Source organism: Chionomys nivalis, chromosome 5 (genome assembly GCF_950005125.1).
Source record: "Chionomys nivalis chromosome 5, mChiNiv1.1, whole genome shotgun sequence".
Taxonomy (NCBI): domain Eukaryota; kingdom Metazoa; phylum Chordata; class Mammalia; order Rodentia; family Cricetidae; genus Chionomys; species Chionomys nivalis.
The window spans coordinates 64,692,429-64,908,082 of NC_080090.1; the positions used below are offsets into that span (position 1 = coordinate 64,692,429).

The window sequence follows — 215,654 nt, forward strand, 5'->3', positions numbered from 1 at the left end:
TGGGTTTTAAACATAAAGCAAAGAAAAACCAGTCTACAATCTACAATCCTAGAGAACATAGACAACAAAGAGGAACCTAAGAAGTAAATTGAGAGCATGAGGATCATGGGAGAGGGTAGAAGGTGAGCAGAGAGGAAGGGAGGGAGCAGAGAAAAATACATACTCAATAAAAACAATTTTTAAAACGTAAGTAATTTTTTTTGTGTGTTCCTCTTCCCATGTGAAATCAGATTCTTGGACTCACACCAGATTCTTCCTAGAAACTTTCTAAGCCCAGCATGGTAGCACAGGCCTATAACCTGTCTTTGGGAGGCCGAAGCAGGAAGTTCACAGAGTTCAAGGCCAGCCTGGGCTATTTACGGAGACTTTGTCTTACAATAGCAACCAAGTTTTTCTGTTGGGCATAAATCTTGCTTTTGGTTAAAATAAATGCCTTTAATTTATGGAAAATGGATATAAGTTGTCAGGGATCAGCTCGACAAAAACACCTCTTGCCACAGTAGGAGCTTGTGGATCAGAAATATAAGTAAGGAGTATGAAGATGGGTTTAAAAGTAATAAAACAGGCAGACAGTGGTGGCCTACGCCTTTAATCCCAGCACTGGGGCCGGTGGATCTCTGTGAGTTCAAGGCCATCCTGGTCTACAAGAGCTAGTTCCCGGACAGGCTCCAAAGCTACAGAGAAACCCTGTCTAGAAAAAAAAACCCAAAATAACAATTAAAACATAGACTAGTACTGGGAGGAGTTCCAGTGAATACTGAAATCCCTGTGTTTAGTTTTCCATACACTTTTATACCTCAACACAAAAGGGGGAGGAAGGTAACAAAAGACTTCTTTAATATGATACAAAGGACAACTTGAACGTTCATTGCTTCGGCACTTTGAGACTTCAAGTCATTAGCATTCTGTTTAGGCAGTGAAGCCACCCTAGACCAAGTATCCTGAAAGTAGCCACTCCCCAGGTGACCTCCTATTACAAAAGAAGGAGCAGAAGTGTGCTTCATATCCTGATCATCTGTCAGGGCGGAGTGGATCTACCTGTATGGACTGTCTTAATGTCAAAAGAACCAATTCAGGACATGTAGCTCTGATTGTTATCAAAACTGAGCATCCTCTAACTCTCTGCCCTTTGGTCAAGGTGGACATAGGCTCACATTTTTGGGCCTCCACAATAAGTAAAATTGTTTATTTGAATAGCAATGATCTCTACTTTCAATGTTGATTACATAACAAAGTTGAAGGAATTAGAAAAGGAAGATTATCTTAAACTTTTGAGCATGTAATAGCATTTTCTTTAAATATTTATGGAGTTCAGGTTTTTGTCTAGATGCTTCTTATGTTTTTGTGTTGATTCTGTAGGAATGAAATATTGAATCTGTGACCCAGATAACTTAGTTGAGAAAAGTACAGAATTTGAGTTAGAAAAGTAGAATTGACTAAATGTTTGCCCGCATTTTTGACGTGTCCTTTGCAAGCCTTTGCTGCATCTTCTTCCATGAAGCTGGAAATCATTTGCTGTTGGCACACCCTTTTGTTTATGGCAATGTGTTGCCATCCAGGGTTGAAAATTCCCTCTTGATGCCATCCCAACAAACAAGCAAGCTAATCTCTGAGCCGCCATTCAGTGTTCCTCCTTTGCCCCAGAGCCTGCAATCCAGTTCTGCCAAGAGCAGATTGTTTCCAGGTGGTTCTCAAATTCTAGAACTTTTCCTTCACCCGCCATCCCAATGGACCATAAGGAGGAGCCCAAGACTGGCTTTTACTCATTTCTTACCAGAACAAACCACTCCTTGAGCAAGCTTTTTTCTCCTGCAGTGTGGATTCTGATGGAAGCTCTCTGGTGATGCTTTGTGTATGAAGACAGTTGTATAACCTCGTGTGTGTTGCTTCCGACACTAACAGGCAAAGAATGGCCAGTGGAATATTACCTGCTCCCCAGGATGCCTTCCTCCTCATGGATGCCTGTCTTTCTGTGGCCATGTGGAAACTTAAGGATATACAACATGGGCCAGAGTCCAGAGTCAAAAGCAGAACCTGGGCTGGGGGTAGCTGAGTGCGGAACGTGTGCCTGCTGTGCTGGGCCCTGCTTTCTGTCCCTAGCACTGCAGAGGGGGATGCAAATGTGTTGTTTTATTGACATAGAGTAGGGAGGTTGAGTTGGGAGTAGATGGGTGGAACATTAGACTGTGATTAAGAGGCAAGATCACTTTATATTTTGTACATCAGACAGCGGGGCATCTGTGACCAGAATCTATGCTCTGCAGAAACACTTTCAGCCACTGATGTGGGTTTTCCCTAGGTTCAGGTCTCCAGAGAGTTCTGTGATCACTATCTAGCTGTTAATTATAACTGCCTACATTGGTTACAGAAGCATGGGGCTCAGCGAGATCACTTTTGACAAAAGTGATTGCTGTTGAATCTCCTCTCAGGGTCACCAGCATCCCCTCACCCCCACCCCACCAGTGTCTGGCATTACTAAAAGATGTTTGATTGGAATCTGTCTTAGTCCTCTCTCTACTGAGCCAGAAAGAATCCTTATTATTTCAAACATAAGAGTGTAAAACCCTGGTGCTTGAGGGGTAGCAGCTGCAGCTCTCTCTAGTCATTCAGCATCTCCTCTCTAGACGCTTGACTGGACTCCTGCCATACACCTGGGGTCCCGCCCTTACTCTGCCTCTCTCTTATTGCTGATAAACCTGTCACTTCTCAGCAACCCTCTTCCCAGTGCTGTGTCAGCAGCTGCGCAAGGCTCATAGACACACCTATTTGCTCTCTGAGCCCATCCTGGAGGAGCAGCCCCAGAAGAGTCACACCTACTCCTGTGATGTTCGGGGGATCTCGCACTCCTTTTCAAAAGAGACCAGACACATCTCTAGTTCATCTGTTAATACGTCCAGACCGCTGTCCACGTGACACCATGACTCACTTGGTGACATACTCTTGATACACACATACTAGCCCCTGGCTCAGCTGACTGTCTGGCATGGAATGAGGAGAAGAATTGCTTGACCCAGTTCAGCAGGAAGTAGCCAGAGTGGAAGTCAGTGCCCTCAAATCCTTTGGACCCCACCTTCTTCTAACCCCTATTTCATGGTTGTTTTTGTTTTTTAAAGAGAATTTCATTATTCATTTATATATAGGAGTGTAAGATGGTATTCTTTTAAAACAAGAGGCATGAAAAAAATAATTTGAAGGGAAAAAAAGTCCCAAGATCCCATAACTAAACTGAGGTTATTAGTATTAACCTAGTCCTGTGAGCATTGACCAACAGTAACTGAACATTAACATGTTAGGCTTGTGAGAAGGAAAGGGGCTGAGGTAAGAGAAGTATCAGAGGTTGCTCCGGACCAGGTAGGTGGTATTGAGAAGAGGCCAGTACGTATATGCAGGTGAGAGTAGTGTGGAATGCTCTCATAGGCCACTGTGGCCCAAGGCTGAATGGGAGGCCTGGGGCCAGTGCACAGTTGCAGAAGGAGAGAGAGAGAGACAGAGAGACAGAGAGAGAGAGAAAAGACTGGAGACAATATTGAAGATATATAACATTCAGATAGCAATAAATATAAAACAAGCACCGTCAAACTTAGAAAACGTCTGTGAAATGCCAGCCGATGATAGGACAAGTGGAGCGCGGTCTGTAGATGCCCTGACATAATCATATGGTCAAAGAATGAAGTGCTTGCTGCTGTGTTCTACAGTACACGTCAATCTTGAAAACATGCCAAGTTAAAGAAGCCAGGCACACAGGCTGCACCACGTGCTTCCAGTTATCCCAAACAGGGGAATCGACAGGAATAAGCAGCTTAGTGGTTGCTGACGGCAGAAGGGGAAGCGACTGGAGAAGACAACGGGCTGCTTTGGAGGATGACGGAAAACCGGGTTGCTCTGATAGCTGCAAACTCTAAACATTTTATTTTTAAAATGCAGCCAACCATACACTTTAAAAAGATGGATTTCAATCTGTGAGTTTCAGCCTGGTAAAGCCATTATAAATATAGAACTGATGTGAATTGAAACCCTTACCGTATGTGGACTGAAAGCAAAGGGTGGAAAAAACGGTATGCCAAACTAGTGGAGCCAAAACAGCATCCTACAAGCCCAAATTAGAAGAAATAAAAGTCACTACATATTAATAGAGGAAATGATCCCCCACAAGGTATAAGTGCATTTCATAAAACAAACACTGTTGGACATAAAGGTACAATCAGATCAAGATAGAATACTGGTGACTTCAATGCCCCCAATCTCATCAAGAGACGGATCATCCCATTAGTAGACTTCATCCAAGCAGATGAACTTAACCCAGGATCTGGGGAAGGGTGGAGTCAGCAGCATAGATGAAAACGAGAGCAAATTGGATGAGAAAATAGCAATATAGATGCAAAAGCCAAGAGCAGGGATGAAAGTTCAGCAAGGAAGTTAAGTTTAGGGGTGGGGTAGAAAATACTGGAAGTGAAAAACCTCAGTGAGTCAAATTAAAAATACCGTGTAAAGCATCATCAACAGTCTCAACCAAACAGAAGATGGAATATCAGAAACTATTTAAAAAGAAGAGCAAAGAACAGCAGGGAGGACAAGGCCCAGGAAATACACTCAATCATCAGTTTAGGAAATGGCTGAGAATGACAAGCCATCCACGGCCCTGGGATGTGATGAAGAAATCACCTAAAAAATGTGGGACAGAAACGGGGACTGAGGTAAAAATGAGAAGTTTGGGAATCTACTCAGGAAAATTATAGCAGAGAACTTATCAAATACAGAGAAAGAAATGGACATCCAAATGTCAGAGGCATTTACAACAGCAAACAGACATGAACAGAGAACACCTCTCTGTGGAGCAAGGGGGGAAAAGCTGTTCAAGCTGTAAGGGAAAACATCAACTCACCTACAAATGAAGACATATCAGAACTGTATCAGATCTCAACAAACCCTAAAACCTTGGAAACATAGGATGATACTGTTCAAGCCCTCCAAGAAAATAACAATGATAACTACCAAGCCTGTGAGACCCAGAAAGGCTGTCTTTAAAACTGACAGAGAGGGGCTGGGAAGATAGATGGGTGTGTAAGTGTTTTCTGCTCTTACCCCACATGGCAGCTCCCTATCAACCCAGGACCCAGGGATGCTGCACTCTCTTCCAGCCTCCACAGGCAACCTGAGCGAAAGTGGTGCAATACATACCTGCAGGTCCTTGTCCACACAATATAAATAAATCTTTTAAAACATATATTTCTAATGTATCTGTCTGCACATGTGAGTGATGGGACCCACGGAGGTAGCCCCTTGGATCCAGAATTGTAGGTGGTTGTCAGTCACCTGATGCAGGTGCTGGGAAATGAACTCTGGTCCTCTGGAAGAACCATATGAGCTTGTGGCCATTGAGCCATCTCTCCAGCCAATTAATCTTTTAAAAATGATAAATAAGTATGCTTCAAAACAAGGAAAAGCTAAGGCAACTCATGATCTTTACTACAGGAGATGCTTGAAGGAGTACCATACACAAAGAAAGGCAAGCTCTACCACGGAGCATCAGAAAGAACAGAGCTGAACCACAGCTTCAAGGAAACAGCACTTTCTCAGTACAGCAGAGCAGCTGCACCTATGAGCCCATGGCAGTGATAACAGGCACAAGACTCAGACAAGCTTAAGTCAAAGTCCGGGCAGGGCCACTGTGGTGAGGGTAGGGATGGGGGCAAGACCCCATAACTAGTTTAGGAGCTTTCTGCCATTTAATAGCTGATAGGAGGGGAGAAATCTTTTTAAAATGGGGTAACCCTTGGTAGGTTGACTGCACTGTGACCCAAGAGTAGCTGGGCAACACAAACTATACTTAATGGGTGGGGGCTGGAGGACAGGGAAGGGGGATGGGTACAGGAGGAGTTTGGGGAGGGAGTGTGTGTGAGCTAGTCTTGGTTGTTAGTTTGATTACATCTGGAATTAACTAAAACCCCAGGCCGCTGGGATAGGAAGACCCATCCTAACTCTGGGCCACACCTTCTCATGGCAGCCGATACAAAGGCCATGGGAGAGGAAGCTTTTGCTCTCTGCCTGCTCACTCTGTCACATTTGTCCACCCCGCTTCTGGGCATTGGTTCACTGACCTTACAGCCTGCTTCTTTGGAACTCCAGTGTATACCAAAGACCGGCTGAGGCAGCCAGCCTCGTGGACTAAACAACCATCAGATTCTTGGACTTTCCATCAGCAGACAGCCATTGTTTGACTAAATGAAGATCCACGTCCCAACTCTGGAAGCCAACACTGGGACTTGGCAACCGGCAGAGTTGTTGGTGCAGTCAGCTTTCCCTCTGAACCTGAACCCAAATGAAGACAACCCACCCGGAGGACTTACATTAAAATAAACAAAAACAGCGGGAGAAAGTGAAAAACTACAAGCTGGAAGACACATTCCAGGAGAAATTCAAACCACAGCCAAGGAGCACTAAATACGAAACAGTTCCGCTGCGATTCTCCCTCAAACTGACAGCTCCTCAGCCCCAGAAAACAACGATGATGAAGTCATAGGAACAGCAGAAAAAGATTCTGGAGTCCTACTTTTTAAAAGGATCAGTGACCAAATAGAAAACTTATATAAACCGAGAGATTAACTCAAGACCTAGATCTGAAAAGTTCTAAGTGAACTCAGGACAGTGACAGGCACCCAGACCTTAACACAACTGACCCCATGATGGAAATACTATTCAGGCCATAAAACTCAGCACACTGACAGCATCACCTGCCAAATCAAAAACAAAGTCCAGAGGTCTGGGAAAGTCTAACTGTACTAACCTTGCTTTTTGGCTTCTGTAGTTCTGCTTCTGGCTAACTGTTCTTGTTAACTGAAGTGTGTCAACCCAGAACATGGTTTCTGCTCTTAAAGGCTCACCCTGAGAAAGGCTGGGGGTTATACTGGGATCCTGAACACCCAATGTAGTCACTGGCCAGCTAATAGAAACCTTCCATTGGTTTAAGCCCAGGTCCAAGCAGTTTTCTCTGGTAGATCCCTCACAACAAGGACATAGACAAGAAAGCTACCAAACCAACTAGATAACAAGTTGAAGGAAAAAATGTAAACAGGAAGAGAAATTCAGCAAGAAAACTGAAAGAATCGGAAATTCTCAAAATGAGAGAATCAAATAAAAAACAACAAAAGACCAGAAATTGAGGGTGAAGAACAAAGCCATGACAATAATATCTATGAATGTGCATCTATCTAGGAACGTTAATGCACAAAGCCACCAGGAAGTCTGGAATACATTCAAGAGACCAAACTTAAGAATCCACAGGGTAAGAGAATCAAGTGGAAATGAGGGCAGAAATTCTAGGACACTACCAAGGCCATCCTAAGAGAAAGGGTTACAAGTACCTATATTAAAAAAAAAACTCAAATAAATAACCTAATGGTGCATCAAGTCTCTAAAAAAACAAGAAGCCACCAAACCCAAATGCAACAGATGGCCAGAAATAACTGAAGAACCCAGAAATGTGAAAAAAATGTATGCTTATAACCTATGTGCATAGTTGAGTGTATTAGAACTGATAGTCATTTTGTCCCGCTGCCTTGCATTCTCCCAGATAAGGAAAAGACTATTTAAAGGAACCCAGGACTATGTAAACATCTTGAATTAACACTGTAGTCAGAGACTGTAGCCTCCAGCTCTTGGGACACACTCCCCAAGGAGACATAAATCCAAAGAGCTGCGCTTTCCCCAGGTCATAAATCCCAGCTCCAGGTGCCATACTTCCCAGAGGCTGAAAACCCGGCACCCCCTGCACATGGTCCTTCTCTATAAAGGGATGTTCAAGGGCCCTTCTTGTGGGGGGTCACAGAACCAAATAATTTTCTGTGACCTTGGCTAGCTAGAAGCTTCTGTCCCCATATGGTTTTTCTTTTCTTTCTTTCTTTCTTTCTTTCTTTCTTTCTTTCTTTCTTTCTTTCTTTCTTTCTTCCCCTTCCTTCCTCTTTTTTTTAAATAAAATTACTTCTGGTTTATAGACTTCAGTGGTCTACTCCCTATATTTTGTGCAATTCCAGGACCCAACATGATAAAAATCAAAACAAATTAAAGTTTAAAGGAACAGTATACAGAATCAAAGAGCTGGTTCCATGAAAAAAATTAACAGTCTACTTTTTAGCCCCTAGCTAATTCAAACTTTGGAAAACTGGTAAAACTAGAATAGAGAGTTGTCCTAACAGATTCTAATGAAACCAGTCACGTGGAAGAGGGGACAGGAGAGCGTGAGAGCCACAAGGGATGGATGATACCTGGGAAACCTTCTAAACACAGCACGCTGATGCACGCGTGAACTCCCAGAGACTGTGGCAGCACTCAGGGGCCTGCACAGGTCCGAGCTAGTGAGGTCCCAGTGCTGAGGGGGAAGTGGACACAGGGTCCCACCCCTGACCAAGACGCTTTCTCCACTGACAACCACTTGCAAAGGGAAAGTTAGTTTTCTCCAATGAGGCTCACTGGGTATGTAAACTATATTCAAACCACACCCTGCGAAAGCTGGCCAACACAAAAGGAGCTGGAGGGTAATTTTGTAGAGTCTTTGTCTTATGTTGCTTTGTTTGGGCTTTTTTTTTTTATTTTACTGGTCTTTTACTTTTATATTATGGTTTTTGATTTCGTGTTTTTATGTTGTATGTGCACGCGCGTGTGTGCATGTTTCTTATGCTTTTTCTTTTTCTTTGGTTTTTCTTAGTTTTTTTTTTAATTTGCCCATTTGTTTTCTAATAAAGAATGAGAAAAAGAAGGCATGGAGTTGGGTGGGTGGGGGAGGTAGAGGGGTCTAGGAGGAGATAGATCATGGAGGGGAATACCATGATCAGAAATACGGTCTAAAAGTTATTTTCAATTCAAAAAATAAAAATATATATTGTACAAAAGTGATTAATAAAAAATTTAAAACACCCCCAAGGTAAAAATGAAATATCAAGTAAGCTGTCCAGCGATCGTCTTTAGTTCTAATACCTGTGACTTCTGGTTTATGCGTTAGTTTCCTAGGAAGAGAGTTTGAATGGGGAATTGTTTCTATGAGGCTGTCCTGTGAGCATGCCTGGGGAACTTCCTTGATTGTTAACTGAGATAGGAAGTCGTGCCTTGGACAGAGAGGACAACAATCTACAGACGGGGACCAGGATAGAGAACAGCAGAGAAAGCCTGCTGAGTAACAAGCAAGTATGGTGACTTTTTAAAAACAAATGCGTAGGAGTGTTTTTTCCGAACACGTCTGTGCACCGTGTGCATGTCTGCCACCTGTAGAGGCCAGAAGAGGGCACTGGTATTCGGTAACTGGAGTTAGCGACAGTTGTGAGCTGCCGTGTGTCTGCTAGGAATCGAACCCCAATCCTCTGGAAGAGCAGCCAGTGCTTTTCATCATGGAGCTGTCTCTCCAGCTCCTTCATGTGGCTTTTTGAAGATTTAATTGGGCACGTCTGTGTATGGGTGTGTGCTTCTGTGAGCTCGGAGACCAGGGACTTCGAGTGGCACTTCCTACGAGGGTGCCGGGAGCCAAACTCAGGTCCTCCGCAAGAGCGGTCTGTGCTTTTAACCACTGTGCCATCTGTCCAGCCCTACTGTCATCCAGACTTCCCTTTGATGGTCTATGGCCTGATGTGGGCTGGAACAAAAGCTTTCTCTTCTTAGTTGCTCGTTGTTGTGATGTGATATTTTACCACAGCAACGTGAATGGAACTAGGGCACACATCAAATGTGTCCCCATTAAAAAATGTAAGTTAGATTACCTCAATAATCAAGCAAAATCAGCTGGAGTACTGGGTTCTCGCCAATGGCCTTTATTGAGTTTCTCTATTCCATTTTAATGTCTCCCCCTTCCCACCACCACAGGAAAATTACAGCCTTTTCTGTGGGTGGGAGGGTTTGCGTTTGGAATGAGGTTAAACGCTGCTAACAGGGGCCTCATTGGAGCTTGGTCTCTCCCACTACGCCTGTGAGGGGGCAGTCACTGAGTGGTCACCACTTATGTGTAGCTTCCAGACTGAGACACAGCTCTTTCCAACCCAAGAATAGGGTGTGTTTGGGGTCTTCTGTATGAGGTCAGAGCACCCATGGGAGCTCACTCTGACGCTTCCATCCTACAGGGCTGGAGGGAACTCGTATCCATTGTATTCCTGTGATCGTGTGGCTTCTAAACTATGAGGGACAAGGTTGTTACAGGCGGCACACAAAACGACATAGACAGGCGCTGGAGGGATGAGGATGCTACAGGCGGCACACAAAACAACATAAGACAGGCGCTGGAGGGACAAGGATGCTACAGGCGGCACACGAAACAACATAAACAGGCACTGGAGACACGGCCCGGGGCCAAGGGCACATGCTAGCGAGCAAATGATCAGAAACCAATGGAACAACTAAACAAATGTTGTGGCCGAGTGCCCAGAAAAAGCAGAGGATGCAATAACGCCTTAGAATAAGTCAATGGACAGCTGACCACACCAGGAGAGGGCCGGCCTGGAATCACTCACCAAAGTCCTTGCAAGGAGGTAACATAGACTACGGACACAAAGTACCCATGCTAATATATGGCCACCAACCCAGGTAGCGATTCCTCTGGTTACAATCAGCTATTGTTGGGGCCCTGTATTTGGACACCAAAACTATCAACGTGAAACACACGATCACTTCAGAGAGACTAATAGAGTGTTCATTCTGAGCCAAATGTGTGTGTTGATGGCCTGGACCCCACATTCAGTACCCCAAGTAACATGTTCCAACATGGAAGTGCTTTGTGGTGCGTCTATAGTCACAGAACAAAACAGGCGTGAATCAAGGTGTTTCCAAATACCCACATAAGAGATTGATAGACTCAGTTCAATCCTTATCAAAAATACCATAGTATCCTTCACAGCACTAGAAAGAAAATTCTACATTTTATATAGATGTGTGCATGAGGATGGGGGACCTAGACAGCCAAAACTTTCCTAACAAAGGGCAAAGCAGGGTCACCATGCTCCTTGAAATGAGAGTGCAAGACCTTGGCAAGCAAGACAGCATGACTGGGCATAAAATACACAGCCCAACAGGACGGAGTCCGCAGGTAAACCACACCCGCAGCCAGTCAAGATCAAGGAGTGAAGAGTACACTGGAGAAGGAGCGCCTTCCCAACAAATGGTGTTGGGAAAACTGGATCCACACTCCGCAAACGTAACCAGGCCCATACTGCACATCGGTTACAAAAATCTCAAAGCAGACAAAAGGCTTAAATGTAAATTCTAGAACTATACTACCAGAAGCAAGCTTAGGAAAAGCCGTTCCGGCCACTGAAATGTATGAGCTTCGGGACAGGACAAGACTCCCAAAGCACGAGGAACAAAGGCAAATACACACGGATGAGAAATTCTGCTTGGAAAATCAGCAGGCACAGCAGAGCCTTAGAAGGATGGGAGGGAATGTTTGCAAACTTTACGTCTGATGCCCAGAACTCAAAGGAATTTTAAAGATTCAATAACAAGAAGAAGAACCCAGTTTAAAATTGGGCAGCAGGTCTAAATAGACACCTCTTAAAAGAATGCATATTTTCTTTATGAATAAACAGAAGTATCGGGAATCATCAGGGAAATGCAAATAAAACTGAAAGTTATCATCTTACTCCAAAAAGACCAAAAATCAATACCAGTGAGGATGCAGCACAAACCTAACCATCGCACACTGTCAGGATGAAAGTCACTATAGTCATAGGGATAGCACTGACAGTCTTCAGAAGCTAAAACTAGAACTGCCATATAAGCTAGCAATATACGGTGTGTATATCCAAAGGAGATAAAACCAGATGTGGAGCCCTCAGCACTTCATGCTCATTGAAGGTTCTTAACCAAGACATGGTTAAAAAAAAAAAAAAAGTGCTGAGCATCAAATGGATGGATTTTAAGATGTGTGCACATATTCAGTGGAATATATGTCCAGTAGACTATATATGCATTCATATATAAAGAATGAAAATGGCTGGGTGTGGTGGTGTGTGGCTGTACTCAAGGACCAAAATGGCAAGATAGCTTGAACTCAGAAGTTCAAGATCACACTGGGAGGGAGGGAGGGAGGGAGGGAGGGAGGGAGGGAGGGAGGGAGGGAGGGAGGGAGGGAGGGAGGGAGGGAGGGAGGGAGGGAGAGGGGAAGGGAGTCTCTGTTTGGCAATGGGTGGACCGGAAACTCATTGTGTTAAAATGACATGCACAGGAAGACACGTACTGCATGTTCTCCCCCACAGAAGGTGAATGTGGGCTACCATTACCAGGTGCTGGGAAAGGAGAGAGAGATGGAGGGAGGAGGGAGGGAAGAGGGAGGGAGAAGGGAGGAGGGTAGGAAGAAGGGAGGAGGGTAGGAAGAAGGGAGGAAGAAGGGAGAAGGAAGGAAGGGAAGAAGGAGGGAGGGAGGGAAGGAGGGAGGGAGGGAGGGAGGGAAGAGAGGAGGGAAGAAGGAAGGGAGGAGGGAGGGAGGAAGGGAGGAAGGGAAGAAGGAAGGAGGGAGGGACGGAGGGATAGAGGTTGATCAGTGGATACTGAGTCAGGAGCAAGAAACTCTGCTTTGCTGTTGCATTGTGGGATAGCGATAAATAAGAGTGAGGCGCATTTCTTAAAAGCCAGGACAAGGCCATCTAGGCAAGCGTATGAGGAGTTAGGTTTGGCCTGGGGTGAACATTACACAAGTAGACTTATATTGAACATTACATGGAAGGTATCCTATTAATATGTATGCCTTTTATGTTTTTATGTATCAATTAAAATGTTTTTTAAAACTTTATCAAAGTGGCAGGTACAGCAGCAATTCACAGGCCTTGCCTTGTATTTGCATCACTTGGAAGCTTTCAGAAACTTCCCACATTGTGTGGGTAAGTCGCTATGTATGTATCTCCACTGGGACCACAAAGATCCTGATCTCATCAGTTCCACATAGTTCTAACGAGCAGTAGCCTGACAGCCACTGCACAACGCTAACCCAGCTATACAAGCTCCCAAAGCTCATCATGAAACCTTCAAGCATAAGAATGGCAAATCTCAGGGGAGAAAAAGCAAACACACCAACTGAACCAGAGACTTCTTTAACATCCCATGCCACGCCCCGCCACTATCCTTTCTCCTTCCTGCGCCTGGAGCCCTTTCCTCTCAAGCTCCTCACACAAGTGAGCCACTGCCATAGACCAAGGCCCGCTGTCCTGGGAATATACCGAGAACTACAGTTCTATGAAGCCAGTCTCGTTTTTAAGTAGCTGAAACAGCGTCGTGGGGTTGAAATTCCACTGCATGCTGAACATTTGATGTGAACCTGAAATCCGGGTGGCTTTTAGCCCTACTCACAACAGGGACCTAATGTTCCGCCCGGGACAGTGTGGCATCAACATTCCCAGCAGCCAGGAGCTGCGCTCGATATTTTGCTCACGGATGGCGGTTGGACAAGAGAGATGGGTGTCGGTTGGAACTTCAGCACACTGCACTTCCGGTTGTATTGGAGAGGTGCCAATACAGCATCGGGTGGACTGACAAAGGCCCAGGGAGCCCTGGTGGCACTGCCCGGCATGTGCTCTCCCCTCTGCCCCCTTCTAGAGCAATTGCCGAATGAGGGAGAGGGGAAGGAATCGAGTATGAAGAGCTCACTGGATTTCAGTGTGGGGATTGTAAGCCCAGGACTTCAGCAGTGAATTACTCCCGAGAGTGGACTTGGCGAGTGGACTAACCAAGTCATGGCTTTTTTCCCCTCTGTGGGTCACTAGGAGCTGTTTTGAGACTGGGGTTTACCCTTACCTTGCCGCTAGGTGGCGCGCGAGGACAAGCGCGCTGTGGCCAAGCCCGCAGCGCAGCCCTGTTGTGAACTTCCCTTGGTGTTTCAGCTCACTGTAGTTAGGCGTGCAGCTTTGAGCTGTCTTTCCAGATGTTTGCTTTTAACCTGGAAAAATGGTCAAGCGAGCCGAGCGTGGTGGCGCACGCCTTTAATTCCAGCACTGGCAGAGGCAGGTGGATCTCTGTGAGTTTGAGGCCTACAGAGTGAGTTCCAGGACAGCCAAAGATACACAGAGAAACCTTGTCTCGAAACAAACAAAACAGCAACAAAAACAACAACAAAAAGATAGTTAAGCAACTTTCAGGTGAAAGTTTTTTCTTTTGGAAACAGCCTTAGGGTAATTCTCGTAGGGTGATCTTTCCACAGTTTCAACTTTATTTTCTATTTTTACACTACGAGAAATAGCCAGCCCAGAGAATTCCCCCTTTACAGAAACTGCCATTAAAATTGTGAGTTTATTCCTTTGAAGAGGTGGGAAATCCTAACAAGGCCTTAATTACGTTTGGAAACTACAAACAGTATCCAAGATTTCTCCCTTGGAAAGTTCTGGGGCGGGGCGGGGCAGGGCAGGGCAGGGCGGGTGTGTGTGTATCTCCTGTCATCTTCCTTTTTTTTTTTTTTTTTTTTTTTTGGTTTTTTGAGACAGGGTTTCTCTGTGGTTTTGGAGCCTGTCCTGGAACTAGCTCTTGTAGACCAGGCTGGTCTCGAACTCACAGAGATCCGCCTGCCTCTGCCTCCCAAGTGCTGGGATTAAAGGCGTGCGCCACCACCGCCCGGCCTGTCATCTTCCTTTAGGACTCAGGCTGGTATGTTAGACTTCTAGTGCAGGAAGAACATAAAATTCTTCCGATTTCGGCATACCCTTGAATCTCCAAAAGGATTTTCTCAGGCTGGGGGTGCCGCTATGTGTAGAATACATACATTGCGTAGATGGAGTGGGCGAGGGGAGTTATTTCGGGGATGGCGATGGTATGTGTCTGTACAGCCCTCTCGGGAAGGTTTTTCTCAGAACCGCTAGGAGAACACCTGCAGGCACTTTGTAGCCTGCGCTCGTGGCTTCCACGCCAGTTGGCGGCAGAGCGCTTGTCCTCGAGCGCCACCTAGCGGCAAGGGAAAGTCAAACCCCAGTTCTGACAATGACTAGGTGTTAACAGTTCATTACAGTAAAGGCACAGAAGAGTTACCTGTGTTGCCCGAACACGGCAGAAGTTAATACTGTGTCATAGTGAGGCTACTATCTCTTTACCACGCACTTACTATATAACCGTGTAAAGACTCTCCAGAGGAACAGACCCGATAGAAGGAATATATTCTGAAAGGGAAGTTAGGCTGACTTACCCTGTCTGGTCTGGGTAGTCCAGCAATGGCTGTCTTCACACCGGAGAGGCTGGGAATGGGGAAACCGCTCAGTCTAGGAGGCTGGATTCCTAGGGAGCCACTGGTCTTCAGAACACATAGAAGGGGCTGAAGAGGAGGACAGTGGCAGCAGTATTGGCAGAAAGGATAGACGAGCAAGGGAAGGCAAGGAAGCAAAGGAGGAAAAAGGTTTCCCCATCAGACCTTGCGTCTGGGCTGCCACTGAAAAGTGACCCCTACATTCAGGGCAGGCCCACTTCAGGTAAACTTCAGTTACCATAGTCAAGAAAACCCTGCAGGCATGCCCAGTGTTGATCTGAGCTAGATAATCCCCTGCAGGTGTGCCCATTGGCTTGCCTCAGCTGACTCTAGATCCTGCCAAGTTGGCAATAGGAATGAACCATCCCAATGACATACTTTGTTGTATATTTGATCTTCCCAACACTCCTACAATTCCACTTCTATAGGGGACTTGAAGATCAGAAAGGTAAGATCTCTACCCAGGACTCACATGAAGAAGTAGCAGGACCCAAAGAGGTAGGATTTCTGCGGAGTCTCCTGAAGTTCCTTCTCTGACTCTCTGGTTCTCCCTTAAACCCTTCCAATTCCACACTCAATACTACTAAAACTGTGCCTGTCAAGGTCTCTGGGGACTACCACGTCACCCAACCCACCAGTCACCCGGCCCTGCCTGTCAGCATGTGACCTGCTTGACCATACTTCCTCCTGATGCCCCTGCCCTCTTCCAGGACTTCTAGGATTTCTTCTGCTCTTGACCAAGCCTTGGAAGCTTCCAAAGTTCCCCTTTCCTTTCATTCTGAAAGCCTGAGGGCACCAGAACTCAGCGAGATAATCCCTTAGCCAGATCATCCAGGCTGTGGCTTTAATCAGGGTCTCTAACTGAGGTCTCTCGCCTTTGTAAAACCAGCCAAGATCACTCTCCCAAACTGACTTAAATGCCTTCTTGATCTCTTTACTCAGATTTCCTAATATTTCAAACTTAACATTTCTAGAACAGGGCTCATGATATCCACCCCATCTGCATCCCAAACTACGCCCCGTGCAGCCTTCTGTAGCCCAGTAGACTATAGCTCTCTCCTTCCTGCACCAAGCCCTGGGCGTCATCCCAGAGTCTCCACTTCCACTGCTAACATCCAATCCTACTGGCTCTACCTTCAAAGAGTCGCGCACAGCCACTCCCCACCATGACGCTCTGCCAACCTTCACCACAAGCTCCTACATTTAATTCTCAATGTTACCTCTCTGAAGCCATCCCCACAGCTCCCCCTTGCTCACTCTGCTCCCCTAACCGTGGCCTTTTTGATGCCCGCCCACCATTTGTAGCTGCCAGCTTTGGCCTTCACCTTAGTTCTTCTTCCTCCGGCATGTGTTGGGCTAGCTAAGGAGTTAGCGGACTCAGAGAGGAGGCAGAGTCTCAGGGAGGCAGCTCAGACCCATTCAAGGCCCAAGTAGCAGAGGGTCTTCAACCAACATGAAGCCAAAGCAGGGAGGTTGAGAGTTGAGCTGGAGCTAAGAGGTAAATGCGGTAACATGTGTGATCAGCTGTCTCTTATACAGAATAAGCAGCCAGAGTCTCGCGCCACAGTGGGCTGGGCCCTCCCCACAGTGGGCTGGGCCCTCCCGCATCAATCACTAATTAAGAAAATGCTCTACAGGCCTGCCTACAGCCCAAATTCTTGGAGGCATTTTCCCAGCTTGGGCTCCCTCCTCAGGTGATTCTGCCCATGCCAAGCTGACATAAGATTAGCCAGCACAATCGACCCCTTGCCAGGTTGACACACAACACTTTTTAAATCATAACCTTTCCCCTTTTCTTGGTTCATCCCCCAAGATCTCAGACTAATAAATATCACAAATATAGAACATTGAAAAACTTAAAAGTCCCACAGTTCTTACCGATTCAGACACTTTAAAAGTTCAGTCTCTGTAAAAATATAAAGTCTCTTTTAAAATCCAAAATCTCAGGCACTCCCTGGGAACCCGCAGACCACTGTGGCCAGGGAAGCAGGTAGGCTAACTGCAGATGTTCGCCTCTCCCTCTTCTCCAAATCCAAGCCCCAGTCTCATCTCCAGCTCTGCAGCCAAACACCTGCGGCCCTCACCTCTGCCATCTCCGGTGGGTCCCACTGATCTTCCCCGCCAAATTTCCTTCCCCCACTCATTCCTTTATCCCCACCCCCCTCACTCCAACAGGCATTCCCTGGGCACCTGCAGGCCACTTTGGCCAGCAAAGCCACCTACCTGCAGGTCTTTACCTCTCTCCTTCTTCTACATCCAATATCTCATTCTCATGCCCAGCTCTGTAGCCGACCTTCTACTGTGACCTCATTCTCTGCCCGGAGTCCAGGGGACTAAGAAGATCCTGGTAGAACACACTGCTTTCCCCCTCCCCACGTTGTGGGGTCCCTACCCCCTCAGCCCCTCTCCTAGCCCTTCTGCATTCATAAAGTCTCAACTCTCAACACCTAGAAATGCACTTTACCTGGGATCCCCCACTATCGGTGTGTGAGAGTCAATGTGTGTCCTTCACTGTCTCTTCTGATTAGTTTTGGTTGAAGTCTGTGTTGTCAGATATTAAAATGGTTATACCATCTTGCTTCTTGGGTCCATTTACTATTAAAAATAATCTCAGGATGAAACGATACTACATACTCAAAAGGAAAAATCTACCAAGAGGACATCTATGCCCCCAAACAAAGGGCACCCAATTGTAAAAGAAACACAGCTACACTTAAATTACATATTGACCCTCACACACTGATAGTGGGAGAATTCAATACCTGAAGCTCACCAATGGATCACCCAGATAAAAACTAAACGAGAAATTCTAGACCCAACAGACATTATGAATCAAATGGACCAAACGAATATTTACAGAACATTTCACCCAAACACAAAAGAATACACCTTCTTCTTAGAACTTCATGAAACTTTCTCCAAAATTGTCCGTATACTCAGACACGGAGCAACTTTCAACAGATATAAGAAAACTGAAACAATACCCTGCCTCGTATCAGACCCCCACGGATTAAAGCTGGATATCAACAACAACAGAAACGAAAAAGCACCTACAAATGCACAGAAACCGAAAAACTCTCTTCTGAGTAAAAAAATGGGTCAAGACAAATTAAGGAAGAAATGAAAGACATTCTAGAATTGAATGAGAATGAATATGCAGCATCCCCAAACTTAAGGGACACTGTGAAGGTGATTCTAAGAAGCAAGTTCTTAGCACTAAACGCCTATATATTAAAAACAAAACAAAACAAAACAAAACTGGAGAGATCTCATACTAGTAACTTAGCAGCACACCTGAAAGTTCTAGAATAAAAGGAAGAAATCATACCCATAAGGTATAGATGTCAATAAATAGTTAAATTCAGGGCTGAAATCAACAAAATAGAAACAAACAAAAAGCCAATAGAATGAATTAATGAAACAAAGAATTAGTTCGTGGATAAATCATTAGGATTGAAAAACCCTTATTCAAATTGACTAAAACACAGAGGGAGAATATCCAAATTAGCAACATCAGAAATGAAAAGAGGAACATAACAACAGGCACTCAAGGAAATCCAGAGAATCCTAAAGACGTACTCTAAAAACCTGTACTCCACCAAATTGAAAAATCTGAAAAAGAAATGGATAATTTTTTGATAGGTTCCACCTACCAAAGTTGAATCAAGATCACATAGGCAATGTAAACAGACCTAGAAACACTAGTGAAATAGAAGCAATCATTAAGTCTCCCAGCCAAGAAAAAAAAAAAGCCCAGATGGCTTTAGTGCAGAATTCTAACAGACTTCCAAAGAAGAGTTAAAAACCAATATTCCCCAATTATTTCATATTATGAGGCCATGGTTACCCTGATACCCATAACCACATAAAGACCCAACAAAGAAAGATAATTACAGACTAATTTCCCTTGTGAACATAGATGCAAAAATACTCAATAAAATACTTGCAAACCAAATCCAGGAACACATCAAAAAGATCATCCACCATGATCAAGTAGGCTTCGTCCCAGAGATGCAGGGATGCTACAACATATGAAAATCTGTCAATGTAATCCATCATATAAACCAACTGAAAGAAAAAAACACATGTTTATCTCATTATATGCAGGAAAAAATCTTTGACAAAATCTAAAAGCCGATAATCTTGTCTGTAAGGCTGACCAGTGGGACTGTTTCACTCTCAGATCTTCAGGCAGTCTTTATTTATTAAAATACATTTGAGAGCCGGGCGGTGGTGGCACACGCCTTTAATCCCAGCACTCGGGAGGCAGAGGCAGGCGGATCTCTGTAAGTTCGAGGCCAGCCTGGTCTACAAGAGCTAGTTCCAGGACAGGAACCAAAAAGCTACGGAGAAACCCTGTCTCGAAAAATCCAAAATAGGCGAAACCCCGGCCTGCGCAGGCGAAAGCGGCGGACCCCCGGCCCGCGCAGTTGGAATCGGCAGATGGGGGATAGTCCAAGCATGAAATAGTGAAGCCCACACTGAGAGCAGTTCACCCCACTACAATTAAATCAAGTAGGTTTTTTGGCGCCTGGCCTGTAGAGAGGGAGGCCTTTTATTGGCGAGGTCCACAGATGAACGGGGAGCCAGGTCCTGTCCCTGAAGACCCCCCTGAGTGGGAAGAGTGTTCTGGGCCCGCGCCGGGACACAGGACAGGGAGCGGGAGCATTCTCAGACCCCCTTCACCCCTCCCCCCAAGCCTGCGAAGGCTGATACCCTCTGCTGGGGCTGCTCATCCTCTGCTGCGACCTCTCTATTCCTGGCACATCCCACCTTGTGCCCAGGGCCCTCTTCCACTCCTGTTTGGGCACTGGGTCGGGAGCTCGGGGCAGAGGGCAGTGGGAGTTTCTCTGTTTTGGTGGCTGGCCTACAGAAGGGTCGGCCTTTTGTGGACGAGGTCCCGGGCAAACGGGGAGCTTGGTACTGGTCCTGAAGATCCTTCTGAGTGGTGAGAGAGATCTTGGCCCATGGAGGGAGCCAGGAAACGGACCAAGGGCACTTTGTAAGCGGGGCCCTTGGCCAGCAGGGAAACCTGTTCTTGACTTAAAAGACCCATTAGATAGCATTGATAGGAGGAGATGGGCAGGCGCCAAGGCAAGAATTCACCGAACAATATGAAAAACAACATGAAAACACCAGAACCCAATGATCTTACAACAGAAGGACTTGAACACCCTAACACAGAAGAAGTGGAAAAAATTGACTTTATGAAAGCAATAGAGTCCCTTAAACAACATGTAAAAAACACCCTTATAGAAATGGATGAGAAGTATAACAAAAAGTTTGATGAAATGAGTAAATACATAAATGATACCCTGGGAAACCAAGAAAAAACGATCAAACAGGTAATAGAAACAGTTCAAGAATTGAAAACGGAAATTGAAGCAAGGAAGAAAACACAAAATGAGGACCAGCTGGATATGGAAAATCTAGGTCAATGAGCAGAGGCTACAGAAACAAGCATAATCAATAGACTACAAGAGATAGAAGAAAGAATCTCAGATTCTGAAGACAACATAGAGAAAATAAACACACTGATCAAAGAAAACAGCAAAGCCAACAAATTTTCATCACAAAACATTCAGGAAATATGGGACACAATAAAAAGACCAAACCTAAGAATAACAGGGATACAAGAAGGAGAAGAGTCACAACTCAAAGGCCCAGAAAATATTTTTAACAAAATTATAGAAGAAAACTTTCCCAACATAAAGAAAGATATTCCTTTGAACATTCAAGAAGCATACAGAACACCAAACAGACTGGATCAAAGAAAAACATCCCCTCGCCATATTATAATCAAAACACAAAATATACAGATTAAAGAAAGAATATTAAGAGCTGCAAAGGAAAAAGGGCAAGTTACTTATAAAGGTAAACCGATCAGACTTACACCTGACTTCTCTATGGAAACCATGAAAGCCAGAAGGTCCTGGATAGAGGTACTGCAGAAACTAAGAGACCATGGATGCAAACCCAAACTACTATACCCAGCCAAGCTATCGTTCACTATCAATGGAGAAAACAAGACATTCCAGGATAAGAACAAATTTAAACAATACGTAGCCACAAATCTAGCCCTACAGAAAGTAATAGATGGAAAATCACAACACAAGGAATCCAACATAGCCAACACTGCCTACAATAACTCAGGCATCTAGCGACCCTTCACCAGCACGACTCAAAGAAGGGAGACACACAAACTCTGCTACCAAAAACAATAGGAATAACTGGAGTAAACAACCACTGGTCATTAATATCACTTAATATTAATGGTCTCAATTCACCTATAAAAAGGCACAGACTAAAAGATTGGATACGAAAACAGGATCCAACATTCTGCTGTTTGCAAAAAAACACATCTCAACCACAAAGACAGGCATCTACTCAGAGTAAAGGGTTGGGAAAAGGTTTTTCAAGCAAATGGTCCTAAGAAAAAAGCAGGTGTGGCCATACTAATTTCTAACAAAAAGGACTTCAAACTAAAATCAATCAGAAGAGATCGAGATGGACACTTTATACTCATAACAGGAACAATTCATCAGGTTGAATATCTATGCCCCTAATATAAAAGTACCCACTTATGTAAAAGAAATATTACTAAAACTCAAGGCAGACATCAAACCACACACACTAGTAGTAGGAGACTTCAACACACCTCTCTCACCAATGGACAGGTCAATCAGACAGAAACCTAATAGAGAATTAAGAGAATTGTTGGGGGTAATGAAGCAAATGGACTTAACAGACATCTATAGAACACTCCACCCAAATAGGAAAGAATACACCTTCTTCTCTGCAGCTCATGGAACCTTCTTGAAAATTGACCACATACTCGGAAACAAAGGAAACCTCCACAGATACGAAAAAATCAGTGTCCACCTGTGTCTTATCAGATCACCACGGAATAAAGTTAGAAGGCAACAACAAGGCTACCCACAGAAAGCCGACAAACTCATGGAAACTGAACACTCAACTACTGAACCATACCTGGGTTAAGGAAGAAATTAAGAAAGAAATTAAAGTCTTCCTTGAATTTAATGAAAATAAAGAGACAACATACTCAAACCTATGGGACACGATGAAAGCAGTGCTCAGAGGAAAGTTCATAGCACTAAGTGCCCACTTAAAGAAAACGGAGAAAGCATACATTGGGGACTTAACAGCACACCTGAAAACTCTAGAAAAAAAAGAAGCAGGAGCACCCAGGAGGAGTAGAAGACTGGAAATAATCAAACTGAGGACGGAAATCAACAAAATAGAAACACAGAAAGCAGTCCAAAGAATCAATGAAACAAAAAGTTGGTTTTTGGAGAAAATCAACAAGATCGACAAACCCCTATCCAAACTAATTAAACGACAGAGAGAGAACACGCAAATAAATAAGATCAGAAATGAAAAGGGGGACATAACCACAGACACAGAGGAAATTCAGAGAATCATTAGATCTTACTACAAAGGCCTGTATGCCACAAAACTGGAAAATGCAAAAGAAATGGACATTTTTTCGGATAAGTACCATATACCAAAGCTAAACCAAGAACAGGTGAACGATCTAAATAGACCGGTTAGTCGCGAAGAATTAGAAATGGTTATCAAAAATCTCCCTTCCAAAAAAAGCCCAGGACCAGATGGTTTCAATGCAGAATTCTACCAGACCTTCCAAGAAGAGCTAATACCTATACTTCTTAATGTATTTCACAATATAGAAACAGAAGAGTCATTGCCAAATTCCTTTTATGAAGCTACAGTTACCCTGATACCAAAACCACACAAAGACCCAACCAAGAAAGAGAATTACAGGCCTATCTCACTCATGAAAATCGATGCAAAAATCCTCAATAAAATACTGGCAAACCGAATTCAAGAACACATCAGAAAAATTATCCATTATGATCAAGTAGGCTTCATCCCAGAGATGCAGGGCTGGTTCAACATACACAAATCTATCAATGTAATCCACCATATAAATAAACTGAAAGAAAAAAACCATATGATCATTTCATTAGATGCTGAAAAAGCATTCGACAAAATTCAACACCCCTTTATGATGAAGGTCTTGGAGAGATTAGGGATAAAAGGATCATACCTAAATATAATAAAAGCTATTTACAGCAAGCCGACAGCCAACATTAAATTAAACGGAGAAAAACTCAAAGCCATCCCACTAAAATCAGGAACACGACAAGGATGTCCACTCTCTCCATACCTCTTCAATATAGTGCTTGAAGTTCTAGCAATAGTGATAAGACAACATAAGGGGATCAAGGGGATTCGTATTGGAAAGGAAGAAGTTAAGCTTTCGTTATTTGCAGATGATATGATAGTATACATAAGCGACCCCAAAAACTCTACCAAAGAACTCCTACAGCTGATAAACACTTTTGGGAATGTGGCAGGATACAAGATCAACTCCAAAAAGTCAGTTGCCTTCCTATACACTAAGGATAAGGAAGCAGAGAGGGAAATCAGAGAAACATCACCTTTCACAATAGCCACAAATAGCATAAAATATCTTGGGGTAACTCTGACCAAGGAAGTGAAAGATCTATTTAACAAGAACTTTAAGTCTTTGAAGAAAGAAATCGATGAGGACACCAGAAAATGGAAGGATCTCCCTTGCTCTTGGATTGGGAGGATCAACATAGTAAAAATGGCAATTCCACCAAAAGCAATCTATAGATTCAATGCAATCCCCATCAAAATCCCATCAAAATTTTTCACAGATCTGGAAAAGACAATAATCAACTTTATATGGAAAAACAAAAAACCCAGGATAGCCAAAACAATCTTATACAATAAAGGATTGTCTGGAGGCATTACCATCCCTGACTTCAAACTCTATCACAGAGCTACAGTATTGAAAACAGCTTGGTATTGGCATAGAAACAGAGAAGTCGACCAATGGAATCGAATAGAAGACCCTAGCTTTAACGCACAAACCTATGAACACCTGATTTTCGATAAAGGAGCTAAAAGTATACAATGGAAAAAAGAGAGCATCTTCAACAAATGGTGCTGGCAAAACTGGATGTCAATCTGTAAAAGAATGAAAATAGATCCATATCTATCACCATGCTCAAAACTCAAGTCCAAATGGATTAAAGACCTCAATATCAGTCCGAACACACTGAACCTGATAGAAGATAAAGTGGGAAGTACTCTACAACACATGGGCACAGGAGACCACTTCCTACGTACAACCCCAGCAGCACAGACATTAAGGGCATCATTGAATAAATGGGACCTCCTGAGACTGAGAAGCTTCTGTAAAGCAAAGGACACTGTCACTAAGACAAAAAGGCAACCCACTGACTGGGAGAAGATCTTCACCAACGCCGCAACTGACAAAGGACTGATCTCCAAAATATATAAAGAACTCAAGAAAGTAGACCGTAAAGGGCTAATCAACCCAATTAAAAAATGGGGCACTGAGCTGAACAGAGAATTCTCAACAGAAGAAGTTCGAATGGCCAAAAGACATTTAAGGTCATGCTCAACTTCCTTAGCGATCAGGGAAATGCAAATCAAGACAACTTTAAGATACCATCTTACACCTGTCAGAATGGCTAAAATCAAAAACACCAATGATAGCCTTTGCTGGAGAGGTTGTGGAGAAAGGGGTACACTCATCCATTGCTGGTGGGAATGCAAACTTGTGCAACCACTTTGGAAAACAGTGTGGTGGTTTCTCAGGAATTTCGGGATCAACCTACTCCTGGACCCAGCAATACCACTCTTGGGAATATACCCAAGAAATGCCCTATCATACAACAAAAGTATATGCTCAACTATGTTCATAGCAGCATTGTTTGTAATAGCCAGAACCTGGAAACAACCTAGATGCCCTTCAATGGAAGAATGGATGAAGAAAGTATGGAAGATATACATATTAGAGTACTACTCAGCAGTAAAAAACAATGACTTCCTGAATTTTGCAGGCAAATGGATGGAAATAGAAAACACTATCCTGAATGAGGTAAGCCAGACCCAAAAACAGGAACATGGGATGTACTCACTCATATTTGGTTTCTAGCCATAAATAAAGGACATTGAGCCTATTATACGTGATCCTAGAGAAGCTAAATAAGAAGGTGAACCCAAAGAAAAACATATAGGCATCCTCCTGAATATTAATCTTCATCAGGCGATGAAAGGAGACAGAGACCCACATTGAAGCACCAGACTAAAATCTCAAGGTTCAAATCAAGAGCAGAAGGAGAGAGAGCACGAGCAAGGAACTCAGGACCACGAGGGGTGCATCCACACACTGAGACAATGGGGATGTTCTATCAGGAACTCACCAAGGCCAGCTGGCCTGGGTCTGAAAAAGCATGGGATAAAACCGGACTTGCTGAACATAGCGGACAATGAGGACTACTGAGAACTCAAGAACAATGGCAATGAGTTTTTGATCCTACTGCACGTACTGGCTTTGTGGGAGCCTAGGCAGTTTGGATGCTCACCTTACTAGACCTGGATGGAGGTGGGTGGTCCTTGGACTTCCCACAGGGCAGGGAACCCGGATTACTCTTAGGGATGACGAGGGAGGGGGACTTGATGGGGGAGGGGGAGGAAAATGGGAGGCAGTGGCGGGGAGAAGCAGAAATCTTAATAAATAAATTAATTAATTAATTAATTAAAAAAGGAAAAACCCAAAAGAAAGAAAGAAAGAAGAAAGAAGAAAGAAAGAAAGAAGAAAGAAAGAAAGAAAGAAAGAAAGAATAAAAAAAATCTAAAAGCCCTTCGTGTTTTGGAGGGTTTAGTATACAAGGACATATCTCAGTATAATAAAGGCAGTAGACAGCAAGCCAATAGCCACTATCAGCTTAAACTGGAGTGAAACTCAAAATAATTCCACTAAACAGGAAAAAGAAGACTGTCCACTCTCTCCATATCTATTTAATACAATACTTGAAGTTTTAGATAGAGGAATAAAACAACTGAAAGAGATCAAGGGGATACAGATTGGAAAGGAAGAAGTCAAAGTATCTTTATTTGCAGATGATTTGAGAGTATACATAAATGACCCTACAGATTCCACTGGGAACTCCTACAGCTGATACACACTTTCAGCAAAGTAGTTAGATACAAAATTAAGGTCACAAAAATCAATAGCCCTCCTATACATAAATTTCAAATGGAATGAAATGAAAAATGAAATTTACGCCCTGGCAATGCCGAAGCATGCATGGGCAGCCCATGTATGGCAGTTCTGTTGAACTGGTCCATATTGGGTTTCAAGGTCAAAGTTGATGAGATGACTGACAAGGTCTCCTCCTCAAGAGGGCACCAGATCTCATTACAGATGGTTGTGAGTCACCATGTGGTTGCTGGGAATTGAACTCAGGACCTTTGGAAGAGCAGGCAATGCTCTTAACCACTGAGCCATCTATCTCTCCAGCCCAATTCCAAATGAACTGGGGGGGGGGACAGGGAAACAACACCCTTCTCAATAGCCTTGAGACAGTTAAATTTAAGGATCAATAATAATAACCAAGCAAATGAAGGACTTGTATGTTTAAAAACTTCAACTCATTGAGGAAAGAGCTAAAGATGGTACCAGAAGATGGAAAGAGCGCCCGTGCTCATGGATAAGTAGGATTAACGTAGTAAATGACCATCCTATCAAAAGCAATCGCAGATTCAACACAATCCCCATTAAATCCCAACACAATTCTTCACAGATCTTGAAAGAACAATTTTGGCTTTAAAATCTCAGCATAGCTAAAACAATGTTCCATAATAAAAGCGCTTCAGCGGGTATACTATCCCAGATTTAAGAATGTACTACAGAACCACAGTAATAAAAAAAAAAAAGCATGGTATTGGTACAAAAACAGATGTGTTGATCAATGGACTCTAACTGGGGTCCCAGACATATTTCCAAATACCTACGGACACCTGATTTTGATCCAGCTATATCACTTACTGGGCATATTCCTAAAGGATGCTTCATCCTGTGCCAGAGACACTTGCTCAACCATGCTTATTGCTGCTATATTTATAATAGCCAGAAGTTGGAAACAATCTAGATGCCCCTCAACAGATGAATGGATAGAGAAAATGTGGTACATCTACACAATGGAGTGCTACTCAGTTATTAACAAGAAAATGAAATCCAAAGACAGATAGAACTAGAAAATCATCCTGAGTGAGGTAACCCATAGAAATAGGGTACGTATTTGCTTATATGTGGATATCAACTTTAAGTTAATGATAAGCTGCAAGCTCTAGAACCACAGAGGATAGATATAGATTAAAGGACTGGGGGGGGGTGGCAGGGACTGATAGATCTCCCTAGGAAAGGGAAATAGAATAGTTACGGACAGATAAGGGGCTGGGACAGGAGGGTCAAGAATGAAGGAGGAGGAGGAAATGGAGATGAGGGAGGGAATATGGGGAAAGACAGCTAAAATTAAGGACCATTTGAGGGGTAGTATGTAACCCAAATATAGTAGATGTCCTAAAATATAGACATATATGAAGGTGACCTAAATGGGGAAGACAGAGTCCCAGCTAGACATCTCTTGTCACCAAATGAAGCTTCCAGTCCCAGGATTGGGTTACACCTAATTGAGTTGTTAGCCAAGGAATTCCACAGGAATCCCCAAACGACCCTAGGCTGTTGCCAAGGTTATAGTCCACAAATTGATAATAGGGCCCTATTGCTGAAGACGATTTCTGTACAACTTATTGAACATGGAGAAAGGAGCTGGTACCTACGCGGAGTGTTCTAGAGTCTTTAGTATGGGAAGGTACTCTGCCTACTACCAAACAGAAACACCAACCTAGCTACAAACCCTTTGCTTAACAATAGTGTCCTAGCTGGGTGGTGGTGGCACAGGCCTTTAATCCAGCACTTGGGAGGCAGAGAGCAGCGGATCTCTGAGTTGGAGGCCAGCATGCTACAAGATCCAGTTCCAAGACAGGCTCCAAAGCTACGGAGAAACCCTGTCTCAATAAAGCAAAAAACGAAATAATAATAATAACAACAACAACAATGGTGTCCTGCCTGCAAGATAAACTGGCAATGGTGACATAAGCTTGCGAGAGTAACCTACCAGTATCTGCTTTGACTCCAGGCCCCTCTACAAGATGAAAGCCACACTGAACACTGCTTGGCCGATGGAGAACCTGAGGACACAGACAGCCCAGGAACCTAGGGGAAAACCAATCACTACCATTCTTAAAATAAAACAAAGGCACAATAAAATGACTCCTAATGACATTCTGCTATACCCTTAGATCAGTGCCTCCCTCAGCCATCAACAGAGAAGCTTCCTCCTGCAGCAGAGAAAAACAAATTTACAGAGACCTACAGCCAGACATGCAGAGAGAGACCTTGGAAGCCCTAAAGGGGGTGTCTCCACCAAATCCCTCCCCTCTGGGCACAGGGAACCCCCTGAAGAGGAACTGGAAAGAGGGTAAGAGGCAGAGAGGATGGAGGACACCGAGATAACAAGGCCCTCTAAGTCAACTTGAGCAAACCTCCCGAACCCAGAGACTGGCAGCATGCTCAGGGCTTGCAAGGGTGAGCACCAGGTCAATGTGTACAAATCATGGTTTCAAGTTAGTGTTTCTATGGGATCCCCGAGTGTGAGAACAAGTGGATCTCTGATTCATGTGCCTTCCCTTGGGCTCCTTTTCTTTCGTCTGTTTGGGTTTTTTTGTCTGATTCTGATGTGTTATATTATACCATATTACTATCTCTTAGATAGTTTGTTTCTAATGAGAGACAGAAAGGGGGTGGACACAGATGGCAGGTGTGGTGGAGAGGGGCTGGAAGAAAGAGAGGAAAGAGAAACTATAATCAGGACATATTAGGTGAAAAAAATCTATTGCAATAAAAGGGAAAATCCAAGCTCTTTAAAAATTAAAAGTCTCAACTGTGGGCCCCTATAAAATCAAAAATATTAAAATTTTCTTACTTCAAGAGGGAAGAACCAGGTCACAGTGGCAATCTGAACAAAGCATAACCAAACTCCAACAGCATAAATAATTCAGTGTCAATATCTAGGATTCACTCACAATTTTCTAGACTCCCTCAAGGGGCTTGGACCATTTCTCCAGCTCTGCCCTCTGCAGCACCGCAGCTTGTTCTCCAGGCTCTGGCTGGCTCCTCTCTGCTGCTGCTGTTCTTGGTGGTCACCCGTGGTATTGGCATCTCCAAAACTCTCAGGATCTTTCTCTATAATGGGGCAGCACTTTGAACAACAGCCTCTCCTGGGTTCTCCTCATGGTGCAAAGTCTGATCTTTTCTCCACGACCTCTTCCATCCTGGGGCTCCCACTGCTCCTCGGGCTGCACCTCACCAAGGGCCTCCCCTGTCCTTCCGCAGTGCCAAGCCTCAGCTGCTCTCCAGGTTCCTTTTATGTCTTCAAAACCAGTCCCACCTGGGAGACTTTCCCATTCCAAGTTCAGCTATGACCCAAGGTGCCATGGTGACCACCTCTAAACACAGTTTGAAACGTTTCCCTGATTTCACCTCAGTGATGCTGGGATATTTTTATTCCCAGCTGATTATTCAGCCCGAGATGAGCAGCATCAAAGCCAGGCCTCCACCCTCTACGCCGCGTTCAGCAGCCTCATCTTCCAAGCACCCACAGAAGAGCCCACTGAGCCCTCAACACTCAATGCCTTTTCTAGCGCAAAGTTCCAAAGTCCTTCCATGATCATCCGAAAACAACACAGTCAGGTCTGTCACAGCAATACCCCACTATCCTGGGACCAACTTCTCTTAGTTGGGGTTACTAGTACTATGATGGGACACTGTGACCAAAAACAAGTTGGAGAGGAAAGGGTTTATTTAACTCATGCTTCCGCATTCATAGTCCATCAATGAAGGAAGTCAGGACAGGAACTCACAGGGCAGGAACCTGGAGATAGGAGCTGATGCAGAGGCCATGGAGAAGTCTTGCTTACTGGCTTGCTTCCCATGGCTTGCTCTGTCTGTCTGTTTTCTTGTAGCACAGAGGGCCACCAGTGCAAGAGTGTCCGCTATAGTGGACTGGGCCCTTCCTCACCAATCCTAGTTAAGAAAATGCTCTGCAGGCTTGCCTACAGCCCCGTTTTCTGAAGGCATTTTCTCAACTTGGGTTGCGTCTTCTCAGATGACTCTAGCCTGGGTCAAGGTGACATAGAATTAGTCAGTGCAGAGAGAAAGAATGACAACACACTGGGTCCTTATCGTCTTGTTCCAGCCACTACACTGAACTTTAAAGCTAAGAAGCCAGGGATGATTTCTACATAGAAGGACGTTATGGTGAGGTTGAGGCTCTCGCCTGTCTGATAAGATTCAGAATTCTCTGCCGAAACCACAATCCTCTCCACCCTCTAAGCTGCCTCTCAGTTGTTTCCTACTTCGGTAACCCCCAAGAGAAAAGCAACCTGAATACCAAGCAGGAACAGCAAAGAGCACATCTGCTCTAACCTCTGTGTGACCCCAGGCGGTAGCTGGGGAGACAAATTAAAGCAAGGAAGCCATTGGCGTCAGTCTCCTTTGACGCCAGCAGGAAGGTGGAGTCCAGAAACAGATTTGCAGCTGACAGCCATTCCTCCCCCCCCCCCTGCCTCCAAGTCCCAGGAGGGCCAGGAAGCCATTCCAGCTGGGAAAATGTTTACCCAACAGCTTTGTGTGAATTCTTAACTCACCTTATCTGCACTATTTCATGTTCCTGGTTAAAAACTCCCATCTTGATACGTAATTGCAGTTTGCGGAAATGCAGTAGTAACGGGTAAAATACATAGACAGAAGGCAGATCTTGGGAGTAGCATGTTTACAGAGGTCATTTCTTGTCTTCATTGCCCTCTGAAATTCCAGATGGGCTCCCAGCATGGGCTAGTCAGTACTTAGAGGGAGGTCATTTTCCAACTTAAGGAAAACGTTTGAGGGACCTGTTTGACACAATGTATCTCCCGGTGTTCACAGTCTGTACTGCTATAACAGAATATCCGAGACTTGAAAACTTGTAAGCACATTTTAAAATAATAATAATTTTAAGAAGCCAGGCAGTGGTGGCACACGCCTTTAATCACAGCACTTGGGAGGCAGAGGCAGGCGGATCTCTGTGAGTTCGAGGCCAACCTGGTCTACAAGAGCTAGTGCCAGGACAGGCTCCAAAGCTACAGAGAAACCCTGTCTCGAAAAACTAATAATAATAATAATAATAATAATAATAACTTTAAGAAACATAGGGGTAACCATCACTAAACATCCATTTTCAAAATTTTTCATAAATTTCTTTTAAAGTTATTACTGGAGAGATAGCTCAGTGGAAAGATAAAAAGGGCAGCAGCTGTATGGTTGTATTTCTTTGTCGCCATGTGTGCAATTCTCCAGAATAAATATTTCAAAAGAAAGAAATGCAAGTGAGGCCCTGAGAAGGCCAGAGGGTAAGGGTGACTTGCCTGATGGCCTGTGTTTAATTAGCACAACCCATAGTAGAAGGAGAGAACTGACCCTGCAGGCTGACCCCTGACCTCCCTGGGTGCTCTGGAGGAGTGTGCACTCATGCAAACACACGAATAAAAGGAAAAAGTAATAAAATGACAGTTAATAGCCAGGCATAGTGGTGCATGCCTATAATCCAAGCACTGCCACCAAAAGGCAGTTAAAGTATCACTTGTAATTGAAAAAAAATGCCCTTTAACAGAAAGAAACCACTAAGTATGTGGTACATTTCTTCCATCCATAGACCTCTGATATAGGAAGGAGCTGAGTTCGGGGTTTGGTGCCCTTGACATTATCAGAGGGCTGCTGGAGTAAGGACCTCTGGTGTGGGATGTCAATCTGTGTTGCTTTTATTGGTTGATGACTAAAGCTGTTTTCGCCAATGGCTTAGCAGAGTAAAGCCAGGCAGGAAATCCATACATATATGGAGATATATATATATATATATATATATATATATATATATATATATAGAGAGAGAGAGAGAGAGAGAGAGAGAGAAGGCAGAGTCAAGGCGACGCCATGTAGCCACCAAAGGAGAAAGATGTCAGAACATTACCAGTAAGCCACAGTCTTGTGGCAATACATAGATTGATAGAAATGGGTTAATTTAAGATGTAAGAGCTAGTTAGGAATATTCCTGAGCCATTGGCCAAACAGTGTTATAATTAATATAGTTTCTGTGTGATTATTCTGATCTGGTTGGCCAGGAAACAAAAGTGCAGACTCCGTTTACATACTGGTGCCCAATGTGGGGCTCGAACCCATGACCCTGATTAAGAGTCTCGTGCTCTACCTACTGAGCTAGCTGGAGTCTCCATTTACAGACCTCTGTGGCTACATATCATGTAGGAGTATAGGAAGTTGGTTGCTGCTGTAACCCAGGGCAGAAAAATACAGGCTACCCCTGTGGTTGATTTCACTGGCCAAGCATTGTGAGGGAGGGCTGGGTTCACAGCTTAGAGACCACATGAAGTCTACCATATCCTCCACACTGGCCTGGTACTGCCACACAGACAAGGACACAGCTTTCCCCTCACACTGGAAACTGACTGAGAGAGATCACATCCAAATTGGTTCATTCCTGTGAATGTTCCCTAGCCTGTTAGGAGGTAGATTTGAAGGCTAGTTGTCAAACCTGTCTGCCTCAGCAAAGGAAAGAACACAGATGGGCAGTGCTTGTCTCATGAGAAGGAAAATCGGGCGGTTTTACATTTGTGTGCTCTTGTGAAGGAGAACTTTGAGGCTATTTCCCAACACTTAGCAGTTTCTACAGTGAATTAGAGTTCTGACTTTTAGTTAATTAGTTTAGTTTAGTTTTTGAAACAGGGTGTTACTCAGTAGTTTAGGGTGGCCTAGAACTCATTTTGTAGCCTAGACTTGCCTCAAAGTCTTGAAGATCCACCTGCCTCAGCCTCTGAAGCATCGAAACAGCAGGTGTGAGCTGCAGCATCCAGTTAAGGTCTTTTAACTAAGTCAGTCTCACTGATGACATCCTGAAACATTTGATGTGCAGAATATGGTGTTCAGAGGAAATGTGACCTATTAAAAGACAAGTGGCCCGTGAGGTGTAAGTAGACACAGGCAACTCGTGCTGGCTCATCACAAGCTAGAGGAGAGAACCTCAATTGAGAAAATGCCTACATAAGAGCAGGCTGTAGGCAGGCCTGCAAGGTAGTTTCTTAAACAGTGATTGATGGAGGAGGGTCCAGCCCAAGGTGCCATGCCATGAGCTGATGGTTCTGGATCTATAAGAAAGCAGGCTGAGCAAGCCAGTAAGCGGCACCCCTCTATGGCCTCTGTATCAGCTCCTGCCTCCAGGTTCCTGCCATGCTTGAGTTCCTGCTGGTTGGAAGTATAAGCCAAATCAGTCCTTTCCAGGCAAGTTGTTTTGGTAACAGTGTTTCAGTGACAGCAATAGGAACCCTAATGAAGTCACATTCTGGCTCTCAGTTGCCACTGCAAACATCCTAGGGGATTTCGTCCTCTTCAGCTAGAAACTGGAGCTGGCTGACACAGCTTTCTCAGGAAATGCCAAACAATCTTTAGTTTTTAAAAAGTCCAGTGTAGGGCTGGAAAGATGGTTCGGGGATTAAGGGTTTGCTGGGCAATCCTGAGGACCACGGTTCCAGATCCCAGCACCCACCCATGAGCTGGGTATCCCACGCATGCTTATTACCTCAGTTTTGAGGAGTAAAGAGACATGGGATTGTTGAGAATCGACGTCTCCCAGCCTAGCCAACAAAATGTGAGCCCTGGGTTCAGGGACAGACCCTGCCCTAAAGGAAAGGTAGGGAGTGATAGAGGATACACGATGGCCTCTTCTGGCCTCCACATTCAAGAACAGACTCGAATACCACAACCCCCTCCCCCCACACACACATTAAAATGACGAATCTCATCTGAGGGTACGTCTCCCTTTGCCAGCCCGAGCGGTGGGTCTCGAGCACCAGAGGACACAGCCACGCTGACTTACTGATCTCAGATGCACGCTTCTGTGAAACGAGATAAGAGAGCACCCTCGATTTCTCACCCATGTTCTCCGAAACCAGCTATAATGAGAAATTCTTTCCTAGACCTGGATAAAACACACAGCTTTCCCAGATTCTCCTGGGCCTTATCATTTTGATTCTTATCATTACTTTTAAAATAGTCTCTTTTTTCCTAGATAGTAGCAAGTCTTGTCCAGGGTCAGATAGAAACTTCAAATGTCACTTTATTGAAAACTTCCCTCCTCCTCCAGAGGTCTGTGGCAGGAGGTCAGTCACATATAGCATCATTCTGCCCCTGGAAACCCCTCCCCACTTGCTACTGTAGTGCTGTGCTAAGGAAGCAGAGCCCAGGCGTGTGTTATGGACCCTGTTGCTGGGGCAGTAGTTGATGCTGGATGTTGCTTTTTCCTGTAGAGCTTTCTTGTGGCACTCAAGACTTTCTCAGGACACTGGGACCTCTCTCTGTACTATCAAGGGTCCTTTCTCATGGGACACTAGGATTTCTGCCCAACTGCTCTAGTTTCCAGCCACCCTCCTCTCCATCGGGGCAAGCATCCTCTGAGTGCTCCCTTTGACTAATTTGAGGGGTTTACTTTTAGCTAGAAAAGCTCAGTCTTTTATTCAGGCCTCGGACTGACTGAATGAGCTGCCCCTATATTAGGGTCACCTCTATATTAGAGAAGGCAATGTGTTGTACTAGGGCTACTGACTTGATGCTAAAGCCAAGTTCAGGATAAGGCCTTTTGCCCACTGTTGGGGGCTGCAGACCCTTGGCCCCTTGACTTTCTTTGCCTGCCTCAGACCCTTTGCCTGCTGGAGTGAACTAAGCAAAACAACTTGTTTACCTGTGCCTGCAGCTGCTCTGAGCACAAGACCCTCATGAGTTTCTAATGGTGGGGAAGTAAATTCTGGTGGGTTTTACAGCTGGAAATCTCAGGAGCTGGGGTGTGGCTCTCAGTTAAGGATCCCTATACAAGCTTCCCTAGAGCACAATAAAGTTGGCATTCTTGTTTCAAGGATGACCCGTGTACCCGTGTCTCTGCGTGAGTGTGTTTTTAAGTCTCCAGCCTGGTTCCCAGCTCGCGTACCGTCCCATAGCACAGGTGCTACATCCCACCTCCCTTGATCACTCTCAGGGGAGTAGCAATAGTATGGGGGTTGCAGATTGAGGTGGGGGTGGCATTGGCTGCTGCTGCAGCCAAGAATCTGAAGGTCACAGTGAGGATGACCACAAATGTTCTGTTTAAGATTTCAGGAATTCTGGATATTAACTTTGATATGAAGCTTAATTGTGTGCAGCTCTGTGAACAATGGATTAATCCTGAAGCTTCGTTATTGATTTGTGAGGCTGCTGAAGACATGACAAGCACTGTAGTCAAGGGAGTGTTTACTGGGGGCTGGGGAGATGGCTCAGTGGTTAGGAGCACTGGCTGCTCTTCCTAGGACCTGGGTTCGATTCTCAGTACCCACAGGGCAGCTCATAACCATCTGTAATTCCAGTTCCGGGGGATTCAACACCCTCTCCAGACCTCCTTGAGTACCAGACATGTGTATGGTGCACAGATATCCATACAAGCAAAACAACCACATGCATACAAGAAAAATAAATAAAATTAGAGGAAAAAAAGTACTAAGTGAACACAGCAGAGTGAGAAACATTTCCTTTAAAAGCTAACTGTAAAGCTTCAACTTCCTAAGCCAGTGGAAAGCAGCTTCCAGGGAGACGTGTCAGGTGTGTTCATGTGCCATTACACACTGTTAGTGGCCCGATGCGTTGGCACTGTTGTGTTCACATGTGTGATCCTCATTTACAGCTCTGGCAGCTCTTGCCCTCTGAGCAGCCTGTCTTTCTGGTGTGTGTGTGAAATTAGTGGGACCCAGTAGGGATGTGTAGTAGTTATGGCTTGTGGATCAGCCTGTCTTTCACGTGTGTGTGTCTGAAGTTAGTGGGACCCAGCAGGGATGTGTAGTAGTTATGGCTTGTGGATATTCCCACTATAAGCTTTAATTTTGAAGTGACTATTTAGAAAAAAACCAATGATATAATAATAGCATTATGCATCAGTGGAAAAAATCGTTTTGGTGGTTTAAAAAATAGGCTGAAGCCACCCAAAAGTCCCTTCACAGAGACACCCAGAATATTTGTGTGAATGTCTGGGCACCTGTGCTGATTTGAGTGAGAAGTGTCCCCATAGGTTCCTTCATGGCACTGTTAGGGAAGTTATGGGACCTTTAGAGGGTGTGACCTTGCTGAAGGAAGTCACTGGGGGCTTTGAGAGTTCCTAGCCCCACCCACTCCACTCTGTGCTCTCTGTTTCCTGTTTGTGGTTGAGATGTGATCTCAGCTTCCTGCTCTTTGCTGCATGCCTTTCCTGCCTGATGGATGCCTAGCCCTCTGGAGAGGTAAACCAAAATAAACTAAATTGCCTCCGGTCATGGCATTTTATCATAGCAACAAAAAGATACTAATATAGCATCTGATGTCCCAGGTAAGTTTACAAATAATATTAACCACCCTATGACTGAAATTAAACTATATTGGCTTAAGTAGTCATTTTAACTCCTACAGCAATCACTAAGGCAATAACTCAATAAACAATGTAATTATCTCAATAGATATTAAAATGTATTTAACAAAAATCTAGTATATTTTCATTACAAACATATACACACACATCAACAAACTAAGAATAGAAAGAAGAACAGTTGTACACTGTGTGAAGATGTGCCATTGTGATTGGTTTAATAAAATATCTGAATAGCCAATAAGTAGGCAGGAGAGGTTAGACAGGGCTTGGGGGTGGGGAGAGAAACTCAGGTTAGAGTCTAGGCACGTGAGAGAGACTCCAATGAGACACGAAGGGAGTCAGACATACAGAATGGAGGCGAGATAAAAAGCCACATGGCAGAATGTAGATTAATAGAAACAGATTAAGTTATAAGAGCTAGTTCAGAACAAGCCTAAGATAAGGCCAAGCTTTCATAATTAATAAGTCTCCATGCCATTATTTGGGGGCTGGCAGTCCAAAAAAAAGTCTAACAAGAAAGATCAGCTACACTTCATCAATTGATGAAGGTGTATACATACATACATACGTACGTACGTACACACACACATACCGATAGCCCCAAAGAGGACAGCCAACTACAAGATAGAAAAGGCATTCAGACTTGTAGCTATAACAAAAATGTTAAGAAATGTACACATACGCACTCACACACATACACACACACACACCATGATTGACAAAGCTGAGAACTCAGAATTCATATACAAATGTCAGTTGCATTCCTATTTACTAGGCAATAATCATGGGAAAATAGATTTAGAAAAAGAATTCCATTTGCAGTAACATCAAGTTACGTGAAACACTTAGGAGCAAACATAAGGAAAGACGTCTAAGGTAAGTATACCAAAATCTACAAGACATGAATAATAAGGGCCAGATGGAGGCCAGGGAGAAAGCTCAGTCGGGAATTGCTTGCCACACAAGCATGAGCACCTGAGTTTGAAAGGCCAGGAGAACTTGCTCTTTTTTGTAATCCCAGCATGGGGGAGGCAGAGAAAGAGAGAAAGGCAGAGCCCTGGAACTCACTGCTAGCTAACCTAGCCAAAGCAGTGAGCTCCATGTTCAATAAACCCCATCTCAGAAAATAAAGTGAAGGGCTGGAGGTGGCTTCAGTGGTTCAGAGCACTTGGTACTCTTGCAGAGGACCTGGGTGCTGCTTCCAGCTCCCACATGGTGGCTCACATTATGTCCAGTTCTAGGGGTCTGACACCCTCTTCTGGCCTCTATGGGAACCACAAAGGCACATGCATGCATGCAGGCAAACATACAAGTAAGCTTTAGAATAAAAATCAAATAGAATGTGATAGAGGAAGATGCTCAGTGTTAAATTCTGGCTTTCATGTACACATGAACACAAATGCATGCATATCTTCATGCACACATATACGTACCATGCACACGTACACAAACACCCCTAAAGATCCAAACCAGGTTCTCTGAAAGAGCAGCAAGTACTCTTAACTGCTAATCCATCTCTCCAGCTTTTAAACAGTTTTTCTTAAGTAAGTAAAAAAACAAAAAATAAAATATCTTTTAAATTTTTTATTAGCCTTTTAATGGAAGCAAAAACCCACATCAGATCAAGCAAGGAGTGTTGTTGACTTCACAGATGGCCCAGGAGGAAGATGATAGACACAGTCAGCAGGCCTGCTTTAGAGTTTTCTAATTCAATAGGTCCAGGGTCAGACAAATCGTAACTATTTTGTGGCTCCAAGAATACTACACTATAACTCCACCAAAATGAGTCTAGCCAGGCATGGTGGCCTATGCCTGTAATCCTAGCATTTGGGAGTGAGTTCAAGGACAGCGATGGCTACAGAGTGAAACACTGCCTCCCAAAACAAACAAAAAAAAAACACAAACAAACAAAAAGACTGATCGTAGATCTTTTTTTGTTAGGCATTAGTTGTACAAAATAATAGGTTTCATTGTGGCATAGATAGATATTGCCTTGGTCATATTCATTGTTCCACTTAACCTTGCTGTGAACTTGAATCTTTAAATATTCCTGTCTTTGCTGTTCAAAACTTCACAGTCAGAAAACCCAAAAGTGATTCCAGATAAATCATTTGCTTTCATACCTGTAACCAGAGGTTTCTCTCCCACCTGCCAGTTCCCAAATAACCACTGTGAGGCTTAATATTAATTACAAACGGTTTGGCCTATTAGCTCAGGCTTATCATTAACTAGCTTTTACATCTTAAATTAACACATTTCTATTAATCTATGTATTGCCATATGGGCATGGCATTGCCTCATATCTTGCTTCTTCAGTGGCTGCTGGCATCTCCCAGACTCTGTCTACTTTTTTTCTGTATCTTTGCTTGGATTTCCTCCCTGGCTCTATTTTGCCTAGCTATTGGCCAAATCAGCTTCTTTATTAACCAATGGTAATAAAACATATTCACAGCATACAGAAGGGCATCCTCTATCAGATACCAAACTTCATCCTCTATACTCTCAGAACAGCGAATTCTCAGCCCTTGTGTCTCATGAATAATATTTACAAATTGTATTGGTCATTGATACTTTTTTTCCCAGACTCTTGCCAGCACCTTGACTGTGTCAGGCATGTAGAGGTAATCCATAAATGTTGTTCAATTTCTCTTTGCTGTATCAACTTATGTCTGAGGCCCCTAACCTTCAAGAATGAATTGCTTTCCCTCATTTGAAATTCATGGAGAAGAAAGTTTCTAAAGTTTACTGTAAAACCCAGTAAACCATACGACTCTTCTTCACCAGACAGCATCACGTAAGTTTGCTACCTACAGCCTAAGTCTTGGCAAGAACTATAGCATGAACCTCCAGGGTTGTCCCAGAAACAGCGGGTCCCAGACAGAGAAGAATGACTTGTGACAGGACCCCTGAGGAAAGCCTAAATCTGCTCCCATGATTATGGTCTCCCCTCCTCGGTAATGACTCTCACATTCGGTCCAGGCCCATGAGGCACTTCAACAGAGGGACGGGGACCTGTCTTGGGCTCGCATAGCACACAGGGCCCACCAATCACCCTTGTTCCTGCAAAGTTTTCATCTGCCTAACTGTAGAAGACAGGTTTGCCTCTGTGGCCAGAAACCAGGGCTGGGCATAATAAAACCTGAATTATTTCTGGGAATACAGGCTTGATGGAAATGTCAGGTTTGCAAGGAAAACCATTTTCATGGTTGTGAGCGACAATTTCTAATAAACAGTTGTGAAATTGTGTCAAACTTGATACAACTTAGAGTTATTTGGGAAGAGAGAACCTCAGTTTAGAAAATTCTCCACCAGACTGGCCTGTGGGAAAGCCTGTGATACATTTTCTTAATCAGTGGTTGATATGGGAGTGCCCAGTCTGCTGTGGGTGATGCCATCCTGGACAGGTGGTCCTGAGGTATATAGGAAAGCAGGCTGTGCAAACCTCAGGGAGCAAGCCAGTAAGCAGCACTCCTCTGTGGCCTCAACATCAGCCCCTGCCTCCATGTTCCTTCCCTGCTTGAGTTCCTGCCCTGACTTCCCTGGTGATGGATAATGGCCCGAAAGTTATAAGAAGAAATAAACCCTTTCCTCCCCAACTTACTTGTGAACATGGTGTTTTATCAATAGATAAATGGCTGTCACAGGTCATTCCCTAGCCTGTCTATAACAGAGACCACAATCAACTCTGTCAAATGCTTAACAAAATGTGAAGTTCAGATTAAATGATATCCAGCCATGTGACCTGTGATCACATGGAAAGGATTGGGGACCTGGGGGAGAAGGTGGAGACGGGCTCGAGCATGATGGGCAGAAGACGGGATGGAAAATGAGGTGGTGCTAGGCCAGGGGCTCTGCAGCTTTTCCTATGAGTAGAGAGGACCATGGGGCAGTTCCTGGGGTGCTGCCGTTCAGGTCCACTAAAACGGCACAGAGAGTTCCTAAGCCCGGTGCCTGCCATTCCACATCACAGGCACACAGAGGCAGTCACAGCAGATGGAAACTTCGGCCAAGACAGACCAAAGCTGTTTTTCTTCAAGGAATTGCAAATGCAAAGGTTAGTCAGCTTTTGTTGTTGGTGTTTGCTTTTTTGAGACAGGGTTTCTCTGTGTAGCCCTGACAGCCCTGAAACTCCCTTTGTAGACCAGGCTGGCCTTGAACTCAGAGATCAGCCTGCCTCTGCCTCCCGAGTGCTGGGATTAAAGGTATGCACCACCACTGCCTGGTTAGTCAGGTGTGTTTGTTGCTGACAAGATGAGGCTGGATGAAGCTCATTCGGCCTGAAGGGTGTTCTGGAGGTACTGCCATGGACTGGGTTCCAGGTAGGGCCAGTCTCTCTCCTCTCTGCTGCTTCTGGCCCCTCTTCAATCTTATCACAGGACTCAGGTGAGAGCACTCAGGGAGTTCCTGGTCTCCAGACAGGCTTCTTGGTGTTCCCACCCATCCAGGGATGATTTTAGAGCAATGTGCTTGTGTGGTTGTTCTTTTTTTTTTGTTTGTTTGTTTGTTTTTTGTTTTTTTTTTTTTTTGGTTTTTCGAGACAGGGTTTCTCTGTAGCTTTGGAGCCTGTCCTGGAACTAGCACTGTAGACCAGACTGGTCTCGAACTCACAGAGATCCGCCTGCCTCTGCCTCCCGAGTGCTGGGATTAAAGGCGTGCGCCACCACCGCCTGGCATTCGCTTTGCTCTTATGTCTGCGAGATGTCACATATGAGCACTTAGGAGGTCAAATCTGAGCCACAGGATAAAATGACAGAGCTACCAGAATGACCCAGAGCTGTCAACTGCTCCAGTAGAAGAGGAAGAGGGATAAATGGCTTTTGTCCTGAGGTCACTGTTGTCTCGAGACCTGGGCTTAAGTGCAGTCTAGAACACCTGCTCAAGAGTCAGCTTGACATGCCAGGCATACTGGCTTCTGCCTGTAATCCCAGCACTCAGGAGATGGTGAGTGAGGCTGGAGGATTGCAGCAAGTTCTCAGGCAGTTAGGCCCCATCTCAAAACACACGGCCAAGCGGAGCCCATTAGCAAGGTCCTCTCGCTCACTTATCAGCAAACGCATATCTGTGTGCAGCTGGCCAGCTGCCGCCATTCCAGAAGGCTGTTCCTTCATCTCCAGGATACCAGGGCAGGAATGGGCCTCTTGTTTCTCTTCTGACAGCAGAAGTCAGCTTCCTGCAATCCTGAAGGTTCACTTCTTTGAAATACATTTGTTCCTAAATCCCCCTGTGTTCTCTGCTAATGGAAAACTCTGAGGTGCATGTCTGTGTGTGCATGTGTGCACGCGCGTGCGTGCGTGCATGTGTGTGTGTGTGTATTCAGTACACCGTCCCATCTGTCACTGCCTTGCATCCTTACAGAGTTGTTTCAAATGTGTGGCTTATTCAGCCAACTGCATTTGGGTTTCTGTCCTTAAATGTCTCCTAGTTCCCTTCAGTTGGATATGGAATGTAGACATTCTGATTTCATGCTAATTCATTGCTGTTTGGCCCAGGGAGGAGGGGCATTGGGCTGAGGATGTCACCATAGTCACCATGCTGAGAAGATGTTCCCCTGCCTTTGATATTTGTCCCTTAGCTTCTTTCTGAGCTGTCCTGGTTTTACAGACGGATCTGAGTGGCATCCAACACCGCTGCCGCTGTCATTCCTCCTTGTGTACTGACATCTGTGCCTCCGATGGGGATTTCTAGCAGAGACAAGCTGAGCTCACAGCCCCCGGAATTGTCCAGGCAAGTGTCTGTCTGTCCTCCTTTCCTGTTCTCAGCACACTTGCAGCAACACTGCTTTCCTTCCAGCTTCTGTTTCTATGAAAAGATTAATCTTCATGGTTCAGCTCTCTAAAAGAAAGCGCTGGTAGCAGGAGAGGCGGTGAGCGGGTGCTTTCCCACGCTGACTCTGGGTGCTGCGCTTCTGCTTTTTAATCTTGCCGCTGTCAAGCTCCATTAGGAGGCCTGAGCATCAGCTTCCTACCTTTGGGGCCTGGCCTTCCATCAGCCCTGGCTGAAGCAGGGACGGTGTTTGAGACTGGTATAAAGAAGGAGGACATGCTGTGTGTTTCAAAGAACGGGGCTCTGACTCAATACCTGCTCACCTGGTTCCCTTACACATCACAGGAGGCTCTTTGTCCTCCCCGAGGTCAGTGGTGACAGCCTCTAGCGGAAGCTGTCAGAATTCCATGAGCGGGCAATCATACAGCGACTTAAAAACAGCCAAAGGCCAGGGCTAAGTAATGGATTTCCTCTTCCTGAGAGCACAGAATGGTGCTGGAGGGGACGACTCCCCACCTAAGTGAAGAAGTGAAGACATCAGCTCAGGCAGAACGGTCAAGGGTGACAGATGCTCCTGCTGACTTGTCTTCTCATCTAGTCCTGGATGGCTTGGCTGAGTCAAAAAGAACACTTGGACCCTTGCCTCGGAGGACCAGGACTGGTAATAAGCTCCTCAGAAGGAAGCAGCCCTCTGCATGACTCTCCTTATGTGCCTTTGATATAAAGTAGAAACGGGTGTCATGAAGGAAGCTAAAGGGATTCTCTTGTTCAAATTAGGACTTCTGTTGTCACCAGCAGAAAGCTTTAAGAGCTCAGCTATACAAGTTATTGTGCTGGATGTAAAACCAGAAGGGCATGAGTGAGTGCGTGTGTCTGCATGTGTGTACATGTGTGTATGTGTATATATGTATATGTGTATACATACGTATGCGTGTATATGCATGTACATGTGTAATGTGTATATATGTATACATGCGTATGTGTATATGTGCATGTACATGTGTGTATGTGTATATATGTGTATGTGTATAAATATGTATTGTGTATATGCATGTACATGTGTGCACATTGTATATGTGTATGTGTGTTCATATGCATATGTGTGTGTGCATATGCATGTGTGTACATATACGTGAATGTGTCTTGTGCATATGTGTATATGTATATGTGTCTGCTTATATATGTGCTGTATACTCTTAAAGTTCTTGATATTTTTGTATATAAAAAGGCCTCGCTTGTATAAAAGAGATTTGTAAGCGCTTTTATGTGACAAAAAAATGAAAGCAATGATTTTCTTTCAACTGTTCTTGGTGGTCCCCGCAGATAGCACTTGTTAGGGGATGAAGGGAAGGTCAGAAGCCTGACTGGACCTTATTCTACAGGTATTGTTGGAATAAGTGCTTCATCTCTCAGAGATCAAGTCAAATGTTTTTTGCCAAGCGAGGTATTTATTGTGAAATACTCATTTTTGTTATTTAATAAATTTGCTTAATTTGAAATTAAAATGAATTCGCAAATAAAGTCAACTTAGTTATGGTTTCTACTGCTGTGAAGAGACACCATGGCCATGGCAACTCTTAAAATGGAAATGTTTAATTGCCTTACAGTTCATAGGTTTAGTCCATTGTCAGCTTGGTGGGAAGCATGGAGGCAGACACAGTGCTGGAGAAGGAACTGAGATTCTACATCTCAATCAACAGGAAACAGAAAGTGAACTGAGCCACTAGGCCTGCTTGAGCTTCTGAGACCTCAAGGTCCATCCCCAGAGACAAACATCCTCCAACAAAGCTACACCTCCCAATAGTGACAATCCCTATGAGCCTATGGGGTCATTTTCCCTCAAACTACTACACTTTGTGCTACCAATTTGTTTAGTAATACAAATACGGTATGCTTCTTTTTTAATGCTTGGGATTCTCTTTAGGCCAAAGCAAAGAATTTTCTAGCTTAAAAAGAAAAATGTTCATTCACAGCCATAGAAAGCAAACTAAGACTTTCTGTTTGCTATAGCAATTAGCTCAGTCGTGAGAAAGTGAGGTGGGAGCCAAAGGGATGGCTTTTTCAATAAAGTACTTGCCACACACAGTAAGAAAATCCAGACATAATAGTCCACACACAGTAGCTGCAATCCAGTTCTGGGAGGTGGAGACAGGAGGATCCCTGGGGCTCTCTAGACAGTCAGCCTGGCCTGCTTAGTGACCCCTGCAGCTCCTGTGAGAGATTCTGTTCCCAAAGATGAGGCAGATGGGCCTGAGAAAAGACACCTGTGTTTATCTTTAGTGTGTTGTGTGCGGTGCATGCATTTTCACAGGTAGGGCACTATGTATGTTGTTACGTGTGTGGAGATCCAACGGTGATACAGGCATCTTCCTCAATCACTCCGCATCCTGTATTCAGAGGCAGGGTCTCTTGCTGAACCTGGAGCAGCCCATTCAGCTAGTTTGGCTACTCAGCTTGACCCTGCGATTTGAAGGCTATTTTGGAGGCTGCCATGCCCGCCAGCTTTTACGTGTGTTCTGGGGATCCTACATCCAGTCTTCAGGCTTGCATGGCAAGTGCCTTATCAGTTACACTGTCTCCCCAATCCTCCAGTTCTTCTGTACAATTAGCAAGACAAATTTATTTTGTGTTGGAGGCGTGAAACAAGAATGACCTGGGCATAGAGAAGGAACATAGATTTATGGGGCATATACCGCAAAAACTATGGGACCTGGGAGTACAGCGTTGCTACTTGAGAACTGGAGAAACATCCCGTGTCAGAGCGAACTTATCATTTCTGCTGTGAAAGTCTTAGAAAGCAACACTGAACTACAGGGATCCAGGATTCTTCTCTGGATAGAAATGATGCCAGTGACAAGAGCAACTGGAAAGAGATTTCTATGGGAACTCAGCAACTGGCTGAACAAGACACGGAGTGTAAGACAAGTAAATGTATGTGTTGCGTTCTGTTGTTGTTTGAGACAGCCCCACTCTGTGACTGAGGCTATCATGGTCTTTTCTATTTAGCTCAGGCTAGCCACAAACCCAAGGTAAGCCTCTTGCATCACCCAACTGGTGAGATTACAGGGGTGACTTGCGGGGGATTTTCAGCTGTAATTGCCTTTAGTGAGTGCCCACTGGGCAGAACTAGCAATGCTGTGGACACAGGCCTTCCACGGAGACCAAGTGTTGCTTAGATTGCCCTGCTCAGAATGGGCCCACCGTGAGTCTCTCTCATGCAGTTGCACAGTAGTGGAAAACAGTCTTTCTCCCTGTGCCTGTTTTCCTGTTTGCTAACACGGTGTGGAAGGTTGTGTGTAAGCCAAGGGCAAATAGTGGATCTTTGCAGAGGACAGATGTGGTGTCCTTGAAACAAAGCAAGGCCAAAGCGCCCACAACAGAGTTCTAGCTCTCTTCAGATCTTCTTGCATAATCTTGATGTCAATATTTTCCACTCTACTCCCATGAGTAACACAGATGAATAATTCCATATCTCATGGACACAGAGAAGGAAATCTCAGACTTGTGAATTAGTTCCCGAAAGGAGACTGACTGAGAAATATAAATATGTTAATGACTCGTCTGTTTCAGGTAGCTAAAAATAGTCCAAAGGTTAGCAAATTTCATTTCTTTAAATAATTCTCCTTTAATTTGCAGTGTTACAAGTCACAGGGCCCAAGCACACAGCTTATAAATCTGAATTTGAGAGTGCTCCCTAGTCATTACTGAATGACCTGTAGCTCTCTTGTGACTTTCCGTTCAAGAACGGATTCATCCTTAAATACCTTCTGGTGCCCCATACCAAATGGAAATTGAAGGTCAGCTGCTTCGTATGGAAGCAGACACTCTTGACATCCTTGGTGCTGGCTGATGCTTTATTAAATCTGGACCCTGGCACTACAAATCCCTGCAGCACCACACTTCGTAGCCTGTGTGGAAGCGCTTGGAACTTTGGGCTGGGAAAGCTATTGAGCACTTCGAGAATGATTTGTGGGAGTTTGGAAGATCAAAATGCTGAAGTAAACCAGTAAGCAGCCTTCCTCCGTGGTCTCTGCTTCAGTTTCTGCATCCAGGTTATTGCCTTGTGTCCCTGTCTTAGCTTCCCCTGAGGATGGACTGTGTCCTGTAAGTGAAAGAGATCCTCTCCTCCTCAAGCTGCTTTTGGTTATCACAGCGATAGAAACAAACTAAGACATCCTAACAGGATACTGAGGCAGGAGCTGAGGGGATGACTTGTTCAGTAAAGTACTTGCCACACACCCAGGGACCCAAGTTCTATCCCTAGCATCAATGTAAGAAAATCCAGACATGTTAGCCTACATGGCAGCTATAATCCAGAGTTGGGGAGGTGGAGGCAGGAGATCCCTGGGGTTCACTAATCAGCCTGGCCCACTAAGTGAGTCCCGGGGATCCAGTGAGAGATTCTGCTCCAAAAATGAAGCAGATAACTCCTGAGAAAAGAGCCTGAGTTTGGTTTCAGGTCACCACGTACACACACACACACACACACACACACACACACACACACCCATAATCTATCTGCCCTCTCAGAATATACACACCACAATCGAAAAAAATTAAGGCAGACTAGAAAGACAGGAAAAATTAAAGGAAGCTATTCAGTCTGGAATCAAGAATTACCCTTCTTGCTACCTACAGAGATAATGTGTGTCCCCAGAGACACCTCAAGCAAGGGCCTTGAAAACAGCAGGCGTCCTGGGCTCACTTGTTAGTTACCGCACTACCACTCCTCTCTCATCCCCAAGTCCGATACATGTGTGTCATAAAACCACCTTATAATTTCACTTACCGGGAGAAATCCATAGGATAAGAGAAATAAACCAGTTCATATATTTTGACTTATTTTTAAACTTCACTTAAATTTTAAGCTTTGCTTAATGGTTGGAACCGCTGAACAATGTGGCTTAGCCACAGAATGGCATAGAAGGCCTGAAAAAACACCTAAGTACCCTTCCCCTCCTGAGAGGCCATCACTCGCGTCATTAGGTTGTGTGCTTTCCTTCCCTACGCATTCCTTTCTTCCTTACACACCTGCATTTACGCATGCTTGAACAGGACTCTTTCTCTTCTTCTGACAAACCCACTGACTGTGTTTCGCTCTCACGCATCCTGGAATTCCTTCCTGTGCCTTTAGAGTCAAGGATCCAATTTTTCCTGAGTGGAAGTCCCTAAGGAAGGGACCTCAGGCTGCTGGTAGAGGTGCTGGTCTCCCTATTGCTGCTGACAAAAGTACTTCATGCTGGTCACATTTTTCAGAGCAACATTCTTCAGTGAGTAGTGTGTGTAGAAACAACCCCCCCCCCGCCACACACACACACCCTGAGCAGCTGTGTTGGTTTGTGAATGATTGTTTCATCTTGGTCATCAGCAGGTCTGCCAATGGTAGGTAAGAAGAGTCAGAAGCAAGGATCCAAACAGAAACCTTCTCAGAAAGGCCACCTATAGTGTAAAGGACACCTGACTAGTCACAGGAGCAGGAAGCTCCAATTAAATGTTTTCCTTTATAAGAGTTGCTATGGTCATGGTGTCTCTTCACAGCAATAGAAACCCTAACTAAGACAATGCACACATATGGACATGCATGTGAAGGCCTGAGGCCGATGATAGGAATCACCTTCAATTGTTTTTTCACCTTATTCATCGAGAAAGGATTTCTTACCAAGCCCAAAACCTGCATATAAGGCTAGTCTTGCCCTCACAAGTTCTTGGAATTAGGATCTTTATAAGATGTACTCAGTGATGTAAGGATCGGAAGAACACCGCTTCTATGAGAGTCTGAAGTTCACACTGTATTCAGATTTTCTTGGCTCTGAACCAGGTGTGGTGGCTCAAGCTTGCAATTCTGGGTCTGTTTACTCTGGGGGTCTCTTGTTTCTGTCTCCAAGGCTGGAATTACGGGCAGGAGGCCACACTCAGCAGACATTTGCATGAGATTCTGGGAGCACTGCTCCTTATGCTTCCACAGTTAAGTGTGGAGTTTTTCTCCCGGTACCCAGAAAGCCACACCCTAACTTAGTCCCACCTCTTAAAGAGAATTGGCTGAGAAAGATTCCCCATCATCACTCTGTAGACCAGGCTGGCCTTGAATTCATAGATCTGCCTGCCCTTGCCTCCCAAGTGCTGGGATTAAAGTTATGTGCCATCACCACCCAGGTTCAGTGATTTTAAGAGCACTTGCACACACACACACACACACACAAATAAAAAAATAATAAGATAATAGTTTACAGAGATGTGGTACAGCTATGTCCTCAAGGTACTCATCCCCACCATAGAACACTGATGGGGGAAATACAGGATGCCTTGGCTACAGAGTCCTGACGATAAAATATGCAGAAAGATACAGGGATAGCTAGGCCTCCAGTCATGGAAACACAGCTGTTAAAAGACCAAAGTAGAAGAGGGAAAAGTCCAGGGAAGCCCTTCCCCTTGTCATTACACCATCCTGCACCCCAGATGCGGGTGCCTTGGGCATTCTGGAGTCTCCAGGAGGTGGAAGGCTAACCGTAGGTGTGACAAGTTGTCACCCACACTGGGAGACACAGCTGCAGGGTATGTCGTCTACACTCCTACAGCTCTGAAAGTCAGGCTGGTCCTGCTCTGAATGCCTCCATATTGTGTAACCCAGCGGCTGTTAGGCTGTGCCTTGCTCTGGGTGCCTCCACTTTCCAGGCCACATTCTCAGTGCAAGGCAGAGGCAGGGCGATTGCATGTCATCAAGTAGACACCATTCATCAGGTCCAGGCTGGTAAATAACTATGCCAAAGGAGAATGCTTCCATCTCTAAATGCATTAGAGTAGATGGGGAACAAATGAGCTCACAGGCATATTAAGTCCTACCAGAAGGACAGTGCCCAAGAGCTTATAGGACACACCAGACACCCTCAGTAGGGCTCCATAAAGAGATGAACACTTAACACACCAATGGTGGCTTCCCCACTGGCCCATCACATGGCCATTAGTGTACATGCCTCAAGATTGACAGCAGAAAATCCCTAATTTTCTGCAGGCCTCCTGCTCAATTCAGCACTACCGACATAGACTACCCAAATAGCCACTTATCTGTCTGTCTATCTGTCCATCCATCTGGACCACATCTGAATCTCATCCCTATTGCTTCCAGAGTCCTGTACCCCACCTCAGCAGCTTAGCTCAACCCTGAGGTCTGGCTCAACCCTGTAATGTTTTTTGTTGTTGTTGTTGTTTTTTAAAAAAATATTTATTTATTATGCATACAATATTCTGTCTGTATGCCTGCAGGCCAAAAGAGGGCAGCAGACCTCATTACAGATGGTTGTGAGCCACCGTGTGTGGCTGCCGGGAATCAAACTCAGGACCTTTGGAAGAGCAGGCAATGCTCTTAACCACTGAGCCATCTCTCCAGCCCCCAACCCTGTAGTGTTTTGACCCTGGAAGCAACAACAGACTCTCCCATGGGGTTGGTTAAGTGTTCAGCTAACCATAGCAGTAACTAGTTACAGCAATGTCAACCCTCTGCTTCTGCCTCCAGTGGTGCCTCTTAGAACTCTCTGAGCTCTGTGGTGACCCCTTTAACTCTTGTGTTGCCTTTCTATAAATATGTCTCTCTGTGTATGTACAGTGAATATATAAATACCACGTGGTACGTAATGTGTAATCTGAGAGTTAATATTAGTAATTAAGATAGGCATAAAAGAGGCTGCTTGCCAGTGGGCGGCCAACAAAGGAAACAGACTCCTTGGCAAATTTCAGTCAGCAAAGCTGGCACAGCTTGTAGTTTATTGTTATTCAGTGAAATGACGTTGTAGAAAGACAAAGGCGTGTGGTCCGTGGTGCTGGTGTAGCGTGCTCACGGCAGTAACCCCTCACCCGTCGCACTGTGAGGAAGGTCAGTGTAGGCATTGGCTCACCGAGCTGGACCTGGATGGGACTGCGGCTTTGCTCTATCACCGTTGCCCTGTCAGGGGTGAAGGGATGTTTGCCCAGGTTTTCCCATGAAAAATAATCCAGGGCTCTAATTTTACAAAGGTAAGGCCTATGCACTTCCTGTTGGTTAGCATAACACTGATAGAACCTGCAATCAAGTATATCAAGATATTGCAGTAATATTAACATCAAGTGAGATAAAGACATATCACTGCGGTTTAGTTTTGCTTCCTCATCAGTTCAGCTCGGGGACTGTACTTGAACAGTGCATCTTTCTACCACGCTGATCTTCAGGGTTTTGAAAGTTAAGTTGTGGATAAAAGACTGTGAGCCTGCAAAGGAGAGGCCAGGGAGTTGGACTTTTTAATCTGGCTCCCCTCTAGAGAAAGACTTGGTCTTAATCACCGGTTAAACAATACTTGATATCTTTAGAGAGGAAAAGTTGAATCTGCTCTGATGTCATGGGGCTTGATGGCCAGATGGCAGAGCTGGATAAATGCAAGAAATTAAATTAGCACCCCCCCCCCTTCTTCATGTCTGCCTGAGTCTGTCCAGGCTGTTGTAACGACATCACAGACTGAAGGGCTTATAAGCAGTAGAAACTCACCTCCCACGGCTCTGTAGGCTGCGGCTCCTCAGTGAAGACACTGGGAGACTGTCTGGGGGAGAATGCTTTCTGGATCATAGATGAAGCCTTCTTTCTGTGTCTTCACTGGAAGAGGGGTGGATGAACTCCCTGGGACCCCACTATAAAGGGGCTAATCCTGTTAGGGAAGCCCCACCCTTGCAAAGTCCCCGCTCCTGATAGAGTCGCCTTCGAGATTGTGGTTTGAACCTTTTCCTGGGGCCTAAGCATTCAGTCTACGGTAATATCTCAGAATGATTCCACCAGGTGCCCTGTCTTAAATGAAGAGCTCTCCCCTTCCAATATACTGGTAACATCAAACTATCTTGGAACAAAAGGCAAGATCTCAGTGGCTAAGAGCACTTACTGTCCCAGCGTGAGGGCCTGAATTTGGTCCCAGCACCACAAACATAAAAAGCCAGGCAGAGATACACATGCTTGCACGTCTGGCACTTGTGGGGTGGTTTTAAAACAATGATGGGGGGACTTTATACAACACTAAAGGGGATATATTAGAAAAATCTGAAATTAGTAATTTAAGCATCTATATCAAAGAACTCAGACGGTGGAACAAAATAAACCCAAAGGAGGAAGAAGACAGGACAGGGCCTGGAGATGCAGGGCAGGTGGCCAAGAACTTGTCTAGTATGCACAAAACCCTGGCGCCGTCCCTAGCAGAACATAGAGCCCAGATATGTAAGCAGAAGGATCAGGGTTTAAGATTATCCTTGGTCACATAGCAAGTCGGGCTAGCCTGGGCTACACGAGACACTGTCTCGGCAGGAGGGGAGTATAATAAGGGGGAAAAAAACAGAAATCAGTAAGCTGACAATTTTTAAAAAATTAGTAAACGAAGACCTGACATTTGAAGAAGATAAATAAACAACGAACTTTAAACAAGAATGGCAAGAAAAAATAGTAGCAACAACACAAATTACCGGTGTTTCCAAGACAAAATGAGGCTTTGCTGTAAGCACTGCTGTCTTCACAGGGAATGGAAGGGAACGGAATGGCAGACTCTGCACACATAGCTTGACAAGCTGGAGCAAAGGGAGCAATATCACCAAGTGCAAACTGCACTCCCCCACTAAAAAGACTACTGAACAGCCCCCCAGCTGCAAAGGACATTGGATTTGCAACTTTTTAATGTATTATTTTTATTGATTCTTTGGGAATTTCATATGATGAACCCCAATTCCACTCATTTCCCAGTCCCTCTGTACCCATCCCTCACCACTGTAATGTTCCCCCAAAAGAAAACTAAGAAAACTAAATAAATAAAAATAAGATAAAAATAAAGTTTAAAATGCAAATGAGAGTATTAATTTAAGAACAAACAAACAAAAAAGTAAAAAGCAAACAAACAAAGCAACACTTGGCTCCTCCATCTCTCCCTCCTCTCCATCACCTGCCACCTCTTCCTTCATCTTGGCAGCATTGGAGCTGCTGTGTGTCATTCGGTAAACCCTTTTGTCCACACAGCTTTATTTGCAAATGTTCTGGTGCACCATCAATACTGGACCCTCACCCAAACTCCTGTGGCTATCCTGCAGTTTTCCCGAGTCATGGAGATTCTGCAGCTATGATTCCGCAGGGCCAGTCCCTTTACACACTCAGCAGATCATAGATGGGGTAGATGTTGGGAGCTCCAAAGGCCTGGATGGGTGTCTGGGTGGTAGCTGAGCTGGTCAGAGCCAGCTTTGGAGCTGGGGGAGGGGAGCTCTCCTGAGGCTGGGGTTGTGAGAGTCATGATGGGGTCTCTTATCCAGGGTCAGTTCTCTGCTAAAGGTGGAGGTTTGCTCTTTCCGGGCCAGCTCAGCATGGCCCTCGTATTTCAATACATGGTTCAACACATGGTTCTCATGGATCCCTGTGTTAACAGATATCGGGATAATGGGCAATGGATATCGACACAGACCCCAGCTGTGGCAGGACCACAGACCCAGATATGTATGGCCAGCAGCAGCAGCCTGAGCCTGGATGTCTCCAAGGCCTTGGGTATCAGTGCAGGCATTTCGGGTTGTCAAGTGCCCAGCAGCAGCATGGTCCCCAGACACCAAAATTGCTCCAGGTGGCGGTCCAGACCCTGGGGCAGCCACATGTCTTTCAATAGTAACAGAAGCCATGGACCTCAACACAGGCCCTGGAAATAGCAGGGCCACGGACCCAGACATGACCCCAGGCCACAGCTTGCGCCCTGGACATCAATATGGCCCCAGGTGGCAGCACAGGCCACCCCAATCTGTATAACCCTGGCAACAGCATGGCCCACTGGCACCAACATGGCCTCAGGTGTTGGCCCAGATCCTAAGCAACTACACTGCATTTGGCAGTAACTAGAGCCAGGGACATTGACGCAGACCCTGGCTGTGGTAGGGCCATGGATCCAGATATGGCCCTCAGCAGCAGCTATGGCCCAGACAACACTATGGCCTCGGGTAGCGCACAGGCCACTCAGGTCAGCATGGCCCGACAGGGGCACATCCCTCGGACTCCAACATGGCCACAGGTAGCAACCCAGAGGCTAAGCATCCTTGTGGCCTTTTGAATTTGTAAATTTAAGACATCTTGAAAAAGAAGTGTTCAGGCAAAAGTAGTTCTACAGAAAAATTCTACCAGCCATTTAAAGAATTAACATCATATCTCTTCCAGAAAATAGTAGAGGGAGATAATTTTCAATTCATCCAAGCCTTACGCACATATCAAAATGAAAGGCGGTAAAAGACACACATACACAATTACAGACCTAAATTGATTTCTTTTTTGTTTTTGTTTTTTTTTTAAGAAGCTTAACAAATTATCATCAGGTAAAATGTAGGAAGACTTCAGCTAGGGACACAGGTCACACTGCTAGTCTAGCTTTTGTGAAGTCCTGGGGCCTCATCCTTGGGGTCCCATAAACCAGGTAAGGCAATAGATGCCAATAATCCTAGCACTCAGGAGGTAGAGGCAGGAGGACCATAAATGCAAAGGAAACCTCAGCTATGTATCAAGTTTGAGGCCAGCTTGGGCTGCATGAAATTACATCTCAAAAATTAAAAAATAAAATAAGTGAATACAGAAAGACTCTAAACAGTCCACAAATAAACTTTATTATTAATAACCAGACCATCTCCAGTATATAGAATATTCATAAAAGTTGTCACACTGGCACCCACCTAGCCTATAATCCCACTTGAGAGGTAGAAACAGAGGATTGGGAGTTTAATTGCAGCTTGGGCTATCTTGGGTCCTGTTTCAAAAATAAACAAATAAAAATCAATTATATGCACATACTTACATATATACATACATACACACCAGGCATGGTGGTGCAGTCCTGTTATCCTAGTGCTCAGGCTAAAGCAGAAGGATTTCTATAAGTTCAAGTCCAGCCTGGGCTACTCAGTAAGTACCAAGCTACCTTACCTCCTTAATAAGACCCTAGATTAAAAACATGCCTTTAATTCCAGCACTCAAGGTACAGAGGCAGATGGGTTTCATAAGTTTTAGGCCAGTCTGGTCTAGAAAGTAAATTCCAGGACAACAAAGGCTACACAGAGAAACCCTGTCTCAAAAACCAAACCAAACCAAACCAAAACAAGCAAAACAACTAGAAAGCAAAAAACAAAAACACCAAAACTAAGATCAAAACACAACCAAATCACTACCTGCTAAAAGAACTAGGAAAGCAGCTCCATTTACAATAGCATCAAACCACAAATATTTAGCAACCAAGAAAGGAGGTAAATTATATGTATAGTCTACATGATAAACATTAATGAAATAACTAAAGAAAATGCAAGGTCTTGGAGGAACCACGTGGCAGGGAACTTCTCAAGCATGTGTGAGGTGAAAGGATCAAAACACCATACTCTCCAATGTGGTTTGCAGACTTGGTACCCTCTATCAAAATATCAATGCCATATTTTATAGAAATAGAAAAATGATCTCAATATTTTAGGCAAATTAATTAAATAAAAGTATCTCCAAAGCCAGCAGGTTTAAGAAAAGGTTATCAACATCACCTTAAAAAAAAAAAGCAGGAAAATGCAAATCAAAGACACACAGAGAGATTACCTCACACTAGTTAGGATGGTGTTTATCAAAAGCTAACAAATGCTGGTGGAGAAACTAGCATTTGAGAATTGTGGTGCTTTGAATGAGAATGGCCCCCATTGGCTCATATATTTGAACACTTGGTCACCAGTTAGTAGAACAGAACTGTTGGGGAAGGATTAGGAGGTGTGGCCTTGCTAGAGGAGATGTGGCACTGGGGGTGGGCTTTGAGATTGCAAAGGCCCATACCAGGCTCAGTGTCCCTCTGTCTGTCTTCTGACTTCATCCAGGAAGTAAAGCTCCCAGCTACTGCTCCAGCATGCCTGCCTGCTTGATGCCTTCTGAAACTCTAAGTTCCAAATAAACTCTTTCCTATAAATTACTTTGGAATTGGTGTCTTATCTCAACAATAGGAAACACACACACACACACAGAGAGAGAGAGAGAGAGAGAGAGAGAGAGAGAGAGAGAGAGAGAGAGAGAGAGAGGAGAAATGGAAGGGAAGGGTTGAAAAAACAGTATCTTGGAGAAATAGCCACACTCTTTCTTCATTTCAGCATTATCTACCTTAGCCTAGGTAATAAATGCCCACCAACAGATGAATGATATTAGCTGGTGCATACCTATAACCCCAGCACTTGGGATGGTAAGGCAGAGAAATCTCAAGTTCAACGCCAGTCTGCCTACATCTAAGACCCTGTTTTAAGAAGGTGGGGAGAAGAGAAGAGAGGAAGAGAAAAGAGGAGAGGAGGGGAGGGGAGGAGAGGGAAGGAGGGGAGAGGAGACAGGATGTGACTCGTACACAATAGACTCTTCCACCCTAGGTAAAAAGGAAATCCTGTTTCTTGAACAAGGTGGATGAACCAGGAGGACACCGTGTTAAGTGAAATGAGCTACACATGTGCACAAACACTGCCCAATCCAGCAAATGCTATGGGCTAACACAGCCACTCCCCAAGAAGTGACTGGAACAGTTTCCAGTAGCTAGAAAGAACAGCAGATGGAGCACTAGTGCCCAGTGGGTACAGAGGTTTTAATCAAACTTTTTAAACACGTGTGTGTGTGTGTGTGTGTGTGCAGTGTTTTCCTGTATGAGTTTAGTGCATCATGTGAACAGAAACCAGAAGGGCTTGTCAGATACACTGGAACTAGAGTTACAGATGGTTCTAAGCTGCCATGTGGGCTCTGGGAGCTGAATCCAGGTCCTTTGCCAGAACACAAGCACTATTTACTGCTGAGTTATCTCTTTAGGCCCAGGTATAAAGTTTCAATTATGCAAGATTAGTAGTCAACAACATAATTCCTAGAGTTAACAATATTATATTAATATATAAATTTCTGCTAGTGGGTAAGTCTCATGTTAAATATTCAAAGAGCCATAAGACGCACATCAAAATCCCACATAGACTGAGGAGGCACAAGGAAACTCTCTGGGGTGATGTGTGAGTGGCATCTAAATTCAGGTGATAATTTCATCAGCATTCATCGAAGGATGGCAAGAGTGTGAAGCTAGATCAACCACACTGCTAGGGAGGATAATGCTGCAGCTATTCTTAAAAACAGACTGTCCGACTCTTAAAGGACCCAGCTACCACATAATCTCACACTTGCATGGCTGGGCATCCATCCTGAAGAAAATGCTCTGCCCACTGAGCCACATTCCTAGCCTTCTTAGTACTGTTTCTCAAAACCACCTGTAAGGACCAGAGAGCAAGCTCAGCAGTCAAGAGTGCGCATGCTCTCCCAAAGGACAGGAGTATGATGTCAGGCAGTTCACAGTCTCCTGTGACACCATCTGGAAACCATCCGCCTAAACCATGATCGGATAGCGACGTGCTCATAGAAAGGAATATCAAGTAGCATGAAAAAGAAACAAACAACCACATGTAGCAAAAGAGGCAGTTCCCACAAACCAAATAAAAGCATAGGTGGAAAATGTAAATATATGCTTTGTTATTGTTTATAGAAAGCTTAAAAGCGAGCAAAAGTAATGATGTCATTTAGAGATGTATCACAAATAGACAAAACCTAGACACACATGAGGTTATGACAAAGTTAGGATGGTGGCTCCGGGACTTGGGAACTGGATAGGTGTAGAAGAGGCCTCGGGTTCTGGCAATAACTCGGAGGGTAACTACATCGATGTTTGGCTTACAGTGAGTGGTTAACCCATGTGCAGATGTCGTCTTCTTTTTCTGTCTAAAGGTCTGCAATAAAATTGCAAGATTCTCATATTTTGTTGTTTTGTCTTTGAAAAAGAGGTGAGAAAGGAATGCAGGTGTGAGATCTGATTGTGCAAAGAAGAGGTGATATGTGGAAACGGACTTTATATTTATAACCTGGAAAGAGACAGTAAGGAAGAGCTGAACCACAGAAGTTCCCCTGTACTGACCAGGTACGGGAGAACTGGCCTTAGATAGTCATTTCTTTAAAACAACGAATTGAGAATGATGAAGGAGCCTATCCTGACGACATCTTTCTTATTCCTTGATGAATAGGGTCAGACTGGGAACCTACAATTTCTTGTGTTCCGGGTTTTGTTTCTCAAATAGTCATCTTTTCCTTAAATCGTACCAGACTACCCTGAGCGTGAAAAAGAAAATATAATTGATCCAGTGGAATGCTCCTTCACTGAGTTTATCCTGAATGACCCCGTTCCTTCCTCCAAATCTTCAGTCTGAACAGGACTGACAGAGAATCCTGAGAAATAGATTCTGGCCTGAGAACCTTGACTAGGCTAGTTCCTTCACTCTCTTCCTGCCGTGTTCTCCTAACGGACCTTCCAACAACTGCTCTCACAATTTTCCTGTTTGGAGTACAGTTCACAGGCAACTCTCAGCCTCTGAAGACGTTGAGGGACTGGTGAGGTGGCTCAGAGGTTAAAGACACTTGTTGTTATTAACCCGGAGCCCTGGGACTCACATTGTGTAAGGAAAGAACTGGTTCCTGCGAGTTGTCCCCTGACCTTCACACGGAGGCCACAGTACGTTAAAAAAAAATTTTAAGACGACAGTTATGAAATCCCCAGCACTGCTAATGTTTCTCTTGTCCCTTTTCTGATAGGTCTGACATCACAGGGCTAGGTAAGCACACACTCTAACTCTGTCTCCTCCACAAGGACCTTGTACATCAAAAGCAGGGACCTCGGGTGTCATTAGACTCCCAGGCCTGGGAATAGCACAAAGATCTAGCCTTTGAGGTAGCTGTTGAGGTGGTCCCTCTTCAGTGGACAGCGACACACTCTGGCGCTTAAATTCTCATTCTAGATTTTCCACACTGGACCCCATTTACAGCTCGCCAAGTCCTCACTACTGAGTTGTCCCTTGGACGCTGAGACTCCTGAGGTTTGCTTTTCTTGGGCTAAAAGGCAGCTAAGCAGGGTGAAGAGTGTTTTCTGGACTAACACGCCAGCGGACCTACTATATCCCTAAATGCAATTCTCCTTGCGGGTTGGGGTTTCTTCCAGGACTCCCGTCAGTGCCAATCAGGTCTCTTGATACCTGCCCCCATCCCAGGCCACCTGGAGGAGGCAGGAGGTTCTGGGCTGGGTACTCGACCAGCGCTCTCTCAGAGCCGGGGCGGGCAGAGCAGCCTCACGTGGGCCGGCCGGGCGGCTGGCGCTGGTAGGAAAGCGCGCAGAGCCCGGGGCAGTGCCGCGCGGGAGCCACGGCTGAGCTGAGCAGCCTGCACCGCGGGACCTACGGGGCAATCAATCGCCCACGCAGAGCGAGCGGTGCGGTGCGGCCGCAGAGCAGGCGGATCACCAAGCTGGGAGCGTGGATGTGCCGGGCACCAGAGCACTGTCGAGGGCGACTGAACACCCAGGTAAGTGCGCCCCCGCGCCACCTTGCGCAGCGCACAGCGCTTCACACTCTGCATCCTCCTGATTCCAGCTGCGGTAGCTCCCAGGGGCGCGGTCGGGTGGCTGCCAGTTCCTGGAGCCCCTCACCTCCCCCCATCCCCGCCCATCGGCTCCCCGCATCACTTTCCGGGGATCCCTCCTGCTTTCATGACTGATCCTTGGATCTGGCGACCCTCTGGTACCCTTGGCGCTCAGCCTCGGGGCAGGCGTCTCCTATGCACGGGGACCTAGCGATAGTGGGTGTGGGGAGGGGATCCGTGGGGGACTGGGGGGGGGGTGCTGCCCCGGTCATTGGCAGTTGTCGGTCGGTGAGTCCAGTTTCCAGCAAGCTTACTAGGGATTTTCCTGAAGTTTTACGGAATAATGAGGGCGAAGGTGCTTTTGTGGCTTCAAGAGGCAGGATGTGTGAGCGCGACAACACGAGGGAATTTGGGGACAGGCATCTTTGCCAGAGACCCTGGGACCAGGGCAGCCAGAGGTTTCCCCGCAGAGAGATCCGGCTCCGTAGCAGGTTCATTGCCCGCCTACTCCTGAGCCCCCGGGCCCACCTCCCGCACCCGCATGCTGGATCCCGCGTCAGCCACGAGGAAGCTTTGGTTAGCAGTACCAAGGCTTGACCCAAATAAAGATAAGGGATGGAGAGACAGGGCTTGGAGTGAGTCTGCAGTTTGGTCCTGGTCACCCCGAGGGAGTCTACTGCCTGGTCTTGGTCACCCCGACCTCTGCTGGTGCATGTTGCTGCTCCAGAAGACTCCCTAAAAAGGGTGGTGTCCTCAGAGGCATAAAGAAAGACAGCAATGAGACCTGAGAACTATCAGCACCATAGCACTAGCTTCAGCTGCTTTGATTTTGGTTGTGGGTGTTTTGTTTTTTGTTCTTACCAGGGCCTTCCTTTTCTCTGCATGGAGCTGTAGGACCCTGAACGTTTATGTTTCCTAACAAGTTTAACGTGGGAGGCGTCCAACCTGCAAGACTGAGACACATTCTCCGGGCTTTTCCAGTCTGTGAGGACAGCAGACCAGAGCTCTCCCAGTTCAGGACCAGATTGTTGGCATGGTTGCAGGAGAACAGGAACTGGGTTCTCCCAAGCAGGCTTGAAGGGCCGGTTCCAGGGAAGCAGCCATGTAACTGGCAAGGATTAATGTATGCAGTGGGATCTCTGTGTCCTGCTTGGGTCTGAGTCAGTCCCAGGAGAAATAATTCCAGACACAATAGGAGATAGTACCAGGGACAATGATGGGTCACAAGACACCTTGCGTTCACTTTGCGGGAGATTCCCTGGGGTTTGCCGTCTTCCAAGGGAAGAGGCAGTCCCTTTTCTGTACTGAGTGAGTTTTTGGAAGCCACAGACATTCTGATCCTATCCCTTTCAGAACAACCAGCGGTGAACGAAAGGAAAAGAACAAAGGCACACTCTAATAAGTTATATTTTCTCAGCCTCCTCTCCCAGCTCCCATGAGGGAGAGGCTCTAAACTGCATTCAGACACATTAGTATCTAGAGAGAAACCAAGTGTAGTTTTCTGATGACTCAAACGTGCATTTGGCAAGGCAGCTGCATCTCTCCTCCAAGAGCCCCACTCACTCCAGGAACATGCTCATAAATTCCACCATCCTGCAGAGTGAAAGGGGATGCTGTCTGCCTGAATGGAAAACTTCTGAGGAAATGGTTATGGCCACAAACAGAAACCCTAGCTGTGGGCATTCCTGTCAGAGCTAGAGATCTGTCTTTGCTGACCTCCTCAGAAATGATATCCTGGAAAGGCAGACACCACAGAGTATGGTGACAATGAGAGAAAGTGCCTAGCATTTTGTCAGAGGATTCTGTGTTGTCTCTCGCCTGTCCATCTGCAATTGAAAAGGGGTGCTGTCTTAGTCCCTTTGTGAGCAGACATTTTATGGCAGCGAGGAAAGCTGGCCCAGGGACAAGCTGGCCTAGTCTTCACTCAGACCCAAAGCTGAGTTCAACAATCCACTTCAAGCAGTGGAAGACGCTAAGTGACTCAGAGGAGGAGGTGGGAATGGTCTGACCAGCCACTTGAGGAAAAGGCCATTTGGTGCTGGCTAGGGAAGGAGAATGCCCTTTGTGGAAAGTATCCAGGGGGTTAGCCCTGACCTGTGGTTATTAACTCCCAGGAAAGCCGCTAACCATTTAAGAACCATTATTAAGTATCTTTCATGTGCCAGATGCAAGGCGTTGCAAAAAATCAATATTACCTCCATTTTTAATGTGAGGAGACCGAATTTGGAAAACGTAAAATTATTTGTAAAGATCATAAAGCTAGTAAATCATAAAGTGGAGGTGCTGTGCTCTGTAGCCCAGTCGCTCATTTTCTAATGTCCCCTAGAACTAACACTCTGTGATGCCCCAAATTCATAGCCATCCCTAGGTAAAGACTGTTGTTTACAGCCAGATGTTTGTGAGTCCATTGGGGAAGTGCGGGTCTAGAAGAGCCGGATGCTGTTCATTGGCTTTATTATGCAGAGTACAGTAACATAGACACTCGCTTCAGTCAGCCAACAGTGAAAAAACTGATAGCTGCTCAGGAGATTCTGGGCAGATGGCTCTATCCTAAGTTGCTGGCAGGGAAGTCAAGTGGTACAACCTCTTTGGAGATATTTTGGAAATACCCATCTGGATTATAAGTTCCTGGCCCATTTGCCCCATTGATTCCACTTTTAGGGATTTAACTTGCTGCTTGCTATACTTTCACGGACGCAAGGGCATGAGTTTATCATAGCAGTGTTTGAATTATGAAAGGAAAAATATGTATTTCTCGAAAGAACTTGTTGAATATTTTACCCTACTTCCAAACAGTCAAATTCAATCCTATTCATCTATAGGAAAAGAATTGGGAAGTTTCCTATAACTGACGGGAATGTTTTCCAAGCAATGGGCTTAGGGGAGAAGAGAAGATGTATAGAGGCACACTACCTTATAAAAGTGTAAGATAAAGAATGAGACGTCTAACGGTATCGATTGACCCCAAGACTGATGGGACTGTATCCCTTTGTGTCTTTTGAACCTTGAATCATGTAAAGTTGCAAAAAACCCTCTTTCTCTGCCCTGTGCCTGCCATGTTCCCTCGAACATGTCTTCAGCTGAACAGTGTTGGTGACACCTCCCACTTCCTTTATGGCACTCAAGAGGATTCCTTTGGTTTAAAACCAAAGGACACAGGGCCACAATATCAGGACCATCCAGAATTTCTTTAGGAAGTCAGGAAGAAGAGATGCCTTCGGACAGGAAGCCAACTGAGCTGGGTAGACAAGGCATGCTTGGCTAGCCTTAACAACAATCCCAATAAGCAGAACCACGTCTCTTCTCATGGTCTCACTGCTACCACAGGATAGTGAACGCACAACAGTCCTCGGAAGGACCAAGAAGAATGCAGTGACATCAGGAAATATGTAGGTCTGTTTCTAGGGGTAGCTTTTGGACCCCAGGGAGGGGAAGGCATGTTTGAAAGAACCGATGTTTTAGTCAATATTGTACTGCTATTATTGCTATCAAGATACACTATGACCACAGCAATGCCTATAAAAAGAAAACATTTAATTGGGACAGGCTTACAGGTTCAGAGGTTTAGTCCATTATCTTCATGGTGGGAAGCATGGCAGTGTGCAGGCAGACATGGTGCTGGAGAGGGGGCTGAGAATCCTACATCCAGATCCACAGGCATCAGGAAGAGAGAGCCACTGTGCATAGCTTGGACAAGCCCAGCCCCCAGTGACATTTCTTCCAGCAAGGCCACACCTCCTAATCCTTTTAAATAGGGCCACTCCCTACGCATCCAAACATGGAGCTTCTGGGGCCATTCTCACTCAGGCCACCACAACATTATTCTGGGGCTGAGCTGGCTAGACTGCTAAGCAGTTAAGAGCACTTGCTGCTCTTCCAGAGGATCAGAGTCTGGTTCCCAGTACCATGTGCAGCAGCCTGCCTGACACTCTAGCTCCAGGGGATCTGATGCTCTGTTCTGGCCTCTTTGGGCACCTGCATACATAGGGCTACACTCACACAGACACATTAATGAGCAATTTAAAATTAACAAGAAAACCACTCTGGACTCTAGGGCTATATTGCCCTCAGAATATCTGAGCAAGGAAATTTTCACGTCATTAAATGGAGTCTCCCGAGATGCCTCATTGAAGACTTTTCATCAGTGACGATGCCGAGTTCACTTCCTTGCCCCTAAGAATCCGTGTCCCCTGGAAGCCCAGCCTGGAAGTAATGAATGCAGACAGGATGGTGGTGGCATATTGGCTACAGTCTTCACCTTTTCAGGCAGGGCAGGCTATTGGGTAGCAGAAAGACTCTTCCAGCTACAAGATGGCTTCTCCAGTTTCCCCTTCCCAGCTCCCAGCCACTCTGTGAACCTGGACGTGTGAGAGCTCAGACCCTTCCCTGTGAAACCACGAGTCTTTCTTTCCTGTCCCTTCACAACCTCTTGTTCTCTGTATGGTAACTTGGGAGGCAGGTACACCAGTGTCACCTGGGCACATACAACTTTGGATTACAACCAGATGAGGCTGGGAGTCACGCGCTTTGAAGGTTGGAATCACTGTGATATGTGTAAGTTTGTACACATCACAGGGCAGGGACAAAACTTCTTAGTTAGATTCCCAGGTCTCTTCTGTCTGTGTATATATAACAGATAGGACTGAGATAGCCTTGTGATGTCCCCCAGGAAATGGTGATTGTCATTGCTTTGGTCCAGATACTAGTGGTATGGAAATCTGTGTCTGTATCAAGGAGAAAAGTCAGCAGAGGTATCCCTTGGGCCTCGGGTCTGGGCTGGGAGTCTGTCTGATGTTTAGAAGAAATAGCCCAAGGCCTCTAAGAACCTTGCTCTCTTGTAACTCACTGGTGAGGACTCACCTCTGACCTCCATTCAGCTGCAGGAAGAAGTAGTTTGAGTTTTTCCCAAATAAATTCTGGAGCACAGAAGGGAATTGCTTTTTTTGATGCCCTGTGGTTGTCTACAGAGGTGGGAGCAAGAAGCTGCCCTGGGCTCTCAGCCAAGGCCATTAGAACCTAGACATCAAGGGGAAAGCCAGAGAGCCAATATTAAAAAAAAAAAATTAGAAAAAGAGGCTTACATAGTATCCTGGTAGTAAATGGTCAGTTCAACTTGCTTGAATTTAGAAAACATATTTCTCAAAGCACTGGGAAATCGGAGCCAAGCAAGGCATGGCCGCCAGGTTCTAGATACCTGCAAGGCAATATGGGAAAGGAGTATTCATATCGCCAGCAGAGACAAAAGTAGAGCAACCGATGACATGCTGTCAGGGACAGAAACACTAAAGTGGATCAGAGGCTGGCCAGTTGACTCTGACAGACTTTTAAGGTCACTTGGAAGTGACCCTTGAATTAGTCCTAGGTGCTAGAGTGACGTTGATTGACAAGTTTGGGAGAAAGGCGGAACTAAGAGAGTAGTTTGGGCAAGGCACAGGGTTACAATATGAAGTAAAGAAACATTAATATAATCTCATTGTTTACCTAGCTTCTGCCACAGGCACAATACACAGGCAATTTCTTTCCCTTTTCTCCTTTTCCTTTTCTCTCCTCCCTCTCTCCTCTTTTCTCCTTTTCCTTTCTCTCTTTCCCTGCCTTTCTTCCGTGTCTTTCTTTCCATTGGTCCTCAAGGCTTCTTATATCTAGTAAGACACTCCACTGCCAAGCTATACCCGCAGCTTATGGCATTTAAAAATGTTTATAGAGTGAAGCTGTTCATATCCCCATAAATCATTCATGATATATGACATAGAGGTGGGCTGTGTGCTTTAAGAGCAATGTCTTAGCTGGGCGGTGGCGGTGCACGCCTTTAACCCCCACACTTGAGGCAGAGGTGGCAGATCTCTGTGAGTTTGAGGCCAGCCTGGTCTACAGAGCTAGTTCCAGGAAAGTTGGGGCTACTTAGAGAAACCCTGTCTCGAAAACCAAAAATCAAACTAACAAAAAGCAATGTCTCGGTGATGGCTTATAGATATTAGAAGTGAAACGCCCAGATTTGTTAGACTATCATAATTTCTATCAAGTCAACTTTACTTGAAAAAAAAAAGCAGATGGTATTTTATATACCATATGGTGAAGACCACCTTTTCTGTTCTCCCAGGCTTCTGTGTCTCCGTGGCTTCTTCAGTGGGGACACAGGGCACAGGAACAAGATGAAGTCTGTCTCATTGTTTTGTTCATTTCTCCATTCACTCGTTTATTTACTTAGGTGTCAACAAAATAATTTTTATATTTGGCCTAAGTGGTAGTCTGATTGTGGAGGGGGTGGGGAAGGCAGTGGTCTCTGTTCCATCCAGGATCAACACAGCACATGGACAAGATCACAGGAGGTGTTAGATGCCATAGTGGACCTGGGGACAAGGGCTGACTGAAAACATCATATGTGCCAAATAAGTACTGGTTGCTAAAAATGGATGAACAACATGATAAACAGTACCAGACACTGCAAAGAGAACAAATTAGAGGACAAAAATATTCCTTTGGATTTGGCCAGTGGGGCTCAAAATTGTTCATATGCTAGAACTCAGGGAAATTATGGTTCTTTTTGTAGGAGAATAACTATGAAATATTCATACATTACAATTACTGAAAATATCATTTGGAGCTAAATAGGAAAACATCTTGTGCTAAGTTCTACTATAGGTACCAACTGTCAGGAAAACTCACGAAACAGAAACATCAGGCTAAAAATATTCTATCAGCCCACTCTTTTCCTATGAGTTGGGAGGGGGACTACCCAAATTCTATTTTAATGCAGGAAACTCTCATACCAGCTGGTAGAACCCCAGGATTTCAAGGAAGTTTGGCATTTGACAACTGTTGATGGTTTCAGCAAGGACGATTTGGGCAGAGTAATGAGACTGGAAGCCAGATGGTATCGGACTGAAAAGTGAACATTGCATTTCCAAGATACCACCAAGTATTTATCAAATGTCCCCGGGCGCACTGTTGAGAAGGAAGGAAAATGGCCAACATCCCAGTTCTCATGCAGCTCGAAGTGGTTTAGGAGAAATAAATTATCACTAAAGAAACATACAGAGGTGCTGTGACTCAAGCCATAGAACGGCACAGGGTGTCACAAGCATTTACTGTTGATAGTGGATCTGGGACCCTTCAGGGAGGAGCTGGGAAATCAGCTGAGGAACTGTGGTTGAGCTGAAACCTGAGCACTGAGAGGAGCTTAGCAGGGAGAGGAACTCAGAAGCTGGAAGAGAACTTCCCATGGAAGACCAAAGGCCATCCTTAGAACATGGCGTCTGAGGTTCTCCAGGCCAGAGACGGAGGGATCATTCTACAAGATGAGCGGAAGAGGTCAAGAGGAAGAAGAACTCACAGTCTTGGTCATGTTAAGGATTTTGATGAGCGGTCTCTGAAGAGCTAAGATTTGATGAGCGTCTCTGAAGGACTAAGCATTAGGAAAATTATAATGATTAACCCAAATGATCAACTTCACCATATTGAGAAACACCCAGGGAATAACAAAGCCTACCCAAAGTGTGGGGAGGTCAGCATCTCCAGAGTCAGTTAACTAAGGGCAAGATAACCCACCCTGAATGTGAGCAGCACTGTCCCATAGGCCAGGGGCTTGGATGGAAGAAGAGAGGAAAAAGGAGAAGGCCTGCTAGATCAGGCTCCCTTCTCCCAGCCCCTCCCCCTCCTTCCCCCTTCTCTCTGCTTCCCAGGTGCGATGAGGTGAGCTGCTCTGCCCTCGCACCTTCCCTGTAGATGGCCGACACCTCTGAAACACTGAGCCCAAGTGAACTTTTCTTCCTTTTAAGTTGACGTTCTCAGGTATTTGTCACAGCAGAAGGTCTATCAAGCAGGGACATAATCAGAATTTCTACTTTTAAAGGCTCATGGGTAAAGCACCTGCTGTGTGAAATGTGAGGACCTGGGTTCAGATCCCCAGAACACATGGAGCTGGACGTGGTAGCGAGTCTGTAATTCCTCCTGTGGCAAGGTGGAACGTGGGGAGAGGGAAGCTGGGCAACCCTGGCATTCACACTGGCAAGCAGATCCACACACACGACAAGTCACACACACACTCAAACAAAAGCCAGTGGAAAGCCCATAACTAGCACCATACCCAGTGTTGAAAACCTGAAACCTTTTTTTTAATATCAGAAAAAAAGTAAGAGTGGCCGTTCCTGCCAGTTTCACTGAGCATAACAGCACATGTCCTAGCCAGTGCCTTTAGGGAAGAAAAGAAACTAAGGGTATCTAGGTATAGGGATGAAGGAGCACACTGCCCCTATTTACAGAAAACCCTTATGATGCCACAAAAATGTTAGAATTAACCAGAGAATTTACTAAAATGTAAGTTCCAAAACCAACAATACATTTCCCTCCAGCCCTGTGTGTTTGTGTGTGTGTGCACGCACACACGTGTGCATGTAGACATGATCATCTCTATATGAATGTGTAGAGGCCAGAAGTCAAGGCCAGACGTCTCCTACTGCTCTCCACCTATTTTTAAAAGACTCTCACTGAACCTAGGTCTTAATAATTGGGCAACTAAATGGCCAGCAAGCCCACAGATCTTCCCGCATCCTCACTAGCCCAGTGCCAGAGCTATAGACCCGAACCTCTGTGCCTTCGCATGCGTGCTGGGAATCTGAACTCTGCTCTTCATCCATCTTCCCAGCCCCAGGTACATGTTTATACACCCACCATTCAGCCATCTGATCAGGACAATAGCCACACCTTTCATGCACACACACACACACACACACACGCTCAAGAATGAGTAAAATTAACAAATGAAGGAGAAAATTTTGTATATTAAAAACTTCAAAACGTCAATTAAACAACACACACACACACAAATGGAAGGCTATCCCTTATTCCCAGATTGGAAGGCTCAATGCGGCTAAAAACACCACTCAGTTTTGCTGATTTTGTACCCAGTGTCATTGGTGAATTCATTGATTAGTTCTAGCATTTTGTGTGAAGCCTTTAGGGCTTTGTGCACATATCAAGTCACCTATAAATAGGGGCAGTTTTATTCCTTTATTTCCCTTTCAAAATCTCAATGGTGTGGCATTTTTATAGAAATACAAAACAGGGATCAGTGAGATGGCTCAGTGGGTGAAGAAACTTGCCATTGGTCCTGAGTTTGATACCTGGGATTCATACAGTGGAAGGAAAGAGCCAGTTCACAAATGTTGTCCTCTGACCCCTACAATTGTGCCATGTCATTCACCCCCACCACAGTATAAACAAATAAATAATGTTATTTAAAATTTTAAAAATGCACAGTATAATCTTAAAATCTGTGTAGAATCATAAAATTCCTCAAGTATACAAACGGTCTTGAACAGCCCAAATCTGGAAGCACCACGAATCCTCCCATCAAAATATATTACAAAGCTACACGAATTAAAATAGACTGGAGGCAGGTGATGGTGGCACATGCCTTTAATCCCAGTACTTGGGAGGCAGGATAGGTGGATTGCTGAGCATGCAAGGCCAGCCTGGCCTACAGAGCTAGTTCCAAGACAGTCGGGACTGTACAAAGAAACCCTATGAGAGAGAGAGAGAGAGAGAGAGAGAGAGAGAGAGAGAGAGAGAGAGAGAGAGAGAGAGAGAGAGAAAGGAAGAAAAGAAAAAGAAATTGGAATGGAATAGAGACAGTTGTCAACCATTAGAGCAAAATTTTAAAGCTCCTAAATACATAATGTATGTATGTTTAATTAATCTTTGCCAAAAGCACCAAAAACATGCAATAGGCCAAGGGTATTCTCTTCAGTATGTTACATGGGAGAATCGTGCACATGAAAGAGAAGCCTGAACCCATGTCTGATACCACATACAAGAAAACCCAACTCAGAGTGGACCGCAGACTTAGATGTGAGGGTGGACCTTGCAGCTAGCGTTCTTGCCATGGTGTTTTAAAAAGACAACAGGGAGGATCCAATTTAATGGGAAAGTTAGGAGTGAAAGGATCATAGTGTGAGATTCCTGAAAAGATGGGTAGCTAGCTTGGAATGTCTGGTGGAGAAGCTGCACTTAGGTGTCTTCTCTCCTGGGCTGGCACAAGAATTGGGTGAAGAGCATCCTTCATCTCTGGGTAGTAAGAAGAGGGAGCAGATGCAGTCTCTGGGTGGTGCTGGCAACTGATAAAGAGAAGGAAGTCAAGTCAAAGGAGAAGCAAGAAAGCAGAAAGGGTTTTGAGACCAGGTGTGAGGGGCATTCGGCAAAGAGAAAAGGGGCGAGCTAGCCGAGGCGACAGTACTGCTGCGCTTGTTAACTATGTGACACTGGGCCTATTTCCTAATATGCAAAATAAGACTGATAACCATGAGCACCCACCCCTCCCCCATAGAACTGTGGCTGACACAGAGAAAGTGACCAACTAATGTACGCTGTCACTTTAAGTTTCACCCTCACTGTCAGTGGCTGGCACGGTGCCGAGCACATAATTGGTTTTAATTTAAAATGTTCACTAACTCTCGCAGGTTCTCTGTATCTTGGAAGCAGTCAGACATCACTGAAGCACCAAGCTCTTTCTTCTCTAAGCACTTGGAAGCCTTTCTTCTCCTTAATGTTGAGGGATTTGTATGTGCTTCTTAGCCGATTCTATTAGGAGGTTTAATCATATGGGCAGGGCAGTGAGCCAGGGTAAAGAGAGAAGAGATCCAATTAATTCCAGTGCCCAGGCTCTTCCGACCTCGCATGAAAAGGGGCAGGGTGACTTTAGAACTCGTTCCTTTATTCCTTCCATAATGTCTATTGAAGCGACTTTGAGCCAGGCCTGCACGTGGGGCTGAGATACAGAGATGAACAGGAATGGTTCTCCTGCCTTCATGCTACGAAATCTGATAAAGCAAATGTTGCAATGGCTGCTTCTGGACCGCCCAGGAGGAAGAGCCCCTAGCTCTACCTGGACTAGGCAGAAAAGGCTTCCAGAGCAGGGTGGGGAAAGTTGGTGTTTGAACTGGAGCTGAAGATGAGTATCTCTGTAGACAGGCAGGAAGGTAGCCTTTAGCCTTTCCAGGCAGAGAGAGACTTTGGGAGCTTAGTGGCCAACAGGGGAGGCCAGGAACCGTATGTAGTCCAGTCATGTCAGAGTACGACATGTCCACTTATAGAGACATGAGAGTAGACGGCAGCGTGGTAGGCTGCATGCTAGGTTAAAGACTCTGACTTCTTGATCCTGTAGGAAATGTGCGGCCAATGTAAATTTCTGAGCAGGGGCATAACACTCCCAGGTTTATATGTTAGAAAGCTCTGTCTAACAGACAATAGAGGAGCAGTTTGGGTATGAGTTGTGTAGGAGGGGGATATGACCACCATTACTATGCTCTGAGATGAAATTACTGTCAGGAGACTGTGATTGTAGTCCAGGTGTGGGTTGACCAGAGGGCAGTTCCAGTGAAATGGATCCTAAATATGATCATAGTGTTGGGTGACTGAAATGCAAAATGGTAGCCATTGGCGTCAAGGAGATGGTGGAATCTGGAGTTAGGGAGTTAAGGAAGTCATTTCTCTCCGTGTTAACGTTTTCCAGGATGAAGGGTAGGAAGACGCTGAAATTCTTACTGAGGATGAGTCAGTGACGGGGGAGGATGTATAACAAAGGTTATCAAATAGCCTGAGCCTCAAGATAATGGAAATAGAACAATCTTAACTTTAATTCTGGAAAACGAAGGAGATTCGTGTAAGATATAAACTGTTGACCCTTGCTTCCAAGATAAAACAACCATTACAAAACAGTTAGACCATAGGCCCAAGGTTCTAGTACTCTGAGATCTGCTTCAGGACCACATAAAACTTTACAGATAGTTACCCTCAAATTTAAGATCTTTAAAGTAGGGTTAGGCATGGTGGCACACACCTTTAGTCCCAGCACTTAGGAGGCAGAGGCAAGATCTCCGTGTTTGAGGCCAGCCTGATCTAAATAATGTGTTCCAAGGCGTCCAGGGCTATGTACAAAGACACTGTCTCAAACGACAAAAAGATCTCCAAAGTTATCTGAGATCTGTGGTAACACCATAGCTCATGCTAGCATCTTGGTGGAATACCTTTCCCAGGATCCTCAGAAAACCATTACCAACTTCTTTGCTGAGGTTGTGCCGACACATAGCTCATCTTGTAACTATGGCAGTAGAATTAAGTGAATAGCATCCTTTGTGCCAGAATATAGCCTATCTCTTAGCAGATAGGTTTTATTGCTGTCTCATATGTTTTGAAGCCATCTAGCCTATAGTCACTGCTGTTCTGGGACCATTGGAGGATTCTAGAAGACTATACATGATCCATGTCCTCAAAGGACTCATAGTATAATTATAAAATCCAGAGGATACACTTGGAACAATAAGGGACAGTAGGAGCCTTGCAAAGCTTAATGGGAAGAGACGGGTATGGATAGTCTACAAAGGACACAAATAGATTGTAACTATCTAGCCATGGGTTAATCAGCCCAGTGAAGACAATGGCATTAAAGAACAGAAAAGAAAGGTCTAACTCACCTCATGTTAAAGGGTTAGTTTCCAAGGAGTCATTATTGGGAGCTGGTAAAACCTGCAGGATGTTAGGCCATATGAAGTCCTTATGTTGTTGTGAATGTACCATTTAAGAGGGTTTAGTGGCAGTGATCATTTTACTTCTTGGCTTTTTGCTATAAACAGTTTGTTCTACTACCTATTCCCTGCCACTGCCTTCCAACATCCCAAACCAAGGCACAAAGTAATAGATCGCTCTGGTCTTGGGCTGGAAGCTTCAGGCGGGTCAAATAAATTCTGCTGCTTTGTAAATCTCATGTACTTTGTTATAGTAATGTGAATCTGAGTGATTTGCTCTAGGAAGTGAGAAGATGTGTAGAACTTGATAATTTGACTATAGAGAAGGGATGACCCACGGGTTGCTGTACTTCAAGGTTTTGGGTGGTGAAAGAAGAAACCAAAAGAAATTTACATTGGAAAAGAGAGAAGTATCAGCGATTCCTGTGAGACATCTAAGAATATAATGTCTTGAGAGTCACAAGTCTGGGACTCAAGGGTGAGCCGTGGTTATGTAAGTGCCTGAGGTAGGCATGGTGGAGCAAAGGCAGAAACCTGGGAAGACCCATGAGTGCAGTGGGAAGACCCATGAGTGCAGTGGGAAGACCCATGAGTGCGGTGGCAGGGTCAGGAGGGAGCAGGTTGCTAGTGAACCGTACATAGAATCTGCCGTGAGAGGTTGAAGAAAACAATTAAGGGTAAGTTTGGAGGAGCAGTGACTGGCCAATAGCAGAGTGTTTGGGAGAGACAGCATGGGGGTCGCTGAAGACTGTGCAGAAGAGTTTCAGAATAGTGGCCTGAAGTCGGATCTCAGCAAGTCCAGGATGAGTACGTTGCGTGAAGGTAGAGGCAGCAGATAGAAATGTTGGAGGTGTCTGGCTGTGACCGGGCAGAGAAATGCAGCAGGGGCTGGGTGCCTGTTGCAGGGATGGGGGGACTTCCGGTATAGACTTTGTTCCTCCTAGCTTTGCCCTGGAGGAGAAGAGACATCACTGGGCAGTAGCATCGTGTGGGAGCTAGGAGCTGTTTTAAGAGCGACAGAAGCTTGATGGTGTCCAAGAGCTGAAAGGACAGCCAAGAGGGAAGACAAAAGGGCAGAGGCAACAGTCAACCAAGTGCAGACTTCAGGGAGGGCAGGAGGTAGACCTAGGCCACACGTGGGAGGCTGGGCAGACCAGGAGAACATGTCGGCCTCCCCATGGGGAGTGAAGAGATGAGGCTTGGGGTAAACCTGAGCAAGACTCGTTAGGCTAGCAATGGGATAGCAGGCTCAGGAGGCTCTTTTTTATTAATTTACACCCTGGTTGCAGTTTCCCCTCCCTTCTCCCTCCCCCTCCTCTGTCTGCTCAGGAAGCTCTTGATGTTGTGATTCTCCTCCATGACAGACAGTATTGTTTGCTAAGAGTAAGTCTGAGTGATATGAGGGATGAGAAACAAAGCAAAGGTTTGTAACCGTCCCTAAGGAGGATAAAAGTATTGTCGGCTCAAGTTTTCAGCGCTGTGCAATTGAGCAACAGTGATCATATTGATGGAAATGGGAGTTGTTACTTTGGGGGAAAAGTTATGTTTTAAGCCTGTTAAGTTCAGGATAGTGGCAGGAAATCCATGTGAATAACTCCTACAGATATCAAGAACATCTCAAGGGAACATGGCTGCTAAAAGCCCACATCTTTACCAATCCCTGGTCACACTAACAGTGTTTAGCCTATGGAGGTGGAGGTTTTCATTGGGACCGCGATTAGCTCTGTTCCACCAGTGGCTTCCCAAATAACCACTCAGAGACTTATTACTAATTATAAAAGCTGAGCTGACCACTCAGGCTTATTACTAACTAGCTCTTATAACTTAACCTATTTCTATTCATCAATGTGCTGCCCCGAGCCTTGTGGCTTTTACCTCTCCTGCATGTCCTGCTTTGTCTCCATCTGGCCGTCAACTCCTCTGACTCTGCCCTCCTTCCCAGCATTCTTTCTGCCCCAAAAATCCTGCCTAGCCATTGACCAATCAGCTTTTTATTAACACTGTGAACAATGGATGTTTCCAGTACACAAAGATTGTTTCACAGCATGCCTAGCTAATGAGTAAAAATCAGGGTCCCCTCTGCAGACAGAGGGTGATGAAATCACTAGGCGCCCGTAACAAGCTGTCTCTAACATAGACTGCCACAGGCTTAGATGTGAGATTATTGAATTCCTGAAGCTTTGTTGGAAAGATCATGTAGGAAAGGCAGACTAGGGGAGAATTCTTCTGGAAGCTTTCTTATCTTTGTGCTTCTGTAGCATAGCCTTGCTCAGAAAGCATGCCAATGTGCTCTAGAGAGAGAGATGCTTACTTATTTGGATTCAAGGCTTTCCTCAATCCCCACCAGCTTCCTAAATGTTTCCTTTCTGGAAGACAAATGATAACTAGGTCTTCTGGAATTTCCAAATATAAATATAAATGTTTCCTTTCTGGAAGACAAATGATAACTAGGTCTTCTGGAATTTCCAAATATAAATGAAGTTTTTATTTTATGTCTTTATTTACTTTAAGTGGATAAATGTTTTGCCTTGCATGAATGTATGTCTATCCATTGTGTGTGTGCTTGTCCCCTGTGGAAGTCAGAAAAGGTTATCAGAACAGGAGTTACAGACAGCTGTGAGCCACTGTGTGGGTGCTAGGAATCAAACTCAGGTCCTCTGCAAGAGCGGTCAGTGCTCTAAGCCACGGAGTCATCTCTCCAGCCCCACAAATGAAGTTTTTTTTTCAATCTAGCTTAAGATATTTTACTATAATATTTGAAAAGAAAAGATTGCAATTTCTTGGAAATAAACCTGTTTTAATTAGGGTTAATATTACTATGATGAAAAACCATAGCCAAAGGAACTTAGGGAAGAAAGGGTTTATTTGGCTCATTCTTCTACACTGTAGTCCATCACTGAAGGAAGTCAGGACAGGGACCCAAACAGAAAAGGAACCTGGAGGCCAGAGCTGATGCAGAGGTCATGGAAGGGTCCTGCTTCCTGGATTGCTCCACATGGCTTGCTCAGTCTAGTCTTTCTTATAGAACCTAGGACCATGAGCCCAGGGGTGGCCTCATCCAACAATGCGCTGAGCCCTCCTCCATCAATCACTAAGAAATACCCCACAGGCTTAACTACAACCTGATTTTATGGAGGAGTTCTCTCAATTGAGGCTTCCACCTCTATGGTAATTCTAGCTTGTGTCAAGTTGACATGAAACTAGCCAGGACAGAGCCTTTTGTGACTTAAGAGAAAAACAATAGGAAAAGAATCTAAAGCTGCCCTGCCCATCTTAGTTCTATCTTTGTATCTGCTCATGTGTCTACCATTCTTCATAGGCCCTCTGTGGAGTCTGTGAGCATAAGCGTGACAGGCTAGCACTTCTCGAACACGCAACATTAGGCCCCAGTCTTTCCTTCTTTTCTGGCCTCTGTCTATCCACCCATCCACCCAGGACTGACTGGGAGCAGGTAGGGCCATGCAAATTCAAAAGGTTCTTAAGACTTTCTTCTTAGATGACAGAAGACTTTTTCCTAGAATTCCTCGAGTCCTCCACTCCTCAGGCAGCCTCACTTCCAAACTTACCCAGGATTCCCCCAAAGTCCAACAACTCGGGGTGATGCATGGTTTAGCGGGTACCTTCTCCCAGCCCTAGCACTGAGATTGGGTCAGCTCTGATTGAGAACTGACTTGGTAAACATCCATCATCTATCGCACTCAGCTACATACACATACATACATACATACATACACATACATACACATGCATACACATGCATACATACACATACATACAAACATACACATACATGCATACACACATACATACACACATACACACACAAGCCCTTGCTGTGTGTCAGATACTGGGCCAGGTGCTGGAGACACAGGGTGAGCAAGGAAGGAACCCATTGTCTAGAGCTGGGCCCTCCCTCTTGCACCGTTCACAGATGATCACTCACTGACAGGTACATTGTGGCCTGTTCAACAGCACCTTGGCCCTGTGCCCACTAGGTGCCTACATTGTACACCCCAGTTGACAACCAGAAAGGGCTTCCAGTTGCCAATTATCTCCTTTGGCCAGGTGTAAATCACTTCCCCATAGTTAAGAGGATAGAGACGATCAAACAATCTGCAAATAAAAACACAATTATTTAGCATAAAGATGCTGTAATGAGACAGCCACCATGACTGAGAAACAAGGCCTCATAGATAAAGTAACACAGACGCAGAAACCTAAGGGGTGGCAAAGAGCCAGTTACTCAGGGAGTGAAGTATTCCCAAGGCAAGAAAGGACTTCAGCTGTGTGGTGATCAGAAAGATAGATCATGGCTGGGATATAAGAACTACAAAGAAAAATGGTACAGAGGGCCAGTTGGTAGAGTGTGCACAAGGCCCTGGGTTCGGTCTCCCAGGACCACATAAACTACATGTGGTGGCATGTCGGACTAGTAGCATTGGGAGGTAGAGGCAGGTAGATCAGGAGCTCAGGGACATCCTTGGCTACATAGACAGTTTGAGGCCAGCTTCAGCGACATAAGACCCTGTCTCAAAGAGAGAGAGAGAGAGAGAGAGAGAGAGAGAGAGAGAGAGAGAGAGAGAGAGAGAGAGAGAGAATGGGGCAGCAGGTAGACCCAAAGAGAACCATGAAGCTGACCAGATATGTAGGGCTACATTATCGTCCTTAGTATTATCCTGAGAGCAATTCAGATGGCTGAGAAATAGAAAAATAATGTACACAGAATGTTGCTGTATGTTCATGTGCATGTATGCACGTGGCTGTGCATGCATATGTGTGCACATATATACAGAAGTCAGATGGCAACCTTGAATGTTGTCCTTCAGGTGCCACACATCTTGATTTTGAGATAGGATCACTTGCCAAGTAGGCAAGGCTGGCTGGACAGTGAACTCCAGGGATCCTCCTGTCTCCACCTCCAACATGCACTGCCATGCCTGACTCTTATGTGGGTTCTGGGGAGAAACACAGGCTCTAACACTATACAGCAAGCTCTGTATTGTCTGAGTGAAGCCGCAGATAAGGTCTGCAGAAGGTTGTCTGTGTGACAGCGAGTGGGTCAATGACACTCAAGATCTAGGCAAGGATGGAGTGACAGCACAGAGGATGATGAAGACTGGGAAAGAGTTGGGACTACCCTGTTTGCTTTGCATGACTTATGTAAATACCCAAAAGAAGCTCCGAGACCACCTTTACTATTGTAATACCTACTGAGCACCCATTATATACACAGTATGTAAGACACTAACACTTACCCTAGAAACCAGAAGGGAGAAGGACACAGAAGGTATCAGAATAGAAGGGTCAGGATTCTAACAGTATGGGGTGTTGAAGGGAGGAGGCACTAATGCAGCCTCAGTGGGGAGGGAATCAGAGACTGACTGATCTCCAAAAACCATCTAACCTAGTGAATGGGCATGCCAGGCTCGGCACAGCCTCACAAACCTCGGAGGATGAGATCAGAAGCCAAGCACCAGGACAGAGATAGGAGATCAGAGTCTGGAGAGGTTGGCAAGAGCCAGAGCAGGACAGGGAGGGCCACATTAGGGGCTCCAGGGACAGCTCTCAGGCAGGTGGTAGTGGGGGCAGAGGAGAGGAGCAGGGGCTCCAGGAGCTCCCTACAGTCTCTAAATGCACAGCCTCTCTCAGAGTCCCCTTTTGTATTCCCTATGGGGGTCCCATTCCTCTCCTGGCACCAAGCAACATTTCCTTCTACAAACCTCCCACCTTCTTCCATGCCCGTGCCCTCGCTCCTGCTCTCTCTAAATCCTAACGGAGGGAGCACACGATTATACACGTAATTAAAGCAGTCTTTAAGTAGTGTCCATTTCCATACCATAACAAAAATGCCTGAGGTCAGGTACTTGTGAAAAGAGGTTTATTTAATTCACAATGTTGGAGGCCTAATATCTAAGCAGCGTGGTACTATCTGTGATGAGGGCCCCCTCTCCCTTGACTACAACACATCATGGTTGGAAAACTTACAAAAAAGGGAGATCACATGGCAAGAGAAAAAGCCAGAGAGGAACCCTAAACAGGCCACTGTATTTACTTTTTTGTTGCTATGACAGGATACCTGATGAGCGTAGTTTAAAGAAGGAAGGGTATGTTTTGGCTCAAAGTTTGAGGTTGCAGGTCGACATGGCAGGAAAGTCATGGCAGCAGGAACTTAAGGCAGCTGGTCACAGTAGGAAGCAGAGAGCAATGTAAGGCCTGTGCCCAGCTAGCTTTCTCTTTTAGTCCAGGATCTCAGCCCATGGAGTGGTGCTTTAGAGTGGGTCATTCCACCTCAATTAGTGTAATTTTGTTAATCCCTCACAGAGAGGGCATGCTGGGGGCATGCTCTGGTGATTTTAGACCTTGTCAAGTTAACAGTATCAACCATCGCGGTCCCATTTGTTCATTTTGTTTTGTTTTGAGATGGGGTCTCATGTAGCTCAGGCTGACGTTAAGCTTGCTATAGCAGAAGATGTCCTTGAACGTCTGACCTTGCATCATCTACATTTCACGTGGGTTACAGCTGTGTATCATCATCCTCCGTTTATGTGGTGTTGGGGATTAAACCTAAGTCTACCTATGGAACTACACCAACAACCACAGTTACTCTTGTGTAAAAACCCTCTCTTAGAGCAAACCAGAGTCTTAAAGAACTAATTCAGTTCCCTTTAGGTTTTTAATAGCCCAGGCTGGCCTTGAACCTGTCATGTAACTGGGGATAACCTTCAACTCCTGACCCTCCAGCTTCTAGGGTCTGTACCATCATGGCCACTCTTCAATTCCTTCTGAAGGCAAAGTCCACAATGGCCAAATTGCTTCCTGTAACCTTCCAACATTCCTACCTTCATGGGAAGTCAAGCTTCTAATACAAACTTCTAGTCTTGTATAGACATACCCAAGCCAAATCTAAACTATGCAAGTATCAGCAGAAATGCTTAGCAATAGGTTTCTATAGTAAGCTAGCTACCACTTAAAATGATGTAGAAACATAGGTTACACAATGTGTTGTTAAATTTAAAGCAGCAAGTACATAGTATAATCTAAGTGTGTGTAGGTGTGGTATGTCTGTGTGGACATAGCATAAAAAAGCAGCCACGCTTATTTCCATGGACAAATTTGTAAGGGGTTTTAGACCTTAGTTTTTTGACTTATGTCATTTAAATTACCTAATACACAGTTGTTCATTTATGATCAGAAACAAACCCCAACCAAAGTCACTCTAGGGATCTGCTTGGCAGAGTACAGAGAAGCACTTGACCTCCGGCTGGTTACCGTGACTGCGCGCTGTTGACACAGCAGGATTTCTGCCCAGGAGGGCTGCAAGCGAGACTAATTCATTAAGTGCTTCCAGTCCTGAAGATGACAGGAGCCAGGAAAACATAAAGTCTCGTTACACTGACAGCCGGTAGCCTTGATGTCTGTGTGTTTATTTATTAACTGGACTTCATGGATCCATTCTCCCACAAGCTCTGGGCTTTGCAGCCGACCTTGACACAGATCTTATTCTCACAGAGGATTAAAACTCCAAGAACACTGCCCTAGGAAGTGACCTGAACTCGAATGACAGTGTTGACCAGGGTTATAAGGTAGTAAGGGAAGAGAATGAGGCGGATTGGGTTACTTTCTCTCTCTGTCTCTCTGTCTCTCTGTGTCTCTGTCTCTGTCTCTCTCTGTGTGTGTGCATTAGGCATGAAGTACAAAATGTTTTATTTATGCTCCCCCATTTAAATCATAACAATTCTGTGGGGAATTCTTCCCATTTTAGAGTTGTTGAAACTTGGATTTGGAGAGAACAAATAATTAGCAAAAAGCAGAAGTTAGATTTAGTATGGCTATTTCTGAATTTGGCCCACCCCTCTGTTTTCCTATTTAATTGGCTGCTTTTACGAGCAGGGAATTTTAAAGCTTGGGAAATATTCTATTGATTTTGGCTTGAAGGTTCCCAGCAGGAAGTAGATGCCAGATGCTCTTTGTTCAATGGATGAATGAATGAATGAACAAAAGAAAGAAAATTCTAAAAGGTCATATAATCAGATCAAGGCAGGGAGAAATAATCGCGTTAGAAACCCATCTCATAAATACATGCTACGGACGAGTGCAGGAAAGGCTCTGCAGTTCTGCCTCCCAGCCCGGGTTTACAAGTGCATGTCTGCAATAGAGGAAGCATCAGGAGGGTCCCTCTGCTGGGGTTCAGAGGATGGGATCCTGCTGGGTATGTGGGTCAGCCAGTCGTACTGCAGTTTAGGGGAGAAGGGGTGCTGGCCTGGTTGAGTTTCCAGGCACCAAGCTAGATGTCCGCTGCTCCTGCTTGCTAATCGATCGTTCAGGCCATGCTGGGCCCTAGCTCTATGCCTGAATCAGTTATGGTCTGAGGACACAGAGAAAAGGCATCCCGAACACAGACACTTCCTGGACCACTTGCGAGAGAAATGCTTTCTCTTCCTTTTCCTGTGATGTATCGAACTGACAGGCTTCCCTTGGCTCGGATGAAGAACTGTTTTTCTCCATGTGTGTGCTGTCAGCTCTAGGAATGCTCAACACTGGTTATTGGGTCAGCAAGTAGAAACCGAGGGAAGCTTTGTTCGCCTCCCTCTTTCTTTAGCCATCTTCCAGGCTGGGCACAGAGAGGCTCACGTGCACCTCTTCCCCGCGCAGAATGGAGTGAAGCCATTGTAACCAGACTGCTGCATGGGACACAACAGCAATACTCTATATCTTCCAGGAGTTCCGAGTGTAGGGAAAGAAAACACGAGCTTCCATCTACCCTTTGTAGCTTTCAGCTAGAAAACAGTTTAGCGAAGAGAAACAGGAGCTTAGTTACACATAGGCCTGATACGTACATGGGAGAAGCCAAAGGCAACAAAACCCAAATCTCAAAGAAATGGTTTAGGATTCAGGTCCTGGTACCATCTTCAGCTAAAGACAAAGAGAGGAGCAAGTGGGGAGAGTCACTTTTGGAGAAAGTACTAGCATGAGGTGTACGTGCATACATGTGTGCATGTGTGTTTGTGTGTTGTGTACATATGTGTATACATGTATGGACACAGTTGCAGAAAACTAAGTATTCTGGTATCCTGTTCTTTCTGTTCCTTTGACAGGGTTTCTCACTGAATCAGAAGATAGGCTGGCAGCCAGCAAGCCCCAGCGATCCTATTGTGTCCACCCCCAAACAACGATGTGGTTATAGGTGTATATGTGCCCAACTTTTCACATGGGTGCAAGAATTTGAACCCAGGTCCGCATGCTTGAACAACTAGTACTCTTGCTACCAAGCTATCTCCCCAGCTCATAACTCTCATTAAGAGAATTTAAATTGAAGCTTTCTTAGTTGATAAAACTTTTTTTCTGGCAATATTGGGGACCAAGCCCAAGGTTTTGTTCATGCTACGCATGAGCCCGCCACTGATATTCTCAGTCCTCCCACTGATAAGACTTAGCTGAGATTAATTCAGGCTTGTCTTCCCAGTACAGAAGGAAGACAGGCTTACAAATGGACATTTTCCTACAAAAATGTAGATTTCCCCCAGAAGAGTCATTTATACCGTGTTTTCAGTTTCGCATGTGTCTGTTATATCTCAAAATAATCAGTCCAAAACATCCCTTGTGCAAAAGAGGCACATTTTACGATGTATATTCTGCTCTACCACGGAGTCCCAGAAGAGAAAATAGAGCATAAACTGACTTCACAGTTATACAGCAATGCCATTGACATAACTGTGAGCAGTGAGCCTTGGGAGCTCTATTCTGGCTGGGTTCATTTTATAGAAAACTGGGGGAGGGGGCAGACAACTCTGCTTCTGTATTTCTTTTGCTCTAATAATGTATAATTCTTTGATCATAATTCTAATGAAGTTCACTCACAAAGACCCAAAGGAGCCACTTCCTGACAAAGAGTATAGAATCCCTTAGAGAACCATATGTAGCAAGAGAGGAGGTGTGTGGTCTCTGGCGCTAGGCTGTAGTAAGTCCTACTACAGATGGGACGAAAGCCACCCCAGCTCTACAAAAAATAAAAATGACAGCAGGAAAACTGGAAGCTTTGGACTTGAACTTCAAGATGATTGTCTTCCCTTGGTCCAGGAGAGACACTGTCCCAGCTGTGCAGGAGAATTTAAATTCCTCTCCTCTTCCTCTGTCACTTTTTCCCCATCTTGTCAGGATCATCCAATTTGGATGGGGGAACAACTTTTAAAAATGATTTCTAAGGCTTGACACACATACTCACTGGATGAGCTCTTTGAATTTAATCTGGGAAGTCATAATCACTCTCGGGCTAAAAAGAAGCCTGAACCAAACAAATGTCACCCCAGATTCACGAGAAATTTTATTCACATAACTGGTTGGTAGCCCTTAAGTCTCTGGCCAGTTTTGCCCATGCTTCCCATCTCACCATAGGAGTGCTGATAGTCAGACGCATGCCACTGTTCGGTTTTTTTTTTTTAAATGCATATTCCAGGATTTGAACTCATATCCTGAAGGTTTATGCAACTGGTGTTGTTTTACCCACTGACCCATCAAGAGATAATCTGCATAACAGAGTGTGACTCCTGGGCACAGGCAGAGTGCTGCTAGACGTGCTAGGTGTGGATGCTCAGGAGAGGTGTGAGCAGAGAAGCCCACAGGCGCCAGCACGCCAGGTCAGTGTGGAAGTCTGTAGGGAGGCCTGTGGTGGGCAGCTAATGACAGTGGTCAAGGAACTGAGCTGGGGGTCGGGGGATTTTGCTCATTTTCCATATTCTAAATGGTTCAAGGCTATGGCTTTTTCAATCACACCCTTAAAGGTGGCATAAGGAGAGATGTGGATCTCTGAGTTAGAGGCCACCTTGGTCTACAGAGCAAGTCACACAGCTTAAGCTACACAGAAAAATGCTGTCTTGGAAAATCAAAAACAAACAACAACAAACAAAAACTCCACACCCTTCTTGTTCTCCCACATCATGGATTTGTTCTTTTAAATGATAGACAAAGGTAGGTACCCTAACCGCCAGGATGTGTGTCAGAAGGAAAGCTTCAGAAGAAATACAAGTACCCAAAACCAGAACTGTTTCCCCACTAGTACTGCTTCGCAGAGAATGGCCTCAAATGGGTAGAACGGACGGTTCTCAGGCCTCAGGAGCTAATCTGGTTCTTACACTGCCATGGTCAGTAAACCGCTTAAACTCTCACAGACATTTGAGTTCCAATAACCACAAGCAGCAGACCCTCACGTAAGACCAGCTTCCCTCTGGTTTCAAAGTCTGGAGAGGAAGCCCCTCCTGCCATCCCTTCGCCAGGGTCGCCCCTCAAAAGCTCTGTCTAGGACCAGAATTGTATCATCACAGAACGCCTCCCTCCGCCACGCACGGATGCCAGGAAAGCCGTCCCAAGAGACGTTCTGGAGGAAGACGGGGCAGGCGGGGTCCAGTTCTGCCCACCGCTGCCTGGGTTCCTTGGGCCAAGCTTGCAGTCTCTTGAAAAGTGGCCTCACGCCAATAATTCTGAAAGCACTCTGCAGGGATTTGGGACTTGGCCTTTCCAGGCCCCCAGCCCACCCTGCCGGCTCTCAGCACCAGCGAGCTTTTAGTCTCCTGCACCGCAGCCTGCTGGCGTGCGCTTCACATTTGTAACTGCCACTCCACATTGCCTGCGCGTCACTGCTCCTGGTGACAGGAAGCCTTCTCCTTTCTTCCCAGAATGCTTCCCCAAGTACAGTTCAGCCCTGGACAAAGGCAAAGGCTTCTGAATTTTTTTCTTTCTCTTACTGGTGACACCCCAACACACACACACACACACACACACTCCCATTCCTACTTTCCCTAACCTAACCTACAGCCTTGTGGGATATAGTTATTTGTTTTCTGGTTGATAAATAAAAGCTAAGGAACTTCTAGACTCTTTTTCTTAAGTGGGGTCCCATAGATCCTCAAACATTACAAGCTATTGCCACTGCTCTTGGTTACCCTCCAGAAATTGATGGTAAAACCCTAGCTTTCATAGTGCCAGAATTTTCCATTTATGCCACCCGGGAAGAATATTACGCAGCTGCGAACCCTGCAAACTACAGCAGCCAGTGGCCTGGCAAGACTTGTTGGTGCAATTGTGGCGTGAACGCTATGGCAATAACCATCCACTTTGACTGGGTTTAAAGACTGCTCCACAAGACTCTGTACTCATGCCTGGATTCTATTAACTTTCTATTAGTTTTGGCTATTAGTTCATAGGCCCTCAGGGAGAATGTAAGACTTTTATTCCTCTAAATAGACACAGTATGTAAATTACCTCCTAAATTCCTACCTTTATAGCCATAGATTAGAGAATCTCACAACCCTCACCAGAGACGCTCCTTCTTATAGTAGAAGGCAATTAATGCAGAGACCTACAACTAGCCAATGTGGAACCCTCAGCTCTAAACAAACATTTACATCCCTTTCCCTCCTGTAAAGCTCAAAGATCTTTGTAAGTACCAGAAGCAACGGGTTTCTGCAATGAAACAGCGTCATCGTGTGCATGGACTCGCATTGACTGAGACCGCATGTGACTACATCTATGAGACCCAGCCAGCCAAATCCTTGTTGTTGGCTGTTCTTTCACTCTCTCTCTCCGCATTGGAACACCAAAATGTTGTTGGTTGTTTTACTCTTTACTCTTTGCCCTTTGGAGCCCATCACCCAGCTCCCAAATGCAATGCCCGACTTTAGCCTGACTTATTTCTATCCAGCTTTTCTTAAATTATTTTATCCCCACCACCTTTTGCCTCTGGGCTTTTATCTTTCTCTTATGTCTGTATATCTTACTTTTGCTTTTACTCCATGGCTGGCCGGGTGACTGGTGGTTGACCCCTGATGTCCTTCTCCACTCGTTCTCTCTTGCTCCTTCTTCGTCCTCTCTGAGTTCTCTTCCTGTTTACTATCTGTTCGCCAGCCCCGTCTGTCCTTTCTCTTCCCTAGCTGTTGGCTGTTCAGCTCTTTATTAGACCTTCAGGAGTTTTAGAAAAAGAATCACAGCTTCACAGAGTTAAGCAAATGCAACATAAACAAAAGCAACCCATCTTTACATCATTAAACAAATGTTCCAGAGTGTAAACAAATGTAACACACCTTGAGATAATAGTCTACAAGAAATCCTAGCATAGATGGGATGGGGGCTTGTGAAGTCCCACCCCAACTGAAAAGTTATTGGCAAGTGATGGCTGCCGTAGAGAGAAGAGTAAGCTTTACTTCAGGGATTCAATCCCGAAGGCTCCCCATGCTCCAGTAGATAATCCTGCACCCAGGCACATACTGGCAGCACTAAGTAGACTCAGTGGGTTTAAAAATAATGAAGAAAAGCTGGCAGGGGACGCACGCCTTTAAACCGAGCACTCAGGAGGCAGAGGCAGGTGAATCTTTGTGAGTTCAAGGCCAGCCTGGGCTACCGAGCTAGTTCCAGGACAGCAAGGGTTATTACATAGAGAAACCCTGTCTTGAAAAACAAAATAAAATAAAATGAGAGAGACAGAGATACACAGAGAGAGACAGGGAGACAGAGAGAGACAAAGTGACAGAGAGAGACAGAGAGACAGAGAGAGAGAGAACATAAAGTTGAGAGAAAAGTGGAGGCGAGGACAGGGGAGGAATTGGATGGAATGGGGAATGGAACTGATCAAAACACATTTATACATGTATGAAATTGTCAATAAATGAATCTTTTTTTTAAAGCTGAACATGGTATCACACACCTTTAAAAAACTAAAACATAAGAAATGCCATTAATAAAAACAAAATAAGGAAATTCTAAAGTAAATAGTTCAGGTATGCTAGCAGATGTTTGTAATCCCAGCACTCAGAAGTCTGAGGCAGGAGGATCATGAGTTCTAGGCTAACCTAGACAACATGGTAAGATACTACTGCAAAAATAAAACAAAAAACAGTAGCTAAACCTAGCATGGCACCCATGTTTAGGTGCTCAGCTAAGCAGTGTTGATATGTCCACATTGCTAGGTCGCAGACCTCTCAAATCACTGTCATCTTGCAGAACTGAAACTCTACACCAGTGGTTCTCAGCCTTCCTAATGCCCCTTTAATACAGTTCCTCGTGTTGGGGTGACCCCAACCATAACATTATTTTCATTGCTACTTCATAACTGTAATTTTGCTACTGTTATGAATCATAATGTAAGTATCTGATATGTGACCCTTATGAAAATTTTGTTTGGCCCCCAAAAGGGGCCGAGACCCACAGGTTGAGAACCACTGCCCTCCACCCACTAAATGCTAATTCCTCTCTATTCTTCCCATAGTCCCCTGAGGCTCACTTTCTTCCTTCTGTTTCTGAGATGGTGATGACTTTACATAGTCCATATGAGCAGAATCACCAGGATTTGCCCTTGGTGAATGGCCTATGTTCACAGAGCACGATGTCCTTGAAATTCATGTGTACGGTAGCATTTGACATGGTTTCCTCTTGAAGGCTGCATACTATTCCATTGCACATAATCAAACTTTTTATCCATTCCTGTGATGAATATTTGTATTGCTTCTTTGTTTTTTTTCTGAAACCTTATCTTCCAGTTAGTTACCCACATAAGCCAAGTGAATTGCCAAATACCCTGTAGCCAGTAAAATATGTGTATTCAGAATTTTATGGCTGTCTTCTGAACCGACATTAGGGGTCTCTAATTAGTCCTGAGATAATCTAAGATAGATCCTTTGAGAACACTGTGGACATGGGTAACGGCCGATGGTGTTGATAGTACCAATGGCCATGTGCCCTTGAAGACATCCACCAGACCATAGCTTTGGTGTGGTCAAAAGTTTTCTGTGCATGGACACTGGATTTTTTTAATGATACTGGGGAAATGTGGACTTATTTGTGTTAATGGTATTATATTACTTTTTCTTTTTTCATTTTCCTTTGTGTATGATGCACATATGTGGGGGAGAAGGGAGGGAATGTGGGGGAGGGGCGGTGCTTGTCCACATATGGCCCAGAGGTTGATCTGGGGAGTCATCTCCATTGTTCTTCTTCCTTATTCAGTGAGGAAGGGTCTGTGGATCAAACCCAGAGTGCTCACCCAGTAAAGAGCTAAAGAGACTAGCCAGCTTACTCTAGTGAGCCGCTGTCTCTGCTTTCTGAGACCAGGTTACAGGCAAACCACCATTTCCCACCTGGTATTCACATGGGCTTGGGGGATCCAAATGCTGGAAATCACTTGGACAGCACCTTCTCAGCATTTATGTTTTTAAAGAGACTTTTAAAATCTGTTATGTTTATTTAGTTCATGTGTGTGTGTGTGTGTGTGTGTGTGTGTGTGTGTGAGAGAGAGAGAGAGAGAGAGAGAGAGAGAGAGAGAGAGGTGTGGAGGTTAAAAGACAACTTTCGGAGTTGGTTCTTTCCTCTCATTCTATGAATCCCGGGGCTTGAACTCAGGTCGTCAGGGTTGGAGACAGTGTCTTTCTCCTCTGAGCCACCTCGCGGGCCCCTTTGTAGAAACTTTTGAAGATGACATGCTGAAGTATTTGTTACTTATACATGATTATAGGACATGCTTCGGAATAATCAGGAGGTTTGCTGAGGCAAGGAGGGCTCCTCGCACCATTTTCTCCACCTCGCCCATGCTTGAAGCACCCTAAAACAAAAGGGGTTCATCGTAGAATACATTTTAATCTTTTTGGATAATGCCATGCTTGCTTCCTGCTCCACTGGAACTCCAAACATCATTGCTGAAATCGGAGTAATTTTCACTATTAATTTGTTCTCTCCATACTGCAACTCTCTGCCTCCTCTTCATCTGAAGACTAAAATGTCACCACCGCTGTGCAGACCACACGAGTGTGCAGAATGATGGGAGTGAACATAGATAGAAGTGTCCGTGGCAGGACATCGCATCTTGGGGCCCAAGCCTTCCTTCCTGAACTTGGAGTACTTCTCCAACTAACATTCCTTTTTAATAACTATAATTTATTTCACCACTTGTTTATTGTGATAGAGTCTCATATAGGCTAGACTGACTCTGAACTCACTATGTAGCTGAGGATGACCTTGAACTCCCAATCCTCTGCCCCTACCTTCCAGGTACTGCGATTACACGTGTATACCACCGCATCCCTTCCCAACAGACGCTCCTATTAGCAGTCACCAACATTTCTCCTTCTAATCAATGTGGATGCAGCAGGAAGTAAAGCTATTGTTTTGTTTATATATCTATTTTTCCTTTTCCTAACCACCCACATCCATCCACCCCTAGCTATAATTGAATTTGCCTTCTAATTACCTCATGTTTGTGTGTATAAATCACAGGCCTTGACCCCTACCTGAGTCCTAGCCACATTGTCTTACTAGGTTATTCTAGCCCCTCCTAATTGGCCCCTTCATCCTTCTTACATCGCCATTCATCCCATCCCTCCTCATGTCACCAACGCCCATGCAGTTAACACCCAGTCTTCCCACTGTCCCTGGATGAAATGCAGGCTCCAGGAACGATTCCCAGAGGCCTGTGTATCCGGTCTCTCCTTGCTTTTCTAGTCTCACTCTTCATTCCATTCTCTCCTTCATGCCCCCGCGCATCTGTCATTGTTTGTGTTCTTCAAAAACCATGTTTGAGGAATGGAGAAAGGGCTCAGTAACGAAGAGCACATGCTGCTCTTCCAGAGGACCAGGCTGAACTCCCAACATCCACATGGTCTATAACTCCATCTGCAAAGGGATCCCAAACCCTCTTGTGTCTTCTGTAGGTACTATACACACATGGTGCACAGACATACATGCAGGCAAAAGGCATGCATACACATAAAATAAGAATAAATCTTAAAAAAGCAACAGAACACCATGTTCTTCCTCATTCCCTAGCATTGAGGGGCACATGCTGTTCCTCTGCCTGGACTCTCCCCTCTTCCCTCCTTTCTCCCACAAACCTTTGGTCTAGAGAACTCCAAGATCAGCTGGAGCTCAACTTCTCAGAGAAGAAACCTGTCTTGACCTCTCTCAGAGTCAGTGGGTGCCCCTGCCCTGCTCACTCAGAAACCCTGTCATCAGAGCACTTCACCTTCTTCCTTATTATAGATGTTCCATATTTTTTAATTAACAGAATATATCTCACTTGAAAGAAAGAAAAGAGAGTAGAAATATATATCACAAAAAAGTCATTGTATCCTTGGCTATTCCTAGACAGTCCCATGCTTTCACAGTTCCCTGGTCCATGGCCACCGAAGGGGGTTTCACCACGCTGATCCATGCTGAGAACCTCAACTGGAGGGCTGTGTGTTCCAGGATGGTCTCAGACAGCTTCACTGCTAAACACTGCCACTGCCGTCTCAGCCCAGGTGTAGCAAAACAGCGGCCTCAGCAACTGAACTCTTGTCATTGGAGCTACCCAGTGTGGTCTCTCAGCTCTACAGGATGGAGCTTCCAAGGGTCCTTTCCCCAATGAAGCCCCTGCTTGAAGCCCTCCACCCACTCTATAAGCACAGAGCCTCACCTGACGCTGGGCTCCAAGCCACCCCTCACATGCCCAGAATCCATCAACCTTAAATCTGGTACCTTGCAGAGAGGTACGTGCCACTATGAGAAACTTGGCTACTTTCCCTGTTCTCTCCTTTGACTCCGCAGTGGCCCTCTGTCCTGTGGCTCTCCTCGTCCTTCTTAACTCATCGTTGTGGCTAGTTTTTATGCCAGCTTGACACAGGCTAGAGTCATTTAGGAAGAAAAAACCCTTAAGTGAGAAAATGCCCCCATCAGATCGGCCTGTGGGAAGTCTGTGGCGCATTTTCCTGATGGTGTGGGTGTGAGAGGGCGCAGCTCACTATAGAATATGCCACCCCTGGGCTGGTGGTCCTCGGTGCTAGAAGCAGGCTGAGCAGACCATGAGGAGCAAGCCAATAAGCAGCACTCCTCCACGGCCTCTCCTTCAGTTCTTGCCTTGAGTTCCTGCCCTGACTTCCCTCAGGTGGAGTGTGACCTCAGAGTTGTAAGATGAAATAAATGTTCTCCTCCCCAAGTTGCTTTATCATGGTGTTTTATCCCAGCAATAGACACCTAGTGATGACCTCAGGCCCTAGTGCCGTCGTTGCCTTTTCTAGTGTCTAGCTTATCACCTTGTTCCTAGCTCTTTCCTTCTGTTACACTAAACTTAGATCTCCATCTCTTGCAAAAGTGTCCTGTTTGTGACCCACCCTCCCAACATCCTGGCTCTCTGCTTCCTCTCTTCATCAAGAATAATGACCTCTGTCCCCACAGCTCCACTGCTCCTCCACTGAGAGTGATCTCAGTAATGGTACCCATCCCCTCTTACGCTGGCTCCTTGGCATCTGGGTGCCAGGGATTCTCCTCTCTGAAACCCTCCCTCTCTTTATTAGAACACTTACAGCATCATGGCCATAGGTAGCCACGGGGGGGCCCTGAAGGAAGACAGACTTTCCTTAGTTCCCTTAAGTTCCAAGAAAATGAGGTAGTTTCCTGCTCTTCTAGTTGTGGGGATTGAGAGTACTGATCCGGAAGAGGTTCCATGCCACATGACCTGGCCTAATTGCCCCATCTTCCTAACTCTATGTAAGGTTTGGCAAGACCTTGTCCTCTGCCCACACACCTCCACAGCTGTTCCAATGACAGCCTTGCGTGGGCATTTCCCAGCTCGCAACCTGCAGCCCAGCAACCTCTCCTGTTCTTATTTTCCACTCTGACTCTGCCAAATTGCACACTTCTCCTATGCAAACAGCAAGCCCTGGACCTGCCCTCTCGGTCAGCAGATGGCCTTCATTCTCCATCCCACCATCTTTGGTATCTACCCGTTTGAACCAGGCTGTCCCCCAGGTCCTGCCCACTCTGTTGTCCCTGGAATTCTCATCAGACTCCTTTGAATTTCTTCTACTCCCCGCTACTTTCAGCCTCATTCCAAACAAGTCTTTGGTGGCCTTCTCTGTCCCAGACAGTGTTCCTCTTATTCAATCTTTATGCCACCAGATCAGTGTCCACTCTGCCAACGCCATTCATTCAAACAAGTAGTTGTCAAGATACAGCCCTGGTCCAGCGTTTGTGTCACCTAAGACCTTGTTAGAAATGCACACTCCTGCCGGGCAGGCGGTGGTGGCGCACACCTTTAATCCCAGAACTCGGGAGGCAGAGGCAGGCGGATCTCTGTGAGTTCGAGACCAGCCTGGTCTACAAGAGCTAGTTCCAGGACAGGCTCCAAAGCTACATAGAGAAACCCTGTCTCGAAAAACCAAAAAGAAAGAAAGAAAGAGAGAGAGAGAGAGAGAGAGAGAGAGAGAGAGAGAGGAAGGAAGGAAGAGAAAGAAAGAAAGGAAGGAAGGAAGGAAGGAAGGAAGGAAGGAAGGAAGGAAGGAAGGAAGGAAGGAAGAACTGCACACTCCTGGGGCCAGCCAGCTCTACTGCTTCAGAAGCACTCTTGGCCGGTGCCCAGTGATCCGTGTTAAGTAACTCAGACACGTACCCAAGTCTAAGAACTGCTGCTCTGAAACCCGGCTCAGGTCATTGCTCCTCTGCTTAAAATCCTGAAAATACCTTGTGTAAGTTCAGTTCAGGGTCAGTCAGATACAACAAGCGGGGAAAATGCATTAATAAACCAAGAATGTATTTCTCCTCATTTTGAAGAAGTCTGGCCATGGATAGTACTGAGCTGATACAGTGGCTCCCTGGTGCCATTAGGGGACCAGGGTTATAGATTTTTTTATTTCTACTTTCAGAGCACAGATCTCTTTATCATCACAGTTACCTCATGGTTCAAGAGAGATGCTCGAGCCCTAACATTCCATCCTAATACCCACTAGCAGGAAAAACGTGAAGGTCAAAGGTGAGACTCTCCTGTCATGTCAGTTCTTGATAAACAACCTTCGAAGAGACCCAAAGAACACTCCCACGTAAAAGCAGTCCATCCAGATTTGGTCACATGGCTGCACCAGACATATACCATGGAAGCTGGGAAGCATGGTTTGTTGTTTTGGATGACAATATGCCCAGCTAAAAAATTTTCTCTCAAAAGGTTATGTATGATTTAATTTCCGTAACATTGTGAAATGACAAAATTCTAGAAAGGATTGACAGATCAATGAAGGGGGTGTGTGACTGTGGCTATCAAAGAATGGCAGGAAGGAAACCCGAGTGTGACTGCCCCTCCTGCACTCAGGAGGAGAAGGCCCGAAGGTCAGGGGTCTGAGGTCACCCTTGGCTGCGTAGTGAGACTAGCGTGGGTGCGTGAGAGCCTGCACCAAAACAACAAAGGAACCGCATGACAGATTCTCATCACAAACACTGCGTAGTGATCCCCAAAGTCTACATGTGTGACAAAATTGCACAGAGCTAAGTACACACAGATTCCTGTTCATGAAAAATCAGAATGTTATTAGATGGGGTTAATATCAGTGTTCTGGCATGATCCTGAATGTTAGTTTATAAAGACAGCATTGGAAACAACTGGATGAAGAATCTTTCTGTATTGCTTGTTATAACTGCTCAAAAATCTATAATTATCTCCAAATGAGAAAGGAAAAAAACGGAAACAAGACTGAGGTCCAATCACTAAGGAGGAAGGGGAGACACTAGAAGCAGCGGTGTGTCTCCCCTGGAGCCCTGACCCATCCTGATGTCAGTAGTCGAGGGTTTCTGAGGATGCTCAGGCATTTCCTGACACAGAAGCAGGGTACCTCCTGAGCAACCGACACCATCACAGGCTGCCACTGTTGGCAAGAAGTCATTGCCACCTGGAGGATGGGCTCTAAATTGATGTTAGAACTCAGGGCTCACCGACCTTTCCATCTGAAGAGGCCTATAGAAGCAGAAATGTCCGTAGCCTTCAGCCTTTCCTCTGAGAAAGTGCCAGTGTTCCCAACAGAGCTGACCTAACAGGGTGAAAACGGCCTTCATCTGACTAAAAGAGGCAGAGAACAGAGGGACGCGTGACCCCAGGTGTTTCTTTAGTGCATGCCGGGACGGCAGACAGTACTGAGACATGGCGGGACAACTATCAAAGAGCTCTGACCTGGCCAGACAGCGGCGGCGCACGCCTTTCATCCCAGCACGCAGGAGACAGAGGCAAGTGGGTCCCTGTGAGTTCAAGGCCAGCCTGGTCAACAGAGTGAGTTCCAGGACAGGCTCCAAAGCTACACAAAAATATTCTGTCTTGGGCTGGAGAGATGGCTCAGCAGTTAAGAGCATTGCCTGCTCTTCCAAAGGTCCTGAGTTCAATTCCCAGCAACCACATGGTGGCTCACAACCATCTGTAATGGGGGTCTGGTGCCCTCTGCTGGCCTGCAGGCACACACACAGACAGAATATTGCATACATAATAAATAAATAAATATTAAAAAAAAATATTCTGTCTTGGAAAACAAAAAATTGCCCTGTTATCTTTCTCCGTGTTCTGTTCCTTGAGGCATTCCCTCATACCAGCTGACCAGCTGCTTCCTGCCGCCTGGGCAGCTTTGCTGAACTTGACTTGCCCCTGGGGAAAGAATCCTCTGCAGTCAGGAGCTTCCACTCAAACAGAATCCTATCCAGAAGTTCTTCCCCAGCAGCTTCTGAGCAGGTTGCTTTCTTTGAGACAGGATCTCCCTGCATTCCCCTCCGATGGCCTGGAACTCACTATGTAAGACCAGGCAGGGTTCAAATGGATGGCCGTCCCCTGGGTCCACCTTTGAGTGCTGGGATGACAGACAAGGGTCACCATGCACCCAAACTCTGTTTTTGCTCAAAGGGTGCTAAGGAGAGGTAGCTGGGGAGGAGCATATGGAAAACTAGCTCCGGATGATGGAAGGATTCTGCAGAGGGGGGAGAAAAAGAAAGAGTGGGGATTGGACAGGGAGAGAGGGGAGGAAAGGGGAGGAGAAGGGAAAAGAAGGGGGAGAGGAGATGGGGGAGGAGGGAAAGAGAGGAGAGGGGACAGGAGAGGAGAGAGAAGTGAGAGGAGAGGGGACAGGAGAGAGGAGGGGAGGGAAGGAGGAGAGAGGGAATGGGAGGAGAGGAGAGAGGAGGGGAGGGAAGGAGGGGAGAGGGAATGGGAGGAGAGGAGAAGGGAGGAGAGGAAAGGAGGGGAGAGGGAATGGGAGGAGAGGAGAAGGGAGGAGAGGAAAGGTGGGGAGAGGGAATGGGAGGGGAGGAGAGAGGAGGGGAGGGAAGGAGGGGAGGGAAGGAGAGGGAGAAGAGGGAGAAGAGGGGAGGTGGAGGGGAGGGGAGGAGAGGGAGAAGAGGGGAGGGGGGGAGAAGAGGGGAGGGGAGGAGAAGAGAAGGTAGGAAAGGAGAGGGGAGAAGAGAAGAAGGGAGGGGAGGAAAGGGGAGGGGAGGAGAGGGGAGTGAAAGGGAGGGAAGAGAGAAGGGGGGAGGAGGGGGAAGGAGGAGAAGAGAGGAGAGGAGAGGAGAGGAGAGGAGAGGAGAGGTGAGGAGAGGGGGAGGGAAAGAGAGGGAAGGGGAGGGGAGGAGAGGGACAGAGAAGGGAGGAGAGGGGAGGGAGTTCAAAACACAGACAAGTAGAGGAAGAATGATGCAGATCCAGACTTAGGAACCAAGGTTCAGAGTCAGCATGGAAAGTGTACATCTGAACTTCCTGACAGGGCACCACGAGCAGAGAACTGAGCCCTAAGTCAGGACAGACCACAGAGGGCAGGTGCCACCAGTTTATGGGCACTCTGTCTGCAGGGTCTGGTAGAATGCAAGAGGCTTCCTGGACCTCTTGGCCTTGAACCCATAGAAGGAGGCAGGAAGGGCAGGGGTGGGTGTTTGGGATTCAGTGTGCTCTCTGAACTTACAGGCAGAATTCTATGAGTGAGTGTGTGTGTGTGTCTGTGTGTGTGTGTGTGTGTGTTTTACAGGAGTATCTGTGACTTTTATCAGATTCTCAAAGAGCCTCCATAGCCCAAAACAGCCAAAAATGACAACTAGTGATTTGCACAAAGGGCCTGGATGGGGAATAGGGGGGGAAGGGTACAGGGAACTCACTAGAACTCAAGAGGAAGTACTCAGCTCTGGCTGGTGGCTTGAGCAGCTCATGTAGTGCTGCACCTCCTGGATCCCTGTGGGTATGGGTATCCTGGCTTGCTCTTGGCCAGGGCAGAGGAAGTGGCCAGAGCCTTGTGCTGCTTCTCCCAGGTCTGGAGGGTCCTTCCCCATGTATATTTCTGCTAACCTAATCTCCTAGCTTAATTGAGTGACTCCCCCAAGCTCAGGGTGACCTCCCCTGTACCCCGAGACTAACTGCCCTACTGGAAAGTGCTTCCACGGCACACTGCAGTTCACCTGTTGGAAATCCAGTGCACACGCCATTGGGGCTGGCATCTGTCTTGGCACAGACATAACCCCAGTGATAGCCTGGCATAGCGTTTGGCATATGACAGACACTCAATATTCAGTGACTATTAACTGGATAAATAAAAATAGATATGAATATGTTATCATTAGGTAAGGACATATGCTGCTTACAGTCCTGCGTTAGTTTTGTCAGAGAATGACTTGGGAGCAGGTCATTAATCCAGCAGGAAAGAAGATGAAAATGTCCCCAGGTTTATGAAGTAACTCCAGGGAAGTTAAGTCTAGTTTTATCCCAGAGGGTCCTTGACAGGAAAGGGTCATCCTTATTACTTCTTTGCTATACATACAAAAGCATATGAAACTGAATAAATTAATCAGATGGGGGAGAGCATTATGGAAATATTTATATGTAAATAGCTGAAAAATAAATGAGCATGAATCTACAATAACAGAGGCCTGTGTTTAATTTGTGGTTTATTCCATATGCCAGGATTCTACCTAGGAAATACTTATTCAGGGCCAGGACTAGCAAGATGAGCGATGTGTGACTCCTGGGCAGGAACACACGAAAGAAAAAGCACCTCTAGCTTTATTAGCCTACACTCACTTGTGGTCACTGTCCCCTCCTCCCTGGTGCATAGGAGGGGTGTGTGTGTGTGCGTTGGCCCTGGTGGAGTGAGCCCTTCATTCTTCATTTCTGTAATAGTATCAGCCCTGCCCTCTGCCTGGCTAATTGTCCAATTATAAGATGGCTTTTCATTAGCAACACTGACGACCATCCCTTCAGTGTTGGTTCCCTGCCCCAACTCATGTAACATAAAATTACCATTGTGACAGATACAGCTCAGTGGCTCTGAGTACATTCACGTTGCTGGCACCCACTATCCCTGTCATACAAACTCCATGCCCACTAAGCAGTTGTCCTAGCCTCTCTATGAATTTGCCCATTATGGAAAGTCATGTAAATATAATAATACAATATGTGAAATCTTGCATCTAAATCCAGTCTCTCTGCATAGTGTATGGGGATTCACCCATGTCATAGTACGTGCCGTAATGCCTGTCACTTATGGGATAGTTCATCTACTGACGACTATTTGAACTAGCTCCATCTTTGGGTTGTTTATGAGTAAGTTCTGTCCTGAACATGTGTATAAACATTTGGGTTTTTTTTTCTGTGTAGTTACCTAGCAATTATAAACCCCCTAAATTTTTGCCCAAAATAATTTAAACATGAATTTAAATTCTCCCAGAAAATATTTGCCAAAAGTTTGGTGGAAAGAAATATTACTCATGACACATCTAGAGTTTTGTTTTGCTTTGTTTTGTTTTTCCTTTTTGTAGCAATGTAAAATCCTTTCATCAGACAGCTGATGCCAGTCTCTAATTCATTAAAGGTAGGAATCAGAGAGGTCGGGGACTGAGTGAGATCAGTCCCCATCCTCCCCAGCTCTGCTGAAGACCCTGGAGCAGTGGTCCCCATCCTCCCCGGCTCTGCTGAAGACCCTGGAGCAGTGGTCCCCATCCTCCCCCTGCTGAAGACCCTGGAACAGTGGTCCCAGGCTCTGCTGAAGACCCTGGAGCAGTGGTCCCCATCCTCCCCCTGCTGAAGACCCTGGAGCAGTGGTCCCCATCCTCCCAGGCTCTGCTGAAGACCCTGGAGCAGTGGTCCCCATCCTCCCAGGCTCTGCTGAAGACCCTGGAGCAGTGGTCCCCATCCTCCCAGGCTCTGCTGAAGACCCTGGAGCAGTGGTTCCAGCCTCTCTAACGCTCCGATCCTTTAATATAGTTTCTCATGGTGTGGTGACCCCCAACTATAAAATTATTTTTGTTGCTACTTCATAACTGTAATTTTGCTACTGTTAGGAATCAAAATGTAAACAGATGATATACAGGATATCTGATATGTGACCCCTAAGGGGGTCATGACCCATAGGTTGAAAACCACTGCCCTAGAGCCTGGCAGACCTACTGGGCAGTCCCTGGGAAGCTGAACGATACAGCAGCTATCCTAGAGGTCCTTGGGCTCCACTTCAAGCCCACATGCAGAGCTTCCTGTGACAGCTGCCACCCCCCAGGGCATGGCTTCCCAACAGGATGCACTTGGGTGCTGGTCCTCAGATTATTCTGAGACACACTGAGAAGTTGTTCTTTAGTCGGATATGGTGCCACACACGTCTAATCCCAACTGGGAGGTAGAAGCAAGCAGATCTTTTTGAGTTTGAGGTCATCACTGTCTCCAAGCCAGTCATGGCTACACAGAGAAACCCTGTCTCAAAAGCCAAAAGAAAAGAAAAGGAAAGGAAAGGAAAAAGAAAGAAAAAAAAGAAAAATAAAAAAATTAAAAATCTACTTTTTGTTGCTTGGACCTGGTGATACATGCCTATACACCCAGTACTCTGGCAGCTAAGATAAGAGGATTTGGAGTTTGTGACTAGCCTGGGCTACACAGCAAGGTCTTATCTCAAAAAGGGAGGGGCTTTGGGGGGATGAGTAACTAAGATTGCTCCATTCATAAAGTACTTGCCATGCAAACATGAAAACCTGAGTTTGATCAAAGATCTGAGTTCGATTGCCAGAACCCACGTAAAAAATGCCTGGCTTGGTGGCATGTCCTTGTAATCCCCACACTGAGGGGCTGAGACCAAGTCCTGGGGTTTATCAATCAAGCCTACTTATCAAGTTCCAGGGAGACCCTGTGGGACACCCTGTCTCAAAACAAAAAGATGTACAGTGCCTGAGGATGATATCCAAGGTTGTTTCTCTACATGCATGTGTACAAGTGCCTGCGTAGTGCACCCATGTGTGTGTCCACAAATAAACACATTCACATCCACAAAAAATGAAGTTTTGGTCTGGGTTTTCTAATGGTAGGGAGGATAGTAGCATTCTCGGTAAGGTTTGAGGGAAGGCTGCTGCCAGGCAGTAGTGGCGCACGCCTTTAATCCCAGAACTTGGGAGGCAGAGGCAGGTGGATCTCTGTGAGAACGAGGCCAGCCTGGTCTATAAGAGCTAGTTCAAGGACAAGTACCAAATCTACAAAGAAACCTTGTCTCGAAAAAACAAAACAAAACAAAAGATTTGAGGGAAGGTTAAGGTGAATGTGGGCAAGGCTGCAGGGATGGGAGGCAAGATAGGGGAGAGTGAGACATGAGACACACAGACCACAAGTTCAAGGGCCCAGTCAGATCCATGTATGAGGCAGGGGAGAGGGTAGTGAGGTAGGCTCTGGGCTCAGTCCCTGTTGCTGGGGGTGGGATGACTATTTTCTGTCTGTGGAATGAATTCCAGGGTTCTGTCAACCTGTCCCTTTAAATAGATGCTTCTCAAAGCTTGAAAAGAAGAGCTGGCTCTTCCTGGGCTCTGTCATCTTAGCTGACTGTGTTTCTCTTTTGCTTGGGTTGCTGAGAAGTCAGGGGCAATCAGAAGCCACATCCAGCAGTCCTGGAAATCCGTTTGATGACTGGCACTCTCTTCTGACCTGCCTGCTGCCTTCTCTAACTTTGTTGTTTGTTTGTTTGGTTTGGTTTGTTTTTGAGACAGGGTTTTCCTGTAGCTTTGGAACCTGTCCTGGAACTAGCTGTTGTAGACCAGGCTGGCCTCGAACTCACAGAGATCCACCTGCTTCTACCTCCCTATTGCTGGGGTTAAAGGTGTGCGCCACCACTGCCCAACTTGCCTTCTCTAACTCTATCCTATACTAAAGCATCTAAAATCCTTGGGATATTGTAAGGTAACAGGAAGTATTTTCTCCTCTTGCTGTCATGACTATGTGCATACTTTGTATGTTATATCTGCCTACAGTCTTCCTGCCATTAACTCTTAGCATAGGTCCAGAAAAGGTCCAGGTTGGATCCAAGCTTTTCTCTCCCTGCTACTGGTCTTGGCTCCCGGAAAAAACCACTCTAGAGCAGACCAGAGGAAAGTAGGGAGTCCGTAGGTAGCCGCTATCGGTTTCACTTCATGTGCTTATGAACAGTGAAGGAAATACAGCGTGCCCTCCAGCCACGGGGCATTGCAGAGGGCAGGAGGGCATGGGTGGTGACGAAGGCACTGATCTGTTCTTCAGGTTTGCAGAGGAGTGGAGCATTGCATGCCCACAAATGTTGGCAGGAAAGATAGCAGCGTTCTGGGCAGGGAAGATGGCTTGAGGGAAGGCTGAGGCGATGTGAGGAAAGGAGCAGAGATCTGTAACTGGATGCCCAGGCCACAAGCTCAAAGGTCTGCAGGGCTGAGTACTGCAATCTGTGTATGAGGCATGGGAGAGGAGGAGACAGAAGGTGCCAGGGGCTCGTGGGAAGGCCCAGTATAGTCCATGCCAACTATTAACACTGTCCTTGTGGGCCCACTGGGACATTTCTAGCCAGCCAGGCACAAGCTTGATGCACTCTTGAGGCAGAGTCTCAGGGCTAAGGACATAGAAGACTGGCTCCAGAAGATAGGCAATGGTTAAGCATCAAGCATCATGCCTCACCCCTATGGCTGGGAAGGCTTAAGCAAGGAAGCAACATAGTTACACTTCAGAAAAGTTATCAAACTGAACACTTTGCATGCACTCCTGCTTTGAAAAGATAACAAAATACTAACAGTGATTATCTTGAGTACTAAGAATTCGGGTGGGGTTATTGTTGCCGCTTTGGGGGTGTGTTTTTGAAACAGGGTCTTGCCATGTAGCCCAAACTGGCATGGTTTTCACTATGTAGTCTAGGCCAGGACTGAACACACAGCAATCCTCTGGCATCTCCACCATGGCTGTGAGCCAATGTGGCTCAGCACCTGGAGCACAGGCCTAGGGGGGTGGGGCCAGGCATATTCATATAAGAAATGACACAAGTTCAAAGGAGAGTCTTCTACATGATGGGCCAGATAGGGACAGAGCTATGCAAATATATGTTATACGTAAAAGCTCAAGTGTGCCCATAACCAGAAGGAGAAAATAATCTGTAAATTCAATCTCACTTCTGTTCACAAATTCTGTGTGATTTGATTATGCCCTGTTATAAGCACATTAAGGAATTGTGGATCTTGGCTCCCAAGTGTGAAGTGGAAAATTTAAATATAAAACATACTTATGAAAATGTAAGCAGCGTTATTTACCAATGGCTGTAATCAAGACAAGATCTCAACCTAAAGTCATCAGATTTAAGGAGTGAAAGATGAACTAGGCATGGTGGTGCATTCCAATAATCTCAGCCCTTGGAAGGCCAGTCTGGGATCAATAGTGAGTTCCAGGCCATCCTGGATTACAGAGTGAGACCCTGTCTCAAGAGAAAAAAAAAGGAGGGAATACATATGGTCAAATACATGTATGCACAGGGATTACAGCTGTTCCTTGCTGTGCCCTTTAGACAATACAAAGGAGGTGCTAACTGAATATTCTGTACACTTCTGTGTATGGTCCCACACAGGTGTGGTGTGAACAGCATCATCAGCATTTGAGAATTGAGAAATGCAGAACCTCAAGCCCACCCCAGCCTGCAGGAGACTAGACACTCCAGAGTTTGGCTCTAAGTCTTCCAGGTGATCCTGATGCTTGCTGGAGGTTGTGCAACTCCTATGCTAGTGCCTGCTTAAGGATGGTGCCTGCCCCAGGGTGGTGCCTGCCCCAGGACGATGCCTGTTCCAGGACGATGCCTGTTCCAGGACGGTGCCTGCCCCAGGACGGTGCCTGTCCCTGGATGGTTTGCACTGACCATCTTTATGATATCTTAGGTTTGCTAAAATGCCTTACCCTTCATGCCGAATCAACCAAGTTTCTTAACCTTGGTTAAATATCTAATACTGCCTAGTTATATCAGCTAGACCAGGGCTGTATTCCCAGACTTATACCAAAGGACCAGAAGGTTCTCAGAATCTTGGCAGTGAAAATATAGGGGCACTTCTTAGTCCTAAGTATGGAAAAAACAAAAACAAACAAAAACAGGAAAGTAACAAGTTTTGGTGCTTGGAGATCTCAGAAGGAAAGCATCCTGCGTACATTACACAGAGGTCTTTTAGTAACCAAAGTAGAGAGCAAAGCATATTCACAGGGTGGCTCTTCAACCCTGCGGCTAACAAGGAAGAGAGATTGGTGTTGTGGGGGGGGAAGAGGGATAGGATGCCTGTTTCATGGGTGTGGAGTTTGTTTGAGGGCGGTGAAAAAGTTCAGAATAGGAGGTGATGAGGTGTTTGTAACCCTGTAAGTATCTGAAAACCAGCACCTGCTCACCTAGTTTCTGAACAGCAATGACACATGCTCTTGATTGGTTGACCACTCTGACCCCTGAGAAAGAAATGAGCAGACTTGTGGGAATCGGTGTGGTTGGACTGTGTGACCTTGGGATGTCTTCCTGAGGCAAGAGGACCTTCTCTTGGAATGAAGCCTTACCTCCAGCTTGGCAGATTCCTCTGGGATTCGTGGAAGGGGAAAATGAATGCAAAGGGAAAAGAAAAATGACTTCTTGCCTTGAGCGTGAGTTGTTTCCAGTTCCCTGTGATGCACACAGATTTGTTTATGCCGTCAGAGAAGCGGGGTGGGGGGGCGCAGCTGCTGCTCCTTCATGCGGGAGCTGACTCCGGTGCTGCCCCAGGGAACGCGGGATGAGCTCAGGGCAGGGTGAACGCACATCCCGGACGAGGACCAGGCCCCTCTGCTCACGGATATAATCAGCTTTGATGGGCAGAGGCTGAGGCTGTTTTTCCAATTAAAGCTGTTAGAGGATTCTGGCAGGGACAGCAGTGGGCTTAATTCAACAGACCCGGGACTCATTGAATTAGCGAATGTAGAAGGGATGAGAAGGGCATTAATGGGAGGGAACCTGGGGTAGCAATGGGGTAGGGGGAAGGGAGCCCAGAATGGGTTGGTCAGGAAGAACACAGTGACAACTGGCAGTGTGGTCATGGTCACGGGGCACGCCAGGTGAGGCAGACACCTTTTGGTACTTGCAAGGTAAAGCTGATGAACATTGTGGGCATCTGAACTCTCAAAGGTCGTTGTCTGGGCTTCTGGACAGTGTGCCAACAACCCGGCAGTTGTTGCTATCTCCTCCTCTTTCCAGAGCCTACAGTTCTAATTCGCCCCAATGGGCAGCCTTCTGGCTTGAAAATAAAGAACGGTAGACAACAGGCCTTGGAGCTTCAGAGTCTACGTCTTCATGTTGCAGGGGAGAAAGCCTTTCTCTAGGAAAGTTTAGGAACTTGCCTGAGACCACCGAACCCTTTAGCGGCAATGTCAAGGTTGCAATCCAGCCTCCCATCCCTACGTGGCGCTGTCTCGCCATGCTCATGACGACTGTCTTCGGAGTCTGGTGCCGACCCAGGCACTCCCAGCGGTTTGCATTCCCAACCACCTGAAACCCACTGATTATATAAGCAGAATACCAAACTCAAGTCCACACAGTCTAAGAAAACCAGAAAAATGGGCGTTTCTGGCCCCTGGGATGATTACTGTAAGGAATATTGATGGTCCATTCTAGCAATGACCCTTAGGTCGATCAAACTAAGAGTCAGCTTCTGTGTTGCTGACTGTGACATTTCATAAAACCCTTTGGGAAAAATACCTTGACAAAAAATATCTCTTTGCTTTTTAAATGTACATTAAAAGCTACAGTTGTGTTTCATGCCGAAGAGGCTGAGGCAGGATTGCTGTTAGTTTGAGACCAGCCTGGGATACAGAAGGAGGAGCCTTCCTAAAAAAGAAAAATGTACATTAAAAAGAGTTGCAAGGGATCTGGGGAGATGGTTTGGTGGCTGACGCGCTCACCATGGAAGCAGGAAGATCCAAGTTTGAATCCCAAGAACTCAAGTAAAATCTGGGGCAGGGAGCATGTGTCTGTAATCCCAGGGCTCCAGCAGTGAGGTGGGGAGGTGGAGACAGGAAAATCCCCAGAAATCTGATTTATACTGTGATGAACATCAAAGAGACCTTGCCCCCAAAAAGAGGTAGTAACATCGACCAACATCTAAGGTTGTTCTCCAACCTATACACACACATACACGGTGGCATATGTGCATAGGCACACACACCACTAAGATTACATAATAAATAAGATTGCTAGGGATATAGCTCAGTAGCAGGGTATCTTCCTAACTGGAGAGAGAGGGAGAGAATTAATTCTGATACAAAAATAGCTGGTCAAACAGTCAAACCCTTATAATTATCTTTCCTAAACCTCTCAACATCCTACTGAAATAATAAAAGGGCGTTTAAAAGATAATTTTTATTATTTGTCTAGGAAAAAAGCAGGACACAGACAGATTTTAATGCTTACCCAGGGAGGTCATTTTAAGTAACAGCCAAGTCTGGTCTTGTGGTCAGTCACTATGGGAATTGCCACATGTCTTACACGTTTTAATTCTTTGTTGTACTTTCCAATTTCCCCAAAACAGAACAAGTTGAAACCATAACACAAACTGAACTTCCTGGAGGGCTGGTGACTGTAAACAACACTTCCCTGATCACACCTACTTCCTGGAGGGCTGGTGACTGTAAACAACACTTCCCTGATCACACCTACTTCCTGGAGGGCTGGTGACTGTAAACAACACTTCCCTGATCACACCTACTTCCTGGAGGGCTGGTGACTGTAAACAACACTTCCCTGATCACACCTACTTCCTGGAGGGCTGGTGACTGTAAACAACACTTCCCTGATCACACCTACTTCCTGGAGGGCTGGTGGCTGTAAACAACACTTCCCTGATCACACCTACTTCTGGAGGGCTAGTGACTGTAAACAACACTTCCCTGATCACACCTACTTTGCTCAAATACTGTCTTTACCCAGAGGACATAGTTGAAATAGAATCCCATAAGAAGAGATGTGCAGATGAGAATCTGGATGCCTCTGAGGCCACTAAATTTTATCCTGTGTGGGAGGTGAATGTTGCCCCTTGTCTCGGCCACCCTCGTCCAGCAAGGATGACGCGACCACCGGAGCTCTTCTCACTGCAGTTTTATTCAGGACCTTTTGACAATTGTAAAATCTCTCTCTCTCTCCGGGCAAACCTCTCCCAGCCCTTAAGTAGGCCTGGGCTGCCAACCTTAGATTGCCAGGTGGGCACTGCCCATAGGTCCACGCATATGCAAGCAGCTGACAGTCATTGCGTGATAATAGCATAAGTCAGGCTTTAGCCATAGGAGTTGATTATCACAGAGAGCACTCGCTTTCGGGATCGCGGAGGGCGGGAGCCAGCACCATCAGGTGTGACTCCACACAGCTCTCTACATTGCCATCAGGTGTGGCTTCATGCAGCTCACTACAGCCCCTGACTGACAGCAACCAACTGCAGGATTCCTAGGCAGCCAAGGTACTTAAAGACTGTGCACAATTGGTTACATTTGAAGACAAGCATGGCTTTTATGCCTGAGAACCTTGAGCCTCTAGAAGTCACTATCTTCTCCAAGTATGAACTAGCTGTAGCTAAACTTGCCTGTGCCCTCACCTTGAGGCATTCCCATCTTCTCTTTCAGAGCAGGTGGAGGGGGAGGTAAGAGGATGAAATCCAAAGTTACACTCAACACTCCGGCACTGTCACTTAGTGGTGGGATGTCCTTGGTAGAGCTAATCTTCAAACCTGAAAATGGAAGCAATTCCTCATGGTAGAGTATGCTATAGAGATGACACTATTCAGTCAGGCATGGTGGCTCATGCCTGCTCACCCATCACTCTTGGAGTCTGAGTCAGGAGGATTATCTTGAGTTAGAAGTTGGCCTGATCTACCTAGTGAGCACCAGGCCAACCAAGGATACAAGCAAGGCCTTGTGATTAGGGTTGGGGGGAGAAGGGCAGGGGAGAAAAGAGAAAGAACTAAATTCTAGTTAACATGGTACCAAGCACACACAGGTTTATCTTTTTCCACTACAACCCCAATGTCACCGTGAGCAGCTCCCTTTCCACTCCACCTAGCATGGCCCTGGATATTTATATATCCAGACCCAGAGAAAACATGCCTTACAGGATAAGGGAACTAGTGACCCAGACTTCCCAGGCCCTCCTCCAGGGTCTAGCCTGATGAGCGTAGTCTTCACCCCTCACAAGGAAACTTCTCTTTGCAACAGTTGGAGACCACTATAGAAAAGCACAACCAATCAAACCGCAGAGTTGTGGAGCCCAAACTCAATGGATACATCTACAAAACTACCATGCGTAAGGCTCAAGGAACTCTGGGAAGGGGTTGGGGGTCGTAAGAACCAAATGATGGGGAATTTGCTGTGAGATTGTATCTCCTAGTAATATGAGATGCTAAACCCATAAAAAACTCACCAAAATGACTGCCCAAATGTGTACTGAACAAAGGCAGCACAGTGGACATGCCAAGGCAGATAGGGAAAAGCCCATGACGCCAATGGACATGCCAAGATGGATGGGGAAAGTCCATGACACCGATGGACATGCCAAGATGGATGGGGAAAAGTCCATGACACCGATGGACATGCCAAGATGGATAGGGAAAGTCCATGACACCGATGGACATGCCAAGATGGATGGGGAAAAGTCCATGACACCGATGGACATGCCAAGATGGATGGGGAAAAGTCCATGACACCGATGGACATGCCAAGATGGATGGGGAAAAGTCCATGACACCGATGGACATGCCAAGATGGATGGGGAAAAGTCCATGACACCGATGGACATGCCAAGATGGATGGGGAAATCCCCTGAGGGCTCAACCCTACCCAGAACTACAGGCAATTGAGGAAAGCTAGGAACAGAAGTGGCCTGTTCCAGGAAGAGCACACCAACTGATTGTCCAGTGCCAAGCGGTCAGCCCTGAAAACATACATACGAGTAACACTATACAGACTGAACCGGTTATACTCAGGAATATATATGTATGCATGTATACATATATGCATGCAATAACAGTGAAAAAGAGGTTGTGAATTTAAAGGAGATCAAGGAGGAACGTGTGGGGGACTGAGAGAGAGGAAAGGGAAGGGAGAAATGCTACATTATAATCAAAAAGAAAGCAGAATCTTGACTTATGAAGAAATAAAAAAATCAGAAAGAAAAATAGAGAAACATTGCCTAGGTTGTTTTCACATGCCAGGGAAAAGGAAAGGATTCTGTCCTCAAGAAGATGGCCCGCAGCTACTGACATATCACAGTGTGCAAAAGCTGGAGCCTGCAGGCTCGGGTTTTCCTTCTAGCCCTTTCTTGTGACTATTTTAGCTCACTGACTTAAGAAGTGAGTTTCATCCTCCCCATCTTATCTCTTCAATTCTGTCAAATAAACTGGACTCTTCTGTTGTCTGGCTACCAGGCAGGTGGTCCCAGATGTCAAAGAAAAGCTGCCCAGCCTTAGAAATTGTCCGTGGATGTCACTGTGGGAGGACACATAAATATAGACCATCAAGCGATTACTCATTTCCAGCCCCTCCACCATCTCTCTGTGACTCACAGATCAATTAAAGGTGCAGTATGCAGCATGTCAGGGAGACTGTGCAGAGGGAACGGCTCGAGCCCCCCTCTGCTCACATCCCCCCCCCACCGGCACCCTGATGGGATTCAGGCCTCTCCTGCTGGCATATGAGTTACCAACTGCTTGTTTCAAGAAAACCAATTAAGAAACCATAAATTGCAATCAGCTAGAAAGGTCAGTGCGCAGGCTATAAATACAGGCGTTTCTAAGTCAGAGTGGAAGTCTATACTGCATTCTCCCCTCCGCCCACGCCCCCAAGCTGAGGCTTCCTTTGATCAACTGAGAGAACAACCAGGCCAGGATCAAAAAGGCATTCCCTGGCTTTTCATTTTGCGGTCGTCCCTCTTGCATGCCCCTGGGAATTTGTAACTTTTGGCTGCAGCGTATGTCTTGAGCTGCCCAGTCCCAATTTCAGCGAACATTTTCTTCACAAAGCAAAAACTTAGAAAATGTTGACAATCACCACAAGGATTTATAATCATTTATAATGCCACCCTTCAAAACCAAAAGTGTGCAGAGGTGTGCTTGTGCACACTTGTAATCCCACACTCAGGAGGCTGAGGCAGAAGGATCACCGGTCTGAGGCCAGCTGGGAGTACACAGTGAGACCCTTTCTCAAGAACAAAGTAAAACCGGGGCGGGGGAGTTAACACTTTACCACGTACTACCTAAGTTTCCTTTGACTGTGTGAGTACATACTTGCTCCTCTTCGGGAAGACACTTCGGGAGTGTTGTTTAGGAGTTAGCTCTGTTTTGTGAGCTGCCTGTTCAGTGCTATTCTGAGCTATCTACAAGCACGGTGATTGATTAGTTACCTTCTCCCGTTGTTAAGCATTAGGTAACTTCCAAACTTGCCCTCACATAGAAGACTGCAGGGAATATTTATTACTGACTTGACGTTTTCCTCTGGTCATGGTTGTTTCCTTCTGATCAATGCTTGGAATGAAATTGCTAAGCTCTTGATCTCTAAGACTGGTTCATGTTGCCAAACAGCCTTCTAGCGAGGTTGGCCCCATTTACCCTTATATGACAGTGTGCCAATGACCATCTCCCCGTGCCCTTGCCGAAAGCTATTAATATACATGTCTAAATCTCAACCAGTTTATTGTATTAAAAAGTCTTTGTTTTAATCTAAAAAGGTGGGGTTGGGGAGATGGCTCAGTCAGTAACGTGTCTGCAGTGCACATACAAGGGTCTGATTCAGCTCCCCAGAAACCACATAAAACAATGAGGTAAAGTATGCCTATGATCCCAGCAGAGAAAGAGAAAGAGACAGAGAGAGTTATTATGTGCCTATAATCCCAGCGCTGAGGAGGAGGAGACAGGAAGATCCCTGAGGCTTACTGTCCAACTAGCCTTGATAAATAGGTGAGCTTCAGGGTCAGTGAGAGACTTGTCTCAAAAAAAAAATAATGTAGATGGTTGGTGAGATGACTCAGAGAGCGAGAGCGCTTGCTGGCAGGACTGAAGACCTAGGTTTATTTCTGGAACCCACAGGGAGAGAACAAACCCCCACAAATTGTTCAAACATGCATGCTGTAACACATGCACCCACACTTATACACACAATGACATTTTTAATTTAAAAAAATTAATTTTGTAATTAAATTTAATTTTAATATGGGGAGCAATAGAAGACACCCAGTGTCAACCTTCACACATATGTGCACACATATACACATACACCAACATGTGTATATCACACACACACACACACACACAATTTTGTTCAGATGTTTTCAAACCTCCTAAAAGCATCCCAGAAATATTCCTGAATACACTGAGGTGTGACCCTGCTTACCATCCCCATCCTCTCTAGAGCGTGACAGCATCAGAGTCCCACATTTGCTTAGGAGGACCAGAGCCAGGCACAAATCTGTAAGAGTTTCTAAACACCCCAAAGGAAGGCTACTTCAGGGCCATCTACCCACCTGGGCTGCAGGCCTGAAAGTCTTCACAAACCTGAAATGGCCTAACCCAGCACTTGGGTAGCCGGGGAGCAGAGCCCAGCTCTTGTGGTTTCCAACAAAGCTCTGTGCTCAGTAGCAAAAAGGGATCCCTAAGCTTTGTCCCTCAGAATTTCAGCTACACTTGTGTATAAACTGCCTCTGCCCTTTGACATAAGCGTGTCATTCGATCCTTTAAGAAAACTCATAAAAAATATATAGGAATTAGCCTCATTTAAAAGAGAAAAGCCTTCCCAAGGTTTCATATGGAACTAGGCATTAAATCCATTCTTCAAGACCCAATTCTTAAACGTTTCTAGTAGGGACTGCTGCCTCTGAGGGTCCTGACATTTCTCAACCTCAAATCTCTCCCCGTACTCACACACATGGCTGTCAGGATCCAGGAGCCAAGGTCTCAAGGGTCTTGCAGTAGGAGTTGCTGGCTGGGACCACAGGGTGCTGAAATGCTACCTGCACTGTGGCAACATCAGGCCTGCTGCAAGGAAGGAGGTCCAAGACCTTTCTCTCATGGTCGCTGTGGGAGGACGAATCTGGCAGTGTCCATTAGGTGACCCTTGACATCCTTTGGCACACAAATCCGAATTATTGATATTTGAGATGAGATTATTTCAAAAATATTAAGTGGTCATGGAACAAGTGGTAGCAAACCCAGCTAGAGTCTTCCAGTCCTGAAGCAATCCCTTTAGCTCAAGACTCTTAATTCACAGTAAATAGAGTAAGCTATTTAGCTGGGCTATTAGGTCTTTGAGCAGGGAGAGTTCATCCTGAACATGTCTATTCTGAGACTTGCTTGATCTAAAATTGACATAAATAACAGGTCAAGGTGCCAGAACGCACTTGCTCATTCAGCTGGTATTTTCAGAGCTCTTATCATGGGCTGGTCCCCGGACCCAACACCAAAGACAGAGAAACGAAAGCGACATAGACCCTGCTCCCAGACTTCTTCCCAAATGTTGTGTGCAGCTACGTGAGTCTGCAATGAGATAAGATATAACCTTGAGATCGATGTCAGTAGAGGACAGCGGGCAGCTGCTCCACAGGCAGGAGCTTTGCATAACGTGGCATAGCCGTGGGCATGAGAATAAAGTCTAGTCCAGGTGTGTCCAACCTACAGCCCACGGGGCACATGTGTCCTTTGATAGTGACGAGCGGGGTCCAACATATGTGCGGATGACAATGTCATATCACAGTAACAAAAGACTGGATGGGAGGGGGACATATTGTGGGGAAGAAGCTTTCCAGAGAGGGAAGGGGATCAGAGAGAGGAATGGGGGAGTAAATATGATCAAAATATGTTGCATACACATATGAAAACATGTTGTATGCATGGATAAACAAATAAATACAAACCATTTCAAGAAAATTGGGCAATTTTTTCACTCCATAGCTGCCCTGGAGTGCAGGCTTTGTCCTGGGAAGGAGGGGAGCAGGAGAGGGGCTTGATTAGATGTCTTTTAGGGAATTTAATTGGGTGGCAGAGTGGAGGAGGGACTCAGGGAGGAGCTCACCACAGGGTCCAGATGAGTGGCAGTGGAAAGTGGTAAAGGTTGTCTTGACAGAGACCAGCAGTACCCGGGTAGGGATCTATGTGTGTGTGTGTGTGTGTGTGTGTGTCTGTGTCTGTGTGTGTGTGTGTCTGTGTGTGTGTGTCTGTGTATCTGTGTGTCTGTGTGTGTATCTGTGTGTATCTGTATGTGTGTCTGTGTACCTGTTTGTATGTTGTGTGTATATGTGTCTGTGTGTGTACCTGTTTGTGTATGTGTATGTGTGTGTCTTTATATGCGTGTCTGTGTCTCTGTGTATCTGTGTATGTGTATGTGTGTGTCTGTATGTGTGTGTCTGTGTGTGTGTTTGCATCTCTGTGTATCTGTGTGTGTTTGTGTCTCTGTGTATGTATATCTGTGTGTCTGTCTGTGTGTGTCTGTGTGTGTGTGTTCATCTAATCAGACAGCCTGCTCCCTACGGAGATGAGTCTGGGTGAAGTGTGGAGACCTGGATGGTTACAGAGTCCCTGTCATGGCTCTGATGTCCTCCAGCTCAGAGACTGCACAGAAAAGTGACAAAGAGCTTTGTTCTCTGGAAAATGCTCACAAATGACGCCTGTTTCTCGCTAGGAGTAAATCTGGCAGCTATTGCAGTCGCTCTTCCTCACGGTGTGCTTGCGCAGTGGCAGCAGAGTCAGCCTTCAGCCTCACATGCCTCTGTATCTGTTTCCCTTACCCGTCCATCCCTTGGTCAGTCAAGGGAGGGCAAAAAACAAACCCCCCATCCAAAAGGAACTGTTTTGAAAGTACTTAATCCTCCATCATTCCCACCACCCCCAGGTCTGTTAATTTGGCAAATCCAACTTGTATTAATTTTGGTTGAAACAATGGTTACTTTCAAGCCGTGTTTGCCACCTATCTAGAGTCTATTTACCTCTTCCCAAAGGAGCATCCTCAACCTGACCCCCGCTCCAGGAAAAGCCTGTTCCTCCACTGACCTGCCCCCTACTTGTATGTACTGCAAGAATCATGGTAGAGCTCTATGGCCAGAGAAGCTCATCATGGTATGAGCGATGGGAGCCGAGAGACTCACGAGCAAGTCCTAGCCCTGTCTCTAACCAGTCATGTATTTGGATGCTATCTTCTTTTCTTTTCCTACTGTTGCGATTAAAATACTTTGACAAAAGCGACTCAAGGGACAAAGGGTTTATGCCCGCTCACGTCCAAGAACACAGTCCATCGTGGCAGGGAGGCCAAGGCATCAGGAGTTTGAGGCAGCATGTTTACATATTTACATAGCATGTTTATAATCAAGAAACAGAGAACAATAAATGTTCATCCTCAGCTCAGTTTTCCTATTTCATGCATTCCAGGATCTCTGCCTTGGGAATGGTCCTGCCTACAGTTAAGATAGGTCACCTAATCAATATCACACTAGGAGACTCTCAAGAGGCCAACCTTGATCTAGAGCCCAGACCTAGATTCCAGACTTCTCTCACAGGTGTAACCAGACATTTTTTCTACTGCTTACCAGTTCCCAAATTATCACTCAGAGGTTTAATATTATTCATAAATGCTTGGCCCATTGCTTGAGCTTATTACTGGCTAGCTCTTATATTTAAATTAATCCATTTCTCAGGTGGTGGTAGTGCATGCCTTTAGTCCCAGCACTTGGGAAGCAGACATAGGCAGATTTCTGTAAGTTCGAGGCCAACCTGGTCTACAAAGAGAGTTCCAGAACAGCTACGACTATTAAATAAAGAAACCCTGTCTTTTTTTATTGTTTATTTATTTATTAAAGATTTCTGCCTTCTCCCCACCACCACCTCCCATTTCCCTCCCCCTCCCTCATCATCCCTAAGAGTAATCCAGGTTCCCTGCCCTGTGGGAAGTCCAAGGACCACCCACCTCCATCCAGGTCTAGTAAGGTGATCATCCAAACTGCCTAGGCTCCCACAAAGCCAGTACGTGCAGTAGGATCAAAAACCCATTGCCATTGTTCTTGAGTTCTCAGTAGTCCTCATTGTCCATTATGTTCAGCAAGTCCGGTTTTATCCCATGCTTTTTCAGACCCAGGCCAGCTGGCCTTGGTGAGTTCCTGATAGAACATCCCCATTGTCTCAGTGTGTGGGTGCACCCCTCGCGGTCCTGAGTTCCTTGTTCGTGCTCTGTCTCCTGCTCTTGATTTGGACCTTGAGATTTCAGTCCGGTGCTCCAATGTGGGTCTTTGTCTCTGTCTCCTTTCATCACCTAAATGTTTTTCTTTGGGTTCACCTTCTTAATTAGCTTCTCTAGGACCACGCATAATGGGCTCATCGTCCCCTATTCATGGCTAGAAACCAAATATGAGTGAGTACATCCCATGTTCCTCTTTTTGGGTCTGGCTCACCTCACTCAGGATAGTGTTTTCTATTTCCGTCCATTTGCCTGCAAAATTCAGGAAGTCATTGTTTTTTACTGCTGAGTAGTACTCTAATATGTATATATTCCATACTTTCTTCATCCATTCTTCCATTGAAGGGCATCTAGGGTGTTTCCAGGTTCTGGCTATTACAAACAATGCTGCTATGAACATAGTTGAGCATATACTTTTGTTGTATGATAGGGCATTTCTTGGGTATATTCCCAAGAGTGGTATTGCTGGGTCCAGGGGTAGGTGGATCCCGAAATTCCTGAGAAATCGCCACACTGTTTTCCAAAGTGGTTGCACAAGTTTGCATTCCCACCAGCAATGGATGAGTGTACCCCTTTCTCCACAACCTCTCCAGCAAAGGCTATCATTGGTGTTTTTTATTTTAGCCATTCTGACAGGTGTAAGATGGTATCTTAAAGTTGTCTTGATTTACATTTCCCTGATCGCCAAGGAAGTTGAGCATGACCTTAAATGTCTTTTGGCCATTCGAACTTCTTCTGTTGAGAATTCTCTGTTCAGCTCAGTGCCCCACTTTTTAATTGGGTTGATTAGCCCTTTACGGTCTACTTTCTTGAGTTCTCTATATATTTTGGAGATCAGACCTTTGTATGTTGCGGGGTTGGTGAAGATCTTCTCCCAGTCAGTGGGTTGCCTTTTTGTCTTAATGACAGTGTCCTTTGCTTTACAGAAGCTTCTCAGTCTCAGGAGTCCCATTTATTCAATGATGCCCTTAACGTCTGTGCTGTTGGGGTTGTACATAGGAAGTGTTCTCCTGTGCCCAGAAACCCTGTCTTTAAAAAAAAAAATCCTATTAATCTGTGTATCACCACGTGGCCCATAGCTTACTGTTCGTGCTCTAGCATGTTGCTCCTTGGGCAGCTGTTGGCATCCCTCAGACTCCGCCCTTCTCTTATATCTCTGCTTGGACTCTATCCTGCCTTGCCATAGGCCAGAGCAATTTTATCAACCAATGAGAGCAACACATACTCACAGCACACAGGAAGACATCCCACATCACACAGGTATGCCAGAGATTTGTCTCTTAGGCAATTCCAAATTCTGCCAAGTTAATAACACTAACTATAACTAACTAGTAGTTGAGTGTAACATGAGGGCCTACTTGTTGGGGTTTCTGTCCTGTCCAGTTCCCACAGCCAGTAAGCCCCAAAGAAATTACACAGAGGTCTATATTAATGATAAACTGATTGGCCCATTAGTTCAGACTTCTTATTTTTTTAAAAAGATTTTTATTTATTATGTATATAGGTTTCTTCCTTCATGTATCCTGCAGTACAGAAGAGGACACCAGATCTTATTACAGATGGTTGTGAGCCACCATGTGGTTGCTGGGAATTGAACTCAGTACCTCTGGAAGAGCAGCCAGTGCTCTATTCCTCTGAGCCATCTCTCCAGCCGCCTTCAGGCTTCTTATAAACTCTTGTAACTTATATTAACCCATTATTCTTATCTATGTTAGCCATATGGCTCGATACCTTTTTCAGCGAGGCAGGTCACATCTTCCTTCTTTAGTATCTGGACAGGACTGCGGAGAAATGGGCTTCCTCCTTCCTAGAATTCCCCTGTTCTCATTGACCCACCTCTACTTCCTGTCTGGTTGTCCCACCTATACTTCCTGCCTGGCTACTCGCCAATCAGTGTTTATTTAAAACATAATTGACAGAATATAGACAATTCTCCCACACCAGCTGAGATTTCTCAGCCTCAGTTTCTCCATACCTACATCGGCAGACATGGATCTTGCAAGGTTGAAATGAACTGATATATGTATCTGATTTGGCAATGTACAGAAATACATAAATGAAGAGCTAGTGATTGGAGATGTTATTGGAGAAGAGATGTCATAAGAAAGGAGGCCAAACATCTACAATCAAGTCACTGTAGCTCTGACTGCTTCCCCGTGGGAGGCCCGGCTCTCACAGCTGCCTCACTCACAGGCAGAGTGTTTCCATGACGACACTGTAGCTGGCTTTTAATGCCCTCCCGGTGTCCCTTAGGTCAGTCTTCCTGGCACAGAGAGCCTCCCTCCTTCAGCCCCACACCAACACAGAGAACCCATTCTCTTGGTGGGCCTCTCTGCCACAAGAACTCTTCCACAAGCTCTGCTTGTTGGTTATTTGTCAATTTGACACAAACTAGAGTTATGTGGGGACAGGGATGTTCGATCGAGAAAATGCCTCCATCAAATTGCCTGTAGGCAGGTCTGTGGGACACTTCCTCAATTGATGATTGATGTGGGAAGGTCCAGCCCACTGTGGGCAGTGCCACCTCTGAGCAGGTGACCCTGGTGATGTAAGAAGACAGAATGAGGACTGAAGAGATTGCTTAGTGGTTAAAAGAACTTGCTGCTTTCCCAGAGGATCTGGGTTCGCTTTCTAGCACCCATATCAGGGGACTCACAATTGCTTTTAACGCCAGCTACAGGGCACCTGACACCCTCTGGTCTCCAAGGACGCCTACGTAAATGTAATGCACAGAAACTCAGCCAGGCACACACACATACATAAATAAAAGAATTATGTTTTAGAGCAGGCTAAGCAAGCCATGGAAACACACCAATAAGCAGGGTTCCTCCATGTCACTGCTTCAGTTCCTGATTCCCTCCTTGAGTCCCTGCCTGGACAAATTTCCCCATCTCTCAATGTTGGGCTCAGTGTGTAACCACTTTAACAGGAAGCCAACTAGGACATGTAGCTATAGAAAGGTCAACACAATGCCAAAGCTGCACTGGAAGACAGAACGAGTAGGAACGGCTAACAGAGACAGCTTTGTTGCCGTTGGTTGAGACAAGGTCTCATGTAGCCCAGGCTAGGCCTGAACTCATTGTGTAGATAATGATCACTCCTGGTTCCCCTGCTTCTCTCCTGCCTCTACCTTTAGAGTGTTGGGATGACGGGCACATGCCACCATGCATATAAAGCTCTTTTCTTCTTCCTTCTTTCTCTCTCATTCTTTCTTTTGCAACTGTTACACATCTCCTGCTAAAAACATGAACTTTTTCTGACCTTTCTCCCAAAGCCTCTTAATGATCTGTAACTCAGTTATCCTTATCCCCATTTTAGAGACCTTAGAAGGGGAAAACTGAGGCCCAAAGTGAATGAGTGATTTGCCCAGATTGCAAAGCCAGTAAGCTATGGAACCAATACTTCAACCCGTAGTCTTCAGAATCCACACTGTCAACCTCGTACTGAGTAAACCCCTCCAGCCCCCCCTTGCAGAAACAAGCTGGCTAAAGGAAGGCTTGGTCGGGTGAGCCAGGCAGGTAGATGCTACCTCCCCTAAGAGACCAAATTTCCCCCTCCCACGGATCCGAGTAGATGACAGTCAGCAGCCGTTTGGATAGCGATTGATTTCTCTAGGAAAAGTTCAAGGTAGGTACTGCTTTTGAGGCTCAGCAGGCCGGCAAACAGTGACCTTCAGAATATCAGAGAATGAGGAAAGAGGAGAGAGAGGTGGGAGAGAGCTAGGGGATCAAGCAGGGAAATTCCTCTAAATCCCAGGGCGTTCTTAAGGAGGAACGACATGTGAGCAGCCAGCAGCAGGGAATGAACCAACGCCAAAGGGCCTGGACTGGAAGCCCAGCCAGCTATGTATTAGGTCTCCCAAGCTTTTCCATTTAAGCCATTGCACTCACAGTGTGAAGCCCAGCAAAGCCCCTTAAATCTCCACTAATACTCAACCCGCCTAGACACTGAGGATTTAGGTCTTAAACTCAGATAACACATTTCCTTTGCAAAACAGAGATAGGAAAAAGAAAGGAGAGGCCCCAGGGACCCAGCATCCTGGGACAGTGTTAGAAGTAGCACTGTCTTTAGGCCCTGGTATAGGAGGCCTTTCTGCGGTCCATCTCAGGACACAACTCTCTCCACACGGAGGGCACATCTCTGGGGTCAAGGAGCTGCCTCTCTGTCTCCCCTGCCCTGGCCTTTAGCTATCGACTGTTTCTGGGACCCACAAAAGCCTCCTCCCCTCAGTCTATCACCTACAGCACACATACCCTTGAAGCTGAGGGAGCTCAGAGCGGCAACGCTTCAGTGCATGGAACCAAGTTTGGGTCATACTTCAAGCACATAAGGGCCCTCGTGGCTGCATGGCCCAGTCCTGGAGAGAGAGAGAGAGAGAGAGAGAGAGAGAGAGAGAGAGAGAGAGAGAGAGAAGGGGAAACACTGCACACTGACACCTGGGCCACCTCTCCCCGTGTTGTTGCGTTTCAGCATGGAGCCCTGGGGAAGGCTCTTAGAATGCTAAAATTGAGCTCGCTCTTCTAAGTGTCATGTTTACCAGGACAGTATAGTAAGTATTAATACGTTTTCTGCTCCCCGATAACAGGTTTCTCCACCAACGCAGTAAGCCAGATCAAGCCAAATTGAAAAAGTAGAAGAACAGGTTTATTTGAGCAAAGCAACTCCTGCGTGGGTTCTCCAGGCCCACAGATCAAGGCTGGAGGAGCCACAGGCCTGAACCAAAGCAGGGAGATTATATAACGTGTAGACACGGGGAGATGACATGTCTGTCACAAGCTGTGTTTGTGCCCCAGTACGGTCAAAAGCTCAAGGCTTAGGTGGGGCTTGAGCTCCTGGTAGCAACAGGGGAAGAGATTGCAATAGTTGCCAAAAATGTGTAACTGGGCTTTTTGGTGCCTTTTCTTTGCTGGAGATTCTCTGAGAGGGTGGAGTTTGGAGAGAGAGCAAGGGACTTTCTGGATCAAGCAGGAGTGAGTTGGAGCTTCCAACCAAACAAGTATGATAACTATCTTTTAATATAACAGTTCCTAGCACGCAGTGTGTGTGGGGGGGGTGGTATGGGACCTGAACAGGCTAGGCGAGCACTGCCCTACTGGACTGCATTCTGAGACCCTTGTAAGACCTTGTCCCTGTTGTTTAGGATGGCCTTGAACCCAGGATATCTTGAGAGCCTCCTGCCTCAGCAACAAGTATTAGAAGCAATACTTCAAGTGGGAGAAACTAGAAACATCACTTATTCTGACCACTCAGTCAAAATCCAGTTCTCACCAAACTCAAACGCAGCAGTCCTCAACTGCTCCCACAGCCACTCGGTCACGTCAGCCCTCCTGGTTTGGCAAAGGCTAATGACCTTTGACCTTGTGGTGGTTTGAATTAGAAATCACGAGAGTGCGCGCATGCAGTGGACCCAGATATTTGAATGCTTAGTCATCTGGGAGTGGCGCTGTGTGAGAAGAGCTAGAAGGTTTAGGAGGTGTGGCCTGTTTGGAGGAAGTGTGTCATTAGGGGTGGGCTTTGAGGTTTCAAAAGTCCACACCAGGCCCAGTGCCACTCTCTCTGCCTGTGGATCAGGATGTAGCTCAACTACTGTCCCATGAATGCTGCCATGCTCCTGCCCCGGTGATAATGGACTGACCCTCTGAAACGGTACCCAAGCCCCCAGTTAAATTCTCTCTTTTATAAGAGTTGCCGTGGTCACGGTGTCTCTTCACAGCAAGAGAACAGTTCAAATTCTGACTGAGATGGCTTGTTGAGACTCATGGACAAAGTGTGTGACCAAATCGTGGGGAATAGAAACAAGATACCTTTTAGAATGTGTATGTGTGGTCGCACAGTCTGTGACCTGCTGGCTTAACACTAACTATGGCTCTGTGAAGCCCCAGGTCTTGACAGTGTCTTGTCAAGTCTCAAGGGGTCTTGGTGAGACAGATCTGGGACTAGCTCAAATTGCATAGTTCAAAATGGTTCAAAGTTCTTGGAATTGGCTTTGATGGAACTGGGTGCTTTCTCATGCCTGTAAATTAAAAGGAAAAGCAAACCAAGACAAAAGCAAGTTCCCTAGAAAGAAACACGAACCCAGCCACAGGCACAGGGATCCTGCTACTGTGTCAATGATGCCCTGGGCATCCAGTCAGACTACAGAATGCTGCCACACACAAGTGGCTCTAGTCAACTCCAGCTGAATAACTACAGAGTCGTTTCCTCCCCACTGAGGCATAATTTATGTGATCGACCATAGGACATTATTTAAGGTCCCTCGGTGAGTGGAAGGACAGCCAGAGGGGCACCAGCGTGAGCTCCTTGAAGCTGCGTTCACAGTAGCCACAGCCAGCACCCCCAGGCAGGACCTGGCAAGAACCCCGGCGGTTGCCCTGACTCTCTTGAGAACCTTCTGCTCAGCCCTCAGTTCAGAGCTGTGTCTTTGCTGTAAGTTTAGGGAATTAAAGTGGAAATGACACCCAGTTCCCAACATCCAAAAAAAAAAGAAAAAAACTCAGGCAGCAATTCTTCATTCTACAAAGAAACATTGAACATTGAAATAGGGATGGCTGGAATGGGCCTGCTATCCCAACATAATTCTTTTTTTAAGTGGTTTTTTAAAATTGTTTGCTTACACGTATGTCTGTGTGGGTGCTGAGGATTAAAACCCAGGTCCTCTGGAAGAGCAGCCAGTGCTCTGAATATCTCTCCAGACCCCAGCATAATTCTTATCAGCACCCTCTGTGGTGGGCAATTTTCAGTGTTGACTTGACTGAATTTAGAATCACCATGGAAACACACCTCTGGGTGTGGCTTTGAAAGCATTTCCCGTAAGGGTTAACAGTGTAAAGAAGACCCACCCTGAATGTGGGTGACACCATCCCATGGGTGAATAAAAATGAGAAGGCAGCACTGGAGAGGTGGATCGGTAGACTGCGCACCTGCCAGGCAAGCACGAGGCCCTGAGTTTGGATCTGAAGGACCCTCAGGCATGCCAGGTGGGCATGGCAGCCCACGCGTAATCCCAGTGCACAGGACTTTACCCAAAGTCTCACAGAACCGTGGATCTAATCTGGGCTTCCCAACTCCAAAGCCTGCGCCCCTTCCTCACTCATAGAAATGGGAACTGTGGGGCTGGAGAGATGGCTCAGAGGGTAAGAGCACTGGCTGCTCTTCCAGAGGTCCCGAGTTCAATTCCCAGCAACCACATGGTGGCTTACAACCATCTGTAATGAGACCTGGTGCCTTCCTTGCCAGCAGTACATTGGATGCTTAATAAATAAATAAATAAATAAATAAATAAATAAATAAATAAATCTTTAAAGAATAAAAAGAAAAAAAAAAGGAATGGGACTGTGTTGCCAGCCACAAACCCAGAGTGGAACATGTGCACAATCAACACATGGAAGGTGGCATGAAGGGTGGATGAGGGAGGAAGGCCACGATGCCTACAATGTCTGAAAAACAAGGAGTGCACTGAAGAGGATTCATGAGACAAAGAGCGGATTTATAAAACCATGAAAACAGAAGGAAAACCAGCTAATTCTCACAGCACGGGCAGCCCCGCCAAGCAAGGCCGAGCCTACTGCCATGTTAACACTCCAGTTTTTCCCTGATGGCCACATACTTACATAGGCTTGTGTCCAGTTCTGTCCATGTAAACACAGTCTTCACTTTCTGAAACAAAGTATTGAAGTTGTAACTTAATAACTATCCACATTCCCGAGTGCCTGTGCTGTAAGCCAACAAATGGCTTCCCTTATCATTTAGACATTTGTAGTTTATAGTTTATTCTATGTTGTCTGACTATAAATATTAATGAGTCCCCCCTCCATTCCAGACTTTTTCCTTCCGTGGGATCATTTCCTGTATGTATTTCTAGAAGTAGGAATATTGAGTCAGACAGCGTGAGTGCTGTTTCAGGTAGGTGCTAACCTCACACACGGTGATGCAGAGACTTACTCTTCATTCTAGCTGCGTGGTGTTCCATGGAAGAACCACGATGCAGTCAGTGATCTTTCTGCGGGTAAACACTCATCAATTCCTTCCGTCACACTCTTCGTGACAAAGTGCAACATTCCAACCAGCGGCTGGCCACGCTTATCATAGTAGTCCTACAGGATGACAAAGAGCTGAACTTTCCCACCGCCTAGTGACACTGAGCCGTCCTTAGACATAGTCACGTGTTCATGCTGACACTGTAGCACGCAAACAGCTACCATATAAAGCACAGCGTGTGGTGTAAGTATGCTGACCGGAGTTCAGATCCACAGAATCCACTTAAAATGCTCAGTGACAGTGGAAGAGGGATGTCACTGGTGAGCCAGAGCCAGGATGGCCCCTGAAAGGCCTCAGTATCGGGTCCGGTTTGTGTTCTCATTCTATACTCTAAACTCACAGGGTGGAGCATCAAACAAGGAAGGTTTTATCATTGTTTCAGCCTTTTCTGCAGGCTGTTCCTGGTACCTAGTGAAGTCATGCTTAGCAAACAGGCCATACAAGCTTTAAGTAAATCACTAAAGAAATCAATAGATCAGTATCTAATAATTGGCCTTTTCTACTTTATTCTGTTTCAGTGGCACCCTGTAATTCCAGCCCTATAAGGTAGAAATGAGATCCCCAGAGCAAGGTGACCAGTAAGACTAGAAAAACAGTGAGCTCAGGGTTTGGTTGAGAGATTCCACATCAATGAATGAGGCGGAAGAGAGATGGGGGATGGTACCTGACATCAACCTCTGGCTTATACATGTATGTGTGAGCACACATGCATTCTCTCTCTCTCTCTCTCTCTCTCTCTCTCTCTCTCTCTCTCTCTCTTTCTCTCTCTCTCTCTCTCTCACATACACACACACACACATACATACATACAAACATGCATATACACACATATTCAGACAACTCACAGATGGAAAAGGAAAGAATAAAATACAGTACATTCAATTGTGCACACACATAATACTTGATGACAGTGAACAACGGTCACTAGTGTATGTATTTCCTCTACCACTCTTTTAATCATTATTTTAATTTTTCTGTGTGTTTACATGTTCAGGTGCACATGCACACGTGTGCACATGTTTATGGAGGCCAGAGGATAACCTTGGGTCTCAGGAACGCTGAGGCAGGGTCTATCAGTGGCCTGAGCTCACTCATTCGGTTAGGTTGGCTGGCCAGTGAGCCCTGGGGAGCTGCCTGTCTCTACCTCCCCAGCACTCGGATCACAAGCGGGCACCACTATGTCTAGTTTTCCTCTGTAGGTTCTTAGCATCAAACTCACTGAACCGTCTCTCATGCTTGCAAACTTTACTGACTGAGGCCTATCCTTCTGTTAAAGCTTAACGTGGTCTTGCTATGTCACCCTGACTGGCCTGGAACTCACTATGTAGAGCAGGCTGGCCTTGGTTACAAAATCTGACTGTGTCTGCCTCCTGCGTGTGTGCCACTATACCCCCAAAAATGTTTATTTTATGTGTAAGTATGTAAATTTTTTATATGCACCATATTTCTGTTTACCACATCTCTAATTTGTCCTGCCTCTCCATCTGCCTCTGCCTCCAGAGAGCTGGGATTAAAGGCATGTTCCACCATACCATAATGAAATTAAAATCCTTTGTTGAAAATTTTGGGAAAAATCCCAAAGGAAGTAATTTATGTATTCTAAATTGATATATTTATATTTTAAAAATTATATGGGATTTCAAAATGTCTCCAAGGCCCCATTTCTGCACATCAGTAACCACAGCAAGTGGGAGGTAGAAGCAAGAGGATTAAGAGTTCAAGAACATCTTCAACTATCGAGCAAGTTCAAAGCCAGCCTGGAAGAGGTTGTGTCAAGTGGTTGACCCCCACTGTCTAGGTTTTTGTAAATACCCTCTGTAATACTGACACAACAATGAAACCACCTAATAATACATTTCTGAGCACACACATCCTTCTTAAGTGGTGTGCACCTGTACAAATACTACCAGAAGCGATGTTCGTACGCATCTACCTGTACATGTGTGCATCTGTGGAAAACGGGCTCCTTAAAAGAGAACTGGTGAGCTGAAGTGCCTGCAGCTTTCCAGGTCTTAGACACACTATTAAATTCTGCTCCAGTCCCTCGGACTGTGGTAACACTGCCTTGCCACACAGCACTCACTGGTCGCAGAGAAGTAAGCCAATGGGAGCATCTCGAAGGATATTTATTATTCAAATTCTTGCCAAATCTGTCACTTTATATCTACACACACACACACACACACACACACACACACACACAAAATCTGGCTTGATTTTGCCTGAGGAAATGACTTTCTACCTTGGCCATTTGTGATTAAGTTAAACTTACACTTCTGCCCCTACCTGTAAGTGCCTTCACAGGTGTCTTTCTCCTTTATCTTTATTATTACTCTTATGCAGTGGTTGTTCTGGGTGCCCCTCCTCTCTAGACAGCATCATCCTATTTGCTGACCCTTGCTGCGGGTAGACCTTGGCTCTCTGATGACAGCTATCAGAGTGATGCACCCGAGCACACACACAAACCCAGACTTTAGGAAGCTGGTAAATGCTTGTCTTCCACATCTGTTTCTTTTCACCTTTGCATAAATCAGTACCTTCCTGTCTTTGAGAGTTACTGGTAATTTTTACTGATTAATTTACTTTGGAAAAAATCATCCTTCATTATAATTAAAAACTGTAAGGGAAAGCGGAGTCCAGAGGACCCAGGTTCGATTACTGCCAGCTCCCAAAGGACCCTGGGACAAGTCTCACTCAGTACCTGTGGATTCACCCAGCCCTTCTCACCCTGCCCCCTACCCTAAACCTCTCCAGCCTAGGGTCTGGGCTTTGCTTCCCTTCCCCCAGCTTCTCCTAAAGAAATCAGTCATCGTGATTCCACTCTCTCCAGCTGCTTGCCTTGTCTCCTCTCTCTTTTCTTCCTCTCTCACTCCCCACACTCCCTCCTCTCATGGCCCAGTTCAGTCTGGTCTCTTCCAGATCCCTCTGGCTGTTCTCTCCTTGATATCTACAATAAACCATACCTTCTCCTCAACCATACCTTGGAACAGTCACGTACTCATTTCCATCCCAGGGTATTAATGCCCTCTTCTGGCCTCTTCAGGTATTGCACACTTGTGGTGTACAGACAAACATCAGGAAAATTTCCCCCTACACATAAAAGTAAATAAAAATAAGATTATACATAAAATAACTTTTTCAAACCCTCTTTTCTCATCTCCATATCCTCCACTGTCTAGCACAGTTGACAGCTATCATGAGGACCACTGAGTGGTCCCTTCAGGATTTTTTTTTTCTTTTTTTTTCTTTTTTTCTTTTTTGGTTTTTCGAGACAGGGTTTCTCTGTGGCTTTGGAGCCTGTCCTGGAACTAGCGCTGTAGACCAGGCTGGTCTCGAACTCACAGAGATCCGCCTGCCTCTGCTTCCCGATTGCTGGGATTAAAGGCGTGCGCCACCATCGCCCGGCCCTTCAGGATTTTCTAAACTTCCTGTGCACTGACTCCTAGAGACCTTCCTTCTCTAAGTAAGCTACTTCAGTTCAAACAGCAGGGTGCCTCCCAGTCTGCCTTCTCCCTCAAATCTGCAGAGTTCAGAAGAGGAGCTAGAATCGCAGTTGAGCAGAAAACAGAAGGGAGCAAAGGTCAGAGGCACAAAGATCAAGGTCATGAAGGTCACGATCAGCAGCATCAGGGATGTGCTCTGATAGGAGAAAAAGGAAGGACAGGCCGGTTCACAGGCACGCCCTCCATCATAATTAGCTAGGAGCTAATCACACGTTCGTGCAGATCTAGACAGGACTTGCCTAAATCACCATTACAAAATTCACAGATATGAAAAAAAATTGTCATAGGGCCACTGCTTTCATGGTCACCTCTGGCTCCAAACTTCTGTGTTTACTAAGTTGGCTCTTGCTGTCAGTATGGCACAAGTACCACAGATGAAATTCAGGTTTGAGCGTGACTCTGTCATTTTATCACACAAGTAAAGACAGTAGCATTCACATCTGAAGAGAGCGCCATCCAAACTTGTGATGGTAAGAGAATGCCCAGTGCATTCACATCTGAAGAGAGCACCATCCAAACTTGAGGGCTGCCTAGCTGCGCCCAGGAGCCTTGAGGGCTGCCTAGCTGTTAGGGTATTTAAGTGGCTGCTGCTGTGTAGATTTAGCTTGCTTTCTTAGGCCTGTCAAACTTACACTAACCAAACAGTAGGGCTCCTGCTGATTTGCTTGTTCCACCAAATCTGCACAGTTCAAAAGATGAGCTGAACCCATCAAGCAAAAAGCAGAACTAAGGGTTTGTCCACTTTCCGTCCTTTCAAAGAACCAGCTCTTTCTTTCATGATCTTTGGTGTTGTGTTTATCACCATTTCATCTGTATCTGCTCTGGTCTTCACTGTTTCTTCACTTCTACGAATTTTCGGTTTAGTTTGTTTTTAACTTGCTTTTCAAGTTCCTTGAGGTGCAGCAATAGTTTATCAAATATCTTTTTGCCTTTTAAAAAGTTTGTGTGTGAGAGTGTCTCACCAGCGTATATGCCTCTGCACTGTATGTGTGCAGCGGCCAGGAGGCTACAAAAAGGTGTCAGATCCTCTAGACATGAATCTTGGGTGACTGTCAGCCCCTACATGTATGACTGGGACCAGAATCCAGGTCCTCTACAAGAGCAGTAGATGATCTTAGCTACTGGTCTATCTCTCCAGCCCTTGAAACCTCCTCACCTTTTTCATGGGGCCACTGATTGCTATAGACTTTGCTCCTCAAAGTGCTTATGCTATATTTGATCCAGTTCAATAGGATGTTGTTATTTTTACTTGTCTCCAGAAGTTTTTAAATTTTGTTCCTTGATTTCTTCCTTGATCCATTTTTTTTTTCAAAAGTAAATTTTGCCCCACATTTTGGTATCATTGTCAATGGTTTTCTCATTACTGGTTTCTAGTTTCATTGTATGTTGACATGAAAAAGCTTTTAATAGAATTTTAACTTTTAAATTTTGGTGAGACTTGCTTTGTGGCTTGTCATATCATCTATCATGGAGAATGTTCCATGTTCTGATGACAAAAAAAATTATGTTTATTTGGTAATAGCTGAATGGAATGTTGTGTGGAAATCTGTTAGGTACATTTGACTCCCGGTATAATTCGCCTCTGCTGTTTCTTTGTTGATTGTCTGCCTCGGTGATCTGTCCATTGCTAAAAGTGAGGTGTTCAAGTCCTGTAATAGCTAATTTTGATTGATCAGGTTAAGAAACACCAAGTCATTAATAAAGTATAATTTTGTTTGTGTCTGTGAAGGTGTTTCCAGAAAGGACTAAGGGAGGAAGAAAGACCCACGCTGAATGCAGATAGCATCGTTGTTATTGGGGACATTGAGATTCCCTCTTTTGCAAAGGATTTTCTTAGTCTCAATGATAAAAGAATTTTTTAAGGTATGTGAGAACTAGAGAGACGATTCCAGGGCTACAAGCACTGGCTGCTCTTCCAAAGGACCTGCATTCGACCCCAGGACCCACACGGTGGCTCACAACCATCTGTGACTTTAGTTGCAGGAGGTTCAGTGCCTACTTCTGGCCTCCAGAAGCCGCCTTCTGCCCATTTCCTGAGAACTTGAATGAGGCTTGATTCAAATGTAATGGGCTAATTTCCAGCCAGGAGAGTATTCGGACCATTCAGTCACTGCCTACTGTTCTCATCCAGAACTTTTAGTGAGAAGGAGAAACAATAAAGCAAGAGATGGAGAGATAGCTCAGTGGTTAAGAGCATTGGCTGCCCTTCCAAAGGTCAGAAGTTCGATTCCTGGCAACCACATAATGGCAAAATCATTTAGCCGGGCGATGGTGGCGCACGCCTTTAATCCCAGCACTCGGGAGGCAGAGGCAGGCAGATCTCTGTGAGTTCGAGACCAGCCTGGTCTACAAGAGCTAGTTCCAGGACAGGCTCCAAAACCACAGAGAAACCCTGTCTCGAAAAACATAAATAAATAAATAAATAAATAAATAAATAAATAAATAAATAAATAAAGCAAAAAGACATGAGAAGTATGCTATTTGTCAAGGAAGGGAGTGTGGGCAAGTTTAAAGTTGCAGACGAGGCAGGTATGAAAGAAAGCAACTGTTATCTTTAGACAGGCTACAGCTGGGGCCGGGGAGATGCTCAGTGGCTAAAAGACTTACAAGTGTGAGGCCCAGCTGGGAGGGTGTGGGGGCCTGGCTGGGAGGGTGTGGGGGCCCAGCTGGGAGGGTACGGCAACCCACCTTCAGTCATAAGAGGAATCCCTCAAGCAAGCTGACTTGCCAAAGCAACTAAAATGGAAAATGGAAAGCTCAGGGTTTGTGGAGAACCTTCAATATATAAGGTTCACAGCAATGGACCAAGACTCCCAGTGTCCACCTCTACAGGCACACACACAGATGCACACACACAGATGCACACACACAGACGCATACATGTCGTAGGAGACCACTATTTTGTTCCCAGCTGCTCAGCCCCGTAATAACTGCACAGAAACCATATCATTTGCAATACTGTTTGGCCAATAGTTTAAGCATATTTCTGACTAACTCATATCTTAAATTAACCCATCTCCATTAATCTGTGTATCACCATGAAACTGTGACTTACCAGGTAAAGTTCCAGTATCTGTCTCCATCAGGGCTACATGGCATTTCTCTGACACTGCCCTTCTTTCTCCCAGCATTAAGTTTAGTTTTCCCTGCCTAGCTAAGTTCTGCCTTGTTATAGGCCAAAGCAGTTTCTTTATTCATTAACCAATAAGAGCAACACATAGAAGGACCTCCCACACCATTTCCCCTTTTCTGTTTAAATAAAATGAGGGCATGCACACACACATATGGGTGCACACCCATATTGGCACATGCATGTGCACACACAGACACACACATATGAGCACACACAACTGCATATATGCCCACACACAACATGAAAATCATACACAACACTTGTACATATACCAAAAAGTAAATAAATTTCAATATTTGAAAGAAAAGATTAGAATGTTTCCTCTGTGCCATTGTATGATTGGAAACATAGGACGCATTTTTTACTTCATAGGGGCTCATTCTTAAGAGACTGCCTTGAGATAAGGGAGATGGCTCAGATACTAATGTGTTTCTCATGAGGACATGAGGACCTCAGTTTGGATCTATGGCACCAATGTAAATGTCAGGCAGGCATAAGGGCCTGCCTGTAATCCCAGCACTTAGGAAGTGAAGGAGGGGCCCTCTGGAGCCAGGTGACTAGTTAGACTAGTCAGAATGGCAAATTCTGGGTTAAGTTAGAGACCCTAGTTCAAAGACAAGATGAAGAGTGATTGAGGAAAACTCCTGGTATCAGCCTCTGGTCTCCACACACACCTACATACACAGTTCCATACACACACATGCACATGGGAGCACACACGTGCACACACATACACAGAGACACGAGCAAAAACAGAAACAAGACAGAGAGCCTTGGGTCTTAGAAGTGACTTGGGATTTTTAAATAGTGTCAGAACTGTTAAAAAGCCTTTGAGAACATTCAAAGGTGGATGAAATACATTTGCGTTATGAGATGAAAATGAGATTTCAGGGGCCCAGGATGGGATATTATGATAAAAACTAGGCTTTTGGGTGACAAGAGGTGGAGTTATAATGTCAGTCTTCACTTTCAGCTCAACTGTATTTAGAATCATCATGGGCTCTGCCCCTGTTAAGGCTGTGCCTGAGTCTCTCGGCCACAAGGACCTGCACAGTCTTAGGGGACACCAAAGTCCAGGTGATGCGGTGGAGGCCCCTTATTATGGACATACCTTTGACTTTTCCTGGCGGTTTGCAGGTGCACACATCTCTGGGGGCCTGGAGCTACTCCCCTGGGCCAAAAGGGCCTCTTGAGAGCCTCATCCGACAGTCGGGACCTGCAATGGGCATCAGAATAATCAAAGCAACAGGCCCTGTGCTTCACCATCCTCTCACAGCCCCGCCCCTTCCTTCCCCCTCCCACACCAGCCTTGCCTGAGCTTGCAGTCCCAGACAGGTTACAAGGAGACAACAGCTCCTCTCCTCCAGCTGCTAACCTGCCATGTCAATTTCGCCAGTTAATAAATGACTGGAGAAGGCTTAATTGCATTGGAAGAAATTGACAGCAGGTGCTCAGGCCCCACTCAGTTAATTTGTGTCCCTAAGGGGGTGGAGTCATTAATTACATGCCTGGGTGCAGCTGCATCCTGTAGTTCTCTTCCTAAGTCACCCAGGGAGTGAGGGAACCCTGCTAACAGGAATTTGGGGTCACTGTCGGTAAGGGACCCCCTCTGAGAGAGCAGGGACCTCTAGACTGATGGAAAGTGACTTTTAGTGTCCCTCCCTGTCTGTGCTAGAAGAATATGATCCTCTAAGACCCTAAGACCCACGTCCTGACTTCTTCACCGGCTCTCTGCTGATGGACCATTGGCTCTTCTGACGACCCACGTCCAGACTGCTAGTGGACTTGGCCCCAAAGACACAGAACCTGGAACCAGTCTTGACATGGGCACCAGATGATGCCACCAACTCTGCAAGGTCACCCCTCCTACACACTTCCCATGCCACCCTGCTGCCTCCCAAAGACCTTCATTCCTCTGTCACTTCCCTAAAGGGCCAGATGGTCAGACACAAACCTGGTACAACACAGACTCCCACGCCAGCCCAGCCACTATGGATGTGGCTCTGGAGGGTTCAGGGTCTCTGTTTCTTAACGGGTGGCTCAGTTGTTGTTACTATCAATCTGTTTCAAGAAAGTACTCCAGCCAGGCGGTGGTGGCACACGCCTTTAATCCCAGCACTTGGGAGGCAGAGGCAGGCGGATCTCTGTGAGTTCGAGGCCAGCCTGGTGTACAAGAGCTAGTTCCAGGACAGGAACCAAAAGCTACGGAGAAACCCTGTCTCGAAAAATAAAAAAAAAAGAAAGAAAGAAAGAAAGAAAGAAAGAAAGAAAGAAAGAAAGAAAGAAAGAAAGAACGAACTCCAGGGGACACCTTGGTGCCTGGTGAAAGGCGTGCATTTCTGGAAGGAGAGACAGCAGGCTCAGAGTCAGGATGCTCCACTCTCAGGGCCTCTCCTTGCCTATCTGTCTCTGCCTTGCTGTGTGTGGTTAAGCAAGTTACTCAGCCCCTCTGAACTTGGCTTCTTCTTATTAAATAAGATATCGGGGACAACTCTTATGGAGTCTTTACATTTCCATGAATCGTTTTTCTAAAGTGAAAATCACGGGAGCCGGTAACTACAGAAAGAGAGAGGGGTGGTACAGTGGCTGGGACCTCTCCAGCCACTTCCGCCTGAGCAGACAAACTGGAGCCAAAGCAATACCATCGGACTGCAGGGTGCTGACAGCTCGTGACTAGCACTCTGAAGTCTGTAAAAACACAAGCGACTCTCCTCTGAGAATAAGTTAAACAGCAGTCGGATCGGCCCAAGGTGTGATTTGGCCAGATTGTTAGTTTTGTTTAGAGGGGAAGTGGAGAGATTTCCCCATTGACTATTTAAAAAGGATTCTCAAAAACATTTTTTGAGCAAAATCCATGTAGCAACTTGTTTAACAAATCAATTACCTTTATTTTATCATAGATGTGTGTGTGTGTGTGTGTGTGTGTGTGTTCCTGTGGCTTCATGGCTTTCATTTTCACTGCCTCACCAGGGTAGTGTGCACTTTTATTGGCTAAAGAACTGAGAGGAGCTTAAACTTGGCTCTTGCCTCTGTGTATTTGAGAGCAGCCGTGAGTCTCCCTTAGCCCCTGCAAGCTCACCAGCTCCATTCAGGGACCCCTGGCAACTCCTTGCCTAGCCCTTGGGTATCTGGGAGCCACACCTGGCCTCTTTTGTTGGGATGTCTCATTAATGGCACTACAGGACAGAACATTGGGCCGGCCACAGCTTCTATCCCACAGGGGCAGGAAGGAGGCATTCATAGTTCAGCAATCGCTCTGCCAGAGAGCTTCTCGGTTCTTCACCAAATTACTGGTCCATCTTATTTGTGTGGAGTGTGGGTCTGGATGCTGAAAGCGACTCCTTCTGTTTCCACTGTAGATTTTTCACATAGTGAGAATGGGGGACCTGTCCCCAACACTCTGTGGTCTTCTGACTTCCATGAATATGCTTTGAAATCTTACTCCAAATTCAGTTCCCAGCTTGAGCCTGGACAAAGCCTGGCCAGATGAAGCTCCCAACATAGCAACTTACTGCAAAAAGCCAGCCAGGAGGGAGTTAGCTAGTGAAACAAGTCCAATCTTGACCCTGTCCTTAGAAATCTTTCAAACCTGACTTACCATTCAGAGAGTGAGAACATCCTTGAGAAAAGAAAGCCCAGTTACCTGTGGTGGTTTGAAAGAAAATGACTACCACAGGGAGTGGCACTATTAGGAGGTGTGGCCTTGTTGGAGAAAGTGTGTCACTGTGGGGACGGGTTTTGAGGTCTCTTTTGCTCAAGCTTCCCTCAGTGTGGCAATCAGTCCACTTCCTGTTGCCTGCAAGATGTAGCACTCTGAGCTCCAGCACCATGTCTGCCTGCATACTGCCATGCTCCCTGTCATTATGATAATGGACTGAACTCTGAAACTGTGAGTCACCCAATTTAATGTTTTCTTTATAAGAGCTGCTGTGGTCATGGTGTCTCTTCACAGCAATAGAGAATCCTAACAAAGATAGTATCCATGCATCAGGAGCAGAAATGACCCCGATCAGAGAGGAAGGTGATGTGTGGACAGGGTCACTCTAGAGGTCCACACATCCCCCATCATCTTTTCCCAAGTTCTGCTCCCAAGTCCTGCTAGTTAGGCACCAATTCTTGACCTCCAGCTTCCGGGGGTAGAGAAGCCAAGGGTCCTCAGTGTGTCCTTTCAGAAAGTGGTTCTGTGGTGTCACTAACGACTGGATCCCCTCCCAGCACACTTGAGCTGAGCTGAGCATCACACACAGAGCACACAGTTGAGTTCCCAGGTGGAGGTCGGAAGACGTAGATGGGATCCTGTCCCCACCGAGTCTCTTGCCCCAGGCACCCTTGCCCAGTGCTATACTGCTGCACTGGACGGGGGTTATAGTGATACAGCAGTGATCAAAGAAGAAAATGAGTCTGGGATGGAATGGAATACGGTCTTCAAGTCTTGAAGACCTTCCAGCTTATGTGACCACTCAAATCCACATACAACTCCCACTAACTCCTCTTCTTCTCTAGCAGGGACTGATGATGCCCTTGGCCATGGTACACCCCCAGCTGCTATCTGCTCATGTTCAGCCTGCATGACTGAGCCACCGCTGCTCCAGCTATTTCCTGTGAGTATAAGGCGCAGGCCAAAGCTTTGATTCCCAGAAGTATCTGCACTCCAGGCAGGAAGATGGGTGTAGTGGGAGTGTTATAAAACCTGGACTCAGAGCCCAGACCCTCAGAGTTCTTCAGTAGACAATAACTTTTCATCTTTGCTGACTCCAGTATCTTGGGTTGGCTGCCACTGAGTTGCTCTGCCCCAGATCTGATAGGACTTGGATGAGAACACAGGAACTTTGTTCTCCTTCTCACGAAGCTACTCAAGAGGCAGAAGTTTTGATAGAAATCCATAACACTAGCCCTGAAGTCCTGGCTCAGACACTTGCTACCCTGTGACTCCAGATAGGTCTTTGAGAAGTTGGGCCTCTCTGCTCATGTCGTAGGACTTTTTGGTAGTGTCCAAGAAGGTGTATTCGTTGCTTTTTTTGCTGTGAAGCAAACTTAACAGCTTAAAACAACACCCAGAGAACACCCCAGAGTCTCTGTGAGTCAGGAATCCTGTGGTGGAGAGCTGAGTCTATTACTTCAGTATCTATCAAGAGGTTGCGTTTGAGGCGTGGGCTGGGGTGGAGGTTTCATCTGAAAGCTTGACTGGGTGGGTGGGAAACAGACTTGCTTCTGTTCTCACTGTGTGATGCTGTAACAGTTCTGTTACTTCTGGGCCGTGGACTAAGGGCCTCAGTTTACAGCTTTCTATTGGCCACAGCCCACCTGCGATGCCTGGTCATATGGCTCTCCCAACATAACAGCTCACTGCAGCAAAGAGAAAGGGTTGCCTCAGGAAAAATAAAAGAATCCTGAACCTGCCCATAGAAGTGACTTCTCATTACCTTTGCTACTTTTTTGCTGGTTAGAAGCAAGTCATGGGCTACATCCACACAATTAGTGAGAGCAGCATACAAGGGATGGGGATTACTGGGAGCCTCCTCTAAGTCTGCCGACAATAAGAGGGAATATGCCTGGTAAGTTGTACCATGCTATTTATACGTATAAAGATTTACCATTACCATGTGGATCTAATTGCAAAAAGGGAAATGATCCTGCCTGAAATAATGGGGAACCACTAATTTAAGGGCCAAATTGTACTGTTTGTACAGGGTCCTCGGGGAAATGGACTGAGCCTGCTTAGCTCATTTTACACATCTCATGCATGCCTTCCTGGCTTACAAAGGCATATATATGCAGCCAGGAAATGCCTGGGCCTTCTCCCCTCACATAACCATGCTGGGTAGGGTCTTTAAAAATATAAAAGGGAGCCAGGCACGATAGCGCAACCTAATCCCAGCATTAGGGAGGCAGAGATAGGCAGATCTCTGTGAGTTCGAGGCCAGCCTAGGTTACATGATGAGCTCCAGGGCAGACCGAGCTACACAGTAAGACCCTGTCTCAAACAAACAGTATATACACATACACACATTCGCACCAGCAACCCCAGTACTTAGGAGACTGAGACAGAGAATTGCTGAGAGTTGGAAGCCATTCTGGGTTACACAGCGAGTTCTGGGAAAGCATGGGTAACAGGATGAGACCCTGTGTCTAAAATTAAAAACAAAAAGCAAAACCAACAAACTTGTGTGAAAGATGCGTGTGAGGCATCCTTCTTTCTCCTCACAGTCATAGGCAAGGGTTTCTGCGTGTGCCAGTTTTCCAAGGCAGAAAGGTCAATGTCCAAGATGAGGTATCTGTGTAGGTAGGACACAGTCATCAGATGGTGGCGTCTTCCTCCAGCCCATTTTAAGACACTGCTACTGTATAGCCTCCTAAAACTGAAAGAAGGGAGACCAGGGTGTAAGTTGGGGAGGGAGGTGCTGTTCTTACAAGGCTTTCCCATAAGCCCCTGTCTGCTGAAACATCCCAGTGGAGGAGGCTAAGGTTTTCAAAGTCAGTGTGGTGGCTCTACACCGGCTGTGCCAGCACTTGAGAGTCTCAGGAAGGATAACTATATGCAAGCTTAAGGTCAGGCGGGGCTACATAGAAAACTCCTGACCAACCTGAGCTACAAATTGAAACCATGTATTATTAAAACAAAACCAAAACAAAGCAAGAAAAAAAATGGCCAAGACTTTTTGTAGGCTGGGTCACTGCCCTGTTCCTGCAGATCTTATGGTAAACTTCTGTCTTGCAAGCAAACCTCAGCGGTATGTGTGGAAGCAGGGGAGGGTTCTCTGGATGTTGTAACGGCATCTTATAAATCCTCTCCAGCAAGAGATTTACCTCCTACCCCCCACCTACCCACCAGATGCTTCAGGAACCCCCAGAAACATGACCTGCCACACATCTGAGCAAAGTCAAATCCATCTTCAACAGGGATGCGGAAGTCTGTCGATGGAATTAAAAGTTGCAACTTGCTGCCCCCTAGTGGTCAGTTAAATTAATAACTGTCATCCTGTGACCTGCAGAATCTATAACCCAATTCTTATTGAGTACATGGCACCTGCCTGCTGTGTCGCATGGTGTGATGTATGATATTGGGAGTGGCCGGTATGGGAACAGTATAACGCAATCCTTGGTTGCAAAGATTTTACAGCTTAGTAGAAGACTCAAGATATTTATGCATCAAAAATTGGTTAGCAGGGCTGGAGAAATGGCTCAGCAATTAAGAGAACTTGCCATTTTTAGCAGAGGACCCTGATTCAGTTTCCAGCATCTACATGGCAGCTCACAGCCACCTATAACTCCAACTCCTATTTTGGCTTCCTCAGGTACCAGGTACATATGTGGTACTCATACATACACACAGGCAAAACACACTTACACACATAAAATAAAAATAAACATATTTTGTTTGTTTGTTGTATTGATTGATTGTTTGAGACAGGATTTCTCTATGTAACATCCCTAGCTGTCCTGAAACTCACTTTGTAGACCAGGTTGGCCTTGAACTCCCAGAGATCTGCCTGCCTCTGCCTCCCAAGTGCTGGGATTAAAGTCATGCGCTCCACACCAGGTTTAAATATATATTTTTAAGTTGACTACCACACACCCAAATAAGTCTTGAGGAGCAGAATATGGAAAGGCGCTGATGTAGACTCTCAGCTCTTTATCTGTCCAAGAGCCTGTTTGTGCCACGCCTACCCCTAGAATGTCCCAGCCTTGTGAGATCCCTCTCATTTCTCAGAGCCTTGCTCACCAGCCCCCACCCCCACCCCCACCCCTGTATTCTTCAGTCCCTGGACTATTTCACGCTATCAGCTTGGAGGATTCATCTCAGACCTTGTAGGGGACATCTTCCTCAGTAATCAGCACCCCCTCCTCCATGCCCTGCACCCCTGGTCTATGGTCATAGGGTGTCTAAACCCCTTTCCATGGTTAAACTCAAAACTTCCTAAAGACCAGGACTGCCGCATCATGGGGTAGGGGCTTCAGCTGGGGGAATAATGGGAATAAATGGTGGTGAGCGTACAGGAAAGCTGGGGAGGGTGAAGCCTTTGAGTGTCCAGCTGAGTGGAAAGTCCTGAGTGACTTTTAGTGGTACATGATCATCTCTCTTACACATCCTTCAAGGCACCAGGAATTCTTTCTTGGCTGCCCCGTTCCTGAGCCCTTGCCTTATCTCCGGATTCCATTGCAATGCCTTTCTTTAAAGCAGCATTTTTAAAATTTATTTATTTATTTATTAGACAATGTTCTGTATACAATGTTCTGTCTGCATGTATGCCTGCCCGCCAGAAGAGGGCACCAGATCTCATTACAGATGGTTGTGAGCCACCATGTGGTTGCTGAGAATTGAACTCAGGACCTCTGGAAGAGCAGCCAGTGCTCTTAACCTCTGAGTCATCTCTCCAGCCCCTGCAATGCCTTTTTATATTCTACTCTTCAGGTCTTATTTTGGTGGATGCTATTCAACTTAAAATATGTATTTATTTTTCAGGCAGGCCTAGAAAGATGCTAGAGAGTCCGAGGCAGGCACCGAAGGGCGGGACTGATGAAAGACCAAACTGCAGTGAAAGGAATGGGGCTCAGACTCAAACGCGGGGGTGTCAGTTATATCAATACACTGGTTCACCATGAACTGGCACGGGGAGCAGAAGACTGAAGAAGATCAAAAGTATTTGAGATATTTCAGTTAGAACAGCTGGGCACATCCTGTACCCTGATCAAACTAAAGTGCAAATCAACCATCCGAGAGCTTTTGAAAAGGCAGACTCTGCGCTCCTCGGGCGCTTGGTGGGCGGGACATGCCTTGTGCCCAGCACACACCCACACTGCTGGTCCACAGACCCAGCAGGTCATTTAGAGGCTGCTACCTCTAAATGTAGTAGAAACCGGCTTTCTAGGAGCACTGGTGAGCAAATAGGACCTTTGAGTGAAGGAATGGGTACCCCTTCATCCAGGTGATCACATGGGATGCATGACTTGATAAGCAGGGGGCTGCTGAAGCCCAGATGTATATTGAGTTTGAGATAACAGCGGGGCTTCCAAGAGCAATGTCTAGATGAGAATGGGTGGAGATTCGGGAATACACTGACCCCAGGGACCTTTTTTGGGCAGTAACAGTCTCTTCCCACTATCTCTGTACCTTTTGCTGTCTTACAGGTCATCGCTCCCTTCACTGAGTGTAAGTCCTTGGAGTCTTCTCTCCATCCTCCAGCTATCAAGTCCCCACTGTGCTCCAGGGGTGGGGGCTCCCATATGCCTTGGAGGCTCAGAAACCACCACACACCAGCCTGCCAAAAGCCTGGATGGCCTCACCTGGAACATGGCCCCAAGCACCAGGATCAGTTTCCCTAGTATGACCATGACCGTCCAGGAGTCAGGAAGCTGTCTGCTAGCTCACTGTGGGCTCGTGTCTCCAAATGTTCAGAAGCCATTGATACTTGTGCCTAAGAGAGAAATGTTAGAGAGGCTGACTTTTATGGGGAGCCAGGCTAGGTGGAATTCCAGGCAAATTTGTCAAAGCTTCAGTGTGGTGACTCCTCCTATGTGGAACATGGACAATGAAGAGCTGTCCCAAGGGTTAAAGTGAGGATTCCTGAGCCAGATTGGGGGGGGGGGGGGGCGTGATGCTTAGCAAAATACTTCACAAAGTCCTTCTCTATTCCCTCTTGGAGCCATAGGAGCAGGAGGGATCGCTCCATCAACATAGGCCTTGTCATGCAAGCATGAAGACTTGAGTTCAGTCTCCAAAGAGGACCTGAGTTTGATCCCTAGAACCCACATTTTAAAAGTCAAGTGTGATGGTGGGCATTTGTAATACAAGGATCAGAGAGTCAGAAACAGGCAAATTCCTGGGGCTCCGGTTCCATCTAGCCTAGTCTGCGCAAGTTCCAGATCAGTGAGAGACTCTGAGGAAGAATACCCAAGGTTGTCCTCTGGCTTCCATAGGCGCATGCGCGCGCACACACACACACACACGTACACTGACACACAGAGAGACATGCATATAGTAATAATAATGGTGATGATGATGATGATAATAGGAAGAGCAGAAAAGAGAAAGACCAAAAGACTAAAGAAATGGAGCAGTTAGCACTCTGCCTGTCTTTTCCAGCAGCAGCCGCGGCCCCCACCCCACTCTGGTTTAAGCATAGCAAGTCCTCTGCCTTCAGGAAGCCCATGCGGGCCTGGGTCCACTCAGCTCCTGTCCTCCTACCTACTACTGTGCAGAGAATGTGGATCGACTATTCCTCACTTACCGGCATGCGTCTTTGCAGAGTTTGATGGGGCGCCGGGCGGATGACAGCGGGAACGGTTGTGATCACTGGCGGAATCCTAGCTACAGTGATCCTCCTCTGTATCATTGCTGTCCTGTGCTACTGTAGGCTCCAGGTTAGTTCCACGGGCTCTAGGCAGAGGCTGGGAGGCCATCAGCAAGCCACTTCTCCCTAATGGGGGCAGAAAGTGGAGGTCCACTTTGGAGGCAACAAAACCCGAAGCCGTAAAACATGAGAATCATAAGTCAAGGAGGCTGAAAATTGAGCGTGTTCAGAAGGGAGCTGTGCGCCTCACACGTGCGCACGCGCACACACGTTCCCTGCACCCTACAGAGGCACTGGAGTGTCCTGGGAAGATGCAGGGCTCTCACGTTCATCTCTCCAGTTCATAGGGATTGGTAGGGAAGTCACCATCCTGGGAGACTCTGAAAGCTACTGCAGCAGCCTCCTGCCTTGTCCTTGCATTGGTGTAGGAGCCTCCCTCTCTGCTTCCCTGCCCACCAGGACACATTGAGAAAGAGAAGGATTGGCTGGGTAAAGCTGAGAGTAAATGGGATGCGGGTCTCTGAGGGCGGAGTATATTCCCCATTGACTAACAAAGTGACTGGTGCGAGGTATTCAGTGGAAGCTGGGGGAGGGTTGTTCCTGTACACGCTAACTAGTGATGGAGGAGAGGGAGCTGGACTGCCTCTCAAGCACCCCTTTTCCTTCTCCCCAGTATTACTGCTGCAAGAAGAGTACAGACGATGAGGATGCCGAGGAGGAGGAGGAGGAAGAGGAGGAACTCGACCTTTCCCTCCATCCCCGAGCCCCCACCTGCAATGCCTGCAGCTCCCAAGTCCTGGACGGCAGAGGCAACCCGGTGCCTCTCACCAGCGAGCCCTGCAGCCAGCCGTGTGGGGTGGCCAGCCACTGCACCACTTGCTCCCCATACCGCACCCCCTTTTACATACGGACAGCTGACATGGTGCCCAATGGGGGTGGAGGCGAGAGGCTCTCCTTTGCCCCTACACATTACAAAGAGGGGGGGACCCCATCCCTCAAATTGGCAGCACCTCAGAGTTTCCCGGTGACCTGGCCAAGTTCTGGGCATGAGGCCTTCACTAATCCAAGGGCTATTAGTACAGATGTATAATCCTTTCACCCCAATCTGCACATACCCAACACTGTCCCAGCAGGAGCAATGGAGTGGAGGGGACCCTCCAATAGTCCCCCCCAGGAACCGTCTCAGTTTCTCTGGCTTCCATAGCAGAAGATTCACTAGGATGTGAGCTAGTCAATGTATCAAGGACCAGGCAGGATAGATGGCCCAGAAGTGGCACCCCGAGAAGCCTGCAATGTCACCAGTTTCTCTCCGACTCTTCCCTTTAACAGTCAGCTCTACCACACCTCCCAGTAAGCCCACACCCTTTGCTTCACTGGGCTGTGTGAAGGAACACCAAGGAAAGCATAAGCAAAGGCTCTGGAGGCTTCCAGAGACCGTGGGAAACGAAGTGGGCATGGACACAAAGGGGAAGGTGAGGATTAGACATTCCAGAATTTGAGAGGAGAAAGAGGAAAAAGTGTTAAAGGAGCCCCCAGTTTTGCTGGCTAGAATTCACTCATGAGGTGATTTACACTCTATTTTATTTTTTAACTTTGGTTGCCTGCTCGATAGGTATATGAGTTCTGAGAACACCGCATCTGCTATCTTGCCCCTGCTCATGAAACACATCAAATTAATGCTAAGTGCCACAGCACACAGCTGTTTATGGGGACCACATCAAGGAGCGTCTATACAACCTTGCTCTCCCCCCAAGTCCTTTCTTTTTTTTTTTTTTTTTTTTTTTTTTTTTTTTTTTTTTTTTTCGAGACAGGGTTTCTCTGTGGTTTTGGAGCCTGTCCTGGAACTAGCTCTTGTAGACCAGGCTGGTCTCGAACTCACAGAGATCCGCCTGCCTCTGCCTCCCGAGTGCTGGGATTAAAGGCGTGCGCCACCACCGCCCGGCCCCCCAAGTCCTTTCTTATGCCCCCTGCTAGAGAACCTTCCCCAGATTTCAATCGCTGCAGTTCGATAAACCTAGTGAGCAGATGTCACTGATTGCCCGTTCCTCCACGCTAACCACAGATGTAGATTCAGCCCTGTGAGGGTGCATGTGTCCATTCCCTCCCATGTACTTACCACCAGCTGCAGAGCAGAAGGGTCCAGGGTCCCAACAAGAGCTGGACCAAAAGGCAATTAAAGTGATCAATCTCCATGGCAACCAAAGGAGGGATCTGAGGCAATGCTGCAGCAGTTAAGTTCCCATGCACCTGCGCAAGCTCCTCTAGAGGCTGGTGCACCCCTTGAGCATCCGTCTGTAATGTGGCATTAAGAACAGGACCATTGCCGGGCGGTGGTGGCGCACGCCTTTAATCCCAGCACTTGTGAGGCAGAGGCAGGCGGATCTCTGTGAGTTCGAGGCCAGCCTGGTCTACAAAGGGAGTTCCAGGACAGGCTCCAAAACCACAGAGAAACCCTGTCTCAAAAAAAAAAAAAAAAAAAAAAAGAACAGGACCATTTTATCCCATCAGGGGATGTAGCCTTTCCTCTGAGTTCTGGGGCAGGGGTCTCCTGAAGTTTGGCTGTGTCTTAGTAATTACACTTCATGCTTGCTTGCCCTCCTTTGGCCCCCTAACTCTCAAGCCTCATGATGATGGATGATGAGCTATTTTTCTATCTTACTCTAGTTCCCTAGTCCCCACACCTCCCACTTGTAACTAACAGCAGCCTTAGGGGTTTGTGTTGTTTATTTGTTTTGTTTTGCTTTTTTGTTTTGTTTTAGTAAGTATGCCTGATAAATTCTCCAGTTACCTCTGTGGCTCAAGGGTCACTGTCCCCACTTCTAAGGGTGTATAGTTAATGCCTGCACATTCCTGACTCACAGAATGCTGTTGAGGGTGGGCCAGCAGAAGAAGGGCTGGTCTCTCTCCTGAACCCTTGGTTGGTTGGTTGGTTGGTTGGTTGGTTGGTTGGTTGGTTGGTTGGTTGGTTTGACAGAGTAGGCTGCACCTCACATCTCCAACTGTAAATAACATTTAGCTAAGAAGCAGAAGACAATCTCTGACCATATTTTGTTCACTTGTTAGACCTGAGACCAGTCAGGTAATTTCACTGAGACTTCCGTTTGTCTCCAGTGAAGCAAAACTTGGCAAAAGGGACTCTAAATGTCCCTTATTGTTCCATAAATCCAAGATATTGTAGAAAGATCTGCTAGTCAGCTCTTTCCTCTCGCCCTTATCCTGGTCAGGGTTGGATGGATCCTGGGTACAGGAGTATTTGATGCGGGCTGGAAACCACAAAAGGGGTGGGAGAAAGCCCACGGGATTAGGAGAGGAAATTATTTCAGTTGTTGGTAAAAAGCGAACAAGTCAGGCTGGGCTATATAGCTCAGTTGGTTGAGTTCTTGTCAGGTCTGCACAAAGCCCCGTTCCAATCTCCAGCGCCACTAAAACCCACCTCTGATTCCTTCACTTGGGAGGTAGAGGAAAACAGATGGTAGTTGTTCAAAGTCATCCTGGGCTATATTGCAAGTTCAAGGTCACCCTGGGCTCCCTGGGACCCTGTCTCAAAAACAACAACAAAATGTTTGCCCAACCCTCTATGGAGCAACCTCAACTGCCAAGCACTGCACAGGAAGGCACAGCAGCAGGGCTGATGAGATGTGTCTCCTGGTGCAAAGGGATGGCTCCGCAGCTCCAGGGCACCAATCCGCCATCTGCCCATCCTGGGCCAGGCGCAACCCCGACTTGCTGCTGGGCCTAGCAGCTCCCCCACTTCCTCAGCACCAGCCCAGTGCCTTGCTCTCCTGTGGTTTCACAGCTGTCATTTCCTCCACCCCGAATCACATCATACCAACACCTGTGGGTAAAGCAGGACGATCCAGCCGACTCAGCCGACTGTAACCCACTTCCGGACTCGGGGGCTCTGGGTACAAAGCCCCCTTTGTGTCTCCTGCAGCTCTCTCAACTTAACCCACATGTCCAAGTCTGGACCCCATGTGGCAACGCGGGGGAGGAACACACCCTTCCCTTCAGCCCACATCATTCAAGGCACAGGCTCCACCGCAGGCTGCGGGTCACCTGCTCACCTCGTCTCACTGTAGCATCGTGATCCCCATCCTGCGGAAGGGAAAGCTCACCCAGCTCAGCCGTGCGGTCCTTTTAGCTGTGGAGACTGCCCATGAGACACACTCTATACACTTCAAACGGAACCCTGAACAGGAAGAGAAGGAGGAGGAGCCAGGGAATAGCTGGTCCTCTCCACCATCCTCCACATCACTCCACTACGGCTGCAGATTTCCTGTCGTGTATCTTTGATAACTTGGAACACAGTCAAGTGAATGTCAAAATAAAGGAGAAATTTTAAATAAAAAAACCTCAGAGGTATTTCCATCCCTCCGCCGGGGAGAAGGGCCAGCCCTGTATGACTTTAAAATGAACACTCATTCGAAGACCCAAAACATCCATTTTCAACTCCGAAATCTTCTCCAAAGCCCTCACTTTAGCACAAGGCTCTTTGCTGAGTCAGCATCCATAACCAAGGAGGAGTTCCTGTTTCTTGGGGAAGGGCTTTTTAAAGAAAGAGACCACAGTTCCAGCTGAAGTGCCCAGACGTGGCGAACTTTGCTGCTATGAGTGAACACACCCGGACAGGAAGTGTGATTGGTTTCTATTCTCACTCAAGGGGTGATCATTTTTCCCCCAATGCCTAGAGTCCTCGCAGTCACATTCAATTGGCTAGAATTAGCGCACAGGAACTGAAGGAGGAAGGGGAGGGGCCATTGCTCCAAGGGGTCAGGGGTCACTGTTCCAGGGCCATAGAGTTCCCAGAATACAGCAGGGCCTTTGTGTAAACAAATATTTTGCTGGGTGGAAAGGTTATTAAAATTTTTGATTAAAAGTCTTGTCTGGGCTGGTCCATGGTGGCGCACGCCTTTAAACCCGGCACTTGGGAGGCAGAGGCAGGCGGATCTCTGTGAGTTGGAGGCCAGCCTGGTCTACAAAGCGAGTTCCAGGACAGCCAGGGCTATTTCACAGAGAAATCCTGTCTCGAAAAACAAACAAACAAACAAACAAACAAAGACAAGAAAGTCTTACTTGGTGGGGGAGATAAAAAGATGTGAATTTCTTGTCCTAAGTTTTGCAGTATTTATTTGACAGTTCTTACAGGTATCTTGGCTAGAATGACGATTTCACCAGAGAGCAGTACAACTGATGCCTCCCACGCTTTCCAGGCCCGCGGTTTTCCCACCCCTCTACTTTCGGGTCTAATCATTGTTTCTCAGAAGACTTAACAGTTACACAAACAGTCCTGGGAGGTATGGGAAGGGGAGAAGGGAGACAGTTGCAGGGACTACAAAACAAGAGAGGAGGAATGGAGGCTAGGGAGCAGATAACTAGCTTTATACGCAAACAGGAAAGGCCAGGGATGAAGCTGGGAGAGGTACGTGCCTTTAGTCCCAAGGTACGTGCCTTTAGTCCCAAGGTATGTGCCTTTAGTCCCAGAGGCAGGCAGGTATCTGAGTTCAAAGGTAGCCTGGTCTACAGAGTGAGTGAGCTCTACAGAGAAAAACTCTGTCTTGAAAAATGAAATAACAAGGAAAGGTCAGGGATGAAGTCAGTGTGTCTGCATTTGTGTTGCTCAAGGGTTTAGAAGAGTAGCCCCCCCACCCCCCTCAGGGCCGTGACTCCCACTGGGTGGGCTGCAGCTGCTTGGCCAAGGCATTCCTGTGCTGAGACCAGAGCCTTCCTCTGGTATCAGTTGAAGTGCGGTTTTGCCTCAGGGAGCATCTGGCTTCTGTTCTGCTAACGTGGTTCAGTTCTGAGAACCAGAGAGCCTGAAGCACATTTTTATGGCGCCTGGCCCCCATCACCCTAGGACACCCTGAAAGGAAGAACTGCTTTTACGGTATCAGTTTGGCCTCAGGCTTGTGGAGCAACCATCTGGGCTCAGTAGGTTTTTTCCATGACAATCTTTGACCTTTCTCAGACTCAGACCACTGCTCTGTCCAGGTGTAAGCGGGAAGAAGGGGGTGAGAGAAGCGATGCCCCATGTCTCAGGTGGGAGGACTAGGTGGGAAGGCGGGAAGGCACTGAGAACAGTAACCTGCAGGCCAAGTGCTAGATTTCCAAGGCAACTTAGAAACAGGAGGCAAAAAAGAGGCCAGTGTGACCTGGGGGAGTGGGGGGGGTAGGAAGGGAGGTAGGGCGGGGGGATAGACACGCAGGAAAGGGGAAAGGTGTCTGCCAAAGGGGAAGGAGAAACTCTGGGTTTGTGTAGGAGGTTTGGGAACTGGGAAGTTAAAGTGCAGCCTCTGGGGTACGTGCAAACCTGCAGTTTCTCCTCCTGGAGTTGTTTATCCAGACGAGGCTGCTTTATCTTCAGAATCTACCTGCCCAGGCTATCAGGATGCGGGTGATAGTGGGAGACTGAGTTTGAAATGGCAGTGAGGGTTAAGGCCTGGAGTCTCAACACAGGGGCAGGAGTTTCAACAAGCCTTAGGCCCTAAGGCTTAGGGGGGTGGGAGTTACATGGTCAGGGTTTATTCCAACCCTTCAGAGTCCTGACGCTACTGTAGATCTGTGACGTTATTGTTCAGGAAATATCCTGATGTATTCAGGACAAGAAAATATTCTGATTGATTAAGAAGGATAGTTTCTCATCAACTCCTCTTTTGAGTAGCCCTGACCTGTTCCAGAAATGTAAGGAATGAATATCCTGCCACGACCCTTGCTGCAACCAAGGAGGAAGTCATGTCTCCTTCTGTAAGACTCCCCCCCACAATCCTGGGTGTACCGGCTCCCAAAGGGCTCCTTTACCAAACCTGAGAGAGACTTGATTCAGGCTTCAGGGAAACATTTGACCACCACACTTCCTCTCTGTCTCGTCACCGTGGGCCCCATCTCCCACACACCAACCACATCCAGAGTCCAAATAGATGTGACAGTTCCCATCTCCCCAGGGATGGGCACCAGATGCTAGGTGGCTGAGTCGCTCTGAGTACCTGGGGTCACCCTCCCTTCTGGGTTTGAACCTAAAATGGCATGCGCCTGTGCTAGGGGCAGAGAAATCGCAGGCTCCAAGTAAACTTATATGAAAACCATCCCTGCAAAGTGGGAGTGTGTGCTGGGTCATCTGACACAGACTCACATGGGAAAGATGTGTGGCGTGAGCCAAGTGTGGCCCCATGGGCACATCAGTGGTTCTGGAGAAGCTGCAGTGCTCATGGCTCTGGATCTGGAGTCAGAACACGACTGGCACTAAGGCTCTCTGATACCTCTAAACAGAAGAGAGACAGTTTTCTCGCTCACAAGACCAAGGGCAGAAGATCTGGCTGGAAAAACAGGTATCAGACAACACGGGTCTGTACTGTATGAATTAAAAAATATTTCTTATAGCGGCAAAAGAAAAATCACCCAAAATGTGTATTTTGGACCATTCTGAAGTATACATAGGATGCCATGACACAGGTTTACAATATTGAGTGGCTGTCACCACGATTCTTCCAAATCTACTCTGGCTCCCAAAACTCTCAAGACATTAGTGTTAGAATTACCTTATTATATCTACTTTCATGTTTTAAAAAGGTTTTAAACTAGGCTCTCTCTCTGTCCCGGAAGAATGGGGCTGGCTCTACAGCCCCAGAAGGCAGAGTGGCAGGTGTCATTCTCTACTCCCCACATGAAATCTGGCTTCAGCTGAAGACAGTTCTACAGCCTACCCAGATGGACAGAGCAGGGAGACCTGAGCAGGCAGCTTATTGAAGATGAAAGAGTTGGGGTTAACAATGGACAGACTCAGGTATGGATATAGGACAGAAAGGCCCAGAAGACAAGCTGGAAGTGCAAGGCTGTTTGCCAGACAGAGGGATAGGACCTCCTTCCCAGTCTGTGGGCACACTGAGGTCCCGGGCTATGGGGTGGATGACAGATGACTCAGGCAGGCCAGAACTTACGGGTCTCCAGGGAAGAGCCATCCACTAATGTCCAAATACCAGCACTTTCCTTCTCACTGCCTCCACGGTCTTCTTGCCAGAAATCTCTGCCCCAGAAACCCTCCTTATAGTTCCTAGACTGGTAGAGTGGAAGGCTAACCATGTGGATGCTGGGAACCAAACCTGGGTCTTCCCCAAGATCAGCAAGTGCTCCTAAACCCCAAGCCATCTCTCCAGTCCCTAGCTTATCTGCTTTTGTTGTTTGCAGATTTAGTATCAACCCAAATGAAAACTTGAAACAACATCTCAGGAAATAATCTCATAGTATTATTATATTGGCAGTCTGTCTATTTTTAAACCATTTTTATTTATGTGTATGTTTGTGCACGAGGGTATCAGGTCCCCTAGAGCTGTGGAGTTGGATGACTGAGATACCAAATGCGGTTGCTAGGAATTGACCCAGCACACACTCCCACTTTTCAGGGATGGTTTTCATATCAGTTTACTTGGAAAAATCTTTTGGAATGTAATTTGACAAAACCAGAAACAAACAAACCAGCAGGGCATGAAGGTGTACACCTGCAATCCCATCATCTACAAGAGCAGAAAGCGGTCTTAACCCCTGAGCCACCTCTGGAGCTCCTGATAGTTCATGCCTCCACCAGGGCTATCTCAATAGAAGGGCTTAATTTTGTTTTGTTTTAAAGTTTTTAATTGTCTCAACTTTGAATATATTGCTTAGGAATTCGACTACCACCCAGTTTATGTTTGGGAGTAGATACATAAATTTCTAGCCTTTCAACTTTAACTCTTAAAAAATAAAACCACCCCCATGCTGCTCCTTCACTGTAACTATTTGGACCACATCTAAGAAGCCTTATTCTCTGCGAGCAGGCTTGTCTGCACTCTGGTTATCGAAAGTTAAGTTATGCTACCTCCTGAAAATGTTTTCCTAAACTACAAGAATCCATGTATGCCTGCACACCAGAAGAGGGTGCCAGATCTCATTATAGATGGTTGTGAGCCACCATGTGGTTGCTGGGAATTGAACTCAGGACCTTTGGAAGAGCAGTCAGTGCTCTTAACCACTGAGCCATCTCGCCAGCCCCTCTCCGTAGCTTTTGGTTCCTGTCCTGGAACTAGCTCTTGTAGACCAGGTTGGCCTCGAACTCACAGAGATCCACCTGCCTCTGTCTCCCGAGTGCTGGGATTAAAGGCATGTGCCACCACCGCCCGGCACCCAGCCTCTTTTTTTAAACGGGTGTTGTGGAGAGTGAACTCAGGTCACTGCGCTTCCAGGGCAAGCATTTTACCAGCTGAGCTACCACTGGGGCTGGCGTGTGTGTGTGTGTGTGTGTGTGTGTGTGTGTGTATCAGAAATCAATGTCAAATGTCTTTCTCAACAGCACCCCACCTTTTTTGAGAGGGTCTTTCATTCAATCTAGAATTTACAGGTTCAGCTGGGTTAGTTGGTCAGCAAGTCCCAGAAGTTCCTACCTTCCTAAGAACTGGATCTACAGATACGTGCTGCCATGCAGTTGCTTTGTTTTAGATTTACTTGCATGTGTGCGGATCTTAGTGTATGCCTGGTGTCAGATCCCTCCCTGGGTGTCAATATTCCATTACTTGCAAGAAGCCCAACTTGTCCTGTGTGTGCGGGATCCAAACTCCAGTCATCACGCTGTGCAGCGGGTGCTTTACGAAACCGTCTTCCTGGCCCCTAAGTTTAACACTAACCACCTCCCTACTTCCAGCATGTTCAACTCACGCACAAATTTAATACATCCCAGTCGGCACGCCCCACGTTCGGAACAACTCCCAAGGCTGTGTTTCCTACCTTACTCTTCCCCTAGTCAAGAGAGAGCCACGTACAGGGGGACAGATGGCTACACAATCACAAGTATTCCGGCACACTGCACCTCTTCACTGTTGGCCACCAACGCCACTTGATGCTTCCAGGAGACTCCTGACCCTTCCCACCATTAACGGCCACAACGCCCATTTCTGTAACTCTTGTATTTTGAAAATTTTAGTCAAAAAGAAGTCAAGTAGGAAAAATTAAGGAGATTTATTTGTGTATCAACCAGAAATTGATTTGAATAAGGCACAGTCAACATCATCAATATGGAAACATATACAAAAAGCAGGCATGGAGGCACAAGCAAGTCTGACATCAATACTGTCAAAGCCATTAAGTTGGCAAATGCATAAAGGCAAAATTGGCAATTAGGAAACCTTGGTTAGACAGAGAAAGTAAGAGTGCTGGTGAAATCATCTTGCTGCAGTATCCTCACTTTTGCAGGTCACATCTGTCGGTCACAGCCTAACAGCAGAGCTCACAAGGCTAAGCACAAACCAAAGGCTGTGAGACAATGCTCTATCATCAGCCTGCTGTTGGGCCGAGCCTCACTACCCTACGCCTAAGGGCTTCCAGGTAAAATTTACTAAAATTATTTCAGTGGTAACAACTCTCTAGAACTTCTTTGTTAATCTCTGAAAGCTTTTTTTTACCTGAAAGGGAAAAATCCAAGTCCAAACAGTTTCTAATTCTCACCCTGCTTGCTTCTTGGTATCACTCAAGAAAAGATTCCCATTAAACAAACAAACAAATAATGTGTGTGTAAATATGTATGTACGGTGGTATTAAACTGTGACGTTCAAACATGACGTTTCTGTCATGTAGCTGCAAGAAAATTATCACAAATAAGAAAAATGTGAAGAACAATGCACTAGAAGGCAGTACATCAGATAATAGATTTTTTTTCCTTTTTTGTTGTTTTTTTTTTTTTGTTTTTTGGTTTTTTGAGACAGGGTTTCTCTTAAGGCCTGCCCTAGAACTAGCTCTTGTAGACCAGGCTGGCCTAGAACCTGCCTCTGCCTCCCAAGAGCTGGGATTAAAGGCGTGTGCCACCACCACCCAGCTCAGGTTAGATTTTAATTATATGTACATTTTAAAATATATTTTTGTTTAAAAAGTAATTACATGAAGCTGGTGTAGTGGCACACTTCTATAATTCTATCATGTAGAAGCTAGAAGTCTAAGGCCTGAGAATCACTAGTTTGGGCTATGTAGTTTGGACTCTGTATCAGAAACAGAAAATCCTATGTTTTGACCCCAAACAAATATATTATTCTTTTCAAAATAATTTTTAAGAGGTCTGGGGATGTAGCTTAGTGGTAGAGTACTTTTCTTGAACGTCAAGGCCCTGGATTCAATCCCCAGTACTGAAAAAAATTAAGTAAAAAAAGGGTTTTGAAATAGTGGCTAGAAAACTGATGAGTCTCAGTTGATTGCACTAATGTATAGAATGAAAAGTATTTTAATAAAGTCGACAATAAAAACAATTAAAATTAATTAAATTTTAGAAATGCATTATATCCTAAATTTATGTTGACGGCAAATTATGTAAAACTATATTCAATCAAATAAAGAAACTTCCACCTGTGATCTGAGCCATGGACACAGACTGCGTACAAACACTTTAGACTAGTTCCTCTGCAGCCTGAGGTAGCACAGGTCAAAGGCCAACGTGAAGTTCTGAAGGCACCCTTGGTTTTCTGTGAAGTGATACTTGGATAAGGGCTGAGATTAAAGCCAGGTATGGTGGCATACACCTATAACCCCAGCACTCAGGGAACTGAGGCAGGAGAAATTACTCTAACTCTCCCTTGGCCACAGAGTGAGTCCCCCTATACAAGCCACTAGCATTCAAAACAAAGAGAAGTCTAGAAATACAGAAAAAAACAAATGATGTCACACAGATTTTTCTCCAGTCCCTCTGTTCTACACTGGGTCGACACTCAAATTCCATTCACTATGCTTAAACTTTGGGTTTAGGTCTTTTCTCAAATCTATTGCAAGAGTCCTTCAGAATCGCAAATGCACCCTTTCTTCCTGTGTTCCTCCACCCTAGTGCAGCAAAGGCTCCGCCCAAAGCCAGTCTACGATCTTTCTGTGGCAAACACTTTCAGCTCACTCCCTACCCCAGGTCTTTGTGATCCTTTAATTATCGATAGACATCTTAGTGTTCCCTAAACTCCCTCCACACTCAATAACTTAACTTCTTAATTATATACATGATCTCATAGCAGCAGACGAGCCAAAACCTAGTGCAAAATTTCAGGGCTGTTCCTGTCCACATAACGGAACAGATCTTTGTGAATGGGGTTATCTTACTAGAGTTTTACTTTAGCCTTTGTGTGCGGATTAGCAGCTATTGGTCCCAGGCTAACAATCACAGGACCACAGGATGTGCTGTTGGCTGCTCTCTCTCTTTCTCTTCACCCTCTTGCATTTCTCCAATTCCTTCCCTAATGGCATTTCCAACTAGCTGTCAAGAATCGAACATGATGTCCCACCAGAGCACAGCAAATCCCATTTGGTAAAGTTTTGCCAGTAGCTGACACTGACGTCTTGTCTGAAAGGGCACTCAACGCTCATCACAGACAGTTGTGACATTCCAGCCCTCGGGAGCAGAAGCAATGAACAGAATGAACCAGCCAGAGGCCATGTCTCTACAGCCTACAGTATAGTAGGCCTTCTGAAGGTCTCTACTACCCTCTACAACCAACCTCACTTCATCTCCCGACTCCTAAGCTCTACCACTTTCATCTCTTCCTACCCGAGTTTGTATCTTTAGAATAAGCTTTTCACTTCATCATTGGTTTTCAAACTTCCTTATCAGTGAAACTTAGTTCCACTGAAGTCTTAACAGAGAACCCCAAATACAGCAGCCAAGAGCAGAGATGTTCTCATGTGAAGCAAGGGGCTGCTGGTGGGCACAGAGAAACGATACAGCCAGTTGGGATTTCCTCACCTCCAGGGACTCCTACCAATTACTACATTGATTCCAATGCTCAGGAACACTTTCTTTTACCAAAGTCGTCTTTCCCTCAGCTCAATAATGGATAAAAGCAGACATGCACCAAGTTTTCAGGTAGGATTTGGAGGGTAATTTTAGCTTCCTATTTTCATCTATTCAAAGTGCAAATCTGTGTAAGATACAACCCCACAACTAAATTATTAAAGTAAACCTTAAAAATACTTAGTAAGTGGCAGAAGAGTTCCCTGAAATCATTGGAATTACTAGTCCAGGCCCTTTGGCGTCCTCCCTCCCAAGGCAGCGGTCACGCTGCGGTTCCTCTGAAAATCAAATCTTCCTATGCAGTGATTCTGCCCACGGAGATTTAAACAATCCCTCAGTGTTATGATTCATGTTGTATTTTAGGCCTGATTTGCTTAAAAAGACAAAGAAAATCAACCATCAGGCCAATTGTTGGCTTTATCAAGGTTTAGACTAGAAAGTTTTCATAAAAGTAAAAAGAAAAAAAGAAAAGCTTCTTTTCTCAGTTGTTTCCTCCCACATGCTAACTAACCACCTCCCCCCAGGGGACCGGAGCTGGGCTGGGCCTGGCTTCACAAAAGGCAGCCTTGCTCTTCTATGTTCTTGACAGGCTGCACGGGCAGCACCAGGTGGGAAATGCGACTCCACAGCCCACTCAGTTTGTCTGAGTCCATGTGGCTGAAGGAGCTGGGAGCTTCAGAGTTGGTGAACTTAGCCCAGAGTAAATCCCTCACTTTCTCTTCCGTTTCCCTGGGGCCTACGCTTGCTGCTAATGTCTCCTCCTCCAGCAGGACGGTCAGGACGAGGGCCACATCTTTAAAAGCTGCGTTCTCATGGTCACAGTACTTATAGAAGATCAGGGTGGAGCCTGCAGGAAGGGATTCAAAGCGGTGGACAACAGCAGCCTTATGGCCGTTCTCAAATCCATCGCTAAGCTCCAAGTCAACCCACAGCTTGACGGTGTCACTGTCCTGCAGGGCTCTTTCGGCTCCGTCTATGGAGACAGCAGACACTTTCTGGGAAGAGGTGTAGGCGTTGGCAACGTGGTGGCTCAGACACTTGAGGGTCTCCCGTCCCTCTCGAGCAGCTGTAAAGATGACGGTGGCAGGCTCAGTGGGGTTTGAAGCATTGAGGTGCTTCTGGAGAAACTTCCGTCCTCGCTGCCACAGAAAGGAACTCTGACCTGGAAATTTATCCTTCAGCTGGCTAAACTGAGCCAGGAAAGCCTCCAAAGCTGGGTTCTGGGGCCCTTGCTGGGCCGGGGAGAAATAGTAGCTGTTGACAGAATGCAGCACAAGAGCCACAATCAGGAAGCCGAGAAACACAGGACCTGATCGATGAGAAGAAAACAGAAAACAAGAACGTGAGTAGGAACAGCGCTTGTGGGAGCAGAAATGAGACCCGGGTTCTATCAAATCTTCGGGCAATGCTAAGTTCCCTTTGCCTGACTCTCCTACATTTTCCCACTTAATGTCTAACAGAAGCTGAGGCAGGAGGATCGTCATGAATTTGAGGCTAGTATGGTCTACACAGAAAGAAATAAAAACTCTGACAGAAATACCTTCTTTAATCTCTTGAAGATACACCATCCATGTCAAAGTCGTTCATATACTTTGCTGCCGTCAAGGAAGCCTTTGAAAGGCAGTCCTGAGAGCTTTCTCCCACTTTCTAAAGTCCACACTGGCCAGAGCAGAGCATTTTGCAGCCCAAAATGACCCAGACAGGGTGGCACACCATCATCTCGGCACCTGGGAGGACGGACTGTGACGCCTGCCCTACACATGGACTCTGTCTCAAAAGGGAAAGCAAACAACTTGAGTGTGCGATCTGAGACAGCAGCAGCCTCTGGCTGGAGAGGCAGCTTCTGGAGGCTGAGGCAGGAATACCACCACGTGTCTGAAGAGTCCTGGGCTGCGTGAACCCGAGTCAGGACTACTTGGCAAAGCCCTGCCTCAGCAAAGCAAAACAAAGCAAAAGGCAGCTTCAGTTTCTTGTCTTCTGCATAGTGTTTTTCAGCCATAGCGAGGTCGCTCAGTCGTTCGGTGTTTGGCGAGCATGCACAGGCCCTAATTCAGTCCTCCGTTAGGGGTCGGGGAGGAGCAGCAGGTTTTCTAACTGTGAGAATTTCTATTTGTTAAACAAAATATCAAACAGTAGCCCTGGAGGATAAACTTTACAACTTTATTGCTCTATTTTATTGAATTTACCAAACATATATATAATTAAAGTTAAAATGAAATGAAAGAGCTTCCTAGGCATTTTCTCTGAGGATCTGTGAATGTAGCAGAATTAGGTTTGTTCTCACCATAGCTCCAGAGACTCCTGCTGTCTGTCTTCCTCAGTCTTTCCTGTGCAGCCTCTTCCTTTTCCCTCACTGACTGCGTCTCTTCTTCAGGACTTCCATCCTCTAGGGTGAGAAGGAATGTTGTTTGTGGACAGTACACCATAAAAGTGGGTAGTGTCTTTTACCTCTAACCCAATTACATGACGGGATTCCTATACTTTGCAGTTTTTCCTTTTATGAAGCCAAAATTGCCAATTAGTTCTCCCCTCCGCCAACACACACACTACATTCAAACCGCAGTTTTATTTCCCTACCCACAGTGAACTTCTACAATGGTGAAATTGTAATTGTAGATAATGGTCCAACCAATTGCATTCATCATTTGTTCGTTCATTCATTCATTCATTTTCACACTCAAAAACTATTCATAAAGTTGTACCTATGTGTTGGATGCCAGAGAAACACAAAGAAAGACATGAGCTAAGTGCTTCGGTCCAGATATTCTGATGGGAATGCATGAGACGTACTAGGTATGGGGATCTGCACTAGAACCGCCAAGTCCTTGATGAACACTACTTGAATGTGGGCATTTCAGACTGGTCTCTTCGGTGAGCAGGCTGTGCATGCTGCAATCCTGGATCTCAGAAGGCCGAGGCAGGAGGATCACTATGAGTCTGAGGTCAGCTTGGGCTATAGAATGGGATACTATCTCAAAACACGAGCAACACCAAAGACCAACCAAGCATCAACATGTGTGTATTCGTGTTGATTTATACACATTTGCCTGTTGATTTACATGGTATTTTGTTTTACAAAGGACAAGAAAATTGAAAATTTTCAGTTGAAAATAATAAATTAGAGTCATAAGAAATAAAAGTAAGTTTCTTAAGTTGTGTTTCTTTTTTATTATATTGCATTAATATAAACAGCAAATAAAAATATTTTAAAATGTAGTTGATGGGGCTGGAGAAATGGCTCAGTGATTAAGAGCACTTGCTGCTCTTCCAGAGGTCCAAGGTTCAATTCCCAGTATCTGCATGGTGGCTCACACCATCTCTAATTCCAGTTTCAGGGGAACTAACATCCGCTCCTGACTACCTTGAGTACCTGTCATGCACATGATACACAGACATACTTGCAGGCAAAACATCTAAAAAAAGGCAATTTATGGGCTATCAAGATATCTCAGTAGAGCTGGGCAGTGGTGGTACATGCCTTTAATCCCAGCACTTGGGAGGCGAAGGCAGGCGGATCTCTGTGAGTTCGAGGCCAGCCTGGTCTACAAGAGACAGTTCCATGACAGACTCCAAAATATAGATAAACCAGAGCTCAAAAAAAAGAAAAAAGAGAGAGAGAGGGAGAGAGAGACAGATGGCTCAGTGGGTAACAGTGTCATGCCTGATAACCCAAGTTCAAATTCCAGAAAAGCTGAATAGATTTATGCAAGTTGTTCTTTGACATCAATAAAGTACACTGTGGCACCTGCACACACACGAATACACATATACCAGACACTGATACACACACACATATAGACGCACATACACAGACACTGATACACACACTCACATACACACACACAGGCACTGATATACACACTCGCACATAGACGCACATACACATACACAGACACTGATACACACACTCACACATAGACACACAGGCACTGATACACATACACAGGTACTGATATACACACTCACACAAAGACGCACACACAAGAAGCTAAAGAAAATGGAAACGTACAGGCAGCAAGTAAATACAGTGACTGAGCTGGCACAGGAGGCTGGAAACCTCACTCCAGGTCCTCCACCGTCCCAGGGAAACACAGGCAGGGTCACAGCAGCTCAGAGGGTCTCTCACCTGGCGCAGGTAGTCGCCTCCTCAAGTGGTCCTGGCTCCCTGGGCCTGCGCTGGGATAAGCAGAACTCTGGGCATCGGTGGAGTCTGCAGCAAGTGGCTCCTGAGCAGCTTCCCGTCCATCTCCTGCTCCCTCGGGGGCAGCTGCAGAACTGCTCCCCAGCTGGGCATCTCCTCTTCCCCCCTCGCTGCTTTGAGAGCAGTGAGGATCCAGATGCAGGGCCTCTCCACCCAGGTGTTCCGAGGGGGGGCGGTGCCCCTGCTCTGTGTCCTGAGAGCTCAGGCTGCTCTTGGCTTCTGCTTTATCCATCGGACGCTTGTCTGATATCGCCTCCTCTGAACTCTGTGATCTGTCACCTGTGTCTGCATGCTCTTGACCTTTGGCCCCTACCTCATGAGGGTCGCTCTTGAGATCAGAGGCAGGAGGTGGGGTCTGGGTTTCTTCAGGGTCACTCAGAGAGACTGTGGTGCCCTGTGCTTGAGAGTGGACTGAGGGTTCATTTTCCAAATCCTTTTGAGAGTCTAGTGAGATAAAAAATGTTTATTTTAAATATTTCACCCAGTTTTATACTCTAACAAGGTCTACAATTATACATACACACATACGCGCGCGCGCGCACACACACACACACACACACGCGCGCGCGCACATTTTTTCCTTTTATGATTTATAAGGCATATTTCCTAAATATTAATTCTCTGAGCTCCTACGAAGGGTAAAACAAGTTGTCCACGCTAATAAAGCTAATAGCGAATACTGATATAAAGCAATTGTAAATGCTAAAGTAATACTTTATAATAATAATAATAGTAATAATAAAAAAAAAGCTATACTAAGAATATCCTCTTAAGCCAGGGTGGTGGCACACACCCTACTGTAATCCTAGCCCTTGGGAGGCTGAAGCAAGAGGGTCATGAGTTCAAAGCCAGACTGTGTCACTGAGATTGACTGTCTCAACAACAAGGTGTACTTTTTCCTGCATTCCCTCCCATCATTTTACTGAAGCAAGTTCTAGACATCTCAGGATTTTAGATAGAACACTAGGATACACATCTCTAAGGAGAAAAGGATTCTTAGAAAAAATAATTCTAACAGTTTTACTGTATTTAAAAAGGAATAATTTCTTAATATCGCCAAGTACAGGTGATTGGCATTTCCCCAGCTGTCTCATGAACTTTTTGTTTCCTCTACAGTGGTAGATTGGCTACAGGGCCTTTTGTGTGCTAGGCAAATGTCTACCACTTAGCTACATCCCCTGCCATGGCAGGCAACAAGATCAGGATTGTGTTGCAACAGTCCAAGGTGGATGTTCAGTCCTTGGGGCTCATTATACTGTCCTGCTTTTATACATCTAAACACGTCCTTAATGAAAAAGTTAAGGTAGGGGCCAGCAAGAGGGCTCAGCAGACAAGGGCACTTGTTGCCAGGCTGACAACTCAGGCTTGAACCCTGAGACCCATGTGGTGAAAGGAGGGAACCAGCTCCTGCAAACTTCCTCTGACCTTCACAAGCACTCACACGCGTTGTGGGATAATCTTATTGTACATTGTGAAGATGCTCACTCTGCTTGGTTTAATAAAGAGCTGAGCAGTCAATAACTAGGTAAGATTTCCAAGCAGAGAGGACACTGGGAAGAAGAAAGGTGGAGATGCAGGAGATGTAGAGGAAGCTGGGAAGCAGGATGGATAGTATGTAGATGAGGCAAACAAGGCTGGGGCAGCACACAGATTAATAGAAATGGGTTAAGTTATAAGAGCTAGCTAAAAACAACCGAAGCTATTGGCTGGCCAAGCTTTCAAAATTAAGAATAAGTCTCAGTAATCCCAGCACTCAGGAGGCAGAGGCAGGCAGATCTTGTGAGTTCTAGACCAGCCTGGTCTACAAGAGCTAATTCAAGGACAGGCTCTAAAGCTACAGAGAAACCCTGTCTCGAAAAACAAAACAAAAAAACAAGAAAAAAAAAAAAGAAGTCTCTGTGCCACGATTTAGAAGCTGGCTGGTAGGACAGAGAAAGACTGGCTATACACACACACAAAAAAAAAAATAAAATAAAATAAAATAAAAAGTAAAACAAAAAGAGAAAACCCTGATGTTCTCTTTCTCTTCTAAAAAACCTATTTCACCTTCGCCTATTTCTACAGCACATATTCTATACCTCCATGTCTCCTAGTGTCTCCTCCCTCCTTCTTCCCAGTGTCCTCTGTGCCTGGAAATCTTCCTAGTTAGTGGCCGCTCAGCTCTTTATTAAACCACGCAGAGTGACGCATCTTCACAATTTACGGTAAGATTATTCCACAACGCGGGTGAGGGCATGGGAAGGTCAGAGGACAGTTTGCAGGAGTTGGTTCCTGCACATACACACAGACACACACAGACACATTCACACACACATAGGCACTGATACACACACAGATGCACATACACACACATAGACACTGATACACACACTCACACAAAGACGCACACACAAGAAGCTAAAGAAAATGGAAACGTACAGGCAGCAAGTAAATACAGTGACTGAGCTGGCACAGGAGGCTGGAAACCTCACTCCAGGTCCTCCACCGTCCCAGGGAAACACAGGCAGGGTCACAGCAGCTCAGAGGGTCTCTCACCTGGCGCAGGTAGTCGCCTCCTCAAGTGGTCCTGGCTCCCTGGGCCTGCGCTGGGATAAGCAGAACTCTGGGCATCGGTGGAGTCTGCAGCAAGTGGCTCCTGAGCAGCTTCCCGTCCATCTCCTGCTCCCTCGGGGGCAGCTGCAGAACTGCTCCCCAGCTGGGCATCTCCTCTTCCCCCCTCGCTGCTTTGAGAGCAGTGAGGATCCAGATGCAGGGCCTCTCCACCCAGGTGTTCCGAGGGGGGGCGGTGCCCCTGCTCTGTGTCCTGAGAGCTCAGGCTGCTCTTGGCTTCTGCTTTATCCATCGGACGCTTGTCTGACATCGCCTCCTCTGAACTCTGTGATCTGTCACCTGTGTCTGCATGCTCTTGATCTTTGGCCCCTACCTCATGAGGGTCGCTCTTGAGATCAGAGGCAGGAGGTGGGGTCTGGGTTTCTTCAGGGTCACTCAGAGAGACTGTGGTGCCCTGTGCTTGAGAGTGGACTGAGGGTTCATTTTCCAAATCCTTTTGAGAGTCTAGTGAGATAAAATGTTTTATCTTAAATATTTCACCCACAGTTTTTTTTGTTTGTTTGGTTTTTTTTGTTTTTTGTTTTTTGTTTTTTTCGAGACAGGGTTTCTCTGTAGCTTTGGTACCTGTCCCGGAACTAGCTCTTGTAGACCAGGCTGGCCTTGAACTCCCAGAGATCCGCCTGCCTCTGCCTCCCGAGTGCTGGGATTAAAGACGTGCGCCACCACCGCCCGGCTCACCCACAGTTTTGTATTCTAGCAAGGTCTGCAATTACACACACACACACACACACACACACACACACACACAGAGACAACTCAGGTTTCATCCCTGAGACCTGTATGGTAGGAGGAGCAGCTCCTGAACTGTCCTCTGACTTCACATGCACTCATGCACATATAACAATAAAAAAGCTCATGACCTCTTACTTATGAAAAAGCTATTTCACACTTGTGTATTCTGTACCACACAGACACACACAGAGAAGCAGGATGAAGACTTTATTTTATGAAAGAACCCCTACAAATCACAGGTTTTTTTAATAAATAGAATTCTAAAGATGAGTCTACCATCTTTTTAAAAGATGCATAGCATTTTGTTTTAAAAACATCCCCTAATCCTGGAATCTACATTTATCTTTCTTATGTTATAATTAGATTTGATATTACGTAAAAATCAGTAAATATAAAAAAGGTAAGTATAATAACAAACTAACCCACTGAATTATACCTTTCTACTTCAGAACTTGGGGTCTTGGTCGTCGGAGACACTCTCAGCACACCCCCATTTCCCACTGCTCATTCTTAGTGCTATGAGGACTAGTCTCACCTTCCACAAGGTCCCTGCAGCCACTGTCGGCCATGTTTGTGTCCTGGCTCTCCAGAGTTTGGGACCTCTTTTTAGTGTCTGGGTTTTGTTGTAGAGATATCTTGTTTTCTTCTTGTCCCAAGTTCCAACAGACTCATGCTTCCCAAGGAAGCAAGAACCAAGGAATATATACAGTGACTAAAATAAAATGAAAAACAAATGAACAGTTAGATGACTTCATCTATTCAAACGCAAAACAGCAATTTCAATTCTGAATAAAGTCTCTTTGGTCTTGTGTTGCTTTCTGGCTTTCGGGAGCATCATATCCCAACCCCAGACTGCAGAGAGGAAAACTCTGCAGACTAGGAGTCTCTTACAGATGCTACCACTTTCTAAAACTCTCTCATATATTTCCAAGAGTGTAGAAAGGGACCCAGGGACCAGAATCTTAAAGAGAATACTTTGAATTAAAGTATAAAATCCTTCTACAAACAGCTGTAGAGCCAGAGGCAGTCCCTGAATTTCTCGTGCTGGCGGTCTCTGGCCCGTGTTGTTCTCTGGCGTCATTCAGATCAGAAGTGCTCGCTTAGGGTAAGTGCTCAGGTGCTGCCTGCAAGCTACAAACTGCCCGCAGCTGCAGCAAGCACTCATCTGACATCTTATGGAGACACAGAACCGTTCATCCCATGTCCTTGTGGTGGTCGGGGAAAACAAGTACAAACCTTACTCAAAAGGAACAAAGTCAGGAGCCAGTTTTAGGCCATGTAAGTCAATTCATTGTAAAGTTCAGTTTTATTGCTGAATATAATTTGTTCGGTAAGTTACTTAACCTCCATTAGAGTCTAGTGAAGGGGTCACACTTCTGACAGCCTATGAGATGCACAGCAAAGCTAGCTTCATGGCATGTTTTCCACAGTACTCTCAGCTAATAACATTCCAACTCAACCACCTATTGTAGTGCCCAGTGTGTAATAAAACTCTATATAGTGCTTCAAAAGCATATCTAGAATTTTATGACGGGTGAGACAGTTCGGCAGGCTAAAACATTCGCCTCCAAAACTTGATAACCAAGATCTAGGGATAGGCACAAGACCCAAGGTTTAATCCCCAACATTGTAAATGAAATACAAAACAGAACAGACAACCTAAGATAGAATGCCAGTCTATGTAGTAAGAGAAAACCTCCTTCCATGGGTTACCCTCCAACTGCAACCTCCGCGTACACAGTGCATGACATAATGTGGCACAAACACATAAACGGGAAACATTCTTTAAGAAAATGAATGCATGTGGTATACAAACTGGAGAGAATGGACACCTAGGAACAGGTCCCTCTCTCTGCTGCTCTGAATGTTTAAGAGTGTCTCAAATTTAAAGATGCCTTCTCTGCTTTCTTTCAAGCTCTTAGACACGTGTGTGTGTGTGTGTGCGCGCACGCGTGTGAGCACAGGCTCTCATACATGCTGAGCAAGTATTTCTACCACTGAGCTACATCCCAGCCCTCAGCATATCTCCCTCCTTGGTTGTTGTTTGAGAGAGCGTGTCTCTACAGAGGCCTAGCAGGCCTAGAACTTGCTATATAGCCCAAGCTAGTCCTAACCTTGCAGCAATCCTTCTGCCGAGTACTGGGATCAGAGGCCTCTGCTACCATGCCCAGTCTATAACAGACAGGAGAGTTTTCTAGTATATTATTAATAAAAGAAAAAACAAAAAGAATACTTGTTAAGGATGTAGGTACAGCTCAGTGGTAGACTTGTATAGCATGTGCAAGGCCCTGGATTTAATTATCAACACATTAAAAACTTATAGCAAAAATATGTCAAATGATCCCATTTACAGGAAATTCTACATTAGGCAAATGATTAAAATCTACAGTGAAATAAAAAACAGCTAGTGGTTGCTGGAGGAAGACGGACGGACTAGAAAACAGCCTGAGGGAAACAGGAGTGACCATGTTGTTTGTCGTCAAATTTAAAGCCTGCGTACTTAACTGTGTGCCTTTTATTCTTAACGTTATGACAAATAGGATGTCCTAAAATGTTTCATCTAGCTACAGTGTAATACAAAGCAACGGCAAAGGAACCACCACAGCGTTCTTCCCAGACGCTCAACATACACTTCTCTGCCTGCCAGCACACGTCAGTCAACCCGGCAGCTGCTCTCAAACCCTTTGGAAGCCTTCACCTCTGTACAGGGTTGAAGCAGCATTCCCTCAGAACCAGGGGACAAACATGTTTTTACCTCAACTCACAGTCACATGGTTTGGTATCTGAGCCATCTGGAGGCCGCTGTTTCAGAACCAGGTAAATCTTTTGAGCAGTGACTGACCCATATTAGGAAGAGACTTCATTTGGAACCTTACAAGGAAGTACAGAAGCTGGGTACTGTGGTGAGCCTGTAATCTCAGCACTTGGGAGGTGGAGCTAGGAGGACCATGAGTTTGAGATCACCTATGCCATATGTCAAGTTCCGGACCAGCCTGAGCTATGCGACAAACTTTGTCAAAAAAACAAAAGTGAGGCCATGCCTCACAGTGATGAAAAATGTATTGCTGAAGACTTCTGTAACCAGAAAAACTAATCCTTAGCTGTTTTTAAAAAGGTATTTGATGGTTATCTTTCCCACAAAGCATAGGAATGTGTCTCAAATGACACATTTACTTTTAGTGAATCTCTTCCAAGTTCAACTGTGAAATGTTGGTTTTTAGTGTCCCATAGTAACTCATTTTCTGCTTTGTCTTCTCTAGGGCTCAGAACTGGTCGAAGTTCTAGGATTTATTTTCCACTCATGGAGACTAAAGGGTAGCTTACATTTTTCTGGCCAGTGTGGCAAAATATCAATGTCTTTTATATCAGGGTGCAAATATTTGTTATGTCCTACAGTCTTCTCTGTGTTTAAGACAATAAGTAATTTTTAAAAAATGAATAATGGGCCAGGCAATGGTGGCACACGCCTTTAATCCCAGCACTCAGCAGGCAGAGGAAGGTGGACCTCTTGAGTTTGAGACCAGCCTGGTCTACAGAGCAAGTTCCAGGACAGCCAGGCTATACAGAGAAGCCCTGTCTTGAAAAACCAAAACAAATAAGAAACCAAAAAAAGCCAACAACCAACCAAAAAACAAATAATGGGTCAGGGAGGTGCTGTACCGGGCAAGAACATATGCTGTACAGACATGCGGACCTGAGTTCGAATCTCCAAGGTTTGGTGGATCTGGGAAGAATGCTAGTCAGCCTGACAGAGGAAAACAACTGGTGCTCTCTGCTAGCCCCCACATCCTCATGCATGGGTGCAAACACACAAACTCACATGCTGCACACACTCCCACACATACCACAAGAAAAAAGGGAAAAGAAAAAAAGGATAACAAAATGTATTTGTCTCTGTACAAGAAGTACCCGTCAGGGCCTATAATGATAACCAGGAGCGCACAGGGAGCTTCAGCCGTGGCCTCCCGCCCATTTTGTAACAAGCTGGAAAGACAGGACAGGAAAAGCTGCGTTTGGAGAAAACTCAGGGTTGGCAGGGCAGCAGGACCTAGCTCATCCTTCGCATCCTGCAAGTCTCAGGTGTGGCCAACTAGACCCAGAGAAAACAAGGAAAGATGGAGATCTGGAGAAGGCAGAACAAAAGGGAAGGGCCAGGTATCAGGAAGCAAAGAGGAAGAGGTGAGACTAAAGTTCAGAGTAAATAGAGCAAAGGACTATCAGTCTCTCCGGAACAGGGATTTAGACACGAAGGACATCATGACAGACGCACAGCAGCAGGGTCCGGCATGTTTAAACATTCCGCTTTTTAGTAAACTATCCCATTTTAGGCTCTCAGAACAAAAAGAACAGGTATCTTGGACATAAATGATTTGCCATCCAAGAACACAGCATATCTAACTGTGACCATTAACATTTAAAAAGTGCCTTCTTGGTGCCAGGCAGCCAAACATGTATTAGAAACTCAAATCCTTGCAACAAGGCATAAAGTAGAAACTATTCTAGCATTCTTACTACTTTTCAAACCAAGATAGGGGTCAAGAACCTCACTCAAGCACACATGACTAACGGTAAAGCTGGGGTCTGAAGTGAGGTGGCCTGCAATGACATAGAGTGTTTTAAGTAAGACCCTAAAATCGGCTTACACTGCAAAGGTCCGACGCTGGTCCAGTGGATCTAGCTTTGAATCGGACTCTAGTATATATAGTCTGAGTAAATCTGCAGGTTCAACACTTCCCCATCCCTGAGACAACGTGGTTGGCTGACTTGGAGCTATGTATGTAGACCAAGCTAGCCTTAAATGCATAGAAATTTGCCTGCCTGTTTCCTGGTGCTGGATTAAAGGCCTGCACCACCATGACTAGCTCAGATCCATAACATTTTTCAAAATATTTCAGTGCTATAGAAAGTCTCTGGTAACACTGATGTATATCACCCTGCTATCTACCAGTTTAAATACAAAAGACTTTATATCCACCTTGGGTCATTTGTCCCCCTGGCCTCTCAACCTTCAAACCCGAGACCATGTGACTTACAACTCCTGCTCATGATGTCCCAAGATCAATCAGATTTAAGTTTTTGATAATTCAAGCATCAAGTCCTAACTAGTTCTACTTGTTACTATGATTTTGTCCTTTTCTCTAGTACTGCTTCATTGTCCTAAATATTTTGTCATGTGCTTGGTTAAGCGGTTAACAGTATGCCGCAGGTCCTATCACACTCCCAGGGGAAGAAACTAGCCCAAGGCCATTTAGCAGAAGTAGAATATAAACCCAGAAGCTGAAAAGCTATTATTTTTCCCTCATAAAAAGCAGTTTTGGTGGACTTGGTGGTGCATGCCTGTAATCCCAGCTCTAGAGACACAGGCAGGCAGATCTGAGTTTGGAGGCCAGACTGGTCTCCAAACTGGTATGATCCTGTCTCAAAAAGCAGCTTTCAAGCTGTATCACCAAAGATCCATTGGAGGTTCAGGGTAAAGACCAGAGACTTAGGAGGTGGCTCACCGCTTTTCAGATGGCCATGGCGTGCGGACTGCCATGTTCTTTGCATGCCAGACTTAGATTAGATTATTTGTTTGGTTGAGGTTCTTCCCTGGAACTTGGAGATGATAACCTCAGTCACCCACCTCCCCTTAAGAGGTGACTGTATTTTTCTTTCAGTCCACCCCAATACTTATATTCCCAAATCTGCCAGAAAATTATGGGAAGTTATGGTCAGTTTAAAAATGTTATCATTAAGAGAAACCCTGTCTCGAAAAACCAAAAAAAAAAAAAAAAAAAATGTTATCATTATGTATACTTTAATCAACTCTTCCACACTACAAAAAGACTGTAGCATGCACAAACTGAGTATCTCAGATCATTTTGATTTTAATCATTAGAATTTAGTCAAATTAATCAGTATTTTAGTAAAATTAATTATATTTACTGTAAATGTCCTAATTTATAACATTTTAAAAAATATTCCAAAGACCTAAGCTACAAGATTTCCAAAATTTTCTTCTCTGTTCAGTTTTAGCTCTTCTACATTATATTAATTTCTGGGAGCTTATTATACAGTGGGTATTTTAAGTTACATGTGCAGGCAAAGTGACTAGAATCCTTTCTCTGGCCCAATGTTACCACCTAGAGTTGCTGGTGGCTTAACTTATACTTGCAGTACTGAGAACTCGCCAGGATCTTTTTTTTTTTTTTTTGGTATAGTTTATTTAGTGGGTTATGAAGGGGGGGAGGGAGGGGAGAAAGGGAGAAGGGGGGGAGGAGAGAGAGAGACAGAAACTGCCTCTCCAGAAGAAGGGCGGACAGATAGAGTCAGGCTCCCCCTTCTAAGCCAAGTACATACTATGAATGTATTGGTGCAGGTCTCAATGTATGGTCCATAGACTACTCACAGTAGCTTACACACTGAGAAAATTTTAATTTGAAAGTATTTCCAGTTACTCCTTGATACGAAAATTCAATGGTATAAATTCTTCATGTTGATACTACTAGTTCAAAAGTTGGTTAAAACAAAAATTTTGTTTCTATTTTGCTAATGTTTAAATCTCAGACATGTAGAATCTTAGTACACGTCTTTGGGGCATAGATATTCTTAACTAAAGAAATGAAGAGGGAATAGGAGCCTCTACAAAGGATGTCTTGGGAAGAGCCTGAGGATCACCAGTGAGGGAGTGCCTCACCACAAGCTAATGACTGACCAGGAGAGACCTCCCCAATGATGGACAAGGGCAGGCACAAGAGTGGGCTCACTAGAATACAATCTTTAGAGACAAACAAAGCCAGGTATCACAACACGTGGAAAGCAAGATTTGTTGCATATCATCAGCTATTCGTTTTTCCACGTCTCCCCTTAAAAGATCAGTTTGATCAGTGGAGACAATGTGCCATTTCAGGACAAGGCCAATCCTTGGCCAAGTTTTTTTCAGACTAGTGTGTGAACCGGTACCTGGTAATGAGATATTTTTTTAAAAAAGAAAAATCTGCTGAGACATTTCAGAAAGATTTTATTTCCAAATTAAGACTTGTAAGAAAGAAAGACATGTGCCCCTGCTGTCTGGCACAAGAAACCATACTGAACCCATTTAAAAATAACTATGAGAACACAAGGCAACCATAAGGACCCCAGGGGAGGAAAGAGAAGAACCCGGGTCCTTGATAACATTTCCGCTGCAACTGAAGCACTGGATCACCTAGAATCTTAAGTAGGATTTTAAAATTGTTCAGCGGCTTCTTAGATGTTCCCGGGAGCTTTTTCTAAGTTGCTTAACTCCAAATCTGATTCCATGATTTCCATGACAGGAGAACCCCAGAATGTGGCCAATGCTCAGCGAACATTCTCATGTCTAAGACAAAGCATCCAGTAGACTACTCTTAACTTGTATGGAGTCAGGTTTTACCATTTGTTATACACTACTCTTAACTTGTATGGAGTCAGGTTTTACCATTTGTTATACACTTCACAGCACAGGTTATCTTTCCATTTCCATGGGAGGACGTAGATTCAGTCACCACAAGACAGTAGAGTCTTTGGTTATATAGAGACAACTAAGTGTAAACTGGTAACATTCTCAACCCTTTTTTTGTAACCTACGTAGGTATTGACAAATAGACTGTGAAAGGACCAGTTATCAATACTGTAACACTTACGCTGAGGATAAAATGGTTTTATATATAGATATATGAAAAAATTTTATATATACATACACATCTCTCTCACTACTGACCAATGTATAAAAGGAAAAATTTAGAACAATGTAGTGTATTAAAATGTACTAGAATAATCTAGAATCCAGCTACAAGAATGTGTTTTCATAAAAGTTACTGTTAGGAAAACAGTTAATGAGGCATACAGCATGGGGCCTCCCCTCCAGACATTATTTCATTAACACTTAGGAAGGGCAATCTAGTTCTACAGCATTTGTCTGGACTATATGTTAGTTTGACTCCAGGTAAATAGTCTGCAATACTGACTAAGTTTATGCTATAAAAAGAGAGAGAAAGAGAGAGAATAAAATGCATAGGTCATAGGTCACAGAAGCAGACCCAACAAGTTAAGCAGTTGACAAAGTAGTGACAGTCTGAGTCAGATTCAGAAAGGGGGCCTCAGGTTAAACTCAGGGGAAGAGTACTAGCCTAGCATGCACGAGGGCACCCAGATTCAATCCCCAGCACCTTAAAAAAAAATCATGAAATAAAGAAAAAGAGACAGAATACAGAAACAGGTAACTATTCATCTCCCCTAGGTTATGAACACAAAGCATGGAGAGTCTGCATGATTCTGTTACAGAAGTCATTTGCTTTGGCCAAGTTTTTTGTTTAAGGTTTTGTCTGTTCTGGACAAGATTAATTGTAATGCAGGATTAAAACCAGCTACTCTGGAGTCGTGTATCTTTTTTCTAACCAGTGGAGGACCCAGAAGAAATGGATGGCAAGCTTTCTCAAAGGTCCACCTAGTGAGATTTTGAGGTGCCCACTCAAGTGGGAAAGACCAAGGCAGAACAAGGCTTCTATTAGCAGGATTGTCGGGATAACATTCAGGGCAATAGTCAGCTCTGTTAATACGGTCTAAGAACACTTGGTAACATTCATTTTCAACAAGTTCAGTTTGGTATAACCAATGCCCTAGTTCTAAACTAGGGAACCACTGTTGCCCACAATCAGGGCAGTGTGAATTATCGGAGAACATCTGGGCTTAGAAAGACAACACAAGCAATGTAACAGCAAAAGGCAACAAGGACAGAGAGAGAAAGGCAGTAAGCGACAATCAGTCAGTCCTGTTACAGTTCCTTTAGCAACTTCTCAGTTCAACAACACTTGAGTGTCAAATCTGGCTTGCACCTCAATGCAGTTCTTCAAGATCTTGTGGTCTAGTTTTCTCTGTACTCAGAGACCAGTCCAGTCTAGAATACTATCAGTCACTTACTAGCAGCACAGTTCACAGAATAGCTCCTTCAAATTCCAGCGTCTTAAGGAAAGCCAGACCTCTAGTCTGAACTGTTCCGCCGCAGTATCAGCTGGTGATGGTATCACACCACACGAAGGTACTCTGCTCTGCTGGTAAGATGATTATGCTTGGTGAAACAGAGGCGTCGACGGAGCCAGTGAGTCTCCTGTTGATGCTGGCACTCTTGCCCGATGGCTCTCTACAGTGATGTAGTAGGGTCAGGAAAGCCTGGTGGCGTCCTCTTCAGAGGATCCAATGAAGTCAGTCTTGAAAGGACCGTTATCTGGACCCAGTCACAGAGAAGTAGCTAACGACGTTGCGCTTGCAGAATGTCAGGGAATGCGCCACATACCTGCAAATGATAAAACTTGAGACGACTCATATGGGCTTGGCAGTTGCTCACAATGTTAGAAGCATGCATTTGAGAATTACTTGCATCAGTCAAAATTCTTTACATCAGTCAAGGTAGATGACAACGGCCTCACAGGCTTCCCCATAACTTAACTTAGGTCAAACCCATCCTACCTATTTGGAAGTTACTCTTCTGGGCACAGGATGGGTTCTGAATCACTTAAGATTTATATGAAGATTAATGTGGTCTGTCTGCCGGACTACATTTTGTTTTTTGCTACATCTTTTACATTCTCAGACTAAAATATTCATATATCATTTCCATGAAATAGGCACCATAAGGTATTTCTATAACATGTGGGTACCAGTCACTACGACAGCCTTTCCATCAAAGGCTTCAAGCTAACCATGAAAAATCTTAAAGTATTAGATAATAGTCCTAAGCAGCTAACCATAAAAAAATTAAAAACTCATTTGAAAGCTGAAAAAGGCATCGATGGAGAAAGCCGAATCTTTTTGTACAGGTTAACACACAGTCACACTGCATGAGCACCAGACCCGAGCTGCACTCATGACCCTGAATGGAGCACAAGGGAGGGAAAGGGGACACATGGATCAAGATGGCTGCCTAGGAAGTGACAGTTTATCAAATTAAAATATGTGTCCTGCCATCCTCCAGTAGTTTTTATAAATCCCGAGGCTCAATCATGTGAGAATAGGGACACTGAAAACAATATAACAGGTCTCAAAACAAGGGTACTATTGGCCTTACCAGTCAAAGCCATTCTCTGAGAGACTAGAGGATTTTACAACAACAAAGTAAAAAGCAGGGACACATTCTGACAGGAGACAAGAGTCAGCATATATGCAGTAACTAGGTACCAGTCTGCCAATTCAGGGCCTCAGTTTCTGGAAATATTTGGGAGTGAAACCAGGAATAAGAGATTGCATTGACCTGTTTACAACGGCCCTCTTAACAAGGTTATCCAGTTATAACACAGACAGATCATAAACAAACCCTCCATAACCTTGAAGCTCGCTAAACAAAAGCAATGAATGTGAAGTTACATAATTCACCATTTAAAAGATAAGAGAACTCTAGGTTTTTAGAGCAAAACACAGAAACACAATGAAATAACTATTTCATATTCAAGAAACTGGCCAAAAAAGGGGAGACTAATAAGCCTGACAGGACTCTAGGTACTCTAGGCAAAACCACTTTTCCATGCTCACAAATCAAGAAAAAGCCCTGAAGGTTCCCGAGCTCAGAGTAACTCTACCCTTTCCTCGACCTTCATCCCTCCAACATCAGTGTCAAACAAACATCCTTCCTCAAGTATTCACGAAGAAGAACATCACTGTTACCTGTTCAGACAAGTCACCCTGGTCCTTCAGAGTGCTAAGCAAGAATCCAAAGGGGGTCCAAATCTCCAAGCACTGCCCATCGCCAGTCTCTTCATTCTTTATACTTACAATTATAGATTAGGAATGAAGAGAGGCCAAGAAATGCTCGTGGAAACACCTGACCCCAATATTGACACCTTCACTACCACTATTTGTTTAAAAGCCTCAGGACCAATGCCATACCATTCATGTTAATCCAAGAATCTCTGTCTTCCTCATTAATACTTCACCCTTGACATGCTAATCTTTGTAGCGCTGAAACGGCATGAGAAAACACCAATACCTGGCGATAATCAACTTCGCTGTGGCTGTTTTGTCACTGAAGCATAACCAGCAGGAGAGCTGGATTTTGTGATGTCATTCCTCATGACAAGGATTTCATTTGTTTTGTGTATGTGTACAGGCACGGACATGCCTCCGCATACACGTGGAGGTCAGAAGACCGGGATGTGAGTTCCAAGAAGATTCTCATCAGGCTTGATGACAAGCACCTCTACCCCCTGCGCCATCTTGCCAGTCTTAGGGAAGTAAGCAAAACCTAAAGGACAGCTTGAATCCCCACACTAATGAAAGGAGTGTAAACTCATATAACCACCTTAGGAATACACTCATGAGAAACCCTCATAGATGGTAGCCCAGGGTAACAGTGAACTGAAAGCTAAATGTCCACGAATAAGACGGATGAATAAACTGCTGTACTGACACAGACTGGAATACACAAACACAGATGAAATGCAAAGTGCTGAGTGAATACACACATTTCTAAATAAACTTTCTACTTAAACCGTTTCAAAAGCGTGAAAAACTAGTATTTTTTTCTTCTTGTAACTAGATGGAAAACAATGACATTCTCTCTATCATAAATTCTCATGGCTTATAGTACCTCCATTCATTTTTTTTTTTTTTTTTGGTTTTTCGAGACAGGGTTTCTCTGTGGTTTTGGAGCCTGTCCTGGAACTAGCTCTTGTAGACCAGGCTGGCCTCGAACTCACAGAGATCCGCCTGCCTCTGCCTCCCGAGTGCTGGGATTAAAGGCGTGCGCCACCACCACCCGGTCCTCCATTCATGATTTTATAACTTAAAATATCAGCAACAGCAGTAAGAAAGAAACAGGCAAAACAACCCTTCTACACTAATGAAAAGAGACAGTGGCCCTGCTTAGAGACAAAGTAGGTGTCAAATACTGGGGTACCGAGGACCCCACCTGACCCTGTGACCAAAGGCAGAGCAGGAGGACCCCAAGTGTCAGGACAGTCACGGAGTCCCAATGAGTCCCGGGCCCCAAAACAAAAAGAGGCCCACAGAGAGTATATATTGTTGTTTTTCTTACAAAATCCTAAGCACATCTTCATAGAAATATGGTCAAAAAATCAAAACACAAAAAAACTGCCTTATGTGAGGTCCAATGTCAATTAAGATACATACAGAGAAAATAATCTTAGAAAACAAATCTTCCTGAGTCCAGAAAGGAATCAGTGTTGCAGCTGAAAGCTCACTGACTTTCAAACATGCTTTTTAAAAAAAAGTCACCCACAGGTGACAAGACTTTTAGCAACGCTTAATTTCCAAACAAATTGACTGGTCACAAACACAGTGGCCAGCATGTGTTTAGCTGGCACACACTGAGTTTGAGGCCAGCCTGGTCTACAAAGTGAGTTCCAGGACAGGACAGGACAGTCAGGGCTGTTACAAAAAAACTCAAACAAAAGAAAAACCAAACATATGAAAACACCAAAAACCAAACGGCAGAAAACAAAAAAAACCCAGAGTGTGTCAAAACTGAAGCTTAAAAAGCTTCCAAATAACCCAAATACTATACCAAACACAGATCTGTTTTTCTTGTTTGAGAACATAAGCACTTAGGCAGAAGCTCTGGGACTGCAAATTCCAAGCAGACAGGGGTACAAATAGGGCTGTCCTCCCTGACACACACACCCCAAATAAGATTCTATTTAAATCCACTGAAATGTGTACATCAATTAACAGTAACAGCTTTACATGAATTAAATAATTTAACTAAATTCTGATCTCGTTTCATTCTCATTATAAATGTCAGTATGAAACCCCATAACTACCTGTATTTTAAGATGCATATTTTTAAATTTGTGTGTATAGGTTTGCCCTGAGACCAGAAAAGGCTATCAATCCCATAGAGCTGTTTACAGACATGTGAGCTGCTACATGGGAATTGGGACTCAAACCTGGGTCCTCTAGAACACTCAGTGTTCTTAACCACTAAGTTATCTCTTCAGCACCACCCACAATCTGCTTGTTTTGTTTTTAGACAGGATCTCATGTAGGCCAGACTAGCCTCAAAATCAATACAACTTTGACCTGATCTTCCTATCGTGGCCTTTAGGAGTAGTGGGATTATAGGCATATCCACCATTTCTGGTTTACGTGGCCTTAGGGATAGGCCCTAGTCTGTTTGTGCTAGGTGAACACTATCAACTGAGCTACATTTCTAATACTAAACCTGACTTACTTGTCTGCTTGCTTGTTTGTTTTTGAGACAGGATCTCACTGTATAGCCTGATTGACCTAGAGTTACCCATGTAGACCAGGCTGGCCTCAAATTAACTGAGATTAAAGGTGTTTGCCATCATATCCCAGTCCAAATCTGCCATTGATAGTATATTTTATGCATAAAATTAAAAAATAATATTTGGGGGGCTGGAGAGATGGTTCAGTGCTTATTCTAAGGTTAGTAAATAACTATAATTTTATGTGTACCTTTTGTATAACCAAAGTTTCACCAAGTTTTTTTTTTTTTTTTTTTTTTTTTTTAAGACAGGGTTTCTTTGTATAGTCCTGGCTGTCCTGGAACTTGCTCTGTAGACCAGGCTGGCCTTGAACTCAGAACTGCCTGCTGATTAAAGGCCCGTGCATGCCACCACTGCCCAGCTAATTTTCTCTAAATTTACAGACAAAATACAATGATAAGAGCTTCATAATCCACACCTAGCTCTGAATTTAGATGGGCTAGTAAGGATTTATATAAGGATTACTTTCACTACTGAGCACATGTTTCTCTTCCCAACAGTGGACAACTGGAAAATATGCCAGGCTAGAAAACAGCTGCAAATGTTCTCTCACTCCAGGAACTACAAGTAAACGGGTGTGTGCACGCACACATCTAAGCAAGCATGCATGTGCACATGCACATTGCAAGCATACTTATGGGGGTAGGGAGAACAAGCATACAGAACTATTTTAGACTTCTATTGGCACAGGTACATCTACTCTGCCCTGCCTGATAAAACTCATGGCTCAAATTCTATCTGCAGTTCTAGTTTAAAAGACAGACAACGAAACCTTTAAAATTAATGTGCAGCTTCTTGACCTAATGCCAAACCTGTTTCTTTTTTCGTACTAGGTGGTTGCGTCTATGTCTGTTAGTATCTGTCTATCATTGTAATATCCTGGGTATATTATCTTCACTAACCAGCAGTAAGTGTTTAAACAAGTGTTCTGGGTACCTGAAAGGTGGTGTAAAACCGGAAGTTTAAACTACAGGGGAAACACTTCAATACCCTCTTAGGAAGTTTTAAACATAAAAACTAGATGCCTTGGATACTATACATACTTTTGTTAATACAGTTTTCTGAGTGTAAAAAAAATCTTTTTCTACTTCCCACTCCCTTCTAAATATTTTGATGACTCTTGCACTTGTGGTGTAGAAGAGTCATATAGGGTAAGAGCAATGCACAAAGGATCCCCAAGTTTACTAAGAAATCTAATACTAGGCAGCATAACTGACTCAATTTTTTGTTTTAATGAGATTCTCCCTCCCTAGTAGCCCAGCCTGGCCTCAATTGGTGCCTCTTGTGGCTCAGCCTCATGAGTTCCTGAAATCTATACTGAGACCAGATCATGACCCCCAATTTTACCTCAACTTCCATATATACTTTTTTTCTGGAATCTTATATAACCAGGCTTGAACTCAGTCCTCAGCCTTCTGACTACTAAGATTACAGATGCTCTATCCACAGTTTATTATTTACTCACTTGTTTTGCTGTTGTTTTTTGCTTTGTTTTATTTCAGTTTTGTTTTTTGAGACAGGGTTTCTCTGTGTAGCCTTGGCTGTCCTTGAACTCGCACTGTAGGCCAGGCTGGCCCCGAACTCTGCCTCCCCAGTACTGGGGATTAAAGGTGTGTGCCACCACGCCTAGCTTATTTACTCACTTCTGGCTTTTTAAATCCTTATGTATCTTTATGTAACCTCGCTGGACCTCAAGCTCAGATCTGCCTGTACTGCCTCTACCTCCCAATACTGGGGTTAAAGGTGTGCACTAGACAACCTGCCCTGTATTAATTCTTTGAGACAGGGTCTTCCCTCATTCAACTGGAAGGTAGGCTGGTAGCCAGCAATCTTCCTGTTTCTCCCCCATCCCATACCTCCTCCTCAAAGGGCTGTGGTCATAGACAGGGTCTCACTATGTAGCTCTGGCTGGCCTGGAACTAGCTATGTAGACCACACCTGGTACTACCAACTCACAGAAAAGTTTCAGAAACGATGTTATATAAGATACTTCATTCAGTATCTTATATAAGGGGAAATTGTTAAAACCAACAAACTCAACACTGATAAGTCTACTAATAAAATCACATTAAAACTTTACCAGTTTTCCCATTAATGTTCTTTTTCTGTTCTAGGTTCCAAGCCAGGAACCCCACACCACATATTCTACCTACTATCTTCTCTAAACTGCTAAGCGGTTCCTAGCATGTAATACCCACAAGGCATGGTGAACAATAGGATTAACTTCCTAAATTAAGGTTTTACATCCTATCTGGCACCTTCTCTAAGCTGCTAACTCTATAAATACAGTTTGCTGTTGGATGGCCTATCTTGTTTCCCCCAAAGTCCAGCAACCAGTTTTATGTTAAAGGACCTGATTATCTGAAAGGTGTACCAGCAATCTCTCCAAGAACTTGGAAAAAATCTTCATGTTTAAAACAGAACCCACATGACATTTAGTTTTTATCTCCTCAGTCTCTTATATGTAAGTTTAATTTTACCTTGTCTTTTGTGACCTTGACAGTCTGCAAGAATAGTGTCAGTTGGACTAAGTCTGTCAGTTTAAGTTTGCGTAACCGTTTATTGTGATTTGGAAAACAAAAAGTTCATAGAATAACCAAAACTGAAGAAACAACATGTCCTCAGCCATATTATGCCTATGTCTTACCGAATACAAACCTTAAACACTAGGTTTGCACACTGTCTCCACTGTCAAGTTACTGCTTTCTTTAGCAGTTAGTGTTATCTTAGGATATACCCCGACTCTTCTCCACCTTTCACTTGCCAGTACCCATGTTACCTGAAACCATCACTACGGTCTGCTTGTTTCATGGTGACGTCCTACTCCCTTCTTACCTGCTATGCTTATTCACTGAACTGCCAGAGTGAACTGGAGATCCCAGTAAGATGCTATCAGTAAGGACTTAGGAATACAGACTTTATGGGTTTAAATTCCATACTACCAGCATTCATTTTGCTGTTCCCATTGTTTTAACTTAGCCATTAGGAGATTCTTTAAGTTGGCTCCTGTCCCTCCAACAAGCTTTTCATAAACCAGATCCAAATGTCCACTTCTATTGGACATCATCAAAGTGACCATCAATCAAGACAATAACTATTCTTTAAAAACAGGGCGTCATCATGTTGCTCAGGCTGCCCTTGAACTTAAAATCTTCCTCCTCCAACTTCCTGAGCAGTTGGTATTATAGGCTGTGCCATTGCACCCAGTTCACCAGTAATACTCCATTTCTCTGCCTAACAGTCCTATATAACAGTCCTGGCTGCCCTGGAACTCGCTCAGTAGACCAGGCTGGCCTCAAACTCCCAGACAATCTGCCTGCTTCTGCCTCTGGAATACTAGGATAAAAGGCATGAACCAACCGGGCGGTGGTGGCGCACACCTTTAATCCCAGCACTCATGAGGCAGAGGCAGGCGGATCTCTGTGAGTTCGAGACCAGCCTGGTCTACAAGAGCTAGTTCCAGGACAGGTTCCAAAACCACAGAGAAACCCTGTCTCGAAAAACCAAAAAAGAAGCATGAACCACCACTCCCCTCCTAGCCATTTCCTTACTATATTCAACTTATTATCTGATATTCATTAGCATTTCATGGGAGTTAGTCGGAACTACAAATTCATAGACACATTATCCCTGAATCTCTGAAAACCTAAGGAAACTCGTGCCAAAATTTAATAGGTTTGCCAGATGATCCTTTGAAGCAGGGTGTCTCACTGAACCTGCAGCTAGGCTGAGGTTATAGGCAAGCACTGGCCACATTTGACTTTTGACCTGCATACTGGGATCCTAAGTCAGGTCCTGTAAAGTTTAACATTTCAGGAATACATCTTTAAAGAACAGTCAACCTCCCTTTATTATAAAATACTGTTTCTCGTTCATTTTCAAAAGATAATCTGTAACATGCCTGAGTACGAACTAAGTTTTCAGTCACCACTAATAAAACCAAAGGTGACTAGAGACATTACTATTCTTAGTATTCCCTATAAGATGTTAAACAGAGGACCACCTAGTTACAAAGCATACAGATTGCAATTTTTATGCAAATAAGTTGTAAGTCAATCAACCCTCGGATAACTCCTGTCTATAGACATGACCCGCCATCCACAAACACAGAGCCGATCAGCAATCCCCTCCGCTGCCTGAGCCCGAATGCCGGCTCCTGTGCTGACTTGAGTCCTCTCCTCAGGCTGCTGGCGCTCTGCACCACGAGCGGGATACCACCACCCAGGTGGCTAAGGCAGCGCGCCAGCGAAATGAGACAGCACTACCAAGGTACAGAAGGGGCTCACAAACTGTAGGTTTCACACGGAAACGGCACTAAATAAAGTACTGCTGTTTTTCTCCAGTGCATCAGAATAAAGTAAATCTAGGCGGCTCTATTAGAGCTATCTACACCTTCAGATGACAAAACTAACATTTTAAACTTGATTTTGTCAAGTTTAGTTGCAAAGCAACTAAAAAGCAATACATGGGGAGGCACGGGAGAAGGGAGAGGAAACTGTGGTTAGGATGCAAAATAAATTTAAAAAATAATTTAGAAAAGCAATACAATTTGATCTGGAGAAATAATTAAATTATAGGTGAACTTTCTTTATTTCTATTTGGATTACCAAAATCATGTACTATAATTCCTGTAATATTAGTATACAGCAGAGAAACCCAATTAGTAATATTAGTAAGAGCTGTTTTTCCTTCTGTACTTAAATTTCATTTGATATTCTAAACAACCCTACAACTCCCCACTTTACTAATAAGGGAATAGGCTAAGAAGTACAACGTTATCTACCAAAGTCTAAGATCCTCGGGCCAGCAATGGAATCTGGACAGAACAGGAGGTCTGATCAGCTATGACTCCAAAGTCCGTGTATATAACCACTGTTCAGGACAAGCTATTGACAGTGCTTGTCTTACTGCACAAAATGTACGACCAAGCACAATCGAGACACAGTCAAGCACGCTACAACTCTAATCCCAGCACCTGGGAGGCAGAGTCTGGTGGATTCTGATTCAAGGCTAAATGGTCTAATAATAGGGAGGTTCAGGTAAGCCAGGACTATATAATACAGAGATCTTGCCTCAAGAAAATCAATGAAACCCCCCCCCAAAAAACAAACAAAAAAATCCTACTCTATTTCTCAAGTAACCATCTAAATTCTGGGTATTTGTTTATTACAGAAGCTCTCAGTGTGGTAATCTCTATATTAGGAGGGAAACTGATTAAAAAAAGAAAAAGCTTACATGAGTTAGCCAAGGTCACATGATAACTGCAGCAAAACTGGTTATCTAGTTGTGGACTCTGCATCTAGATCAATCAACAACATTACTTAAGAAAGTGCCTCAAAATAATAAATGTTAGGTTGCTTGGTTTAAACTATTCCAATCCAGAAGGCTTCCCAGAAAATTTAAAACTAGTACTTCTGGGACCCTGTGGTAGCCTTTAAAAACAAAACCTTTCATATATTTAAATAAACTATTTTTAAAATGTAAGGACAGGCACTTTGGGTGTGGTTAGACACACTTTTAATCCCAGCATTCCAGAGGCAAGAGGCCAGTCAGGACTCCAAACAGAAACCCTGTCTTGGGGAGAAAAAAAGGAACACAAACAAAATCGGCATATTTAATTAGAAAAGTTAACTAATCTCTGGATTGATAAAAATAAGCATAAAATCTGACAATACAGAGAGTACTACAGATTTTGTTTAAAGAAAGAGAATGAATTTGTTTGGTTTTGGTTTTTCGAAACAGGGTTTGTTTCTCTGTAGCTTTGGAACCTGTCCTGGAACTAGCTCTTGTAGACCAAGCTGGCCTAGAACTCACAGAGATCCGCCTGCCTCTGTCTCCCAAGTACTGGGATTAAAGGCGAGCACCACCACCGCTCCGCTGAGGATGAATTTTTTAAAAAATGGGTATGAAACACAGCTGAGTACATAAAAAGCAAGCAAAATAATTATAGGTCTTATTAAAATTTCAACGTTGGCCAGGCCGTGGTGGAGCACCCTTTTAATTCCAGCACTAGCGAGGCAGAGGCAGGCGGATCCCTCTCTCCGTGAGTTCGAGGCCAGGCTACACAGAGAAACCCTGACACTAAAAACAAAACGAAAAAATTTCAAAGTTTGTTCCTTTCAGCACTATTAGTAAGTGAAAAACGCAAATGTTCTATCTTTTAAAGACTAGAATGACTACTAGGGCCCTGGTATGCAGAGATAAAAGAGAAACGGACACTTACAGTAAGAATTCGCCTTTACATTTCAAAACTTAAAAGTAATTCTACTTCTCATATGAAGTTCCTACCAAAAATCTACTCTCACTTTGTTTCGTTTTATGCTTGAAAGATTCCAGGTACACTTTCTGCACACTCCCGGAAATTATATACCCATCCCAACCTACCTCGATTTCTGTTTGCGCCGTAGGGAGGTGGGGGTGGGGAGGGATCCTTTCTCAAAGACCTTTTGAGAGGAGAAAATAGCAGTTCAGACTCTAAAACAAGTTAAAGTTGTGATTTCGTTTTGCTTACTTACAAATTCCAGTCAAGTTTTAAATCACGGGACAGTCAGGATTAGCGGCGACGAGACTGTACCTCCAGCTCCACAGCGCTGGTCTGCAACCCCCAGCCGCCACGGCAGAATGTCGCCTGTCCCGCCCACGTGACGTGAACTCCGCAGGGAGGAGCTCATGGAATGCTGGGATAGGTAGTCCCTTGATCCCACCTCCCCCAGCTCCTCCCACTAGGCTTCCCGGAACCTCAGCACTGGCCTCTGCTTCCAGCCACAGCCCGCTTCACTTCTCAAGTGACAGGCTGCAAGATTCTGACCACCTAGTCCTTTAAAATAACCTTAAATTCAAGGCCCAGAAAAACCTACGAGGGCAGTACAGTAAGAGATAGTACCTAAAGCACCACTCAGACATGACTCTGAACCCAGCTTCTTAGCCTAACTACAGGCTATCCTCAAACTGATTGCTTAATCTAAATCTCAGTTTGCGCATGTCTCAATGGGTATAAGTCTTTATACCCACATGAAGTTATGAACGCCAAAGTAGCACGTCTGCTAATGGGCAATAGTAGGCTAGGAATCAAAAACAGATACTTTGGGGCATAGTGGTGAAAGCCTTTAATCCTGCACTCCGAAGGCAGAGGAAGGCAGATCTCTGAGTTTTTACTTTACAGGCTGAGACTTAAACTCAGGATCCTCCTTCCCATATAGGGATTAACAGGCCTGTGCCACCAGGCCAGGCTCCAGTTACATTTTCATTTTTATAGTGTTTAAATTTTGTCTGTGAGAATGAGCGGAGCCATCTACCACGTCTTCAGTTTACTTATAGTATTGGCATCTTTTTCTTTTGTTATTTATTTTGCCTTTTTGAGACAGGGTCTCACCATGTACCTCTCGCTGGCCTGGAGCTACTAACTATGTAGACTAGGCTGGCCTAGAACTCACAGAGTCTTCCAAGGGCTGGGACTCAAGGTATGCACTACCATGTCTGTTTTTTGTTGTTTGTTTCTCAAGACAGGGTTTCTCTGTGTAGCCCCTGGCTGTCCTGGAACTCACTTTGTAGACCAACCAGGCAGGTCTCCAACTCACATAGATCTACCTGTCTCTGCCTTTGAGTTCAGGGATTAAAGGTGTGTGCCACCATGCCAGCATATTTTTTTAAATAAAAAACAACAACAAAATAATCAAGGTTTTATTAGCCAGGCAGTGGTGGTCCATGCCTTTTAATCCCAGCACTTGGGAGGCAGTGGCAGGCCAGTCACTGAGTTCGAGGCCAGCCTGGTCTACAGAGCAAATTTCAGGACAGCTAGAGATACACAGAGAAACCCAGTCTCAAAAAAGTAAAATATAATAAAAATAAAAAATAAAAAAAATAAAAAGAAGGCTAGTCAGTGGTGGCCCACACCTTCAATCCTGGCACTCAGGAGATAGAGACAAGCTAATTTCTATGAGTTCAAGGTTAGCCTACTCTACAAAGCAAGTTTCAGGACAGTCAAGGCTGTTATATGGTGAAATCCTGACGGGAAAAACAAAAACAAAACAAAAAAAACAAGGTTTTACTATGCATCTCTGCCAGATCTAAATTCACTATGTAGATGACGCTAGCCTCAAACCCTCAAAAACATTCACCTACTTATGCAACTCCCATCGGCACCATAGTGCTGGGATTAAAGGTATGTGCCATCAAATTTTAGCAAGCATTCTGCCAACTGAGCTACATCTCCAGCACTTTCTCCTTTCCTTATTAAAATTAATAATTCCACCCTTGCTGCAAAAGTCATGACCCCCATAGTATTTCCCTGACCAATCAGAAATGTGATTATGCACAATAAACCTTTTAAAGAAAGATTTTATTTATAGGTATATGTATATTTATATGTATGTGTGCACATGTGCCTATGGGAGTTAATGTGAGCCATGTTTTTGCAGAAGCTCAAGGATGCCAAAAGAAGGTATCAGATTACCTAAAATTGGAGTTACAAGCTATTGTGGGCCACCATGTTAGTGCTGGGAACAATAAGAACAGCAAGAACAGTAAGTACTTTTAAGATTTGAGCAAACTCTCCAGCCACCCCCACACCCCTTCAATAATAAGAATATTTTTAAATGATTTGCCAAGCATGGTGACAAATATCTGTAATCCTAGCACTTGGGAGATTGGAGTCAAAGAGTCAGGAATTCAAAGCTAGCCTCAGTTTTATAGTGAATTCTAGGCCAGACTGGGCTATATCAGACCCCATTTCAAAAAGGCCTACTCAATAAAATATTTATTTAAAACAGCTGACGAGCACTGATTGTTCTTCCAGAGGATGGAGCCACCCAAACGGTGGCTAGCAACTGACTGTGACTCCAATTCCAGGCGATCAAATGCCCTCCTCTGGCTTTCATGGGCACCAGGCACACACAGGTACACAGGCATACATGCAGGCAAAACACCTATGCACAATTTTTTTTTTCACTTAAAAGTTGCTTAATTTAGCAGCTGGGTGGTGGCGGCGCACACCTTTAATCCCAGCACTGGGAAGGCAGAGGTTAGGCAGATCTCTGTGAGTTCAAGGCCAGCCTGGTCTACAAGAGCTAGTTCCAGGTCAGGCTCTAAAGCTGCAGAGAAACCCTGTCTCAAAAAACCAAAAAAAGTTGCTTAATTTAGAAAGCCAACATAAAGAGCACATGACTTCTAGATACAGCTGTTAGCTACACATATGAGTTAATGTCAGTCATTAATTTCAATTTCACTTTTTGTGGATCTATATTCCCTAACATATGGCAAATTCTCTCAGTAAAACTCTTCATTTTTCGACATTTCCCAAATTCCCAAAGAAACTGTTTAAAGTTCAAAGCTCAGATTGCCACACTGATGGCCCAGAAAAATCTCTTATATTACTGGAAATGAAGTCTACTGTTTATAATGCTATCTCTTTTAGTATGCAAGGGTGGCCCAAAAGAGATTGGAAAACATCTATAGCAGAATATCTGGTTTGACAAGAATTTGGCTTTAACTGACAGTAATCAAAGTTTGGTGTTTGCAGAGTCGCTAGGAGTGGGTGGCAGAAACCAGAGCTAAGATGATTCATTCTATAACCTAGACAAATCCTAAGCAAATATCTGTTAATGTTAATGCTAACGCTACCTGCCTCTAAACTAACATTCTCATTTTTTCTTTTAAAAAGCTATTCATGCCGGGCGGTGGTGGCGCACGCCTTTAATCCCAGCACTCGGGAGGCAGAGGCAGGCGGATCTCTGTGAGTTCGAGGCCAGCCTGGTCTACAAGAGCTAGTTCCAGGACAGGCTCCAAAACCACAGAGAAACCCTGTCTCGAAAAACCAAAAAAAAAAAAAGCTATTCATAAGCCGTTTATAAGCAGTTTTTATTTCAAAATAACATACATGCCAATTATCCAATAATCTTTGTAACCTCTCATTTTCTCTGATTGACCAATTATGTATAAAACCTCTTCACTTTCTTTTTCAATGCATCCTCCAAACCAGAGTTTTACAAGCCAGCACCCAGCCCATGTTTCCTTAGTCATCTGTTGTGGTAAATGTTTTAAAGAGACTCTTCACACACACACACACACACACACACACACACACACACAGTGCATAATATGAGCTTAGAATATTAATACTATAAAATTTACATCCTTTCAATGCTGTACATCTATGAAAGAATTTTTATGATTGTTAATTGTGTAAATTTACAAAGAAAGCATTACTGAAAACACACAAGCCTGATATTTAAAAAAAATCATCCAGCCTGCTATGAATAACTATCACTTTCGTTTTTCCTTAAACAGATTTTTTTTAAAAAGATGTGGGGTGGGTATAGTGAGCCACACCTTTATTTAGTTCCTAGCACTTGGGGGTTCAGAGGCAGGCAGAGATCTCTGTGAACTTGGGAACAGTCTAATTTCTCTGGCTGTATTTCTTCGTATATAATAAACACTGCTAAACAAAGCTCCAAGAAGGATTTCCTGCCTGACTCTAAATCATCTAATTCTTTGTGTTGGTGACCAAACTTATGAACTACCAGTGAAAATTTCAATAACTGGGAATTTGCGTAAGTTTGAGCAACAATTTAAGCTCATTATTTAAAATACTGTAAAAGGAAACACAATTTTTTCAAAACCATTGTTAATTGGCTTCCAAACAAAAACTTAAAATTGATTCCTTTAGGACTAAGGATACAGCTTATTGGTAATCCACTTGCCTAGTAAGCTTGAGGCCCCAAGTTCAGTCCCCAAGACTATTCATTTATATCATAGAAAGTTCTCCAAGGAGACATGTTATGTATTTGAGTGTAGCAGGATTTCTCTTAATAGTAACTCAGATTTACAAGTAAGCTGACCTTCCTTCAGTTTGTCTAAATTTAGCTATAAACCTCTGGATTATATGTGTAAATATGGTATACAGAATTGAGACAGTTTTGTCCATGTTTTCATAGTCTGTGAATGTAGAAACTCTAATAAATGAAAGGCAGAAATACCACATCCAGAAGCGAAGTAAAATGGCCGTCAAAATCGCACTACTGCTTTTATTCCGGTACCTATTCATCTACACTGTACCTAACGCAGCATTCAGTCTTCCCAACTGTGCTGCTGGAACAGAACTTCCATGTCAAACTTCAGGAATAAGGTTTAAATTAGGCTACGCTTCAAAAATGGAAATCCACCCAACGAGTATGACTCAACACGATTTTAAAGGGCCCGTGAGTGAGTTAAAAGTTTAAACTGGGGGTACTTAACACTGTAATTTTCGCTGTAAGATGACATGCAAAAATATCTCCGGTCATTCCTCCTCCTAGGGACTTCGGAAAAGGAGTAGCTGGAAAACTGCGCAACAGCTTGGGATCAAGGGAAACTCGCCCTTTCCCAGAGCCTCTGGGACCCGGAACCAGCGAGCGCCTCCCGTGTGTGTGGGGGGGGAGGCAACGGGCCACCTGTTCCACCACCTCCTCGTCGCCCCCACCTTTCCCTCCCTCAAGGCCAAGGTCAGCGACGTCCTCCTCCGCCTTCTCCTCCTCTTTGGTGTCTCGAGCCAGGAGGCGGGAGTGACCCACAGCAGCTGACCCAGCTCGGGCACTGCCTCTCCCACAGCCCGCAGGACACACCATGGGTCCAGAGGCTGGTTTGTGGCACACTAGCGACGACGCAGGCGGCGGCCCCGGCGACTCTCAACTACCTCCCTGACCACTACGACAACCTCCCCGAAGCCATCGCCACCACCTGCAGGGGATTCTACCCGCGGCAAAGCCAACCCCATAACGGACTAACAGCTACGTAAACAATTATGGAGGGAGAGAGGAGGCGGACCGAGGGGCTGGGGGAAGGATGGGCCATCGACGTCACGCCCAGAGCCCCCATCCGGGAACTAAGGCGGAGGCTCTCCCCTCAAAATGGCGACAGCAGTGACGCGCCTGCGTACGGAACGCATCCGTCGCGCCCCGGACGACGGGAAGTGAGGTTTTCAGAAGAGCCGCCAGAAGTGTACGGCGACTTCGAGCCCCGGGTGGCCAAAGAAAGGTCCCCGGGGGGAAGACGAACCCCGCCAGAAAAGTTCCGGCCGGATTCTGCTAAAGAGGAAGTGAGAGAAAGCGCTTACAATCTTCGGTCTCGACCACGGAGACGGCGGGGACCCGAGGAAGCCGAGGAGATGAAGACGCGAAGGGCGGCCCGGGTTGAGCAGTTCTCACAGCAGCCTCAGCCGCAGGCGTCTCCGACTACGAGCAGGCGAGGGTTCCGGGACTCTGAGTCCTCAGGTGAGGACAGCGGAGATAACAGTCTCAGCTGCCAGCTCCCGGGCGTGCGCAGTGGCGGACACGGGCAGGGCCGGCGGGAGGAGCGCCCCCGTGGAGTCCGGCCCCGTCGAGCTAGGGGTGGCCGCGGCCCTTTGGGCGCGCACTCCCGGGCTGAGTCCACCCGGACCCTCCGGAGGGAGGGACGCACTGCACTGACCCGCGGAAAGATGGTGGTGCGGAGCGGATACGGGGAGCTCTGCCCTGTCGCTGAGCATCACTTTAGGGGAGTGTAGGTCGCCTCTTTCTGCTGGCTTTTGCTAGCGTCGGCGATTAAGCCATTGTCGGGAATCCAAAGTTACTTTAGGTTCGGTTTCATTTCCGTCCCCTCTGCGAAGGCTTCTATCAAAGCCACTTCCATTTCCTTTTTTTTTTTTTTTTTTTTTAAAATCTCGGGGCCACCGAGTCCCAAGCTGAGAATCATGGTTTTAAGTTAACTTTCCAGTCTATTTCTCTTCCCGGCAAAACTGGAGAAAAGAGATGTTTTCTAGGCGGATGCTACGAAGAATAGCCGACCTAATGAATTGGTTTGTGACTTTACTCCAAGTGTGGTGGTCTCTACCAACCCCGCCCCCGTTTGAAGGCCATCCCTGTAACCTCAAGTACCTAAACAAATCAAGACCGACAAAGTACCGAAATAAAACAAAGTTCTTTTAATTAGGGAAGCTTCTTCTAAGTGAACCCCCCAACTGCCGACAGTGTGTGTACTGTAGTTTTAGTTAAGTCACAAGTGAATCAAATTTCCTTAAAGACATCCTTCCACACCCTCATCTCAGATATAATTGAGTTGTCACAAGTGGTTCCCAGTAAGCCCCATGAAAATCACCTGTGAGGTAAAATTTGGAGAGTTTGAGTCACAATGGAATGACATAGCTGGTAGTAGACATTGATAGATCTATAAAAGTAGTGAATATTCAGCTTGGAGCACAATAAACGGCTCGCAGGTTTAACCTCCTTGCCCCTAAAATCCTGACACACTTGAAGACCTGTTGATTTTGGAGCTATTTATGCTACAGATGTGTACGTCCTTGTGAATGCAACATGACACTTTCTTTCATATATATGTTAGTAGTTTTTCTTTTAAGATGATAAACTTACTGAAAAACAGGAACCTGTCATGTATGCCTCATAGTAATTTAAGTACTTGGTTTAATTCTGTCTCAAAATCTGAGACAGTTCTTTGCACATGGGAGGCAATGTAACTATTAATTTTTATTGACTCTCCCTAAGAGCCTCCTGTACTTAAATAAATTTTACCTTTTGGGACATTTTTAAAGGATTTAAACATTTCTTCTACCTGCTTAATCCTCATCAATTTTGAATTTTTTTTTTTTTTTTTTGAGACAGGGTTTCTCTGTAGCTTTGGAGATGTCCTGGAACTCACTTTGTTGACCAGGTAGCACCTAGTGCTGGGATTAAAGGCGTGTACCACCATCGCCTGGCTTGTGTGGTTTGATTTTTGTTTGTTTTAATTTTGTTTTTTGTGGGTTTTTTTGTTTGTTTTGTTTTGTTTTTTTCTTCTTTTAGTTTTTCAGGACAGGGTTTCTCTGTAGCTTTGGCGGCTGACCTGGAACTAACTCTGTAGACCACAGGCTGGCCTTGAACTCAAAGAGATCTGCCTGCCTCTTTTTTTCTAAAGTAACATTTTTGTTGTAAAGCAACAATAATTTAGATTTTGTTTTACTTATATGTGTGCCTGGGCATTTGCGTGTATCTGTGTGAGTATATTCACACTTGTGAGCAGGTACTCTTTCTTGAAAGCCATAAGATATCAGGTCTGTTGGAACTGGCGTTACTTGGATGGGTGTACTGGGATCCTCCAGTCCTCTGAAAGAGTAGCAAATGCTCTTAACTACTGGGCCCTCTCTCTAGGCCTCATTACACTATGTCTTCATAAGAGTTCTGACTAGTTCAATTTCCAGTTCTGAAACTAGAGAAATTGAGTACTTGCATCTGTTCTGTTAAATGTGCAGACTCTGTGCCTTGATTTCTCCCAGATCGTCTAACGTGTTTTATCTCTTGTCCTTTCTACAGAGGATGAATCTTCTTCCCAAATTGTTACAAACCAAACAACCTCAAAGAAAACTGTCAGAACACCAGAGATTTCAAGTAAGAATAATTTGTTTTTTGTTTTTCTCTTTACCTGTCAAGGGCTCACCAAGAATTACAACTCACACTTGAGAGTTTTGTGAGCCTTTACCAGTTTTCTAAATTAAGCCAAGTGGTATTTCCAAGGACAGACAAGCGTGAACCATTGATTGAGTTCAACTATCAGCTACTTTGTATTTGTTAATCTTCACAACCTTGTAGGGAAGTATTCTCCCCCCTTAGTAGATGAGAAAGCTAGAGCTCTGAGTACCTAAGATTCTTCTCGACAGTCGCATGGTATGTGACTAAACTAAAATTCAGGCTCACGTTTGTCCACCTGAAACCTTTTCATTTTCCCCGCACCCTCACTTTCACTGCAGGTGATAACTCATAAAGTGTCAGATGTCATGTCACAGTGCCTTCTACTGTTTCTGCACGCTAAAACCCTGGCACAGTGACTTTCAGTGCTGTCAGCTTGTTCCTATGCTTCATTAAACCCAAGCTATCAGTTGTAAGGTACCACATCGTTGCTTTATGTACCACCCAGAAGAGAAAAGATACTGCCAATTTCCTGGTAATTTATGATAACATGCCATAATTACATAGTATGATTTCAGAAATGTTTAAAATCTCTCTAAAGGGGAAATAGTTTACATGTTATGTTTAATAGTTTACTGAAGGGTTTATTTTTGTTTTGTTTTGTTTTGAATTCTTGTGTGTCTGTGATGTGTGTAGGTGCCACTGTGCGCTTGTGAAGGTCAGAGAAAAACCTTATGAAGTAGATTCCCTTCTATCTCTACATGAGTCATAGGGATTGAATTCAGATTGTTAGATTTGGCAGCAAGTGCCTTATGGAGCCATCCCACTGGCCTAAGCAAATGTATCTTTATACAAATGACTTTATCACAAACCCTTTACCTTTGAACTAAAACCATCTGAAATGAAATATGGCTAGCATTAAAATTTTACTTAAAATTAGTCTATCCAATTCCTGGTCATATACTTGATTAAATAGTTGAACAGACTATGTTAACTCCAAAAATATATCATAAGTATATATCACGAAGTGTGACAGCACATGCCTCTGATGCCAACACTTGAAAGGCCAAGGCAGGAGAGTTCCTCCAGTATAAGGCCTGCCTATGCTACTAAGTGAAACCTGTCTCCAGAATAAGCAGAGGCCAATCTGGCACATAGAACAGACAATCAAGTTGATGATATAATGCATATTTTGGTCTCCATCCCACCCTACTTTGGCATGCTGAGGATTGAACTCAAGGCCTAATACAAGCTGAAAAAGCTACCTTTCTTCAAGACCATATATTTTATATAGCAGGTAAATTTACTCTAGTTTACTGTTGTTAGTAGTTCCCAGGAGGCCATCCCATAGAGAAATTTGCCTTTAGTTCTCGATCATAATCAAAGTTTGGGAAACCTCCTTGACCAAATGAGAATGATTGCATACTAAATCTTATGTTTCACATATTTTTCTCTTCCTGCACCCATGATGCGTGAAGGTCCTCTATGTAACTTATGCAGACCCCCACTAAGAAGCCCAAGATCTGGTAAGAGATCACTCTGTTGATTTAACTCTTTCTTATAAAGACAGTGTAACTTCTAGACGAGACGTTTATTCTTGTGGATCAAAATTTGGCCAGGCATGGTGGTGCACACTTTAATCCTAGAACTTTGGAGACAGACACAGGGGGATCAGGAAACCAAGATCATCTTGGCTACAGAGAGGTTTTTTGTTGTTGTTGTTTGTTTGTTTTGTTTTTCGAGACAGGGTTTCTCTGTAGCTTTTTTTTTTTTTTTTTGGTTTTTCGAGACAGGATTTCTCTGTAGCTTTGGAGCCTGTCCTGGAACTAGCTCTTGTAGACCAGGCTGGCCTCGAACTCACAGAGATCCGCCTGCCTCTGCCTCCCGAGTGCTGGGATTAAAGACGTGCGCCACCACCGCCCGGCTCTCTGTAGCTTTGGAGACTGTCCTGGAACTAGCTCTTATAGCCCAGGCTGGCCTCGCATTTACAGAGATCCGCCTGCCTCTGCCTCCCGAGTGCTAGGATTAAACGCATGTGCCAACATCGCCCCGCAGCTACAGAGAGTTTAAGGCCAGCCTAAGGTACGTAAAACGAATGAAGTCTTTCTGCATCCTTTGTTGTCCACCCTGCCTTAACATCAGGAGAGATAGTTATTTTCACCTGCATCTTTTGACAGGGCTGAGGCTTGAGCCCACAGTCTTGCACATGCTAGGCAAGCTTTCTACCAGAGATGTATCTACTGCCGGTCTTCCTTTTTAAACATATAGCTTGGATCAGTGAATATTCTGTTTTTCCTTGCTGCTTGTTTCCACTTCATTTCACATGTGTCAAGATATCTTTCCATATTGAGGTATATAAAAGGCTTCTGGGTTGTTTTTACAAGATTATTTCTTATGTGGTGCTGTGGTTTTTTTGTGCTTGCATGATACTTTCAAATTAAGGTCAAGGACTTTTTAGTTTTTTCAGTATATTACTAACAAAAAACTCAAGACAAAGGCTTTATAGCACGGAGCTATAAAATGTTGGGGCCTCAATGAATTTTCTCTTGACTAAAACTTTGGAAGTCCTTAAATGGTTGTTCCATACAATCTACTTGCACTTTCTTTTCTGTTTATTGATCCTTTCTATTAGATCTCTGTTGCATCTCTGCTGCTGCCTTTAAGAGGATAAGGTCTCATCTGAGCTTATGGTTAAGGAACTGTATGCTGCTTTTCCTTTTCGGTTCTAATCATTTTATTGCTGTCTTTCTTACAGATTCAACATACAAAACAAATGGAAATACTAGAATGAATGAAATAGGTTTGCTTTTCTCTAATTCTTAGATGTTCTTATTGAGACTATTACTTTGTTTATTATCTCAGCTTTTGAGGCAGTGTCCCTGAAACAATGACCTACTGTAATTCCTTAGGTTTTACTCTGACTAAAATTATGTCTTATTTATTACTTAACTCCTATGAAAACACGTCATAATAAAGTACTTTTGTGTGGTGCTAAGGATTTTTATTGAACCATGGCCTCACACATGCTTGACACGCATTCTACCACTGAGCCTCATCCTCTCAATCCTCCTGTGTGTCTTGTTCTGTTTTTGCTGCTATTGTTATTTTGGTTTTGATTTGTTTTATGAAATAAGGTTTCATGTATTGTGACTGGTCTCAGCTATGTAGCTGAGGATAGTCTGGAACTCTTGATCCTCCTACCTTCACCTCCCAAGTGCTTGAATTACAGATGTGTGCCACCAGACCTAACAAAGTAAGGTACTTTCTATTAGCCTTTGTAAAATTTATATACTGTGAGGAGAAAGGAAATGTCAGCTAAGGTATTTTATTTCCCTAGATTCAGAAACTCAATTTGTTTTTGTTTCCTAAAAGTCATGCCCTTTGCCTTTTTGTTGTTGTTTCACTAATTTAAATTCTTTATGGTGTTTGACTTGATATAGAATTATCCTGACCCGCTGGATACGAACGGGGGTCCCTGATAAACCTAGTGGAGAGGAATGAAAGGAGACGAGACACGAGAAAAGACAGCAAGACAGGATTTCTGATCAAGCCGTTCCGTTTATTCTTTCTCAGAAGCTGTTATATGGCAAACAGGCAAAGGGGGGAAGGGAAGGGTATCAGGAAACTCAGGTCTGCTGGAATTCAGGTCCTGAGACATCCCTAGCTGATAAGTAAATACTGAGGGTCTGTAATTGTTGACTAACCAAGGAAAATGCTAATAGGTTCCTGAGCCTACCTGCAGGTCTCTACTAGGAGATAAGATACCAGATTGATTTCCTAGACCCTGCAGAGGGGATAGAGGTAAATATTTTTCTTAACTTGTGAGCTTAAGATGGCTGTAACCAAAATGCAGATCTCAAAATATAGGCCTTTGCTTCCGGCATAGAATATGAGATTTCAACATCTGGTTTTAGGGATCTAGGGATGTGGTTCAGGGGTAAGCATGATTCTTGCATACATGAAGTATGGAATTCAAATTCCTAGCACTTACATAAAAAGACAGGCATGACTTCAGTGCTTGTAACCCAACTGCTGTGTATTGGAGGCAGATGGATCCTGGATGTTCCACGGCTATCTTTCCTAGCTGAAATAACAAATTCAGGTTCAGGAAAAGACCCTATGTGATGGGAATAAGGCCAGTCTCCACATGCTCACGTGTGGGCACACACCTACACACACATACACAAATAAGGAAAATGTATATATAAAACAGTAAAATCTGTAGCTTTAAATGGGCCTGTTGGCTCATGCCTTAGTCCCAGTACTTAGCAAGAAAAAGCAAGAGGACCAGGAGTTCAAAGCCATCTTAGCTTTACGTGAAGCTACATTGGATGCAGTTGGAATTCATTTAAAATTTAAAGACAAATTTTAAAAAATTTTTCCTTTATATGCATAGTTAACATAGTTAACTTCCTCTAGTAAACATGTTTACCTAGGCCTGGTCTAAGTTTTACAGAATACTTCAAAATCCCGTTTCTGGATGCTAAAATGAACTTTGCAGTATATACTGTATCGTATGTGCTTTAACTTACAAGAGTTCCCTTTTTTACTTTTTTTTTTAGTAGAGTCAGAGCCTCATTTAATCTAGGCTAGCCTCAAATTCACTATGTAGCCAAGAATGACTTAGAACTCATGGTCTTCCTATCTTCACTGTCCAAGTCTAAGATTACATACTTTGTTTGCCACCATGCCCAGCTTCCATGAGAGTTTCTTAAATTCTTTATTTACCTGGGCATAATTTATTTAACACGCGCATCTATTTAACATGGGGACGTGACTGTAGTAATCGTAGCACCTGGGTAAGTAGGGGCAGTGGTAAGACAGGATCGCCACAAGTTCATGGCTAGTCTGGGCGACATTAGAGTTCTAGGTCTGCATGGACTACAGAGCAAGACTGTCTTTAAAAAGAAAAAAAAATAAAGGAAGCTGAATTAGCAGGAAGTGAAATCAAAGCAGGACATAAGTCATAGATGCTATTGATTCATCATCAGATTGTATTTAATTATATAGGCTCTTTTAAGATTTTTTTATTTTATGTATATGAATGTTTGCCAGCATGTATGTGTATGTGTCTGGTGCCCATGGAGGTCAGAAGAAGGCATCAGATCTGGAACTAGAGTTACATGTGGTTGTGAGTCACCCTGTGGGGGCTGGGAATTGAACCCTGGTCCTCTAGCGTAGCCAATGCTCTAACTACTGAGCCATCTCTCTAGCCCAGGCTGTATATTCTTGTAGCTTCCATTAAAAGATGAAAACAAGCCAGACACACAACTATATAGCCTTAGCTCTTTGAAGACTTGATAGAGAAGGATCTGAAGTGGGAGGACAGCAAGACCCTATAATCCTGTCTCCAAAAAAAGAAAGAAAAGAGATGAAATGTTTAAATAGTGAGTAGTAGTCTCCGACTGTTTTTCTTATGTTGCTATGTATGAACAAACATCTTTTTACCCACTCCCTATGTCAATGACTGACCTAAATGCTAGGGCCATAAAGGGCTATGAGGTTTTTCCTTTCTTTTTGTAATCTCAGAATATGTTAGGTAATGAAAAGAAAAACACGATTAAAAGTTACTGGAATCTCAACACTCAGGAGGCTGGGCAGGACTGTGAGTTTGAGGTCAGCCTGGGCTACTAACTCAAATGAAAAGTAGTCGTAACTGTAAGTCGTTATAACAGTTTGTGGTGAGTATTGGAGGGAAAGTGCCTGCATGGAGAGGTTCAGCTTTTTAAGCAGGAAAGGCATTTGATTGAAATTTGAAATACAAATAGCAGGCAAGGGCAGGAAAGAGACTTGCAAAGAGACTGCAGTCTGCTTTTGGACCTCATTAATTTGCCTTTACAGACCATGTGTTGAAAGAGCTACAAGTCCTCGATATTAGTGACAGCAATTACGTTAGTGGTCTCTTCGTTAGAGGCTTTGAGTAATGTGTAGAATGATGTTCTCAGTCTCAATAAGGATTGCTGTGTGTCTGTCTGTCTCTGAGTGTGTAGAGGTCAGAGGACAACTTGTTGGAGTCATTTTTTCTTTTTTCTTTTTCTATTTTTCTTTCCCTTTTTTTTTCTTTCTGTTTTTGTTTTTGTTTTTCGAGACAGGGTTTCTCTGTAGCTTTAGAACCTGCCCTGGAACTAGCTCTTGTAGACCAGGCTGGTCTCGAACTCACAGAGATCTGCCTGCCTATGCCTCCTGAGTGCTGGGATTAAAGGCGTGTGCTACCACTGCCCAGCCATTTTTTCTTTATTTTCCTTCCACTATTGGGATTACAAGAAAGGAATTCAGGTCTTAGTACTTGGTGGCAGCTGAGCCATCTTGTCAGCCCAATGATGAGATCAAAATAGTCTTGTATAGCCAATTATCAATTGTGTCTTGAATGCTATTGATGAATATTTAAGGGTGTTAATAACGTTAATAGGATTATAAAGCTGGGCGGTAGTGGTGCACACCTTTAACCCCAGCACTTGGGAGGCAAAGGCAGGCAAACTATGTGAGTTCGAGGCCAACCTGGTCTACAAGAGCCAGTTCTGAAGCTCCAGAGAAACCCTGTCTCAAAAAACAAAACAAACAAAAAAAGAATAACCAATTGCATGTTATTGCATCATCTTTTCACAAAATAAAATTGGGGGCAGGAAACAATAGCACTTGGTGTAGCAGTGATTCCTGCACTCCAAAACTCAGAGAGCCAAGGAGGAATGAGGATGAGTTTCAGCTGGGGATACATAGCATGACATTTAAAATTACCAATATTCAGTCACACATCTGGTTTCAGATCTCTAAACACAAAAAATACTCCTTTACTACATGGAAAACTGAAACAATATCAGGAGAATTAAAGCAGGCCGAAATTAAAAAGAATTCTAAAGAAAAGCTCTTCAGACAGACAATAGGTAAACAATTTCCACCTATAATCAAGGAAGAAAGAGACAAGTGAATTATGATTTTTTTTTTTTTTTGGTTTTTCGAGACAGGGTTTCTCTGTGGTTTTAGAGCCTGTCCTGGAACTAGTTCTTGTAGACCAGGCTGGTCTCGAACTCAGAGATCCGCCTGCCTCTGCCTCCCAAGTGCTGGGATTAAAGGCGTGCGCCACCACCGCCCGGCTTTATAAAAGTTTTTGTATAGAAAAGTTTTTGTATAGTAAATAATTTATAGAGTAAGACAAGTGTGGTGGCTCATGCGTGCTATCTGAATAATTATACAAATTAAAACTATACAAAGTAAAATATGATAATAGTCTTGTGATTTGAAAATAAAATTTGAAAGCTGAGCATGCTCGTACATACCTTTAATCCTTCCAATCAAGAGTCAGAGGCAGACTCAAAGAGAAAAAAGAAAGGAAAAACTTAAGAGGGCAAAGAGAAGGTTCAGGGGGTACTGGCACTTGCTGCCAATCATAACCACCTGAGTTCAGTCCCAGGAGCCCACATGATGGTTTCTTCTGCAACTTGTCCTCCCATCACAACACAAACACACTCAACAAATATAATTTTAAATTTTAAACTAATAAATAAAAAAAATTAAAGTGAAAACCATTGAAAAGTGAAACCATTCCTGTAATTTAGAATGAAAGTAATATTTTAATCATTTTTCCACCCCTGATGTGTGTGTGCATGTGCATGGGGGCGGGGGGGGGGGTTGAGCTAGAGTCTCACTGTCCAGCCTAGGCTGGCTCACCCTCACCAGTGAGTCTTGTGCCTTAGCCACTGCTGAGTGCTGGAATCACAGTTGTGCAGCTCCACATCCAGCAACTTTGCATTTTACTACTTTAAAAAAGAAATGGAGGAACAATCATGGGGCACCTCATCCACGGCATGTATTGTGCCAGTTTTTAGCTCTCTGAGAGAAGTGTGGTGTTACTGGAAAGTTTTGAGGGGTTGATTGTCTGTTTTCTAGCAAAAATGTTGACAAATACATTTTAGACACTGATTTATACTTGCCATTATTTTCAGTAGAACTCAAACTTTGAATAATATACTAATCTAGCTAAATTTATGTGAAAAAATTCCAAATTCATAATGTAATGTTTAGAATCACTTTCTGAAATACTTTTCACCTGTCGGCCTAAAATGAATAACATGAAAACCAAGTCTAAAACAAAGTTTATTGGAGAATTGCAACTATGGCAGACCCGTATTTCCAAAGTAAAAAGCAGAAAGAAACTTAAAAGACAAGTCAGCCTTAGCTGTGTTGAAATAAACCACACTGACTACAGGAAGTATTGCAGGAGTCAGTTGTTACTTTACAGAAAGTGTCTACTTGCAAACTTGAGGCAAGGTGGAAGGTATGTGTCAGTAGAGTTCTCTGCCTAGCCTTGTACTAGACCACACAGATGGAAGGAACAGTGACTAATGTGAGCGGTTTGGATGTTCAGAATCGCTGTTACAGTACACTCACACTTTGGCGGAGCCTGTTAGGTTGGGCATAAATGATTGTTGTGATGCCCAATGCTCTTGTGCCCTTTTAAAGAGCAGATGGCCAGAAAAGCTGAAAAGAGATGTTCTCCTGGCTTTATTAAAGTCCGAGTCATCCTAATCCTCTGCAGGTCTATTCAGTATTTTCACCCAGTTATGCTTATATTTGGGTGTAACTTCCTTTACTGAAAAAGACAAACTGTCTCAAAGAAAAAAGAAATAACTTATAACAAATCTTTCATAATAGGGCATGTGTAGACCCTGAGTCTTAAGTTTGATTGATGTGTTGGTGTTTATCTTTAAATTTAAATTTCCCATTTCTGAACAACAGCAAACAGCAATGTTCATTACCCTACTGGAACTGAAAAAGGGGGATTTTTTTTGTTTGTTTGTTTTGTTTTGTTTTGTTTTGTTTTGTTTTTCGAGACAGGGTTTCTCTGTAGCTTTGGAGCCTGTCCTGGAACTAGCTGTCCAGGAATCAGGCTGGCCTTGAACTCACAGAGATCCTGCTGGGATTAAAGGTGTGCGCCAACACCAGACCTAAAAAAGGGGATTTCTTTTCTTTTCATACTTCCTCTTTGTTACACCAGTTCACAAAGGATATGTTTGTTCCTTCAGCTGGTTAGGCTTTTGAAGGAAGTAGGAAGAGTCTGGCAAATAGAATTAAAATGTGTAAACTTGTGGTACCTGTAGGAACCTAGAATATTTATCAATGTACAATGTAATGTTTTCTTCACACAAGTTATATTTATAGTGCACACAGGTGTTGATGTTATCTAGATATGGAAATAACCGAGCTAGCTTAAAGATAGACAGATATATTTTATCTATTATAAGGCAAAAACTCACACCACAGGAACGGAAGATCCAGGCTCTGTTTGACCATAGGGGAAGCTACACAGAGAATGCACCTGGGTGGTACACAGGTTTTTATTTCCTGGTCCCAGAAAGCCATGCCTAAACTAGGTTCCACCTCTTAAAGATTATTGGTTAACAAGGCTTTCCCCATCAAACAGGCCTATAAAAGGAAAAAGTATACTTTATTTCTAGCTAGGTGTAGTTCTATACACCTATAATACCAGCATCCAAGATATATATAGTAGGATGAGAAGTTCAAAGCCAACCTTGGCTACATAGCACATTTGAGGTTATCTGGGCTATCTAAAATTCTATTGCAATAACAACAAAAACTAAAACCCTGGGACTAGAGAGATTGGCTCTGAAGTTGAGTGCTTGCTCTCCCAGTAGACCTTAAAACCCTCGCACTTCAGAGATAAGAGGCAGGTGAGTTCAAGGCTAGCCTGGATTACATAGTGAGTTCTACAGTCAAGACTATACAGTAAGGTCCTATCTCACAAAAAAAAAAAAAAAAAAAAAAAGGATACCCTTTATTTGATGCTAGAGAAATGGCTTAGTTGTTAAGAACAATTACTGCTTTTGCAAAAGACCAGAGTTCACTTTCCAGCATTGTGTCAGGTGGCTTAAAAATGCCAGCTCCAGGGGAATCAACTCACTTGGTTTCTGCATACATGTGACACAAACACATATGATTAATATTTTAATAAAAGCATTTATTTATATGATTTTATATCAGATTTGTTTCTGAAACAGTCAGAAGGAAATGATAGATTTTTAGTCATTTTACAGAATAAAAAGATTTTATATTTTGTATTGATTTTTCCTTAGTTATATGCTCTTATTCCTAAGCTTTAGTTTCTGTTGTTACATACTTTATGTCTTTCTCTTCTAGAAACTGCCAATATCCAACAGGTCTATTTCTCTGAAGAAGAAATTTCTTTTTAACTATCATGTAATATATTGTCATTTTTTTATATTGGAAATAGTTTTGATAGGTATTTAAGAGGTTAAGAGCAGAAAACAGTCTTTTTCTTAAAAACAAACTAGAAAGCCCACCAGTGAACTGCTAAGATAAACCAGGACAAGTTTGGACAGAATGAGCAAGGAAAGCCTTTACATGACTTTTAAGGAAAGCTAATGTTTTCCACTTCTAGCATGTTTGTCTTTGTGTTATTAAAACAATCACTTTCTTAAATTTTTATGACTAGTTTATGAAAAATATAAGCATAAATTTATCTCTTTTTTTGTTTTTGATTTTGTGTGTGTGTTTTTTTTTTTTCAAAATAGGATTTCTCTGTGTGACAGTTCTTGCTGTCCTGTAAACCAGGCTGGCCTTGAACTCACAGAGATCCACCCATCTGTTCCTCCCAAATTCTGGGATTAAAGGCGTGTGCCACTACCACCCATCTAATTTAGTTCATTTTTAAGCCAATATAATTTGAAATTAGTAGTTTGGATATTGAAATGTTTCTGAGTGCAGGTATGTTACCCATTGGAAAAAAAAACCTGATGGGCCAGCATGTCTGAAATTACACAACCAGTTTACTATATAATTTCTTCCTGTAAACTAAAAAAATTCCCATTATTTTTTGATCATCTATTCATTTTGGACTCTGAATTAAAGCTTTGGTATGTAATTTTTAGACGTTATTTGTTTAGAAAATTATGTGCTAAAAGAACATCAAATACATAAACTTACCTGTAGCTCATTTAGAACTTTGTTATTCCCCATAGAAAGTACATTAAACAGACAGCAGCTGTATACTGGAAACTCAGAAGCTTTAACGCTAACCTGTGTTTAATGCAGATCTTTTGAACATTAGCATAAAGACTGTACTAATGCATTGTCTACTTCCTTCTAGGAGAAACTGAAGATGTCCTCAAGAGCTCTCACAGTGACGTCACTGTCAGGGTCGAATCCAGGAACTGTGCTGAGTCTAGCGGTAACGAGGCTTTTTTTGCATGTGACTCTTCTCACAGAACTGTCTTTTAGTTAAAATAGAGTTTTAAATATTTTTTAAGACTTTGAAATTTTTTAAAAATCATTTTTTTTTTTTTTTTTTGAGACAGGGTTTCTCTGTAGCTTTGGAGCCTGTCCTGGAACTCCCTTTGTAGATCAGGCTGGCCTTGAACTCATAGAGATTCGTCTGCCTCTGACTCTGGAGTGCTGGGATTACAGGCGTGCGCCACTACCGCCCAACATTAAAATCTTTTTCTTTCTTTCTTTTTTTTTTATTTTTATTTATTTTTTGTTTTGTTATGTTTTTCGAGACAGGGTTTCACTGTTTTTTGTTTTTTTTTTTTTTAGAGCCTGTCCTGGAGGTAGCTCTTGTAGACCAGACTGGCCTTGAGCTCACAGAAATCTGTCTGCCTCTGCCTCCTGAGTGCTGGGATTAAAGGCGTACGCCGCTAAAATCATTTTTTAAAGTTGTACTTTTAGTACATTGTAATTGCTCTTCCATTGTATACATGTTGTTAGTGATGTGTCATGTAACACATAGCTGAACAGAGCACGTTTAGCCTGCTTGAATAGTTATGGAAAGATATTTTTATGCTCAAGAGCTACTGCCTGTTTTGAATTTTGAGAAATTGATCATATTGGTATTCAACAGTCTCAGGAGTTTTGGTCAGTTTTAGGAACTTTTAATATTAGATAATTACTTTGTCTTTTTAGGTCAGGTTCTCAACCATGTTAGACATCACAGGGACCTTGTTGTTTAGGTATGGCAATCTGTAATAGTGCATGTGAACTTGCCTTTAAGTATACTTCATCAAGTCGGGTGGTGGTGGTACACACCTTTTTCTGTTTGCTTTTTTTTTTTCCATGTTTTTTTTTTTTCGGGAGGTTTATTTTTACTTTAATAAATAGCAGGGGCTGTATAACACAGGCTGTCCTTAAATTATCGATCCTCTGCTGTAATATGGGTGGCAGGGCTGCGTCCCGGCACCTGGCCACCCGCACGGCTAGCTTATGCCCCAAAATAATTACACGGAAACTGTATTCTTTTAATCACTGCCTGACCCATTGGTTCCAGCCTCTTATTGGCTAGCTCTTACATATTGATCTAACCCATTTCTAATATTCTGTGTAGCACCATGAGCTGGCTTACCAGGAAAGATCTTAACCTGCGTCTGTCTGGAGTGGGAGAATCATGGCGACTCCTGACTGGGCTTCTTTCTCCCAGCATTCTCTTCTGTTTACTCCACCCACCTAAGGGTTGGCCTATCAAATGGGCCTAGGCAGTTTCTTTATTAATTAACCAATGAAAGCAACAGATTAATACAAGACCCACCTCCATCAATCCTCCTGCCTTAGACCTACCCATATCCTCAGTATTGCTGACATTAAAGAGATACACCACAGTGCCCAGTTTCTATCATCATTTTTACTATTTTGTTTTTATATGCTAGCATCCAAAGTAATGGGTTTCTCTTTTTTTTTTGATATTTTCACACTTAAATGTCTTTACAGTTTGTTCTTCCCTCTCCCATCCCTCATATTATTAAAACATTTAATATTTTTATTCTTTCACGCATATGTAATGTTCTTTGATCATATTCCCTTCATTATCCTCCTTATCTCCCTCTGCCTCCTGTTAAACTGCTTTTCCCAACAAGTCTCCTTCCTGCCTTTTTTGTCTAAGTGCCCCACTACATTTATCGGGTTGCTTGCATGAGCAATGGTGGATGAGAAGTTATTTATTTGGGCAAGGGTTGCTTACCAGTGGTTACAGCACTAAGGAACATGATTTCCTTTCCCAGCAGCTGTTAACTGCCTGTCAGGTCCTTCTGAGATAGGATGTCGATGGCCCAGTCTTTGCGGGTCTTGTGCTTGATCTTTACTCCCTGCCAACAGTCCTTCAAAACAGTTATGTGCTCCAGGCTAGTTTCTGTAGTTTATCTGATTCGCTCTTTTGATTAAATACTCTGTTCTCCTATAAATTGATGCATCAAATACTTTGTTTTTTAGATGAAGCCACCAGATCATACAGTCATCAAGAACAACCTTGTAGTTTATCACAGAGTGAGTAGTCCAAGTGTGTAAGTCTCCCCCTAGGAAGACAAACCCTAGGTTTTCTGTGCTTTGTTGTGTGTCTGCTTACATTATAACATTGATTGAGAGCCACCATGCGGTTGCTGGGAATTGTACTCAGGACCTTTGGAAGAGCAGGCAATGCTCTTAACCTCTGAGCCATCTCTCCAGCCCAACTCATAATATTCTTGTGCATAGTCAAGAACATTTTTTTCCCTTCTGCAGTTCCTTTTTGAAAACACTAATCTAAGTTGCCATTTTTTTTTTACCTATCAATAAGATGAAAATCTGTCCACTTAAGCTGTATTATTAGATATGGCCTTAAGCACATTTTTCTAAGTATACTTCTTAGTGTTTGATGAAAGAATGAAAGGGTGTATATGTGCCCTTTATTTTCACAATGCACATACCCACTTTAACTTTTTAAGGTTTTCTTTTTCTTTTTTGGTGGTGGTGGGGGGATGGGTTCAAAACAGGATTTCTCTGTGTATCTTTGACTGTCCTGGAACTTACTCTGTAGACCAGGCTAGCCTCGAACTCACAGATCCACCTGCTTCTGCCTCTCAAGTGCTAGGATTAAAGGTGTGCACTATCATGCCCAGGGGTATTGGTGGTTCAATATTTTTTTTTTTTTTAAATAGGCTTTTCTAGTTAGGGATACTGTTGCAGTGAAGAAATATTACAACCAAAAGCAACTTTAGCTTACATATCCAGAGTCACAGCCCATTGAGGGAAGAATCCAGGAACTCAAGCAGGTCAGGAACCTGGAGGCAGTTACTGATACAGAAGCTGTGGAGGAGTGTTGCTCACTAGCTTACTCCTCATATGTAGAAGGAGTGACGGGGCCGCTTCCTGCCATTTAGCTCCCGGCTGCCTGGCTAGCTTATGCCCTGAAATAACAATACACAAACTGTATTTATATAAACACTGTCTGGCCCATTATATCTAGCCTCTTTTTGGCTAACTCTCATATCTTACTTAACCCATTTCTAATAATCTGTGTAGCACCACGAGGTGGTGTCTTACCAGGAAAGATTCAGCCTGTCTGACCTGGCGGCTGGCTGCATCGCATCTGCCCTCACTTCCCTTCTTCCCATTATTCTGTTCTGTCTACTCCACCCACCTAATTTTCTGCCCTATCAGGCCAAGCAGTTTCTTTATTAATTAACCAATGAAAATAACAATAGACAGATGATCATTTCCTCAATCATTTCCCCTTTTTCTGTTTACACAAAAAAAGAAAGGCTTTAACTGTAACATAGTAAAATTACATATAGCAAAACAGTCATCAAGCAAGAATTACAGTTATAATATTTATATCTACTTTATCTTTTATCATAATTAAGGAAAACAATAGCAACTATCTATTCTTTAACTCCATCAAAGACTCCAGAAGGATATAATATTACCTAAGTAAACAAGAAGTAAGAAACTTCCAAAACTCTAGAAGTGACAGAGACATCTCGCTGCCTGGATAGTCACCCAAAGTTTTTTTGTACCACTGGGGCATCCATCTTTGGCCTTCAGGCCCATAATATCCAGAGACATTTTTATGAAGCAGGAAATCTCAAAGGCAGTTCAGTCGCCATCTGCTGTGTCCTGTAGAATGTCTCACAGACTTTTTCATGAGTCAGGAACCCCAAAGAATCATCTCATCTATAGGCAAGTTCAGCAGTCCTCTCTCTGAGGGTTCTTTGTGTCCAGTTTATGCAACAGTCCAGGCAAGAGCAGTTTCTTGCCCAAATAGCTATCAAACTCCATAAGGATCCTCTTCGATGCCCATCTTCCTCTTGAAGTAGATTGGTGCTGTCAGGAGCAGACGTGTCTCATTTTCATAAACAGCCCTAAGTTAGTAAAACATTTAAAATGCCATATTCTGTAGTCTTTGAAAGATATGAAGAATGCCTATCTAAAATATATCTATGCACATCTAGAAAATCTAACTAACATGACTACAAGCTTGACTATTATAGATGATTATCCATTAACAACCTATATATATTACATTTTTAAATGAACTACACAATCACAATACCTTAATCAAGATCAGAAATATACATACACACACACACATATATATATATATAATAATAAAATTGATCTTAAATTTATATCACTAAAGCAAAATCAATATCAATGCAAATTTTTCATATTTATATCACTCATGACTTGTTCAACCTTTCTTATAGGACCCAGGAATGCTCCTATAATAGGCTGGGCCTTCTGCCTAGAAATCGCCAATTAAGAAAATGCCCCATAGTCTTTTCTACAACCTGTTCTTATGGAGGCATTTTCTCAGCTGGGGTTCCCTCTGCTTGTGTCAAGTCGACATAAAACTAGCCAGTCCAAGTATATATTGCATTTGTGTTCAGAAAAAGGAAAGTTTAGCTGGGCAGTGGTGGCGTATGCCTTTAATCCCAGCAGTTGGGAGGCAGAGGCAGAACTCTGAGTTCGAGGCCATCCTGGTCTACAGAGTGAGTTCTAGGACAGCCAGGGCTACACAGAGAAACCCATCTCCAAAAAAAAAAGACACCCATGACCAAGACAACTTGTAGAGCAGTGGTTCTCAACCTTCCTAACGCTATGACTCTTTAATACAGTTCCTCATGTTGTAGTGACCCCCCCCAACCATAAAATTGTTTTCCTTGCTACTTCATAACTAGAATTCTGCTCCTGTTACAAATCGTAATGTAAATATCTGATATGCAAGATATCTGATATGGGACCCTTCTGGGAGTGTTAACCCTCCATTGAGAACTACTGTTCTAAAAGGAAGGGTTTATTCGAGGCTTACAGGCCCAGAGGTTTAAAAATCCATGACAACTGAGTGAAGAAATGGCAGCAGGCAGGAGGCCATGAGAGCATACACAAAATGTCACACAGTTTTCTGAACCCTCAAAACCTGCCCCCAGTGGCACACCTCCAACAAAGCCATACCTCCTAAGCCTCTTTAACCAGGGCTACCAGCAGGGACTAGGTATTAAATGCCACCCTGGACTTATTGGGGACATCTCATTCAGACCACCACAGCCTCATTAGTTGATAGATTGACTTTTCTTTTTCCTTTCTGTGCTGGGAATGAAAACGTCACACACACTAAGCAAGTGCTCTGCACTGAGCTGTGTCTTCGGCCATAGCAGCTATTTTCATAGTGATGGTCCTAGAGCTGGTGTGTTGTCACTGTCCTGTTGTGAGTACGCTCAAGTTTAGAAAAGGGAAGTAAGATGGGAAAGATGACTCAGTGGTTAAATGTGCTTGGTACTTTGTTTGTTTGTTTTTTATCTTTTGGGTTGTTTTGTTTTTCGAGACAGGGTTTCCCTGTGTAATAGTCCTAGCTGTCTTGGAACTAGCTCTTGTAGACCAGGCTGGCCTCGAACTTGCAGAGATTCGCCTGCCTCTGCCTCCTGAGTGCTGGGATTAAAGGTGTATCACTACCGCCCGGCATAGAGCTTTGATTTTCTTACCTTTTTTTAATTTTTTTTTCTTTTCTTTTTATTTTTATTTTATCTTACTGGTTTTTTGAGACAGGGTTTCTCTGTATAACAGCACTAGCTGTCCTGGAATTAATTCTTGTAGACCAGATTGGCCTCGAACTCACAGAGATCTGCCAGCCTCTGCCTCCCAAGTGCTGGGATTAAAGGTGTGTCACCACCCCGGAGTGTGTGCTTGTTACTCTTGTAGAGGACAGATCTCAGTCCCCAGCACCACAATGGACAGCTCACAGCTGTATTTATTGTATTTGCTGGTCAAAGAGTTGGATTTGGTTTCTTTATAGCACTCCTGGTAGATAAGTGAAATGTCTATTTAACATCTTGTCTTTGTTTCCCAGTATTCTCTGATCTCATTCCTATTTTCTGTTTTAGGTCAGGACTTCACAGCTCATGAGAATCAGCCGTCAGTGCTGAGTAAGTACTTGATAATCTCTTATCTATTTCAGTTGGCCCTGTTCCTTCCTTATTCAACCAATAAAAAGTTCTTACATGGCCAGGCGTGGTGACACATGCCTTTAATCCCAGCAGAGGCAGGTGAATCTCTAAGTTCAAGGCTAGTCTGGCCTACAGAGCAAGTTCTAGGACAGCCCGAGGTACACTAAGAAACCCTATCTCAAGAAACCAAATAAATGAGCAATAAAGTTCTGGTATGATTTTAAATCATCTCACCTCAGCTTTTTAAATCCAACACACAGTAGTACTGACTGTAATAATTACTCTATGATGTAACACTACTCAGGGCAGCTTTAGCCTCAATGATTTATTTACAGGGTAGATGCCCAACTTTTCTTCTCAAATGTAATTAGAATCCAATAGTTTCAAACTCAGTCTTAGAGAGGAAAGACTACAACAATAGTTCTGTCTAGTGAGTGATTATTTTTTGTTATGGGAAGGCTTTTGTCTTCACTGATTGTACACTACAAACTAATTTTACTTTTGATGTTTTCCTCCCTACTCCCCCTTCTGTTAGATTTATTATATAATGTTGAATCATGGTGTAAACTTAGAAAGTATATGAAATGATGTGTGTTTATATGTGTTTGCTTCAGGCTCAGAATATCAAAGAAACCCTCAAGTCATAAGAATGAGGACTCGACAGCCATGTAAGTAGATACCTCTCTTTTCTGCTGTGCTTTGTTGGATCTCTAACATTCTTAAGACAAGGAATAAAGGTCAGCTATGCTATGACTCCTTGCCTTCTGCAGTGCCAGTGCAGGATAGAAAGTGGCTTCAGTAAACTAATGGGTGGTACTGTCAGGCCTCACAAGCTCCCGGCTCCAGCAGTAGCAGTTTGTACATGAAATGAAGTTATGCTCTTCTAATACTAAAGGGTGTGTGTTTTAGTGGATTCCATGTAGATAAACACTACTGAAACCTTCTCTGCTCATTATTTCATGTTCATAAAGGCTGAACTTCACAGTATTTTCATGTTTAGGGCAGAATAAATGTCACTGATATAAGGCATAGCTGTAAATTGATGTGATGAGATAACCATACTTGAGCTCAGTCTGCCATTGTTTCTGTGGAAGTCCGACCCCATTAGTGCTGGAGATGCAGCTCAGTGGTGAGTCCTGGCTAGCATGCGTAAAGCGCTGGGCTAAGTCACTAGTACGAATAATAACAAAGTAAATGGAGCCAGGTGTAACCAACCTTGTCATCCCAGCATTTGGGAGGCTGGGGCGGAAGACAAAGATGTCATGGTCAGTCTGGGCTTTAGAGCAAAACCCTATGGCCAAAAACAAAACAAAAAAATGTACTGACTATGCCTGTAGTGGCTGTATAAAAATGTCTGTTCTGTTTTCTGCCTTGAGTGATGCTTATCTCCTCTGCCTTCCCATGCCACACCGTCTGTTTTTGGTGGGTTGAGACGGCGTTTCACTATACGGCCCAAATTACCTGGACCTCCACCTCAGCTACTCAAGTATTAGGATTATAGGAAATGCCATCATACCAGGATTCTGTCCCCCTTTTCCCATCTAACCACAGCCCCTCTTGTCCTGTTTGTTTCAATTATATAAAGATCCCTACTATTTACCATTTGCTCATAGAATGGCTGGCACTAACTGGTCAAGATAATCTCTAATGGTTCCAATTCACTTTCTCTCACTAGTAAGCTGTATTCCACACTTAAAGTGAATTATTTAGCTGCCTAAAAATGAAATGCCCTTTTCTCTTGCCTTATTTTTGACTGTTAGTTTTTAATATTGCATGTATCTGATAATAGAAGACATTTCCTCTTATAATTTGTCCTTTATTGCCTTTATACTGTATACTTGGGAAACCAAATACTAATTATTCATCTTATTAGAATTATGTGTAACCAGAATAAAAAATGAAAATTTAGATTTCTTTCTAATTTGAGAGACAGCATCTCTCTGTGTAGTCCTGGAACTCACTCTGTAGACTAGGCTGACCTTGAACGCAGAGAGATCCACCTGCCTCTGCCTCCGCCTCCTAGGATTAAAGGAATATGTCACCACACCCGATCGAAAATGTAAATCCTAAGAAACAACTCTTGAAAGTAAAAATGCAGTAATATTTCTTCTGTATTCCAAAAGTAATTCAGTTTCTTGTATTATTTCTTAGTATAGTATTCTAGGAAATAAATAGCAAAGAAAAGAAATCTGTGCACATTGGTGCCAGGAAACATTTTAAAAATTGGTTTTAATTATTTTGTGTGTATGTATATGCCTACTTATCCGTATGAGCCAGAAGAGAGCTTGGGTTACACTGGAGTGTAAGTGGAGGCTGCTAGTTCATTTCCTGGCCACCCAGACCCGGATAATCACACAGAAACTATATTAATTCCAACAGTATTTGACCAGTGGTTCATACATATTTCTAGCTAATTTTTATATCTTAAATCAACCCATTTCTATTCATCTATGTATCACCACAAGATTGGCCTACCAGTAAGTGTCTGGCATCTTCCTCCTTCAGCAGCTACAGGGTCTCTACTTGACTCCACCTACTCTCTCTCTATTTCTCTGTTTAGATTCCTTGCCTGACTTTTTTCTGCCCTGCAGCTTCTTTGTTTGTACACTTGGGTACATTACCTCCAGAGGTTAGAAGAAGGCCACAGATCCCTTGGAGCTGGAGTTTTAGGTGGTTATGAGCCAGCCACCTGATGTGGGATTTTAACTCTAGTCCTCTGGAAGAACAGTACATGCAATCTTAACCCCAGTGTTACCTCTGTAATCCCTTTTAAGCTTTATTTTTCTATGGCATTGCTCATTGCAAAAGGAAAAAGTTATGTTGAACAACTATTTGAAACAGATATAGTAGTGTTGCTGCTGCTTTTTTGTTTTTTGTGTATAGCCCTGTGTGGCCTGAAACTGGATATGTAGAGCAGGTTGGCCTGCAACTCAGAGATCCACATGCTTTTGCCTCCCAAGTACTGGAGTAAAAAGTCACCATGACTGACTGACTTAGCATTTTTTTCATCAAATTTGTAGTTTATTTTTAGAATTTTATGTTTGCATCCCTACTTCATTGTAAATTAGTATATTTGCTATGATTTAAGTATTTATAACTACCATATCTGGGTATTGTATTGAACTTGGAGAGTTTTGTAGGAAAATGCATACAAGAAATACACATGCATCAAGCTGAACATAGTGGTACACACCTTTAATCAGGGTGCTGAAGGTGGCTGCTGATGACAGCCTGGTCTGCATACCTAGACCAATGGGCAAAGGAAGATTATTAGTCCTCTAACATAGTTTTGTTTAGGATAAAACAATGAAGAAGAAAAAAATATTTCTAACAGTGAAAAGAACCTACGGTGATTTTGTAACAGCCTTTACATAGGTTACTCTTCAGGCCAAGATAACTGTTTAAACTTTTTTCCTGCATGGTTTTGTTTTTTGTGCTTCTGTTTTGGTTTTTAGACAGGGTGTCACATAACTATCACTAGCCTTCTTTTCCTCTCGCCACCTCATGAGTGCTGGGGTCATGGGTGTGCACCATCATGCTTGGCTGGTTCTCTCTCTCTCACTTCCATATTTCTCTTGGCATTCTACATGTCATTCAGGTGTGTATTTCTCCTGCTGTAGTGGGAGTATTTTTAAATATGAGTGTTTCAGAACCTGGAACCTTGATTTCTTTTTGTCATCTCATCTTAGCACCAGTTCCCTAGGTGTAAAAGGTCCCAGTTCAGGTTTCAGTCGGCATCCTAACCTTCTGGCTAAGATAGAGTCGCTCTCTGTACTTCCTTCTGCTTACCTTGTGATAAAATAGTTTAAAATACGTCTAGAGAATCAGATCTTTGAAACATACTTAGGGGCCTCTCATAAGTGGGAGTGCAGACATAGAGCTTAGCGTTAGGGCTCCTTGGGTCTGGTTCCCACTTCCTGCACTTCAGCTCTCTTTCCTCTAGAGACAGTTGTGCTTTAGCTCAGGACTGTGATGAGTCTCCACATTAAACATGATGTTTAACTCTTATCACATAACTTATTTATTTGTATTATGGACAAATCTATAATTGTGGTGGATTCATGCCCTCTTTATGGAGTGAATGACTGCTGCTGTAATCTTCAGGCTTGAAAGTCTCTGTATGCTTTTATTGCCTCTAGGGATTTTCTAGACTCTAGTGATTACTGCCTCTAGTAAGGAAGATAGACTGAACTTTTAGGCCATGTCCTACCTCAGCAGTTTATACATAGCAGGCTTAAAAGTATGTTTGTGACCTGTGTGTTACATACATAGTGTATATGACATATACTAATACTTAGTTATTTGTTGTATCCATCATGAGGGAGGCTATTAGACCACTCTCATGGATCCCATTTGATCTTTGCAGCCATATAATGAGGTATTTAAGATGAACATCTGATGTGTTTGGGGATTTTTTTTTATTGCTTGGTTTTTAATAATGCAATTGTAACTTCATGGGCAATTTAGAAGTTTCTAATAAAGTTTCTTCAGTAGAATCAGTGAAAACAGTGTGGCTTTTAGAGTTAGCATGATGTCATTTTGTCTTACTTGATTGTTGAATGTTTCAGTTTTGTTTCTGGTTTTTGGTCATATGATTCAAGGCACTGTCTGTGTCTTAGCAGTCCTAACTTTATTTCATTGTCTAATCCAGTATTTCTTAAGCAAAAGTTGTTAATAAACGCAAGGAAGATCATTTATCTGTTCAAAAGTTGTCCATGCAAGTTTCTGCAGGCAAGTGGTAGATGGCTATAATGGCAGACAGAGGCCATACCAGTAAAGTTGCTGAACTTTGTCTCCTGAAACAAGTTTATTTTGTTTAATAAGATTTTTCTTATTTTTGTTGTTTTGTTTTATGCTTTTGTCTCTGGTTTTGTTTTTATTTGGTTGGTTGGTTGGTTGGTTGGTTGGTTGGTTGGTTGGTTGGTTGTTTTTTCCCTGAGACAGGGTTTCTCTGTGTAACAGTCTGGCTTTCCTGGAACTCTCTTTGTAGACCAGGCCGGCCTCAAATTCACTAAGATCCCCCTGCCTCCGCCTCCCAAGTGCTGGGATTAAGGGTGTGCTCCACCACCCATCCAGCCAAGATTTGCAAAACATTATTAAAAACTTAAATGGTTAGAATCCCGAAAGGATATACTTCAGTTATTCTAAAATAGAAAATAATGAGAATTTAAGATTGAGTTTTGTATGGAAATACCTTATTCCAAGTAATTTAGGTAATCCATGATCTACATTTCCTTCCTCTTTACAGCGTCTTCGCCAGGCAGCAGTTTTGTAAATGGTCGTTTTCCAGATGATTTCGTGCTTTTTTGTGGTATCCTTATCTTTTTGTCTTATTTCCTTTGTCCCAGAATGTGCCATTCCTATTAAATGAGCTGCAAGGCTTTCTCTCAACTCTAGTGTTTTAACGTCCACTCTGTGCTAGGTCAGTGTTGGCTGTGATGAACTGTGAAGGACCTTCAGTGCAGCAGGCGTTCGGATATTCTGCCTCAACGCTGCCTTCTTTTGGTAGAATTTGCATTTTCTTTTCTCTAATGGAAGTAAGTGAGCAAACAAAATTGATGGTCTTTTTGAAATTATTTTTTATTTTTTTAGATAATAACATTCAGGAATCAGAGCTTGGAAACCAATCTCCATCAACCTCCAGCCAACGTAAGTTTATCTGTTCATTGAGTCCAAAGTTGGTGGCCCGTATTTGTTTAAAACATTCTTTGACAGCCATGTGATTTAGTGGTATTTAAGGCACCATAAACACTTCAGTGGAAAAAGTATGTTTTACCAACAGTGAAATTCTGTGTAGGCAAACCATATGAAATGTCTAGTTTCCTCTTAACTATATTGTTCATAATATCAAAAATCAAAGTTGATAAGTAGGACTGGAGAGATTGTTCAGTGGCTAAACAATTTTATAATGGCAACATTATAACATATCCAAAATTGTAATTTTCACTTGAAATTTTGAGCATTAGACTGTCAGCAAACACTGTCAATCGCTTTCCTGAAAGTCACTGATGTACTTTGCTCCATTCTTCAAGTAGCTGGGAAATGCAGGAGCATGACTAGCCATAGACTGGCTTTTTTTTTTTTTTCAAGTAAAAATGGCATTCACTTTAAGTGGTTAATTCAACTTACAGGTCAGTTGCAAAGCCCTTTTCCTTTGGATAACCGTGTCTGTGCTGAACTGCTGACGTGTGTGTGTGTCTTTACACAGACACAGACTGTGTACTCAGAGGGCTGAAAGTCTTGAGTTTTATTTTTTATGGTGCTGGGAATCCTGCCAAGACCCTCACACATGCCGTTTATGCCAAGCTACACCCTGCCCCAGCCCACAAGGACTGAGGTAGAACAAAATTATTAGCTACTTCATGAAGGACAGTCTTTTTTTTTTTTTTTTTTTTGGTTTTTCGAGACAAGGTTTCTTTGTGGTTTTGGAGCCTGTCCTGGAACTAGCTCTTGTAGACCAGGATGGTCTCGAACTCACAGAGATCCGCCTGCCTCTGCCTCCCGAGTGCTGGGATTAAAGGCGTGCGCCACCACTGCCCGGCATGAAGGACAGTCTTAAATGAAGCTGGTTCTTCCTCTTTCCCTTTAAAAAATGATTATATTTATTTATTATATGTGTATATTAGAAGTGTCAGGACACTTCTAATATGTGGGTGGTGGGGCTCAAACTCAGGTCATCAGACTTAATGATAGGCACCTTTACCTACTGAGCCATCTCACCAGCCCTAATTTTTTTGTTGTTGCTTTTGAGTTTTTTTGTTTTAGTTTTAAACAGAGTCCCTCTGCATAGCCCTGGATTGCCTGGAACTCACTATATATAAACCATGCTGGCCTTGAACTCACAGAAATCCACCTGCCTCCTGAGTGCTGGGATTAAAGGCATCACAGCGCCTGCATTCCCCGATTATTTTTAGCCTTGTATGCTGGCAATAAAACTACAATGGATGTACTAATACAGCTTTGAGTGCTGGTCCCCAGTCATTCCAGTGCAAGTGTCAACACAGTAGAAAAAACAGAAATATCTTACTGTTAATTTTCAGGTCAACACCAACAAATACTGTTTAGGTAGCTTCAGGCCACACTGAGATTGCTGCTCTAAAAGATCCCTAGTACCTCTGTTAGGCTAAAGTCATCCATAAATAAAAGATTCAGAAATGGTACTATAAGTATATTATTAATTGGTAAATGAAATGATCTATGGAAAACGTTCATCAAATTGAAAAGCATTATGTAAACAAAATGATACCATAATTATTTCCAATGATAATGACAAGTTCAGTGCCAGAGTTCAGCACTGTCAGCTTGCATGCCACAAAGATGTATCAGCACCGTTAATTTACATGGACAAGGAGCTGTTGTAGCATATGAAATGCATTCGTTTATGTTGAACTTTTTCTTTATATACTTCAGAAATATTCTACCCTAGATAGCCAGCCATGTTAACTACTGAGTTTCTAAATTAAACAGTTTTGTAAAGCATCTACTATTTACTTCACAACTGTTAGAAAATGTTCATAACTCTTTTTTTTTTTTTTTTTTTTTTTTTTTGGTTTTTCGAGACAGGGTTTCTCTGTGGTTTGGAGCCTATCCTGGAACTAGCTCTGTAGACCAGGCTGGTCTCGAACTCACAGAGATCCGCCTGCCTCTGCCTCCCAAGTGCTGGGATTAAAGGCGTGCGCCACCATCGCCCGGCCTGTTCATAACTCTTGTTTTATAAAGTTTTACTTCTGAAATTATCATGAATTATGAAATTTTTAAATATGAAAAAATTATTAAGATATATTTATATTTAAATTATTTTTCTTTAGAAACAGTTGTCTTTCTAACATTTATATTTATCTAAACTTAGCTTTTATGAGCTTTTCCTAAAGAGGATATATTTATTTAAGAAAAAAAATTATCAGCTCTTTTCTTTAAAGTACTTTCCCTTAGTCAGATATGGTGGCACACACTTTTAATCCCAACACTCAAGTGGCAGAGACAGGGAGTTTCAGGTTAGCCTGGTCTGCATACCGAGTTCTAGACAGAGTCATGCATGGGGCTAGAGATAGAGTTGAGCAGTTAAGATTATGTACTGCTAGCCGGGCGGTGGTGGCGCACGCCTTTAATCCCAGCACTCGGGAGGCAGAGGCAGGCGGATCTCTGTGAGTTCGAGACCAGCCTGGTCTACAAGCGCTAGTTCCAGGACAGGCTCCAAAACCACAGAAAAACCAAAAAAAAAAAAAAAAAAAAAAAAGATTATGTACTGCTCATGCAGAGGACCAGGTTTAATTCCCAGCACCTCCCAGACATTCAGTCACCTGTAACTCTAACTCCAGGAGACCCATTGCATTTAACCTCGGCAGAGTGAGCGCCTGTCCCCATATGCACATACACAGAATGAAAAGAAATCACTCACCCTAGAATCTAAGAAAATGTAATATGTGTCGCCCACCTCCCCCCCAGCAGAAGCTGCTGAACAACCACAAAATGAATCTTCTGTCAACATAAAGCTGTGGCTGCTCGCTCTGCTCGTTGCCCTTGTTTCTGGAGTGCTTTGGCTCCGTTATACTCCTGCAGTAGAAACCACTGCCGTTCAGGAATTCCAGAACCAGATGAAACAACTTCGGTCTAAGTACCAGAGTCAAGACGAGAAGCTGTGGAAAAGAGGCACAACATTCCTAGAAAGACATCTGAATAGCTCCCTCCCTCGGCTCCAGCCTGCCATCCTTTTGCTCACTGCAGCCCAAGATGCTGAAGAAGTGCTCAAGTGTCTGAGTGAACAAATTGCCGATGCCTATTCTTCCTTCCGTAGTGTCCGTGCCATCCGGATTGATGGGGCAGGGAAAGCTGCTCAAGACAGTGATGAGGTCAAACAGCAAGTAGATCAAGAACTGAGCGATGGGTTTAGAAATGGCCAGAATGCAGCTGTGGTACACCGCTTCGAGTCCCTGCCTGCAGGTTCAACCTTGATCTTCTATAAATATTGCGACCATGAGAACGCAGCCTTCAAAGATGTAGCCCTAGTGCTGACTGTGCTGTTGGAGGAGGAGACCCTGGAAGCCAGTCTAGGCCTGAAGGAAATTGAAGAGAAAGTGAGGGATTTCCTCAAAGTCAAGTTTACCAGCTCTGACACGGCCAGCTCCTACAACCACATGGACCCAGACAAGCTGAATGGGCTCTGGAGCCGCATTTCTCACCTGGTGCTGCCCGTGCAGCCCGAAAATGCACTGAAAGGGGGCAGCTGCCTATGAGGGGGAAGCTGAAATCACGTCTCGAGGTCTGGGCAGTTTTCAGACTTTCTAACTAGAGATGGAGTCTGGAGCAGTTTTTGAAAACTGGTTTCTTTTTAAAGGAAATTAAGTTCATACATAAAAGTGGAATACCTAAATCGTTTGTGTAGCCTTATTATCTGTGATTTGAGAGAATCATTTCTCTGAGAACTATGTTAAGGGTATTTAGCATGGGCTAAAGTCGATGCAATTCCCCATGGACCTACTTTGGTTGTGCCCAAATCATTCTTGCTGTGCTGTGACCTGTGAGAAGGACTAGGTGCCTTTCTCAAAGAATCAGCATTCTTTTTAATTTTGGATTTTTTGTTTGTTTGTGGCCCTTTTAGTCTGACAGCTTTCTAATTGTAGCTGTGGGTTTCCCCCATTACTTTTCTATTTATACCATTTTTAAGTGTGTGATCCTTAGCTTTTACCTATAAAAGACAAAAGTCATCTGGGTGTGCAGTTTAGCGGCCCCCCCCCCTTGCTGGCTTTAGCGAGGGGATGAAGAGGGCTTGGGAGGTGGAAAGGTAAGAGAAATTGTTGAATGGAGAAGGAAAAGGAAGGGGGAAAAATAGCTGCAAGCTGGGCAGTGGTGAGCCATGCCTGTAATCTCAGCACTTTCCCAGGGCAGAGTCAGGAGGGTCAGAGAAGTTCAAGGCCAGCCTCATCCACAGAATAAGTTTTCTGCCACCCTGGGCTACATGAGACACTGGGTTGTTTTTTCTTTGTTTTTTGTTTTGTTTTGTTTTTAAATAAAAGGGGGGGGAGGTTTGAAAATGAAATGTTACTTTAAAAGGAAAGCCGAAAGCCTCTGGGCAGTGGGCTACTTAGACGTGCCTAGGCTGTTACCTTGGTGAGCTGCTACAGTTTGCCCTTCATGCTTCTGTCTTTTTCCCCACCTAGAGAAAGTTCTTGGTGTGAGGCTAAGCTCAGTGGTAGAGCGTTTGCCCAGCTTCTTCGTTACCCTGAGTTCAGTAACCAGCATTCCACACGCCTGTAATCTCAGTGCTCAACAAAATGAGGTGGTAGCATCTTGAATCCAAAGCCAATATGGAATGTATGTATCAGACCCCATCCCAGTCCCACTTCCCAGTAAAAGGGTATTCCCACAGCTTGTCTGTCATGTTTATATCCATATTTGACGTGTGCCATTTTTAAAGGTAGGTCTCTGGTTTAACCTGACAGTTTCTATCTTAAAGAAATACAATTTCCAGTACATCCTCAACTTGGTGGTTTGGACTCTAATTTTTTGCTTTTTCCAATACCAGGGATTGAACCTAAGACCCACCCGTGCTGGTCAAGTACTCTGCCACTGAACTACATCATTCCTCGGCAGTAGAAATGCATTTCAAAGTCAGGTGGCTCCTGTCTGTAATTCCGGCACTTGGGAATCTGAAGCAGGAGGGGTGCTGTGAATTCATGGCCATCACTAACTGTATAGTGAGTTTCAAACCAGCCTGCACAGGCTGCAGATTGAAATACTGTCTTAGCCTCCCCCCTCACACACAAAGACAACTTCAAAAATTGGTAAACAGTTCTCTCCTGGGCTGTTGAAGAGGACACCATTCTGTGCTTGTACGTGTGTACTTTTTTAACTCCGTAACAAATACAAAGATATGTGCACATGATCGGTTTTGTTGAGTGCCTCAAGTCAAAGGAGTGAACCTGACCACACGTGAAGCCTGCGGGACATGTCTCCACTGCTATAGTATTTTAGGGTTTTTTGACCACACGTGAAGCCTGCAGGACATATGTTTCTTCTGCACACGTTGAGCCTGTGAGACATGTTTCCACTGCACACGTGAAGCATGTGGGACATATGTTCCCACTGCTATAGTATCTTAGGGTTTTTTGCACTTAAAACTTGGCTTTCTCTTCTGTCAACTGCTTTTTTGTCTTCAACTCTTATAATTCTAGATCTGAGTTCTTTTGCCCATGGGCATCTAAACGAAAATTCTACTTTTTAGTACTAGCCAACCTTTTTTCAGGGGGACTACCTGTATCTGTACCTTTATCATAATCCGTTCCTGTCAGAAGGCAGGCAATCAGGTTTATTTTATAAAGAATTATTAAAAAGTTTGGAAAAGTCTTTATTTTTTACATACATATCATATGGAAAAAGAAGTGTTTTATTGAATGTTCCACTGACTTAAATAATTTTGAAGTGATATGTTGCTTATATCTGTCAGGAAAAAATTATAGCAGCTAATGTGTAAATAACTTTAAAAACTATTTTAGTAATTTAAATAAATTTACTTTTTGAGTTTGTAGTCTGTGTATTATAAACTTAAATGATTTACAAGCGTATTTTTTTTAATTCAACTTTTCTTTGCAAATTTTAATGACCTTTACTAAGAGAAGCTCATGTCAAACAAGTACATTGCTTAGAAACATAGTGACAATGATGTTTTTATCCATGTAGTTTGACTTAGCATTCAAGTAGATTTGCTTTAGTATCTAGATCTCCCAAGAGTCTCTGTAACAGGTTCTTATGTATTAATTCCCTCCCTGAAGAACCTTTTTAGATTTCCTGTCACCCCTTGTTCTGTATCTCATATTCACTGTATATCTACATATACATATTATGGTACTTTATAGATATTCTGACATACACATACCCCCATAAACCAATTTTCATAGTCACTGAGAATGTGTACTCAAGAATATCTCCAATTATTTTTACATTTTATTTACTTTATGTGAGCATACACATGCTGCAGTAGTCATGCACTGAGTATACATTGTGGGGGTCATTTCTTTTACCATGTGGGTTCTGGGGCTCTAACTCGGGTTGAGGCTTAGTGGCAACTTCCTTTACTGGCTGAGCCATTTCACTAACCCTTATTATACCTGTTAAAAGGACGGGGGCATCACACCTTACCTAGCATGCACAAGGCCCTGGGTCAGTCGTCAGCACCTGTTATGTAAATAAGTAAAGAGAACGTGACTGCCTGGCATTGGAGCTCAGCCTGGGCTAAATAGCATCACTGTGTCCTAAGAAAACCAGGGCTGGGGTGGTAGAACACTTGTCTAGCACGTGAGGCTGTGGGTCCGCTGCCCCTGCACAGCCAAGGAAAACAGATCTGCATGTTGCTTAGACATGGCTCTAACTCCGCTCTCCTCCAGTTGTGTCTATGATCCTTTCAAGAGAAATAAGCATTAGCAGGATAGAGGAAATTCAGGTCTCCAGAAAGTGAGCACTGTGACTTTATTTCACAGTACATTATCAATTTTACATTTTCTAAAAACTAAATTTGCTTCCTTTCTTTCAGTTACTTTCTTTACATTTTCTAATTCTCAAAGTAAACTGATTTTCATTCAGTGACAGTTAACAGAGATGAAAGTTTGTATATTTTATGTCAATTAATGCCTAAGCTGAAAATGGGAAACCTAGTCCCATGTGATTTTTTTTGTTTTGTTTTCGTTAGCTTTTCGAGACAGGGTTTCTCTGCTTAACAGCCCAAGTTGTCCTGGAACTAGCTCTATAGACCAGGCTGGCCTCAAACTCAGAGATCCGCCTGCCTCTGCCTCCCAAGTGCTGAGATTAAAGGCGAGCGCCACCACCGCCCAGCCCATGTGATCCTAAGTGCCCTTTATGTTGGCTGTGTATACCTGGAGTTCTCATGAAGGTGATGAAGATGATAAAGTTATTCTGCTGAATTGTCCTTAACATGGTCACAAAGCAACTTATGAATGAGTCCATGTCGCCTCTTCCTGAGGAAGATGTTACTGACTGACCACCCAGAGCCCTGTGTGGCTAAGGATGCTCTTGTCTTGAAGGGAAGTATCGTCTCAGCTAAGTAGAGAAAACTTGGACTGCACACCGCGATCAGGACATTTGGCCTCATATCCTGCATGTTCTTAGACTCTTAGACATCCTCTTCCTGACTCCTTTTTGGCAGTCATATTGTTTGGCTGAGTTTTGCTTCTAAGACCTCAGTTGTAAGTCTTAAGTGAAATCTTCCCTACTCTCCTGTTACTGTTGTGTGTGTGTGTGTGTGTGTGTGTGTGTGTGTGTGTATGTAAGACCTTTATGATTATCTGTACATGTGTATAACTTCAAAGCTTGAGAGACCTTTACAACCCTGAAAAGCCAGTGGTGGGATGTGTTCTCATTTATCCCGCAGCGCTCATGTGAGTGTGGACTCTCACTGCCATCTGCAGGGAGCATGAATTGTTAATAAGTTAATGGTGGTAATTGTGCCCTACAATGGTACATATTTATAATTGTAGCCACTCAAGTGGCTGAGGGAGGATTGCTTGAACTCAAGAGTTCAGGGCTAGCCTGGGCAATATAGTGAATTAAAAATTATTAAAAATTGGGCTGGAGAGATGGCTCAGAGGTTAAGAGCTGTTCTTCCAGAGGTCCTGAGTTCAATTCCCAGCAACCACATGGTGGCTCACAACCATCTGTAATGAGATCTGGTGCCCTCTTCTGGCGGGCAGGGATACATGCAGACAGGACACTAATAAACCTTTTAAAAAAAAAAAAAGGTATATTTAAAAGAGAAGACTCTCATGTAAAAAAAAAAACATTAAAAATTAAAAGCTTAGGAACTGGAGTGTTGGTTCAGTGGTTATGAGTACTTGCTTGTAGTGCCCATGACACTACAGTACA

At 44.5% G+C, this 215,654-nt stretch overlaps 4 protein-coding genes across 15 annotated transcripts; 2 read left to right on the forward strand and 2 right to left on the reverse strand.

Moving 5' to 3' along the window:
• The first annotated feature begins 58,643 nt into the window (after window positions 1-58,643).
• On the forward strand, window positions 58,644-138,356 carry Fam163a (family with sequence similarity 163 member A). 5 transcript variants are annotated; one of them, XM_057770338.1, is made up of 5 exons: window positions 58,644-58,819; window positions 130,811-130,908; window positions 135,437-135,458; window positions 136,392-136,669; window positions 137,273-138,356. In XM_057770338.1, the coding sequence occupies exons 4-5, from the start codon at window positions 136,577-136,579 to the stop codon at window positions 137,687-137,689; spliced, it is 510 nt and encodes a 169-aa protein (XP_057626321.1). In that variant the 5' UTR covers window positions 58,644-58,819; window positions 130,811-130,908; window positions 135,437-135,458; window positions 136,392-136,576; the 3' UTR covers window positions 137,690-138,356. The 5 variants fall into 5 exon arrangements, with proteins under 5 accessions (XP_057626321.1, XP_057626323.1, XP_057626322.1 ...); XM_057770340.1 differs by having other exon boundaries at window positions 136,395-136,669; XM_057770339.1 differs by having other exon boundaries at window positions 136,555-136,669.
• Window positions 138,357-146,565: 8,209 nt separating this feature from the next.
• On the reverse strand, window positions 146,566-182,305 carry LOC130875171 (torsin-1A-interacting protein 2-like). Of its 5 annotated transcripts, none has more exons than XM_057770901.1 (6): window positions 182,244-182,305; window positions 157,453-157,629; window positions 156,111-156,629; window positions 153,501-154,019; window positions 151,659-151,760; window positions 146,566-150,683 (listed from the first exon to the last, which is right to left on the reverse strand). In XM_057770901.1, exons 2-6 carry the CDS (start codon window positions 157,484-157,486, stop codon window positions 149,926-149,928), a joined length of 1,932 nt encoding a protein of 643 aa, XP_057626884.1. In that variant the 5' UTR covers window positions 157,487-157,629; window positions 182,244-182,305; the 3' UTR covers window positions 146,566-149,925. The 5 variants fall into 5 exon arrangements, with proteins under 5 accessions (XP_057626884.1, XP_057626882.1, XP_057626883.1 ...); XM_057770899.1 differs by lacking the exon at window positions 182,244-182,305 and adding an exon at window positions 176,671-176,761; XM_057770900.1 differs by lacking the exon at window positions 182,244-182,305 and adding an exon at window positions 176,667-176,707.
• LOC130875173 (torsin-1A-interacting protein 2) lies at window positions 163,901-165,843 on the reverse strand. Its single transcript, XM_057770908.1, has one exon. It carries the CDS (start codon window positions 165,597-165,599, stop codon window positions 165,204-165,206), a length of 396 nt encoding a protein of 131 aa, XP_057626891.1. The 5' UTR covers window positions 165,600-165,843; the 3' UTR covers window positions 163,901-165,203.
• Window positions 181,647-215,017, forward strand: Tor1aip1 (torsin 1A interacting protein 1). Of its 4 annotated transcripts, XM_057770905.1 has the most exons (10): window positions 181,648-182,400; window positions 184,471-184,545; window positions 186,042-186,089; window positions 195,686-195,766; window positions 197,794-197,847; window positions 201,720-201,761; window positions 202,397-202,450; window positions 207,375-207,431; window positions 210,228-211,041; window positions 212,305-215,017. In XM_057770905.1, the coding sequence occupies exons 1-9, from the start codon at window positions 181,932-181,934 to the stop codon at window positions 211,013-211,015; spliced, it is 1,668 nt and encodes a 555-aa protein (XP_057626888.1). In that variant the 5' UTR covers window positions 181,648-181,931; the 3' UTR covers window positions 211,016-211,041; window positions 212,305-215,017. The 4 variants fall into 4 exon arrangements, with proteins under 4 accessions (XP_057626890.1, XP_057626888.1, XP_057626887.1 ...); XM_057770904.1 differs by having other exon boundaries at window positions 181,649-182,400; window positions 210,228-215,017; XM_057770906.1 differs by having other exon boundaries at window positions 181,650-182,400; window positions 210,231-215,017.
• Window positions 215,018-215,654: the final 637 nt, after the last annotated feature.

Bases quoted from the DNA above. Each gene is read 5' to 3' on its own strand.
- Fam163a (XM_057770338.1), top strand. From the start codon at position 136,577: ATGACAGCGGGAACGGTTGTGATCACTGGCGGAATCCTAGCTACAGTG. The intron at 136,670-137,272 runs GTTAGTTCCACG...CCTTCTCCCCAG, and splicing joins TGTGCTACTGTAGGCTCCAG to TATTACTGCTGCAAGAAGAG.
- LOC130875171 (XM_057770901.1), bottom strand. From the start codon at position 157,486: ATGGCCGACAGTGGCTGCAGGGACCTTGTGGAAG. The intron at 151,761-153,500 runs GTGAGAGACCCT...TTCTCACCCTAG, and splicing joins GAGGCGACTACCTGCGCCAG to AGGATGGAAGTCCTGAAGAA. The intron at 150,684-151,658 runs GTGAGAACAAAC...CTCATCGATCAG, and splicing joins CAGGAGTCTCTGGAGCTATG to GTCCTGTGTTTCTCGGCTTC.
- LOC130875173 (XM_057770908.1), bottom strand. From the start codon at position 165,599: ATGTTCTCCGATAATTCACACTGCCCTGATTGTGGGCAACAGTGGTTC.
- Tor1aip1 (XM_057770905.1), top strand. From the start codon at position 181,932: ATGGAGGGAGAGAGGAGGCGGACCGAGGGGCTGGGGGAAGGATGGGCC. The intron at 186,090-195,685 runs GTAAGAGATCAC...ACTTCCTTCTAG, and splicing joins ACTAAGAAGCCCAAGATCTG to GAGAAACTGAAGATGTCCTC. The intron at 202,451-207,374 runs GTAAGTAGATAC...TTATTTTTTTAG, and splicing joins AATGAGGACTCGACAGCCAT to ATAATAACATTCAGGAATCA.